Source organism: Bubalus bubalis, chromosome 4, assembly GCF_019923935.1.
Source record: "Bubalus bubalis isolate 160015118507 breed Murrah chromosome 4, NDDB_SH_1, whole genome shotgun sequence".
NCBI lineage: Eukaryota > Metazoa > Chordata > Mammalia > Artiodactyla > Bovidae > Bubalus > Bubalus bubalis.
In genome coordinates this window covers 3758322-3969691 of record NC_059160.1, presented here as the reverse complement: position 1 = coordinate 3969691, position 211370 = coordinate 3758322, and the positions used below count along the sequence as shown (strand labels likewise).

Genomic DNA, 211370 nt, shown 5'->3' with positions numbered 1-211370 from the left:
GACGCCGACCGTCAAGCCATTTGATGACCGGTTAATGTCAATGTAGGGGACTTCCCACAGGTGCCTCCACGGTGAAGAACCAGGAGACTCAGGTTCGATCCCTGGGTTGGGAAGATCCCCTGGAGGAGGAAATGGCAACCCGCTCCAGTATTCTTGCCTGGAGAATCCCAAGGATGGAGGAGCCTGGCGGGCACTGTCCGGGGGGTCACAAAGAGCTGGACACGACTGAGCACACACGCACGCAAAGTCAGTGTGGAGCCGGTATGAGCAGCTGGCACTGAAGGGAGGTGAAGAGGGGTGAAGGTTCTAGGGGGCTTTGTGATCTCAAGGACTCAGATATTCCAGGGTCTCCTGGCATGAGGGGTCCCTTCTGAGCCCTAACCTAACTGCACCATCCTCGTCCTCGTCTTCACTCCCCAGGATTCCTGTGTCCTAAACTCTTGTCCTCTCCAGGTAAAGTCTGTTAAAGATTTTTCTCTTTTAATGTGGACCATTTTTAAAGTCTTTATTGAATTTGTTACAATATTGCTTCTGTCTTATGTTTTGGTTTTGGGTGTTTTTTAGCTGTGAGGCATGTGGGATCTTAACTTCTTGACCAGGAATTGAACCCACACCCCCTGCCTTGGGAAGTGAAGCTTTAAACACTACACTGCCTGGCAAGTCCCCTGCTAACCTTGGTGGAAGAAGCAGTAGTTATGATTAAAAAAAAAAGTGCTGCATGATAGGTACTTCCGTAGCTACAGTTTCAGTTCAGTTCAGTTCAGTCGCTCAGTCGGGTCTGACTCTTTGCAGTCCCCTGGACTGCAGCACACCAGGCCTCCTTGTCATCATCAACTCCCGGAGTTCACTCAAACTCATGTCCATCAAGTCGGTGAAGACATCCAATCATCTCACCCTCTGCGGTCCCCTTCTCCTCCTGCCCTCAACCTTTCCCAGCATCAGAGTCTTTTCAAATGAGTCAGCTCTTCGCATTAGGTGGCCAAAGTATTGAAACTTCAGCTTCAGCATCGGCCCTTCCAATGAATATTCAGGACTGATTTCCTTTAGTATGGACTGGTTGGATCTCCTTGCAGTCCAAGGGACTCTCAAGAATCTTTTCCAACACCACAGTTCAAAAGCATCAATTCTTCAGCACTCAGCTTTCCTTAATAGTCCAACTCTCACATCCATACATGACTACTGGAAAAACCATAGACTTGACTAGACAGACCTTTGTCTGCAAAGTAATGTCTCTGCTTTTTAATATGCTGTCTAGGTTTGTCATAGCTTTTCTTCCAAGGAGCAAGTGTCTTTTAATTTCATGGCTGCAGTCACCATCTGCAGTGATTTTGGAGCCCCAGAAAAGAAAGTGTCTCACTGTTTCCACTGTTTCCCCATCTATTTGCCATGAAGTGATGGGATCGAATGCCATGATCTTAGTTTTCTGAATGTTGAGTTTTAAGCCAGCTTTTTCACTCTCCTCTTTCACTTTCATCAAGAGGCTCTTCAATTTCTCGTCACTTCCTGCCATCAGGGTGGTGTCATCTGCATATCTGAGGTTATTGATATTTCTCCCGGCAATCTTGATTCCAGCTTGTGCTTCATCTAGCCCTGCATTTCAACCTACAGTTTAGGTTTTAAGAATGATACATACCTGTGAAAGCTGGGCTATGCCCGAAGTGCGGGGTGTTGCTTTCACTGCAATTGGCCTCCTAGGACTCAGAAATCAAAAAGGAATGTTTTCTACTCCGCAGAGGGAAGAATTCTCACTCCCAGCCTAGCTTGACAATTTGATGGTTGCTCTTCTCAGCCCAGCCTAGATAATTGCATAATTAATTGCATGTAGGTAACTCACCCAGAGAAGGTGGTTATTAGGAGCGGGGAGCCCAACGCCCACCCCCCTGGAAAGAGGCCAGGTGCGCCTCTGGGTCAGGTCCAGGGGTGGGGGAGCTGCCGGACCGTGTGCAGGGCTCCTGGGTTCGCATCTGATCACAGGGGCAGTTCAGCCTGAGAACCAGAGGGCCTTGCTGCTGCCTGTTGGTTCTGTTGGGTCAAGTCGGAGGTTGTTCTGGAACCCAGACCCTACCAGGGGGGATGAGGTGCTGCTGTCTCCCCATCTTGAGGCTGGAAAGTCAGGGGATTCCCTGGGGGCTCTGGCCATTCCCCCTTAGGGTTCTCTGGGAGGCTTCTAGAAAGCCAGCCTCTACTTCCTTCCCCCTCCCCTCCCCCATCATGGTCCACAAGGCCGTGCATTTGCCCAGAGTCTGATGCACCCGTTCCCGGCTGGCTCCCTGAGCCTCGGCCGAGTTGTGATGCTGTGAAACCTCATCTGGAGGGTCTCAGCCTCCAAGAAGAACAGCCATCACTCAGTCACCTTGCAAGTGTGCCCTGGTACCACTGGACCAAATGCTTTGGGTGCTGGGGGCAGAGAAATGGTCCCTAGACAGATTGGATTCTTTCAATGAATCCCTCACCCCTGGCATTCTTGGCCTCTGGGGCCTCATCTGCCAGGCACAGATTTCCAAGGGCCTCTCCCCACTCTACTGGTTCACAGCCTGGAGGAACAGGCGGAGGAGACGGGCTGGGGGGGGTCAGCCCAGGGTTGTCGAGGGGCTGGTGGAATAACCGCATCACGCCACTGGCCTGCACCCTCCTCTGTCTCCCTCTGCAGAAAACTTGGCACCAAGCACGTGGCTTCTGTGTGGGGTCGACTTGTGACCACTTACCCACGAGCCTGGGATAACTGCAGAAGCCCAAGGTGTGGGGGAGCCCGGAGCCCCCTTCCAGCACCACTTCTTCCCTCTGCAGACCTCGGTGTGGACCTACAACCCTGGCTTTGGGCAAGACTATTAAGAAAATGGACGGATGGGGTGGGAGGCAGGGGGAGAGGTGGGTGCCCTTTGTGGAGCTGAGAAAGGGAGGGTCACCTGGGGATGAGAGGGAGAAGCTTTTGAAATGACACAGAGCAGGGGCAGCCATCGAAGCCCCCCCTTGCGGACCTCTTAGGGGAGTGGCCAAGTTCCAAGATCCTCCGTGGAAAATCTAAGTAGTTACCGGAGCCAACCACGATGGCAACATCAAGCAACAACTTTGACCCTGACATTGTGTTCCTTCACGAGACCCTCACTCAGCTCCTAGCTCTGGTTCCTGCACCTTGATGGGTAAATTATTCCAGCTGGTCTGTGGAGTGGCCAGTGACTGCGATCATTCCTAAGAGGCGAACACTTATTTCTGCATTTCTTTTTTTCCCCAATAAATCATCCCTTCATTTATTTAGTAATTACTGAACTCAGCATTGTGCTAGGCAAACATTTATAAACAAAACAGGACCAAAAAATTATAATCGGACTCAAATATTTGTACACCAAATGTTCATAGCGATATTCACAATAGCCAAAAGGCAGAAACTCAAATGTCCATTGATGAACAAATAGACAAAGTGTCGTGTATTCATACTACAGCATCACCAATCCGATGGACATGAATCTGAGCAAACTCTGGGAGATGGTGAAGGACAGGGAAGCCTGGCGTGCTGCAGAGTCGGACACGACTTAGTGACTGCACAATCCATACCATGGAACATTATTCCTGCTAATCCATGCTACCACGTGGATGAAACTTAAACATTAGGCTAAGAGAAATAAGGCAGAGAAGAAAAGACCAAAGACTGTATGACTCTGTGTGAGACACTAGAATAGGCAAATTTCTGCATTTCTCATGGCCACAATCACGTGGTTCCCAGGAGGATTCTTCAGATTGCCAAGAAAACACCCTCCCAGACAACCTTTCCTCTCTGAGTAGTAGGCTCCTGTGCACACAGCAGATGCTTACTTCTTGCCCTAGACAGCAGAGCCTGCCTGCCCCAGCATGAAGAGTGTGGGTTTGCACAAAGGAACCATTTCCCCGTTGTCTGCTTAGATTAGCAGTCTCCTGGTTAAAATCGGGCTTCCCTGGTGGCTCAGACGGTAAAGAATCCACCTACAATGCAGGAGATCCAGGTTCGATTCCTGGGTCTGGGATATCCTCTGGAGAGGAGAGTGGCAACCCACTGCAGTATTCTTGCCTGGGAAATCCCACGGACAGGGGACCTGGCAGGATCACAAAGTGTCGGACATGACCGAGGAACTAACATACACTGGTTAAAATCGCTTCTGCGAGCCCTTATGGGTAAGAACTAACAGAACCCTTCCAGCTGGTTGCCCTGGAAACGTGAGAGCATCTGCCTCCAAACTCAAATCTTAGCAGAGAAAGTGTTCGGCATCCCTGGACCGCATGTAGGTGGTGCTGGGGTCACAGGAGAACCCTCTGTCCTGGGTTTATGTCCTTGTCATAGTTTAGTCGCTAAGTCGTGTCCAACTCTTTGCAACCCCCATTCCACCCCTCTAGGTTGTCACAGAGCACCCGATTTGAGCTCCCTGCGTCATACAGCAAATTCCCACTGGCTATCCATTTTACATATGGTAAGTTTTCTTCTTTTAATTTTAAACAAATCTTTATTGCACATCTTCCACATCACAGATATGGAGAAAGGCCAGTGGGGAATACAGGGAATGGGTGGAGGGAATCTGTCAGGTCTGGTTTCTTTAATTGTCTCCTGCAAACTTGCTGGACTAAGTTTTATTTTCATCACTTTTATTTTGTTAGCGTTCGCGCTGTGCAACAAGACGTTTAAGACCAGATGCATTTCGCTTTCACACATATTTAGAAAAAATTCTCAAAGAAAGAGCCAATGAGTTGGTCATAAATTAGTAATTAATTTTGCTAATAAAAGTACCATGTGAGGGGCTTCCCTGGTGGTTCAGTGGTTAAGAATCTTCCTGCCAAGGCAGGGGACACAGGTTCGATTCCTGGCCCCAGAAGATCCCGCATGCTGCAGGGCAACAGAACTCACACACCACAAATACTGAGCCCGAGCTCCGTGAGAGAAGCCCTGCTCGCCGCAACCAGAGCGAGCCTGCGTTCAGCTGGGCCAAAAATTAAATTGAAAAAGATAAAAGTGATAAGTGTATATCTTTAAAAGCACCATATGCTTTTAGAGTTCTAAGAGCCAACAGTTACTTTGGCAACTGGGAAACTCAAATCTAAATTTAATGTCCAATTGAATAATACCCTATCTGATATTTAAAAAATTTAGTTTAACTTTCCCCTTTGTTTCTGATCTCCATTTTTTTTCTCTGTTCTGTGCTAGAGCATGACTTTTACAGCAAGTCATCTCATATTTTTTAAAATGAGTCATAAATTAGAAATAATTTTATTTAAAAATGAGTATTAAATAGAAATCACCTGACGCAATAACCAAAAGCTGGAAACAACGCAAGTGGCCAGCCGTGGACGGACAGGCAGGACGTGGCCTGGGTATGCACTCAGGATTACTCAGCCTTAGAAAGAAGGGGTTCCGAGATAGTGGGGGTGTGCTCAGTCGTGTCCGACTCTTTGTGACCCTGTGGACTGCAGCCCGCCATGCTCCTCTGTCCATGGAAGTCTCCAGGCAAGAACAGTGGAGTGGGCTGCCATTTCCTCCAGGAGATCCTGGGCCAGGGATCCCACCAGGATCTCTTGTGTCTCCTCCATCGGCAGGTGGATTCTTTACCACCTGGGAGGTGCTTCTGACATAGGCTACTATGCAAATGAACCTTGAGGACATTTTACTGCGTGAAATAGTCAGTCACAGAAAGACAGATACTACGTGATTTCCCTTTTCCGAAGTAGCCGGAGGAGTCAAATTCATAGACACGGAGGGTAAGACGGTGGGGGCCGGGGGCTGGGGGTCGGCAGAGCTGGCGTTCGATGGGCACAGCGCTTCAGTTGTGTAAGACGAACGAGTTCTGGAGGTGGACAGTGGTGATGGTCGTATAACAATGTCCATGGCCTTAATGCCGTGAATTGTACGCTTAAACACGACTAAAACGGTTACGTTTCTTTTGTAAGTATTTTACAACCAAAAAAAGAGACCAGTTAAAAAAATCACCCGCAAGTGAACAGTGGAAAATGTTTGTCGTGTAGAAGATGCGCTAGGCCAGTTTCTGCCGTTTTTTTTCTTAGAAGAAGGACAACACAGTAGCTTCCATGTGGATTTGTCCATCCCCTACCAAAGGTGATCAGCTGGGCCTCTCCAAGGAGGCATCCATGTGTAAACGCTGCCCGGCCACCAGCACAGCTAACACGGGCCCCACCCCGTAACTTGATGCCACCTCCCGTCCCCAGAGCAGGTGGGCGTCTGTTAAGCAGCAGGACCACGGCTGCCCCCACCTCCCAGCCCACAGGCCTCGTGGGGAAGGAACAGGGTAAACGTGGCCTTTCAGCAGCTGCCGCGCCTGTCATCACCGCTTTATTTTATCTCTGGCCTCCGGGGATTCACACTGCTTCCCCGTTATTAGTCCTATTATATCATCATCCGCAATTTTGCTTGTCAGCCGGGTCGGGGAGGGAGGTACCGCTACAACAGGGGGGCGCCGAGCAAAGAAAAAGACGCCATGTCTCCCTGGGGCCGGAGGGAGGCGGGCGGGGTGACCGTGAGCCTGCTGCTCCCACGGGGGCTGTTGACAGACAGGGGCTGGGAAGGGGCTTCCTGGGCCCTCGCTGTCGTCCTTGGGAGCCCCCAAGGCCGGTTTTACTAGAGGTGGACAAAGGCCGGGCCACCCTGTCAGCTGGCGCCCTTGGAGGCCGGGTGGTGCTGTCTGACTCATTGGGTCCTGAGTCAGAGGGGACAGGGGCCTGCAGGAGGCAGGGGATGGACGCAGGTTCCCTGGCAACCGACGCTAACAATGGCCGAAGTGCAGTGAGGAGGAGCTCGGAAATACAAAGCTGGCTGGCCCAGCCCTGAGTCCTGGCTCTGCTGCTGTGGAGCTGTGTGATCTGGGCAAGTTGCTAAACCTCTCTGAGGCTGATGTGGGGACCTCGATGCTACTTGTGAAACTCCTAGAGTGGTCCCCGCCACCTAGGTCCCTTCCCCCATCCTCCTTCCCACCTCCCCGTCAGCCCACGGGGAGAAATACCATCCTGGTGGTCTTGCTAACAAGTCTCCAGCACTGGTTTCTGGGACAACCTAGAAGGTGGTGTGGTGGGGGGGTGGGAGACGGGAGGGAGGGTCAGGAGGGAGGGGACATGTGCATGCCTGCGGCTGACGCACGTTGATGTATGGCTGAGACCAACGCAATGTTGGAAAGCAACTATCCTTCAACGAAAAAAAATGCATTTTGAAAAGAGACTTCAGAGACCACCCCACCTGTCCCTGCGTGCTCAGTGGTCACTTCCCTCCATCCACGGAGAGGGCAGCCTCTGAGGAATACTGGCCACCGTCCCCTTCTGAGAGCCGCTCTAGCCGGTATCCTGCAGAGTCAGAAGGACTAACTGTAAAGGCTTGACTCAGATGGTCTGCAGCTATATCCCAAGGGGGCGAGACAGAAAGTCTCAAAACCCGGGCAGTGGTGGGAAACTAGAGATCCAGTTCCTTTACCAACAGTATCCCAACAGCCTGCTTAGCCAGCGGTCACGGAAGACAATGAGAAATGATCTTGCAACAGTGCCTGACCAGCCACCCATGCTCCCGCGATCCAGGAGGACCACAAGACCAAGACTAGACCAACTTCGTGTTAAGCCTTGCCTGTGAGACCTCTGTTGGAGACACAGGGGACAGAATGTAGCTGTTCCCTTGCAGAAATATAAGCAATATTGCTAATAAAAGACTTAATTGGGATCATTGTTGTTATTTAGTCGCTACGTCGTGGCCAACTCTTTGCGACCCAGGGACTGTAACCCACCAGGCTCCTCTGTCCTTGGGATTCTCTGGGCAAGAATCCTGGAGTGGGTTACCATTTCCTCCTCCAGGGGATCTTCCCGACCCAGGGACCGAACCCATATCTACTGCACTACGGTCACCAGGGAAGCCCGATGAGGCTCGTAGAAGACCTGTTTTTCAGCCACAATAATTTCCTAAAAAGGTCGTTTCTATACGTGGGTCTTTTTTTAAATGTCAGGTTTAACATAAATACAGTGGAATGCATAGATTTGAAGTGTACAGCTTAAAGAATGTTTTTTTCGACCACAATGATTTCTTTAAATGGTCATTTCTCTGCTTAGGCTTCAGTTTGTCATTTTTTGAAGTGAGGAGCAACATTCATACAGTGAGGTGTATGGTTATTAAGCACACAGCTGAAAGAACCTTTGTACTTTTACACACCCACGTAATCACCACCCAGATATAGAATATTTCCAGCATCCAGAAACCCCCACCCCACCACTGCCTGCTCCTGCCAGAAGTCACCGCTATCTTGAACCCGTCATAATTTCGCTTATCCTCGAGCTTCATGTAAATGGACTTACGTTGCGTGCACTCCTCTGCGTCCGGCTTCTTTCATACAGTAATAAGTCTGCGAGACTCATCCGCTGTTGTGATTGTTCTGTTTGCTCAGTCGTGTCCAGCTCTCCATGACCCCATGGACTGCAGCTCGCCAGGCTTCCCTGTCCTTCACGATCCCCCGGAGCTTGCTCAGACTCGTGTCCATGGAGTCAGTGATGCCATCCAACCATCTCATCCTCTGCTGCCCCCTTTTCCTCCTGTCCTCAATCTTTCTCAGCATCAGGGTCTTTTCCAATGAATCAATTCTTCACATCAGGTGGCCAAAGTATTGGAGCTTCAGCTTTAGCACCAGTCCTTCCAATGAACATTCAGGGTTGATTTCCTTTAGGATTGACAAGTTTGATTTCCTTGATCATTCATCCTTTGATTCATCCATAATACCGGTATATCAGGAATTCATTTTTTTTTAATATAGTGTTGTTTTCCATTGTATGAATAAACTACATGTTCTAAACAGCTGCCTGCTTCCCTGTGTATATCTTTGAGTGGACATATGCACTCATTTCTGTTGGGTATAAATTTAGGAGCGGAATTGTTGGTTCATAGTGAAGGCCAAAATAGTTGTACCGATTCACAGCAATGCATGAGCGTTTCATTTACTCTCCATCCTTACCACACTGGTATTGGGTCATTTTCATTTTAGCCACCCTAGTTGGCTGTAAGATTTTGAGTACTTCCCTGACTTTATGAGTGTGTATCATTGTGGTCTTAATTTGAATTTTGGGGGGATGTCTAGTGATGCTGAGCTCTTTTTATTTTGCTTTCTGGGTATTTGGATATTCTCTATAGTGAGCTGCCTTTAACTCGTCTGCTCGCTTTTAATGTGGTTTGCTGTCCAGTCGCTGAGTCGTGTCTGACTCTGTGTGACCCCGTGGACTGCAGCACAGCAGGCTTCCTAGCCCTTCGCTATCTCCTGGAGTTTGCTCACACTCATGTCCATTGTGTCAGTGATGCAGTTACTTGTCTTTTTAAATTGATTTGTAAAGTTTTTTATATATTCTAGATATGAGCCCTTTACTGGATACAAGTAATAAAAACACCTTCTCCCAGTTTGGATTTATATTTTTACTCATTTATTCATTTCTGTTGGTAAATAGAAGTTCTTGGTTTTGGTAAAGCCCAATTTATCAACCCATTCATTTACAGTTAATGGCTTTGTGTTCTATTTAAGAAATCTTTGCTTATCTGAAAATTGTGCAGATATTCTCCTGTTTTCTTTTGGAAGCTTTATTGTTTTACTTTTCTCATTAGGAATAAATTCAGTTAATCTTGAATTAATATTTGTGCATGCTATCAAGATTCACTTTTATCCACACGAATATCCAATTTGGCATCATTTATTGATGAGAACATTGTCCTCTATTGTCTTGCTTAAGTGCTTTATTGTAAGTAGCCATATGTGTGTGGGTCTATTTCTGTTCCATTGTTACGCCATTTCTAACAGCAATATCACATTGTTTAATTACCATTGCTCAATTACTCTTACTTTATAACAGGTCTCAATATTTACTAGAGTAAGTCTCTCAACTTTGTTCTTCTTCTTCAAAATTTCCCTTGTTATTCTACATTCTTTGAAATTTAATTTAAATCAGATTGTTAATATCCATTACAAAACTGCTGCTGGAATTTTGATTGAGATTACTTTGAATCTGTGGATCAATTTGAGACTTGCCACTAAAATAATATTGAACTTTATAGTTCATGACGTAGCAACTCTTTCTATTTATTTAGGTCTCCTTTAATCTCTCTTAAAAATGTTTTATAGTTTTCGGGTAGGTCTTGCACATTTTTCAAATGATTGTTTTCCAGTTGCTCAGTCGTGTCTGACTCTGTGACCCCATGGGCTGTAACACACTAGGCTTCCCTGTCCTTCACTATCTCCTGGAGTTTGCTCAAATGCATGTCCATTGAGTCGGTGATGCCATCCAACCACCTCATCCTCTGTCACCCCTTCTCCCGCCTTCCATCTTTCCTGCATGAGGATTTTTTTCAGTGAGTTGGCTCTTTGCATCAGGTGGCCTCAGTATTAGAGCTTCAGCTTCAGCATCAGTCCTTCCAGTGAATATTCAGGGTTGATTTAGGATTGACTGGTTTGATCTTGCTATCCAAGGGACTCTCCAGACTCTTATCCAGTACCACAGTTCAAAACCCTCAATTCTTTGGCATTCAGCCTTCTTTATGGTCCAACTATCACATCTGTACATGACTACTGGAAAAACCGTATCTTGACTATATGGACCTTTGTCAACAAAGTGATGTCTCTGCTTTTTAGTACACTGTCTAGGTTTGCCATAGGTTTCTTTCCAAGGAGTGTCTTTTACTTTCCATGGCTGCAGTTACCATCTGCAGTGATTTTAGAGCCTGAGAAAAGAAAATCTGGAAATACTATTTCTACTTTTTCCCCTTCTATTTGCCATGAAGTGATGGGGCTGGAAGCCATGATCTTTGTTTCTGGAGTGGTGAGTTTTAAGCCAGCTTTTTCACTCTCCTCTTTCATCTCCATCAAGAGGCTCTTTAGTCCCTCATCACTTTTTGCCATTAGAGTGGTATCATCTGCATATCTGAGGTTGTTGATATTTCTCTTGGCAATCTTGATTCCAGCTGTGATTCATCCAGCCTAACATTTCACATGATGTATTCTGCATAGAACTTAAATAAACAGGGTGACAATATACAGCCTTGATGTACTCCTTTCCCAATTTTGAACTAGTCTGTTGTTCCATGTCCAGTTCTAACTGTTGCTTCTTGATCTGCATACAAGTTTCTCAGGAGGCAGGTAAGGTGGTCTGATATTCTCATCTCTTTCAGAATTTGCCACAGTTTGTTGTGATCTACACAGTCAAAGGCTTTAGCATAGTCAATAAAGCAGAAGTAGATGCTTTTCTGTATCTCTCTTGCTTTTTCTATGATCCATTGGATGTTGGCAATTTGATCTCTGGTTCCTCTGCCTTTTCAAAACCCAGCTTGAACATCTGGAAGTTCTTGGTTCAAGTACTATTGAAGCTGAGTGAAAGTATTAGTCACTCAGACACGTCTGACTTTGCACCCCATGGACTGTAACCCACCAGGCTCCTCTGGGATTCTCCAGGCAATAATACTGGAGTGGGTTGTCATTTCCTTCTCCAGGGGATATTCCCAACCCAGGGATTGAAGCCCAGGTCTCCTGCATTGCGGGCAGTCTCTCCACTGTCAGAGTCACCAGGGAAGCCCAGCCAAAGCCTGTGTGCCTAGTCGCTCAGTCGTGACCCCATGGTCTGCGGCCCACAAGGCTCCTCTGTCCATAGAATTTTCCAGACAAGAATGCTAGAGTGGCTTGCCATTTCCTACTCCAGGAGATCTTCCCCACCCAGGGATCAACCCCGTGTCTCCTGCGTCTCCTATATTGGCAGGCAGATTCTTTACCACTGAGCCATAGTTGTTCATGATATGCTGTTATTACATTTAATATAACACTGGGATCTGCAGTGAAAGCCCCTTCTAATTTCTGTTATTGGAATTTTTTTTAAATGTGGGGGCTGTTTTTTTCTGTTTTTTCCCTTGATCAGTTTTGAGGGGATTGTCAAGTGGTGTTTACATTTTCAAACACCTAACCTGGCTTTGTTCTTTTTTTTCCCTTTTGCACCTTTGTTCTCCAGTTCATTGATTCCTGCTCTTATCTTGTTTACAGTCTTCCTAGTTTCATGAGACAGAAGCTTAAATCATTGATTTTCAACCTTCTTATTTTCTAATTGATGCATTTAAAACTAAAGAAATGTCCACTCAGGTACTTCTTTTTAGCTTTGTCTCACAAGTTCCAACATGTTTGTTCTCATTATCATTCAGCTAAAAGTATTTTCTAATTTCCATTGTGATTTCTTCCCTGACCCATGAGTTCCTCAGAAGTGCATTGCTTAATTTCCAAACACTTGGGGATTCTCCAATTATCTTTCTGTTATTAATTTCTTGTTTAATTGCACTGTGGTCAGAGAACACACTCTGTGTGATTCCAGCTCTTTGAAATCTGTTGAGACTTGCTCTAGGGCCCTGCATATGGTCTATTTTGGTAAATGTTCCATGGCTGCATTTATCCCTTCCCCGCCCTGGTGCTGTTCACATTATGTCTTTTAGCATTTAATAATTTATTATTGCTGTAAATAATTTTTTTTTTATCTTTACCCTTCCTGGTGTTTCTCATTCCTTCCTGAAGTTTAGGGTGCCAACCTGGGGCCCCTTTCCTTCACCTGAAGGACTTCGGTGGGCGTCCTTTGATACGCTGGTAACTACTTCTCTCGGGTTTTGTTAGAAGGCATTTTTGCTTGGCCTGCATCTCTGCAGAATATCTTCTTCAAAAAGGTTGGCAGGCTTTGGGGTTCTTTTTCTTTCAGCAATTTAAAGATGTTATTCCATTGTCTCCTGGATTCCAAAAACATGAAATGTTTCACGAATCTGCATGTCACCCTTGGGGGCTGTGCCATCTTCCCCGAGTCTGTCCCAAATCAGTGGAGTCAGTGCCAGAACAAGCACATGACATAGCTTTTCAAACATTTATGCTTGTCTTTAAAAAAAAAAGTCTTCCCTTTCGGCTTCTCTGCTATTTCCCTCCTCTCAGTGAGAAGCAGATAGAGTCCCCCACCCGCTTTGGGTGTGTTTTTGGGGGCGTGCTCCAAGTGTTAGTCACTCAGTCGTGTCCGACTCTATTGTGACCCCATAGACTGTAGCCCACTAGGTTCCTCTGTCCATGGGATTCTCCCAGGCAAGAATACTGGAGTGGGTTGCCATTTCCTTCTCCAGGGGATCTTTCCAAGTCAGGAATCGAACCCGGGTCCCCTGCATTGCAGGAGGAGTCTTTACCATCTGAGCCACCAGGGAAGCCCGGGTTTATTAAGCAGAGTAGAACACATACGTCCATGAAGCGACGGCATCAAACCACCCTCCCCCTTGCTCACAGCGCTCTGACTACCGTGGCCTTTCTCAGTTCCTCAGACTCTCCAAACTCTTTCCCGCCTTGGAGTCCTGCATGCTGTTCCCTTGGTTAACGTGCTTATCGTGGGCCTCTTCACCTGGCTAAGTCCTATTCCTGCAGGTCTTCATTTAAATGTTCCTTTATTTTATTATTATTATTTTAATACTTTATTTTTTTTTTTGCCATGCTGAGTAGCGTGTGGTGGTTCCCTGACCAGGGATCGGACCCACGCCCTCCGCATTGGATGCTCAGAATCGTAACCACTGGCCAGCCAGGGAATTTCCTAAATGTTCCTTTTAAAGTTGTGTATGTTGGGAATTCCCTGACTGCCCAGTGGTTGGGACATGTTGCTTTCACTGCTGGGGCTGGGTTTGGCCTCTGATCAGGGAACTAGGATCCAACAGGCCCAGCAGCACAGCCAAAAAAAGAAAAAGAAAAAAATAAAATAATAAAATTGTCCATTTTGACCCCTCTCCCGATTTACATCACGGTCCTTTTGTGACCATTTATCACCCCCTTTCGGGTTTTTTCCCTAGAACTTGCCATACTTCCTAATCATGGAATGAGTCTTCTTGCTATTTATGTAATCATGTCACTTTTGGATGTTGCCTCCTTCAGATCTGAAGCTCCGGGAAAGCAGGGGTTGGTATTCCTGGGTGGGGAAGATCCCCTGGAGAAGGGAGTGGCTACCCTCTCCAGCATTCTTGCCTGGAGAATCCCATGGGCAGAGGAGCCCTTCGTTCCGCGTGCTGGCTGCCTCCCAGGCCCCAGCTGAGCACTCGGCACAGTTGGGGTTTGTTCCCCTCTTCCACTACCTCCGTCCTCTCCACGACTTGCCTCTTTCTCCTCCCACTCATTTCCTTCCTTCTCTTGGGTCCCGACTCTCGTGGAGACAAGCCAGGGGCTTTTCTGGGCGCTGCGCAGGTGTGCAGAGGTGACCGCCGGCGTGGCCGCACTGGCTGCAGGCTGCCGCTGGGGCGTGTTTACCTGAGTCATCGCTGGCAAAGCTTGCTGGCTCCAGATGGAACATGCGTGTGAGAAACGCCGCTGCGGCGGGGGCCCACCCCTCTCCAGACAAGGGCGGGCGTGGTCACCAGGAAAAGAAATCTTGAGGTTACTAGGGTTGAGGAATTTGCACACCTCATAATGAATGGGTTTCTTTTTCAAGAAGCTGGGGTGAAAACCCCATTCAGGTCAGAATACCTTAGCCACAGTGGCCCCGTTTTACTTGTATGAAGCCACATCATCATGATTGGATTCAGCTCCTCAGAGCAAGGACCCTTTTACCTTTTTCTTTCGTCTCCCACAAAAACCTCAGCCCAGTGCCAGGCCAGCACGAACCCAGCAGGCAGGCCTTTATCAGGTCCTGAGTGCTCCCGGTGAGGCCGATGGCAGGAGCAATGGCAGCCACTTTGAGCCAGGCATTGCCAGTGTCACGTACATGATCTCCCACAACGGAGTCCTTCTTTCTTAGTTTCTCTCTGACAAACGAGAACACCGAGGCCCAGTCCCTCCTGCATTTAATAAGAAGAGGATTCCAGTTGCTGACCGACCTTTTGACTTGGGTGGTGGTATAAATAGGGGAAGGCTTCCCAGGTGGCGCAGTGGTAAAGAACTCACCTGCCAATGCAGAAGATGCAAGAGATGCGGGTTCAGTCCCATCCCTGGGTTAGGAAGATGCCCCGGAGAAGGAAATGGCAACCTGCTCCAGTATTCCTGCCTGGAGAACTCCATGGACAGAGGAACCTGGTGGGCTACAGTCCATGGGGTCGCAAAAACTTGGACACAACTGAGTGCACATGTGCACATGATCAGGGGAAAAACAAAAAAATTTTTTTAAAGCAAGAACCTTTAATGGTGTTGAAAACAACTCCTGAAGATACGGAAATGTGAACTTTTATGAAGATTCTGTACCCTTCCTTGCAAAGTCCCGGGTTGGCCGGTAGGATGAGGTGGTGGCCGAGTTTGCGCTGTGTTTTCCCCAGTGTGGACCACCCGGCACAGAAGTCAGGGCCCCTCACTTATCTACGGGTTCATCACCAGTGCTGATTTCATGAGGAGGGACGGGGGTGTCCAGGCCTGGGTTATCTGGGCGAGTCTCACCCTTGAATTCTTTCCAGGGACCGGGTAAAACAAAACAGTGCCCCAGATCTCAAGTGAAACGGGATATGACAAATCAATGACGATGCTGCAGCCCGGGCGTGTTTGCTTCTGTAAAATATTTCCAGAAACCCAGACAGTCCCTGATCTGAATGCTCAGTGTGCTGCGTGAGGGGACACTATCGATTTGTCTCCCTGCTAGAACCAGCTTGGAAACGACCCAGAAACACACACCGAAGCTGCAAAGGGGTATGAACTCGCGTCAGGGAAACAGATATGCGGCGATGAAGTTGTGGCTACTTCAAGTCGGCAGTCATCCTTTACGAGGGAGTAAATGCCTAAGCAAACAACAACAACAAGAAAAACAGAATTTGTAGTGGTGTTAACTCTGCAGCGGTGTTAACTCTGCAGCAACAGCGTTCTGTCTCCACTCAGCACGCTCTGGTGGGGACCTTTGTGCATCCTTAAAAGATTCCTTTCTTTTTTTCCCTTTCTTTTCTGTTTTCTTTTTCGTGATGCTAAGTTTAGCTATTGGGCCTCCCAGGTGGCTCAGTGGTAAAGAACCCACCTGCCAATGCAGGAGATGCAGGAGACGTGGATTTGATCCCTGAGTCAGGAAGCTCCCCTGGAGAAGGAAATGGCGACCCACTCCAGTGTTCTTGCCTGGGAAATCCCATGGAAAGAGGAGCCTGGAGGGCTACAGTCCATGGGGTCTCAACAAGTCCGACATGACTGAGCAACTGAGCACACAAGTACAGCTATTAGCGGCAACTGAAAAAAGCATTCGCTAATCTCTTTAGGGAGATAGAGTCTCTGTCATTTAAAAATGACTCCAAGGGGAATGCCTGGCTGTCCAGTGGTTAGGACTCTGAACTTTCACTGCTCAGGGTACAGGTTCAATCCTGGTCAAGGGACTAAGATCCCACAAGCTCTGTGTGCAGCCTAAATCAGTAAATAAAAATTCATCTCAAGAGGCTCAGCCAAGGCAGTTTAAAAAATAAATAAAGATGGCTCCAAGCACGTAAGCTACCAAAGTAATGCAACCACTGACTTGGCAGCTCTGTGAGTCTGGACAAGTCAATTCAACTCCCTAAGTCCATTTCCTGGTGGATAAAGTGGGAATAATGACAGGGTGGAAGCCTGCCTGGCACTGTGGACAGTGCCCAGCCTGGCACCGAGTCAGGGCTTCCTCACCGTGAGCTGCCCGCCTTGATGAGCAATCACCACCGCTGTTATCCTTTATTACATACGCTCCCTGTCTGAGAATTCCCAGGTGGCTCGGTGGTAAAGAATCCACCTGCCACTGCAGGAGATTGAACCCAGGTTCCATCCCTGGGTCATGAAGATCCCCTGGAGGAGAGAACGGCTACCCTCTCCAGTATTCTTGCCTGGGAAACCCAATGGACAGAGGAGTCCGGTGGCTACTGTCCACGGAGTCGCAAGAGAGTCAGACATGACTTACCGACTGGACAACAGCAACACAGTTCAATGAGACTCACTGGAAGTTCCCATTTAATAGCTGTTTTAAAGAGAGGAAGCAGGGGGTTGGCACAAGAAGTATAGGAGGCTGGTGGGAGCGTGGAGGAGAGCTGATCTGAGTAGCACTGGCCTGAGACCCACGCAGGAGGCAGAGACCACAGGGCTCCTGATTCAACAGATGCATGTTGAGAATCCAGTGTTGAGCAGGGGCCCCCAGAGCATAATGACAGGTGACGGATGTACCTGGTCCTGGGGATTACGCCCGCTCAGCGCTTCCTACACAGCATCTCATTTAGCATCACAAGAACCCAGACGCCAGCACAGCTGCGGGGGTGGGGATTAGTAAGGACAGGGTCCACTGTGCTGGGGAGGTGGGGGAGGGGTGCACATCCCTGAGGTCGCCAGCAGAGATGGAGGGACCTGGGGACACCGGTCAAGGCTGCCAAGACCTCGTGGAGGAACAGATAAAACAAGCAGGAGGGTCTGCAGACAGTGCCTTGTCAGCTGGAGCTGGGCCGAGAAATGCCAGGGTCTCCCCGACACCTCGTGAGTGAGAGAGCAGAACCAGCTGGTTCTCAGTTTCCCTGGCAACGCGGGTGCTTAGGTTCAGGGAATGCTAATGAAAAAGCCACATGCAAATGAGGTAGATTGCAATTAGGAGGAACTGCGTGCAAGGTCTGTCCTTGAGAAAGTCCTGGGGGGTGGGGATGGTGAGGACGTCTGGGAGGGAGCTTGCGCCCCCAAAGAGCAAAGCAGAGAGAGGAAGACCTTGGTGTGAGAGCCGCGCGCTGGCCTGGGCTGCCCTGCAATCCTGCTGTACCTCCCCTTAACTTAGGTGGTTGATGAAGAGGGTACAGCACAGCGTGGGGTCCTGTGATGCTTCAAAGGCCGGAGGGGTGGGCTCAACCACTCAGCAGCTAGAATCCTCCGTCTCACAGATGGGAAAACAGAGGCTTAGAAAGACGGAGTGACTTACCCAAGCTGTTCGAGGGGGCAGCGGATTTGAACACGAGGTCTCTCCGAGATAAACTCAAAAGTGGGTTTCTAGAACAGTTAGCCAGCTATTCCTGAAAACCCTGGGGCTTAGGCCATACCCTCCCCCACCAAAATCCTTCTCTAAAGACCAGCCTCCCATATTCTGATATTTAGAGAGCTGACACCCACCAGTCAGTCCAGATGAAAACCCACCAGTGCGGCCTGCCCACCTGTCCAGGGCTCCAGATCCATACGTTTTCTGCCTCAAACAAGGAAGATGGACTTCGAGGAAAGTCTCTGACACTGGAGACCAAAGTCAACAGAGAATTACGGGGATGAGCCAGAGCAAAAACAACAACAAGAAGAACCACGAAAACCTCTAATTAGGATCCTCGGAGAGACTGGAGAAGATGCCGCATTCGTAAAACTGGAACCGAAAACACGGAGAAAGGAATGTTCCAGCACAGGAGAGAGTCAGTCTCCAGTAGTTAACAAAGCAAGATATAAAGGAGTAAGCGTATTGCTTAAAAAAACAGAGGCAGAAGAAGAAGACGGATGAGGAAGGTGAAGGCATGGGCAGAAGGTTGCTTCCCAACCTGAGAAGGAACCAAGCCAGGTTTTCCGGGTGCTGCCCCCGGATCCATGGTGGGATCCATGGCTGCCGCCCACCAAGGGGCCTCAGACCATACCTGACCCGGTCTTGCAGCATCACCCCCACCCTCCAAAAAGTGGCCAGTCTTTCCTTTTCCCCACGGGTCAAGGGCCAAGTGGTCTAGTTTTCCTCAGGCTAACCCCACCTTGAGAGTGATTCTTTATCTCCCGGAACAGGCGATGGAGAAAGGTTCGCAGCCCGCCTTCCCTTCCGTGGGGGCGGGGGTGGGTGGCCGGGGGCGACAGTGTTTATCTTCCTACCCGATAGCCTGGGACTGTGACCTAACCTCAAACCACCCGAGCAAGAAGGCGCGTCTGTTGTTTCGTCTCAAGAAGCCACCTTGTGTGTGCGGTTCAGGGTCGACCCTGGGAAACATTAGTCATGAAAACTAAGACTCCAGGAGGGACGGGCTGATAAAGGCCTCAGGCTGGAGAAGCAGCGAGCTAATCACCACTGCCCAGGAGCGAGGGTCCTTCCTCCCACTGACTGAGTCAGGCTGCACTGCAGAAGTGCTGACCGCAGGACCAAGCCTGGCCCAGCACAGACCAGGTCACCCATGTGAAGCCGTGGAAAGCCGGGTGGAGTGTCAAAATCCTGCACCACAGAAGGCTGGTGGGGAAACGGAGGCACAGAGAGGTTGCGTAGTGGAGCCGAGGTCACACAGCAGCAGGAGCAGCGGCGCCAGCCTGTGCCGGGGGTGTGGACGAGGGTCAGGCTCCACCCTGAACCCCTTTGCTCTGTGTGTATGTGCTGAGTCGTGTCCAACTCTGCGACCTCGGGAACTGCAGCCCGCCAGGCTCCTCTGTCCATGGGGTTCTCCAGGCAAGAGTACTGGAGTGGGTTGCCATTTCCTTCTCCAGGGGATCTTCCCGACCCAGGGATTGAACCCAGGTCTCCTGCATTGCAGGCAAATTCTTTGCCAGCTGAGCTACCAGGGAATCCCACCCTCTGCTCTAGGGCTTCTCGGTACTTTTAAAAATATCTGTTCACAGATGGAGTTTAATCAAGACACTATATTCTAAAACCACCTGCTTTGTTTACATTGGATCTTTTTTTTTTTTCCTCCAGCATCTGAAGTTTGCATAACTGGGTCTTTAAGAAAAAAGGACAAGATTCCCCAAGGAAAAGCACCAGGAAAGGACAGTGGAACTCACACAGTGGCAGAGGACTGGACAGAGGTCTCCAAGGCGGCCTTCCACTGCGCTGGGTTTTTTTTCTTATTTATTTATTTGTTGATTTGGGGCCTCGCTGGGTCTCTGTTGCTGCATGCCGGCTTTCTCTAGTTGCGGGGACACTGTGCTTTCATTCTGGAGCTGGGCCCCCGTAGCGCGAGGACAGTGCAAGCGACAATTTCAGGGACCCCCTTGTCACATGTTACTATGCAAACACGCGTGTTTAGTCACTCCAGTCGTGTCCAACTCTGTGCGACCCCGTGGACTGTAGCTCATGAGGCTCCTCTGTCCATGGGATTCTCCAGGCAAGAATACTGGAGTGGGTTTCCATGCCCTCCTCCAGGGGATCTTCCCCACCCAGGGATCAAACCCACGTCTCCTGCTGCTCCTGCATTGCAGGCGGATTCTTTACTGCTGAGCCACCAGAGATGCCCTCGTGTCACTGTATCTGGATAGAAATGCTGATGATCCCCTCTCTGCGTGAATTTAACCCAGTTGGATGAACAGCAGTGGAGCTAGGAACATTCCCTTGATCGAGTGATTGTAAGCAGCTGGTTTTGATGCCCTTCGGAGTGTGGCCGAGTTAGCCCAGCCAGTTCAGAGATGACGCAGAGTGAGAGGAAAATTCTGCAGGATCACAAGGTCTAGTTAGAAGCTGAGACAGGAGCCACGCGCAGGAGCTTCCAGAACCTTCCAAGGCCTTACTTCTGGACATCTTGGCTGCAGGTCCTACGGGTGCAGATCCAATGCAGAGGGCTGGGTCGTGTTTGGTAAGAGTCGATGGTGATATTCCAGCCCTCCTTGCCTCTGTGTAACCATAGCCAGTGATCACCCACCACTCACTTGCTGGGCACCTCACTTCAGGAAGGCTGCCCTGATATGAGAACGGCTTATGAAAAGTGTTGGTCACATTTTTACTGGAAAACCTGAGCTGGCCAGAGACCAAACAGGTGAGTCTCAGGTTCCCCTTCTAACATTCAAGCAAGCTGGCCTCACTCCCTCTAAACCAGAGTCAAGAGGCAGATGAGTAAGGGCCATGTTTGATAAAAACAGTGGAAAGTTCTAGTGATTTCTCATGGCTTGGGCCCCAGGCCAACTGGATTCCATTCGGAAGGTTCTAGCATTCCCAGACTAAAACTTCAAATGCCCAGTTCATTTCAGAAAAAAAACAGGACACTTGGTTGTCAATAAAATGGGTCATTGCAAAGTCAGCTTTCATTTCTCCACTATGTGACTCTAACAATATTAAATCTGGTGTCATGAGGGTTGGAGCCACTCAGCCTAGGTTTACATTCTAAACACTCAGAATAACTGACCACTGCATAGTCAAGAAGTGAACTCTCAATGGCACTTGCAGCCATCAGGCGAGGAGCAGACGGGCTGGTGGGCAGAAGGGGTTAACACGGGCTGGTTGTTTGTTCCTGAGGGGTTTTGCTAATGCGGGAAGGGAAGTGATAGTTTTGGAGTCTGAAATTTGCCATAAAATAATGTCTTCTCCCTCCACCGGTGCACCTGCCTAGACCTTGCTCAACCGATGTCCAGGTAATGGCTTTCCAACCCTTTCAACCCAAATGAACCCTGCCCCTTGGCTATTACAGCATCCAGTCCAGCCAACCAGAGCAAAGGCCGCCCAAGCTCATCCCCTAGGACACCCTCATTTGGTTGACGGTTACGCAAGCGCCCGCGGCTTGGGTCACCCGTACTGCTGAGTCTCACCTCAACCATAACCTGCGCTCCTCAAACCCAAGATAAAGCAGCTACTGCACAACAGGAGAAACCTATAAAATTACAAAGACATCCACTGACATGAGGGAGACTGTCTCGACCTCCCAGGTTTATGCTTGTTGGAAAATATCAATTTTTCCCTTTAGTTTTTCCCCAGCAAGCAGACTTCCCCTCCCATCTCTGCCATTTCTTGTATAACTCGTTCTTCAAAAGGAAAATTACAAACTCTTCTTTTAAGTATATTCTCAGCAGCAGTGGAAAAAAATGTTATTGAGTTGGGTGTGAAACTGAATCTATATTCACTCGGTTCTTAGCCATCTGTATCCCTCTGTCTGACCAGATTCCTTTACATATATTTGCACCAAGGCAATCTGACTTGCTGCCTTTTGAGCTAGTGTGGATACATGGGCTTTTTACTCGGCAAATCCAGAACCTTCCATGTTCGTCCACCAAGACTTTGAGAGCACTTATTAAGCCCTGATGGTGCTGAATACAAGCAACAAGATTAGCAAAGTTTTGAAAGTCAACAAAGAAAACAAACCAATATTTTTGTCAGCTAGAGGTGGACGGCGTATATGTATGTGTATGTGTGTGGGTGCGTGTGTGCGCACATACACGTATCTAAATAAATGGCATACGTTGGTGAAAGCCATGTTATTTGGTTAAGACTGAAGGCTTTGTTGGGAAGGAAGGTGGTGGAATTAGATGTTGATACAGTAGGTGTTTCAAATGTCAGATTTCAATGGTAATGGGAAGGAAAGGAAAGAAGAAAAATGGCTCCTTTAGAATAAATCAATTCATCATTTCCCCCTTTGCAAACATTGAAAAAAGCAAAAGAAGCTGTGTGCCTCTCCTTGAGAGGAGCCTTTAGTTCTCAGAGAGATGAAGTTTGGGCTGATGTCAAGGTTTCTAAGGAAACGATGTAGGCTTATGAACAGCAAAGCAAATAGACATATAGCACTCGAGTAAATCATTAATTCATTAATATTATTATTGATGGAGGCTGGAGAGACTTATTCCGTCTTTATCCCAAGTTCTCAAAAGTTTTCTTTCATCGCAAGGCAAACACTCGGATGGCCACTTTATGGATAATTATTCCCTCTTGGCCTCACTCTTGAGTCGAAGGAGGACTCGCTGTCGGATTTTAATGGATCAAAGAGAATGAGAAACCAGGCAAGAGAAGTGTGCTTCGTGGGTTTTTTTTCTTTTAATTGGCGGCTGTGGGTCTTGTAGAGAATGGAAAACGCATTAAGGATAGTCTGACTTGAACACAAAGCGCTGGCCGGCTTGACAAACAGATTGAGCAGAGCCAAAGACCCACTGTTTGCCCCGCGATTACGTCCGTTTTCACAGGGGCATTTGTGGTGGCCAGACTCCGTGGCACGGGCGGGGTGCTGGCAGGAGGCGGTGAGGGGCCCCGGCTGTAGGGACGGAATGGCCTCTGTGCCTTGATGCAAACCCAGGGGGAATGTGGGGCTGGTGGCCAGGCAAGGCCAGAACACCCCCGGGAGGCTGCGGTTGCAACACGAGGGAGTGTCCTGGCTTCTCACTATTTCCTATTATTTCTGCCCACTGAGTGAGTCAGCATTTTCTCTTCAGGTGCCCACCAGGCCTGGGGGGTCCCGGTGGAGGTGAGCAAGAGGTGAACCCACCCAGCTGGGCTTTGCCTCTGGCCCTCCTCCCCACACCACCTTCAGAGAAAGGCACCCCCTTCACCGCTGTGCCCGCGTTCTCTCAGGATGACAGATGCCTGTAATCATTGCCACCAGCGAGCGTGAGAGGGCCGGGCGCGTTACTGCAGGGCCGCGCCTGGGGTGCTCACCTAGAGCACGCCCACGCATGGGGGCGCCTGGGCAAGTTGCTTACCCTCTCTGTGCCATGGTGTCCTCCTCCATAAGACCGGGTCGGCACAGCCCTTACCTACGATAGCGATTGTTAGTGTTGCCTGGAGGTTTTGTGCATGTTGCCAGCCTTACCACAGCGAGGGGAGCCGGAGCCCAGAGAATCTGGGCTGGGTTGGCACTAGTCCACCTCTGGGCCCTGCTCTGGGTACTGGACACCTGCAGAGCCTCCTTGGAACATTAAATGCGGAGGCACTTCAGGCGCCCCCGTCCACCCCTTTCCTTTAGACCAAGGAGAAGAAATTGTTTGCCTTCCAGCAGGTTGGAGGGAAGCTCCCAGTGCAGTTCCTGGGCTCTGGGAGCCTAGTCTGGACAGCCAAGGTGAGGACAGTGAATCATCAGCCAGGAGCAGAACGAGTGTTTATCAGTCAACTCAATACTCCTCGCTGTTGTGAAGCGAGACGGGAAAAGTCACAGCCCTGGGCACATGTGAGCCAGAGGTGCCTGGGAACGAGGTGCGGTGGGGGAACCAGGGGAGGCTTCCTGGAGGAGGTGGCTTTTGAGGTGGGTCTTGAAGAATGAAGACAAGTTTGCAGAGGCTCAGGAAGCCAGGGAGCAATCCCAGGGAGGTGTGGTGTCATTGGGGGGCTTGACAAGGGGGGATGAAACTTCCTGTCAGACCCTAAGACCTCTGAAAACAAAGCCACACTCTAATCCCTCTTGAACCCCAGGGGCTCAGGGCAGCAGTGCCCGGCCATTCAGGTCAGTCAGTGATACAGACTCACAGATCTGGCAGCCCCTGTTCAGGAGGTTGTAGTTGGGCTGCGGAGGGCCTGTCCCACGCTAATGGTCGGCCTTGGTGGGGGCAGGTCCCGGGGGCCTTGGTGGCAGGGTAGGGGGCTTGGGGAAGAGTCCCTGTGTCCCAGAGGAAGGGGGCTTGGAGTGCTGGTTGAAAGTAGTGCCCAAATGTCCTCCTGAGTTTGCTGGCTCCAGTTCTGAGGAACATGGGGCAGGGGGGTCCTGCAGCTGGGGGTGTCCCAGAGAGGGGACGGCAGGTGGCCTGTGGGGTCCCCTGGGCACTCTGCATTCGTGGCAGCCACCCTCGGCTTTGAGGGCAACCAAGAGCTGGGGGTGAACGCTAGAGCAGTGGCCACCCTCCCTGCTCAAGGGGAGTGTGGGAGGACAAGGGGGTCACGCCCACCGCCCCCAGCACTGGCCCTGCATGGTCAGAACCCTTTCAGCCCCAAGAAGAGGCAGAGGCGTTCCATCTCCTGGGTCCGTAGATAAAGCAGCTGTTTCAGAGAGGCCAACCATCATTCCTGAAGCTGCGCAGCCAGGAAGCAGCCTGATGGGTCCAGGACTGAACTCCTGAAGCGCCCCATGCTCCCCTCCCTGGTGCTCCCAGCAAAGTTCACGGACGGCCCAGCTATCTGCCTCCCCATGAGGCCAAGCAATTTGAATTAGAGGCAGTCACACGTCCTATAAAGATGCGTGGAGAAGCACCGCTGTGCCGGGCACCGGGTGAGGACCAGGCCCCAGGATCCCAGGTCCAACAAGCACAAGCCTCAGCTCGGGCTGGAGCGTCCGGGCCCAGCCATGACCCGGTGCTGCCCGCCGGTGGGGTTTAACCAGGCTGACCCCGGGGAGCCCTCAGCAGCAGGAGGTGGAGGAGACGGGCACACAGGGAGCGTGTGTGAAGCTCCTTGGGAGCGTGGCAGGGATGGGGCAGGACCTTGGCCCAGGCGGCGTTTCAGACTCCGAATTTCCATTGTCTTGTTCGGATACAGACTCTAATCTGTTTCCTAAATGTGGGTGGTTCCCCATCGTGTGAAGCACGGCTGGGTTGGATGTCCACCCTTGGACAAGCACAGAAAGGCAGACTGGACTGTCCACCAACGCTTGCCCTGTTGGTCTCGATTTAGCAAGCAGCCAAATCTCAGAGATGATGGAGAGCCAGACGCAGAAGGGCCGGGATGGGGCCTGAGAAGGTGAGGTTTCAGCCAGCCCGGCAAGTGACTGATCCTAAGGCAGGTGGTCTGCAGGTGGCACTCCAGGCCTTGGTCCGGGGCTGGTACCGGACCCAGCGGAGGCCGGGTTGGCTGAAAGCTGCCAGGCCTTGGGAGCACAGGCCTGATGGGACTGGACTTGCTCTGGGTTTGGGTGTGGAGCCCACATGAAGGAGCAAAGCGTTTATAGTCAGGTCATCATCAGGAATAAAGTCCCCATTCATGGCCGCCACTAGGCCCTTTGCTCAATCTGTCCGTGGCATCAGCCACTGCAGGGTCATCAAAGAATAGGGTCCAAAGTCAAAGCCCACTCCTTCCTCCTTCCCCAGCAAGGCCTGTCTAATCTAGACCCAACTGTGGGTGGAAATGCGTCTGTTTTCACCCTCTCCTGTCAACGAAGCACCTTTACTTCAGCTATTTTTTAAAAATTTACTTTGTATTGGGGTATTGCCGGTTAACAATGTGGTGGTTTCAGGTGAACAGCAAAAGGACTCAGCTACACATGTACATGTGTCCATTCTCCCCCGAACTCCCCTCCCATCCAGGGAGCTATTGTTTTTAGATTTGGAATTTCCATTGTCCTGTTCATATCAGTTACAGACCCCGACCTGTGTTCTAATTTTTCAGAGCAAAAACTCCCCTGGATGGGAGCCCCGTGTTTTCAGAGGTTCATCCACTGTGCCCCTTTGGGGCCTGAGAAAGGCCCAGATGGGTGAGCATCTGGGGGGCAGGGGGCCGGACCGTGGAAGCTTTCCGCGGGGGTCCCTACATTCCACCTGGTGTCCCTACCGCTCCCAACAGATTCTTTCCGCAGGGACTCAGCCCTCACACGACATGAACGGGCTCGTTTTATATCAGAAGGCTGAATTTTAACTGACAAATTGGACAGTTCCCTAAGGCAAGGGTTACTAAGCTTTGTCATTCTCACTAAAAATGTGATTTATAATATATTCCTATTTGCTAGACACTCCTGCTCCCAGGAATGAAGGCCTAGTGCAAAAAAACAGGAGGACAGGAGGTCTACTTAGAATCTTGACCCCACATAAAAATCCACCCCACCACTGTCTCTGTGAACATGTGAACAGATGTGCATAAATTAGCATTCCACAGAGTCCAGCAAGCTTAATTTCATTAAGTTTTCATGACAGTTTAAGGGGTCAAACACTTAAAATTCAGGATCTAGCAAGAGTAACACACAATTTGCTTTTGAATTTTACATGTTGAAGGGAAGGTCTAAGGGCCTGAAGAAAGCAATGCTATTTCCTCTGCTTCCAGTTTATAAAGATAAAAACGGTATTTGTTGTTCCTAAAATATGCTGATATTTATGAATACAGTTATGTCAGACATCAGAGCTCAGTCCCCAAGCTACCTCAGAAATTTTTTGTAAAAACCACACTCGAAAGGGCAGCAGGGAAACCATCTGACCTCTTAAAAGTCGGAGTTAAAGTTGCAAAGTCATTTTGCCCGAGATAACCAGAACTGCTCTAAAGCTAAGTGGGCAGAAATGGATTTGATCTCTATATCTGATTGCTTAGCAGAAGCCATCCAGCCAATTTTTCAACAATGTCTCCATATCATGGAACTTCCTAAAAAACTTCAAGAGGGTAACCTGAGCTTGTGAAAAATGATCCCAAATGTCAATAGGACAAAGTTTCGCTTCCAAGATGTAATTAGCGGGGTTTGAAGCGCCTTTCATATTTCCCTTGACAAGCATCTTTGCCTTTGTTCTGCCTGCTCTGGAGGGCTTTGCAGGCTTTGCCATTTCTTTGTTAAGAGGAACGGTTTTAAAAGACATATTTAGATAATAGTAATTGTTGAACGTTGAAGGCACCTGATAGGAATGTTCGTATTTTACCCAATATTTTTGTGTGTGCAGAGAACACCACTTTTTCTAGTGGTATTTATTTCATCGTAGGCATGTTTGACTGTGTAAGTTCTTTGTTAGAAACACTGACCAAAGACCCACTGACTATGTGAGCCAAGGATTGCTAAGAAGGCTGATGGCCTCTCTAGACTCCACTGAGCGATGTCCAGCGTGTAGACCGGACCCCAGAGTGCCCAGGTTGGTGGGAGCCTGTCTGGAGTTCTGAACCACATCATAGTAGAAACATCAATGACAAATGGAGAGTATTTCTTGAAGAGGCCAGGTTGTTGAGCCATCTCAGAACTCCGAAGCAGGATTCCACAACCTCAGCACTAAGGCATTGCTGAGGACTTCCCTGGTGGTCCCAGTGGTTAAGACTCCATGCTGCTGATGCAAGGGGCACAGGTTCAATCCTTGGTCAGGGAACTAAGATCCCACATGCCACACAGCCAAAAAAAAATTTTTTTAACTGTATGCTCAATTAAATTTGAATTTCAGATTAAATACCAAAAAAAGCGCCTCTCTGGGTAATTGTGTGGTGGGGCAGGGGGCACCATCCCCTCCTCTGCAGCAGTTACAGAGCTCTGACCACTAGAGGTCAGTAGCAGCCTCCCACCTCCAGGTGTTTCCACCTGGAGGTCTCCAGACCCTGAAGAACGCTGCCTGAGGGGCAAAGTCGTCTGCGGTTGAGAACCACTGCTCTGAAGAATGAAGGAAGTCGGGCATATTTCAGCTCCAGATGACAATGTTGACAGGGAATATGAAAGCTGTTTGCGGACATTGCATAAGAAAAAAAAAACCCAAAAGATTTTGAATCGCTTCGGAAGGCTGAATAAGAACAAATGGGGCAAAATTGTAGAGAGGTCAATGTTGACTAAGGAACAAGGAGAACTTTCTAGAAGAAGGGTACAGCTGCCACCCCTGTAGTACTTATGTTTATTTGGGGCTAGAATCCCAACTCAACATCCAGAGCTCTTTCCTCCACAGATCTTTCTTGGAGCGCTCAGGGCGGGCCGAGCGCTGTGTGGTTGCTTTCCACACACCGTCGAGTTAGTCTTCTTTTGGGGGCAACAGTTCAGTCAGTTAGTCCAGTCGCTCAGTCGTGTCTGACTCTTTGCAACCCCATGGACTGCAGCGCGCCAGGCCTCCCTGTCCATCACCAGCTCCCAGAGTTTACTCAAACTCATGTCCACTGAGTCAGTGATGCCATCCAACTATCTCATCCTCTGTCGTCCCCTTCTCCTCCCGCCTCCAATCTTTCCCAGCATCAGGGTCTTTTCAAATGAGTCAGCTTTCTGCATCAGGTGGCCAAAGTATTGGAGTTTCAGCTTCAGCATCAGTCCTTCCAATGAATAGTCAGGACTGATTTCCTTTAGGTGGCTGCTTTCCATCCACCGTCGAGTTAGTCTTCCATTGGGGGCAACTGGAGAAGCTCTAAAGGCGGGGTCGTGCCCTGAGGAGTCTGCCCTTCCTCCAAGCCCACCCCAGTCCCACATGGAGGGTGGGCAGGACAGCGGGGACAGGAGCTGTGTGTGTGGCGGGGCTGGGGGCTGCCGGACTACGGGGGTCCCAGAACACTGGGGCAGCAGGAAAGAGGGCTCCCAGCTGGGGTCTGAGCAGGGACTGGATGCCCGAGTCCTCACTCATGCTCTTTCCAGGCGTCCTCCAAGAGCAGAGCCAGGTGAGCTCTCCGGGGCGAGCACCTGGCCCAGGTTCTCCCGCCCCCTTCCTTAGAGTCTTGAGTTCTAGGTACCCCCCTGAACCCACCCCTGGGCCCACTCCTAGACCCACTGGCAGCCGGCGGCCTCAGCAGGGTGCACTTCCCCAGCTGTCCACTAGGTGTCACCCTATGGTCTCAAATGCCGGTTCACTGGTGCCCCAAGCAGAGAGCCACTTTTTTCAGACTTTGACATTTTTCTCCTCTCTGCCTCCAGCAGAAACATTTCAAGATTCTGTGTGGCAGGTATTTTTGCTCTTCTGCTAAATGGCATCCCTTCTCTTCTCCCTGCCTCTGCCTCCTCACCCAACTTCCTCCCCATCTCGCAGACGCTTCCCTTGGCTTTGTCCCCCCAGGGTGCTCACCCCACAGTGGTGTGGCTCCTGGGGTGAAAACGGCATAGACGGTCCCCATGGAAACAATTCTGTGGGTGCCTGAGAGAGAGGAGAGGCCAGCTTGGCCTCCAGGGGCTTCTGAGCAGCCCTCCAACTACTACCTCTCCAGGAATAAGCGTGTCTGGCCCCACACGGCTCCAGGTACGTTGCTTGTCCCTCGAAACTTCCCATCGTCTGCCCCGTGAATGCCTGCCTCTTTGGTCTGTTTCAACTTCTCGACTGTGAGCCCTGGACATCTCGCACCTTTCTGGTCCCCACATCACGGGACAAAGCGTATGGTAGGATGTGGGGTATTTGGGGTTGAAGGAAAAGAAGCATCTTGAACATTGAAAACGGATACAAGGAGACACCTTTGAAACCAAAACAGTTCTAATCATAAAGGTGAAGAACACAGGGAGATGTGTGTCCATGCAGAGGATACATTTGGGGAGGCCAGGAGCTGGCTTGGAAAGCTCTGTGGTGGGGGGAGGCGGACCAAGGGGACAGGGAGCACCCCCCGGGGTGGGGTGGGGCATGTGCTGTGCATGGAGGCAGAAACCAGGGGTGCCTGTACAGAGGAAGCAAAGTCTTCTGGCCACCCAAGGGTCACCAGGGATTCCTATAAATCCTGAGAGCTGCTCCAAACCCTTCCCTCTGCACCCTGGGACTCACTGCCCCTTCCAGATGATGTATGAACGTCTCCTCTCCCCGAAGCCTAGGTTAAGAAATGGCCAAACCGTCAACGACTTAACATTCTCTTCTGGGTGGTCCTGCAGGTGGTGGTGGGGGGCTTGTATGTGGTATAAAAACAACAGAAAACAAAGTTGGGAGCCACTGAGGAAGGTGGGGGGCCCTTCTGCGCCTGAGTGTCAGGCTTGGGGGATTGCTCAGCCCAGGACATGAGCTCGCGTGCCCATCCTGGGGAGCAGATGACCGGGGGCTCCATGCAATGGGGGGACATGTGGACATTTTTAGACCGTGGGGTGAACTCGCAGAAGGCTTGATAGTAAGAGCACGTGTGTATTGAGCACCTGCTATGTGAGCACTGTTCTAAAGCTCCCCACACCCTGGCATTAAATGCTAGCAGTTGCCCAGGGAGGCAGGGCTGCCACCACTGGCCCATCCCCCTTCAGCTGTGGGAGCCGATCACGTGGAGGTTTTGTTACATGGTGGGGCACGCAGCTGGGGGTGCTGCATGCAGGGGTCTGGGCATAGGCTGCTTGGCCGAAACTCCCCTCTCAACCAGTCTACATCTACAGCCTCCGCTCAAAGCTTCTTCTTTTTTTTTTTTTTTTAATTTTTGGCTTCACCCCATGGTATGTGGGATCTTAGTTCCCCCACCAGAGATCGAACCCATGCCCTTTGCATTAGAAGGCAGAGTCTTAACCACTGGACTGCCACAAGTCCCACTATGAAGGTTCTGAGTGTTATGAATAAAATAGCATTTTTCAGAGAGTCCTCTCCTCAGATCCAGACTGAAGGGACCCACGTTGAAGGTAGGTACATGTTACGGCTTCCCAGGTGGTGCAAGGGGTAAAGAAATCCGCCCACCAATGCAAGAGACATAAGATATGTGGGTTCGATCCCTGGATCAGGAAAGAAGTCCGGGACAATGGTTTGCTTACATATTTGAGACCAAAATATTGTCATTGTATATGGGAGAAGATTCTATATATGTATAATACACCACTGTAAATCGACAATATTCCAGTAAACGTTATTTTTTTAAAAATTGGGAGTATCCAAACAAAATAGTGTTTAACAAAATATACCACTATAACAATTAAAGACTCACTGCTTTATCTGTGCAAAAAAAAAAAAAAACAAAAAAAAAACTACGGAACACCATCACTTGCAAAGTATCTTCACCCACATAGTCGTATGTGGTTCTCCCAAGGGGCCTGTGCAGAGTGCAGAGCAAATGTTAGTGACCCCACCTCGCAGACAAGGAAAGAGACTCACAGGCCAGCTGGGTGGCCCGTCAGGGGTGGAGCAGGGCTTAACTCAGGCCCAGTCTAGTCTGCCATCCAGTGGACTCTGGATGAGGTCCACTGCAGCTATAGTTGTTCTTCTGCAAGGGAAGTAGCATACAGCAGGTGCCTACTATGTGCCTGGTATGTTAAGAGCTACCAAAAGTGAAAACAGTGGCAGGTTTTATTTTCCTGGGCTCCAAAACCACCGTGGATGGTGACTGCAGCCACAAAATTAAAAGACGCTTGCTCTTTGGAAGAAAGGCTATAACAAACCTAGACAGTGTATTAAAAAGCAGAGATATCACTTTGCTGACAAAGGTTCCTATAGTCAAAGCTGTAGTTTTTCCAGTGGTCGTGTATGGATGTGAAAGATGGACCATAAAGTAGGCTGAGCACTGAAGAACTGATGCTTTCGAACTGTGGTGCTAAAGAAGACTCTTGAAAATCCCTTGGACTGCAAGGAGATCAAACGAGTCAATCCTAAAGGAAATCAACCCTGAAATATTCATTGGAAGGACTGATGCTGAAGTTCTAACACTTTGGCCACCTGATGTGAAAAGCTGACTCATTGGAAGAGACCCTGATGCTGGCAAAGATTGAAGGCAAGAGAAAAAGGGGGCAACAGAAGATGAGATGGTTGGATGGCATCACTAACTCAATGGACATGAGCTTGAGCAAGCTCCGGGAGATGGTGAAGGACAGGGAAGCCTGGCGTGCTACATCCTATGGGGTCGCGAAGAGTCCGACCCAACTTAGCCACTGAACAAGGACAATCTCCCGTTAGGCACCGCCTTCCTCCGTTTACTAAGGCTGAGAGAAGTAGCTTTCCTGAGGTTCCCCCGTGGCTGGCACAGATGGACTTAGAACCCACATCAGTCTGATGACAACGTCCTATTATTTCTATCCGGTCTGGGGGCTCCTTCCTGCCTGTTTCCTCCTCTGTACCCCGCCCACCGGAGATTCAGCCCCTCTCTCATCTTTCACTTTGCAGATCTGTGTTGCCAACTCATAGGTAGGGTTTTAGTTCCGAAAATTGGAAGAAGGGGCTTAGCTTAAAACCCCTGTTATGGCCAAAATCATGCCCGATGACCTGCAATAGACGAGATGGTCGTGGCAGCAAAAGCAGCAGAGAAGGAGAGGGAATGAGTGACAGGAAAATTGGGGGATGGGGAAAACAATGATAGGGTGGTAAGAAAGGGAAGGCTTTGATGTAAAGAAAGTAAGTTCTGTTTGAGAAATGTTCGGCCTTCACGGGTGGTGAAATCTTGTTCACAGGACCAGGGTGAGCGGGGAGGCAGAGAGGAGGAGGGCAGGGGGCAGGAACCGGTCCCCAGGGAGGAGGGAGAGTCCAGGAGCCCAGGAGGCCGGTGGGAGGGGCCGTCCCTCTGCACCGCCCCGCCCACCACGCCCCCTCCGGCCGGTGACCTTCACCTCCGCTCCCCTCCGGCCGCCCACACCCGGGCCCTGTCATCACTCAAGGAGCCCACTCCCTGACCGCAGCTTCCGACGCGGCCCGGCCGCTCCCGCCTCCGTCCCGCCACACCCCCCCGCTGACCTCACCCTGATCCCCAGGCCCCGGACTTTCCCACGTGGACCAGCGCCTCCCAGCTCCCGGCTCCAGGCCTCCAGACCGCACAGGGCATCATCAAGGCCGTGCTGGTGCCAGGACCCTCAACTGCTTTGCCCCGCTGTCCTTCCGTCCTGCTCATCCGGCCAGACTTGAGCGAGGGATCTGCTCCAGCACCTGTCTCCTCTGCCCCGACAGAGGACATCCCACACAAGGATGTTGGGTGCCCACGAGGCCATGGTACCCAGAGTCAGCTGCCCGCGGCAGGACTCCACCTCCCCCGCTCCTGGGCATCTATTCCAGTCTTCCGAGACCTGCCCCCGGCAGATGGCTCTGCCTCCCGGTTCACAAAGGACAGAGAGGAGCTCGGCGTGCGCCAGCTGCTCAGCGCTGCCTACCCGGGCACAGCGTGCTAACTGCTTTGTCCCCACGTTATCTCGTCCATCCTGACAGCGACCTTCCTCCTCTCTCCTTTCACAGCCAAGGCACCAGCAGCTCCTTGAGGGGCCTCGGGCTCCAGAGCCCGTTAAGCGGCAACAGTAGGCTGTCTTCACACGTGGGCTTTGTTTTTCCTTCTGGCTGTGCTGTGCAGCTTCCAGGATCTCAGTTCTCTGATCGGAGATGGAACCTGGGTCCCCAGCAGTGACAGCCCCGAGTCCTAACCACTGGGCGGCCAGGAATTCCTTCAAACGCATGCTCCTAATCCACAGAGCCAAGCGCTATGCCAGATCCTAAAGGTAAAACAGTAAACAAGACTGGCAAGCTTCCTACCCTCATGAAGCTCGTGTTTCAGAGGAGCGCACGGACGGTACACAGGTAGACGAACGACTGTGTTAAATAACTGCAGACTGTGTCACGGCCAGCAAAGGCAGTCTCAGAGTTCAGGGATGAGAATGCAGCGCAGACTGGCTGAGATAAGGTAGAGAGCGGGGCCCAGGAGGCCAGGTGTCCTGTCAGTCTCACTCACCACCCACTCGCCTGGAAGACACACCTCCACCTGTTCCGGGGTGTGCACTCTGGATCCTGTTCTTGGCAAAACAGGGTCACCTGCCCTGGGAGCAGCTGTCTCTGGGGACGTGATGAGCTCAGTGGCTGAATTACTGAGGCCCACGGGTGGGAGCCAGATCAAACCAGTCCACCCTAAAGGAAATCAACCCTGAATATTGACTGGAAGGACTGATGCTGAAGCTGAAGCTCCGATACTTTGGCCACCTGATGCAAAAAACCGACTACTTGGAAAAGACCCTGATGCTGGGAAAGATTGAAGGCAGAAGGAGAAGGGGACAACAGAGGATGAGATGGTTGGATGGCATCACCGACTCGATGGACATGAGTTTGGGTAAACTCCGGGAGTTGGCGATGGACTGGGAGGCCCGGCGTGCTGCAGTCCATGGGGTCGTGAAGAGTCAGACACGATGTTGTGACTGAACAGTGAGCAACAGTAGGTGGCAAGGTAGTGGGGGCATTTCCAGGGTCAGTCAATCATCTAGGAAAGAACTGGGTCCTTACGTGTTTAGATCACCAGCTTTGGATGGGGGTCTCAGCCATCTCTCTCCACGGTCGGGAGAAGGATGGCACTGACCACAATGGAGGCAGGTAGTTTAAGTCCATCCAACAAACAGGTGTGGAGCAACTTGTCCCAGGTTGGGAGCCCCAGGGAGTGGGGTATAGAGATCTGGGTACAGGAAGCTATTGGGAAGAACTCTCGGGACCAACACCTGCATGAAGGCAGCAGAACTGCAGGGAAGCGGGCAGGGAGAAAATGGGACATTTGACAGAGGCAGTGGGTACACCGGCTTTAGTGGGGGGCTGCCCATGCTGCTGGGCCCATGCGTGGATGGCCCCAATCTCTGCCACTGTGGCCAATCAACTCATGAGAATTCATGTGTCAGTCCCAGGGTGGCTGGTGACAAAGGCTGGCGCTAAAGTCATTCTGTCCACTTAGATGTCTGATGCCTTTTCTGTATTGGGTGCTCGCTGGTGAGCATCAACAGGCAAAAACCTTTGCTCCTGGTGCCTGTTCTCTTAGGTTTGTACACACCTTCTTCTCAGATCTCCTTGTTCCCACTTTTCTAACATTTCTTCTTTCAGGACTCTGAACAAGCAGCAAGCTATTTGCCACCGCGCTTCGGTCTCTATATACCCTAACCTTGGACCAAAGCTCTTGCCATATGAAATGGTTGACCAGGCCCATGCTCCAAACTCTGTCCCTTCAGATTTCAACTCACTGGTGTCTTTCAAAGCCACCCCTGAATGGGGCTGCGGGAGGCCACAGTCCACTTTTGGCTCATACCCACATGCCAAGGGTGGTAGACAGAATAATGGTCCCCAAAGATGGCCTGTCCAATCCCTGGAACCTCTTGTTGCTGTTCAGTCGCTCAGTCATGTCCGACTCTTTGTGACCCCATGGGCTGCAGCACGCCAGGCTTCCCTGTCCTTCACCATCTCCCGGAGCTTGCTCAAACTCATGTCCATCGAGTCGGTGATGCCATCCAACCATCTCATCCTCTGTCGTGCCCTCCTCCTCCCGCCTTCAATCTTTCCCAGCATCAGGGTCTTTTCCAATGAGAGTATGCTAAATTACGTGGAAGAGCGTATGGAGGATACAGGTGGAAGGCTGCTAATCAGCTGATCTTGAGATGGGGGATTACCGCGAGTTATCTGAGTGGGCCCAGTGCCATCACAAAGGGTCTTATACACGAAAGAGGGAGGCAGGGTTGTTATTGCAAGAGTCAGAAGAGGAGATGTGATGATGGAAGCAAGAATCAGAGACGGCAGCGGTGTGTGAAGGGCTCAGACCTGCAGCTGCGTGGCTGGCTCCGATGGTGGAGGAAGGGCTCACGAGCCACAGAACGTGGGTGGACTCTGAAACTGGAGAAGACCAGGAAGCATCCTCCTCCAGGGTCTCCAGAAAGAACGCAGGTGTGTCCCTGTCAACACCTCGATCTCAGCCCAGTGAGATCTCGTTCAGTCTTCTGAACCTCAGAACAGTAAGATACTAAGTTTGGGTTGTTTCGAGCCTTTAAATTTGCAATCATTTGCTACAGAAATGAATATTACACGGAGCAGTCCCATCAGTGAACCGAACTGGCTGTTTCCCTTCTCCATCTGATCATAAAAGACTCACATGGGGTGGCCAGCCACGAAGAGAGCTTAGGGACATGGACCAGGGCCACGGTGGAAGGACAGGAGTTTGGGTTACTTACTTTCGCCTGCTGACATGGCTGGTCCTCAGCCCCAGGTATGCCACCTCCATCCGACAGCCAATGGCTGTTGCACCCTTGGAAGGTCTGATGGAATTCAGCTCTTAATGGGCAGTATTGGCCACATGGTCTCTTGACATCGCAGTTAGGTGTCCCATGTCTGCCAAGGCCTGGTAGCATGCCAGAAGCTTTTTTAAAACAGGTGTACTATTCTATTAACATTTAAAGAGTTCTTGAACACCAAGAACTCTTGAACACCAAGAGTTCAAGTATATGCTTGCCACACGTTCGGACTTTTGAAATAAAAATAAAATGGATAAACAGCTCTAAGGGTGCAATGTATTTAGCACTGCACAATAAATCCACCAACTAGGCAGTCTAGGGGTGGTGTAACGATACCCTTAGGAACACAAGGATAAGAACAAGCTCTGGAACTGGAGGAAAACTTGCCATTCAGGACTGAACAGAGCTCCCTAGTGGCTGACGGAATCCCCCCTTGACCTCACACTTGAGACGGATCGAGAGAGTCTGTCAGGATACGAAACTCACTGAATTCAGAACAAACAGTAAACAGAAGAGATTGGCCAGAGCCAGCTCGGATTGTGGGGGCCAGTCTGAAGTGGGCGGGGTTGGCTGGGGGCTGGAAGGTTGCAGCTGGAGTCCAGGACTGATAGAGGAGAGCAGCCATCTTCTAAAAATTGCTGATTTCCAAACAAGCTTCTAAGATGCTTTTTCCAAAAGGGCCAGGAGTTTTAAAAATTGATCAGTTTAAAGAGTTTTGGTAAAATTTTCAATTGTGTCATCCCAATATCGCAGTCTTAGAGCGCTTCCATCATGCCCCCAGGTTTCCCTCCTGTCCATGCTAGGTCCATCTGGGTTCCTACCCCCATCTCTACTTTCTGTCTCTACAGTGTTTGCTTTTTCTAGAAATTTCACACAAATGTGATCACACCATATGGTGTTTCTTTTGTCTGATTTCTTTCACTTATCATAATGTCTTTTGCTGGGCTTCCCTGGGGGCTCAGTGGCAAAGAATCCTCCAAAAATGCAGGGATGGCAGGAGATGTGGGTTCAATCCCTGGGTCGGGAAGATCCCTGGGAGTAGGAAGTGGCAACCCACTCCAATATTCTTGCCTGGGAAATCCCATGGACAGAGGAGCCTTCCTGGATACTGTCCATGGGGTTGCAAAGAGTCGGACACGCCTGGGCACGCACACACGCACACGAAATGTGTTTGAGGTTCATCTGTGTGCTTATTTCTCTCTCCGACCTGACTGGCCAACCTGAACACCTTCCTCGTTGTGTTGAGTGCTGGGGCCTGGGGCGTCACAGCTCCTCAGAGCTGTTCTTTGTCTTGCTTCACAAACTCTTGCCTTGAGCGCGCACAGTTTAATAGTCCGAAACCCGAGAAGATTCCTATCTGCTTTGTTCTCTGCAGAGTTCCCACCTCTGCGAATTCCAGCCACTCTGGTCTGCAACCTGTGCTCCCATCTTCTTAATTCGGTGAGAAGAACTTGCTGTCCAGAGTCCCCCGCTTCCTGCACTGCCACATGGAAAGTGAGTCCTTGCAGAAACGCCGGGTGATCACAAAGACCCCCTCATGCATTTGGGTTCTTTTGGGGGTCCCAGTGGTATGTGCCCATTGTTCAGGGTCTAAAAAGGGTCTTTCCACATATTTTGTCCAGTTTTCTAGTTCTTTATAAGCATAAGGGCAGGTCTGTGCTACTTATCTATGATGGCCTGTCATGATTTTTTGTTGTTGAATTTTTTCACTAGCTATTATTATATACAAATTCACCTTTTTTAAAGTACATAGTTTGAACAGTTTTGGTAATTGTGTACCATCGGTAGCCACCTGCACCATCATGATACAGGTCAGTTCCTTTACCCTAAAATGCTTCCTCGCAGCCCTCCATATCATCCTGCCTCACCTCTACATGCGACTTCTTTCTGCCACTGTAAGTCTGCCTTTTCCATAATTTCGAAATTATACAGTAGTCTTGTGGTTGATATTTTCACTTAGCATGATGTGAGATGATCCATGTCATTGCATGCATTAATATTTTGTTCCTTTTTATTGCTGAGCAGCATTTCATTCTGTGGAAATACCACCATCTGAACTCAACATTCACAAAACTAAGATCATGGCATCTGGTCCCATCACTCATGGCAAATAGATGGAGAAACAATGGAAAGAGTGACAGACTTTATTTTCTTGGGCTCTAAAATCACTGCAGATGGTGACTGCAGCCATGAAATTAAAAGATGCTTGCTTCTTGGAAGAAAAGCTATGACCAACCTAGAGAGCATATTAAAAAGCAGAGACATTACTTTGCTAACAAAGATCCATCTAGTCAAAGCTTTGGTTTTTCCAGTAGTCATGTATGGATGTGAGAGTTGGACTATAAAGAAAGCTGAGTGCTGAAGAATTGATGCTTTTGCAGTGTGGTGTTGGAGAAGACTCTTGAGAGTCCCTTGGACTGCAAGGAGATCCAACCAGTCCATCCTAAAGGAGATCAGTCCTGAATATTCATTGGAAGGACTGATGCTGAAGCTGAAGCTCCAATACTTTGGCCACCTGATGTGAAGAACTGACTCATTGGAAAAGACCCTGATGCTGGAAAAGATTGAAGGCAGGAGGAGAAGGGGACAACAGAGGATGAGATGGTTGGATGGCATCACTGACTCGATGGACATGAGTTTGAGCAAGCTCCGGGAATTGGTGATGGACAGGGAGGCCTGGCGTGCTGTGATTCATGGGGTTGCGAAGAGTCGGACACGACTGAGCGACTGAACTGAACTGAACTGAATCGAACCACCATTTGTCTACCCATTCACCAGACGATGGACATTTGGATTACTTCCTGTTTGAGGCTATTACGAATAATGTTACTAAGAGCATTTTTGTATACGTCTCTGTGTAGAAAAGTATGTACATATACTTTGTGCATAAGGAAATGCTGGGTCATGTTGCATGCACACATTTTAAAGATATTGTACTGTTTTGCAAAGCAGCCATACAGCTTCCAGTCCCACCAGTTTCTCTGCATCACCAATAACACTGTTACTGTCTTCCTACCTTTTAGCCTTTCTAATGAATGCATAGTGGTATCGTTGGTGTTTTTGCCAAAAACGAACTGACTATTGAAGTGTGGGTTTATTTCTGGGTTCTCTATTCTGTTCCATCCATCTAGGGCCAGTTCCATACTGTCTTGATGACTGTAGCTTTAGAGTAAGTCTTGAAATCACAGAGCTTGCAGCCTTCAATTTTGTTCTTATTTTTCAAAATTGTTTTGGTTATCTCGGGTTCTTTGTCTTTTCATACAGATTTTTAAATGTCAATGTCTTTTTACAAAGACTGTTAGAATTTTCATTGGAACTGCATGACTCTGTAGATCAATTTGAGGAGGACTGACATCTTAATAATATTAAGTCTTTCAATCTATGAACATGGTATATATTTTCATTTATTTAGGTCTTTTTCCATTTCTCTTTGTAATGTTTTATAGTTTTCATTGTACAGGTTTTAAATATCTTTCATTTAAATTTATTCCTAAGTTTTTTCTTTTTTTGGCCATATGACATGTGGGATCTTAGTTCCCCAACCAGGGATTGAACTCATACCACCCACCTACACTGAAAGCATAGCATCTAGACCGTTGAACTGCCAGGAAAGTCCCTATTCCTAGGTATTTTTGATGTCATCGTAAGTGAAGTTGTTCATTAAATTGAATTTGTAATTGTTCATCCCTAGTATATAAAAACACAATTGGTTTTCATATATAACCCTGCTACACTGCCTTACTAGTTCCAGTAGAGTTTTTATAGATTCATTAGGGATTTTTACAAACATGATTAAGTGGTCTGCAAAAAGGACATTTTTTCATCTTTCCTAATTTGTATATCTTCCATTTCTCTTTCTAGTCTTGACTAGGACTTCCTGTAAATGTTAAATAGACATAGTAAGAGCGCTAATCCTTACCTTGTTAAGCACAGTCTTTCACCACTGAATCTGATGTCGGGTGTAAATTTTTTGTAGATGCTCTTAAACAGGTTTTGAAAATTCCCTTCTGTTTTTACATTTCTGGGAGTTTTTGCCAAGAAAGCCTCTTGGATTATATAAAATGCTTTTACCTGCATTTATTGAAATGATAATATGCCTTTTCTCTTTAATCTATTAATATGGTGAAATATATTGATTGAGTTTGGGATGTTAACCTAATTTTACATTCCCAAAATATGGCCCCACTTGGTCCTGATATATTGTCATTTTTAATGTATAGCTTTATTTGTTAATATTTAGTTAAGAATTTTTTGGTCTATGGTTATGAGAGATATTTAGTTCTATAGTTCTTTTTTTTTTTTTCTTATGAGGTCTTTGCTTGGTTTTAGAGTCAGGATAATACTAGCTAGATTTATAAAATAAGTTGAGAGACGTTACCTCTTTTTTTTCTGAAAGAGTTTGTGTTGAATGGATATTATTTCTTTCTTAAATGCATGGTAATATTTACCACTGAAGCCATGTCACTCTGGAGTTTCTTTATGGGAAGGTTTTTATTTATAAGTTCAATTTATTTAATTGATAGCAGGCTGTTCAAGCTTTATATTTTTCCTTGGGTGAGTTTTGGCAATTTCTGTTTTTCAAGGAATCTGTCTGCTTCATGTAGATTGTCATATTTATCACCATAAAGTTGTCCATAACATACCCTTATTATTCTATTAATGTCTATAGATTCTGTGGTAATGTCTTCTCTTTTACTCCTGATATTGGAAATTTGTATCTTCCTCGTAAGAAATTAGCCCAACTATAAGTCTCTTGATTTTATTACCTTTTTGAAGGAGCTAGCTTTTGCTTTCACTAAAGTTCCAATTATTTTCTTCATTATTTCAATGATTTTCCCCCTTATCTTTACTATTTCCGTCCTTTGGCTTGCTTTGGGTTTAATTTGCTCTCCTTTTTCTAGTATCTTAAGGTGAAAGCTTGGGCTTCCCAGGTGGCATTAGTGGTAAAGAATTCACCTGGATCAGGAAGATCCCCTGGAGGAGGGCATGGCAACCCACTCCAATATTCCTGCCTGGAGAATCCTATGGACAAAGGAGCCTGGGGGGCTACAGTCTGTGGGGTTGCAAAGAGTCAGACACCACTGAAGTGACTTAGTACACATACATGCAAGGTTAAAGCTTAGGTAATGTGTTTGAGCTCTTTCTACTTTTCCAATCTATGCATTTAAAATTATGTTTCCTTTTAAATGTTGCTTTAACCTTATCCTGAGTTTCCCTAGTGGCTTAGATGGTAGACTCTGCTTGCAGTGCAGGAGACTTGGGCTCGATCTCTGAGTTAAGAAGATCCCCTTGAGAAGGAACTGGCAACCCACTGCAGTATTCTTGCCTGGGCGATCCCATGGACAGAGGCTCCTGGCAGGCTACAGTCTGGGGTTGCGGAAGAGTTCGCTATAACTTAGTGCCTAAACAACCACAGCGTGGGGGGATCTTAGCTCCCACCAGGGACTGAACCCACACCCCGAGCACCAAGCACCGGAAGGCAACCTAACTGCTGGAATGCCAGGGAAGTTCCTGGAATGTTTTTAGGAATTCCATTTCAGTTTTTCTGTTGGCATCTTATCTATGATTCTTCGCATTTTTAAAGTAGTTGCTGCCAGGAATCTATTACACAATGACCTCGTAGGTCATTATCTTCTCTCTTCTATTATTGCTGTTACACTTCATTTATAACCTCACAAGAACATGGTCTAATTTTTATTATAAACCAGTTTATAAAACAATTAAGAGGAAAAGAGCAAATAGAAGAAAACGGCTGTTTGCATTTACCCAGGTATTTACCATTTCCAACTCTCTTCCATCTTGTCAGGATTTGCATTTCTGTTTGTAGCATTTCCCTCAGCCCAAGAAGCTTCCTTAGCATTTCCCATGGTGCAGTTCTGTTGGAGAGGAGTTCTCTTACTTATATTTTACCTGAAAACCATGGCATAAAATACACATAACCTAAACTTGGCTATCTGAACCAGATTACGTGTACATTTCAATGATATTAAATGCTAGTGTGTAATAATCACCAGCATCCATTTCCATAATTCTTTTCACCTTGAAGTTGAAAACTTTACATGCATTAAAAAGAAAAATCCTCATTCTTTCCTCCTCCAGCCCCTGGCTGCCACATTCTACTTTCTGCTCTATGACTTGTGACTACTCTAAGCACCTCATATAAATGGAATTGTGCAGTATTTGTCTTTCTTGTGAATGGCTTACTTCACTTAGCCTAAAGCTCTTTAGCTCTAGAGCTAAATATATGACAGACGCTGGGTTGACAAAGACTATCTCGTTGAATCCTCCAAACCACTAAATTAAGGTGTTATTAATAGTCCATTTTACAAATGAAAAAATAGGCTTTAAGAGGTGGTTACTTGTCCAAAGTTAGGTGCTGAGAGATGAAGACACAATTCCCATCACCAAGATTGCCTAATGATCTAGAGCTCACACTTTTTACCGGAGGTTAGCAAACCTTTCCTATGGAAAACCAAGCAGCCAAACAGTCAATTTCTTTTCTCTTTTTTTTGGCCACATGGCATAGCATGTGGGTTCTTAGGGGATCCTGACCAGGGAACACACCCTGTGCCCCCTGCACTGGGAGCTCAGAGTCTTAATCATTGGCCCACCGGGGAAATCCCCTAATTGTTTTAATATTTTAGACTTTGTAGGCTATACAGTCTCTGCCACAACTACTCAACCCTGTCACTACAGCATCAAAGAAGCCACAGGCAATATGTATAATGAACGAGTGTGACAATTTCTAATGAAATTTATGAAAATAGACAGTGGGAAAGATTTGGCTTGCAGGCTGCAGTTTGCTGATCCCCGCTCTTAACAATTACACTATTCTGTTATTTTTTCCTTTGGTCTTCAAAGTTTTCAGTTTCACAAATATTTATAGCGTTGAATCTAGGCACAAGGCTTTGAACTTGATCCTGAACAGGATAAGGGAGTTGAAGTCCCTGCCTTGAGGATCTCAGATTCAAAGGACAGTATATAAACACATGTGTAGCACGAGGGGGATTCTCCAAAGTTAGCACCAAAGAGAGGTATGGGCTGACTTGAGCATCCACTGAACATTATGTTTTGGAGGAGGAGCTGATATTTGGCATATGCTTTCTTTCTCTTTAAAAAAAAACAAAACATGTCTTTCTTTCGCGGAGCCTTAGTCGCAGCGTGTGAGGCCTTCAGTCACGGTACACAGGGCCTTTAGCTGCAGGATGTGAACACCTGGCTGCGGCGTGTGGGATGGAGTTTCCTGCCCAGGGATCAGATCCGCGTCCCCTGCAGCGGAAGGCAGATTCTCCACCACTGCACCACCAGGGAAGTCCCTTTCCTTTATTTCTTTTTCCTTTCTTTTTATTTATTTTCATTTCTTGATTATTGAATCGTGGCAGATCCAGTTCTTCTGCCGCAGGCTCAAGACACGAACATACCACAAATTTTCATCTAAAGTTTAATTCATGTACATCTACATGGTGGCATGTTCATCATAAGGCATCATTATAAAACATTTTTAAAACGCTACAAAAAAATGCTATTTAGCCCAAGTGAAGTAATAACTTAGTTCCGTCAGTTCATCCAAGGTTGAAATCCTCTAGCCAGTTCCAAGCAGTCAGTAACACTCCACGGTTTGACCAATTTCACATCCTTTTGTTTCTCATACTCATCTATACTTCTAGCCTGTCCTGTTAATGTCTCTGTTTTTCTTTTCATGTCCTTTGATGATTTTTTTCTTCCTGGCTTCCATCTTTCCTCTTTCTTGTACTGTTCGGATTGTTCGCCCACTTCTGGAGGCGTGTTATTTTCTTTCTCCTTTTCGAAAATATATTTTAAAATATTTTTGTTCATTAATTTAAGTGATGTTTATTGAGCAGTTACCACATAATTAGTCCTTTTCTAGAGGCTGAGGAGATAAAAGTAAAAAAAAGCAAAATCTCTGTCCTTGTGTAGCTTAAGCATTTTGGGAGTAAACAAATTGGTAACAATAAATAAATAAACAAGTAAAGGATGTGACATAGGAAGTGTTAAGGGCGATGAAGAAAAATTCCTGAGGATCATGAATTTGGGTGGTATGCTACGATTTTAAAGACTGACAAGGGAAATTCATCAAGAGATCTTTGGAGCAGATGACGGAAATAAACCATGCCAGTATGTGCTAGATAAGCATTGAAAGTGTTTCATGCAACAGGCACAGCATGTGCAAAATCCTGAGGCAGGAGCATACCTCCCCAGGTGGAGGACAAGAAGGGCAGGGTAGCTGAAGCTCAGTGGAGGATGAAGAGACTAGTAGATGTGATCAGAATCGGTGACGGAGGCAGCCTATTTAGGGACACTTCCACTGGAAGAACTTTGGCACTTGCTCTGAGTGAGATGGAAATCCTTTGGATGGTTTTGAGCAAAACGAAATGTTGACTCATATTTTTAAAGGACTTATAGGGAGGGAGACAAGAGAAGAAGCAAAGAGAGCAGTCATGTTCATACTGCAATATTCCAGGTAATGAATTTGAATGTTATGGGACATGTTTTCTAGAAGAATCAGAGTAGTTATTTTTGTTTTACAATTGAGGATGGAAAACTAAGGGGTAAGATCTTGATTGGTGACAATACATTTTACTATTCCCTGTTCCTCGGGAAAAAATTAGGAGATCCTGCCCTGTTAGTTTAAGGATTGTTAAACTTTTTGGATGGTCTTGAGCATCTCTAGGCAATACAATGCCTGGCACAAAGTAGGTACGTAGAAATATTTGTGGAATTCATGAATATATCGTCAGTTAAATGGATAGGGCTGAATTACAGTCTCAGCTGACTTGCTTCCTCATGTTTCATTTCTCCTGCATATTCTGGTGGTGTTTATCAGGTCTTTAAATTTTATTTAGCAAAGAACATCAAAAACATGTCATAAATACACCCCTACACTTCAAGTCGAAATGTAGAGAGTATTATTTATATATTCTAATTGGCCTCACAGCAATTTGTCCAGTCCTCCATTATAGCAGTAATCAACTGTATTCAATGCTGTTTGCCTCTCTCTCTGAATAGTCGGTGAGTTCCTTCAGGGTTGAGATCATCTCTTACAGATCTTTACACAGTTGGCCCTCTGTTTCCACAAGTTGCAGCATCTGTGGATATGGAGGGCTGACTATGGGACTTGAACATCCGAGGTTTTTGGAGTCTGCGGGGGTAAGGGGGTGTCCTGGACCCAATGCCATGCAGATGCTGAGAGATCACAGTTCGTCTTGTACCTAGCATGGGGTCTGGCAACAATGTCTGGTCAAAGTACATAAACATGATATGACAAAGAAGTGAATCCCATGCAGTGAAAAGAGTGAGTTACCAGCACCCCTGCAGAAGCCTTACCTGATTCCTGTAAAATATACTCATTGCCCTTTGCTGTTTTTCAGTCACTCAGTCATGTCCAGCTTTTTGCAACCCCGTGGACTGTAGTACACAGGCTTCCCTGTCCTTCACTATCTCCCAGAGTTTGCTCAAACTCACGTCCTTCGAGTTGATGATGTCATCCAACCATCTCATCTCACTTCCTTTAGAAAAACACAAATCTTAGCCTAACTCTGTAGAATTAAGCTCCTTGACTTCACATTGTATATAAAGCCCTTAATGAACTGGAACAGAGTCCCTGGGGGCCCAGTGGTAAAGAGTCCACCTGCAGTGCCGGAGATGCGGGTTCTATGCCTGGGTCGGCAAGATCTCCCGGAGGCGGGACTGGCAACCCACTCCAGTATTCTTGCCTGGGAAATGCCATGGACAGAGAGGCCTGGTGGGCTACAGTCAGGGGGGTCGCAAAGGCTAAACTTAGGGACTAAACCACCACCAATGAGCTGAAACAACAGTATTCTCACCCCAAGCAGGCCTGGTAAATGATCTGTTATTGTCCGTCTGTGTTAGCCACTCAGTTATGTTGGACTCTTTGTGCTCCCATGGGCTGTAACCCACTTGGCTCCTCTGTCCACAGAATTCTCCAAGCAAGAATATGGGAGTGGGTAGCCATTCCCTTCTGTTGGGAACACAGGGATCAAACCCGGTCTCCTGCATCGCAGGCAGATTCTTTACCATCTGAGCCACCGCCAGTAAGTGATCACTAAGATCACTAATAAAGAAAGCTGAGCGGGGAAGAATTGATGCTTTCTCGAACTGCACTGTTGAAGACTCTTGAGAGTCCCTTGGACTGCAAGGAGATCCAACCAGTCCATCCTAAAGGAAATCAGTCCTGAATATTTATCGGAAGGTCTGATGCTGAGGCTGAAGCTCCAATACTTTGGCCACCTGATACAAAGAGCTGACTCATTGGAAAAGACCCTGATGCTGGGAAAGATTGAAGGCAGGAGGAGAAGCGGACGACAGAGGATGAGATGGTTGGATGGCATCACTGACTCTATGGACATGAGTTTGAGTAAACTCTGGGAGTTGGCGATGGACAGAGAAGACTGGCATGCTGCAGTCCATGGGGTCGCAAAGAGCTGGACACGACTAACCGACTGAACTGACTGACTGAAGAACTGGGAACTGAGCTTCCAGGGACTGAGACTTGCAAGATGGACACAGACTGCTCCAGCTCCCAGGGGGTCGGTGTGAGCCCTGATCAACCCTCCCGACCGCAGGATCGAGGTCTTCAGCCTTCTCTCCTCCAGGGAAGCCTCTGCAGGACTCCCCAGCCTTCCTCACATCCCCTCCTGCGGAGACCCCCGTCTGCCAGCATCTCCCCCTCAGGGTACCCTAGTCCCCCACACCCGTTCCCATGGAGACCCCCTCCGTCCCCATTGCCCCGCTCAGGGTGTCCCCATTCCGGGACCACCCCTCCGACTTCTCCTTGGGGGCCCTCCGCCCTCCTGACGTCCCCACCCCCGCAAACACAACTTCCGCCCGCGCCCCCTCCCCACAGGGCGAACTTCCGGCCGGCGCCCCCCTCCCCGCAGGCGGGACTTCCGCCCGCGCCCCCTCCCCTCGCCGCGCCGTCGCGTCCTCCGGCCTGAGGCGAGGCTTGGGCGCTTGGTCTCGCGCTTTCCCGGCCGGGCCCGCGGGCTGCAGCGGCGCCGAGGCGGCGGCGGCGGCGTGCGGAGGCAGCAGCCCGCGCTCCCTCCCGCCGGCCCTCCTGCCCCTCCTCCTCCAGCTCCTCGTCGTCGGCCGCTCGGCCCGAGCTGCGAGCGGCAAGATGGCGGCGCCCAGGCCGCCGCCCGGCAGGCTGTCGGGCGTCATGATGCCCGCGCCCATCCAGGACCTGGAGGCTCTCCGCGCGCTGACGGCGCTCTTCAAAGAGCAGCGGAATCGGTAAGGGCGCGGGCGTCGGGGGCGGCCCGGCGGGGCTTGCGGGAGCGGGGCGGGGGCGCCCCCTCCTCCCGGGGCGGCGGCGGGGTGGCGGCTCGGCGCCTCACCAGCGGGCCCCGGGCTGGGAGGCGGGGGTGACACCTGCTCCCCACTCGTCAGTACGGGCGTGAGGCCGGGCGCAGGAAGCGGGACCGATCCAAGCGAGCTCTTCGCCGCCTCCTGCCTGTTGGGTTAGTTGAGCCGCGGTGATGGCGCCCGGATAACGTGCAAGATGGTCTCCTTGGCCTGGCTGGAACAGACTGGCAGGCCCCCAGAAGCAGCGGAACGTGCAGCTGGGTTGCAGATGTGCCAGGTGGGAGGCGGCGTCACTCCGTTCGTCCTGTGAGCCCAGGCTCTGCGTCCCCAGTGGTGGCCCCGCTTTGCACAGTGGCCACTTCAGTCCCGACTCAGCCACAGAAGGGCCAGATCTCCGTTGTAAAAGGTGTCCGGGACTCTGAAGATCTGGATTTGGCTCCTAGCCCTACAAGCGATGCGTTATGGTGCCATTTCTCCAAGCCTTAAGATTTCCTGCCTAAAAATGGAAATGTAATACACGACTTCATTGCTAAATTGTACAGAGGAATAAATGAAATAAAGCACGTGAAAATACAAAGTACCTGATGTCTCCAGTCAGTGCCTGTTTAATTTTGTTCTAGTCTTCTCTGGGCCGCAGTTTGTGTGTCTATTTAATAGGACTAAGGTTGGACAGTATTTTGTTGGTGAGGTTGTCAAGATTAAGTGAACTCATGCGTATTAAGTCCTTGGCACATATCTGACACATAGTATTAAATCAAGTTAGCTGATACTATCCCTTAACACATTTATGGATGGTTCTCCGTAAGTGTTTTGTTGGGAAGCCCTGTTCTGGAATCGCAGAAGTATGTGCAAAGAGTAGAGGGAGTGTGGGAGAAGTCCAGATGGTCTTAGAGGTTCACTTGGTCTGAGCACTTCTGCCTCAAATCACAGTAAGTGTTGAGCAATTCAAAGAGTGTTAAGAACCCTGGGCACTGCTCCTTTGGCTTTTGGGGAGATGAGTTAATTGATGTGATACCTCAGAGAGATTTGTTGATTGCTTTAATGCTTAGGATATCTATACCATGATGGGCTCCCTTTTAGTCAACCAATCATCAGCTTTCACTGAGGACCTGCTCTGAAGCAGGTTCTTTGCTAGGGCCGAAGGTGCAAAGATGCACGTGATACCCATTTTTCAAGCAGGTTAGGGTAATTGCCGTGTAAACAAATTGTAAGAGAGTCTAGCCAAGAAGAGATGGTGGAGCTGGGGGAACTGTGGATCTGGTGGAGAGATTTGTGGTCCAGGAAAGGCCTTAGGTTACTATGGCTTCTAGGCTTACCGATGAGAGGGCTAATTAGAAAGAACAGTATGTGCGGAGGAACAGTGTGCTGATTTTGCATGGTCTTTGAGTTTAAATGAGATAACATAGAGAAGGCATCTGGTAGAGAGGACATAGTCAAATATCAAGTTCCTTTTTATAAGCTGAAGGATAAAATCCAAGGCCCTGAGCCAGTTTACAAGGCCTTTCCTGACTCTGCTTCTTGTGAGGGGAGTTTATGGGGAACCATGCTAGGAGATCAAATCAGTCAATCCTAAAGGAAATCAATCCTGAATATTCATTGGAAGGATTGATGCTGAAGCTCCAGTACTTTGTGAAGTGAAGAGCTGATGTGAAGAGCCGACTCATTGGAGAAGACCCTGGTGCTGGGAAAGATTGAAGGCAGGAGGAGAAAGGGGCGGCAGGTGATGAGATAGATAGCGTCATTGACTCACTGGATATGAATCTGAGCAAACTGCAGAGAGAGGAACCTGGCATGCTGCATTCCATGGGGTCCTGAAGAGACATAACTTAGCAACTGATCAAAGACAACAGTGGAAGTTTCTTTCAAGGGTGTGGCCTGGCAAATCTGTGTATTAGACAGATCTCTGGCTGCCATTGTGAGAGATCCATTAGGGTGAGGCTAGAGGCAGACGACTTGATGGAGAAGCCCAAGTGAAAGAGAAAACTGCCGGAATTTAGGGTATTGTCTATGGGGGATGGCTAGGATAGATATTGAAACATCTTTACCAGATTGAATGGACAAGACTCAGGGACCAGTTGGATTGCTGGGGAAGAATGAGAAGAGGTGAAGGTGCATCCCATATTTGAGTTTTTCCTGGGGCAGGCAGGAACTCGGTCCCAGTTCAGGAAGAGCTGAAGGCCGGGAAAGGTGACCTGATGTGTAGGTCTTGGAGTCGGGAGGCAGATAGTATGTGGTGGTGCAGAGAGCCCCTGATGAGGGTTTGTGAGGACAGACTTCTGGTTCTGCCTCTGCTTCTCAGCGTGTCTGAGCACATCACTAGTTGCCTCTCAGAAGGGTCTCAGGGTTTCCAGAGGCCAGCTGCCCTGAGAAGATCCATCCAGTGCTGATGGACCCAGAGGGAGGATGGGCGGAGGTGTCAGAGGCTGGATGGGACATAAGTGAAGCAGAAGGAGGCACCACAGTAGCAAACTGAAAAGCGCAAGACACAGGACTCACACTGAGGAAAGCAAGAGGATTTGACCTCTCCCCTTAAGCGGGGGCTGCAGTAGCAAACTGAAAAGCGCAAGACACAGGACTCACACTGAGGAAAGCAAGAGGATTTGACCTCTCCCCTTAAGCGGGGGCTGCATTTAGTGACTTGCTTTTAAATACTAGATGTGGGGGAAGTGACAGGGTGTGACTTCCGAGCACAGAAGGCCCTGAAGCTTCCTCGTTGCGTTCTCTCTTGGATCGCTTGCTCCAAGAAAGCCATCTGCCATGTTATAAGGACACTCAGGGGTCCACCTAGACAGGTCTGTGCGGTGAGGAACTGAGGCCTCCTGCCAGCAGCCATGTGAGGAGCATCCTGGAAGCAGATCCTTAGTCCCAGTCAAGCCCGCAGCTGTTTGTACAAGTGGCTAAGGGACTCTGACCTGTGTGAGACCATGAATGGGATGGCTTTAGACTGCTCAGTTTGGGGCTCATTTGTTATGTAGCAGTGTGCTTAGTGGTTCAGCTGTGTCCGACTGTTTGCGACCCCATGGACTGTAGCCCTGCCAGGCTCCTCCATCCATGGGGATTCTCCAGGCAAGAACGCTGGAGTGGGTTGCCATTCTCTTCTCCAGGGAATCTTTCCAAACCAGAGATTGAACCCAGGTCTCCTTCGTTGCAGGTGGGTTTTTTGCTGTCCGAGCCACCAGGAAGCTCCCCTGTATTCAAGTGTAGAGCCAAGTGATACTCTTTACTTCCACTGTCCATGAAGCTGCTCACATGTGGCTATTTAAATTAATCAGCAATAAGTAAAATTAATCATTCCATTCCTTACTTGTCCCAGCCACATTCTCAGGACTGGTAACCACATGTGGCTAATGGTACCTTCTCGGGCCATGCAGATACAGATTATTCCCATCATCACGGCAAGTTCTGTTGAGTAATGCTACTGTGTTTTTTTCTGTAGGATTCTTGAGTATTCATGAACTAGTGTACTGTTCGGGTCCTGCTTTCCATAAATCTTCTCATGCTTAAACTGATACATTATTGCTCTTCCATCTGATAAGCTTGTTGAGTAAAGTGAGTGGATCACATTGCTTGGGTCCCTAGCATCTAGCATACAGTCTGATAATTGTAGGTTCTTAACAAAGTCTTGTGGAATTACTGCTGTTTGTATAAGTCATTATTTATGTGGCTTCTCAGGGGGCTCAGCGGTAAAGATCTGCCTGCCAGTGCAGGAGGTGCAAGAGACTTGGGCTCCATCCCTGGCTGGGAAAGATCCCCTGGAGAAGGCACTGGCCACCCACTCCAGTGTTCTTGCCTGGAAGATCCCATGGACAGAGGAGCCTGGTGGGCTGCAGTCCACGGGGTCGCCGAGAGTAGGACGCGACTGAGCACACGCCGCACAGTTACTCATGGCGCATGTGTAGTCTTTTTGTTCCATACTTGAACTGGTAAATTGTTTTAATCTTCTGTCAGTATGGGTTCTTTCTTCTTGTTAATGTGTTTAGTCAAAAGTATTTTCCCGATTTCTTCCTTCCAGGCTTTGTGTATACTGTTTAATAGGGCAGACGCTTCCCTCCCCTCCATGCTTTGGAGCCCCTTTTCCTTATAAACCCTATTTTCTTTCTTTTTTTTTTTTTTTAAGAAAGCAATTACTAGATTCTACATACTATGTAATTATTAATAGAGGTTTCTTATTTATGCTCTGTCTTCTTCCAGAATGAAGGCCCGTGAAGACAGAAGTAGTTGGCTTTTTTGTAATTACCCTCTTTGGATAATGCTTCTTGAATTTGGTATCTTTGAACAGTTTAGGACATTGTCAGCCAGTATTTTTTCAGCTGTTGCTTCTCTCTCATTCTTTCCTTTCCTTCAAGGAATTTAATTACACCTATATTAAACCTTTCACTGTGTTTTGTATATCTCAAAGCCTCTCTTCTGTCTTTCCGATTCTCTCGGAGCTTTGGTTTGAAATTTCCTCCTGCCTTCCCATTCTCTCTTCTGGGTTCTGCTGTGTCCCATGTGCTGTCTATTGTATTAGTTTCAGGTAGTTTTGAGTTTTGTAGAATTTCTATTTGATTTTTTAAATGGATTACTCTGTTGAAATTCATAGTCATTTACTTTCCTAAGCATATTAATTATACTTATTCTAGAGAACATGCCTGATAAGTATCTGTTGTCAGTTTCTGTCTTCTTGTGTGTAGTCATCTGGTCTTCTCTTTATTGAATGCTGAATGTCGTATAAGGAATGTTAAGACTGTTTCCAAACTATGTGCAAGCTCCAAACCAAAATCAGTCTAAAAACAATTTCATTCAAAAAAGGATGGTAGGACAACTTGATATCTAAATGAAATAAAATGAACTTTGACCCATACCTTTTACCATTCACAAAAATATTTCCACATGGATTGTAGACCTAAACATAAAATTTAAAACTATAAAATGTTTAGAAGATGGGAGAATATCTGTAATCTTGTGTGTAAGCAGATATGTCTTATCCAGGACACAGATAACATTGACCTTTCATGAAAAATTGATTATCAGATTAGACTATCAAAACTAAAAAAACTTCTGCCTATCAAGAGATACCAATAAGAAAATGGAAAAGGCAAGTCATAGACTGAAAATATTTATAACACATATACCTGACAAAGAATTTGCCTTAAAATATATAAAGTGCTCCTGAAACTCAGTAACAAAAGACAGTCTGGTAAAAAATTGGGCGGAAAAAAATCTGGTTTAGAAAGAAAGATATATAAATGGCCAACACGCACATGGTAAAGTACTCAACATCATTAATCATTGAGAAAATGCAAATTAAGACAAAAACTCCACTCTATGCTCTTTAGGATGGCTGTTACTAAAAAAAAAAAAAAAAAAAGGAAAAAAATTGTTGGTAAGGATGTGGAAAATTTGGAACCCTTGTACATTGCTGGTGAGAATGTGAAATGGTTCAGCTATTATGTAAAAAATAATTTTATGGTACCTCAAAAAGCTAAACATAGAATACCATCAAGCAGTTCCACTCCTAGGTCTGTATGTACCTTGGAGGATTAAAAGCAAAAACTTAGACAGATACTTGTATGCCAGTTTTCACTGAGGCATTATTCATAATAGCCAGAAGATGGAAACGACTCAAGTGTCCATCAACAGGTGAATGGCTAAAGTGTCATATGTACATCCAGTGGAATACTGTGTAGCCATAAGAAGAAATGAAGTACTGGCACATGCTGTAATGGGGGTGAACCTTGAAAACAGGCTAAGTGGAAGAAGCCAGACATAAAATGACCAATATTGTATGATTCCACTTCTATGAAGAGCTAAGAATAGGCAAATTCATAGACAGAAAGGAGATTAGAGGTTACCTGGGTTGGCGGGGAGGGAAGAGTTATTGTTTAACAGTTACCAAATTTGTTTGGGATACTAAATTTTTGGAATTAGTGGTGAGGTTTGTACAACATTATGAATATAATTAAAGCCACAATTCTATACTGAAAAATGGTCAGAATGTAAAATTGTATATTATTGGTTGGTGGAAAAATAATTTGGTTTGGCATTGTTGAACTTTGCCATTTGATATTGGAATACATTCTTAAATTGGTTGTGTTATACATCATTTTAATGCACATTTCTCACTTTATTTTTTTTGCTAATGACATTACTTGCTGTTTATATTTATTTTAGAATGGAAATGATGTTAGACAAAAAGCAAATTCAAGTGATTTTTTTTTAATTCGAGTTCAAAATGCGTCGTAAAGCAGTGAAGACAATTGGTAACATCAACAACACATTTGGCCCAGTAACTGCTACCAAATCCACTGCGGTGGTGGTGGTTCAGGAGGTCTGCAAAGGAGATGAGAGCCGTGAAGATGCGGAATGCGGCGGCAGGCCCCTGGGAGGTGACAGCGGCCACCTGAGAGCAGTCGCTGAAGCTGATCCCTTACAACTACTCAGCAGGTTGCCAAAGAACTCAGCCTGGACCATTCTGTAGTCATTGGGCATTTGAAGCAAATTGGAAAAGTGAAAAAAGCTCACTAAGTGGGTGCCTCAGGAGCTGACCGAAAATCAAAAAATTGTCATTTTGAAGTGTCGTTTACTCTATGCAGTGGCAACAAACCATTTCTCAATCAGGTTGTGATGTGCGATGACAGGTGGATTTTATATGACAGCTGGTAACAACCAGCTCAGTGGTTGAACCAAGAAGAAGCTCCAGAGCACTTCCCAAAGCCAAACTTGCACCAGAAAAGGTCATGGTCACTGGTGGTCTGCTGCCCATCTGATCCACTGCAGCTTTCTGAATCCCAGTGAAACCGTTACATCTGAGAAGTACGCTTAGTAAACCGATGAGATGCACTGACAACTCCACGCCTGCTTTGGCATTGGGCAGCGGCGGGGGCCCAGTTCTTCCCACGACAGTGCCTGACTGCACATCGCACAACCAGCGCTGCAGAAGCTGAGTGACCTGGGCTGTGAAGTTTTGCCTCATCCGCCATATTCACCTGACCTTTTGCCAGTTGACTACCTCTTCTTCCCTGACCTTTCGCTGCTTGACTACCACTTCTGTAAGCATCTTGACAACTTTCTGCAAGGAAAACACAACCACAGGAGGCAGAAAATGCTTTCCAAGAGTCTGTGGAATCCTGAAGTACAGATTTTTATGCTATAAGAATAAACAAACATTTCTCATTGGTGAAAATGTGTTGATTGTAATGGTTCCTGTTTTGATTAATAAAGATGTTTGCGCCTACTTATAATGACTTACAGTTCACAGTCTGAAACTGCTGTTACTTTTGTTCCAACCTAATATATACTTGCTACTGTCGCCAAGTTGCTTCAGCCGTGTACGACTGTGACTCTGTGGACTGTAGCCCACCAGGCTCCTCTGTCCATGGACTTCTCCAGGCAAGCATACTGGAGTGGATTGCCATTACTTCCTCCAGGGGATCTCCCCTATCCAGGGATCAAACCCGCATCTCTTAGGTCTCCTGCTTTGGCAGGCAGGTTCTTTACCACTAGCGCCACCTGGGAAGCCCTTAATACATACATATTTTACCACAATTAAGTTAATGTACTATACCAAAATTGAGAAAATTAAGTCGTTTAAGTGAATGATTGCATGCTTTGTTTAATTATATCTCAGTAAAGCTGTTATAAACTAGTAAAACCATAATGAGATACCTTTGCAAACTCATTAGATTTGCTGGGATTGAAACGACTGACATCTTTTGGTGAGGCTGTGGAGCTGCTGGGGGTCTTGTCCATTGCTGGTGGGAGCGTGGATGGTGCAACCGCTTTGGGAAATGCTTTGGCAGTTTTTTATAAAGTTAAACATACTCCAACCAGTCCATTCTGAAGGAGATCAGCCCTGGGATTTCTTTGGAAGGAATGATGCTAAAGCTGAAACTCCAGTACTTTGGCCACCTCATGTGAAGAGTTGACTCACTGGAAAAGACCCTGATGCTGGGAGGGATTGGGGGCAGGAGGAGGAGGGGATGACAGAGGATGAGATGGCTGGATGGCATCACTGACTCGATGGATGTGAGTCTGGGTGAACTCCGGGAGTTGGTGTTGGACAGGGAGGCCTGGCGTGCTGCGCTTCATGGAGTCGCAAAGAGTCGGACACAACTGAGCGACTGATCTGATCTGAAACATACTCCTGCCCATAACCCTAGGTATTTATCTTAGAATATATGTCCACATGACTTGTGAAAGAGTGCTTGTAGCAGCTTTGTTGATAATAGCCAAGTACTAGAACCTACTGCAACGTCTGTCAATGGGCGGATGACTAAACTCCCTGGTAACTGAATCACCGGTATACACAGCAGTGCGGGCGGAGCTCAGAAGGCACCGAATGAAGGAAGCCAGACAAAGAGTGCAGTCCTGCGAAGCTGACCTTCTCTGTGTCGCTGACTGGTAATGAAGACATGAACAGTGGTTGTCACAGGAGGCTGGGGGCTGACTGGGAAGGAGCATGAGGGAATTTTCTGAAGTGAGGGAAACCTGCTTTATCCAGATGGGGGTATTGGTTGCCTGGACTTGACATACTCATGAAACACTAGCCATCTGTGTAATTCACTGTCCATTATATCTCAGTTTTCTGTGTGTAAAATTCTTCTCCCTGCCACGCCCAGAAGAACTTACTTGAGCTGAATCTCAGCCAGCATGATGGAAGGGCTTTGTGGAAGTATCACTGTCTTTTCTGCTTCCTAGTTGAGAATTATTACTGGTAAAACAATGTTTCTGAATTGTCAAATTTCCTCCAAGAAAAGAAGAGGGAACTGGGCATCTCATGTTCTTAGTACACTCAGAGTGAGTTGGGTTTTGATTCACGTGTTCCTCCATGCCACACAGTGCTCTCTGTTTCCAGAGCCTGAGATGAGCTGAGGTGATTGACACTCATGAAGTGCTTGGAACCAAATCTGGGAAAAAAGGAAAGTAGTCCTGGAAGGGTGCGGGCAGTAACGTGGCTCTGGAGAGTTCAGCTCCTTGTCCACTGAAGAGCTCAGTGGGAGGGCGCTTTTGGAGTCTCGCTTCGCAGTGATGTCATGCTGCTGGTGTGGGGCTGAGGTCTCCTTCCTCAGGGTGGGGTGGCAGAGGTGGTTTATCATGGCTCTTCAGGACCTCTGGGTAACATGCATGGTTGTGCAGAGTGACTGAAATGGTTTTGTAAATCATTTCAGTTTGGGAGCATCTTCCCCACCCCCTTGAAATGTATTGGTATCAAATACTGATACCTTCTGGGACTCAGTGGGTTTCAGGGGGAAAAGGCTTTCGTAAGGCATAGAGAAGCGAAAGGCAAAGGAGAAAAGGAAAGATATACCCATTTGAATGCAGAGTTTCAAAGAATAGCAAGGAGAGAGAAGAAAACCTTCCTCAGTGATCAATGCAAAGAAACAGAGGAAAACAATAGAATGAGAAAGACCAGAGATCTCTTCAAGAAAATTAGAGATACCAAGGGAACATTTACTGCAAAGATGGGCACAATAAAGGACAGAAATGGTATGGACCTAACAGAAGCAGAAGATATTAAGAAGAGGTGGCAAGAATACACAGAAGAACTGTACAAAAAAAATCTTCATGACCCAGATCATCACGATGGTGTGATCACTCTCACCTAGAGCCAGACATCCTGGAATGTGAAGGCAAGTGGGCTTTAGGAAGCATCACTACGAATAAAGCTGTTGGAGGTGATGGAATTCCAGTTGAGCTACTTCAGATCCTAAGAGATGATGCTGTGAAAGTGTTGCACTCAATATGTCAGCAAATTTGGAAAACTCAGCAGTGGCCACAGGACTGGAAAAGGTCAGTTTTCATTCCAGTCCCAAAGAAAGGCAATGCCAAAGAATGCTCAAACTGCTGCACAGTTGCACTCATCTCACATTAGCAGCAGCAGCAGCAGCACATGCTAATGTAATGTTCAAAATTCTCCAAGCCAGGCTCCAACAGTACGTGAACTGTAAACTTCCAGATGTTTAAGCTGGATTTAAGAAAGGCAGAGGAACCAGAGATCAAATTGCCAACACCCATTGGATCATCAGAAAAGCAAGAGAGTTCCAGAAAAACATCTGCTTTATTGACTATGCCAAAGCCTTTGACTGGGTGGATCACAGCAAACTTTGGAAAATTCTTGAAGAGATGGGAATATCAGACCACCTGACCTGCCTCTTGAGACACCTATATGCAGGTCAGGAAGCAACAGTTAGAACTGGACATGGAACAACAGACTGGTTCCAAATAGGAAAAGAAGTACGTCAAGGCTGTGTATTGTCCCCCTGCTTATTTAACTTCTATGCAGAGTACATCATGAGAAACGCTGGGCTGGAAGAAGCACAAGCTGGAATCAAGATTGCTGGGAGAAATATCAATAACCTCAGATATGCAGATGACACCACCCTTATGGCAGAAAGTGAAGAGGATCTAAAAAGCCTCTTGATGAAAGTGAAAGAGGAGAGTGAACAAGTTGACTTAAAACTCAACATTCAGAAAACTAAGATCATGGCATCTGGTCCCATCACTTCATGGGAAATAGATGGGGAAACAGTGGAAACAGTGACAGACTTTTATTTTTTGGGGCTCCAAAATCACTGCAGATGATAACTGCAGCCATGAAATTAGAAGACGCTTGCTCCTTGGAAGAAAGCTTATGGCCAACCTAGCTAGCATATTAAAAAGCAGAGACATTACTTTGCCAACAAAGGTCCATCTGCTTAAAGCTTTGGTTTTTCCAGTAGTCATGTATGGATGTGAGAGTTGGACTGTGAAGAAAGCTGAGTGCCAAAGAATTGATGCTTTTGAACTGTGGTGTCGGAGAAGACTGTTAGTCCCTTAGACAGCAAGGGGATCTAACCAGTCCATCTTAGACTGATGCTGAAACTGAAGCTCCAATACTTTGGCCACCTGATGCAAAGAGCTGACTCATTTGCGAAGACCCTGATGCTGGGAAAGATTGAAGGTGGTAGGAGAAGGGGACGACAGAGGATGAGATGGTTGGATGGCATCACTGACTTAATGGACATGAGTTTGGGTAAACTCCGGGAGTTGATGATGGACAGGGAGGCCTAGGGTGCTGCAATTCGTGGGGTTGCAAATAGTCGGACACGACTGGGCGACTGAACTGAACTGAGGTGAGTGCCATTGTGTGGTAGTTTGAACATTCTTTGGCATTGCCTTTCTTTGGGATTGCAATGAAAACTGACCTTTTCCAGTCCTGTGGCCACTGCTGAGTTTTCCAAATTTGCTGGCATATTGAGTGCAGCACTTTCACAGCATCATCTTTTAGGATTTGAAATAGCTCAGTTGGAATTCCATCACCTCTACTACTAGCTTTGTTCATAGCGATGCTTCCTAAGGCCTAGTTGACTTTGCATTCCAGGATGTCTGGTTCTAGGTGAGTGATCACACCATCGTGGTTATCTGGATCATGAAGATCTTTTTTGTACAGTTCTGTGTGTTCTTGCCACCTCTTAATATCTTCTGCTTCTGTTAGGTCCATACCATTTCTGTCCTTTATTGTGCCCATCTTTGTAGTAAGTATTCCCTTGGTATGTCTAATTTTCTTGAGGAGCTTTCTAGTCTTTCCCATTCTATTGTTTTCCTCTATTTCTTTGCATTAATCGCTGAGGAAGGCTTTCTTGTCTCTCCTTGCTATTCTTAGGAACTCTGCATTCAAATGGGTATATCTTTGCTTTTCTCCTTTGCTTTTCGCTTCTCTTCTTTTCAGAGCTATTTGTAAGGCCTTCTCAGACAACCATTTTGCCTTTTTGCATTTCTTTTTCTTGGAGCTGGTCTTGATCATTGCATCCTGTACAATGTCATAAACTTCCATCCATAGTTGTTCAGGCTCTCTGTCAGGTCTAATTCCTTGAATTTGTCACTTCCACTGTATAATCATAAGGGATTTGATTTAGGTCATACCTGAATGGTCTAGTGGTTTTCCCTATTTTCTTCAATTTAAGTCTGAATTTGGCAATAAGGAGTTCATGATCAGGAGTCCCAGTCAGCTCTTGGTCTTGTTTTTGCTGACTGTATAGAGCTTCTCCGTCTTTGGCTGCAAAGAATATAATCTGATTTCTGTATTGACCATCTGGTGATGTCCATGTGTAGAGTCTTCTCTTGTGTTATTGCAAGAGGGTATGTGCTCTGACCAGTGGGTTCTTTTGGCAGAACTCTATTAGCCTTTGCCCTGCTGACGCAGAGGGTGTGACTGCCGGCGGTGGATGTGGTGGGTAGGGGCTCTTTGTTTCGCTTTCTAGCTCATTCTCTCCTCCCGGCTACGTGTTACATGGTATGTTGTATGCTGTATACTCTTCAGTTTGCATCTTTAATTTTTGCTCTGTTTTTGAGTGCTACCAGTTTTCATACATAGAGAGCTAGATCATTAACTTCAACTGTTGTGGAGTGTATGGTCATAAGATTACATCATCATTTATCTACCTTTTCTTACTGTTGGGCATTGGGATTTGTCTTTAATGTTTGGTAACTCCAACAGCACTGTAGAGACCATCTTTATAAACACCTCCTTGTATACGTGAGCCATTGAGTTTTTTTCTCCAAAGCAGAATTTGAGGTAGGAACTTGAGTGAAGTAATTTAACGATAGGCAAGCCCCAGCAATCACAAGTGTTGGAGAGGGGAAGCTTGGTGTGGAAGGAGAGAGAGCTGACGTAAGGATGCCATATTCATTGGCAGCTGTTGGAGGCAGCTGGGGCTCAACCCAACTGGGGATCCCTGGGGGATGCACCTCTGAATTGTCTGAGCACGGAGGTCGTGAGAATTGCCCTTGGGGTCATTAACTAGATGGGCCAAAGGTGTGTGATGAGGGACACCATGAGTGTTTGCTATAGTCTGCTCTTCTCCTGAGACCTGTTCTTGCCTGACACTGTCCACTCAGTCACGGACTCTTGGAGGCCATCGCTGTTTGGAATCTTAAAGAAGAGACCTCACGGGCATGTCGGAGCAGTAAGTCCCGTCCCCCTGGCGCAGCCTGTCCTGAGGCCGTTAGCAGACAGTCATCTGCTGGCCCCAGATTCCCGTCTGGACTCCCCTGACTCTCCATCACTGTTGCCGGGCCCTGATGCCGAGGGGGCTGAGCCCTCGGTGGCCTTGCTCTAGTCCGCCTGTGGTTGCTGCCGCTGCCTATTTATTGTTATCCCTAGACACAGAAGTGCCAGGAGACAGCCCGTCGAACTCTGAGTTCCAGACCCACTCCTCCCTGCCCCCCGCGTGTTGTCGCAACCCTGGCTCTGCATGCTAATCAGGGGGGTTACTCCTCCTGTGTCGTCAAGTCTTTGCCTGCTGGTTCACCAGCTGGAGAATCGCTAAGTGCTTGTTCTGTGGGTCTAGTCTGAGGCACCCTGATCCCTTTCTGTGCTCCCTGCTGGAGTGCTGTGTCCTGGACTCGGGCTTGGCCCAGCACAATCGAGAGTTGCAAGGTTGGGAAGCACACACTCTGAAGGGTTGTCACAGAGAGCGCTGAGGAAAGGCTGGTTTTCCCTAGGGCTAGACTTTCTCTGTGAACTTTTAGTTTGCTGGCTCACCTTGAGAGATTTGTTGACTTTCCTGCCTTTCTGGGCTCACTGCTCTCTGTGTAATCATGTTGCCCTTTGCTCTGCCTTCTTCTCCAGTGACCCCAGCCTAAGGTCAGGCCTTCCTTCTATTGGTTATTTGTATCCTAGTGATACTGGGAGCTCGTACAACTGGTCACCATGCTGGCCACATCGTGGACCGGGTTCTGTCTATGAAGTTCTGTGGTTCCCTCCTAACATTGGAGGTGCACAGCTTTGCACGTGACCCACACATAGGGCTGTGCTGCTTGTGTGCGTGGTAAGTCATGTCCGACTCTTTGCGACCCCATGGACTGCAACCCACCAGGCTCCTCTGTCCATGGGATTCTTCAGGCAAGCGGACGGTAGAGGGTTGCCGTTTCCTTCATCCAGGAGATCTTCCTGACCCAGGGATTGAACTGGTGTCTCCTTCACCTCCTGTACTGGCAGGCAGATTCTTTATCACTGAGCCACCTGGGAAGCCCAAGGCTGCCCTGAGGCCAGCTCTTTCCTGCTCTCTTCAGATGCAGGTCACCCTGTCGTGACACTGCCTTTCCCATAGTGGCTCTGATCACCACAGGCTGGAGGGGGGCTTTTGGTCTCCATTGTGCCACAGTTGGGTTGCAGATGACCTTAGACCTTCTGCCTTCTGACCTGGGTGCTTTTGCCTCATATTCCCCTTACCTCTTGCGAAAAACTGCAGTAGAGTAGTATGGTCACTTACTCACCTGCCTGTCCGCTAGAATGAGCCCAAACCTGAGGGCAGGCTTCTTACTTACCTCTGTGTCCTCAGGATCTCCTTTAGTACCTAGCACAGAATGAACCCTTGGTTGTGTTTTTATTACTTCCTTAAATAGTTAATTTCCTGGAGTCAGCATAGAGGAAGGACTCTGGTAAGAGAGGTATAAAACATTGTGAGATATGACAGAGGATCGTGATTTCAAGAGGTCAGAAGTGTTTTGGTGTCCTTCATTGCTTGCATCAAGACGTAGACTAACATTCATAGCGAAAGGGACTGCTGAGCCCTTGAGAGGCCGGCATAATGTAGAACTCGGAATAAACCGGTCATCTGTGTGTACACAGGCTCACATAGGTTCTCCCCAAACACAACTGAGCCTCTGGCCAGCAAGTCTTTGGCTGCACCAAAGACAACAGCCAAACAAAACAAAACAAAACCCATAACACAAAACAGGCCCCCTTCAGACCCCCATGAGTTGTCAGCTTAGTGAAGGGGCCACATGCTGTCTTGACTCAACCATGACTCAGAATCAGCTGTGCTGAGAGAGGACGTCAATTATGCAGCACTATAAACAGAACTGTGTAGCATGTGGTGACAGGTCCCTTTATTTTTACCTGTGCCATGAGCTGGACTGCCACACGGAGCCACTTGGTAAGGTATTCTGACTCAGCTTCAAAATACAGATGTGGTCAGTGTGAGCCACCCCGCGCATCCAATTATCCTAAATGGACAAAGCAGACAGGAAGAAGTTTGAGCCGGCAAATCAAAATAAATAAGGTTAGAATGGTGACCCACTGTGCCCTCAGAGGAGAGTTTCTCAGCTCTTTTCATCCTCCCAGTCTTTTGTAGTGGTCCCTGGACCAGAGGGTATGGCCACTGGACTGTGGGCAAAGATACTCATTCAAAGGCAGAGGAACCCTGGGGCCCACTGCAGGCTGAGTCAACCTCTGGTGGCCACAAGCCGAGAGAAGTTACATTAGAGCTAAGAGTGTAGTGGAGCGTGGCCGAGCGCAGACCTTAGCAGGGGCTGTTGCTGTGCACAGTTAACCCGCACCCCCTTACCAGGAACCATTATTATTGGTCCGTGCCGGGGTGGGCCCGCCCCTAAGCAACCAGTTGTCAGTGAGCGACAGTTAGTGATCCTGGTTCCCTCTCAGCCATTGGTCGGTGCTGCAGTGAGCCCTTCCCAACAGCAACCAACTGTCAGCGAGCGACTGTGAGTGGTCCTGGTTCCACTGGGGCCCACTGGGATGCCTTCTCTTAGCCAGGATCAGGACTTCGGAGGATGAAAGTTGTGTCTTGGGACCTTGCCTTTTCTTGTCAGAACAGAGAATAGCGTTCGTTTGGTAGATTTACAGGAGCATTGCTACTGACTGTGACCTGACACCAAGAAGCTTGCAACAACTGCCCATGCTCCTCCCTCACCTTTCCTAGAAAAGGGCTTTGCGGAAAACTTGGGGTTGTTAAGGCGTGAGCCACACATCTTCTTGCGTTGCCCTCAGTAAACCTCTCTCTGCTCCAAACTCTTAGAATTTTGGTATTTCCTGACCTCTCTGTGCATTGGGAACACAGACTTGCATTTGGTAACAAGGACAGTTTGTAAGTGAGGGATCCACTTACGATGGCCATGGAGGAGTGTGTGTATGTAGTGCTTAGCAAGGTGCTGGGTGGGCATGGCATAAACACGGTTCAGTACAAGTGGCTGTCATCCTCGCTGAGAATATTATAAGCCTATCAAAAGAGATTATATGGTTATGCCGTGATATGATAAGAAAACACAGTAACACGGAGACATCACTTCTCCCCAGGGTGGCCTGTGGTTTCGGTGCCATTCAAAGTAAAATCTCAGCAGGGATTTTGCTAGACATTTACAAGCTAATTTTTTAATTAATATGGGAAACTGGGTTTTCTGTTACTCACTGGTTCCCTTAAGGCTTTGTATAGATCCTTTTGGACTCAACTTTTAAAACCCTTCCCATGTGCAGGGGGCTTTCCTGGTGGCTCAGTCAGTAAAGAATCTGCCTGCAATGTAGGAGATGGTATGCAGTGCAGGAAACCTGGGTTCAATCCCTGGGTCAGGAAGATCCCCTGGAATAGGAAATGGCAACCCATTCCAATATTCTTGCCTGGAGAATCCCATAGACGGAGGAACCTGGCGGGCTACAGTCCATGGGGTCGCAAGAGTCGGACACGACTTAGTGACTAAACCACCACCATGTGCAAAATTCCTTGTGTCTTCAACCTCTCTGGACATTCCTGTCATCTTCTTGATCTAGGTGAAATATGGCTCACTTCTAAGGACACACCTTTCCCAGAAAGTCCTCCAGGTGGGCTGTTTTCTCCTCTATCCTGTGCATTGCTGAGCCTGAGGATGTGCATTGCTGAGCCTGAGGATGTGCAGGTGTGAAGGTAGCTGTCGTTGCTGCTCTCAGAGCTTTTCCCTCCATGGTCCCTGCAGCTTTCCATGTCATGCCATCAGAGCATGTATAGCTCATAGATGATCTCTTTCTGTTAAAAGTTCAGGTGGTCACTCTGTCATTCCTTGAAGAATCTGACTTTGGGTCACTGTTAACTCTGCGTTACTTCTCCCGTCTCAAGTCTTGGTTCTTTTAGTGTTTACTGAGATGATCGTTTCATATTCAAAAGCAGAGACATTACTTTGCCAACAAAGGTCCGTCTAGTCAAGGCTATGGTTTTTCCTGTGGTCATGTATGGATGTGAGAGTTGGACTGTGAAGAAGGCTGAGCGCCGAAGAATTGATGCTTGTGAACTGTGGTGTTGGAAAAGACTCTTGAGAGTCCCTTGGACTGCAAGGAGATCCAACCAGTCCATTCTGAAGGAGATCAGCCCTGGGTGTTCTTTGGAGGGAATGATGCTGAAGCTGAAACTCCAGTACTTTGGCCACCTCATGCGAAGAGCTGACTCATTGGAAAAGACTCTGATGCTGAGAGGGATTGGGGGCAGGAGGAGAAGGGGACGCCAGAGGATGAGATGGCTGGATGGCATCACTGACTCGATGGATGTGAGTCTGAGTGAACTCCGGGAGTTTGTGATGGACAGGGAGGCCTGGCGTGCTGCGATTCATGGGGTCGCAAAGAGTTGGACACGACTGAGCGACTGAACTGAACTGAACTGAACTGAGATGATCGTTTCATTACCCTGACCTTTTATTTCTTGACTTTGACCACCTCTCCCCTCTCCCGCTTCCCCCATCTAACCACACGTTGCAGTGTGCTACCTAGGCCTTGTGATTAACCGTGGCTGCATGCCCTCCGCAGTCTTGATTCCAAGAGTCCCACTCTGACTGCCTGTTCTGTCTTGTCTGTCTCTGGGTCCCCTACTGTACTAAGTCTACGCTCCCCGCTGGACACGCAGTCTGTTGATCTTACTTCCTCCTATTCTCTGTCCCTTTTAGTCCCTCTGTCCCTTATAGTCACGTATCCCTTAAATCCAGGTTAGACCTATGGATCAGTGATAAAGCATTTCCTTGTATTCATTCTCAGTTGCCTTGCCTTTTCTCCTTTGTTATACTTCGCTGGTAAAACTCTAGCTCTAGTTAAATCCAGCTTACTGCTGCTTTTCCACTTGCACACATCCTTGTTCAGGATGGAGAAGAACGTAACAACACACTGGGCTTTCTGTAAACTGACGCTCACTGACCTTGTGTAGGGATTTCGTGCTCCCTGGCAGTGCTGCCATTGCCCGGCCCGTTTGATTCTTCCGCTTCCCTAGTTAGCTGACGTATGCAGTTTGCGCTCCCTTAGCCTCCACTGAGCTCATTCTGAGCTTCCTGCGTTTCCAGGAATTCCCGCTTTCCTCTCCGCACCGCTGCCTCAGTCTGTCCCCATAGTTCGCCTTCCCTTGGGTACTGTGGGGGTACTGCCCTTCTCCAAATGCCAGCCCCCCTGAGGTCTTCACATATTCCTCTCTCTTTTGCATACGTTGCTCCAACAATTCTCTTCCCTTCCCCTCTTTCTTAAATCATCCATTTCACCCTTTCTATTGGATTATTCTCATCAGTTGATAAATGTGCTGTGATTTTTCCCATCCTAAGAAGAATCTCTCCCCCATTTCCCTCATTTTTTTCTCCCACTTATATAAACTTCTCTAAGGGTTTTTTATGTTCATCTACTACAGTTTCCCCTTCCTCTCTCTTGAAACCATTCCACATTGCCAGGCCCCTTGGTCTTCACCTGAAATCCCATCTTCTCTGCTGCTTGACGTTGCTCATCACTTCTTTCTCCCTGGAACACCGTCTTCATTTGGCTCCCAGAACCCCACCCCTCTGCTGCTTCTGTCTTATTGGCTGTTCTTCCTGAGGTCCCGCACTCAGTCCCTCAGAATTCTCCCCACCTACCTGTGCTGTCATGGCGGTTGCCTTCAGTCTTGGGGTTTTGTTAGAGTTGGTGATAGCTCTGACACTTTCTTTAGCTGGACTTTGCTCCTGATGTTCAGACATGCATGTTCATCTGCTTACTCCATATTGCTGCTTGTATTTCGCATAGGCATGTCAGATGTGGCAAATCTCAGACTGAACTCCTGATATTCCCCCTCCCCCAGTATCTTCACAGCAGTCTTCTCCAGTTCAGTCAACAGGAGATAGTCCGTCCATTTATTGCTCAGGCCAGAGTTGGGTCAGAGTTTGGCACCATCCTCAACTCTGCTTTCTCAGATACCCCTCATAATAATTTCTCATCAAATCTCATTGACTCCACCTTCAGAATATATTCAGAGTCTGGTCTTTGCTTATTACGTCTGCCGCTGGCCCCTCCTCTCCCAACTGCGTGGTGGAAGAGTGTCCTAACTGATCTCCATGTGTCTTTTCTTTCTTTTGCTGTGATCAGTTCTTTACCGAATAGCAGAGGGATCCTTTAAAAGTGAAAGCAGGTGACATCACTCCTCTGCTCAGAACCCTCCCTGGCTTCTCATCAGGCCAGTGGTCCTTTCAGTGGCCTGCAGAGCCTGTGTCTAACATACATTCCTAAATCCACATGGAGTTCCTTTTTGCTTAAGGCTCCGGTCCTGGTTTTTCCCAATATGACTGGTAGTTGCTCCAGCGCTTCTTCTGGAACAGCCTGGCCTTCTCCCTGGGCCTCTAGTGCCAGCCCTGCCATCCGCCAGGTTCCTCTGCGCGCACAGTTCTTTCCTGGATGCCCTACTTCCGTGCATCCACCTTCTCTCTGCTTGCTTTCCTTGACATGACGCACTTGAGAGTCTGTTCTGAGGAGAGATGCATTTTGAGTATGGTGAGGACATTGGAGTAGAAGGAGACGGGATTTTTTGGGGGGATGAGGAGAGGACATTTATTTGAAACCCTTCAGCGCTGGGGTCAGAGCCAAATTTTGATCTCTAGGTCAAAACTGACCCACCACTGGTTTTTTTTTTGGTTAATAGTTTTTGAGTTAAGACTAATTTTTACATTTTTAATGGTAGGGCAAAATAAATGAATAGAATTCCATGATACATGAAGATGATGTGAGCTTTAAATCCCAGCGTCCACAGGAAGAGTTTCACTAGAACACAGCTGTGTGTGTGTGTGTGTGGGTGCTGTCTCGGACTGCCCTAACCCTGCAGCAGCAGAGCAGCTGGGACAGAGCTAACAGATCCTCACGACCTGAACTAGTTACTCTGTGGCCCTTTTCAGGAAAAGTTTGCCAGCCCCGCAGCTCGTCTCAGCGACAGCTTGAGAGTCCTCGTGACAGAAGAGGGGAAGACAGCGTGTACAGGAGAAGTTGGAGGTCGCCAAAATGAGTTTCAGACTTTGGTGCAGACTTTCTGATAGGAGCTAGAGATGTTTTTATTTTCTGTTTTGGTTCTTCCTAACGCAGTCAGATCAGTAAGAGGTTTATGGTTTTAAATAACCAGTGGTTGTTACTTTAATCTCTGAACTTGTGTGTGTTCTGATAGTTTTCCTCAGTGATAGTGGTTAAACTACTCTAAAGCATGTGTGCCAATTTTTAATTAAATCTCAGGTATTAGAAGAAGTCTTTTAACAAGAATGAGATTCTTAGCTGTAGTGTTACAGTGACAAGCAGTTAGTTCCCTTTTCAGTAGGGGGTCCCCTTGATGAATTAACTGTAAGATGTGTGTACAGATAGTATGTTAGGCCGCTCTAGCCTGCTACACATAATCACTGGTAGTTTTCTTTAATTTTACTCAAATGGGACTTGCCAAGATTAAACCTACAGATCTGTTCAAACTTGAAGGAAATGAAATCCTACCGTTTGTATAATTCAGAGGCTGTTTCTGTTCTGTAAAGTAACATTTCATTTCTAAGTTGTCTTCAGGGTATGCATTCCTGTCTAAAAGGAATGTCCATCGGTTGGATTTTAATTGTCCTTCTAAGCACTTTCGGCTTCCTGTGAATGAAGTAGCTAAGCTTTTTAAAGTCTTTGCGAATATTTTGTGTTAGTTTGGTTGAAGCAGAAATGACAGCAATTTTTATTATAAATAACATTTGTAACATACAAACGACTGACTGATCTTCACTAGATATTTCACTGTTGTTAATCATTACACATACTTACCTGTGCTGTCTTGACAGTAAATATGGAATTTGCAGACAGAGTACGTTAGGACCACTTTGTATCTGTGCTGCCAAATAGCCTCCATTCAAGGCCATGGAGAAGGTAGAGAGAGTCAAATGTTTTCCTCCTGGTTACTGTTAACGGAGAGCTTTCTTTGTTCTCATCTGATGAAAGTTGTGTATTAAAATGTGGTGAGTAAGATCTGTAGCTGTTTATTATATGTCTCTGTAGGAAAAGGGTTTTTTCTCCCTCTTTCACCCTTTATAGAGGGATGCAGACATCTAAGAAATAGTTTCTGCTTTCGGGAAATGTAATATGTAGTTAATCGGGTTACAGCGGCTCTCCTTTCCCTCCCCCTTTATGCTTACCCACTGTATCATTTAGTAGGGAAGAAGAAATTAGATGTTTTTTAAATACCAATTATAAGATGTCTACATCTTAAAATATGACCCTGTTTTTCCAGATTTTGGGGTCCAGGGGTGTGGATTTCTTAATGGATGAGTTGAGCTGGTTCCTGGGTGTTGACCTGGTTCTGGTTGCTGCTGCAGAGCACACTGATAGCCCTGGTCCCGGCAGGCGCGGCGCCTGACCGCGGGCTCGGAGCACTGGCTCAGTAGGCATTTGGGCTCCATGGCGAGCCTGTGAAGCAGTGAGATGCTGCCCTGAAGATGTGACTAGTCTGTCTCTGTTTTAAATTTGAACAAATGCAAAGTAGTTAGTGCAGGTCTGGGCCCTAGAGGTACGAAAAAATAAAGTCTTCTCTTTTTCTGGGGTCTGTAGTCCAGCTGGGGTGGTGGACCGGTTCAGTGAATGTAATCCGATGTGGAGAAGTGTTATTCCATGCTGTGGACTGAATTCCAGGGGAGCGTGTTGTCCTCTGGGCAGAGTTCCACCAGGAGCCCCGGGTTCGTTCTTCCAGGCAGAGGCTGGGGTGGGGGTGGCATAAGGAGGGATCTGGTGAACCCCTCACGCACGTGAATAAACCCAGAGGAGGGCCAGTGCTGCCCTCAGGTGTCCATGTGACCACAGTCCCCATTGATTTTCTCTTGGTATCAAAAATGTAAACTTTTGTGTGCGGAATAGAAGCTGCCAAGATTACTCTTGAGGAGCTGTTAATAGTTATTTGTGTGTCAGGAGTCTTTTGATTGACTTTAGTTCAGTTGAACATTTTTCTTCTGGCTGAAAGTGTAATAGAGGCATGTGTATGACACACACAAAGTGTGTGGCATTGGAAATTGTTTATTCGGGGTAGTTCCTGGACCTGCTGAGGGTGCTGTGCTTGGACTGTCAGTTACGCAGTTTTCCTAAGAACAGTGCTTTTGTTTAGTGTAGTCTGTGATTTGTTGTTGCTCAGTTGCTGAGTTGTGTCCGACTCTGTGGCCCCATGGACTGCAGCATGCCAGGCTTCCATGTTTTTCACTATCTCTCAGAGTTTGCTCAAACTCATGTCCATTGAGTCGGTGATGCCATCCAACCATCTCATCCTCTGTCTCCCCCTTCTCCTTCCCTCAATCTTTCCCAGCATCAAGGTTTTTTTTCCAGTAAGTTGGCTCTTCGCATCAGGTGGCCAAAGTATTGGAGCTCCAGCATCAGTCCTTCCAATGAATGTTCAGCTTGATTTCCTTTAGGATTGACTGGTTTGATCTCCTTGCATTATAGTTTGATTTCAAAGCTTTTGTTGTGATTGATAGCAGTTTTGAGTAAAATAGATGTTAAAAAGAGTGCCATTCACAGTAGGGAGGTGGTACTATGTGAGAGGCAGCTTGCGAAGGACTGGCTGAAAGAAACCACACTGCCTTCTTTCTCGCTTCTTAGTCATCATAGTAGAAAAAAAGAGGCTTTATTGTAGCAGATTATTGAAGTTGTAGAGCTCTACTTTTATTTGATTGGAAGATTAAGTAATAAATGTCTTCAAAACTTTATGCAGATGGAGTAGATAGAAGTAATTAGGCTTATTCTTTGTTGTAGAAATCTTGATCACTCTTGGCATTCTTCAGAATACTTTAAACCCTTGGGTATTTTCTTTGTGTATTAATAGGGCCTGCTCTATATTTAGTACTGTTGGAGTCCAGAGCACGCCTCCCCAAATAAGCCTTAATGGCATGTTGAGTTTTTTGAGTTAAAATTACTGAAGAAAGAGCTGATGCAGGAGGGACCCTCCGATCCCCCTTGTCTGTGTCGGAAAGCAGGCAGTAAATCTCCATGTGAGAGGCACCCTCCCTGACCCCCGAGGCAGAAGGCCGCTATCCCCAGAGGTGGATTCAGGGCCCCAAGCCTGTATGAACAAACCCGGTATCTTCTGGAATTTACTACCCGAGTGCAGACTCTGGTTAGGTTCTTCACTAACTAAGCACGCAAGCCTGTTTCTTTGTTCTCTCAATTCCTCACAAATGTGTCCTTGTCTTGTCTAAAAAGTATAGAAGCTGCCTGCTCTGGCCCACTTTCTTGGTCCTGTTTCTAGGAGACCTCCATGCACACAAATTAAAACTTCTGTTTCTCTTGTTCCTCTGTCGATTTTATTGTTAGTCCCACCTGGAGTAGTCAAGATGGGTAGAATGGGGAATTTCCTGCCCCTCAGCAGTGCTCTTTAGAGCTGTCTTGATGGAGTTAGTGAATGTTATTGTCTCTGAAAGTGGCTTACACACGTCATTATTTTATATGGTTTCTGAGGCTGGACTAAGGCTACAGCTCTGAACTTTGACCTTTTTAGTTGGTTACTCAGTCACTGAGACCTGAGTCAAAGCTTCATGATCCTTGTTTAGAGAGGGCTTATGGCAGGGAGCAGGGGGCAAGTTATTTCCTGGGGGAATTTCCAAGTTTAGTTGATTAATTTATACTCTGTCTCTGAAACAAAATTTGAAGTGCTTTAAAAAAAAAACACTTTGCAGCTCATCAGAAATAACCGACTGACACTCCATGGAAGTTCTCCTTGGTTTGGAGCACAGATCAAGAAGTGGGAACCGTGCTTGCTTTTTTTCTTTTTAGTGTTTTTTACATTATTGAAATAGGTGCCAACGTTTAGAAATCAGATTTAACATGAAAATCTAGTTCATCTTTTAAAATAGGTTGGTGTGTCCCCTTTGCCCAAGCCTCTACTAGCCATAGGCTGGAGCAGAAATGATAGGCCTTAGGCTTCTTGCTTTTCACAGCCCACACCTGGCCCAGCTTGCCACTCAGGGTACTTACTCCACAACTTCAGACATTGAGTAACTCTAAAGAGATTTGCTAAACTTGAACTATAATTTTTGTGTATAAATTTTGTGTAGTCTAACAGTATACAAATTGGGAGAAATGTAATACGATTTGATATCTGTAATATAATCAAGTTACCAAGCCAAAATAAATAAATACAGCTAGATAAAAGGTAAGCGAGGAAGTTGGAGGGGAGGGAAAAGCCAGATAGGAAAAATAGGGTTAGCACTCAGAAGTCATGCTGAGGGGTTTGTAGTGTTAAATATGGGTGGTGGCTTTGACTCCTTGCTTCTTAAAGGCAAAGACAGGGAAGAGGACATGATGAATAATGTGATTTATTCTGTCCATCCTTAAGGTGAAAAGACGACACTTGGAGCACAAGTATTTATATGGTCCTGAAGCTCCCAGAGCGGGTGTCTCAGTGGCTTGGGGCGCTTCCGTGCGGTGGTTCTGTGGGAATGCGCTTCACCCCCGGCTCCCCCCTCTCCAGTGGTCTGGCTTCATCCAGGGGTGAAGTGTTCCCCTTCACTCCACAGTGAGAGTGCAGAGAGAAACCCCACGTGGTCAGAGCTGAGCTGTGAGCATCTCTTCAATTGTCTAACAGCAATCTGTCTTCTACTGTTAAGGCAGATTCTTGTTTCTCTTGGGGATTCATGGAATGAGGAAATTGGCTGGCATTTAGGTGCTGTGTTGCACACAAAAATTCTTCTCTTCATAACTCGGAGATGATAGCCAGTACAGGCAGCGCTCCTGGCATGAGCAGCGTGTGGGAACCAAGGTGCGGGCTGCGCGGGAGGGAACCGCTCTCCCGGGAAGGGCACTCACCCTGGCTTTCTCTCAACTCTCTCTCTCTCTCTCTCTCTGTCTCCCTCTGCTTCCGTCTCCTTCCCTCCTTCCCACTCCCCAAGCCCCCGTCTCTGTGGTTGCACGTGTATAAGCTCAGAGACCTGCTGCTGGCTTGCTGTATCTGAGAAAGGATAGTGTCTTGCCCCTCAGGCAATCCTTCATGAGTTTTCTTTCTCATAATTTTACTTTAGGTACAGATACTGGTTGACAGAGGACGTGGTTATACCCTCTGTCCAGAACAGGAGATGCAGAGCTTCTGTTTTGAGAGTAAATCTGTAACCCTCATACTCAACAAAAGAATGTGAAATGCAGTACTTGGGTGCAGTCTCAAAACCGACAGAGCTGACCGTACATAGTCACTGTGAGCGGGATGTGGGCTGTCGTGGGGATGGAAGTCAGCCTCATTGGGGACTGTGGCTCCAGGGGTTGTGAGCTTAGTGACCAGGGCAGGCTACTCAGACTCCTTGCTCTGTTCAGTTATCTTTAAAATGGCTAGGACAGTGTTGGCTTCATGAGGTGAACACAAAGCTTCAGTGAGATAATACAGGGAACGGTTGATGGGTCGCTTAGTCTCTGTAGCTCTTTTGTGTTATAAATCAAGGAGCTGAAGCAGATAGGCCTGACCTACCTCCCCACAAAATTAAGTTATCAATACACACACTGTTCTGAAAATGACGTTTGGAAATTAGTCTTTTTTTTTTTTAACTGATGTGCAACAATTGTATCATTTTTCAGAGAAACAGCACCCAGGACTATCTTCCAGAGAGTCCTGGATATCTTAAAGAAATCTTCTCATGCTGTTGAGCTGGCCTGCAGAGATCCATCTCAAGTGGAGCATCTGGCTTCCAGTCTGCAGCTGATAACGGAATGCTTCCGGTGTCTCCGGAATGCCTGTATCGAGTGTTCTGTGAACCAGAATTCAATCAGGTACTGTTATTTCTAGTTACATTCATGCCTCTGATTATATGGGCTTCCCAGCTGGCACCAGTAGTAAAGAGCCTGCCTGCCAATGCAGGGGATTCAAGAGATGCAAGAGATGTGGGTTCAATCCCTGGGTCGGGAAGATCCCCTGGAGGAGGGCCTGGCACTCCACTCCAGTATTCTTGCCTGGAGAATCCCATGGACAGAGGAGCCTGGTGGGCTACAGTCCATGGGATTACAAAGAGTCAGTAGCAGCTGAAGCTGCCTAGCACGCATGCATGGTTTGATTGTATTTCTTTGTGTCTGCGTGCTGGTTCTGCCGCATTGGCTTATCCAGTAGAAACGATTTTGGCATCACAGCTGCCTGTTTTTTTCAGACTCTCTCCGAGTCTCGGGGACAAGTGCTCTGTAGGACTTGCCGTGGGAAACTCTTAGATGAGTATGTAAAGGGACAGCATGTTTAACATTAAGGTTGCTTCCGTTTCTTACTTGTATTTATAAGTTTAGAGGTATTTGGTTTTCTACATAAAGGTGATTTGAACTTATCTTTGATCCTTTGATTCTGCCTGCCTAAAGGCATATGCAGTTCTAGACTTCACTTATTAGTTGTTAATATTTTAATTAGTTTTTGTGTTTTAATTAGTTGCTCTTGACTTTACTTTGAACAGGGAGCTCATTGTGAATTTCTGAGATGAAATTCACATCATGAATTTCTCAGCTTTCCTTAAGATCCAGTAAACTTGCCAGCTTTACTTCCACTTAACTTACAATGTACAACTAAAATGTAATTACAGAGATGAGCGAGAAAATTGCCCTGTGCTGTTCTTGTTCTTTTACACGTTACATTCTGCTCCCAGAACTGAGCACCTTTCCTCTTTGGTTTTATGGAATCTACTTTTTATTAAAAGTTTTTACTCGAGGGGAAGTCAGAAGCCATAGAGCATGCTCATCTTTATTTCCTGGACTCAAGTGTAGACAGAGCCCAGGGGCCTTGCTGTCAACTGCCAGGATGAGTGAAGTCAAGCTGGTGCAGAAGCCAGTAGAGGGATTCCCTTCACTGCCTGGACCGTCTTACACCTGAGGCTTGGATATGATTAATGAGATTCTTTAGATCAAAGGAGAGGGCAGGGGGGAAGGCGAGGGTTTAACTTCAGCACAGAATTGAACATGGCACCCTATGCAGGTAAATGGATAGACACAGTACTAACCTTGGTGGTGATAGTTAACACTGAGGAAGTGTAACTGGCTATATGCCAGATGCAGCAGGCCAGAACTGAGTGTACTTTGTCACTTGCCTGTAAGTGGAGGCCTATAGTGTGACAGGAGAGGAAAGGGGAGCCCTGGATGGAACTTCTAACCATCTGGGGCGTCAGCTCCTGGAAGAACCGTTCATTCCTCTAGTCAGAAGTACAAGAGAGAGTCCAGTCAACCTCAGCTAAAGCTGATGTTGCCAAGCCTGTCAAGGTTCAGATCTCAAGCAAAATGTATTTTTCTGATGTTTTAAGTTATTAAAGAATTAATTAAAAAGTAGGATGCTGTTAGGGGCTAGGTCTTTTTATATCCTTTGTCTGAAAATTGCACTTTGTGTGGACTGGAATTATTTTTTGCCAAGGCTGAATGGAACACGGGATTTAAGACAGCAGAGCAAACAATCTGAGTCATATGAAATTTCAGGAAGTACTCAGAGAAGACTGTTAAAAGCAGTTAGCCCTGCCTGTAAATATGACCCCTATTGCTGGGGTTGCTGTGCTGTTACTGCAGAGAGCCAGATGAATAGTTCAGGCTCTGTGGTCTCTGTCAGAATGGCTCGGTTCTCCCATTGTAGTGTGAAAGCAGCCATGCGTTGTACGTGAACAAACGCACATGCTGTGTTCCAGTAAAACCTCATTTGTGAACATCGAAATTTGAGTTTCATAGAATTCGCATGTCGTGAAGTTGCATTTATCTCCTCCCCGAATCTGGCCGATAGAAGCAGGCAGTGCGCCCAGTCACCTGACTGCTGTTTTTATGTGTAAAGGCAAGGGCAGAGAGGGGAGCGGTGTCTTCTCTTCCAAGGCCCCATATTTGAATAGAGGAAAGGGGCAGTGCTGTCTGCCCGCCTGGGCTCGGGGAGGGGGTAGAGGGTCCTAGCCTTTGCACGCCCACCCTGACCCTCTGCCCACCTGGGCTCAGGGAGGGGAGCGAGGGTCCTAGCCTTTGCACGCCCACCCTGACCCTCTGCCCACCTGGGCTCAGGGAGGGGAGCGAGGGTCCTAGCCTTTGCACGCCCACCCTGACCCTCTGCCCACCTGGGCTCGGGGAGGGGAACGAGGGTCCTAGCCTTTGCACGCCCACCCTGACCCTTGTCTTTAGCAGTGACTGTCTTGGCCTAATTCTGATTCATGTTGAGAAGTGGTGAAGAATGTAGGGAGCTATATGAGTTTCTTTTGCTGTTGTAACAAATTACTGCAAATATAGTAACTTAAACCAACAGAAATTTATTATCTGACAGTTCTAGCGTTCAGAAGTCCAAAATCCATTTTTCTGACCTAAAGTTAAAGTGCCAGCAGAGCTGGCTCCTTCTGAGTCTCTAGCAGAGAATCCATTCTCTTGCTTATCTGTTAGTAGCTTCTAGAGTCTGCTTGCTTTCCTTACTTCATGGCTCTGTCTTCCCATCTTCAAAGCAACGCTGTAACATCTTCCAGTCTTTCCGACTCTGACCATCTGGTGTCCCTCTGATAAGAACCATTATAGTTACATGAGGCTCACCTAGTAATTCAAGATAACCTTCCCATCTTCAAATTGTTAATCATACATACCTAGAAAGGTCTCTTGTATTTTCTGACCAGTTCTTATTCTCTGACACCAGCTGGGAGTCCAACAATTCAAATCCAATCTGACCCTAACTACCTCACGTTAGTGGTGTCAGGTCCCATAACTTCGTGACTCAGTCTCACAGGACTGTCCCACTTGATGCGAGGTGCAAATGGGGTCCCCAGGCTACATTTTTGCCCAGCTGACTGCAGACTCAGGGCTTCCCAGGGTACCCCTCAGGTTTGATAATTCAGTAGAATGACTTTACATTCTACTGCAAGTGTCCTGTAAAGGGACAGTCACATGGGAGGGATACGCAGGATGGGGCAGGGCACAGAACTTGTAGGCCTTTTTTAGGCCTGCCATCTTGTGGACACTTTGGTGTGTTCATCAGCCCATTTGAAACCTTTCCAAACTCATTGTTTAGGATTATTCATGATAGTTCTGTCACATAGGCACGACTGATTGGATCATTGGCCAATGGTAATTGAACTCAGTCTCCAGCTGTCTTCCCTTCCTCTGAGATGGGAGGTTGAGGTTGAAAGTGTCAACTGTCTGATCTGATCTTATGGTTGGTTCCTGTGGCAGCAGCTCCCTCCTGAAGCCGTCTACAGGCCCAGTGATAGTCACCTAATACATTAGCATAAACTAAGGAGGGGGCTTGTTAGGATTAACCAGAGCCCTTCCTGTCACACAGGGACTTCAAGGATTTCAGAAGCTCTGTGCCAGAAACCTGGGGACAAAGATTAAATATATATTTATTATATCACACCTCTTTTGCCATGTGAGGTAACATAAACTAAAGTTTCAAGTTTAGTATGTGGACGTTTTTCAGTGACCATTATTTCACCTAGCACAGTCTACCCTTTGGCCTCTAAAGATTCGTGTCCATACTATGTGCAAAATACATTCACCTCATCTTGAGATCCCTCAAATTCTTGAACTGTTACAGCACCAACTCAAGTCTAAAATCTTATCCAAGTCTCATTAGTGTCCCAAGTCTTACCATCTGAATTACATATGGTTGAGATTCTGGGTGTGATTCACTCCGGGGCAGGATTCCTTTTTATCTTTGGGCTCGTGGAACTGGACAGCAGGCTGTCTGCTCCCAAAATACAGTGGAGGGACAGGCATAGGGTAGCAGTTTTAGACATTATCCTCTAAAAAAGGAGAAAATTGAGGGAAGAGAGGAGTCATTGGTCCCAAGCAATTTCAAAATCCACTTGGGCAAACTCAGGTTTTGAGGCTTGGGAATAATCCTCTGTGGCTTGAGGCTCTGCCCACAGAGTCATCCTTCCTTTTTCTTGAAGGGTAAGGGTAACACATGTTTTCACCCGAATAGTTTTATCAGTCTTCTTTCGTTCTTTCTCTGTGCATTTCATCCATGTCGGCAGGGTTTCTACTGGTGTGACATTCTTAAAAACCTTGTGGGCCTCACGTGCATGTCATGGGGATTTATGCACCAGTGGGCAGTATAGAGTGTGCTGTCGAGCTTTCTCAGATGACCCATCTCTGTTCCTGATTTCTGCTGAGATGACTGAGGGGGATGCGGAACATGCTTGATCTCCTTAAAGAGCTCTCTGGGTGACGGAACACTCACCTTTGAGTTCTTCCAAGTCATTAGCAAAAGGTTGTCCAGCCACACCCTCAGCTTTCTCTCCAGAGCACACTTTCCTAACAGTGAACGTTCTAGTTTTCAGCGTCTTTTGCTATCTGGATGGACCAGTTCAGTTCAGTCACTCAGTCGTGTCCGACTCTTTGCGACCCCATGAATCGCAGCACGCCTGGCCTCCCTGTCCATCACCAACTCCCGGAGTTCACCCAAACTCACGTCCATCGGGTCGGTGATGCCATCCAGCCATCTCATCCTCTGTCATCCCCTTCTCCTCCTGCCCGCAATCCCTCCCAGCATCAGAGTCTTTTCCAATAAGTCAACTCTTCGCATGAGGTGGCCAAAGTACTGGAGTTTCAGCTTCAGCATCATTGCTTCCAAAGAACACCCAGGGCTGATCTCCTTCAGAATGGACTGGTTGGATCTCCTTGCAGTCCAAGGGACTCTCAAGAGTCTTCTCCAACACCACAGTTCAAAAGCATCAATTCTGGGTGGACCAAGAGTTTCCCAAATTATACCTGGCTCCCTCTTAGTCTGCTTTATCTCTCCTTGCATTTTCACCATGTGCAGCAAGAGGGAATCAGGCCACACCGTCAGTATGTTGCTTGGAAATCAGCTCAGCTAAATACCAGTTCCATCTTTTGCTAAGCTTCTGCCACGGCAGGAAAAGGACTGCCTTTCTTCCAGTTTCCATGCCCATGTCCTTCACTTCCTTCTGGGGTCTCGAACCCGCGGTGCCTTCAGTGTCCACGTTTCTACCAGTGATTTGTTCAGTGCGTCTTGGCTTTTCGTGTCATGCGTCTCAAAAGTCTTCCAGCCTCTGCTTGTCACCAAAGTCCAAAACCACTTCCGTGTATTTTTTATCTGTTACAGCAGCACCCCGTTTCTTTCACCCAAGTCAGTGTCTTGTTGCTGCTGTGACAAATGGCTATAGCTTAGTGGTTTAGCACAGCGTAGATCTGTTATCTCACAGTTGTGGGGCTCAGAAGTCTACAGTGGGTCAGCATGGCTGAGTCCCTTCTGGAGGCTCTAGAAGAGAGTCTTTTCCTGGACTTTTTGAGCTTCTAGAGGCTCCTGCATTTCTTGGCTCATGACCACCTTCTCTGACTCTTATAAGACCTGTGTGATATACTGGGGCCACCTGGTTAATCTGGGATAGTCTTTTTGTCTCAAGGTCCTTAATCTACTCAAGGCTGCAAAAGTCGCCTTTGCCACGTAAAGTGACACATGGACAGGTTTAGGGGATTAAGATGTGGGCCCCTGGGAGGGCCAAAAATCTGCCCACCGCGGGAACTGTTAGCCAGTGGGCTTTGCGTTCTTGGGATCATCATTCAAAGTGCAGGTTAAAGAACAGGAATGTGTCTGACTTTGTCTTTTTTGAACACCTTATGCAGGAACTTGGGTACAATTGGCGTTGCTGTTGACTTGATTCTTCTTTTTCGTGAACTACGAGTGGAACAGGACTCCCTGTTGACAGGTAACTGACAGTGTGAATTGTGGATTATTTATATCTTTGACAAGGATTTAAATACCACTGCTTTGAGTATTATATCATTCATTAGAGCAAATGTTCTGTATATTGTGAAACAGAAACTTCATTAGTGATATTAAAGAGTGATCACAAAGGAGAGTTGTAGTAACTTCCTTTCCTCCGTTGTAGGCTGTGTCCTTCCCTCCGACAGTCATTCGGAGTCTTTGCCTTGGTGCACTTCTGCATGTGACTACCTGTGGAGACAGGGCCTTTACACAGAGGATTAAGATGAAGTGTGGTCTCAGGGGTGGGCCCTAATCTGGCGAGACTGGGGTCCTTACAGGAAGGGGACATTAAGACACAGACAGGCGCAGGGGACTGAGCTCGTGAGAACACAGAAGATGACCATCTGCAAACCGAGGAGAGAGGACTCAGGAAACCAGGCCTGCCAACTGGAAGAAAACAAATTCTTGTTCAAGCCCCTCAGTCCATGGTGCTTTGTGAAGGCAGCCCTAGCAGAGGGAGTGTCTTTTAACACATGTGGTGTGTCAAGCCCTCTCCTAGGTGTTGGGTGTGATCTGAACAGTGACCATAGCATACAGACATGTCTGTCTTCAGGGTGCTTACGTTCCAGCGAGGGCAGCCTTGCATTACATATATTAAATAAGTCAGATATATAGCATGACAGAGAAGGAAGTTAGCTCTGATTGTTTAATAGCTGCTGATGCGGGATTAAGAGGAAACCATGCTCCTTAATACGAAGACAGGAACTCCTTCCAGGCTTTGGGATGTTTTTGGTTCTTGGGCTACTTGCGTCAGCACAACTCCTTTGGACAGGGGTTGTTATCATAACATTATATTTTAAAAAACAGAATTTTAACAGATGATCTCTTTACCCAAAGAATTGAAATACTTGTTGGTAAACCTGTCATTTAATAAGAACGTTTCAAATGTATTAAATATCCAGTTTATAAAATGTACTAGATTGGAGGTGAAGAAAATTCTTTTTTAGTAATAATTCAATGAGTCATTATTTTTAAATGAGAAATCTCCAGCTGTATTTAAAATACGATTTGATTTATATGTTAATTTATACACAGTTCTTAATGCCTATGCTTACATAAAGTGAAGCATACTTCTGTGTATGTTAGTGGGACGCTGCTGTGGGAAGCTAGAGAGAGGATTTGAGCTGATCATTTTTCTTCACAGGCCTGGAAACCGAGGCCCACGGGAGACAGGCTAAGTGAGCTGCTGGAGGTGCTGCCTGGCTTGGCGTAATTCTCATCCTCCTGTGATGTCTTAGTATTTTCATTTAAGACGCATTTGTTAAGATTCCCGCATCATTCTGTTTGATTTAGAATTCTTCCTCTGGGATGTTGTAATTATTTACTTATTTGCTTTTGATTTTATTTATGTTTTTTAAAGTTTTTTGGGGAGTGGCCCACACCTCATGGCATGTGGGATCTTAGTTCCCTGACCAGGGGTCAGACTGGCAGCCCCTGCATTGGAAGCTTGGGGTCTTGCCTTAACCCCTGGGCCACCAGGAAAGGCCCTGTAATTATTTTTTGAACTAATTAAATCATGCAAGAATTTGCACACAAAGTGTTTGCTCTAAGTTTTTTTAAACAGCAGTAATTTCTTGAGTATTCTCAATTTGGTAGGGTATAGGATTAGGTTGTAACGTGTTTTAAAATGTTATGTATTTAAAAGTATTTTCGTAGCTCCATTTTATGATAAAGCAAAAGCCTCAGAGCTCAAATTAGAGGATTAAAGATCAGCAATAAAATACAGATTTCACTCCCTTGCCTGGAAAGGCAGTTATTTTTGAAGTCTGACTGTGGTGTGGTAATTCAGACAGGGAGTTCAGAATGTACTACGTTTTGTAATTGCTGTGAAGTACGATGTGGTGGGTAGTATGTCCCTGACAGAGCTGAGGAACTCGGGTGGGCAGGAGTAGGCTTCTCTCATAATGATGGATTCCTAAATAAGACGCCCAGAGGAAGCTGCACAAACGCTGTGATTAAATAACTATTAGCGAGGAGCCAGCCTCCTCCACGGTGCTAGGATCCCGTCCCCACTCGCCCACTCAGAGGTCAGCTCTCCTCCCAGCGCTTTCTGCCCTCCGCTCTGCCGTCTGTCCGTGTGTAATAGGATGTGCTCTCCTGTTCTCCATCTGTCCCCTTAACCCTGTGTCCCCCTCGATCACTGCCCCTTTTCTCGGTCCCTCAGTGGCTGCGGAAGATTGGTTACTTGGTGTTTACAGTATGGGATAAAAGATTATTCTGTTCCTTCTTCTCAGGATCAGTTTTCTGTTCCCTGAAGCAAACAGATGATCTAACAGAAAAATCTGAGGAGCCAGTTTCCAAAACTGTTAATGAACTAGTTTGTCATTGATGAATAAGTTAGTCGTTTGGTTGGTGGCTTGGCTGTTCATTGATATTTACCAGTCAGAGAGAGTCGATCTTTATAGACCTGTTTTACTTAAGATGCATTGAGAGTTGTTCGCAGTGCAGGTAGTTGCAGTTGTATCAGCTAATGAATGCATTTCTTGCTGCTGGGACATTGACGTAATGCACCACTTGAAAGTGAACAGCTGGGTAGCATTTGGTGCATTGACAGCGTTGTACAGCCACCGCCTCTGTCTGACTGAGAGGTTCTCATCACCCCAGAGACAAAGCCCGTGTCCCCTGAGAGCTTGCTTCCCACTCCCCACTGCTGGCCACCACCATGCTGTGTTTCGTCGCTCTGGGTTTGCCAAGTCTGGATTTTTCATATAAATGGAATCATAGAATTATGTGACCTTTCTTGTCTGGCTTTTTTCACTTAGCATAATGTTTTTTGAGGTTCATCCACATTGAGCGTGTGTCAGTGCTTCGTTTATTTTTATGACTGAGTGATACTCCGTTGGATGCACAGACCACATTTTTGTCCATCTGTTCACTCATCGTTTCCATGGTTTGACTCTTGGGCCACTCTGGCTATTTAGAATAGTGCTGCCACGAACATGCGTGTACGTGTGTTTATCTGAGTGCCTGTTTTTTTCAGTTCTTTTGAGTATATACCTAGGAGTGGAATTGGTACATCAATTTTGTATTTAATTTTTTAAGAAACTGCCAAACTTTTCCTTCTATATTTTCACCAGCAGGGTTCCAGTTTTCTCCACATCCTTGCTGACATTTGTTTTCCTTTCTCTGGATTATAGTCATCCTTGTGGGTGTGAAGTGGTATCTCATTGTGGTTCTGATTTGCGTTTCCCTAATGACTAACAGTGTTGGACATCTTCTCATGTGCTTTTTGGTTATTTATAAATCTTTGGGGAACTGTCTGTTCGATCTTTGCCCAGGTTTTAATTGGGCTGTTAGATCTCGTTGTCAGGTTGTGAGAGCTATTTGTTTATTGTGGATACTAGGGGTTACGTGGAATCTGTAGACCCACTTGGGGAGAATTGCCATCTTAACGATAGTGTTCTGGCCCATGAGTGTGGGACATCTCTCGCATTTGTTTAGGTCTCCTTTAGTTTTTCAGTTGTGTCAATTTCAAGTAGATAACTTGTGTTGATTAATGGAGTTGGAAGGATATTACTGAGGCAGGGAGGAGAATGGAAGTGATGTTTCTCATGCCTTCTTGAAAGAGGCAGCCAGTGATGTTAATGAATCTTATTTGGATTCAAGAATGAAACTTTGGTGCCACGATGAAACTTAAACACATTTCATAATGCATAAGTTCAAACCTAATAAAATCTTTTTTTAAAAAGTGTTCTAGCTCCTAATGCAGCGCCTGTACTCTCTTTTGATTCTTTTTCTGTGAGAACCTTATTCTTCATAGATTTTTAGCTGGATATTGGTGCCAGAGTTTTGTTACCGCTCTTGAGGTAAGAACTATAATTACGTTGTCAAAATAATATTTAGAGTATTATTTTCAGAGAATAATTGCAGTGGTGTGACGAATATCTTATGCTCATCAAATTTTATGTAAACATAGGCATGACTTATTTTAATTGAGTTATTGGTGTTGTTTTTGGCCTTTGTTCTTCCCTAATCTATAAAAATAATGTTGGGCTTTTTGAGGGGCTTTGTAACATTTGCAATATTTACATAAAGATCAGTTGATAAGCTGTTTGGTAAAAGTAAACTGTCATTTGTACTTGCCTTGAGTTTTCTTTTCTTGTTTCTAGGATGTCTTTAAACCTTTTCCTTCCCAGAATTGTGTTCTGATTCAGAGAGCTAATTTTTAGTTGCCTGATGAGTTGTTGGGTTCATTGGCTTTCAGACTAACTTATATTGTTGGCTCTTCTTGTGTGTGTTAAAATTTTACAAGGATTTCAGTGTTAATATTTTGAAATATTCAGAAGAAATATTAATGTCATTTTTAACTATGACAAGATTAAAATGATTTTTTTATTAACATTTTATAAAATTTTATTATAGAGTAATTTTTTAAATAAATAAATAAAATTTTACAAGGCCTTAATATGCATCTCTGGAGTTATCATCAAAACAATTTTTCATCTGATTCCAAAGAGGATTAGGCAAAAAAAAAAAAATCAGAGAAACAGGACTTACTCCCTAGCTCATCCCTCTGTCCAGTAATTTCTCCTTATTTAATTTCTATAAGAATTTATCTTTTTGTCCAAATCTGACACATAATGTATGCCAGCACCCTTTTTCCCTCCCATGGCCGGTCATTAGTCAGTCAGGCACTCTTCTTGGCAGACTTATAGAGTAATTTTTAAAAGCTCAAAAAAATGAGAGGAAAAATAACCGTCGTCGTCTGTGCAGGCTGCGTTAGACGCTGCTTTTCAGTCATCTCAGTGTCTGTGAGTAGGGTGTGAACGTGTGCTTGCCGTCTTGCATCCTGCTTTATTTTAGATTAAATGTTAACTTAATTCAGTTTTGAGGGTCTTGCTTCAGCATTTTGTTTGCATAGTTTTTTTTTTATCTCAGTGTTTTGCTTTTTGGCCACAGTTTCGCAACTCTGCTTTGAGCGGCCAAAGTCGCGTTACTCTGAATAAGTGACAAGCACGGACTGCTCACACGCCTCAGCCTTCTCCATCTTCACAGCTGCTCTGCCTCTGAGGTGCTGGAGCAGCAGCGATGGGCTTTGAAGGGAGGCCTGGGTTTCGGGAGCCTGCGGACAGAGCCCCGCATGCCCAGCAGAGCAGAGGTCTAGGAGGGTAGAAGCCTGCAAGTCCTCTGCCCTTGAAAATGTCCCCTGGTTGCTGCCTGGTGGGATTTCCTTTAAGGGAGCAGGGCCTTGGTTTCATCCCAGCTTCTCCTGTGGCTCCTTTCCGATGAGCTGGTCCCCGTCCCTGGGAAGAGCTGCAGCTTGTTCTCACCCGTCCTGTGCCACTTGCGGGCTTGGTGGCCCGGGCTGGTGACCCGCTCTTCCGAACTCTGGTGACTGTGCACAGGGGGATGCTGTCGCCCCCGAGGCTATGGAGGTGTTGTGGGGTTCAGTGGGATGATGCAGACAGAACGCGGGCGTCCGCTCTTAGGAAGCAGCGCGTGCCTGTTGGCACTGTCGTCTCTGGCCTCCCGCCTCGGCTCTCGAGGCTGTGTTCATGCCTGTGCTCCTTCCTCAGGAGCGTCCCGCTCTGTTTTCACTCGGGCTCTCGACCCTCCACTCTGCCTGTATGGGCCGCCCTGGCCCCAAGGGAACCACTTCAAGAACAGCAAACAGGAGGCTGTGGGCGTGGGTGCTGGGCGGGCGGAGCTGGGGCCCGTGAGGCACTGGCCTGCGGTCTCAGGTGTGAGCTGAGGCGGGGCTGGGGCAGGGGTGGGCGGCCAGGCGTCCACAGCAGTGTCTGTGACTGCAGACTACACACCGGGCTCAGGTGCCCGTGGGAAGTGGCCTGCTGTCTGTCCTCCTGGGTGTGCGGTCCGGGGCGGCAGCCATTGTGGACCAGGGCCCTGGCTTGTTGCTGACCTGGGCCATGTGCTTGACCACTGTGCCTCTGTGTCTTCACCCGTAAAATGGAGATGACGATCCCTGCCACATGGTGGAAGTTATAATAAATAAGAGTCTATGTAAATAAAGCACTTAGCACGGTGCGAGTGGCATCAGTGATTGTCCAGTGTCGGGCGTTGCTCTGGTTCCGAGGCTGTCGTCACGCAGCTTTGAGCTTAGCCATCTGTGCCGTTTGGGGTTGCTGGGGTAAGCGGTGTCCACAGACTCGCGTCTCCTCCGTGTTCTGTGAGGTTCAGCCAGCGGAGGATCTCGTGGGTGAGTGGAGGCAGCAGGAAGGAGAGCGACGGCTCCCCACTCGTGTCTTCCTTGAACGGCCCCCTTTCCAGCTCCCTTCCTCCAGGAGCCTTTTGGTTTTCCCTCTGAGACACCTGTCAGCCAGCCTGGCCCTTGCTGAGGCCCCGCGCTCAGGGAGGTCTGGGCCCCCTCTGCGGAGCCCCCAGGCTCCTGGGTGCTCAGAGCCTCACCCCTTCCCTTGGGTCTCCAGTGTTAAGGGTGGTGAGTGGTAGTTTCCTGTACCTTAACCTCCGTGTTACCTCAGTGTTGCCTTTTTAGTTTAACTAATGGCCACATATTAAATTTTCTTTGTTAAAGGATAGTTTGGCTTCTTTGTCTGATGACACGGTCCTGGCGGGCTGAGCTGTGTGTGTTTTCCAAGGCTGTGCCTGACAACACCTTTTCTTGCTCCCCTTTCCCTTCCTCCCTGCTGCCCGGGCCCTTCTCGCCATCTCTACACCAGCTGGGGTGCAACCAGGAGACGGAAGCCACATTGCAATTTGACTAGGGAAAATTTAAAAGAAAGAATTACTAACTATAACAAAGGCTTGAAATAACAGGGGATTGACTACTAAGAAGTAAGGAGAATGCCAAAGAATACAGGAATTGCACACAGGAGGAGGGGCCAGGGCTCCAGGGCTGAGATGAGTGTCTCAGGAAGGGGCTCCCCGCTCCCCGCTGAGGTCTGAGATCCAGGCCTCCTTGTGGAGGGCGCAGTGGTGCTGAAGTCGCTGAGGGCTGATGTTGGTGGAACCTGCTGGACACCCACCCTCTGGGGTACAGGGGGACGTCGTCCACAGGCTGCTTCCAGGACGTGGAACTGGCTTCAAAGTGTCTCGAGGAAGCTCCTGCTGCTGGACACTGCTGGTTGTCCCGCTGTGTGGGAGCGCGTCTCTGGAGAAGCTGTTCCTGCAGGAGGTGAGCCCAGAGAAGCAGGAGAAGCTGGGCCAGAGGATGTCCCCAGAACCAGAGGGGAACTCTCCCTTCCCCACAGGGCGGGCTGGGCCAGCTGATGGAGGAGGCGTCTGAAGACCTGCCTTTATGTCTGCAGAGCAGGCTGAGAAGCTTAAGAGGCAGCAGTTGGTAGCTGGTTCTCAGGCAAAAATAATTGAAATGTGCTTTGTTCACGGGTGTAAAGGACTTCAGAGAGCCTTTAGTTCCCAGTGCATTGCGTTCTCATGAACGCTTTGTTATTTTCTAACTGAAATTTTTGCCAGCCTGGTGTGTGTGTAGTACAATCTTGTGGTTTTCCCATGGGCTTGAGTGCTTTTTCTTATATAGGTATGTGTATGTAGACACACGAACTTCCGGGTGGCTCAGCGGTAAAGAATCTGCCTGCCAAGCAGGAGATGCGGATTTGATGATCCCCTGGAGAAGGAAATGCAGCCCACTCCAATATTCTTGCCTGGACAATCACATGGACAGAGGAGCCTGGCGGGCTGCAGTCCGTGGGCTTGTAAAGAGTTGGACACGACTGAGCGCCTGAACAGCAATAACATGTATACACATATATGTTCTGTGGATTTGGACAGATGTGTAGCACATGTGTCCATCATTGTAACATCATACAGAGAAGTTTCACTGCCCTAAAGATCCTCTGTGCTCTGCCTGTTCACACCCGCTCCCAGCCCCTAACCCTGGTGGCCACTTGTCTGCTCACTGTCTCCATAGTTCTGCCTTCTCCAGAATGTTGTAGACTTGGACTCAGGCAGTATGTAGCCTTTTCAGATTGACTTTTCATTTGGTGTTTAATGTTCCTTTTCATAGCTTGGTAGCTCATTTCTTTCTAGTGCCGAATAATACTGCATCGTCTGGATGGGCCTCAGTTTATTTATCCATTCGCCTACTGAAGGGACATCTTGGCTGCTTCCAGGTGTCGGCAGTTAGGAGTAAAGTTGCTGTAAACATTCATGTGCAGGGTTTTGTATGGGCATAAATTTTCATTTCCTTTGGGTAAATTCCATGGAGTGGGACTGCCGAGTTGTGTGCTGAGAGTTTGTTTGGGTTTGTAAGCAGCCACCAGACTGTGATGAAGTGACTGCGTGAGCCTCGTCCCACCCGCTGTGAGCCAGGGTTCCTCTGCGCCACGTCCTCGCCTGCGCTTGACAGCATGCTGGGTTTTGTCCAGAATTCTGCAGTTTTATTTGCTGAAATAGTCTAAATATGTCAACTAGGTTGTTATTAAATCTTACTCAAATCTTCTAAATATGCTGATCGTTTTGTCTGCTTGTTATATAATTTACTGGGAAAAATATATTGTTATTGCTGAATTTAACTGAATTTTTCTCTTTGCTTTATACTTTTGTCCATTTTTCTTTTATATATATTTGAGACCATATTATTAGGTGATTCCAATTTAAAATTATGCCTTTCTGATAAATTCTGAAATGACTTTTTAAAAAACCTTCCAATAATGCTTTTTGCCCTAAAGTTCGCTATGTCTGATTAAGTGGTGTGTGACCACCTTTATAGGCCGGTGTTGTCTTGTGTATCTTTTCACCGTTCTTTGACCATCAGTGCTTCTGTAGCTTTGTATTTACATGTATGTTTTAAATCCAGTCTAAGGGTAACTGTTTCAACTGGAACACATATTCCAGTGATATTGAATGTGACTACAGGTAAATTTGTGCCTACAGTTACAGTCTTTTTTAAAAGTTAGTTAATTTTGTATGAGAAGACTGTTTTGATGAGGGCTTTCCTGGCGGCTCAGCGGTAAAGAAGCCACCTGCCAATGAAGGAGACTCGGATTTGATCCCTGGGTCAGGAAGATCCCCTGGAGAAGGAAGTGGCAACCCACTCCGGTGTTGTTGCCTGGGAAATCCCATGGGCAGGGGAGCCTGGCAGGCTACAGTCTGCGGGGTCGCAGAGTCAGGCACGACTTCGGGACTGGACGGCAGCAGCACGCGTTGCTTTGGAGAGGCTTTTTCATACTAGCGTCACGCCCCAAGTTTCCCTCTGGTGAGAGGCCTGCACAGTTGACAGAAGCGAGCAGAAACTTCTTGTTGGATACTATGAGGAATATTTCTTTTCAGGATATGTTTTAGTGAGTTCAGATTCTCTTCATTACAAATCTGTCTTGCTCTTGTCAACCCTCAGCATTTCGCTGTGGCCTGCAGTTTCTCGGCAACATCGCCTCCCGGAATGAAGACTCCCAGTCTGTTGTCTGGATGCATGCATTCCCAGAGCTCTTCTTGTGAGTATATTGATAAGAATTTTTCTGACTTCTGAGAAGGTTGTAGTTATATCACTCCACTTAGGTGAAGTTCCAAAACAGGAAGAGCTAACCTTGGTAATAGAACTCAGGGCAGTAGTTGCTCTTGGCGGGCGGTGGCGGGTTTGGTAACTGCTGGGAGAAGGCGTGAGGGCGTCCCCTGGGTTGAGTGTTCAGTATCTTGGTCTGGGTGGTGGTCATATAGGTGTGTGCATATCTAGTAATTTATTGGGCTGTACACTTAAGATTTGTGCTCTTCATTGTGGGTCAGTTTTTAACTTTATGTGAATAAAAGTTTTGGTTATGTAAATACTGTTAAGGACACTTTTTAGTAAGGAAAAAATTTTAAAGAAAAAATTATAAAGCATTGAAGTATGGGTGATGAATTAATCACGTATTTATTAACTGAGCATTTCTTATGTGCTCAGCACAGTGCTATGCGTTTTGGTAGATATGGACAAGTGTAAGATGTTGGGAAATCACTGTGTTTGTTTCAGTTGGTTCATGGTATTGTTTCTGGTGATTTACTACTTTGCATTGATCAGCTGTGTTAGTGCATAAGAAACGGAGCCTTGAGATGAAAGGTGGGCGGGTGATGGCCACGGGAAAGGCCTGTCCAGGAGCAGGAGGCCTGCCTCTGATCCGGGGTCCGCTCCCACCAGGGGGTGTCTTTGGTGGTGGCCGCAGTGTAAGCACAGAGCAGCTGGTGTTCATAGGCCCTGAGTTGGTGTTTACTGTGCATTTCCCATCCTGCATAAATCCCTGTGCTTCCCTGGTGGCTCAGTGGTAAAGAATCCGCCTGCAATGCAGGAGACACGGATTTGATCCCTGGGTGGGGAAGATCCCCTCGAGAAGGAGATGGCAACCCACTCCAGTATTCTTGCCTGGAGAGTCCCATGGACAGAGGGCAGGCTCCATAACTTAGTGACTAAACAACAGCAACAACGTACCTGCAGGGCAAGCGGTACTGTCCCCATTTGGACAAATGGTGGAGCTGATGCTAACCATTGGTAAATGGCGCAGCTGCAGCGGGAGCCCTGTGCTGCCCACGGGGTCCAAGCCTACCCTTTTTAAATACCAGCTGCCCAAACTCTGTGCTGTGATTGTGTAGGTTTTCTGGACTCATCTGTACAGAGTTAGGATGAGGTAAATTTCATGTTCTCTCTGTCTTACTGCGTTGGTAACTGGTTCTCAAACTCCTGTCACTAGAGTTGAAGGCAAAAAATCTTTATGGTTAGTAATAATTGAGCTTAGGTTGGAAGGAAGAGTTGGTGGAATTCAAGCTATAGAAATAAACACCGCTCACTTTTGAGAATTTGTTCTTTAAAACTGTCTGAGCACCTCATATCTGCCAAGTTCTGAATTAGCTGATTGGAGAAAGGGTAACTTAGGTATATCCTGCTGCTGCTGCTGCTAAGTCGCTTCAGTCATGTCCGATCTGTGCGACCCCATAGACTGCAGCCCACCAGGCTCCCCCGTCCCTGGGATTCTCCAGGCAAGAACACTGGAGTGGGTTGCCATTTCCTTCTCCAGTGCATGAAAGTGAAAAGTGAAAGTGAAGTCGCTCAGTCGTGTCCGACTCTTAGCAACCCCAGGGACTGCAGCCCACCAGACTCCTCCATCCACGGGATTCTCCAGGCAAGAGTACTGGAGTGGGGTGCCATTGCCTTCTCCGTAGGTATATCGGCTACTCCCCAAAGCCCATCCTGGAAGCGTGTCACTGTGTAAGAAGGGATGTGACTCAGGGGAGGCCAGGTGTCATAGGAACACAGGAGAGGTCCTGAACAGGGCAGCCGGAGTTTACCTGGTGGTTTTACATTCGTTTCAGACCTGGTGCTCACAGAAGCCAAGGAGGTCTTGCTATCGTGTTCCATTTTTGTGTCAAAAAATACACTGAAAGAAGTTATGTGACTTCACTCTCTATGCGTTTGTGAGACAGATACAACCAGGTTTGAACTCAGCTTTGGCAGGTATTGGCTTTGTGCCCTTGAGCAAGTAAAGTCAACACATTCTTCATCTGTGAAAAAGGGTAATACCTCCTCCAGAAGAGTAGTACGAGGTTTAAATGAAAAGAAGTCCTGCCATAGTGCATGACCGTAATAGAATTGACAGCTGTTAATGTAGTGACCTTTTAAGGTCACACAGCTGATAAATGGAGGAACCAGGAGTTATCCTGAGGCTTTTGACTCCCAGGTTCTCCATATATCATCTTTCCCTGGCACATTCTGTCCCTCAAACTGTTAAAGAAATGCCTATAGTCTTGGAAGTATCTTTTTTTGCCTCTTAATTTTTCTTTCTAATAAGAATGAGCGTTTCAATGCTCTATAAATGTAATCACTTTATTTTTTTCTTTAAGCAGATGTTACTTGCTTTTTGCTTCTGAGCCAACTGCAGCTTTCATATCAAATACTTTGTTTTGTGACTGATTTTATATTTGCTATTTTTGCCAGAAATAATGTTTCAAAGATGTGATTCTTTGTTAAATCCTTAGAAATGTCAATGTATACTGAATTTGTTAGTTGTATTATTGTCATTTATGAGTTGTCATATTTTATCATTGGGCTAACATCCTGATTTCTTTATTTGGAAGATCTTGCCTAAATCATCCAGACAGAAAAATTGTTGCCTACTCGTCAATGATTTTGTTCACATCCCTGAATTCTGAAAGAATGAAGGAGCTGGAAGAAAACCTCAATATTGCGATTGATGTTGTAGAAGCTCACCAAAAGCAGCCTGAGTCGGAATGGCCGTAAGTGTCCTGTTAGACATGCGACTGCTTAAGGACATGCTGGTGTCACTTTCCTGGTAAAGGTTCTGAGTAAAAGCTTGAATTACAACAATTGAACAAGAAGTTAGAGTTAAACATATGTTGAAAAAACAAGAAAAGCCTTAGGAATGGATCCATTTTTAGCCCTTTTTGTTTGTAAAGTAAATATGTCTTTCTCTAATGCCCTTTCTACTTGGACTTCTGCTTTGGATGGAGTGTATTTTTGATCCTCTACCAAGGTAATTTGTTCTGTTTTTCCATAAAGTTGGAGTATTAGTTACAGGCTGTAAAATGTCTTTGTGGCATTTTATGTTGCAGATTAGTGGGACCCCACCTTCCTCATAAAATATTACCACAAAATTTTTGCATTTACAGAAATAGTAATTCTGTAAAATAATTTAATCACAAATTTGAATTTTGTCACTTAGAATATGTTAACCACGATTGGATCTCTTCTGGTTATGAAGGTCTTTATCTTTGGTTCTTCCCTGGAGCAGGTATTGGGTCAGAAAGGCAGTGCGATGAAATCTGAGTGAAAGTTGAGAATTTACTTGTGACTTTGTGCAGTGCCCTGGAACAGAGGGTGATATCATATTTAGAAAAACAGGCCCAGCAGCTAACATGATAAAAACTTAACAGGTAATTGACAACTGTTTAAATGACCACTTTTGAGTTGTCAGAAAAAAACCTGCGTCCCACTGGCATTCCATCTCCATTGCTTTGTGTGTATAATATTATTTGCAGCCGGGATTATGACATTCAGTGTTATATACCATAAGGTAATGTAGCACAGAATTCCAGTTGTCTGTATGGATGTCCAGACAGAATACTTTTTTCTGCCTGTATTTGTATTGATAAATTATGAGTGACAGTTGTTATCCTTTAAATAGTTCTGCAGTGAAAATGGGGCTTCCCGGATGGCTCAGTGGTGAAAGAATCTGCCTGTGATTCAGGAGACATGGGGTTGATGCCTGGTTTGGAAAGATTCCCTGGAGGAGGAAATGGCACCTCACTCCAGTGTTGTTTCCTGGAGAATTCCATGGACAGAGGAGCCTGGTGGGCTACAGCCCATGGGGTCACAGAGTTGGACACGACTTAGTGACTTAACAACAGCAAGAGCACACTGCTCTTCTTTCCTTCATGTTGCCTTTTCAAGTCCTTTTTTGTCACCTCTAATTTAAATGCTTTTCCTTCCCTCTTCAACTAGGGATTCGCCGACTCTTGATTTTCCTGCACCATCCATCACCTCCCGCCCCACCGCCCCGCCCCCTGCCCCAGCCCTCTTGTTAGATGAGCTCTGCTGTTTCTGTGATGCGTGTCTGTGTGTTCCACTGAAGGCATTTTTCTCTAATTACCTATCTGTGCACGTGTCTTTCTTCACTGTTAGAGTTTGGAGTTGGGGCTGGGACCTAGCCCCTTACACACAGTATTTGGAACATTGCATTTTTGAATGAAAGTTCTTGAGGGAAGATGTTTTGAGCTCCAAGTAGTTGGTTTATGAATGACCTTCAGGATCACAGTTGTGTATACCTGGTTTGATAGGCTGAACTTCTATTGTCACACTTAGATGACCTACCAAAGTTGATGTGAAAATTGAGAATCTTGAATATTATTCATTATTGTTAGAAATATTTTGTATCAGTGTTGTTCAGTTATTTGAAAGGTTATAGGAGAAATAGAATATGTGTTTCAGTTTTGTTTTTATATGAAGTAATGCTATGTTATGGTAGTTAATATGTTTCATTTGACTATCATACTTAAAAGGTACACTTTTATTATGTTATTTACTAAGAAGCGATTAAACTGTGTTTGTCAGTATAGTTAATGCTTTACTGTCATGCTTAGTACTAACCTTGGCTAAGAGCAGTATATTCCTTAGTTTTTACGTCTTCAGATGCCCTCTGGTGAATACGGTTCAGAGTTAACAGTGCTCCCCAGCCTTTCTAGTTGTCACAGCAGTGCTTTGAAGAAGTGTGCTTATAATCTTTGCCTCAGGGCTTCCCCAGGTTGATCTCTGAGTCTCGATGCGTGCGTTGCTTGACAGTGAGGATGTTTTTGTGGTAACTGGAGAGCGCTTCAGGAGTAGACAGTCAAGCCAGTATTCGTGGCTGTTGGCGGCATGTGTTTCAGGAAAAAGTAGGACATGTCTATTTCTCTGATTAATCTTAACACTACAGTTTTGACTCAAAGAATTTAATGTGTTTTGTTATACCTGAGCTTGTAGCTAAATTTCATTTTATCATTTAAACTATAGTGAACTTTTTCCTTTCATAACTTAGATATTAGTAAAAAGTATGGTAGGCCCTTTGCTTGAATTGAATAAATTTGAATCACTGTGATACATTTTTTAGAAGTAAAATCGGAGAAAAATATTTTGAGGGTTTTTATTGTCTTTTCACTGCTAATGGAAAAATAGTATGTGACCCTCTTAAAACATTTGAAGATTAATTGAAGCTAATCAGAAATTCAACAGGAGTACTTTATGCGTAAACCATGCCTATAAAGTAGATAAGGCCTTGTTTGTTTTACTATGTTTCTAGTAACCTAACCCTTTCCTCCTTTTCTCTTAGGTTCTTGATTATTACAGACCATTTTCTGAAGAGCCCGGAATTGGTTAAAGCCATGTATGCCAAAATGAGCAATCAAGAAAGGTAACCCCAAAAACCAGTGTGGTTTTGAGAATTTAGCATTCCATATAGAGTATCCTGTACACATGACTGAAAAACTGTGTGGTTTCTTAGTTGGCACAAAATCTCTAAATACATGTTTCTGTGTCGGTAATGGTTTTAAATTGGTTGGTTAACATTACAGCTCAGCCACAACAGCAGCGATTTACCGAGCGTTGCAGAATCCAGGTTGGCGCCATTATTCAGTAAAGCCGTATCGAAAAACGTTGAGAACAAAATGTTAGGCTTGTCCTTCACGTTTATAAAAGTAATTCCAGCATCTGCGTATTAGAGCTCTGTAGATGGAATGTGCTCATTTGTTCACATCCCTGTTGTCAGGATTCGGGATCCACTTTGTAGATTTGCAGTTTTCCAGTGTGTGCTTTAGAATGAAAGAAAATCAATACGTGTCTTCGACCTTCACTGCCGTGTAGTGGGAGGGGCCGTGCCCGCGGAGCCCAGAGACCGTGACACCTTGGCCCTGCGCCCTGTTGTCTGGGTCACCTCGGCCAGGTCTTTCACCTCGCTTTCAGTTTCCTGGCCTGTAAAATCAGAGGAGCGAGTAAAATGATCTAGGACTCTGTCCATCCCCAAAGCGTATGTTTTTCCTAACCTGATTGGAAATGTTGCCTTAGGAAAATAAAACTTACTCAGAAATCACAGATCTAATGATCAAAAACCTTAAAAAATGTTAATCTTTTGATTATAGTCACAATTTTTATAATTGCCGTGGTTTTGAAATTCTTTCAGTGCATTTGGGTTCCAACAGTTAATCTTCATGCACTTCTTTGTAGTCCTGTTAAGTAGTGTTTTTTTGTTCTTTAATATCTTTAACAAAAAGGAAAAGTTCATGCTTTTAAAATACATTTAAATGCCATATTTATAAATCCAGTACCCCCCCACCACATATGCATACTTTTCCTGCAGAAAAATAATTAAAATAAGTAATGTGACGAACAGTGCTATAAATTAGTACATTGCTCTGCAGTGAGGAACATCCGAAAACAAGAACACACAGTTTCATTGTATTTCAGTATCCAAGCTTGTTATTTACATGTTCCTATCAAATGATCTTTTGTTAACTGATCCATTTCCTAACCCAATGAAGATGATGGACCAAACATTTCCCATTTTTATTATAGAAACTGCAGCCCCTGCTTCGCAGCGTCGTACAGATTTCTTGCTCAGACGTCAGCTCCCCTGCCCCGTTATTTTTCTTGCAAAGGAGAAGTACTTCTATTGCTCACACACTTGCTGGCTAGTGTGCGACAGTAGCATTGGATTGTCAGTGTGAGGGCCAGGATTTGGTCCTTTTTATTCTGTGCTGTCCGTGTTTCCTGACCAGTGCTTGGCACATGATAGGTGCTAGACAAGTTTTTGAATGAAAGCTTGTGTGACTGATGGGATTTTCTCACTGGTGTATTTGTTACTGTAACATCACTCGCTGGATGGGAAACCTCAGTGCTCTCCCCCCACCGCCGCCTCCACTCCTGTTTCCCTTGGTCAGTAAGCCTGACCACCTAGACCATTTCAGTATGTGGCGAATTCACTCGTGTCACAGCTCTGGTTTACATACCACCTTTGACTAGACATCGGCTTTAGTGTATTTTAAAACTGTGATAAAATACACTTAATACAGAAGTTAATATTGTGACCTTTTAAAAACGTGCAGTTCGGTAGTTTAAGTGTAGTCACATTGCTGTGCAGCTCGTCTCCAGAACTGTTTCCTCTTGTACCATTGAAACTGGGAACTTCCTTGGGGGCCTGGTGTTCAAGAATCTGCCTTGCAGTGCTGGGGACGCAGGTTCGATCCCTGGTTGGGGAACCAAGATCTCTTGTGCCACAGGGCAACCTGAGAGCCTGCACGCTGCAAGGAAGAACCCGAGAACACAGCTGACACCTGATGCAGACAAAAATTAAACAAAAGAGAAGTCTACCCATTAAGCAGCTGCCCATTTACCCCTCCCCCAGCCCCTGGAAACCACTGTGCTACTTTCTGTTGCTGTGAATTTGATTCCTCTAAGTATGGTTGACGCTTGAGCAACTCGAGGGTTTAGCAGTGCTGACCAGCAGTGCAGTGGGAAACCCGAGTGTAACTTACAACCGGCCTCTGCATCTGAGGGTCCTCCACATCCTCAGATTCAGCCGCCTGCAGATGGTGTCGTGTGGTGGTGCCTGTTTACTGAAAAATTCCATGTCCACGTGGGCCTTTGCAGGTACTGCCGGCGTTCCCTTCGCTCTCCTGAGTTGCTCGGGCAAACTTATTTGCATCCTCACCTGCACATCTATCATGATTATTTGCTTTTCTGCTGGAATATGTATTCTTCAAGGACAAAGATTGAATCTTGTGAGTTCTCTATTCTTAACACCTGCCAGAATCAGTACTAGAACTTTACTGGAATGAGAAACTCTACGGATACCAAATACTTACTGAAGCATCTCTTCAGGATGCCGACTCTGTTGATACTGTGGACCACAGATGACCCCATCCACCAGGAGGACGCGTTTTGCTGCCAGGGGCCTGGCGTGGCTCAGCCGGTTCGGGTGAAGCTCACTGCGGGAACTGCTGGGCCTGGCGGCTTGTCTTTGCTCAGTGACAGGAGGAGGGGATGGGGGCAGGAGGAGGAGCGCTCAGAGCTCTGTGGAGAAGTGGAGGCTGCTGGGTTCCCTGGTGACTCGTTTTGGGCAATGATGGGTGATTCTTCAGAGTGCCGTGCTGACAGGCCAACAGAACTGAAAAGACATGGTTTTCTCAGCGGGGGTGTTTGATGAAATTAACTTTGCCCCTTGCTTCTGGAGTGGTGCTCCACGCCGCCCTGTGAGAACTGAGAAGATAGGACACGTTCCGTGTCCTGGGGTTCAGAGGAGGGACTGCACTGGAGATTTCTGGGGCACTTGTGGCGTCTCAGCTGGGAACACACAACAGGGTCTATTGAGGAATGCCCAGGCTGTGACCCCAAGCTGCTGAGCTAGAGAATCCAGTCGGGCTGGGGGCTGTTAGATTAAAAACCAGGGGGGGCTCAGTCAGTGAAGCAGGCATGGTGTTCATTAAGACCCTGCTCGTGGTCCCTAGGGCCTGAGGGTGAACGGTGCCCCTCCCTGCCCCCAGCGTGGGTGTGTAAGCGGGAGGCGAAGTTTTCTTGTGCTGGTTCTACGGTTGTCATGGGGAGTTGACTCCCTCACCCTGGTAGTTTATTTGGGCTGATTACTGGGTGAAGATATTTTGGATACAGGGTTAAAATCAACTCACAGAGTGTGATTATGCAGAAATGAGTGCCTGTGTTTGTGCAACTTTCTCGTCCCCCTTCCCAGTGAACTGGAGTGATACTGAGTTAAACTAGCTGCTCCTAGACACCGGCTTGTGTAGCTACCACGTTTAAATCTGTGTTGTGTTGTTTTTCAGTTGCTTAGTTGTGTCTGACTCTTTGCGACCCCATGGACTACAGCACACCAGGCTTCCCTGTCCTGCACCATCTCCTAGATGGTGAAACTCGTGTCCACGAGTCAGTGATTCTGTTGAACCATCTCATTCTCTGCCACCCCCTTCTCCTTTTGCCTTCAGTCTTCCCCAGCATCAGGGTCTTTTTCCAGTGAGTCAGCTCTTCACATCACGTGACCAAAGTATCGGCGCTTCAGCAAAGCTGTCTGCAGAGTTATAATCTGTATAGCACAGGACAGAAGAGCGGAGGCCAGTTGTGCTGGTTATGTTGCTCTCTGCTTTGGATAAGTCACCTCTTGGAACCCTGTTTCCTCTGTAAAATGAGGGTAGTGACGGTAGGCACCCATGAAATCGTTGTGGTTACCAACTACAATCTGCATGAAGCTCTCAGTGCTGGCATGCAGTCATCGCTCAGTGAAAGTGAGTTGGTGTTTCTGCGTGCATATTTCTATTACTACTGCTACTCTAGCGAGCTTGCCTTTTTCCTCCAGGTAGCGTCACTCGTGTGTATGGAGGCAGCATGCAACCATTGTCCTTTAATCCTCAGAGAGACCTTCTGAAATAGTTTTATTCTTGCCATTTTTTCACATCAGGTATCTGAGACTTTTAAGGTTAAGGTGTTTGCCCTGGGTTACAAAAGTGGCTGAGGTGGTATTTGAACTCAGTATGTCTGATGCCAGAGTCATTGCTCATTTTCCCTGTAATGCACTAGCTTCTCATGTATGTAATTTTTGACGGGATTAATGAGATTAATCCAGCAACAGCCTATATCTTGGTTAGCCTGTTGTCCAGGTTAATGAAAGTTTTGGCCTTTGTGGCATGCCATTCAATACATCATACAGGTGGAGTAGTTCAAATATAAATTGAGAATTTGTTGGAGATGTCAGTCTTTGAATTACGGATATTTTATTTTCAGAATTGTAAGATATCATTTCTTCCCCAGAATGCTTGTAAGACTCCCTCTCTCGTTTTTTCCCCTTATCCTTTGCCCCGTCACTCCAGTCCTCTCATAACCTACCCGTTTTAGGACAGTGCAAGCACGAGCTCTTGAGACCGTAGACTGCCTCAATTGAAGCATAACTTTAAAGTATGAACCTTGCTGTAGATTTTTTCCGTAAAATCGTTCCCATATGCATTGCTATCGGTTTTTTTTTTATGAAGCAGGACTCCTCATTTTGAGGACAGAGTATGTAACTATCAGAAGTGAATTAGAAGTAGACAGCTCATGATAGCCAGCGATCAAGGGATGAGTTTCGGGTTGTGTCTGAGGGCCCCGAGGCAGCTCCCGTGCTGATTTCCGGGTTGCAGGAAGTGAGACTGAGGTGTTGTGATGGCTGTGGACAGCCGGTCTCTGGCCTCTGGCTGGGTCTTTCTGGTTTTGCAGCCTCCACTACTGGGTGAATGGATCTCTTAGACCACTCGCGCTCCGTCATGTTTTCAAGGAAGTGTTTAGTGTGGGGTTCCCCCGCAACTGCAAGAAACAAGACATTCCCCATTGTCCCATTTCCCCTGACTCGGCAGTACTTCCCAACACACACGCGTTTTCTGGCATAGAGATGGGGCTGGCAAATGCAGTGCACAATCAAAATAAATGCCTCTGAAAAAAAATTTCCTACTCAAGTTGTGGTCCTGTGTGTAATTCCTTTATTTTATGAGAAAGACGCGATTTTTTTTTCTTTTTGTTTGTCTGTTTGTTTTTGTTTTTCTTGGCTGCACCGCGTGGCTTGTGGGATCTTAGTTCCCCAATCGGGGTTTGTACCCAGACTCTCGGCAGTGAAAGCGGGGAGTCCTAACCATGGACCGCCAGAAAATCCCTAAGAAGGATGATTTGGATGGTGGCCAGAAGCAGACGGAGTTAGAGAGTTCGGTGGGAACTCCAGGTGGGAGGACCCCATCTTCCAGAGTAAAGTTTTTAGACCCACTCCCCGACAGTGGGAGCCCTTAAAAGTTTTTATTGCTAGATGACTTAATATAAGGAGGATCATTGAATGAAGTATAATTTATTCCCAGGTACTTCTCAAGCTTGGTGTGTATCTTTATATTTTAAAGATTCACCCCTGATTTGTTTCGTTCAAAATCTTAGCTCTTCCTATCTCTTCCTTCCTGTCTCTTAGCTCTCCCATCTCAGGATCACCTAATAGAATGGAGAGGCGCCTCTCCTGAGCAGAGGAGACGCCCGGGAGCACCGCTGCCTCGGCCTGCTGTGTGAGGCAGCCAGCAGGTCTGCATTCACCTGCCGGCAGCCCCCCCTCAGCGGGGCTCCTGGGACCCCAGGGCCTTCCTGCGGTTCCTGGGTCACCTCGATTACCACCGCCCTGTGGCCTGCCTCTGTCCTGACCCCACCCAGCTCTTCAGGATCTGCTTCTCCCTCCTTCAGCATCTGCGTGGTGTTGGTCCTTGCCCCCAGTTAGGACCTGTCTGTCTGTTCCTCATTCCTCTTCACCTTGTTCTGGGTGATCGTCCCCTGGGTGCTCAATTCCCTAAAGCTAGGGATCATGCCTTCTTAGACTGGTAATACCTGCCACGTTATCCCAACTTACAGGGAATGTCTTTCGGGCAGACCTTCAAGTTCCTCTTGAATCACACGTCCTGTGTGGCCTCTTCTCTGGCCTCTCGGAGGTCGTCCTGCTCAGGGAAGGTGGGAGGCCTGGCTTTGTGGGCGGAGCACCCTGTTGTCTTTAAGGATTGTATGTGAATTAGAGAAAACAGATGTATCTGAACGCATACTGAACTATTCATTGTTCTTCTGTGCTCAGTTGAGGGGATTGTTTGTTTTATTTTGGATTAATAACTGCTGTAAGAAATGTGAAGTCTTAGGAGTTTTGAAAAGCGCTAAGCTCTGTGGCTGATTTTCACAGACTAATGATGTTTCTGAAGAGGCCTTACAAATAGCTGTGAAAAGAACAGAAGCGAAAAGCGAAGGAGAAAAGGAAAGATATACCCATTTGAATGCAGAGTTCCAAAGAATAGCAAGCTGAGATAAGAAAGCCTTCCTCAGCGATCAGTGCAAAGACATAGAGGAAAACAACAGAATGGGAAAGACTAGAGATCTCTTCAAGAAAATTAGAGATACCAAGGGAACATTTCATGCAAAGATGGGCTCAATAAAGGACAGAAATGGTATAGACCTAACAGAAGCAGAAGATATCAAGAAGAGGTGGCAAGAATACACAGAAGAACTGTACAAAAAAGATCTTCACGACCCAGATCATCACGATGGTGTGATCACTCACCTAGAGCCAGACATCCTGGAATGTGAAGTCAAGTGGGCCTTAGAAAGCATCGCTACGAACAAAGCTAGTGGAGGTGATGGAATTCCAGTTGAGCTATTTCAAATCCTGAAAGATGATGCTGTGAAAGTGCTGCACTCAATATGCCAGCAAATTTGGAAAACTCAACAGTGGCCACAGGACTGGAAAAGGTCAGTTTTCATTCCAATCCCAAAGAAAGGCAATGCCAAAGAATGCTCAAACTACCACACAATTGCACTCACCTCACACACTAGTAAAGTGATGCTCAAAATTCTCCAAGCCAGGCTTCAGCAATATGTGAACCGTGAACTTCCTGATGTTCAAGCTGGTTTTAGAAAAGGCAGAGGAAACAGAGATCAAATTGCCAACATCCGCTGGATCATGGAAAAAGCAAGAAAGTTCCAGAAAAACATCTATTTCTGCTTTATCGACTATGCCAAAGCCTTTGACTATGTGGATCACAATAAACTGTGGAAAATTCTTCAAGAGATGGGAATACCAGACCACCTGACCTGCCTCTTGAGAAACCTGTATGCAGGTCAGGAAGCAACAGTTAGAACTGGACATGGAACAACAGACTGGTTCCAAATAGGAAAAGGAGTATGTCAAGGCTGTATATTGTCACCCTGTTTATTTAACTTCTATTCAGAGTACATCATGAGAAACACTGGGCTGGAAGAAGCACAAGCTGGAATCAAGATTGCCGGGAGAAATATCAATATCCTCAGATATGCAGTTGACACCACCCTCATGGCAGAAAGTGAAGAAGAACTAAAGAGCCTCTTGATGAAAGTGAAAGAGGAGAGTGAAAAAGTTGGCTTAAAGCTCAACAAAACGAAGATCATGGCGTCTGGTCCAATCAGTTCATGGAAAATAGATGGGGGAACAGTGGAAACGGTGTCAGACGTTATTTTTTGGGGCTCCAAAATCACTGCAGATGGTGACTGCAGCCATGAAATTAAAAGACGCTTACTCCTTGGAAGGAAAGTTATGACCAACCCAGATAGCATATTCAAAAGCAGAGACATTACTTTGGCAACAAAGGTCCATCTAGTCAAGGCTATGGTTTTTCCTGTGGTCATGTATGGATGTGAGAGTTGGACTGTGAAGAAAGCTGAGCGCCGAAGAATTGATGCTTTTGAACTGTGGTGTTGGAGAAGACTCTTGTGAGAGTCCCTTGGACTGCAAGAAGATCCAACCAGTCCATCTTAAAGGAGATCAGTCCTGGGTGTTCATCGCAAGGACTTATGCTAAAGCTGAAACTCCAGTACTTTGGCCACCTCATGCGAAGAGTTGACTCATTAGAAAAGACCCTGATGCTGGGAGGGATTGGGGGCAGGAGGAGAAGGGGACAACAGAGGATGAGATGGCTGGTTGGCATCACCGACTCGATGGACATGAGTTTGGGTAAACTCCAGGAGTTGGTGATGGACAGGGAAGCCTGGCGTCCTGTGATTCATGGGGTCGCAAAGAGTCGGACACGACTGAGCAACTGAACTGAACTGAACTGAAAGTAGTGAATAAAAGTTAGCCCACTTCACTTTGCCCTTGTCACAGTAGGTGATGTATAACTTACCTTGACAGCATTATTAAAATGTGGAATTTTATTTCACAGCTCAAAGTAATGGATATGACAAGGTGCTTATTTCTGTAGCTTAGTCACAGCAAAGAAATCAAAATTTTGAAAAATAGGTAATTGATGAATTGTATTCACAAAAAATATGTTTTCCCTAAGTAGACATTAGAAATAAGTTAGGAATTTCAAAATAAAAGTACTCTCTTAAAATGGTCTCTAAATATTTTTAGTATTCCACAATTTCAGTATTACATATTCATGTAAGCATCTCTGTTTTACAGGGTTACATTGTTGGACCTTATGATCGCCAAAATAGTGGGTGACGAGCCACTGACCAAGGATGATGCCCCTGTGTTTTTGAGCCATGCTGAGTTGATCGCAAGCACTTTTGTGGATCAGTGCAAGATTGTGCTGAAACTGACCTCTGAACAGCACGCCGATGATGAGGTGAGTGAACAGAGAGGTTTTCTGACTCAGCCAGGTCCTTGGTGACGAAAACTTTAAGTATTATTTAAGTAACATACCTGCTGGGGACTGAATGTTTGTGGCTGGACCTCCTCTGAAGTTCCTGGTCAGAACCTGGTGCGCAGGGTGATGGTGGCAGGAGGAGGGCCTTTGGGAGGCAGTTGGGTCATGAGGGCCTCACGGATGAGGTTGTAGAAGATACCCCGGAAAGTGTCCGTGCCCCTTCCACTACATAAGGCCACAGCGAGAAGTCGGCCCTCTGCAGCCCTGAAGAGGGCCCTCCTAGAACCCAGCTGGGCTGACACCATGATCTTGAACTTCCAGCTTCCGGAACTGAGAGAAATAAATGTTGTTTATGAGCTACCCTGTCTGGTATTTTGTTACAGCTGCCCAAGCTGAGACAGTATTCTTATTTTAGAACAGTTATGAAAATACAGATTAGTGAAAGCAGTGCCCTTATTCTTACCATCCTGAGCTAATGACTTAAGCTGTAATTAATGTATCTTCTAGGCAGTCAACACCAATATGTGCATGCGTGCACACACACACACACACACACACACACACAGGTGTTCATAGAGAGATCATTTTACACTGCCTGTTTGTAAGTTCCTGTTTTTCCTTCTCCTGAGTGTGAAAAAGCTGCATGAGGGCAGAGGTTTGGACGGTAATGTTCCTAGAACCATGCACAGAGGAGGCACTTAGCGCATGCCTGCTGAATGCATAAAGCAAGCATGCGTAATGAACGTCGTAAAACGCTGGTAGAGCGTGCTGTGTGAAGACTTGGTCATAGTTGGACATCTGAGTTGTCCTTAAGTCTGTGCATCACGATCAGTGCTGTCGTCCATTTGCCGTCTCTGGATGGGAAGGTGGGCAGGTGGACCCCAACCCACAGCATTGCCTTGAGAGTTGTGTGTGGGGTTGTGCACCTGTTCACTCCCATAGTAAATGTCAGCTGTGATTGTGCCCCTTCTGCCGTGCAAGTGCATTTCCTTCTTTGTGAAAATAACCTTTTTCAAAGTTGCTTTGCTGTGGACTTGCTGTGCTGTGTCACACAGGCCATGTTGGGTCTCGCTGATAAAGTCAATTTCTTACTCTTACGTCTGTGATAGAAGAGAGGAAAGTCTTACTCCTGGGCTACTTTCCTTTCTGGAGAAAGATTCGCCCCAGTTTCCAGCAGGAGGAGCAGTGAGCTATGCTTCAAGGAACTTTTAAAAATGAATTTTCCAGGAGACAGAAAATGAAGTAAAACTTAGTACTTGTTACATCACAGCTTTAAACTTTTTCAAGGCACGAATATTTATAATATAGATGATATCAATATTATAAGAAGACATTACCTGATGTTTAGGAAAAGCTGTATCTTTCATACTTTTTTCTTTAACAGTGGGAGGAATTATTACGTATTAATAGCTAGAAAATTGTAGTTTTTTCGGGAAAGCCCAAATAGTCCACTTTTTGAAAATCCATTGATCTATACACTCAAATTGCCAGCATGTATTGGATCATAGAAAAAGCAAGAGAATTCCAGAAAAACATCTACTTCTGCTTTATTGACTACACTAAAGCCTTTGACTATGTGGATCAAAAGGAACTCTGGAAGATTCTTCAAGAGATGGGAATACCAGACTACCTTGTCTGACTCCTGAGAAATCTGTATGCAGGTCAAGAAGCAACAGTTAGAACCAGACATGGAACAACGAACTAGTTCCAAATTGGGAAAGGAGTACATCAAGGCTGTGTGTTGTCATCCTGCTTATTTAACTTATACGTAGAGTACATCATGCGACATGCTGGGCTGGATGAAGCACAAGCTGGAATCAAGATTGCCAGGAGAAATAGCAATAACCTCAGATATGCAGATGATGCCACCCTTATGACAGAAAGCAAAGAATAACTAAAGAGCCTCTTGTGAAAGAACGAAAAAGCTGGCCTAAAATTCAACATTCAAAAAACGAAGATCATGGCATCTGGTCTCATCACTTCATGGCAAATAGATGGGGAAACAGTGAGAGACTTTGTTTTCTTGGGCTCCAGAATCACTGCAGATGGTGACTGCAGCCAGGAAATTAAAAGATGCTTGCTCCTTGGAAGAAAAGCTATGACCAACATAGACAGCATATTAAAAAGCAGAGATGTTACTTTGCCTACAAAGATCCGTCTAGTCAAGGTTATGGTTTTTCCAGTAGTCATGTATGGATGTGAGACTTGGACCGTAAAGAAAGCTGAGAACTGAAGAATGGATGCTTTTGAACTGTGGTGTTGGGAGAAGACTCTCGAGAGTCCCCTTGGACTGCAAGGAGATCCAACCAGTCCATCCTAAAGGAAATCAGTCCTGAATATTCATTGGAAGGACTGATGCTGAAACTGAAGCTCCAATACTTTGGCCACCTGATGCAAAGAGCTGATGCTGGAAAAGACAGTGATGCTGGAAAAGATTGAAGGCAGGAGAAGAAGGGGACAACAGAGGAGATGGTTGGATGGCATCATTGACTCGATGGATAAGAGTTTGAGAAAGCTTTGGGAGTTGGTGATGGACAGGGAAGCCTGGCTTGCTGCAGTCCATGGGGTTGCAAAGAGTCGGACATGATTGAGCAACTGAACTGAAGTGATATGCTCGTGACTTGTGCGTGTTAATATATATATGTTATCCTTTAAGTTAAAAGTTTTTAAAAAAAGCATTAGTAGTTTTTAAGGAGACCCGTACCTCAGTATTTAATATATCATAAACCCCGTGGTGTATTGGAGCTGGCCTGTACCAACTTCTGAGAGTCAGTTATTATTAAATATTCAGTAATTTGTGAGCTGGTTGTTAAACTCCTGATAGTTCCAAAGCAGCCATGGTGGGAGTATTTATGCCAAGTGCTTACACCTTGGAAAGCAGGGTGTGTTCACCCGTCGACTCTGCTCCGTCAGTTTGCCTCAAGCCACTGCATTTACCCTCCTGTGATGTTTTGAGGACAAGATGTCCAGTCAAGTTCTCATGATGCGGTGACCTAAAACTCAGAATGAAAAGAGATGTTTTTGTGGCATCTAGGCTTCCATGGTGGCTCAGATGGTAAAGAATGTGCCTGCAGTGAGGGAGACCTGGGTTCGATCCCTGGGTTGGGAAGATCCCTGAGAAGAGGGCATGGCAGCCCACTCCAGTATTCTTGCCTGGAGAATCCCTACGGACGAAGGAGCCTGTAGCCCTGCAGGCCAGGGGCTCGCAAAGAGTCGGACACGCCTGAGTACTAAGCACACAGCGCACATTTGTTAATTTACATAATTATGTGGCTTTGACATTCTGAGGTTTTATTCATATATTCTTTTACACAAATAATCCTAGGTTCTCATATTAACGTACAAGCTTCTGTCCTTTGGTATATTTTGGTGTACTACTTGTTTCCAGTATGTGGTGTATTTTTGTCAGTCCTGTAAGCTTATTTTTTTAAGATTTGCTTTATCTTAAGTTTCAGTCTTGTCACTTGTTGTAGTGAAACTTGTCTTTCTTACAACATAATATTTCCTTTGTTGTAAGAAAAAATAATTCAGGCCAGAGGCAGTGAAGCAAAGTTAAGGACTGCTCTTTTTCACCCAGGCCCCATCTATTTTCTATAAACTTATCAGCATATACTTTTTCCCTTCCAAAGGTTTTATTGTGTGTATACACACCTATATGTTTTTGTTACTTTTTAAAACACAATACTATATATTCTGTCCTGTAACTTTCTTTTTTCACTTACTCTGATATATCTTACCCTTGGACACATGTATTCATCTCATTCTTTTTAATACTTGAATAGTATTACACTATATAGAGCCAATAGAATTTTTTTTATTTGTTCCCATAGATGTATATATGAGTTGCTTCCACATTTTTTTTTTAAACCTTTATAAATATTACAACAGTGAAAAATCCTTATAAAAATACCTTTGCTGTTTTGGGCAAGTCGATCTGGGATTATAAATTCCTGGTAATTGAATTGCTGAGTCACAGAACATGTGTTTATTTAAACTTTGTAAGAGTCATTTCTAAAGAACACACCTCAGTGCACAGGAGTGTGTGTGTCTGCACCCTTTCACTGCTCTAAGTATCATTTCTCTCTTACTTTCCAGCTTGTTTTTCACATCAGGTTACCTTTTAAGATACTTTTTTAAATGAGCGTTTTCAGAAAGTTAAATGTTTTGTCACTAATAGAAGAAACTTTTTTGGCCCATAGTTAATTTTTGTTTGAATTTATTTATGGTAGTCTCAGCCTTTTGGGAGTTTTTTAATTCAGTTAGATTTATCAGTTTTACCCTTATGACTTCTGAATTTTTTTACAGGTTTAGTGACATCACCCTCACTTAGATTGTGGGAATAGACACCTGTATACTCTAATTCTTTCGGTGCACTGTTCACATATTTACTTAACCTAACAGATGGTGACTGCCACCATGAAATTAAAAGATGCTTACGCCTTGGAAGGAAAGTTATGACCAACTTAGACAGCATATTCAAAAACAGTGACATTACTTTGCCAACAAAGGTTCATCTAGTCAAGGCTATGGTTTTTCCTGTGGTCATGTATGGATGTGAGAGTTGGTTTGTGAAGAAAGCTGAGCGCCGAAGAATTGATGCTTTTGAACTGTGGTGTTGGAAAAGACTCTTGAGAGTCCCTTGGACTGCAAGAAGATCCAACCAGTCCATTCTGAAGGAGATCAGCCCCGGGATTTCTTTGGAAGGAATGATGCTAAAGCTGAAACTCCAGTACTTTGGCCACCTCATGCGAAGAGTTGACTCATTGGAAAAGACGCTGATGCTGGGAGAGATTGGGGGCAAGAGGAGAAGGGGACGACAGAGGATGAGATGGCTGGATGGCATCACTGACTCGATGGACGTGAGTCTGGGTGAACTCCGGGAGTTGGTGATGGACAGGGAGGCCTGGCGTGCTGCGATTCATGGGGTCGCAAAGAGTCGGATGTGACTGAGCGACTGATCTGATCTGATCTGATCTGAAGGTTTATTTCTGTGTAAGAAGTGCAGCGTAGATTCAGATGAGTTGCTTGTGTCTTGTAACTCTCCAAGATTATATACTCTTTGGTAAAAGACAGCTGGGTTTGAACCTGGATTTCTTCTGTTTCTGGTGTGTGATCTTGGAAGTTACCTACCTTCTCTGTGCCCCAGTTTCTTTACCTGTAAAATGAGTTGTATTTTCATCTAAGCACTTGGTATACTGATTGGTACCTAGCTAATATTCCCTAAATGTTATCTGTTAATTATAGTATCAGTACCATTTGTTGAATAATCTCATCCTTTCTACTAATTTTAATGCCACCCAAATCATGTTAAATTTTTAATATGATTTTGCATCCATTTCTGTATTTCTGACCTTTTACGGTGGTAACCGGTAAGCTACTAACCACTGTTAAAGAATTCAAAGAGCCGCGTGTTTATGTGTGATAAAGGAATGCCGAAATGAACTTACAAAGAGATGCAGAAACTGCTCAGTGAACAAGGCAGTGATTAATTGCATTCCAGCCAGGCAGAAGTAATCTGCATTTCTGTAGACAAGAATACTTTGCATTATTATCAGTTTTCTGCAACTGACAGTGTTGTAAAATAGCTCAAAGACACCGAATGGTAGAGTGAACCCAGATGATCTAGAAAAACAATCTGTTTTTCTCTTTTACTCATTTCAAAATTGTATTCCTTTGCTTTGCCTACATCTTTTTTCCCCCTACTAGTGCCTGACTTAATATACATAGTTTTACAATATTTATAAATATTGGAATGGCATCTCACTTATTTCTATTGTTTTTTTTAAGGAAATTTTTTTTTCCTGGCTGTTACTTTATTATTAGTTTCCAAATGCTCGTTAGAAGCATTTCATTAATGAAAGCATTCTGATGATTAAGATTGGAAATTTGTTAGGTGAGGATAGATTAATTTTCTTTTGGGTTTATTTCAGATGATAATAATATAGAAATGAGGAGTTGAAACTTTCAGATCATCTCTTCCCACCCCCTAATTTAGAATCTTTTTATCATGAAAAATATCAAACCATAGACTAAGAGAAAAAATGTCTTTAAACCCCATCACCCAGGTCCAGAACTTATCAGTTCCTCACAGCTCTTGTTTCATCCACAGTCCTACCCATTCTTATGCTGGATGCCCCAGATTCACATAGGGTCCCACATAGTTCATCAGTTAACATTTTATACGTGTGTCTGAAAGATAAGGAGACTTGATATTAATACATGAGTGAAATACAGGTAACACATCCGAAAACTTAAAAAATTTAAATATCAGATGAATAGTATTCAACTGTTCCCCATTGTCTAATATTTTTTTTTCAAGTTTATTTCTTTGAATCAGGATATAAGTAAGAGCCATACATTACAGTTTGTTGCTGTGTCTTAAATCTCCTTTAAATAGCCTTCTAGAGCTGGTTTTGTGAATTTGTACAAAGATGATTTGTTGTTTAGTTTTGCTTTTAATCATTTTGAAGTCACGGCTTACAAACTGTTGGATTTGTTTTCAGTTTTAGCAGTGATTCTTCCTGATGGTCTCCTGTGCTAATCAGGCAAGTCTCTTCCAGTTGCTTCTGATGTCTTCCGACATGACCGAGGAGTTTCTTGATAGCTGCCTTGCTTTCTGGTATGACAGGGTGTCCAGGGCAACTTCCTGTGTGCTCTGTCCTGACCTACAGCCAGGCAGCCATTTCTTGAAGGAGAAGTGGTGTCTAAAGATGCCAGTCTGGGCAGCTACTCATTTAATAAAAGAGGATACTGGCGGCAGCTTCTCATTTAATAAAAGAGGATGCCAGTGCTGTGCTAATAAGTTGATAGGTTTGCTCAAGTCTTTTAAACAGACTTAGCATCTGGATATTTTCTCCTAACTTTTAAACTAGCACATGAAAGCTGTTAAAAGATATCAAAAATGTGTGTTTCTTGCTATATCAGATTTCAGAATACTGTATTAAAATATAATCTACTAATTGGAGAATAATAAATACACATTTAGAACTTTTAAAAGGAAGTAACTTGTTTTTTCTTTTGAAGAATGTTATCTGAGATAATAAAGTTGCATTTGAAAATTAGACTACCTGATGCCGTGCAGTGGTAGTTTCTTGATCATGTAGTTTATTTGATATAAATTATTTAATAGTTATGTGAACATTTTCAAATAATATTATCTTTTCCAACTGTTAAGGTAGCATGTAGGTTTGTGTTTACCCAGAAAGAATCCAAGTTCCTGCAGTCATAGCTCTTTCAACCACAGCATTTCACAGGATTCCTGTGGACAAGAAATCAATTGTATTTCATGGGTTCCTCAGTAGAACTTGCTTGCTGGGAATTCTTTAAAAAGAAAGTATTTGCATAAGTGTTATGTACGTAGCTAGTCATTTTGAACATTTATTCTACTGTTGGAAGGCATTTTTGCTTGAATAAGAACTTTTCTGACTCTTTGCTCTAAGAAGCTGCACAGTCTTGCATTCTTGATGGCAGATCTGCTGTTAGTGAAAACGATGCTTCCTGTAGGTATTTAGTGCTTCTGTTTTGTTCTCGATCATTCTGGTTGTGTCTTTAGATGTGTTACAAGCAGTGTCTCTTGACTGTTTTTTGTAACATTATCTTCCCCTACAGTTATTTGTGACCGTCACATCACTTAGCTTGTCTTGAAAGTCATGTTTTCTTTTCTTTTTAGGAGGCACTGGCTACAATTAGACTTCTTGATGTCCTTTGCGAAATGACCGCTAATACTGACCTGCTCGGCTATCTGCAGGTTTTTCCTGGCTTGTTGGAGAGAGTGATTGGTGAGTGAAATATCACACATAGTGTTGTTTTGAATCAAGAAATCTTTGACTTGTCATACTATAGTATAAAGTTTAAACACAGATCCTTAATGTTGAGTGTATTGGTCTTCTTTTAAGATTTTCTGGAATATTTCTTCTTGAAAGGACTCGTCGTGTTCCGGCAGCAGCTCTGGCTTTTGCCCCTTGACGCCATTTATCGCCTGCTCAGCGGATGGGGACCCTTGTCCTTGTACGCGGGCGCCCAGAGTGGTGGCCCGTCGGTAGCGCTTGTGACGGTGGTGGCGGGTGGTGGCCCGTCGGTAGCGCTTGTGACGGTGGTGGCGGGTGGTGGCCCGTCGGTAGCGCTTGTGACGGTGGTGGCGGGTGGTGGCCCGTCGGTAGCGCTTGTGACGGTGGTGGCGGGTGGTGGCCCGTCGGTAGCGCTTGTGACGGTGGTGGCGGGTGGTGGCCCGTCGGTAGCGCTTGTGACGGTGGTGGCGGGGGGAGGGTTTGGGAAGACGGGGGTGTCAGGGAAGATGGTGATTTTTATGCTACTGTCGCTTCACCAGTCTTGTTAGTGAATTTTTCCTAGCTTCACTTAGGGAACTTGAAGAATAATACTGCCTTACCTATAGTAATTACATATTCCATTCTTAAAGGAAATTGTTTTAAACGGGAAGCTATTGTTTGAAATATTATCATCTTTGCTAAAAAGCTGTGCAAAATAAGTTCACTTATTTTGTAAGTAATAAGTAGTAAGTTCACGTACAACCTGTTGCTTGTGGTGAGCCATGCTTGTGGTTGCTGTTCACTGTTGGCCTTTTTTTTCCTTCATTAAGACAGCACACTTTTTCTGGAGACCCATCTTCCAAGAAAGATGAATTGGCGTCTAGATGGGTAGAGGAGTTAGCAGTGAACTTTAGAAGATGTTTAGAGTCTCATATCAGCGTTTTATTTTGAATGCAGTGCTTTCAGTGGTAGTTAAAATAAGACATCACAAAACTGAGAAACTGAATTACTGCAGGAAAAGCACGCGTTTGGAGCCTGAGCAAATGTGGGTTGTCAGCCCAGCTGCCAGCCCAACATCTCCGAAACTGGTTTCTTCATTTTAAGTCAGGAACATGACCTGCCTTTAATGACTTCGTTGAGAGCGGTAAATGAGATAATGTGGAAACAGTTTATAAAACCTCTGGAAGATTGTCTACTTTCACAGACTGCCTATAAGCATTTCATAGAGTATGATAGTATTAAGGTATTTCTTCTGAGTGTACCCAAAATAGATTAATAGAGAAGTTGTGCTGCCTTCTGATTATCTGAACAATGGGAAAAAAAATCAGCATGCTTCTTGATTTCTATCATATGGCTTGTTGCAGATAGGTACTGAAGCTTGGGGGCATCCATGGTGGCTTAATGGTAAAGAATGTGCCTACAATGCAGGAGACGTAGGTTCAGTCCCTGGGTCGGGAAGATCCCCTGGAGGGAGAAATGGCAACGCACCCCAGTATTGTTGCCTGGGAAATCCCATGGACACAGGGGCCCGGGTGGCCGAGTTGGACACGGCTGAAGTGACTTACACGCTGCAGTTTGCACTTCAGTGACTGCAGCTGTCACATGAGCGCCTTCATAAAGAAGTTGGATTTGGAAACCTTGTACTAGGAAAGACGGAAGAAAATGTTTAGCTGACCTTCTGTGTGGATAAATAGAAAGTCCAGGTTGGGATAATCATTTTGGCTTATCACCCCCCAAGTCAGCGTTATGGTAAATTCTAAGGCAAACGCTGAAGAGCCTTCTAACTGTTACTTTGATGAAAGCTTTCAGTATTCTGTGCGTGCATGTGTGCTAATTCCCTTCAGTCTTGTCTGACTCTTTGCGACCCCCTGGACTATAGCCTGCCAGGATCCTTTGTCCGTGGGATTCTCCAGGCAGGAATACTATACCTGTATTTTATATTAATCCATTAAAATAAATTACATTTATTTATGAGAATCTAGTACAAAATAAGGGATTCTTAAGAGTCCCTTGGACTGCAAGGAGATCCAGCCAGTCAATCCTAAAGGAAATAAGTCCTGAATATTCTTTGGAAGGACTGATGCTGAAGCTGAAACTCCAATACTTTGACCACCTGATGTGAAGAGCTGACTCATTGGAAAATAACCTGATGCTGGGAACGATTGAAGGTGGGAGGAGAAGGGGACGACAGAGGGTGAGATGGTTGGATGGCATCACCGACTCAATGGACATGAGTTTGAGTAAGCTCCGGGTGTTGGTGATCGGCAGGGAAGTCTGGCATGCCGCAGTCCATGGGGTCACAAAAGAGTCAGACACAACTGAGCAACTGAACTGAACTGAGTACAAAACAAAAATTTTCCTGTGGAAAACAGTTTACCCTTTCTGTTGTAGACCTTCTACGCCTGATTCACGTGGCCGGCAACGATCCTACAAACATCTTCAGTGCCTGTGCTTCCATTAAAGCAGACGGTGACGTCTCCAGTGTGGCTGAGGGCTTCAAGTCTCACCTCATTCGCCTGATTGGGAATCTGTGCTACAAGAATAAAGATAACCAAGACAAGGTAAGGTTCTTAGTATGCTTTATACATATACCACTTTATTTAGAATATAGTCTTTAGGATTTAGAATCTATTCATTTTCTGGAGATGAAGCTTTGAAGTGCTTAGAGAGTAGCTTGAGGTATATGTATACGTGTGTATTTCCACAGCTTGACATAATGTGTCATATTTGTTTGTATTAGGGTTTCTATTGTAATTTTTGCATTGTATTTGCTCTGTGTGTTTGAAGCAGTCTCCTCTGTATTAAACAGTCAGTGCTTGTCCTAAGCCTGTGTATTTGAACATACTACTTATTATATGGAGCACATGAGTGAAAAATAGAACCTAGAAATTTTCAAGCACATAGTAGACATTTAATAAACATAATATCTTTTGGACCATTATCTTAAGAAACAAGCAAATCTTAACTTACATCTGTGCCCTGCATTTATGCATCATAAGCATTTCTTCCAGATACTCTGGCGTGGACATACTGTTTAAGTGTAAATCTCTGAAAACTCAACAGACTGCCGCTGGAGACCTCTTTTGTGCTGAACAGCTGAGGGGTAATTGTATCGCTAATATGAGAGGGTGATAAAAAGAGATAGCAGGAGGGCTGGACCGCGTGCTTCCCTTTGAACAGCCTGCCTGTGTCTTTCCAGAGTTTTGCTTTTGTTTGGTGGCATTTGTTTTGCTTTGTCAGATACTGAACATATATGGGGTAGATTATATTTTTCCAAGATGGCTGCAAAAATATCAATCATTCTGTATGTATTCCTGCAATGTGACTTTGCCACTTCCCCGTCAGAGGTTAGATTTATTTCTCCATCCTCTTGAATCTCAATGACTAAGGCCTGTGAGTGCTTTGAATTATAAAATATGGTGGGAGGGATCCAGTACCGCTTCTGGTCTAGCCCTTGACCGGTCGGGTAGATCCCATATCTAGCCTCTTAGAGGCCAGTCATCACATAAGAAGTGCAGATTCCCTGAGATTACCATGTCCACATGGAGAAGCCCACATGGAGGAGCATGAAATGCAGCGAGGAGAGAGAAGGGGGCTGGTGAACAAGCCCTGGGGCATCAGGCACAGACATGAGAGGCTATCTTGGAACATTTTATGTCATTGCCCAGTTTCTTTGTTCCAAGCGCAGTGCCTCAGTTGCCCAGCGGATGCATGAATCAGGGACAGCCTGCCTGGCCAAGCCCTTTCTGAATTTGTGACCTATAGCATTGTGAGTAAAAGTAAAAGTTTTGGGGAAAAAATAAGTTGTGTAGGTTCTGTTTCTGTTAATGGCCCTGTAAGCTACTATTGGACTGATCCTCCTGCAAGTAGTAAACTCTGGACAAAAGACAGCAATGTGAAGACATTCCAATTTGATATAGTTAGATTTTGGAGTTGAGATGACACTTGGATGAAGGGCACAACAGAGTGTGCCACGTGGGGCAGTTAAAACTCCGATAGAAAATCTATAGTTCTTTTAGCTTAAAGAGTCAAAGGACAGTTTGGAGCAGCCACAGCTTTTGGAAAGTGAAAGTGGAAATCCTGGAAAGAAGAAAGTAAGCCCTACACACTATGTACCAACCGCCTGAATCTCTGCTGGTGCCTGAATTCAAGACACAGCGTCAGGCTCCAAGCAGCTAAGCTAGGGATAAGATAATGACACTGAGATTTGAGCCGCCAACATAAGGGTCTCGGTTTAAGTCCAACCAAGATAATTACCTACTGAGACAAATAAGACACCAATATTCTGTAGAGGAATATAATAGAACCTAGAGTTTTCCATACCATAGCATTCACAATGTCCAAGATAACTTACAACCCAAACTTACATGAAACACAGGAAGATACAACCCATTATCAAGACAAAAAAGATAGTGGAGATAGACTGTGTGATGACATAGATGTGGGTTTAAAGCAGCTGTGACTCCGCACAAGGATGCAAGGGAAACGTGCTTTGAGTGGATGAGAAGATCGCTCTTCTCAGCAGCGAAACAGAGACTGTATAAAAGAACCAAACAGAAATCTTAGAACTGAAAAGTACAGTGTCCAAATAAAATATGAAAATTTTACCGAATGAAGTTAACAATTCAATAGAGAGGACAGAGGAAACAGTCAGTGAACTTGGAGACAGAGCAGCAGAAGTCATCCAGTCTAAACAGCAGGGGAGAGAAAAGACTGGAAATGGAGTGGCCATCCTCAGATGCTAAATTCCGGGGTAGTATGTTGCGCATCATTTAATAACTGGAATCATTCCTGCAGGACGTGGCATGGACACGCTGGACGGTTTGCCCTTTTATATACGTGTTTGCTGTTTCAGTGACTCATCTGTGAACAGGCACGAGTGGAAGACTACTAATCCACCCTTGGAAAATTACTGGGCTGATTTTTATAAGAGAAAGTTGATGGAGAATAAAACACTTTACCTTTTTAATGACCAAGACTGCCTTTCTTCAGGAGCACAAAAGAGATGGTTTTCTTGTGTTTAACTGTTCTTTTGTTGCTAATTTGGATTGCCTTCTTAAAGGAACAAAATGTAGTAACCCTTAAAAGGCTTATGAAATAACTCACTGAGGTCGGATCAGATTGCAGCGTTAAGTAAGCACGGGGTGTGCCCCAGGGCTGCTCTGGAGAGGTCGTGGGACTCTCAGGAAGTCAATGGTGTGTCCTCCTCGTGTGCAGTTGCTGATAGCTCTGCTGACTTGTGAGCAAACACTCTCGAAGGTATGAAGGCGTTCGTCCTTTGAGCGTAACAATGCCTCTGTTTCTCCTACGTTTTTTACCTACACCAACAAAAAGCTCAGCCTGAAAGCATTGCTTGTGGGATTTTGTTCTCCTTCCAAAGAAGCTATCACAGCATCACAACCGTGACTCACTGGGTGTTAGCCTTGCTCATTGATGCCGCAGAGGGTGGAGTTCGTTTTGGAGAAACAGATGGTTCTAGAGCAGGTCCTTACCACCATGCTGTTGATTTTCGTTATAGCATCTGGATTGTCTCACTTTTCTGCAGCTCGGGGCCTAGAAGGACGTTTGGCTCTTTCTCCATGACTAAAGATATGTTTTGGGGGGATTTTATATCATCAAGCTTAATGAAGTTAATCCTTCACCCAGAGGGGAAACGGGGCTGATGGTTTGTCGAGTGTCTGCTTTGTCCAGCCTTGTGCTTATGAACATGTGTTACCCTCTTTTTGCGTCAGTCCTGGAGTCAGGTTCTGCCAGCCACACTGCAGGGAGAGGCCACCAGTTAGTGATCTGCAGAGTCCAGAGCAGAGTGTAGGTTTGTCTGCGAGCCTGGGCCTGTGCTCTCTCCCCTCTACCACGCGGCTTCTCGTCTGGAAGCTTTCCAGGGGTTCGGGGAAGATGTCTTAAATAGACTTCCTGAGTGGCCTGAGACTGTAGATGCTGGAGGCTAAGCAGGCTCCTTGGGTCCGCTCTTGGTTCAAGTCAGCCACCCTTTTGCAGCTCACGTCTCTGTCTCTGAGTCATCCATTCATCAACTGTGGGTGACCCTAGCCTTGGGGACCCTTAGATGGATAAGGCAGACCAACGTCTCCTCCTGTGCAGCTTCCCTCTTGGAGCACTGAGGCACCATCCTTCCTTGTTGAACCAGAATCCCAGAGTTATTGGCACATATTTCCTGCAGTCTTCGTGCACTACTGATTGTTCTGAGGTTTGGTCAGAAGTCATTTAAGCCCAGCTAGTGGTGCCCACCTGCGGATGGTTCCCCCTGTGATTAGTTATGTGACCCTTTCTCTGTTACAAAGGTCATTCCTCTGAATTAGTTCTTTGGAACATTTTGACACGTCTCTGGCAAGGCTGAAGATATTGTCATCATTTTCTGAATGAAGAAACCGAGGCTCAGAGGGACTAGATGCGGTTTAATTCAGCTGGCATGTGTGGAATGGACACTGCTATATGCTGCATGATCCCCTTAGTAGGGAGGCGTGCAGGGGCGCCCGCAGCTCCAGCCAGAGTCCCTGATTTGAGGGGGAGGGCACCGTGGGGGAGGAGCAGCCCTCTGTAAACTCCGATGGGAGCTGGCCTGCACCATAGTAACAGGAAGGGCGATAATCTTTTCCATTTGTGTCCATGGGCAGTTTTTAGGACGGTCAGGCTGCCTAGTCTGCGATTGAAAATGTGCTCAGAAATTTATCTTCCCCGGTTTTCTGTGCGTGAACCAAGTCAGAACTTGAACCAGAAACTTAGCTCTGTACACATGAGGAATTTCTAGATTTCCCTTTACCAAGTCATCGTAGGGAAATGTTCTCATGTGCAGGGTTAGTGTATTGTCGAGTGTCTGCTTTGTCCAGCCTTGTGCTTATGAACGTGTGTTTTCCTCTTTCATCTTTGCGTCAGTCCTGGAGTCAGGTTCTCACCTTGTGTTTTGTGCTCAGCTCACATGGTGTGTTCCTGCCACCTCTGTGGTGGTTTGTTTACTTGTAGACCTTTGTGGACCTGAAATGGAGATTGTATTTTGGTTTCTGTTGTGAGAAGCACATGGATATTAATGCTGCAAACATGACGAAAGCACTCTCCGGCTTCTTCTTTGTTAGAATAAGGAATGTTGGGTTTAGTTTGTTGCTTCCTCATTCTTCTTCTCTTCGCTGTTGTCATGAACTCTTTAAGTGGATGCTCATTATTGAATAGAAGAAAGACCGAACACAGTGTTTGTTCTTTTCACAAAGCTGAGTGCATTCTTCACAATGGATGAGCAGGTGATCCAGTTTCTTTACCTTCTCCCCGACACTGCCCCCCCGACCCCAAGAAATCATAGTGACTGAGGTGGGCCATCCACTGTTGTGGCTGAATTCATTGTGCTGAAGATTTTGTGGAAATGCTGTTCAGTGTCTTCTCTTCCCCCTTCTGCTCCTGATTGAAAGATTGCTAGCTTTCACACATATGTTTGATCCCATGTGTTCAAACATATGCACCCATAAAGCTTTCATTCCAGGCATGACTTCATTTTAAAAATAAGTCCGTTGTATATGAGAAAGTTCACCATGTAAAGACAATGAACTCTTTGGCCACTTGTCTATTGTGAAGGCAGGTTTCATTTCTATATCTTTGTGATGCATTTCCCAGTAAATGTTTTACCCACTGTGTGACCCCCAGCATCTAAATTGTACCTGCCACATATAAACATTCAGTAAATGTTTCTTGAATGAGAATTTATTTTAAAACATCTGTCAAGTGTCCACTACATACTGAGCACAGTTGTTGATGCTGAAGATATAAAGCAAGTAAGACACACTCTTCCTCTTCAAGGAACCTACATTTTACTATAAAATTTCCTGACCGTGTTTGCAAACAAAGACAGGCAGTTAAAACAACTTTTTCAAACAAAAATGAATGTTCCGCTAAATGCTGGCTTTTGTAATTATTTGTAGTTTGCCTTATTTTTATTTGATTTATCCATAGCCACATTTTAGACTGTAAGGACATGTGTTAATATATAGCATAAAATATTTGCCAGTTGTTACAAATTTTAATTCAAAGTTTAAGCTTTGTAGCTCTGATTGCACTTTTTGCATTAAAGTTTTAGACTAAATAATGATTGTTAAACATTCATAAGAGGATTATTTTTACGTCCCTTTTTTGAGGGGGAGGGGTACCTTTCACATCCATATGGGAGGAACCACAAACAGGCAAACCATTATATCCTTTTTCATAATGATTTCTTTCTATTTGAAATGTTCTTAAGCAGCATATTTGCCTGTTAAATCATGAAACTTAAAAATCTGTTGCTCTTCCCTAATTACTTCCTTTAGGGCGTTGCTCTTGATGGGGGTCAGTCCGTGTTTTGTACAGCGTTACTGGCTGACTTACCCAGACAATTGACAGAGTTGTTTATTTATCACAGTTGCAGAGAAAACACCACTGACAGGCTTGTGCTGGTGTTTTCCTCTGTGCTGCTCTCAGTGGGTTTGGGGATTCCCAGGTGGTTCAGGGGTAGAGAATCGGCCTGCCGGTGCAGGAGACATGGGTTTGATCCCTGGGTTGGGAGGATCCTCTGAAGGAGGAAATGGCAGCCCACACCAGTATTCTTGCCTGGAGAATCCTGTGGACAGAGGAGCCTGGCAGGCAGGTGGGTTTGGGTGGCAGTGCCCTTGATGCTCAGTCCTTACGCAGGCAGGCATCTGCCTTCTTAGCCTGTGCTCGCCCTGTGTGGATGTCCCAGCGTGCACTCATCCCACTGACCTTAATTTAGCCCTCAGAACTGAGGGTCACAGGATGCTTTCTCTGCAAAACCATCTGAGGTCGGTGCAGGGAAGCTTTCTACTCTGCTCTCCTCTCTACCTTGTCTGTCTGCTCCTTGTTACTGTCGTTCCATCACTTAGTCATGTCTGGTTCTTTGTGACCCCATGGACTGCAGCAGGGCAGGCTTCCCTGTCCTTCACCGTCTCCCAGAGCTTGCTCAAATTTATGTCCATTGAGTCAGTGATGCCATCCAACCATCTCATCCTCTGTCGTCCCCTTCTCCTCCTGCCTTCATCTTTCCCAGCAGTGATACCTCTGGCTTTTTAATACGCTGTCTAGGTTTGTCATAGCTTTTCTTCCAAGGAGCAAGCGTCTTTTAATGTCATGGCTGCAGTCACTGTCCGCAGTGATGTGGGAGCCCAAGAAAAGAAAATCTGTCACTGTTTCCACTTTTCCCCCATCTGTTTGCCATGTAGTGATGGGACTGTGATCTTAGTTTTTGAATGTTGAGTTTTAAGGCAGCTCTTTCATTCTCCTCTTTTACTCTCATCAAGAGGCTGTTTAGCTCCTGTTCGTTTTCTGCTATTAGAGTGGTATCATCTGCATATCTGAGGTTGTTATTTCTCCCAGCAATCTTTATTCCAGCTTGTGCTTCATCCAACCCGGCATTTCTCATGATGTACTCTGCATATGAGTTAAATAAGCAAGATGACAGTATATAGCCTTGGCATACTGCTTTCCCAACTTGGAACCAGTCCGTTGTTCCATGTCTGGTTCTAACTGTTGCTTCTTGACCTGCATACAAGTTTCTCAGGAGGCAGGTAAGATGGTCTGGTATTCTCAACTCTTAAAGAGTTTTCCACAATTTGTTGTGATGCACACAGTCAAAGGCTTTAGCATAGTCAATGAAGCAGAAGTAGGTGTTTTTCTAGAATTCCCTTGCTTTTTCTGTTATCCAACGGATCTTGGCAGTTTGATCTCTGGTTCCTCTGGTTTTTCCAAATGCAGCTTGCACCTCTGGAAGTTCTCGGTTCGTGTACTGCTAAAGCCTAGCTTGAAGGAATTTGAGCATAACCCTGCCAGCACATGAAGTGAGCGTGGTTGTACAGTAGTTTGAACACTCTGAAGCATCGCCCAGCTCCCCTGCTCTCTACCCCCTGCCCCATCCCCCCAGTTTCTGTAAGTGAATGTAGCATCAGTGTTTGTTTCTAGTTCACATCACAGCACTTGTGAGTTGTTTCTACTTAAGGCTTCAGTGTGATGCACATACACTGGCCACCGGGCAGAACCATGACACACACAATTTGATCTGAGTATCACTCAAGTTTCACTTTAGCGAGTAAAAGCGATTTCTTCCTGGTCACCCACAGGCATCACCACCTTTCTTTGCTCCTCCCTTGAGGACTACTCCTTCATGAAACCCTTGCCCTACATCTTCCTGGATGATAATGGTTAATCTGCCCTCTTTCCCAGGCACATATTTTTCTACTTTTACAGGAAGCTTTAATACCCTAACTCTATGCCTGACTAACTGGGGAATTCCAGGTAGGCTATTGAAAGTGTCCTGGCATTGAGTCCTCCTGGCACTGGCTCTTCTCTTTTCCCTTGGCTTGTAACATTTGGCTCCATAAATATGAGTGATGTATCCAGGGAAACCTTACAACAGACAGAAAGCTTGGGATAGTGCGGAGAATCCAGACAAGGCTTAGAGAAGCCCACACGACCTCTTAATTTCACCACCTTTTAGCTGTACAGTATAAATTTGGACAAGTGACTTGACCTCTCTGAATCTCGGCTTCTTCACATGTAAAATGGAAACGGTTACACCTGCCTTACGGGGTTGGAAGGATTAAATGTGATCACTTACATGCAGAGCATTTGACAGTGTGTCTGGTGTCACTTACCACCTCCTCCTTCCCCCCACACCCCGCCACCTCCAACCCCACTGTGAGTGAGCGGCTGTGGTTCGTGTCCGCGTCTCCCCACTGTGGTTATTGAAATAGACGTCTGAGCGCAGCATCTCACAGTATTTAAAGACCACTCCATGCTCTTGCTTTGTTGTTGCTGGTTAGTTGCTCAGTTGTGTCCAACTCTCTGTGACCCCTTGGACTGTAGCCTGCCAGGCTCTTCTATCCATGGCATTTCTCAGGGAAGGATACTGGGGTGGCTTGCCGTCTCCTTCTCCAGGAGATCTTCCCACCCCAGGGCTCAGGCTCACACCTCCTGCCTTGGCAGGCGGGTTCTCTACCCCTGAGCCGCCAGGGAAGCCCCGCTCTGTGTTTATTGCTTTTCTAGTGAATGGGACTTTGGGGAGGAAGCAGAGTGAAAGCAAAGCATGTGAATCTTTTTTTTTTTTTTCCCCTCTTTAGTTTGACTACCAACACTTTCTCAGTTGAATTCCCCTTTTGTTATTGTCAAGTAAAGAGCTGAAGGGTTTTCTGTGTGGATTCCAGAATTGGTTCTAGCTCAGTCCTGAGAGTGTTTTAAGGGACTTCTGAATTACAGGTTTATGGCCCATCTCAGTTAGACTGTGTTTTCCTCTGTCGGAAACTAGTTGCACAGAATCCCAGCTTATTGATTTGAAGATTGAATGTATAGACAAGAGCTGGCTTGCTTAGAATTCCACATCTTTTGTAATGTAATCCGAGTTCAAGAAATATGTCAAAATTCATAAATCAAACCGTCACCATTAGTTTCCTGAACTTATAGTTCCTGCTGCAGTAAATGAAATTAAAATTCCTAGCTAGAGGACACATACCATGGTTGAGTGTGTTGCAGCTGTCTGTATCTTGTAGAGTGATGAGCTCTTCTTCTGCAGAAAAGGTTTAACATTATTTCAAAGGAAGATAAATACATGCTAAATACAGAAATACAATGCAACTTACTGTTGTCTGTTTCATACTAACCAGGCTCCAGCCCATGCCAGGCTCTTCCATGCTGTGCTTTCTCCTCTGGTTCCCACTGTTGTCTTCCTCAGAGACTAAGCTCCTTTGCAGGCAGGACACACCTGGTCTGGTTTAACACCTGGCATACCACCGAACTGCAGTGTGAGGAGCAGTGAGCAGAGGGTGAGAGCCCTGCTTTACTGGTTAGTCAGACCTTGGGTGGTTGAGTTACTTGGAGCAGTAGTAACAGGCTGACCTCTGACCTCCAGACCCAAACTTTGCTGCGCTCCACTATGTCCACATTTGCTGGAGAAAGAGACATTTGAAATCTTGGACCAACATGTAGGAGCCCTTAAGGAGGGGCGTCTTCTGTAAAGCAGTGCACGCGGGGCTGACTTTTCTTGGCAGTGACTGTATTTCTTAATTCCTGTTGAACTGTTAGTCCATAACTTCTTCAGACTAGTGTAGAAAACTGCATTTCAGGGATATGCATATTTCTCAGAAGCATCATTTACACGTTGCTTAACATACCAAAAGAAAGAGTGTAAAAGTCATTTCCCTGGGGTGGCTCAGCAGTTTGTAAAAGCCTGGTGGAAAATTCGGTTTTCTTTGCTAGGCCAGGTGGTCAGTTTCTAAACAATAAGGGTTTTAAATGGATTTGTGTTCAATAGTAAAAACCATTATTTTCAGTATCCGAATTAAGAGGTATCTGAGACTTAGGTGAGGGGAAAATCAGCTGCGTTCCTAGATAAAAATATGGAATATTGTAAAGATACTTGTTTTTAGACTCATTGTTTGTTAACTGTTCAGCCAATTACAATCCCCTGAGGGGGGAACTCAGAATTTTGAGAAAACATGAAAGTAATGGAGGAATTAACGGTATTAAAATATACTTTAAAGTTAAAATAACAGTACACAGAAATGTGTTGTTTAGTGGAAGCGCGCATAGAAGCAGACACCTGAGAAGTTACAAGAAGTGAGCATGTGACAAGGAAAGCCCAGAAACCCAGAGAGGAAAGAGAAGTTTAGTGTGAATGTGAACCAGACATGATTGATTAACTAATTGGAAAAAAATCCAACTTCACCCATAACAAACACCAGAATAAATCTGAAATTGATTAAAGTGTTAAAGATAGAACTGCAGACATAGATACTATTTAGTTGATTTTTTAGATTAAGCAAAGACATTTTATGGATTAGAAATAGTGAAGATTATTCTAGATTTCACTGTAAGTAAATGAGAGACTCTGGCTCAAACCAGCCTAAATAGGTTTAAACCTGCTACTACTGCTGTTAAACCTGGGTTCTGCTAAATCACAGCTGGGTGACCCTGAGCAGAGTATTCAACCCCTTTGCAACTCTGTACTCATCTTATGGCAGAGCAGCTGTGAGGGGTAGATTAGATCATCCGTGTAAAACATCAGATAAGCGCTGCATCACGGTCAGCTGTGTTTATGCGTTTGCCGACTTCAGTTGTAGATACTAGTAGAAACAGTCTACTTTTCCATCCATTGGGGCTGTTTTGCTCAGTTATGGTAATATGATATACAGCTAATATAATCATGTTTTCAAAAAGCAGGTACCCTGTTGGTATAGTGCTCGTGATATCCTGGTCAGTGGGAATTCGAAGTAGGATACAACATTATATCTCATGAGCACCTACTTTTTATGTTTCTGTGTCTGTTATATGTATATTTATGCAAACACATATATGCATGGCCAAATGACCCCAAAGAAATACACTACATTAATAGCAGTTATCTCTGGCTGGTAATATTAAGGATTGGTTTCTTTTTCCCATATACTTTTCATAGTCCTCTCTCAAGAGCACTTGGCATTCATGCATGCTAAGTTGCTCGGTTGTGTCCGACTCATTGTGATTCTATGAACTGTAGCCCACCAGGTTTGTCTATCTGTGGGATTCTCCAGGCAAGGATACTAGAGTGGGTTGCCGTTTCCTCCTCCAGGGGATCTTCCCAACCCAGGGATCAAACCCACCTCTCTTATGTCTCCTGTATTGGCAGATGGGTTCTTTACCACTCGTGCCACCTGGGAAGCCCACAGTCATATACAGTGTACATGAATCATTTTAATAATAAGAAGAAAATACTATTAAGAAAGGAAACCGGCCTGAATGTAGACTTCTGGTTTTCCTCTGTGACAAGAGTGTGTACTGAGTTCATTAGCCACCAAGGTTAATTTTTTCTTTGTTGTACTTCAGAGTAGGACACCATCCTGACCCCTCCAACCAAGGTCTGGAGGCTTTAATAATTGCAGTTTAAATTTATTCTTAGTGGAAAGATTTGAAAAAACATGAGCCTAGGATCTGGATGATTTTGCCAAAAAATAATAGCTGGGTTGGAGGTAGTGCATGGGGTGTGTGTAGCAAATAGAGAGGAGAGAAAATAATAAAGCTTATTTTTCCAAGGTGTGGAACGCTAAGAGGAATAGGAATTCAGATTCAGCCTTTATTGTCAGGACCTCTGATCTGGTTACATTAGCTTTTGCTGAGTGCCTCAGTTTCTGAGATTTCTGTTACGTATCTCCACTTAATAAAATCGAGTGCTTGTGATACTGTGATATTTCTTTGTATCTCCCCAGGCTTCATTTCTTTGGCTAAATGAGAAAAGTGCTCTTATTGCAAATGTTAGAGAGTTCTCTCCTTTTCTAAAAAAAAAATATAATGGAGCTGTCTATCACACATCTAAAACAGTTTTGATCTTCAGCATATTTCATGTTTTTTTCCCCCCTCCTGGCTGCAGCTCAAAATTAAGAGGATCAAAGTCACGTTCATATTAAAAGCCGTTTAAAAAAAAAAAAAATCAATACTTGAAGTCCCTATTAGACTGTTCACCTCTCCTGCTTTTAAAAGCCTATTGCTTATCTCGTCCTGATAGAATTTAATTTCAGACCTATCACATTCTAGTGGACCGAGAATGATATTTAGTCTCAAACTGTGGAATTTAGTTGAATTCGAATCTGTTGCTGTGTTGCTGTTAAGAGTAAAATCAGGAATAATTTTGACTCCAAATATGAACGAATGTGCTATTTGGCATCGCAAGAGCTTTTAGTTCAGTTCAACAAATCTGTGTCTGCCGTCTGCTGTGTGGCAGCGAGGACTGCAGGCGCTGGGGCTGCAGAGATGGGTTTGGCCCGGTGCTTACTCTCAGGGAGTTCACACTCAAAGGGGGGAGACAGGTGTGAACATAGGGTAGTAAGTGGTGTGTGCAAAGTCCTCAGAATGAATAGTAGAAACTTTCTATCTAAGTGCTTCATATGAAGGGTTCACCTCGGAGCCTCAGCAGGAGCCCTGGGATCTAGGCCGTCGGGGATGAACTGAGCAAGAGGCTGGCAGACCAGAGGGCTGGCCTGGCAGGCAGAATGGCTCCTGTGAGCACGTGTGTGGGGCCATGTGCTGTGTGCTGGACTTCACTGGGACCCAGGGGTGGGAGGTGGGGTGGTGGGGTGGCGGGGGACGAGCGAGGGGGCTGGAGAGGAGGGCTGGCCAGCTGGGCTGAGCAGGCCCTTGTTTGCCATGCTGACGGACTCTGAACTCCACAGGAGACAGTCTCTGTCTTGATAGAATCATTAAAATATCTTTTGTTTCTGAAAACGATCTGTTCTTTTTTCAGATCCTCTTATCCCCTCATCGTGTGCCCCAGCCTCCAGGAACTTAGTCCTGGTTGGACCCCGGATCCCCCCACTCTCCTTTCCTGCTGAACTTAGTCCTGGTTGGACCCCGGATCCCCCCACTCTCCTTTCCTGCTGAACTTAGTCCTGGTTGGACCCCGGATCCCCCCACTCTCCTTTCCTGCTGAACTTAGTCCTGGTTGGACCCCGGATCCCCCCACTCTCCTTTCCTGCTGAACTTAGTCCTGGTTGGACCCCGGATCCCCCCACTCTCCTTTCCTGCTGAACTGAGTCCTGGTTGGACCCCGGATCCCCCCACTCTCCTTTCCTGCTGAACTGAGTCCTGGTTGGACCCCTGACCCCCCCACTCTCCTTTCCTGCTGAACTTAGTCCTGGTTGGACCCCGGATCCCCCCACTCTCCTTTCCTGCTGAACTGAGTCCTGGTTGGACCCCTGACCCCCCACTCTCCTTTCCTGCCGTGGCTTTTCATTCTTGGCACCGCTGGTGGTGCAGAGTCTGCCCAGTGGCAGGATGTGCCCCCAGGGCCTTCCCGGGACTACTCCGCCCAGCAGCCAAGCTGGCAGGGAGCCCAGGTGGACGTTCGCTGCATGAGCCTCCCCCGGACTCCCTGCTTCTGGCGTTCTCACAGTTACCTTCAGTACAGTGTATGGGGATTTTTTTGATTTGGGGAAAAAGTTTAAATTCCATTTTTGTTTACTTACTAAGAAGGCAAGCTTGGTACACTTCACTTCTCAGAGTCTCAGCTGCTTGGTAAAATAAGATACCATTGCTGACCTCATACGTTTGTTCTGAGATTAAATTATTTTTCGTGATGAGAACTGCTCTTTATGCGTGCCTCCGCCGTCTTCCTCACTGGGCTGGCTGTCTGGAGGGGTGTTCTGTCTGTCCCATTTGTGCCGAGGCCCGTGTTCCACCACATCGCCCGCCTCTCTGAACAGAGTGTTGGAGGGGCCTGGCTCCCGGCGTGGCTATCGTCCCCAGCGGTGGCAGTGTCCTCCTTGTGGCTCTCGGCGCGGGCTTCTGAGGGGCGGCACCCCAGAAGGGGCAGCACGAGCAGGTGCTGAAGAGGGAGAAGGTTGGGCCCTGCTGGTTCCTCCTCTGCCTGGGAGCTGCCAGATGGTCGCCGCCATCCCTCAGCACAAGGCCTGGCTGGCTTCCTCTCGGAGGCAGCATCCTGGAGCTGGGGCCCGGGGCAGGAGATCCGCGTCAGCCCTCCTGGGGAGGTGCACGCTGTGCGGTGCTTGGGCGTCTGGGGAGGGCCGCCCTGAGCGGCTGGGGGAGGGGGAGCCCCAGCTCTCCCCAACCTTCAGTCTTCCCCGTGGTTGGCGTCATGCTGTCAGTTCCCTCGTCAGCCTGTATTTCCTTCAGCTCGGGTTTGTGTATGATGCACACACACTTTGGAGAGGAAACAGTTCAAGCCCTTGTCAGGTTTTCACCTATTTGTGTGATGTATTTCCGTCTGGTCCCAAGAGCAAACTTGGTGATGTGCTTGGGAGCAGCCAGGACTCTCCTAACTGAGCCTGAGGCCTGAGGTCAGTCACTGTTGTCTCCTCCTCTGTTGTTGTTTAGTCGTGGAATTGTGTCCTACTCCTGGCAGCCCCGTTCATGCAGCACAGCCCACCAGGCTCCTCATCCATGGGATTCTCCAGGCAAGAATACTGGAGGGGGTGGCCATTTCCTCTTCCAGGGGATCTTCCCGACCCAGGGAGCGAACCTGGGGCTCTTGCGTTGGCAGGCGGATTACAACGAATGCGTAACAACAAAGGAATCACAGTAATAGAAGCAAGTGTCGCATAGTGCTGACTGACAGACACCTTCCAGTCTGTTTACATACGCCAGTGCCTTTACTCTCAAGTATTTCCTGGCGGGCTGCAGTCCACGGGGTCGAAAAAAATCGGACACAACTACCGACGGAACAACAGCAGTTTCCTAGAGTGGGTGATACCACCCTCATCATACAAACCTGTGAGCTGAGGCCCATCGTGGTCAAACAACTTGCCGGAGGTCACACACACAGTCTGGAGTGGAGGCACACGAGAACCCAGGCGGCCTGGCCCCACAGCCCCCGGCGACTCGCTGCTTGGCCCCGAGGCACTGCTGGCCGGGCCTGTGTGGTGGTCTCTGCGGGGACCTCGTTAGCCACAGATGTGGTGCTTCCTGCTTTTTCCTTATGATCGCAGGTTCTAGTTCTGGTTGTAAAGGAATGCATGCAGAATATCCACTGTCAGTCTTTCAGGTGTAAGAGTAAAAATGATTCTTTCTGCTTACCCAGACTGTTTTTAAGTAGTTAGTATTCTGAGTACAGTCTCAGAAAACTGACATTTCCAAAAAGATACTTTTGATAAAGAAAATTTTATCTACTAATATATACTACTCACACACACATTTCCTGGAAAATCCCATGGCCAGAGGAGCCTGGTGGGCTTTAGTCCATGGGGTCATAAAGAGTCAGATACAACTGAGCACACGCCTCTCTCATCATGCACGCCTGAGCAGAGAGGATATGTGTTCTGTAATCATTTAGAGACAATGAACTGTTGGCATTAAAAGAAAATAGCTCAGTAGCTGTGATGAACTTCTTAATGGGTATTTCTGGTCTGTGTTTGACAGAGAGGCCCTTTGGCATCATGTCAGCCCCTCTGCTGAGAACTGCAGGAAACCTTGTTCCCCTGTGTGAGCTTGCTTGTTGGGGGGGTGGCTGGGGTGTGATTGTCCTTTTTGGGTTGGACTGTTTGTATTATTGTACATCTTATGTTACAAATCCTTCCCCAAGCGACAGTTAGCTCATGTTACTCTCAGACATTTGAATAATTGGTTTAATGTGAGACTAATTTCTGGGAATGACTCATCACTATTTACGTGGTATGAGTTAGTTCAATGTTGAATTTACCCACTGGAAAATTCCAACAGGAAACCTTAAAAATAAGTCCCTTCCACGCAGAGTTGGGACAGGAGCGGGCCTGGAGTTGAAATTTCATCTTTTGAGGCCACGCAGGCAGTGCCTGAAGATGGAAGAAGAGACGACTTGAGGATCATAGGTGAGATGAGACGAGAACACAGTTTCAAATGTTTTCTGAAACAGATCACACCCTGCCCCTTTCTGTGGCAAGGACTGACTTGGGTCTGCACCTGCAGCTCTGGAAGGACAGCCTGGGGCCTGGGGGTGTGGAGGAGGCCGGGCTGGGAAGTCTGAGCTGGGAGGCGCGGGGTGGGGGCGTTGACAGAAAAATCCGACTGGGAGCAGGGAGGGGGAAGGCGTGTCCCTGGCCTGCTGGAATTTCAGCCCTGGCAGCTCTCAGCTAAATCCTCCTCTCTCCCCCAGCCCAACCCAAACCAAACAAAAATGTCTCAGAGCTTCAGTGCAGAGAGGGGCAGTACCAGCTGATGGGCAGCCCTCCACCACCCCCCCCACCCCAGGCCCCGGCGGAGGAGCGGCCTCTGTTTCCCGCAGCTCCGGCAGCAAGGCCAGTCAGGGGAGGCCCAGGACAGGGGCCTGCACCCTTATCTTAGTCAGCTTTAGAATTCTGCTGTTTCCCCTCCAGGGCCCCTGGAGAACATGTTCCAGAAGGAGGCGGGGATGTTTCATTGAACATTTTGAAGAAAGAAACAAATCAGTCCTTTCTGTAATGCCTTTAAGATGGACTTGTTTTTAATCTTGGAAAATCATTTCTGGCAGTTTTAGAAGAAGAAGATTTTTATAGCATTGGTAAATTTGGATAGAATTTTTAAAAACCCTTTTCACAGGCACATAGGATTCAAGGAATTTTTAGTATACTGACTTTATGTCAGATTGTTTTGAAATTTTAGTTAATGTCAGAATTGTGACTAGAATTCCCATGCAAATTAATGGACATTCTATTCTCTTTTAAGTATTATTCTCTTGTATGGTTTTTATAAACAGTTGAGCTTACCCTTATTAGAAAATTAAGCCTGATACACTTTTTCCAATCCATTGGACTCATTCAGGGTACATTTATTAAGTTGGTGTTTATTAGACTTCTGTGTTGGAGAAGGCAGTGGCACCCCACTCCAGTACTCTTGCCTGGAAAATCCCATGGATAGAGGAGCCTGGTGGGCTGCAGTCCATGGGGTCGCTAAGACTTGGACACGACTGAGTGACTTCACTCTCACTTTTCACTTTCCTGCATTGGAGAAGGAAATGGCAACCCACTCCAGTGTTCTTGCCTGGAGAATCCCAGGGATGGGGGAGCCTGGTGGGCTGCTGTCTGTGGGGTCGCACAGAGTCGGACACGACTGAAGCGACTTAGCAGCAGCAGCAGCAGCAGACTTCTTTGTACACTGTTTATTATTTTTAATTATGTTTCTAAAGTGGAAGAAAACACAAGCTCAGCTTCTGTGCTAAGATGTAAAAAATTCAAAGTATAGTTGATACTTCAAAATTTGAACTGCAAAGAGGGACTTAAATATTTGTCATTAGAACACTGCTATCAGAAAGGTCCCCCACAGGGGTTAGGGGATCCCAGCCCAAGTCAGCCCGTCACCCCCCACCCTCCCCGCGTCATCTGGAGCTTCCAGCTTCCTGCCTGACGCCTTTGGCTCAGAGTTGTCCAGCCTGCTCCCCTCCATCATGTGCAGTCTGCTTAGTAGGGCTGTTGGAGTGTTACCTGAGCCACAGTGCAACTTTTTAGCCATTTCAAATTCACGTAAAAGCTCAGAAAAGCAAGTTTTACTTTTATAAATTTCAAGTCATGGCTGGAGATGCTCCCCCTTAAGTGCCGTACGTTATGATCTAGGTTCAAAACATCCGATTCAAAGCTGTTGTTGGTCGCTAAATCGTACCCAACTCTTTGTGACCCCAGGAACTGCAACACGCTAGGCTCCTCTGTCTTCCATTGTCTTCCGGAGTTTGCTCAAATCCATGTCCATTGAGTCGGTGATGCTATCTAAGCATCTCATCCTCTGCCGCCCCCTTCTCCTTTTGCCTTTTCAAATCATTTCCAAGTATCGATCTTGAAAAACTGCCGTTTCTTACAGAATAGCACACCAGATTTCCAGGTTGCTTTGGATATGTTACTGTGCCCGCTCACAACCTTAGACAGTCTCGGTTAGTGCAGTGTTTCATGCTCCAACAGTTATCTCTAAGATGTTGTCTTTAGGTTGCCAGGTGTTAATTTGAACACACCGCAGCCTGTGTGCTCGCGCGTGCACGCATGCCTCCACACTCCCGCCACAGCGCCAGGAGCTGTGATTTAAAGTGGAATTGATAGAGCAGTGGGTAATGTTTTATATTTAGGGCAAGCTCCTGATGTACGGCTTCGTGTGACATCTCGTTTTTTTAAAAGCCTGAGGCATCAGTAATCTTCACAGCAAGAATGCTCATGCTTTTATGCATTCCAGGCTTACTGTCTGTTCTGCCCAGTAAATATACGGCTTTTATGGACTTATAAATCATGACAGTAGGATTCATGCATATCCAGAAAAGAAGAGATTTAAATCTTTACCGAGTTCTCAAGATTTAATGTAGTTTAGCCATTATTCTTACTTAGAAGTAACCTTCTTATCTAAAGGCAGTATATTTCATATCTTTGAAGGTAACCTTAAAAACGTATTGCAGAGAAACAAATATTTATGAAGAGTATCCTGTGTGCCAGCCCTCTACTAAGCGCAGCAGAGAAGGCAGTGGAAGAAATGGCCCCGGTCCTTAAGTAACTCAGAGCCCAGAGGGAGATGCTGAAAGGTGAAAGACGTGGCATCTGGGAAGTCCTCTCTGGGATGGAGGAGAGAAGTCAGTGCCTTGTGGCGGGGCAGGGGAGGGCAGAGTGTCCCCCTCTGCGTGGGGCTCTGAGCAGGAGGGGCTTCGTCTTTCAGGATAGTAGGATTTAATGATGTCCTCAGCAGAGGGCAGGTTCACCTGCATGATGGACAGCTTTCCTCCCTGCTGAGCTCTGGTTGGGGAGGGCCCAGAGCTGAGGAACCACTGGTTGGTGGTGTCCACAGCCCGCTTCTCTCTGTCTTTCTGGTTTGCTGTTGTTCAGTTGCTGAATCATGTCCGACTCTTTGCGACCCCATGGACTGCAGCATGCCAGGCTCCCCTGTTCTTCACTATCTCCCAGAGTTTGCTCAGACTCTGTCCACTGAGTCAGTGATGCTACTTGACCATCTTGTGCTCTGCTGCCCCCTTCTCCTTTTGCCCTCAGTCTTTCTCCCAGCATCAGGGATGAGTTGGCTCTTCGCATCAGGTGACCAAAGTATTGGAGCTTCAACATCAGTCCTTCCAATGAATGCTCAACGTTCATTTCCTTTAATATTAACTAGTTTGATCTCCTTGCAGTTCAAGGGGCTCTCAGGATCTCCAGCACCACAATTCAGAAGCATCAATTCTTCGGCACTCAACCTTTATTATAGTCCAACCTCTCACATCCGTACATGCATACTGGAGAAACCATAGCTTTGAAGATATGGACCTTTGTTGACAAGATGATGTCTCTGCTTTTTAATACACTGTCTAGATTTATTTATCTAGGTGTATATATTTATTTATCTGTCTAGGTGTGTTTATCTAATTTACATACAGACAAAATCCCCAGGTTTTTAAAACTTTTTTAAAGTCAGTTTTGATTGTGCTGGGTCTTCATTGCTGCACGCGGGCTTCCTCTGCTGTGGCAATCAGGAGCCGTGTTCCAGTTGTGACTCGTGGTCCCCTCTCTCTGCGGTGGCCTCTCTTGCTGGGGAGCCTGGGTTCTAGACGCACCGACTTCAGTAGCTGTGGGACGTGGGCCTAGTTGCCCCGAGTCACGTGAGTCCTCCTGGACCAGGGATCAAACCCAAGTCCCCTGCATTGGCAGGCAGATTCTTAACCCCTGGACCACCAGGGAAGTCTGCACGCACAAATTTTAAACGAACGATTTGATGAGTTTGGGCAAACCTAATCTTTGCCACTGTCACCCCAGCCAGGATACATTTGACACTCTCGTCAGCTCAGAACTCTCCACCGTGTCGGCGATGGCTTTTGTGTGCAGCTTCAGCCTCGTGCAGGGAAGTCACGGCCCGAGTCAGGCCTGAGGCCCTGGGTGCCCGTGCCCTGTGGGCCTGTATCCACTGGCCTCAGCTTAGACTCCCTGGGAGCAGCAGCCTGTGTCCTGGAGGTCCCAGCTTGGGTGTGGCATGACAGCACTCAGTCTTTCCATCCTCAGACGACCATTCGGACCCTCCTCATGTGCCCTTAGTCAGACGTCACGAGGGCTCAGTTACCTCTGTGAGCGTGTCTCCGTTATCATAGTCCTCTGCATGCATGGGGGTTGAGTCACGCCCAGGGGTGATTGGTCCACATCACCCCCTTTAGCTCCATGAGCGTTTACTGAGGGTCTCCCATGTGCCAGACTCTCTTAGGCTCTCAGGTTCAAGCTGATTCAGATGCAGACCTAACTCTCAGGTAGCTTCTGAGGTAGTGTGGGCCCCAGATGAGGAGCAGAGCTCTACAACATGGTATGGTCAGAGCTTGGAAGGAAGGTCGCGCAGGGCTTCTAATCAGGACGTGGGTATCAGCAGCAGCCTCCTGGGAGTAGCGATGGCAGCATCAAGAGTAACAGGCTTACTGAGGGCTGGGCCTGCTTCTCCGTACTTCACTCTTAACTCATTTAACCCCCTTGAGGTTACTTTCCCCATTTTGCAGATGAGGAAACCAAGGGCCAGAGAAGTTATGTGCCCATGACCACACAGCTGTTAAATGACATGAGCAAGAAATAAGCTTTGTCATTTTTAGCCACTTGGATTTGTTCGGGTTTGTTACTGCTGCATAAACTGGCCTATCCTGACTTGCTAAGAGCATCCACGTGGAAGGGCTTGGAAAAGAGCCACTCCTGGGGCGGGACCAGTGGGAAGTTGGCCAGGTGTCTGGAGTGGGAGGATGGGAGGCCTGATCAGGGGTGTGATGATAACGCTGGGAAGAGGAGGACAGCTGGGAGAGGAAGGAATCTGAGGAAGACAGGAATGCAGGGGATGTTTTCCTTTGCTGGGACGAGGGTGTCAGTGCCTGAGTGCTGCTCTACTCGTGGGAAAGAAGTTAGCTTTTCACTGCTGCCTTACCCGTTCAGTTCAGGGACTGTTTCTGGTATTTATAGTGCTGATTTTCAGCAGAGATTTAAATACTGTGTAAAACCCTAGGAGCCTGTCAACCCCTTGCCATTCCCCTCACTCTCCTCAGCCACCAGCACCGTGCTTTGCCCAGAGCAAGTGCTCAAAATTTTTAGGGATGAACAGATGAATATTCTTGAATATAATTGTTTCTTTACAGTTAGACTTCTCTTGGCTCTTATTTAATGCTACATTTGCTGCTTTTTCATTTTCCTCCTACCTTTCTAGGGAGATGAGGTTCAATAATGACAATTGATAGAACTGTAATGAAATTGCATGTTGGCCTCGATCAGTCGCTAAGTTGTGTCCGACTCTTTGCGACCCCGTGCACAGCAGCAGGTCAGGCTTCCCTGTCCTTCACTATCTCCCGGAGTTTGCTCAGATTCATGTCCATTGAGTCAGTGATGCTATCATACCGTCTCATCCTCTGCCGCCCCCTTCTCCGTTTGCCCTCAGTCTTTCCTAGCATCAGGGTCTTTTCCAATGTCTCAGCTGTTGGCATCAGGTGTCCAAAGTGTTGGAGCTTCAGCTTCAGTCCTTCCAGTGAATTTTCAGGGTTGATTTTCTTTAGGATTGACTGGCTTGATCGCCTTGCTGTCCACGGGACTCTCAAGAGTCTTCTCCAGCACCACAGTTCGAAAGCATCGGTTCCTCAGTGCTCAGCCATTTTTACAGTCCAACTCTCACATCCATACTTGACTACTGGAAAAGCCATCCATAGCTTTGACTAGATAGACCTTTGTCGGCAAAGTAATGTCTCTGCTAAACTCCTTTAACGAGGTGAAGGTAAAGATAATGTCACAGTAGAATGCAGTTTCTGCTAGACAATATCTGTTTTCCTGTTTTGAAACTTCTGAATACAGTGACTAGCACATTTTATACAAGTCTTCGCTCTTTACTTTTTTCTCATACACCTCTTCCCTGCTTTTGCCTAGTCATTAGTAATTATATAAAAATCTGTTTTAAGCTACACCCCAGGGAATAACAAAAGCTGTTTGCTTGTCTAAGTGGTCTTTAATTAAAGCTGGAAAAAATTAGGTTGTTGTGATGCAGATATTTTTAAAATACTGCCTAAAACAGAAGAGGCTGATCTAAGTGCAATCAGGTTGAAACTGTTTGTACTTAAATGGATTAAAATATACTCTGGCTTTTTTTTTTTTTTTTTTTTTAAGAAAAACCACATTTGTCTGGGATGTGGTAGGTGTAGTCATAATTTTAAGCAGGTGAATGGACCACATAAGCCTATAAAAGTCTTCTGACTGCCAGGTTTTTCTGATTTTTTAAAAAATTCCTATTTAAACCTACGTTTAACGTATGTTAAACTTAAGCCACTTTATGGCTTAAGTTAGCTGAACAACAAAAGTTAATCATAGAAGAAAATATTATGCTCATAACAATTACTGAGAAAGTGAAATGCTCGAAGTTACGGGTAAAAAGGTAAATTAATTTTCTCTGTGCTAGCTTTGCCATGGCATTTCTGAGACTGTTTTCACTTTGTGCGCCTCCCTTGTCTGGTCTGTATTTCTTTCTGTAGAGCCAGGTGTTTGGCTTCCGGTTCTCTGTGTATATATTACTGACTAGGGGCCTGGCCCCAGGAGGTGCTCAGGTACTCAGGGACACGTCCGCTTTCTAGACAGGACAGATGACTGTTTCTTACTTATCTTTGAGTAATGACCGATAAGAGGTAAAATCAGTTATTTCAGCCAGGAGTAAGTGCAGTAGAATTCTTTTGACTCTTGTATTTTCTTTGTTTAATATTGTTAATTGCGTGTGAGTGCGCACACACACACACACACACTTTGAATATAGCATCTTTGTTTTGAATGTGTCTCTGCACTAAACTTGCCCTTTAATTGAAGTAGCGTTCTCATCCTGATTGGCTCAGGCGTAAGGTGGTGTTGGAGTTGCTAGGCCCTCCTCCTTAAGCCCTTGACTGGGTCTGGGCAAGGCTCTTCCTTCTGATCTCTCTCAAGCTGGCTCATGGAGAGCTGGGCCAGAGCGTGTGGCTTAAGGATCCACTGAATGCCTGGACTCCTAGAGCAGGAACTGGAGGCGCCGAAGCCCCTCAGAGACCTCACACCCAGCCTCACACTCTGCACTCAGCCTGTGCGTCTAGCCCAGCTTCCTCGCTCTGCAGACTGCCGTCTCTTTCGCTTCTGGCACCAACCTTGGTGCTTCCTTACCTCACTGCCCAGAACCTGCCTCTGGCGGGTGTTGTCTGTATATCTTGGTTCCAAGTCTTAAGGAGAATTGTGTGGCTTCTCCTGGATAAATTTCCATCCTTGTTGGAGGTCCCTCACAACTCAGTGTGGACCCTGGACCAAGCACAGAGGCCACCCCTAGGGCTTTGAGCTGCAGAATCTCAGGCTCTGCCTCACACCTACGGAATCAGAACCTGCACGTTAGCAAGATGCGCAGCTGACTTGAATATACAGTAAAGTTGAAGACGCACTCGTGGCTCAGTGGTAAAGACTCCACCTGCCAGTGCAGGAGACTTGGGTTCCATCCCTGCGTCAGGAAGATCCCCTGGAGGAGGAAACAGCAGCCCACTCCAGTGTTCTTGCCTGGGAAATCCCATGGACAGGGGAGGCTGGCGTCACAAAGGCCCTTGGGGTCACACAGAGTCGGAAGCGACTGAGGACAGGCGCACACATGCCTGCAGGCTGTGGCCCTCCCGCACAGAGGGTAGCGTGGCTCTGCGCCTGGAGGGAGAGGTCGTGAACGCAGCATTCAGCCTGGAAACAGCCGGGCCCGTGGCCGCCCCCGCCCCCCCACCCTGGTGACTGTCTCACGTGGCAGAGTGTCCTGGGGCTGAGCTGACAGGAGATGCTCGTGCAGAGATGTTGGAGGAGAGCAAGGGGTAACTGGCTGGAAAAAGAGATTCTGTTGGGAGGCTTCTAAGAGACAGACCTGTGAGGAGAGGTTTGGTCAGGGTTGTGGAAGGCCTTCGAGTATCAGGTGGCCTCCCCCTTCTCTCGCCGCTCTGACGCCTGGGCGGGCCTGCTGCCCTTCACGTTCTCGGCTTCTGCATTTACTCCTCTCTGCCTGTTCCCAGAGCTGCATGGCTCCATCCGTCACTTGCGGGAGGGTTTTGCTCCTCTCATCAGCGGCCTTTCCTCCCTCTCCTCCCTGTAAAGTTGTGCCCCCCCCCCCCCCGCTTTGGCATCGTCTCCACTTCTCTGTCACACTCACTGCCATCTGTTATCCGACATGCTTATATGATGTTTGGGGTTTCATCTGCGCCCAGGCCCCGCTCATATTCTTAGAATGGAAGTCTGGTGAGGGTGGACGTGGACCACGTGTGTCTCACGTCGCCGTCCCACTGCCTAGATCACACTGACCTACGGTAGGCCGTTACGTGGGGCAGGGGCCGTGAGCAGCCTGAGACGCCAGCTGCGTGACATCTGTGCCGTTGACACACCGCGCAAGGCGCACAGAGCGCCCGGCTCTCTCGCTGTCTGCAGAGCGTCGCTGTGCGGCCGTGGCTCCCGGAGCGCAGTCTCAGACACCTGCTTTCTTTCTGAGTCTGAACTCTCTGCCTGGAGTCATCTTCGCCTTCCCTGCAATGGGAGAGTTCCTTCTCTGCACGGCCAGGCCCGCCACCGTCCCCTAACCCCAGCCTGCCTGCCCCTTCCTCTCACGTGGGTTCTCCCCGCCAGCCTGTCCTCATAGGGCAGGGCATCGTTAGGAGTTGCGGGGAGGGTTTCTGCCAGCAAGACTTCTTTCATACAAAATATGTGCAGCTCCTCCTCCCCCTCATGTGTCCTCAGACCTCGCGTCTGAGCTTAGGAACGTCGGGCTCACCGGGGTTGGTTTGGCCTTGTCTGCAGGCTGCACAGTCTGGCTGTGTTTATTGTCCTTTGTCTCTGGCACTTCTATTGATGTTCCCCCTGCATCCTTTGTGGGCAGATTTAAGTGAAGATAGGGTCTTCTCTTTTTTCAGCATCAAAACCTTGCATGCTTTGCTAAAGAGGTACCAAACAAGCTTTTAAGCAACCAAGGAATTTATTCAAAACTATGTTAAAATGAGACTCTCTGGATAGAACAAATAACACAGTTTCGAAACTGCACGTATATTTAGTAAGCTGTGTACTTATTGAAATTCACAGACGCTTCAGCTCCTCACACATGCTGCTGAGTTCTCTGCATCAAACAACGAGAATGTCAACCCCATATGCGAGCACACCAGCGACCATGGAAATTCTTGTCCATTTTCAACTTCGTTGGATTTTGATTGTCAACAGCCTCCCATCCTTAGTATATGCTGTTCATTTATCAAATAGTTCATTCCCAACAACCATTGTGTCCAGTAATCCTGTTCTTTACAACACAAATGAACTTAACAGTCATTATTCAATTTTGTAAATGATGAAATTCCCTTTCGGGGTTTTCAAGAGGTGTGCTGATAGGAAAGCAATGTGAGGGCAAGGACGCCTGCCGTAGAAACGTTCTGGGGATCAGAGGAGATTTCTGGGTTGGTCCTGGAGCATGCCCCTTCCCGAAGCCCCTTCCCAAAGCGGTGGCAAAGGAAGTAATTGGGCTTAGTGCAGCGGTGGTAAAAAGCAGTAGGTTGCAGCTGGCCGTCAGAGTTGTAGATGGGGATGCAGAGAGCAGTGAGGAAGGTCTGAGAGCCCACGGGAGGGGGACTGAGAGCTGGGGAAGCCTGGCAGGCTTTTCAGTAAAGCCGGACTCGGTCAGTGGTTAGGAGAGAAGATAATTCACCTGTGCACGAGTTTGTCTTTGAGGATTTGGGGAGCATCTAACTCCTCTCACCCCAGTTTCACAGCAGGAAGTTGCTCTAGAGGCTGTACTGGGATGGATGGCTTGAATGCTGCTGGTTTTAACCCCGTTTCCACTTGCACCTTGGCATTGCCTGAGTTCTCCCCTCTTGGTTACTTAAATCTCTTGTGCAAATGTTTCAGAAGCCCCTTATGTTACCAGTCACTCCTGGACATAAATTATTTCCTAGTAAATTGTAAATCTGGGTCTTGCTGTTCAAAAATCCTGGTTGTTCTCATAAAGGCACTGCTTAAAAGGAAGCTTTAAAGGAAGCATTCTATTTGAAAGTGGTCTCTGTGCGTACGATGTGCTGGGGCAGGAAGACTTGGTTTCACACAGGTGATATTTCCCCTGCTGTTTATTTATCAATTTAATATGATCTCAACAGTGTTCTCAGGTTTGTTTCTGGAGCTAGGTTCAATGGCTCAGCGATAAAGAATCTGCCTGCAATGCAGGAGATGCATGTTTGATTCCTGGGTCAGCATCATCCCCTGGAGGAGGAAATAGCAACCCACTCCACTGACAGAGGAGCCTGGCGGGCTATAGTCCATGGAGTCCCAGGAGTCAGACACAGCTGAGCATGGGTGTGCCCTTACATAGATGAATAAATGGGCAATAACATCCCAAATACATAAATGTAAAAACACCAGAAACCTACAAACATTAAGAGCAGGCAAGTTTTTTACATTATACACCGAGAGTAGAGAAAACCCTTCCTATATACCGCATTCTAACAGCAGTAACAGAAGCTTGATAGATCTAAATATACTTTTTAAAAAAAGCCTTTGCACAGCAGAAAACAAATAAGCAAAGTAAAATGATAGATGACAAAGGGAGGAAAACTTCACAACTTAAGTCACAGAGAGCTAATAGCCATATTTCTAAAATTAAGAAAAAGACCTATAACCCTATTTTAAAATTTATAAAAGATGAATAATTTACAGACAAAGAGCCATCAAACTAATGAAACACTGCTCACTCTTGGTCATAAAAAGAAATGCACACTAACCGATACACTTGCAGCATCATTTACAGCTGCTCAGCATTAGAGACAGCCAGTGTCCCTCAGTGCGGAGCTGTGGTTCATCCATAGAGTGACTTACAGTGAGCGTAGCAGAGCTGGTCCTCCACATAGTCTGTGAAAACAGCAGCCGCAGAGGACTTGAGTTTGCTGTCTTTTGTATAACCTAGGGGCAGAAATATGAATTCCATATATTTTCAAAGAGAACCCATGGAAGGATAAACTATGAACTAATTATTAAAGATTGGTTACCTGTAAGAGAAAGGGACAGTATGGAATAGATGGTGAGTGGGGCACGGACTAGAATTCTCTGTGACTCAGTTGCTCAGTAGTGTCTGACTCTTTGCAACCCCAAGGTCTGTAGCTTGCCAGGCTTCTCTGCCCATGGAGTTTTCCAGGCAGGAATACCAGAGTGGGTTTCCATTTCCTCATCCAAGAATTCTCTAGAGATACCTGTTTTTAAGTATTATTTTAAATACACTAGAGGTGGAAAAGTGTGGAAAGAGGTAGAGAAGCAAAGTTGACAACATGGTGACTTGAAGCTGGATATTGAGTATGTGGACATGTATTATACCTCTGTCTCTAGTTTGTGGCATGTTAGGAAAGTTCCACCAAAAAGTGTTTTAAAAAAAAAACCTCTTTTAGTTCCTGTTGTTGACTTTAGATTGCAACCCTTAGTGGACAGGGGAATCATGGTGGAATCTGAACAACAGGTTCATCAGTGGAACAATGTCTGTGTGTGTGCTGGGCCCCACACACAAATTTACATGTTTACACTGTTAACGTTCATAGGCACGGCAGCTGCCACATAATGGGGTTGGTGCAGCGTGTGCTGGGTGGATGGGGAGTGAAGGATGAAGTGGTCAGGGTCCTGGCCCGTGAGAAGGACGGGCGGCCCAGCCAGCACAGCGGACGCCGCCTGGTAAGGAGGCGCTTGGACCCGGCCCTGCAGGTAACAGTCAGCTGTGTGGCAGTGAAGAGACATTCAAAAAGGGCTGGATTGTCCCAGCACAGGGAGAGAGGAAGGGGAGGAGAGTGAGCCGGGCAGACTCTGGAATAGACTCCGTCAGGAGGGGTGGACAGAGGCCAGATTCCACAGGGCCTGGGAGCCGGCTCAGAGCCGCTCGGGCCCAGAGCCGGGCCGCCTTTGTTCTGTCTCCCTGAGTAGCCTGGTATAGTGCCTGCTTGGTGCTCAGAACACTGTTGTTGAATGAATTCACTCTGTATACGGTGAGGGAAACAGACCTGAATGAAAGCCTGTGAGAGTGTCACGAAGTTGAAAGAGCATGAAAACTTTTCTGAGGGAACACAAGGTATAAACATGTTGGTTGACTGAAGAGTAAACTTGGCCATAAGTATTTTGCCGCTCTATAAATACATTTCTAAATGAGGATGCCCAGATGCAGCTCCACAGAGCAGGCTGTGTCCCAGATGGCGAGACTCGGAGCCGACGAAGTGGGTTTTAGGGTTTCTGTTCTGCTAATAATAACGCTGGGGCTTCTTGAGGGCTTACTGTGCCAGGTCTGTGCCTCATGCTGGTCTTGTACCTACAAGAAGTATCCCCCCTGTTTCATAGATGAAGGACCCCAGAGTCATAGAAGTATTTGCCCAAACCAGTTAGGGCAAAGTATGATTGAAACCTAGATCTGTTTGAAGTCCATCCTAAGCAGAGTATTTTTAAAAATGTAGATTGCAACCCGTTAATGGAATGTGAAACTCGTTTAATTCATCATAGCCAGAACTTTTTTTAAAAAAAAGGAGCAGGATAAGACGGAATAGAAAAAGTTGCATTTATCATCACGTATTTAGCAAGAAGTACGCATAGGGTGGTGCCTTGGACGCCTGTGAGTCCCCACCCCCTCTGGACGCCTGTCAGTGTGTGGCCGCACGCCTGCTCAGTTCTCGCAGCCCCTTGTCTCGTGGACGAAGAGCGGGTGCAGCACTGCCTCTTCAGCGTGGCACAGCCTTAGAGCTGAGGCGGTCTCGGGGCCACTCCTAGGAGCCTGCTGTGGGCCCCCAGAGCTTCCCGGGGAGACCAGAGCTGCCTTGGAGGAAAGGAAGGGCACCTGCTTTGTGGAGAGAGGCCGGTCCTGTCAGCCGCCACCGCCTCGCCTGCCCCACCCAGCCCTGACCAGAGTGGACAGCAGAGAAGCCCACCAGCGAGTCTCCAGGTCCCTTTCCCGAAGAGGAAAGAGGATTTCAAACGCGTTTTAAAAGCCCCATGGGGCCGGGGAGTGGGTGACGTCGCACCACAGCACGTCGCCCTCCTGCTTTCCGTCTCTGCTCCCTACTCTGGATGGGTACGCTCGTCGGCGTCCTGTCAGCAGAAGCGCTCGTTGACCAGCAGATCTTCAGGCTGCCATTTCCAGAGGCTGTAGCTGCAGCCTGGGGCCACCTTAGAGAAACACCGCCCCTTAGTCCTTAGCATCCTCAGAGAAGTAGGGGTGGGGTAAGGGGGGAGGAGAGATCATGCGTGCCCCTAAAGAGTGTTGGGGTCTGATTTCTGACTGACAGCAGAGCCCGCAGCCTGCTGGTTCTGAGATGGGCTCTGTGTCTGGGTCCCGTGCTGTCAATCAGGACCTCCGCGCTGGAACCGTGTGCTCCTTCTATAAGTGGCTTCCTCGAGATTTTATAAGAAATTAAGACTAAAGTTAGAAAATATAAACTATTTCGAGAGTTTATAGAAGGGCGTGCACTTGCCGGAAGTTTATATTTAGCTCACGTTTTAGCTCTTTTTAATCTGTTTAAACATGTACTTATTTGCTTGTTGAATCATTCAGAAATAATTATTCTATAGTGCTTCCATTTTATTAAAATACAGTCAACACTGGAAAATATGGCTAGAATTAGGTGAATGCCTAAGGTGGCTTCAGGCAGTTTTCATCTGTGTAATAGCACCTTTTCTCCTTAGTGTGACTGTTCGTGGTGCAGACACAACTTGGAGTATTGTTAATGGATGTTTTGTGAAGCAGCGTCTGAGTAGTTTACATAAAGACTTTGTGCCTTACGTGGTAAGCGTGGATCTTCAGCTGATTTAACATAGAGCCACCAGAAGTAAATGCTTTGGTGAGATCACCCAGCCCCTGACAACAGGCCTGTGAGGTGGAGCTTGGAGGCCGTGAGGAGCTGCTGTGGGCATGTTCGTCCATCCCTGGCCTGCACGTCACCCGTCTGCCTGGGGCTGGCCTGTTGTCACTCTTGAGCAGGTCGGGTGCTCTTTCTGAACTTTAGTTTTCATGTCCTTAAAACCAAGATGGTAATATATTCTGTAACAGAGGGAATATTCTGCAGAGATGGGAAAAAAAAAAAAAAAAAACACCTGCTGCATAAAGGCTGCCAGCGATTGTTTCCATTTTTTCCATCTAAAACTTAAGAAATGTGAACCATGTTTTGCCTGAATCTTAAATATGTTTGTTAATAATGATGAATCTTTATGCAGCGTTTTACATTTTACAAAGCTCCTTTACATGCACTTCATTGAAGGAGGTTTGCAAAATAGTTGTCTTTGCTCAAAAACACTCTCTTGAGAGTTGCAGTGTGTGTGAAGAGAAGGCAGTGGCTGCAGAGAGCCTCTGTGTACAGCGACGGGACCTCCATCAGCTCCTGCAGAGAGTTGTAGAATAAGCTTCCTATTTCAAGGGAAGCAGAAATGGTTTCCAGTTAGTGGAACATTCCACAGTGGTGCTTGTCTTGGGACTGGGAACCCATGCCTGTGTTTTGTGTGTTTCTCATGGGGAAAGTTGAGAGTGGACAGTTCCTGCCAATCTGAAGGTGAAGAGTTATGAGTCTCCAGGGCTGAGTTGTATCCCAGCCCTCCTGTCTCATAGCCAAGCCGGAGAGGGTGCACCACCGTTCTCTTCAGAATTACAGAGGTAGGTGGGGCAGTAGGTCTAGGTGGTAGTGGCAAAGAGCCCGCCTGCCGATGCAGGAGACCCAAGACATGCAGGCTTAATCCCTGGGTTGGGGAGATACCCTAGGGGAGGAAATGGTACCCCACTCCAGTATTCTTGCCTGGAAAATTCCACAGATAGAGGAGCCTGTTGGGCTGCAGTCCCTGGGGTCACAGAGTGTCAGACACGACTGAGCACGCAGAACACTACAGGATGGTGGTCATACTTTGCAGGTGTGATGCATGATTCGTATATTTCAACTGGCCGTCCCTTTTATTTTTTCTCCTGTAAAAAACTCTTCCTTTCAGAAAAGTTCACGTACCACGGCCATGCAGTATTTTCATAGAGTTTGCAGAGGTCCATGAATTCCTTGGGAACTATTTTTGGACCTCAAAGTCAGAACCCTGCTTTAAAGAAGTTGAACTGATGTGGAAGAAGAATCTGGACTTGCAGGCTAGGCAGTTGTTTGTTGCTGTCGTTTAGTCGCTAAGTCATGTCCAGTTCTTTGCGACCCCATGGACTGTAGCCCGCCAGTCTCCTCTGTTCATGGGGTTTTCCAGGCAAGAATACCTTGGTGGGCTGCCATTTCCTCCTCCAGGGGGAATCTTCCTGATGGAGGAATGGAACCTGCATCTCCTACATTGGCAGGCGGGTTCTTTACCATTGAGCCACCAAGGAAGGCTTGGCAGACCTGATTCTAAATCATGTAGGTGCTCAGGTGCTTAGGAGCTTGGGGCGGGAATAATGGAGCCCCAGTTTTCTCAGTGGAGAAAAAGGAGAAAAATAACGCATGCATCATGTCTTGCAGGATTGTTTTAAACATTAACTATCATATTGACTCAGTTGCTAAACAATCTGCCTGCCAGTGCAGGAGACTGGGGCTCAATCCCTGGGTCAGGAAGATCCCCTGGAGAAGGAAATGACAACCCACTTCAGTATTCTTGCCTGGAGAGTTCCGTGCACAGAGAAGCCTGGTGGGCTATAGTTCATGGGGCCGCAGAGTCAGACACAGCTGAGCGACTAACACTTCACTTTACTTCATCATATCTGTAAAGTCCATCAAGTAGTGCTTGGTATTTGACAGTCACCCAGAAATACTAACTGCTGCCGCCACTGTTCTCAAGCACTTACAGTCTAATTAAGTTAGTTTTTGTACCAGAGAGTCTGAGACAAATGTGAGGTGTTTTTTGTTTTTGTTTTTGTTTTTTTAAGGTTTATTGATAGGAGGGACTATGCCTGTCTCAATTTTTTACTTTCACATATATTTTGTACATAATTTATTGGTAAATGTATTGAATTGAACTTTTTAAGCCAAGCAGTATTTATGTCAGTTGAGTAGTGAGCAGTTGAACTTAATAGATTTTATATATATTTATTTATCTTAAATGAACCAAAGCACTAGTTTTATATTTTGAGAAAGAATTGATTTGAATATTTCTTTTAAGATTCTGCAGTGTCACTCCTAAGTAGTACCTTACTTACTGAGATCAGCCAAAGGAGGAGTTTGTCAAACTGCTACATACTGAGTAGCCTGTAATTATCAAGATTATCCAGTTAGCATAAAGTGCATTTTAGTTTCTGTTCTGTACTTGTTGCCATAGCTGGAGTCGGGTGGCTGTTTAAACCTACATGAACTCAAAATTCTTTTATGATGATGGAATATTTCATGTTTTAATACTCTTGGTACAGAGTATGTGTTTAAATATTTTACCAGGCGTGTATTTTTTACAGGTTCAAAAAATATATAAAATGCATTTCTGTTCCAAGAAAAATACAAGTGGTAAACAACTGGGAGAGAGCTTGCATATTTCTCTTTATTATCCTGTCTGATGATTAATGCATTCAGCTATGTTCAGCCTCACGTGTAACCAGGTTAGTGTTTAGTTTGGGTTAGGCTGTTTTCCTTGTGAGAACAAAAATGGCCAATCCCGTGCCCTGCCTGTCTCCCAGATGGAGTCTTTGCATTGTTTCCACATCACGGTGCTTAACGGAAGGTCAGATTCTCTTGTGAAAACAGATTTTGGATTAACTCTGTCTGTGCACTTGCACACACCCCTCCACACCTGCCCATGCGCTTAAGCTCCAGCAGCCTGCTACGGTTATGGGTTTAATTTCAAGATGCAAGAGAGTGGACGTTCTGCTTTGTGCCATAAAAGTGCAGGAACAGGTTCTGAATACACCGTAGATCTGTGTGGAGACCATGAGGTTTCATAGAAAGAGCACGAACTTGCAAATTCATGGTGTGACCTTGGACAAAGCCCTCAGTAGCTGAGCTTCTGGTTCTCGATAATCTGCCCTGCTTGATTATTGTGAGGATCTAATGCGGGCCTGGCAGCTACAGCTGGCAGGTCTGTTTTGTGTCAGTGACTTTATGGAGACACAGCAGCGTTCCTTCCTTTAGGGTTGTCTCGGCTGCTCACACTTGACACCCGCACGGTTGACTAGTTGGGACAGAGACCACTGTGTGGCTTGCAGAGCCTCAACTGTTTATTTTCTCACCCTTTACAGAAAAGGTTTGCTGGCCCCTGATACAGTGCAATCAGAAACCATGATTTGAGTCTTAGCTGTGCACTCCATACCCATGACCATAGTTGATCGTCTGTAAACTTAATACTAAAGTTTTTCCTCTATAAATACGATTTGTCCATCCATTCACTGAGTATTGTTTGCTTGCTATGAGTCAGGCACTGTTCTAGGCTCAGGAAGTGCAGCGGTGAGCAGGATAGACCCAGATACCTGCCCTCATGGAGCTTGCATTCCAGTGACACATACTCAGTGAGGATAACATCACCTCACAGGGAGGATTAGATAAAGCAATCTTTGTAAAACCGCATTGAGAATATTCCTTGGCATGAGGCATCGTAAGGAGAATACAAGCTTAGTGGTATTTGATGTTATTGTTATGCCAAGTGTAGGGTTGAAAGTGAACATGTTAGTCACTGTCCAACTCTTTGTGACCCCTTGGACTATAGTCTGCCAGGCTCCTCCGTCCGTGGGATTCTCCAGGCAAGAATCCTGGAGTGGGTAGCTGTACCCTTCTCCAGGGAATTTTCCCAACCCAAGGATAGAACCAGGGTCTTCTGCATTGCAGGCAGATTCTTTACCATCTGAGGTTGTTAATGTGTAAAACAAAGTAGAACCTCAGCTCAGGGCTGAACCCTTGTAATTCCATGCTCACTGTCCCTAACTAATGTTTTTATTGAAAGAGTGACTAACTTGAAGTAAATAAGGAGTGTACCATTACCCTATATATAGAGAGAATAGCTTGTAATAGACTGTGTGTAATCTCCACTAAGTGCGTAAAATAGCACTGCTGAGGTCCCAGTCGAGAGCTGTGTGAAGTCCCTGGGCTGTTCTGGGTGCAGAGGACTGTTCAGGTGGAGAAGATGAGAGTGGGAGAAGCAAACGTCTCACACCTCTGGTCGCTTAGTATTTATTTTTGGAACTTGGAGTGAAAGCCTGGAACTGTATGCTCATTCCATATTTTAAATTCTCGTTAGACATAACATCCCTTTCTTAAGACCTTTGAATCTCAGAGTAGGGAGAAGAGACACCCAGGAATGTCAGGATAAGCTTAGATTAATAATCCCTTCAAGTGTGATTACATTTAAGACTGAAGATTAGCATTAGAAAATATGAGATTGATCCTGGTTTCCTTATATACTTATATTTGATAATCTAATTAAACTGGTGTTTGCATTCAAGGTCCTAAGACCTTGTGTTTCACATCTTGGTCTTCAGTGATGTATCGGGTGGGCTAGAGTTTATTGGCGAGTGGACTGAGTACATACTGTCAGAGGACCTGGGGAAAATATCTAGTGTTGTTCCTTTTCCCATTTGTAAAGTCAGGAGATCGGACCAGGTTTTTCCACGTCCCTTTCAGCCCTAATCATGTGATTTGTGAATTTTCTCTTGGACCAGGTTGCCCAAAGTAGGAAGCTTTCTATTGCTTTTCTCTCCTGCCAGAAACCGCTCCTTCTCCCCTGGTGTAATGATGTGACACCCTTGATTCTTCGTGTTTCTAAGTACAGAACACGTAATATTAGAGTAACAGGGCCCTGCCCTTTCTAAGAAGTTGTCAGTTTCTTCATCTTCTTAATCAAGATGGTTTCCTTTCGTAATCCTCATCCGTAGGTGGGGGTATAATGGACCACGTAATGACCTAAGGCGTTTTCCGGTTCTGACAGTCTGAGATTCCAGAGTAAGATTCAGAAGACGGGAGTGTAAGACGGGAGGTGGACTAGAAGGAAGAAGGCTGTGTTATTTGTTTCTTTCTTTTAAGGTAGAGGAAAGGGAAACCTCCACAGCTGGGAGCTTTGCAGGACTGGGCTTGCTGTCGGAGTTGGGGGATGGCTGCGACCCCAGTAGTGATGCGGGTTCTCAAGAGGCACCTCTGTTGTTTTTCTGCGCTGTTTATGCAGATCCTCTTTCCTATTAAGCTCTCCATTTCTCACATAACTCTGTAGGAAGTGTTTATGCCTAAAAGTATATATGATGGGAAGACTGGGTGGGCGGCCAGGACACTCATCCCTGCTCCTCATAACAGGCACCCTGCCTTCCCTGCCTGACCCTGCCGTCAGTGGAGGGCACGTGGGGAACTGGAGCTCACACCTGTTCCATACCTATCCCAGAGGTGTAAAACTGGCCTCCTTCTGCCCAGCAGGAAGGAGGCCGAGTGAGCCCCGCCCCAACATGGCGGTAGCAGGGTGCTGCTCCCCACCCCCACTGTGGTGTTAGGGGAGCCAGCTGAAACTGGAGCCTGCCGTGAGATCTAGTCCCAGCATCATACCCTAATGTTCAGATTAACTAAAGATCCTGTGTTACACTGAGAGCCAGGAAAATCTCAACTTGAATGAGAAAAGGCAGTCAACAGATGCCGGCACCTCAACGACACAGATGCTGGAATTACCTGGCAGGGATGTTCAGGCAGCTTTCATGAAAGTGCTTCAACGAGCAGTTGTCAACAGTGGGTGCAAATGAAGGAGCCGCAGATCTCACCAGAGAAAGAGAAGATGCAGAGAAAATCCAAATGGGAATTTGAGGACTGAAAAATACGACAACTCAAAATGAAGTGAAAAGGCTCACTGGACTGTTTCGATAGCACAACGAAAGGACAAATGAAAACAGCCAGTGAACGTGAGGAGAGAATGTAAAGTGTCCAGTCTGAATAACAGGGATAAAACAGACGGCGGAGAAGCGGCCAGGGACATGCAGGACTCCAACAGACGCTCTCACATTCCGTCACCAGAGTCCCAGGAGAACGGAGGAAAGAGGGCAGGGCTGAAGAAACGCTCAGAGAAACCGTTTCCCATATTTAACCAAAAAACCCAAACCTGCAGGTTCAGAAGGGTCAAGACCAGGCCACGTGTTCTCAGTTCAGTTTGTGGACAGTGACTCTCCCAGCTTCTGGAAACACTTGTGATCCTTCCCAGTTACCCACCTGTCCTCCTATGAAAGGATCTTGCTTTCTGTCTTTTATTCTTAATGACCGAGATCCTCTTGCCTTATCTTCGTCGAGGTTACATCAGCCAGCATTTTCAGTAGAAGCATAACAAGAGTGTCTTCTTGCTGAATTTCTTATGTTTTCCTGAGCCAGCAATAACCCGGGTAATACACGCTGTAGATACGAGTGCTGTGGCCACCAACAGTCTTGTACACGAATGTTCATAGCAGCCTTATTTGTAATAGCCAAAACCTGGAGACAACCCTCTCTAATAGAACAGGTCGTGCCCCACGGTATGTACATGTGGTGGAATAATACACGGCAGTGAAGGCGGCAGGCCGCTGGGAGGTGCAGAAATAGGTGCAGTAAAGGAAACCAGAACAGGAGCAGCGCGTGCTGTAGAACTCCTTACCCAGTGATGCCGTGAAAGTGCTGCACTCAGTGTGTCGGCAAATTTGGAAAACTCACCAGTGGCCAGAGGACTGGGAAAGGTCAGTATTCATTGTAGTCTCAAAGAAGGGCAACGCCAAAGAATGCTCAGACTACCACACAGTTGTGTTCATTTCACATGCTAGCAAGATATGCTCAAAATCCTTCAAGCTAGACTTCAGTAATATGTGAAACGAGACCTTCCAGATGTACAAGCTGTGTTTTAAAAAGGCAGAGGAAACAGAGATCAAATTGCCAACATCTGTTGGATCGTAGAAAAAGCAAGAGAATTCCAGAAAAACATCTACTTCTGCTTCATTGACTATGCAAAAGCCTTTGACTGTATGGATCCCAGAAAATTGTGGAAAATTCTTAGAGATGAGAATACTAGACCATCTTATTACCTGTCTTCTGAGAGACTATGCAGATCAAGAAGCAATAGTTAGAACTGGACATGGAACAATGGACTGGTTCAAAATTGGGAAAGGAGTACGTCAAGGCTGTATATTGTCACTTGGCTTATTTAACATCTGTGCAGAGTACATCATGTGAAATGCTGGACTGGAAGAAGCACAAGCTGGAATCAAGATTGCTGGGAGAAATATCAATCACCTCAGATATGCAGATGACACCACCCTTATGTCAGAAAGTGAAGAGGAACGAAAGAGCCTCTTGATGAAAGTGAAAGAAGAGAGTGAAAAAGCTGGCTTAAAACTCAGCATTCAGGAAACTAGAATCATGGCATCCGGTCCCATCACTTCATGGCAAAGAAATGGGGTAAAAGTAGAAACAGTGACAGACTATTTTCTTGGGCTCCCAAGTTATTGAGGATGGTGATTGCAGCCATGAAATGAAAAGACGCTTGCTCCTTGGAAGGAAAGTTATGACAAACCTATACAGCATATTTGGAGAAGGAAATGGCAACCCACTCCAGTGTTCTTGCCTGGAGAATCCCAGGGACGGCAGAGCCTGGTGGGCTGCCGTCTCTGGGGTCGCACAGAGTTGCACACAACTGAAGTGACTTAGCAGCAGCAGCATACAGCATATGAAAAAGCAGAGACGTTACTTTGCTGACAAAGGTCCATCTAGTCAAAGCTATGGTTTTTTCAGTAGTCATGTATGGATGTGAGAGTTAGACCATAAAGAAGGCTGAGCACTGAAGAATTAATGCTTTCGAATTGTGTTGGAGAAGACTCTTGAGAGTCCCTTGGACTGCAAGGAGAGCAAATCAGTCAACCCTAAAGAAAATTGACCCTGAATATTCATTGGAAGGACTGATGCTGAATCTGAAGCTCCAGTCCTCTGGCCACCTGATGGGAAGAGCCAACTCGTTGGAAAAGACCCTGATGCTGGGAAAGATAGAGGTCAGGAGGAGAAGGGAGTGACAGAGGATGAGATGGTTGGTTGGCATCACGGACTCAATGGACTTGAGTTTAAGCAAGCTCTGGGAGATAGTGAAGGACAGGAAAACCTGGCGTGCTACAGTCTATGAGGTAGTAAAAAGTCATACACAACTGAGCAACTGAACAATACCACCACCCCAGATTCCAGAGGAGGCAGAAGTGATCAGAGATGATAGAGGTGAGAGTCCCAGTTCCTATAAGGACTCATGCACTGGTAGGTGCTGGAACATTCTCTGTCTTGACCTTGGGTAGTGGTTGCATGTGTGCACACATATGTGAAACTTCTCTAAGCTATCATACTTAAGAATTGTGTGCTTTATTGTAATAAATTCGGTTTTAAAATGAGTATGTGTTCTAAAGCCTAAATCTCCTTGTAAACTCTTTCTGATGCCTTCAGGGTGAAGCTCACAACCTTGGTTTCTGGGCCTCCCATGCAGGCCCGTCTAGGGGGGTTAGGTGTGTCCCTCTCCTGCACCCCCAGGACACTTGGTGTGTCCTCCAGCTCTGGATATTGGTGGTGGGTTTTGCTTGTCTCTGTGGCCTTTTCACTCTCCCTTATCCCCACTGCCAACTTGGGTAAGGCAATAAATGTGTCTCATTCACCCCTTAGTCCCCAGTACAGGGTCTGTCATAAGTAGCTAGCTATCTTTTAAATTTTTGTCAAATTAACAAGTAGTTATAGATGGCGATTCCCTGATAGCTCAATTGGTAAAGAGTCTGCCTACAATTCAGGAGACCCTGGTTTGATTCCTGGGTCTGGAAGATTCCCCGAAGAAGGGATAGTCTACCCATTCCAGTATTGTTGGGCTTCCCTTGTGGCTCAGCTGGTGAAGAATCCACCTGCAATGCAGGGGATCTGGGTTTGATCCCTGGGTTGGGAAAATCCCCTGGAGAAGGGAAAGGCTCCCCACTCCAGTATTTTGGCCTGGAGAATCCCGTGCGCTGTGTATAGTCCATGGGTTGTAAAGAGTCAGACACAACTGAGTGACTTTCACAGACTTGTAGATGAAAAGATTTTCAAGTGTTTGAGTATTAGCAAACAGGGAAATCAGAAGGGCCCTGAAGATGAAGTGTGACTTTCATGTCAGGCTAATGGTGAGATTCCTGGGGAACTGGAAAGTCAGCCAAAGAAACGTGCCATGCGGGGCTTGTTGAGTTTGGCTCCCGGGTCGTCCTCCTTCGTGGTTCCTGACTGCTTCCTGGCAGGGCCTGCCCACCGCGTCCCTCTTCTGCCTCACTGGTCCCTTCCTCTTCCCGTCTCAGTCCTCAGTTCAGTTCAGTTCAGTTGCTCCGTCGTGTCTGACTCTTTGCAACCCCATGAATCGCAGCACGCCAGGCCTCCCTGTCCATCACCAACTCCCGGAGTTCACTCAAACTCACGTCCATCGAGTCAGTGATGCCATCCAGCCATCTCATCCTCTGTCTTCCCCTTCTCCTCCTGCCCCCAATCCCTCCCAGCATCAGAGTCTTTTCCAGTGAGTCAACTCTTCGCATGAGGTGGCCAGAGTACTGGAGTTTCAGCTTCAGCATCATTCCTTCCAAAGAACACCCAGGGCTGATCTCCTTCAGAATGGACTGGTTGGATCTCCTTGCAGTCCAAGGGACTCTCAAGAGTCTTCTCCAACACCACAGTTCACAAGCATCAATTATTCGGTGCTCAGCTTTCTTCACAGTCCAACTCTCACATCCATACATGACCACAGGAAAAACCATAGCCTTGACTAGACAGACCTTTGTTGGCAAAGTAATGTCTCTGCTTTTCAATATGCTGTCTAGGTTGGTCATAACTTTTCTTCCAAGGAAAGCACTCTCCACTGTACACTTTGAGATTTCCCAGCATATTTCATATTATTTCCATCATCATCTCTTTTCTGAAGACCTGAATACATCCTCCTGCAGTTTGTATGGTGCAGTTGCAAAAAAGCATGAATTTTAAAACTAACAAACGTGGGTTTTGCCACTCACTCAACTCTATGACTGCAAACAGTCATTAACCCTCACAAATCGCAGTTCTTTTGTCTGATTCCTACCTTGCAAAACTCTTATGAGCACCCCATTTTTGCCTGTAAAAATCTTAGTGAATAAGGAAATACTTGGTACAGGTTTCCTTCCTCTTTTCCATTCCCGTTCTCTAGCAGAGCGAGTGATGTTTCTCACCGTAGGTGTGTTTCTGAAATGTGGCGTCTTTGTTCACAGACGCATCCCCTCACGATGGTCTCCTCCTGCAGGTTGAGAGTGGGCCTCCATGTGACGCCTTCGGGGGCTGTGGCAGTGTCCGCCAGTCAGGCAGGGGGGAGAAGGGCAGGGTGTCGGTCCCCTGCAGATGCACCTATCGGCTCCCTCTTGCCTGTGCCCACGGGGTGGGCAGCTCAGAGCGGGCCCGGTGCTCCTGCGTTCTCACCACCATCTCCCTCCTTCCACAGCCCGTGTGCTGCCCTTCGCAGCACCGGCTGGAGGCTCTCATCGTGGAAAGTCTTTTTTTTTTTTTTTAACACCATGGGCCAGTTGATAAACAGTTTCTGAGACACTATCTGTTAGTGGCAAGTAGCTCATCAGAATACAGCATGCAGCTGAGAGTCTGTTGGTGGGTTAAAAATTAAAGACCGAATGGAAACAGGACAGAATTCTGTTTGTTCAGCCATTGAAGTGTGACCTTGCAGACCATGCGTTTGAGTGGGAATTATACCCCAAGTACCAAAGGTGGAATGCATATTAAAAAAAAAAAACGCTCACTCTGTGGGTTATTTTTGTTCTGAGCATAGCTGTGCGTGTTAGCGCAATGTGCCTCTGTTTTCTCTGCCGCTGACACGGCGTCCCGACCCCTCTCCAGTGTGTCTGATTTCTCCAGTTGTGTCCTGAGTTCCGTGCGGAGGCTGCTCAGTGGAACTTTCAGTCTTGTGCGCTCAAGCACGTTGGAGACAAATTTGCTTCTAGATTCGTATATTCCCCTGCTTCTGCTTAAAACCAGAGGCCTTTCATCTAGCTCTTCATATATTTTGATGGTCAGCTTTTGACGTTTTGCTTAATTAAACTCTTAAAATGACAGTAATGGCAAAATAACGCCGTGGTTCTAGTCTTTTCCTTCACATTTCAGCCTGTCTGAAGTTCTTCACAAAGAATGCAAGAGAAATGCCAGAAGTAGAAGGATAAGTAAGATGATGTTCGTATCGAGCATTTCTTGAGCACGTCCTAGAAACCAGGTGTTGTGGAAGTCACTCTCTTTTCTTACCACCTGCTTCATGACACCCTCTGCTCTGTGGGGATCTTTTGGCCCATTTTCCACATGAGGCCAAGGCGGCTCGCCCAGGCTCGCACGGCGGCGCTTGGGCCCTGCTCCCGCTCCCTGCCGTCACGTCACGGGGGCTGAGAGTCAGGGCCGTGCCATGCAAGGCCAAGGCGCCGTCCTGTGGAGGGATCTGCTTGGCGCCTCTGACCCCTATTCTCCTGGACCAGACACTTGACGATGTGTCCCATTCCAGATCAGCTGAAAATACCTTTCTGACATCCCACCCTAAGGGTTCTGGTTGCTTTGTAAGTGGTCAGCGTGGAAGCACATGCTCTCTGTGACAGCACATGCTCTCTGTGACAGCGTTCATTCTCTAGAGTTCCTACCATGTGCGAGGCACTTCCTTCTCACTGAAGGACAATGACTCCTTTTTCAGTCCTGTTAAGCAGAATATAGTAAGCTTCTTTAAAGCCAGCTGATTTCATTCATTATTTAAACAAAGATTTAACTGCTGGGTGGAGAATTCATGAGAAAATCGCACCAAATTCAGATGCAGATGTTTGCCGAAGAAAAGTTAGTTGTTAATCTTCCTTGAATTTGGTGGTTGAGCTTACAAAATATTTGTATTGATCACATTGTTCTTTGTACTTCTGGACATTTTAATAGTCTCAGTATTACTATTCTTGAAAAGCTTCTTTGTTTTTCCATAAATGCCTTCAGAGCTCTGCTCCTACCCCATTGAGCGTCACTGTGGAACTGCAGTGTCGTTTTCTCTCTGAACTCTCTTCTGGTATACGTATAATAGCTGTTTATGGCTTACTTTCTCGTGTGCTCTTCTTTTCTAGAGTGTTCTGCCGTGCAGCGTCTGGGGGCAGGGAAGGGATGGTTAGCTTCTGGACTGCAGCCTCTAAACGTGTCCGGGCGCTTTCCTGGCCTCCTGTGTCCCTGCCGTGGGCCCCCTCAGCCCTCTGCTGGTTCTTTCCCTCCCTCCTCCCAACCTCCACTCCCAGGACTGACAGCTTCTTACCTGGGGCATTCGACAGACTCTCTTCACGGGAACCTTGTCCATGAGTCTTCTTGAAGTTGAACTTCTCATCAAATTTGTCTTTGCTCTTCTTGTGGCTTGAACTGGGACATAATGAGTAGGTTGGAATGAAGATATTTCCATGAGCTATGTATGTATGTATATCTGTTATTCCTGTGTAGTTGTAACAGAACAAGGTCAGAAATTTGCATAGCTTATAGTTCACAGTATAATTTGGTTTGGAAATGAGCTTCTAAAGTTACCCTGAAAAATTACCAGTGGATAAATAATCTGATGATAATAACTTTAAGTTTTAAGGAAGTCTTACTATTGTGCATTTTGAGTTATTGGTTATCTCCTTCCAGGAAAAAAAAAGGTTCATATTGCTTACAAACTAATCCACTGGGAGTGAGTGCTTATGTTGGCTCTTAACTGTCTGCATCCAACCCCTCCCCCTGACCCATGACCTCCAGTTCCCAGGCCTCGAAGACCCTCTATGTGCAGATGACCCCAGAGTACGTCTCAAGCCCAAACCTGTCCCCAGGCTCCACAGAAAGGTACCACTGCTCTATACCAGCGATCATGGCACACACGTGTACGCACACGCACAGGAATATTACTCAGCCATACAGAAGAATGGCATCTTGCCACGTCACAGGGTGGATGGACCTACAGGGTGTTCTGCTAAGTGAAATGTCAGAGAAAGACAAATACTGTAGATTTCACTTAGATGTGGAACATAAAAAGCAAAAGAAATGAACAACTATAATAAAGCAGAGACAGAATCCCAGTAGCAAAATCCAAAGGTGGTTGCCAGAGGGGAGGAAGGTAGGGGATGAATGAAGTAGGTGAGGCAAGGTGAGAGGTACAGACGCGCAGTTTAAAACACACGCGGCGCGGGGACGAAATACACGTCCAGCGTGGGGAATGCAGCCAGCAATGGGCGGCGGGCAGTAACTGGGCTTCCCGGGGTGGTCATTTCGTAATGTAGAGTGGCACTGTGCAGCTGGAGCTGCCACACTCCTGCAGATCAGTTGTAAAACAGAAGCGCTGTCTGCTGGGCCTGGAACCCCAGACGTCCCTGCTCAGCGGGTCTGGGCTGGGCCCGATGGTTTGTGTTTCTAAAGAGCAGGTGCCCAGGCCATGTTTACACTCCTGCTCCAGGGACCCATGAGGAGACACCGCTCCACAAGCCCCACTCTCCAGCCTCATCTCCTGCCTTTTTTTATCGTCTCCCTGTGCACAGCCACGCTGACTTCGTTTCCATACATCAGTTATGCTCAGTTCTTTTCACCTGTGAGTCTTTGCGCTTCCAGTTCCTGCCCCATTTTTACAGCACAGGTCCCAGTTAAGATAGCATCGTCTTCTAGAAAAGTCTTACCTGACTACCCTTTCTGACATCCTGCCTCCACTGTCCCTCTCTGGTTGATCATCCTGCTTATTTCCTTATAGGAAGTATCATAATCTGTAAATGTGTTTTTTCATTTGTTCACTTCTTTCTTGCTCATGCACTCCCTACGTCTCATGCGCTCCCTACGTCTCATGCACTCTCTCTCTGTTTCTCTCTCTGTCTCTCTGTCTGTCTCTAGGCCAAGTGTCATGAGCCCAGGGATCCGGATGACTTGTTACCTACAGATATGTGATGGGATCAGTCATAAGAGCTGTTTTCCTCCTTCACACACATGGATTTTTTTCAGTTTTCAGCAGATAGCTGTCGATATTGAAGGGCAAGGCAGGGAATGCAGAACGAATGAGACATGCTTCATTCAATTGTGAACCCCAGAGTCTAATGAAAGAATCAGACCATCAAATGAGTAGCTGCTGTATACCATGAACTTCATATAGTCAGACTCACTAATCTGATTGTCACGACCCTGGGAAGGAGCCAGTCACAGGCCCAGAGAAGCCAAGGACTGTTCATGTTAGTTCAGCTCTCGCCACAGCATCACAGAGAAGATTCTTATTTGGTCTTATTGCTCTGCTGGTGTGTTGGGCCAGAGGTGTGTCCTTTACCTGGGGGGACCCTTGGGCACCACCTTTTTAAGGCCACTCCTGCCTACCCAGCCACACCCCTTCTTTCTCCTGGGCTGCTGGTAGGGAGGAGAGATTTTTGCTCCCCCCCGCCCGCAAAGTTTCTTAAGTGGGTCAGACCAATACATGAATCAAATTAACTCCAAATCACTTTGACCTCAAGGCAGAAAATTCATTCCATATTAAGGTACTCCAGTGTAAGGCCTAAATTCATTGTAATCATAAAACGCCCACAAGAGATACTCTCTATTTGAATATTAATTCTATCTCATTATCAAATTCCCAAGGAGATGTTAAAATCCATAGATTACATTTCATTTTAAATTAAAGTCCAAAACATTAAAGTCAAATTCTCTGCCCATGTGACTTAAAATTCAAAGAAATTCAAGTTCAGAATGCACCCTCCCAATTTCTTATCCTTTTTAATCCCAGCTAGCCCAGTAGGCTACACTCCATGGGGTCGCGAAGAATCAGACACGACTGAGCGACTTCACTTTTCACTTTCATGCACTGGAGAAGGAAATAGCAACCCACTCCAGTATGCTTGCCTGGAGAATCCCAGGGACGGGGGAGCCTGGTGGGCTGCCGTGTATGGGGTCGCACAGAGACAGACACGACTGACGCGACTTAGCAGCAGCAGCAGAGGCGCTCTTAATGCCTGCAGGGGGTCAGGAGTCTTTTAACAACAGTAGTGAACCCCAATAATAAATCTCTGATATGCCTTACTTCGAAAAAAGAGGTGAACAGGACACAGGCTTGTCTTGCACTGGCCCCCGTACACCAGAGTCAGGAAACAAGGGGGTTCCCAGTCTCCTAATAGTTCCCCCAAGCTAAAGCACGTCCACCAAAGCCAGCACTTGGTGTCTCGTCAGCAGCAGCAAGTCTGTGGTCACCGAGGGGCTGTCTTTCCAAGTGGACGTCTTCCCTCTCCCTTGCCCTCCCCACCCCCACCCCAGTCACTTTCCTGACTCCACACCTGCTCTTTGCTTTCTTTTGTTTTCCTTCATCCACTGCTTCTGTTCTGATGGTGAGATTAAACCACTTTTCACGCCACTCTTAACTCCTGTTTGTTTCCTAGCGGCAGAATGGTCCAAGAAAAGACCTTTTAAAATTGCAGGATTTCTTGGAGTTTCTGTTTCTCCAGCACAGTAAGAAGACAGTAGCCTTGTGTTTTTTCTGGTCTTGGGGTCTATCTAAATTTTCTTACGTATGATATTTACTGTAGGGTTATGGCACAAGCCATTTTCAAGTTAAAGTAGTTTTCTGAGAATTAAAAAATGATAAATAGGTGCTAAGTATTACCTGATGCTTTTTCTGTGATAGTGAAGATAATTATTGGTATGTTAATGAGGATAATTGCCTTGTAGATTTTCTTATCTATATTAAGATGGTGATGGATTTTTAGGGTATGTTTAATTAACCTAATATTTTTCCAGGAATTTGCGAGAGTTGTCTTGGGAAGGGGTATATGTTCATAAGTAAGTTCGTTATTTTCCTTTATTGGTCTGTCTGAATCCTGCTTTTAGAATCAGGCCATGGTAGCTTCATAAAATGAATTGAGGAAGTTTCGCTCCTTTTCCACTGTTTTTGAATAACTTATGTATATAATGGGCTTCCCTGGTGGCTCAGCGGTAAAGAACCTGCCTGACAAGCAGAAGATGTAGGTTCAATCACTGGGTCAAGAAGATTCCCTGAAGAAGGAATTGGCAACCCACTCCAGTATTCTTGCCTGGGAAATCCCATGGACAGAGGAGCCTGGTGGGCTATAATCGATGGGCTTGCAAAAGAGTTGGACACAAACTTAGCGACCAAATACCAATAACAGATGTACATAATAGATTTATCTGCTCCTTAAAAGCCTCATGGTACTTACTTGGGTAGCTGTTTGGGTCTTTGTTTCTATCAGTGAGTCTTGGTCATTTTCATATCTTTATTTAAATGTAACTGTTTAAAGTATTGACCTTTTCAAGCTTTTTATTCATGTCAGTTTTTCTCAAAGTACCTGTTTTATCTCAGTTTTCTGGGTTTTTTTTTTTTTTTTTCATTAAATTCGTAATATTTAATTATTTATATTTTCTGTATCTGTTTCTATCTCTTCATTCTGTTCTTTTTAAATAGATATCTCTCTTTTTCCACTCATCAGTCTTTCTGGGATTTTCCCATTCTGTTAATGTTTACAGTGAACCAGCTTTTGATTTGGGTTCATCTTTTCTGTGTGTTCTAGTCTCTAGTTCATGGACTTCTGCCTGTCAGTCCGGGGAGCAACAAAGATAAAGAGAGATAGCAGGCTTCTCTCCAAAAATAAAGCAAAACAGAAATCAAAAGAACAACATCTTTAAAATACTGAAAGCTTTCTTGAATCATATATCCAGCCAAAATATCCTTCAAAAATGGGGGAAAATAAAGACATTTCCAGACAGACAAAAGTTGAGCGGATTTGTTGTCAGTAGAACTGTGCTATAAAAAATGTTGATGGATGTTGTACCAGATGAAGGAAAATGTTTACCATGTGGGCAAGAATAAAATACTTTTATCTTCACTTTTTAATTTTTTAAAAATACAATTGGGTCTTTGAAGCAATCTTAATAGTAATGTATTTGGCGTTTTATAATGTATGTACAAATAAAATGTATGAGAGCTGTTGCCCAAATGTCAAGTGGAGTATACAGTTGTAAGATTCTTACACTGTGTGTGAAATAGTGTAATATTATTTGTAAATAGACTATTACAAGTTAAGATCCATATTCTAAACCTAGAACAACCACTTTAAAAAAAGGAAAGAGTTAGTTAATAAGCTAGTAGTGGAGGGGAAAAGATGGAATATTTAAAAACACTCAGCCTAAAGGAAGTCAGGATAAGAGAAAAAGGGGAATAAAGTACATTGGACTTCAGCAGTACGTGAACTGTGAACTTTCAGATGTTCAAGCTGGTTTTAGAAAAGGCAGAGGAAACAGAGATCAAATTGCCAACATCCGCTGGATCATCAAAAAAGCAAGAGAGTTCCAGAAAAACATCTATTTCTGCTTTATTGACTATGCCAAGGCCTTTGACTGTGTGGATCACAATAAACTGTGGAAAATTCTGCAAGAGATGGGAATACCAGACCACCTGACCTGCCTCTTGAGAAACCTATATGCAGGTCAGGAAGCAACAGTTAGAACTGGACATGGAACAACAGACTGGTTCCAAATAGGAAAAGGAGTACGTCAAGGCTGTATATTGTCACCCGGCTTATTTAACTTCTATGCAGAGTACATCATGAGAAACGCTGGGCTGGAAGAAGCACAAGCTGGAATCAAGATTGCCGGGAGAAATATCAATAACCTCAGATATGCAGATGACACCACCCTTATGGCAGAAAGTGAAGAGGAACTAAAAAGCCTCTTGATGAAGGTGAAAGAGGAGAGTGAACAAGTTGGCTTAAAACTCAACATTCAGAAAACTAAGATTATGGCATCTGGTCCCATCACTTCATGGGAAATAGATGGGGAAACAGTGGAAACAGTGTCAGACTTTATTTTTTTGAGCTCCAAAATCACTGCAGATGGTGACTGCAGCCATGAAATGAAAAGACGCTTCCTTCTTTGGAAGGAAGATTATGACCAACCTAGATAGCATATTGAAAAGCAGAGATATTACTTTGCCAACAAAGGTCCATCTAGTCAAGGCTGTGGTTTTTCCTGTGGTCATGTATGGATGTTGGAGTTGGCCTGTGAAGAAAGCTGAGCGGTGAAGAATTGGTGCTTTTGAACTGTGGTGTTGGAGAAGACTCTTGAGAGTCCCTTGGACTGCAAGGAGATCCAACCAGTCCATCCTTAAGGAGATCAGTCCTGGGTGTTCATTGGAAGGACTGATGCTGAAGCTGAAACTCCAGTACTTTGGCCACCTCATGGGAAGAGTTGACTCGTTGGAAAAGACCCTGATTCTGGGACGGATTGGGGGCAGGAGGAGAAGGGGACGACAGAGGATGAGATGGCTGCATGGCATCACTGACTCGATGGATATTAGTTTGAGTAAACTCTGGGAGTTGGTGATGGACAGGGAGGCCTGGTGTGCTATGATTCATAGGGTCGCAAAGAGTCGGACACGACAGAGCAACTGAACTGAGGATAAAAATAACACTGATGTCAGAATGATATACTCAAACACAACTATGTTGATAAGTACATTAAAAGTAAATGGCTTATGTTAAAATTAAAAGACAGTGTTAGATTGAATTTTTTTTTAAAGCAAGACTCAATCATATGATACCAAGAAATTACATTTTGAATGTAAAGATGAAGATAGGTTTAAAATGAAAGAATGAAAATGGCATACCATGCAAATACTTTTTGAGAAGGTGGAGTGGCTATATTAACATCAGACAAAATAGACTTGAGATGTACAGAGGAATATTTCATAATGATTAAAGGATCAACTTCTCAAATAGAAGACATAAAAGCATGAACATATATTGCTAAGAGGGAGAAGGCAATGGCACCCCACTCCAGTACTCTTGCCTGGAACCTCCCATGGTCGGAGGAGCCTGGTGGGCTGCAGTCCAGGCGGTCAGACACGACTGAGCGACTTCACTTTCACTTTTCACTTTGATGCACTGGAGAAGGAAATGGCAACCCACTCCAGTATTCTTGCCTGGAGAATCCCAGGGACGGGGGAGCCTGGTGGGCTGCCGTCTATGGGGTCACACAGAGTTGGACAGGACGGAAGCGACTTAGCAGCAGCATATTGCTAAGAGAACTTTGGCAAATACATTAAGCAAAAACTGGCAGAACTGAAAGGAGAAATAGATCGGTAAGGTTTGTAAATTCTAGAGCAAGGAGAAACAAACTCAGGAGTAATATAAACACTTGAATACATTAACATGTGAATGGATAAATAAATGGTATATTCTTGATCAGAAATAAAAATAAAATGATACATGAGTAATACAAAAGCTTGAGCACATAAATAAATGGTATATTCATAATCAGTAACAAAAATAAACTGATACATGTAAGAACACGGAGAAATCTCAAAAACATTGAAAAAAACGTCTCTTCATATAGTCTTATTCCCGTGCTAGTGTGGAACAGACCAGATCTGCCTGTCGAGACAGGAGCAGAGAGGTTACTGAGGCGGTGGTTGCTCAGGGACTCCTGGGGTGAAGGAGACACCCTCCCTCCTGATTGGTCAGTGGTTACCAGGTGCAGTCACAGGCTCCTTCGTGTAAGTTGCATGTCTGCCAAGTCTGTTTGTGAAGTAAAGCAGCACGGGGGTGAAGGGGTGGAGGACAGGCTCTTGTATTTTAGGCATTGCTTTGAGGGCTTGCCGCAGATCTCGCTTTGTTTGCCTTTATGGGTGCTCTTGGTGTTGGTGGGGAGCAGGAGTCCACAACTCGCTGCATGTCAGAGTCACCCAAAGAGTTGGCTCAGGACACTGATGTCCAGGCTCTGCTCCCAGAGAGTCTGCTTGCCGTGTCCTGGGCTTGGGGCCACGGCACTGGTTGTTTCTGAAACCTCCCCCAGGTGATTCTAACGTGGAGTCAAGGCTGTGAAGCACTCGCCTGGACTTCTGCTCTGAGTGCTGGAGAAAGCTTGTCTGCGGAGTGCAGGTACTGTGCGTTCTCGCTGCTTCTTGGGTAACACCTCTGATTGTTCCTCTGGCGTTGGGAACAGGGCAGCAGCTCAGTCGTGAAATGCCCAGTCAGGAAGCTGCACAGGACACCATGGAAATAAGTGCAGCACAGAGAGATGAACAGCACTGTATTTTTATGAGACGTAGAATTGATTGTGTGAGGCAAGACCTAGTAGAGGACATGGATGGAAATTAGTAACCAGAGGTGTACCCAGTTTGTGAGGCAGTCAAGGAAAGTGCGGCGCTAACTCAGAGCGACCTACCTAATGTCGTGTGATTGTGGGGACAGATCTTCACGTTTTCAGGCTTTGCCTGTGCTTGGTGAGGGATGACTGTGCCCAGCCCTCTTCAAGTGTGGGTGAGGCGCTGTTTGTTTATTCATGTAATCCTCACTCTGACCCTCTTGTTAAACGCAAGAGACTCTAGACTGAAGTTCAGAGCCCTCCACAGGTTACACGGCCAGAGGGCTGGCTGAGCTGGAATTCTCCCGCAGGTCTGTCTGCCTCCAGCAGTAAGCCCCGCCCTCTGTCCTGGGGATGGCAACTGGTCTCGCCCGTGGGCAGGTACACGCACATCTCACACAGATGGTTCATTGATGGTGAACCCAGCGTCTGCCTCCTTCCGCCTCTGGCTTCGCGCATTCTGCGTTGGCGGTCACCTCTGCTTCATCTGTCAATCGAAGCCCTGTCTGAGCGTTACCACACGCACGTTGGCCGTGTGCTGGCTTCGGCAGGAGGACTCTGCTCGCCTGTGCGTGTGTGCACGTATCCTGCAGCCCCGTGCCACGAACACACTTTGAGTCCTGCGCTGGCATTGTGCTCTTGTTTTTCTTCAGGTTGTTTTGACTTTGCTGTTAGCCATTCAGTGTGACAGCAGACAATGATGGAGCCTCTGTTTGTTTTTTTTTGTCAACCTAATACATTTTTCCCCAAAGAAGCACAGATGCTACCTGAGTTGGGCCCGCCCGCCTTGCAGGGCCTTCTCTGAGACAAGTGTTGGCCGCGGTGGAGAGAGCAGTTCGCAGGCAGTGAGCCGTCCTGCTGTCTGCACTTGATTTCCAGAGGCTAAACGTTTGCTTGTTTCAGCCAGACTTGCCGTCTTGTCGAGATGTGTTGCGTCGCGAAGCGTTGACTGAGCTTGGCTCCCTGATGGGAACTGTTACTACAACTTGTGACTCATCACGGGTCTAGAATCGGTTCCCAACACGTTGGCTAAAGAAACAACTTCCCTGTTTTATGAAGTGCGAACAGAAGAAAACGTGTTCATTTCCTAATTGTTTCCCCTGCCCCTGACGAGAGCGCTCACTCAGCAGCGGCAGGAGCCTGTGAGCATCAGCGTGGTGATGAGACCCGCGTCAGCGTCTCCTGGAGGCGTCCCGCCCAGGGTCCTTCCCTCAGTGACCGCCACCTGTGCTCACGCTCCACGTGTCCTCATGCGTGCATCACGGCGTCACTACCGTCCTTTGTCTACAATAGGTTGCTTATGTTATAAACATTTAATGAATTTCTATAAAAAGTTATCTCGTATCATTTCATAACGGAACGTTATGAATGAGAAATATTTACCTAGGAATGCATTGCCCCGAGTTCAGGCATGGCTCTAGTGTAACCATGATTTCCAAGAACTCTTTAATTCACCCTTACAGTCTGCTTCGAAACGTCAGTTTTTAGCATGTGGTTTTATTTCCCGTTCCGTCGGGGTTTCGCTTAGGCAGTGTCCGAGGGAGCCAGCTCCCGTGGCCTCCCCAGCTGCTTGTGTCGTCAGAGGCGCCTTTTCCACTGTGGCAGCTGAAGGATGGTGCCGTCATTTGCCTGAATCTTACTAGAAGCAAAGTTGAGCAGACTTTGACATCTCTGCAGTCCACTCGTGTTTCTTTCATCTGTGCCGTTTACGTTCATGTATTTCATCCAGTTTTCTGTTGGATTCTTGGTCTTTTCTCAACGTTTACAAAATCTGTACATGTTAAAATATTAACCCTTTTCCTGTGGTATCTTTCAAATAATTATTACAGCTTTGACTTGCCTTTTTAAAAAAATGTAGTTAAATTTTACAACTTGTCTCTGTTGCTTCTGGATTTAGAACCATAGAAACTGCTTCCAACTTAGAAAAAGAACTTACTTACTAGTAAACTGAGATTCATTTGAAGTTTATGCTGGTGAATAATATTGGGAAGAGATCCACTTTATATTTTTTTAAAAGTATATTAAAATGTAGTTGATTTGCAATGTTGTATTCAATTATATTTTTTTAAATATGTCTGCCTAGTTGCCCAGCTTTTTGGAGGAAGGATGAAAAGAAAAAGTGTCATTTTTTGTTTGCATGTCTCTTTTTAAACATTTCTGGACTGATAGAGGCATTTCGGGTAATTGCACTAACTGTATTTTACAGGAATGAGTCAGGAGATAGAAAAGGAGCCACAGACCCTTCTGTAGCCCCCACACCCCCAAGCCGTCCACGTATGTGAATTTGCCTTTTCTGTTCTTTGTAGGTGAACGAGCTGGATGGCATCCCCCTGATCCTCGACAGCTGTGGCCTCGACGACAGCAACCCCTGTATCCTTGACATGCCCCCCAGTGAGTTCACGCCCGGGGCCTCTGCCCAGCGCCTTCACGAGGGAGTTGGTTGGCTTTCTCATTGGCTTTGTCCCTAAGAACTGAGCCACTTGGTCAGAGTTGGGGCCGAGTCACACTCCTGCAGCCTGTGCAGCACAGTGAGCTCAGGTTCCCGGGGGGGCGTTCTCCTCCAGAATGCCTTAAGCCCCAGCTGAAAGCTCACCTGTGGGCCCTGTGTTCACTGCATGTCACTGGCGTCACCTTTCCAAACCACGTGTTCCACGGAATGACTGTGGAGAAGTGTATGTCTCTTCTGTAGAGGTTCGAAGTATCCAGACCTCTGGAAGAACCATTCTAGCAGTGGTTGCTTGGAGACCTCTGAGAGCTCAGAAATGGGGAGAAGCGCCCCAGTGGCCCAGGAGTCTGGTTTTTGCTGGGTGCTCTCCTGCAGCCCTCAGCTACTGACGTCAGAGGCTCTGGCTCTTGCCCCTTCTTGGCCTGACCACCCTTCTGGAGGGCACTGTGCAAGGAACTTGCCCACTCCCCACCTCTCCGTGCTAGGTCTTCCCTGTGGGAAACGGATCTAGTACAGTGATGAAGAGCCAGGCTGGAGGCTGGAGGCCTGTGTAGGTTTGAGAGAGAATCTTTCACTTCAAGACCTTCCAGTCCCTTGCCTGGCGGCTGCATGGCCTTGTGCTTATTGCTGGTGGGTGGGCGGGGAGTGGGGGGGTGGAGTTAATAAGGCCATCGCCAGGACTTTGAGATTGTGACCCTGTGGGAGGCCAAGGAGGAGGGGAATTTTGTGTTTAGAATGCTCACTATTGGTTTCTGTCAAGAAGAGAAAAGGAGCTGATGAAAATCATGTGTTGCAAAGTAAGTAGATTGAGAAATGCTTATTATTTGTGCTAAAGATACTGTCGTTTGTCTGATTAGCAATGGAAGAAAATTTCCTATTTTAAAGAGCATGATAGCTTGTAAGCTCAGTCAGAGAAAGACAAGTGAACAGCCTCTGAAGAGTTTTCTTCAAGGTAAAACAGTCGGTTCACTGCCTTGCATTATGATCGAGCACTACAGGCTGTGCTCCTTAGACGGGTTTGAAATTTTTTAGCCCCAAAAAGGGAAAGGAGAAAAGAAAGCTGTCACAGGAAAGCAATAAAAGCACATTCAGGTGTTACTGCAGGTGTTGCGTTTCCGGATGAAAAAGATGATTTATTGCAAACAAAAACACGCAATTTTACTTTTATATTCCCTGAATTGACCTTCTAGTGAAGAAAGGTTTTTATTACTAATCTTTGGCCTTTAGCAAAGACTGAAAAATTAAAAGCCCGTGGCACACAGCCCATGGCAGCTCTGCAGATGCGCTGCATGTGGTCCATGCTTACTGAGTCTTTTATGTTGGCGTCTCCGTGTCAAGAATTCATTCGTTGATCCTTTCAGGAAACATTGAGTCCTTACTATGTGTTTACATATGTTGCCTTCTTTAGTCTTGACAACACTGTGAAGCAGGTCCTATTATCATCATCTTCCCCATCTGTAGATGAGAAAATTAACTGAGAACCTTAGCGACTTGTCCTAAAGGTCAGACTCAGAGGTTAAGCTTGGCGTGTGCCTGATTCTCAGCCACTTTTCTAAACTGCCCCCTATGAGTCACTGGGACGGTCAGAACACATACAGAGAAAGCATAGTAAGATACTAATGTAGTTGAGAAATGACTCAGAATTATTCACTGAAAATTTTTATATGGACAGTCTATATGGATAACTGGTTTTTTAAATGGTTATTAATGAAGCATTGCAAGATTCAGGAATCTTTAAATTGTCAAGAAAAGGTGAAATGTTAAATGTTGAGTGTTATATGTATTTAGTAACTCTTTAGACTTTTGTTTTATAAAGGCCTACTAGATTTTAAAGACATGTAAGATATACTTAAGATACAAGATACATACCAAAATATGAGACCTAAGGGAGAGTGATCGGAGAAGGCAATGGCACCGCACTCCAGTACTCTTGCCTGGAAAATCCCATGGACAAAGGAGCCTAGTAGGCTCCAGTCCATGGGGTCGCTCAGAGTCAGACACGACTGAGCGACTTCCCTTTCACTTTTCACTTTCATGCACTGGAGAAGGAAATGGCACCCCACTCCAGTGTTCTTGCCTGGAGAATCCCAGGGACGGGGGAGCCTGGTGGGCTGCCGTCTATGGGGTCGCACAGAGTCGGACACGACGGAAGCGACTTAGCAGCAGCAGCAGCAGCAAAGGAGAGTGATGGTCAGAATGAAAAAGTGTTACAGCCTAGGAATTCAGATTTTTTAGGGCTTCAATTTTTAGATGTGAGCCATAAATTGAAGCCTGAGTCCCCAGTGTTCAGAGCAGACAGGCCGCGTACAGATCACAGAGAGCGTCCACCCAGCGCTCCTCCCAGCTGTCCTCTGCTCCTGCTATCAGGGGGGTGCCCCAAGCGTTCTTTCATTACCCTCACCTTGCCCCCTTGCCTCTCCTTCCCTTTCCCACCCTCCTTTCTTAGGTTTTTTTCTCTCCTATATTTTTTTTACTCATCAAAAAAACTAAATCTGTTGGCTTTTTTAATGCCGAAGGTGTAGATGGGAGAGTGAAATCTCTGGCCCTCTCCAGCACTTTGCTGCTCACTCTCTTAGCTGTTGCTTCTGTCTAGCTAAGTAGTGTGCTTTGCTGCTCTTCCTTGATCTGTCAGATCCTGACGTTAGCTGTTCACTTTGTCCTGACACTGGGCCTTAGCTTCTGTTATGCCCCCTCTGCTCTCTCCTTCGTGCCCCCACTGTGGTTAAGATCCCATTTGCTCTATCGTCTGCATTTCTGATTGGGTTGAACATCTTCTGAAATGTTTGCCATTTGGATTGTGTGTGTCTGTGTAAAATGTGCTTGATCAAAACCTTTTGCCCATTTTTTCATTGGGTTGTCTTTTTATAATTTGTTTGCAATAGATTTTTTACATATTCTTGGTAGAAGTCCTTTGGCAGCTACACGTCTGGCTAATATTTCCTCTCCCCTATTCTATTACTTATCTTGTCATTCTCTTTCTAGTTTTTTTTATTAACAAAATTTCTTAACGTTTAGTCAAGTTTACCACTGTTTATTTATGATTAGTTTATTTGGGTGTGTATCCTGTTAAATATTTTCATACACTTAGGTCATAATGATAATCTGTATTATCTTCTGAATGCTTTGTATTTTTACCTTTTATATTTAGGTCTATAATTCACTTCAGAGAAGGCAATGGCACCCCACTCCAGTACTCTTGCCTGGAAAATCCCATGGATGGAGGAGCCTGGTGGGCTGCAGTCCATGGGGTCGCGAAGAGTCGGACACGACTGAGCGACTTCCCTTTCCCTTTTCACTTTCATGCATTGGAGAAGGAAATGGCACCCCACTCCAGTGTTCTTGCCTGGAGAATCCCAGGGACGGGGGAGCCTGGTGGGCTTCCGTCTATGGGGTCACACAGAGTCGGACACGACTGAAGCGACTTAGCATAATTCACTTGGAACTGATTTTTGTGCATGGTGTGAGGGAGGGTCTGTGGCTGTGTTTCTGCATCGGAGCCCAGGACTGTCGCGGCCCGGTTATCGAGCAGCACGTGCGCTGGCCCCGGTAGCGCGGCGCCGTCACGCACGTGGCGCGGGCTCTCCGCCTTCTCCGCTCTCCTGTGTCTGCAGCAGCACTGCAGTCTCAGGTGCCGTCACTTTCTGCAGTCTCAGAACACTGTCGAGCGGCTGCCCGAGTCCTTGACTGAGTTGATGGAGTCCTTCCAACGTGTTTATTTTTTTAGAGCGTTATGGCTATGTTTGGTCATTTGTATTTGTCCATAAAAATTTTAAAACCAGCTAGTCAGAGTCTACACATTTGTGCTTGTGTGTTTATGTGCACACACGTTTACACACATGTACATGCTTAAAACCGTCACAAAGAAAACAATTTAAAATCTCTACTCATTGAAATTGCATTGGCAAGAATCAGTGTCATGAGAATCGACATCTAAACACTACTGTCTTCTAACCCATCCATGATCATGGCATATCTGCTCATTTATTTAAGATTATCATGGGGTTTTTTGACCCATGCATTATTTAGAAATGATTGCTTAAATTCTGAACAAATAGGAATTATTTGGGGGGGGATTCATTTCTAACATAAATATATTATGATCACAGAGCACGTGCTTGATGCTGTTTGTCCTAAAAAACGTGTTGAGACTTGCCGTGTGGCCCGCTGTACGGTCAGTCTCTGCAGCGCTTCTGTGTCTGCTTGAACAGTCACACCTGTTTTCTAGTAGTGGACTACAGTATTTTCAGGTCAAGTTTGTAAACTTTTTACATTTTTAGTGATGCTTTTGTCTATTTTGGTTTATCAGTTACAGAGATAGAGGTTTTAAAAATCAGCCTATGACTATAGATTTCTCTAAATTTCTCCTCTTAGTTATATAGCATTTTTCTTCATATATTTGAGACAGTATTATTACAGTATTTATCAGGTCTTGGAAAGTGTCCCCGTTGTCCTTGTAAAGTGACCTTCTGTATCTCTAAAAATGCTTTTTGCCTAACATGAATATAGCTACTTTACTTCACTTTTGATTGATATTTACATGGCAAGACCATTACAGAACTTTTATTTTCAGTCTTTTTATATCAGAGGTGTTTGTTGTAAAGAGCATAGTTGACTTGTTCTTAGTCTAGTTTCTCTGTCTTTTAGCTATTGCGTTTAGCCCATTCATACTTCATGTAGTTGCTTATCTGTTTATATTTAAGCTAGTCTGATCTGCTTTCTATTTTAGTTTTCTCTTGCTTCTTTTGAATTGTTTTATATAATTAAGCATTTATCTTTTTCTAGTTTAAAATTTTTAATTTTTTTTTCTATTTTGTTAATAGTTCCCTGGGAAATTATACCATGCATCCCTGACTAAGGAAAATATAATGTTTTTCAGATCTTTACCCTTTTTCCTGGTAGTATAGGACCAGTCCGCATCCCCCAGCTTGTATGCTGTTGCCGTGTATCTCCGTTCTGCTTTACAGCCTATGAAATGTACGGTCAGAGCTCCGTAAGGTCAGTTTCCATTTAGATGCTCCACGCACTTACTCCTCTCCTGCTTTCCACCCCTACTTACAGCTCTGTCTGTCTACCTGGGCTCATTTTCCTTCTGCCTGAAGTCTTTCTTTTAGAATTTCCTTTAAAATGGGTTCATGGGTGAGGGACTGTTTGGCTTGTTAGAAAATGTGTGCCAGACTCCAGCATTTGGGATAGCTACAGGATCTCAGTGTTCTAATGCAGCGGTCCCCAACCTTCTTGGCACCAGGGACTGGTTTCTTGGCAGGCAGTTTTTTCCACAGGCTGGGGAGGAGGGTAGGGTGGAGATGGTTCAGGCCATCACGCGAGTGATGGTGGGGTTCAGGTGGTAACACCTTTGGCTCTACCTGCCTCCCTCCATCTCTCATAAGTTCAGTTCAGTCGCTCAGTCGTATCCGACTCTTTTCGACCCCATGGACTGCAGCACGCCAGGCTTCCCTGTCCTTTACCATCTCCTGGAGCTTGCTCAAACTCATGTCCATCAAGTTGGTGATGCCATCCAACCACCTCATCTTCTGTTGTCCCCTTCTCCTCCGGCCTTCAGTCTTGCCCAGAATCAGGGTCTTTTCTTTTCCATCTCTCATAAACTTGGCCCTATTTACAGAACCTCCAAGCCTGTCCTCCATACTTAGACTATGTCCATAGGTTCCAGCATGTCCTGACAGGTCCTGTGTGTTCTGGCCCCACCTGCCTCTTCATTTAGATCCAGACTGGTTCCCCTCTTTTAGCATTCCCCAGACATGCCTCCTTTTTTGTTCCTCGAATCTGTGATTTCTCACCTCAGGGAAGTCGTTATCTTCCTCCCTTGGCTGAACTCTCTCCCCTGGCTCAGCCTCCTCTTCTCTTCCTCAGGGAAGCCTTCCCAGAGCCTCATCAGCCCCTCCTGGGACCTGTTCTGTTCCTTCAGCTTGTCTCAGTCTGTAACTGAGGATTTGTGCATTTTCATCTTAATTGCCCTCTAGATCAAGGTCCATAAGGGCATGGACCTTTCCCCCCCACCCCCTGTTTTTTATCTCAATGTAATATGCCACTGATAGGCACATACTAAATGTCCAATAGATATTTTTAGATGGGTACATAACTGAGTAAGGCGGTGAACAAATGAATGAAAACCAGCAGCTTGATGAAGTATGTGTGTGTGTGTGCTTATTGGACAGGTAGGGAGGATGGCTCTAAGCAGGGGAGAAGTTTCTCCCATGGATTTGATGATTGTTTTGCGAATTGAATTAACTTGGTTTGGCAGCAGTATTATTTCAGCTTTCTTTGGTGGTTCAGCTCCTTCTAATAACTCACACCAGTCAAGCTTTCTTGAATACTGAACTTTAATTTCAGTATCTTGTGTTAAAGAAAGCAATATATATTGCGTATGCGTAGACTAGGAATCAGAGCTGAGAGTAAAGGTCAGTGAATAAAAACAGCTCCGTTCTCTGATTGCTCTGGATCGGCGGGCTGTGTTGTGTGCTCACGCATCGTCCATGGGTTGGGGCTGAGGGCTCATGTTACCATAGGGTAGGCATCCTCGGCATCCTCGTTCACTGTGGGAATTCAGCGGTTCTGACCCCCTGGAAGACTTCCTCTTTCTCCGCCACCCATGGGGATTAGGAATTTCTAGGTGGCATATCCAAGCAAACTGGGCTGTCCGCTCCCCCAGGCTGGGAACGGGACTGGAAGGCTGGCTGCCCCGTTTCTTGGAGGTGTCTTCTAGTGACGGACTGGGGTTTCTAGTTCCAGGGAAAAGACAACATCCCAAGGGGTTGCTCACCCCGAAGGAAGGCCCTCGGCGGCTGTGTTGCATCAGGACACAGCCCAGCTGTTCGTCCGCCGCTCCCTTGCGGGGACCCGCAGTAATGACACAGTAGCAGATGCCATCGGAAAATTCCAGCCCGCCACCACAGAGTCAATTTCTTATTTGTCAGTTTATTGTGGCAAGTGGGATTTTTTGTTGTTGTTGTATCCAAATAGAAACAGCTGAACTTTATTTGAAATGTTTTTCTTTGATTCTTTTTTTGATCTGTGTTTTGATCAGTTGTCCTTGATGTGGGTTTTTTATATATATGTATTGTTTTTATTGGAGGAGGAGGGGACAAGGATAGGATGAGCGTCTAAACTGGATTGGGGTTTTTTTCTGTTCTTTTCTCTTTTTTCCTTCCTTCCTTTCTCTTTTTTTCTTTCTTTTTTTATTGAAAAGCCTCATTTGTAAGTGTTACGTGTGCCCAGAAATGTAACTTTATAGGAAAAATAACCAGAGTTTCCCCGGTCATCTCCTGTCGAGGAGGGATGGATAGCATAGTGACACGGGCATCAGCTCTGGGGGCTACACAGACACGGGTTCTGCCACTTCTCAGCCTCTAAACACGTCGCTTCCCCTGTGTTACGAGTCTTAGCGTATTTATCTAAAATGGGACAGATTATGGTGAGAGTAGAGTGTGCTGTGTGCCAAGTGCCCGGCCTGTAGTTTCTCAGCAAGCAGGTGTGTCATACAGATGTCCTGTTACAGCTGCTACTGCCCAGGAGAAAGGTGAATTTCCATCTGTGAGCACATTGTGAGTCAGTGGTAAAACCTAAACAATAGTAATAATATTGCAAAACAGAAAAGAGAGTCCTGAAGCGTACTCTCACATACACAACAAAGGCCCCCTGTACTTGAGGAGTAAAGGGTGGTCTTTTTACATAAATGATCCTAGGCCCATTTAATATCTGTTACGGGGAAGAAAACCCTGCCACCGTGTCTCACCCTGTTCACCCACACTAATTGAAGATAACTCATAAACCTTCATGTGGACGGTAAAACACAAGAGCTTCTAGAAGGACTCATAAGAAAGTATGGTTCTTGTCTTGAAACAGGCAAAGGTTTCTTAAACAAGACATCAAAATTTTAACTGGGAAAGCATTAACTTTGAAAAAGTATTTGCATCGTAAGCGTGTATCTGACAAAGGACTCATACCCATACTGATTTAAGGACTGCTGTGAAACAACAAAAGATAATTCAGATGCTGAGAATGAACAAAAGACCCATGGCATCTCACAGAAGAGGAAACCCAGATGGCCGGTAATTGTACAGAAAGAACTTAGCATCCTCATCAGGGAAATGCATGTTTACCCCACAGTCAGGAACCCACCAGAAGGGCTGATGAGAAGATGACAGGACCGATGGATGGCAAAGGTGTGGGGCAGCCTGAACTGTGATGAATTGATTTGGGAGGTGTCAATTAGGAAAATCTCTTTGGAAAACTTGGGCAGTGTCTGCTAACTCAGGCCCGCCCTGTGAGCCAGCAGTTGCACCCCTAGATGCCCCCCCGGGAGAAGTACATTCATGTGTCTGTCAGAAGACGTGTGCAGGAGCGTTCCTAGTCACAGTGTTTATAATAGCCCCAAAGTGGAACCATCCCACATAGCAGTCGTAGAAGAGTGTGGACGATCATTCCCCAGAGCGCTATACAGCAGTAACGAATGAGCTGCCCTGTGTAACATGGGTGAGTCTCACTAACGTAGCATAGAACTGAAGAAGCTAGATTCAGAGAGTGTGCGCTCTATGACTCTATGTACAGGAAGTTAACAGCAGGCAGAACTAATCTGTGACAGTAGCAGTCAGGATGGTGGGTACCTTGATGGGTAGGAGGGTGGGCATAGGTAGGCAGTGGCACCCAGGGGCCTCCCAGGTGCTGGGCGTATTCTCCATCTCAGCCTGGGTTGGGCTCATGTGACATACGCCCATGAGGAAACGTCAGGATGTACACGAGGAGGTGTGCGTTGTTGCTTCTCACACTGATGTTTTAAAAATCATTGAGTAGTTTCTAGGTGCCCATCCCTGTGCTGTATATATACACCCTTTAAGCTACATTACCTGGCACAGGTGGTTTCTTTCCTTCTGTTTTTAACAGGCCTCTTTGTTAAGCACTGTCATTTCACAGATGAGAAGAGAGGCGCTCACGGAATTGGTTCCCTGAGCGCAGCCGGCTCTGCCAGCTCCTGGGCGGCGGGGCCACGGGACCAGCCAGTGCTGTCTGTGCCCTGCTCCTTGTTCAGGCGCCTAGACTTCTGTGCGGGCGCCTCTCTGCCGGCCCAGCCCTTCCTCCTCTTAGACTTGAGCACGCGTGTCCTCCTCCTGGAGTTCTCCCGTGGCCCCCAGCGGAGCCCGAGCGCCTCGGCTCTCTGCGTCAGTTGGGCTCCTCTGCCCCTCCATGAGTGCAGCACATGCAGACCCCTGGATGCGCAACCTTGCCCTCCAGAAAAGCCTGTCCCGGGCAGGACCTGTGCCACACTGCACACCCCACGCCAGACCCCACAGACCCCAGGGGTGTCACCGCAGTGTGTCCCAGAGCATACTTCTGTCTGCAGCATCTTAAATACCTATTATATCAGAGAAGTCTTCTAAGTAATACATATACGTGTCGGACCTGTGGTAAGAAGGTATCTGCTGCAGGACTCCCTGGAATCTGTGCAGTTCTCATGTGCATTTTGGAAATTCTGGGCCACAGTGCCACATCTTGGGGGAATGCAGGGATTTTAGTGGAAACTTGAGAACGTGCTCCATCCCGTCCTCTTCACGAGCAGTCTAGCTTGTGCCTGGGCCTGCCGCGCCGCCGCCAGAGGGAGGCGTTCGGGGAAACACCTCAAACATTTTGGGCTGGCACAGCGGACTGAGCTTGCTGTTGTTTATAAAGGCATCAGCGAGTCCCCACACCAGGGAAGTGCTTGTGCTGTGTTCACTGCGTGCCTGCTGCTCGTGTCTTACTCTGCCCACCCTGACGCTCACGTGGCCGGGACGTCGTCCTGCTGAAATAGGTCTTGCATCCTCCAGAGGGAAACGATGCCTGCTGTTGGTTTTTGTGTCCCCAGCATCAAGCCCCTGGTGGCTGTTCAGTGATCTTGCATTCATTTGTTGAGCTGACATTAATTAAAGCTAGAAAACCTTTTACTGCCGTTTGGCTTTAAAAAGGTAAACTTTGGGTTTGGCTTCCCAGTTACATGATGTGGGTTTTTTAAAGCCTCTCACTGATGGTCTTACCCATTGCCTAGTGTGGCTGAAGGTTTTGAACCAAGTCTCTGTCCTTGTCCAGAGCAAACAAGCGTGGACACGACTTGGTGGGCGCACGGAGGCCTCCCTGGTCCCTGTGCGCAGTGAGTGGGCGTGGGGCCAAGGGTGGGCGGCAGCCTGCCACCACACTGCACCCCGCGCCCCTCAGGCTCCACAGTTGCATGGCAGACCCATTCAGAGTGAGAGGGGGCAGGAGCCCTACCCCTTTGATGTAGCTTCTACAGTATCCTAGCAACTGTTTGATGTAGCTTCTACGGTATCCTAGCAACTGGTTCCCCAGCACTCGAAGCTGAAAGTTGGAGGAGTGGGATGTCCTGTCGTGAAAGAGACGCTCACAAAAGTGGACTCTCTTTCCTTGTTCAGGTGTGTTGGCAAATGGTCCGGCTGTTTTAAAATGAGACTGAAATGCTTCAGGTTATACTCCTTCAGATTGTGTCTACTTGGCTTTTGGTTGTACGCTTCTTGTTTTCTTACGTCGCGAAGATCACAGCGGCTCAAAATGAGAACTGTCATCTGCCGGGGTCCAGCCCCGGCTGATCCAGGGTATTCGAAGCGGGGACGGCGTCGGCGACCTATTTAATTATTTATTCATCAAAGATATAAAGAGTAATAGAATAAGGATAGCTCAGTGAGGAAATTCAGTGGAGAAAAGCGGCTGAAATAAGGATAGCTCAGTAGGAAAATTCAGTGGAGAAAAGAAGCTGAGTGGCTTGGTTTACGCGGAAAATCAATATAACCCGTGACACCAGGTTAGCTCTGACCACGGAGGCCGTAGGCGCCCTCTCGAATAGCGGAAGGTGCCCCACCTTAGACACCTTCTCGAGTGGGTCTTAGAAGCCCGGGCAAATAAATGGTCGCAGAGGACATCCGCGCTCCAGATGGACACTCAGCTGGAATTTGGGAGAGAGAGTGACATGGGGAGACCAAGTTTCAGTGAACAAGGCCCGCACTTTATTTTCCAAAGTAGTTTTTATACCTTAAGTTATGCATAGAGGATAATGGGGGAAGGGGTAGAGTCATGCAGCAAGCCATGCTTTTTTCCTGTAAACTTATCATATGCAAAAGTTCAGGTGATAGGCATCATCTTCTGGCCTGGAGGCCTGTTAACATTTTAAGAAACTTATCTTTCTCTAAAGGTGATTATTCCAAAGTCAGGCGCCAGCCTTCCAAAAAGCATTGGACAAAGCTGCATTTTACATTTCTATACACCCATTATATCAATCAATACACTGCCAAGGACACAGTAGGTAAGGAGTATGGAGACTTAGCAGCAAACATTGGCCCAACAAGTGAAAAACCCTTCACCAATACAATTTCTAATCAATCTTTTAACTACTCAAAGGAATCTGTGTTTAGGCAGTTTAGAACATCTCCTGCCTCTCACAGTTGGGAGGCTCTGAACAATCACATGTGGCCGGAAAAACCCATTCAGGCAGGCTAGAGGATTTCCAAAGGAGTTTGTAGGTTGAAACACTGTCAGATCCAAGAATTATTAACTGGAGCTGTAAGCTAACTCTTTTTTCAGAGAGAGGTAGTGGGAGACAGCCCCCCGTAAAGTCAGAGGTGTAGGTGAAAGCACAAAGCAGAAAGTAGGCAGACTCTGGTTTTGGGGGTAGATGCTCAAGAATTTCCAGGGGGACTCCTGAGGCTCGATCCCGCCTTTGCGTATGCCGAGCCTCCTTCCTCATGACCTTTGTCATGGGCGGAGTGCCTCACGCTGGCTCCCGGCAGTGATAGAATTCCAGTTGAGCTATTACAGATCCTCACTCAATATGCAATATGCCGGCTCCCGGCAGTCATCACCACCCTGAAACGTCTGCATGTGGAGGCTGTGAGCGGCACGTGTCTCCTGTGCACACAGAGGCCAGAGTGTGTGGTCTGCCCTCTGCCCTCAGGCCTGCACACACGCCTGGCCGCCATGGGCCTTGCTCAGCCTGCCTCACTCAGCCATCTCCTCTCCTCTCAGAGGTCAGAGTGCATCAGTCCTGCTCTGGCCTGTTCACTTGCACAAAAAGCAAGATTGCAGGAGGTTTACTGTCACGTCTCTTAGAAAACGGGAGGAGAGGCGCTTGGCACGAGCCATGTGGCCTGCAAGCGACCACGTGCCCCTTGTTCCTACTCCACCTGGGTTGGTGAGAAAGTGGAAGCTGCCGCTTTCGAGTTCTATCAGTCACTTGACCCACCTGGCTTGGAGATGACAGTGTTCTCTTAATTTGGCTTCTCTTGGTTACTGTTAGCATTTTAAGTGCCACCATGTACAGTTCATTCCAAACCAGAAACAAAACTTTATGCGAACATTTATTGCCATTCGCTTTTGTCCTTAAGGATCTGCTCCTTTGGCTGGTTGATTTAACGAACACCATTTAAAGTTTAAATCTTATTTTCACTAGGGGGCATCTCCCTAGACCTAGGTCCCCGCTCTGCCACACTCAGCATCAGGCAGCCCTTCCCGACTCTCCTTCGGTACCTTGGCTCCTTTGCTGTCTGTCTTCCTGGGGTCTCCTTCCATCTACCTGGCCATTCTCCCAAGTAGAGTTAAACCTTACTTATCTGAGAGAAGTCTGCCAGAATCCCAGTTGAAATGAGGCCGCTTTTTATTGTTTCGTTTATCCTGTTGTTTCACGTTGTAGCTGTTAGGCCAGTTAGTAGTGTGTTTATTTCTCTCCACTGAACATTCTAGGAAGTTCAGGAGGACTGAGGCGTCAGGCCTTCACCTCATGGGCACTTAGCTGAAGCTGAGTTTACAGGTGAGCATACACGTGCCCACCTCTCTGCTTTGCTTCCCTGCGTGGTGATCGCCTTGACTCTCTGTCCCTTAGTTGGAGATTGGCACAGGGAGAATGAAGAGGGAGAATGAAGACCTGAGAAATGGTGTTGTGTTTAATGAAATCCTCTTGTGGCCTCTAATGCTGGTTGAGAAACAGTGACTCGTGAGAGGCCGTGAACGGGCGACCCTTCCTTGGGTGGAGTGGTGGCAGCTGGAGAACTAACCGCTGTTGATAACTGAGCAGACGGGGTTTCATCGACCTGCATGATCTGGCTTTTTCTAGGCACCCAGGCGGCTCTGTCCATGGGGTTCTCCAGGCACGAATACTGCAGTGGGTTGCCGTGTCCTTCTCCAGGGGATCTTCCCCACCCAGGGGTGGAAGCTGCGTCTGCTTTCTCTTGACAGGCGGGCTCCTCACTGCCGCGCCTCCTGGGAAACCAGCTCGCCCGGGCATGGAGCTCAGGCGGGCAGCGCTGGAGTCTGAGCCCAGGTCCTTCCTCGTCCACTCTCATTCCTGCTGTTACGGATGCTGGTTGGTCCCCATTCCCATGCCATCTTCCCTCCAAGCCACCCTCCACGGCTGCCAAAGAGAGCTGCCTGATTTTTCTGCTTCAGCTCTTTCAGTGGATTCTCATCGTATAAAATGCAGACTCCTTCCTACAGCCTGAAACTCCTCTGGCCTCTGGCCTCGACCCCTGCCCTCTACCAACATCCTGCCTCCAGCGCCAGCCTTGCCCGGCTCATGTCTCCCGTCTTGAGGTCGCACACGGCCGCTGCCACTGCTGTCTCTCAGCGCACCAGGTGACCAGCTTCTCTTTATGCCGAGTTCTCAGCTCAGTCCCCTCCTCAGAGAAGCCATCTCCCACCTCCCTCATCCGTGTTTTGTCCTCCTGTGGTCATGCTTGACCACATCAGCCTGCAGGTCTGTCTCTCTCAGGCTGATGCCCGCCTCCTGTCTAGAACGCCAGTGCTACAGGGGCAGGGACCTGCATGTCCCGTTAGTCACTGGGTCCCCAGCGCCGAGCACAGGGCCTTCATGTTTGCCAGACGAGCACCCAGATGACAGTTAAGTCCTGAGAGTCGGTATGTGTGTTAACAGTGGAATCCTGCCTTTGTATCTAAATCGCTTGCTCTCATTTCACTGTAAGTGTCAAGAAGCGTGTTGTTCACAGAGGAGAAGGAAAACATGTTGAAGTATTAGACTTCTGAAATTGAGTGAGGTTCCCCCCAACGTGGGACAGCCAGTACTTCAGAAGTTTTAGAAAGACCTGTGTCAAGGAAGAGCTTGAGACATTAGTATCCCCCCTGCAGCCAGCTTGGCTCAGGAGTCACCGGTGCTTATTTCCAGTTAGTGCTGAAGTCATTTGCACGCCCTCAGTTCCCGCTGAAGGTGGTCTTGACTGTGAAGTGGACACCGTAGTGGTCCTCCCTTAGTGAGGGCGACAGAATCACCCGTGCCCCCAGCCCCCAGCTTACCAGGTAGTGACCGCAGCACACACAGACAGCGTGAGGCGTCCGCGGGTCTGTGCCCCTCCAGACCTGGGGGCCGGCCGCTCTCTTGCCTGCTGACTCTGGTTGCTGCTGTGGGTGGTGGGAGGAGAGGCCAGCAGCACGGGCTGGTGACCTGGGGGTTCATCGTGTTCAGAGACTAATGACGTCTGGACTAAGGACAGGCAATGTGGGTGCTCGGGCAGCCCACGTGCAGTGTGCCAACTCCTGGGAGCCCGCTGGGTGTCGTCCAGCCCAGAGCCCTCCAGAAGCCCCCGCACTGCTTGTGTTCTCCATGTAAGCCTTTGCGTTTGAGAGCTGTTTTTGACCCCTGGCTATGCTTTATTCATATAAAGATGTTCTTAGTACCAGGCAAACAATAATCTTCCATAATTTAGATGCGTTTACTTACTTTTGTCTGGGCTTCCCAGGTGGCTCATTGATAAAGAATCTGCCTACAGTACAGGAGATGCAGGAGACGCAGATTTGATCCCTGAGTCGGGAAGATCCCCTGGAGGAGGGCCTGGCAACCCACTCCAGTGCTCTTACCTGGAGAGTCCCGTGGGCAGAGGAACCTGGCGGGCTACAGTCCATGGGGTCACAGAGAGTCAGACACGATGGAGTGACTGAGCGCACATGCACCTTTTCTACTCCAAACTTGAATTTCATTTTAAACTGTTCACTGTTACTTATAAAGATGTTTTGTGGAAGTAATCACTCTGACCAGTATCTGAAGGCTTACTTTATCTTTTGAGAAAAAGGGACTCTGTTGCAAGTCTTATAAAACCTGCCGCTCCTTCCCCTGACGTGTAGGCAGAGCTCAGAAGCTTGCAGTCACCCTGGCTGGAGGGGACTGCTCCGGGCCTCCTCCAGGTCTCCCCTCATGGACTGGTCTCCCCACCATGGACTGGTCCCCCCACCATGGACTGGTCTCCCCTCATGGACTGGTCCCCCCTCATGGACTGGTCCCCCCTCGTGGACTGGTCTCACCTCGTGGACTGGTCCCCCCTCATGGACTGGTCTCCCCTCATGGACTGGTCTCTCCCCCATGGACTGGTCCCCCATCATGGACTGGTCTCCCCTCATGGACTGGTCTCCCCTCATGGACTGGTCCCCCCAACATGACTGGTCTCCCTTCATGGACTGGTCCCCCCGCCTCATGGACTGGTCTCCCCTCATGGACCGGTCCCCCCCTCATGGACCGGTCTCCCCTCATGGACTGGTCCCCCACCCCCTCATGGACTGGTCTCCCCTCATGGACTGGTCTCTCCCCCATGGACTGGTCCCCCCTCATGGACTGGTCCCCCACCCCCTCATGGACTGGTCTCCCCTCATGGACTGGTCCCCTACCCCCTCATGGACTGGTCTCCCCTCATGGACTGGTCCCCCCAACATGACTGGTCTCCCTTCATGGACTGGTCCCCCCGCCTCATGGACTGGTCTCCCCTCATGGACCGGTCCTCCCCTCATGGACCGGTCTCCCCTCATGGACCGGTCCCCCCTCATGGACTGGTCTCCCCTCATGGACTGGTCCCCCCACCTCATGGACTGGTCCCCCCCCATGGACTGGTCTCCCCTCATGGACTGGTCCCCCCTCATGGACTGGTCTCCCCTCATGGACTAGTCCACCCGCCATCGACTGGTCCCCCCTCATGGGCTGGTCCCCCCTCATGGGCTGGTCCCCCCTCATGGGCTGGTCCCCCCTCATGGGCTGGTCCCTGAGGAGGGCTTAGGGCAGAGGAGCAGGCGCTGGAGCCCGCGTCCAGACCAGGCCAACCCCATCGGGTCCTCTGCCTGCTGGGTCTGTTTTCTCGTCAGTAGAAGGTTTGGTATCACCTCCCGCGAGTGCTGTGCTGGTGAAGGTGGAGACTTTCTGTCAGTGCCTGGAGTGGCCCTGTGGGTGATCACACCGCTAGCTCTGTTACGTTTATTATTACTGTTATGACTTCATGCAGATAACTATCAGTGGTTTATGTGAGAGACACTTAATTCCCCTGCAAAGCTTTGCTTACATTGATTGAAGCTAGAAATTTGTTCAGGCTAGCAAGTCCTTTCTTCCAGAGAGCAGAGTGCTGTGGACATACCCTCTCCCCTGGCGGCAGGCCCTTGAGGGTCCCTGCCTCTGCCAGCTGCTCCTCACAAGTTGCTCTCCATCAGGGCCCAGCGACCTCCCAGCCAGCGGAGCTCCCTGACGTGAGCAGAGCCTGGGTCCTGGCTTCCCTTGAGCAGTTCACTGTGTCCAGAAGGCCTCTCCCGGAGGAGGTCTCCCCGGAGCCTGAAGGCTGAGGTGGTGTGGCGGGGGCCTGCCTGAGCGCCGTCGGCAGCATCGCAAGTGCCGCTCAGCTCTGGCGGGACTGGGGTCCGCCCCTCTCAGCGGACGGAGGCCAGGCGCCCGCAGCGTTTACTGCCCCCTCCTGGGTGGGCGTGCACACGCGTGAGCACACGTTCCACAGAAGGGTCAGGGTGAGCGGTGGCGGCAGAGGGAATGAGGGCCGTGGCAGGGCGGGCACCGCGTGGCGGGCCTTGGACCGGCCGTCCCTGCCCTGCCCCGTGCCAGGCGCGTCAGTCTCAGACGGGACCGAGAGCCCCTGAGAACACACGGAGCCGCCTGGCAGCCCAGCCCTCTGGTGTGGTTTGGTTAGATGCGGCCTCGCTCTGTCCCAGTCCAAGACCTGTTGTAGGGCTGATGCCAGGCTGACAGCCGCTCCACGCGGCACTCTGAAGTGGTGAGGTGGTCCCGGAGTGTGTCACGGATGGAATTAGCTTCAGGCCCGGGGGGCCCTTTCCCATGGAGCCCGTGGATGTGAGGTACCTGCCCGCCAGCCCCCACTCACCACAGGGCTTTGGAGTGGGGAGCGCGGGGTGGCCGCGGGCCGAGCAGGGTGTCATCTTCCATGACTTCGCCCCACACTGACAGGCCGTGAGGCGGGGCCGCGGCGGTGAGCCTCGGAGGCCGGCGCCTGACCCATCTGGGCCCTGAGGGCCGGAGGGCTCATTGCGGCTGGGGCCAGGCTGAGGACAGCGGTTCCTCTCCCACGTGGTGATGCAGGGAGCCTGGGGAGACGGCAGGACGGCTCTGGCTCCCGAGTGGAGAGGAGCCTTCGAGCTGTGACCGTCCCCGCCTGCAGGCGGCCATGGATGGGAAGTCAGCCGTGCGCACCAGGCTGGTGAATGCAGCCTTTGTTTCAGAATCATTCAGACACGGGCGGGTTGTGTTTCTCTGGTGGACACTTGTGTGCTGGGATGTTTCTCTGAGAATTCAGCAGCGTTTCCCTGGGCCTCTGTGCCACTTCCTTTGATGTTCTAGTTCTCTGGACAGTTGGAGGCTAAAAAGCAGCCTCAGCCTTCAGAGCAGAGGTGCTTCCGAGACGACATTCTGCCTCAATAAAGACTGAGACTCTGCTCCTTCCGGTAGCATCTGCGAAACACGAGTGTATTACTTTATTGTGATTGTGACCTTCAGTTTTCAAATCTGGCAATAATTTGCTCCCCTGCACTTTTGTCTTGGGGCTTCCCTGGTGGCTTAACAGGTAAAGAATCCGCCTGCAATGCAGGAGACCAGGGTTCGATCCCGGGGTCAGGAAGATCCCCCGGCAAAGGATATGGCAACCCGTACCATTCCATATTCTTGCCTGAGAAATCCCACAGCAGAGCCTAGTGGGCTACAGTCCATGGGGTCACGAAGAGCGGGGCGTGGCTGTGTGCCAGTGCGCCCACTTTTCACCTCCCCTCGCCGTGCCCTGCATTCAGTAGTAGCCGTCAGCTGTGAGTCGGTGAATGAGGGGGCACACACGCTGACTGCACTCACTGCTAGGACGGACTCCAGGGCCTCAAGCCGTCTGTGTCGGCACTGCGTTAACACACCTGAGCCGCAGAGATGTGCCCTCGGATTAAAATGCAGAAACGCCGGGGGAAATTAGACCCCAGACAGACCAGCAGTTCGGAGAAGGAAGAGAGAGCCAGCACGGGTGGTTTGTGGTGGGACTGAACCCACGCTGGTTCCCAGCGCCCTGCGAGGGGCCGGTACGCCGTCTGCCCGGTGAGGACTCTGACTTTCTGAATGAGGAGAGCCTGCAGTTTAACTGAGTGAAGTGATGGTTGGAGACGAAGGCAGAGCTTGGATGTGGGTCACCACGCAGCAGTGTCCCGATGTTTGGACACAGAGCTCAGCCCTGCAGATGGGGGTGGCTCCTCGTTAACGGACAGCAGCGGTGTTTTCAGACTTGTCTCCTCCACGAGGACCCTCTCTCCTGGGTCCCCCGCGTCACAGGCAGGTTGCCCACAGCCCGAGGAAGCCCTTCTCCTCCCCGCCCCGGCCCCGCTCGGGCGGCCACTGTGGTTTGTTTGCACAGGTTCCTACTCCGGCAGCAGCAGCCTTGGTGGGGCCTGGCCTTCCCTGCCAGCAGTTTGGGAAATGCCTCGTGTTTTTTTTTTTTCTCAGAAAGTAAATACTTGAAGAGCAGAGCAGAGGCTGGTTAGGGCACTCCTGCAGACGGGGTCAGGGTCAGAGAAGTGAGCCCACTGGGAACACGGCCCCCAGGCACTCATGGCCTCTCCGACTCGCATGGCCAGGAGGAGGCAGGACTGTTGTCACTCGGCGGGAAGAGGAATCGCCCTCAGTGTCCCGTTCCCGCCCTCCTCCCCTCTGGCTGGTGGGAACTGCCGTATTTTGAGGTGTTTTGGTTTTCAGCAACGTGAAGCATTTCGGAAAAGTCTTAAAACAGAACTACTGCTTTGCACTGTGAAAAATTCTGCCATTTTAGTCAGTCTGAGAAGATACTAGCTTAGATGTGGACATTACCTCCGGAAGCATCCTCGTGTTGAGGGAAGTCTCAGGGCAGGTGACGATGTGGTTTTGAAGCCTAACAAGGTGGCCTGGGCATCCTGTCCTCAGGCCGGCTTTATCCGAGGTGCTGACGGGTGTTCTCTGCCCTGCTGAGTAGTGTGCTTTGGAAAGTTTGTCGAGTATGTAAACCCCTGGCTGTGTATGGGTTTGTTGTCTAAGAATAATTTTTTAAAATATTCTGCAAGCAAAATGAAATATAGATGTTATCTGTAGCATAAATATCTGTTATATGTATACTATACATAGGATGTTAAATATATACACATTATACATCTGTAGGCATGTTCATATATAAAAAACCATAGATTCTACATAGTTTATGTATGTACACACATATATCCTGAGAAGTCAGTAAAATCTTTCAGCATTTAAATTCTTCTGGTCTAAATAGCTGAAACCCCAGTATTCTGGCCACCTGATATGAAGAGCCGACTCATTGGAAAAGACTCTGATTCTGGAAAGGATTGAAGGCAGGAGGAGAAGGGGACAACAGAGGATGAAATGGTTAGATAGAGTCACTGACTCAATGGACATGAGTTTGAGCAAGCTCTGGGAGATAGTGAAGGACAGGGAAGCCTGGCGTGCTGTAGTCCATGGGGGTAGCAAAGAGTCAGACACGACTCAGTGACTGAACAACAGCAAATAGTTTTAAGTTTTTATTGCCAGTCCTTTGGGAAGTTCATTCGTTCATTCAGCCGAGTATCGGTTCCTTTTGTGTTCCAGGGCAGTTTGGCAGACTCTTCTGTAAAGGGCTACTTTTAATCAGTAGTTTTGAATTGCTGGGCACTCTGTCTGCATTATCGCAGTCCAGCTCAGCTGCTGCAGCACAGAAGTAGCCATAGACGGTTCATACATGAATGGATGTAACTGTGTGCCGATAGAACTTTATTTATTATGGATACTGAAATTTGGATTTAAAATAATTTTTGTGTGTCGCAAATTGGTATTCTTTTTATTCTTTCCCCAACCATTTAAAAACATGAAAACTTGGGACTTCCTGGGAGGTTCAGTGGTTAGGACCTCACTGCCGAGGGCCCAGGTTCAGTCCCTGGTCGGGGAACTGAGATTGCACAGGCTGCATGATGTGGCCAAAGTAAGTTAATTAATTTAAAAAATATGAAAACTTTTTAACTTGCATCCATACAAAACCACAGGCCATAATTCCCGCAGCCCCTGTTCTCAGCAGCTTCTTGACACTGAGCACAGTGGCCAGAGCAGAGTCCCTGTCATCATGGGGCCCCGGTCCCCATCACTTGAAGGACTTCAAGTTGCACTGATTCCAGTAGCTGGAAGTCAGATGAAAGTCGTTCTCGTCAGCAGTCCCAGGATCAGTGTTCTAACTCACCGGACTTGACTTTTTCAGAGTGAGTTTGACACGTCAATCCTAGCCCTAGGTTAGTAATGTCATGGCCGTGGGGTCCCTGTCTCCAGTTGCCTCCCAGCCCACACTCCCCTGCCCCGCCCTGTCTCCTCACCTGCCTGGTGCAAGGCTGCGGGGCTCAGCGTGGAGCCGACAGTGCAGAGACGACGCACTCATGGCTGCCGCCACTCAGGTGCTGGGTCCGGGGACCACGTCTCACTTAAGCTCTCCAGGCCCCGGGGTTCCCAGGTGCTCAGTCCACACGCTCATCACTAGCTCTTTCAAGGCACCACGTGCTCTGGTGACGGGCCGGCCGGACTGTGAGTCCTCACTCTGGTGCTGATCACAGAGTTCTTTGAAGGCAGTTTGTTACAAACAGGCTCACGCCTTCTGTTTGGAGTAGCTATGGAAACGTTAGAAGCTCTCTTTCTAAAGCCGAGCAGACAATGGAGCGCTTGGAGTGTTGGTAGGATTAGAGACTCTGGAAGATGTTTAATTTTCTCCCCCCCTCTTGCTTACTTTCTGTCTCGGTAGAGAGGGAACAAGAGGGCAATGTGAATATTAACCGGCAGCTTTCATCTCCCTGTGACCCTCCAGGCTGTCTGGGTCTGCGGGGGCACCCAGCCCGGCCCTTCCGGCTCCTAATGAGGGGAGTCGTGCATATTCATGAGCCGGGCCCTGGGGCTGGGATTCCTTGCTTCTCTTCAACGCAGACGTTGTGAAGGAACAACTTAAAATGAGGAACTCAGAGACCCTAGATAGTAGTGCCAGGATGTTCTCACTAGAAATAGACACGTGTTGGAGGATATTGTTGTGGTATTTGATTTACAGGTGGACAGCACAAACCCCAAACGCGGTGCTCACTTAGGTCAAGATGGAGGGCACACCTTTCACATCTAATCACGCAGTGTCCGGCAGGACTGGGTGAGGTCCGCCTTAGAGAGGAAGTAAGGTTGGTTTCACTATGACATAAAGAATGTGAAGTACACGTCTGAGTGAGACGTGTTGGGGTCTCTCTGTTTTGTGTGTTTTTTGATTTTCGGCATTCTGGGAAATTGACCCCGCCATGACTGTGTGGCCTTACTGCCTAGACCCCTCCCACGCCCTCCACTTAACCCGTCTGTTTGCCCTTTGGACTGCGGTTTCGGAAGAAGACTGAACTGCCTCTTTGGCTTTGGGCGCCAGTGCTGCTTCCGTCAGGCTGTGCCAGGAGCCTGCTCCCCGGGAGACAGTGATGTCCCCAAAGCCCCGGCTGGGAGCACCGCCCCGGGCGCTCGTAGGGTTGGTCATCAGGACGGTCGTCATTAATCTCATTGTTTCCTCCATTCAAGGTAGTGACTGTGTGAGGTTTCTGCAGAAATGAGCGAGTGAACAGTTGGGTAAGATGTTGAAACACCATTATGGGATGTCCACAGAGTGCAGGGTTACGCCCTAGATGGACGTGACGTAAACCCACCCTTCCATCCATCAACACGGGAACTCTGTGTTTTGTCATCCTGGACCTTTTGTTTACACGGTCCAGCTTCCTTGCCCGAGTTGCATATATATTGGGTTACTTTCGTCTAATCTTCCACCTTGCGAAGCCCTGAGTCAGGAAACCACACCAAGAACACAAAGGAAAAGCACAGCTCATGTGGGTAACTGCACTGCCCCCACACCCCCTCTACACACACACATTCACACTCGCATGCACAGACGGTGGTGGGAGGTGGTGTCCTCTCGCTCGGACGTCGAGCAAATGTTTCCAGCACCATGCTTGGAGCAGAGGACAGAAGGTAAATAAGCCATCGTCCTGGCCTGTGAAGAGCTCATAGGGCGTTGGGGCCGACAAAAATATGAACAAGTAAGTATAGCTCCCAGGATGTCAGCACACACATCCGCTGTGTGTCGGGTCTAGCTGCATGCTGGGGATGAGAAAATGGACTCAGTGTGGCTCCTGTCCTCCAGAAGCTCACCGACGCATAAGCAGATCAGCAGGTGCAATGTGATGAGAACTGGTGAAGAAGAAGGAGGGCGAGGATGTTTGGAAACACGCAGCAGGCGCGCCCGGCTCAAGCTGGCATCTGGGCAGCCGGGGCAGAGCGCGTGGGCTTCCAGGAGCAGGGTCTCAGCTGCTCGCCCTGGGTGGGGAGGGGCAGGCGCGGGGGAGCGGGTCCCAGGTCAGGGCTTGCATGTGGAAAGATGGGGGGTGCCTGGCGAGGTGATGTTGCCGGAGCCCGGGGTGTCATTTGCCCTGGAACTGAGATCGTATGACAGTCTGAAGCTCTGAAAGATGGCTCTTTCCTCTAGAGACACTCGGCACTGGCAGCTGGTGGCGATAAGACTGGCATCTGATGCCTCGCTTGCAGAGCTCGCCAGCCCTCCAGTTGTGAGGAGCTGTCAGTGCATTTATGGGGATCCCCCCTCTTTCTTTCAATTAAAGTGAATAACCAGGAAGCTTCAGAAAGAAGTGTTGGGCCGTCGTTTAGCATTGGGGAGTTGTCACACACAGGAACTGGAACGCTCCAGGCTTGCACACGGTCTTGCCCAGATTCAGCCTCAGATGTTCACTTCTCCACTCAGTTCTCTTGATCCCTGCCTCATCTCTGTGTGCAGCAAGGGAGGAAATGGGTTTGCATGCTGATGATGTCGTCCTGCATGAGAAGTGAATTGTAGTGAGTGATCCCTGCTGAGAAAGTCACGCTGAGAAAGTCACTAATGTGTTGAAGGTCTTTGTTCCCTGGGATCATCCTTTTCATTCTCTCCCATGACAAAGTGGGGGTTTGGTGATTGTGGAGAAGAAGGAGAAATTCAACCTGTGTGCGTTTGAGAGTCTGTGGATTCATCTCCAGAAAAGATGTACAGCCTTCTAAAGGCCCTGGGCTTTGTCATGGGAGGGTGACAGGTCTTGGTGAGATGAGAGCACTTTCCCCACTAAACGGGCAGTTATCTTAGGATTGCATCAGCCACCATTCTTTGCCCTTTGGAAAAGGTTGGTCATTTGTACCCACCGGTGGTCTTGGTGGTCCACCTCCAGAGACCAGTGGGTCATGGCCTCCTGCAGACCCACAGCCTTTCTGACGGAGCCCATCCCGTGTGGGTCCGTGTGCGCTCACGACTGTGGGCTGCGTCAGCGGAACTGAAAGGGAGCAACCAGCAGGCACTTCCTGAGCCCAGAGCCGCTGGTTTCCTGTGTCCTGGCCGCCTGCTCAAGTAGACGGGCTCATCTGCTGGTTTCCTTCAAGGTCAGTGAACTGGGGGCAGTTTGGTTCCCGCGCTTTGTGCACATGGAGGCCTTTCTGTGCGACACTCGTGCTGAGGAGAGAAGCCTCACCGCTGAGCCGGGTTTTGGACGGGATCCGGAGCGCGGACTCTTGAGTTCAGGGACCCGTCTGATCGCCTTTGGGGGAGCAGATGCCTCGATGTGGCATCAGACAGGCCTGCCTGGGAAACACTGGTAACAAAGGAGGAAGGACTCGTTTTTCCTGCTACTGTCCCTCTGGTCACGGGGCAGGGAGGCCTCTGTTCCTTGGAAAAAGTGTTTATTCCACACTTGGCACTTTGATCTTTCTGAACCAACAGAGGGTGCCAGGCCCAGTGTTCCTGGCGTCTCTCTGTGTCCCTGGGCCCAAGACTAGGGCAGTTTTATGGAAGGACTTCACAGTGGCTGCCTAGCGCCCTCCAGAGTTCCCACAGCTCCTGGTAAGTACAGACCTCAGAGAAGAGCGCCGTGAGTCTGCGTTCCTCGTAAGTCGTCTGTGTGTGCCCGACGGACAGCGTACGCGACACCTGAATCAGGGCCGGGGCGCAGGGAGGCGCCGCGTTCAGACTAAACAGGAAGGCCTTCGCAGCCTGCCTCATCTCTAAAATACAGAGTGAGGGGACCCGTGGTGACTCCCAGGGGGCAGTTCTTAGCTGTAACTGGGCTTACTTTAAACAAGACGATCTTCTTGCCTGATTCTACCCTAGCGTCTTTGTGACTCATTCTGTAATGCTCTTATTCCTTCCCTGGTGACTCAGTAACAAAAGTCCAGCACACACAGGCGTGTGTGTGTGTGTGTGCACGTACACTCCTGCGTGCGTGCCTGTGCTCACACGCTTTTGTGCGGCTGCTCTGAGCCCCTGCCTCCCCCTCTGTTCTCTCAGTCCAGTGCCTCTCTGTGCCAGCTGCTGGACAACACACACGCAGTGTTGCACATACGTGTGTATATGTGTGTCTTTCGCCTTTTGAATTATTTCCCGCTCTGCATGCATAGTCACAGCACATCCTCCAGGAGAAAGTGTTCGTTGCTTCTGGGTGTTCAGGGTCGTCTGCCCGTCTCCTTTTCCAGTGATGCTCGGGTGAAAGCATGTTGGCAGATTCCTTCACTCTGCTCCCAGTTCTAACCCAGTGGGTGGTGTACGCCATCCGAAACCTCACGGAAGACAACAGCCAAAACCAAGACTTGATTGCGAAGATGGAGGAGCAGGGTCTGGCAGACGCATCCCTGCTTAAGAAAATGGGGTTTGAAGTTGAAAAGAGGGGTGACAAGCTGATTCTGAAGTCGACTAGTGACACCCCTCAGCTGGTAAGTGTGCCAGGAGGAGGACTGGTTCCCCTTCAGTCTGGAAAGTGGTCCCCACTTCCCCATCACCTTCAAAGTGACACTTCGATGTGATTGCTTCATAAGAACATGGGTGGATGTATTTTGCCTCCTGAGACAGCAAAGAAAGCCCTACATTTAATTGCAAATTACAATTATTTTTGTTTGGGCTTTACCCTGCCATTTTATTAAGAGAGTTGAAATTTCAAACTTGTTCTAGGGGAGAAAAAGAAAAGCCATATCAAAATTTTCACGTGGTGTAAAACTTTCTGGCAGTAATGAGACCTTCTTTAAAAGACAGCTCATGCTGGCTGCAGTGAAAAGAACAGAAAGCTCCTTGTGTGATGCTGAATAGGTTGTTTCAGGTTTCTTTCCGTTATTTCTATCATTGACCGAAATTCTCTTGTATTTTTTTTCCTTTGATGGTTCTTGTAAATAGCTCTGTTACATCTGCAATTTTGTTTCTTTTTTTTTTCCTCTTAGTGAATGAACTCTCCATCCAAAACAATCTGAATTTTTGGAATCTGTTTCCTGGATCTTTCGCAGTGTGTGAAATCGCAAGTGTTTGAAGATTTTATTACATACACGTTCAAGAATCTGTGAATCTTCTAGATAATAGAGTTAAATGCATATAAGCTTAAAAGTGAAAGTGCTTGAGGGTCCTTTTGATTCTTTGCTTTAAAATGTAGCTGTCTGGTTTGCTTCTGTCCCCGTGGAATACAATGTGCGTTTAAGTGATAGATTGTACTTACTGTGGCCGCAGATAATAAATTCCTCTCGCTGAGCGCATGTCCCTTCTTTGGCCAAGACTTGGAAGTGTTCGGGTCCACTCTGTCCTTCCCTCCTTTGTCTCCTCTTGTGGGGTTTCTGGGCTCTGGCAGGCGGCTGAAGTGGTTTCTCACTGTGATTAATTCTAGCAATCGCTTTTCACCTCTTCTGCCTTTCCAAAACATTGACAAGACTCATTTCCAGTTAATTAATTCGAGAGATGGCGAAGAATAGAGGGCTCTCAGAGGGCTCTCCTCTTCAGTTCAGGTCCTGGGCTGCGTTGTCATTGAGCTCTGTCCCTCTGGAATGTGGCTGGAGCGAGCGGGTGAGGGGACTTGTGGGCCGTTAACTCTTCCCATTCCAGATCACTCTAGACCTAGGCGTCACCAGTCCCCTGAGGCTTACCAGCCAGTGCCTGCGTCAACCACCGCCCTGGCTGTAAGCGGGAAGGAAGATCTCACGGTCGTCTGTGTGTGCAGAACCTCTGCATTAAAGGTTCATCCGGGTCTTCCTCAGTTTGAAAAGTACCGGTCTCGGAAAGGCACCACTCGGTTCCAGCCGGGGCAGTAGGGTTGCAGAGGTAGCTTGGGGGAGCAGGGGCAGTCTGACCTGTGTCTGTCGGTGCACACGCTCAGAGGAGGGGCTGGAATAAATGAGCACCAAAGTCTCTGTAACCGCCCAGATCATTATGTAATCAGCAAACAGTCTCGGGGCAGGTCGTGTTGTGGATGCTTAAAATGTGTTGTCTTCTAGAACAGCCATGTTACTAAGCTAAACTGTAGCGTGAAATCTTGCACAGTTCCCGTTGAACTTTCCAAAATGAAAATGGCAAAGAGCCAACCAGAAGTTTTCCGGAAATGCCGATTGTTCCAAAGTAAAGTGCTCCTAAGTCTTTGTAGCTGTACTTAAATTGCTTTGTGGCGGGCGGGGGGTGGTGGGGGGAGAACCAGCTGAAGCATGTTAAGAATGAAATAAAAGTTTTCCCATATGCGGTCTAATGTCTTCTGTATAACTGAAGAAATGCCAGTTGCTACGACTGTAGTCAACTATGAATGACGTTTACTTCCCGTCCTTTGTGACGTTCCTTTGGTAAAGAATCCTTTGCAAAATCCAGAAATCACGAAGAAGCCCTTCTTCTCCGGGACACAAGGAGTTAAACCCCTCGTCTCTAACTAGAAGTCTGGCCAAAGGGGAAAGCAGCGCGAGTCCCTTTTCCTTTTAACAAGTTTGCAATCGACACTTCTTTTTTTCCTGTCTGAATTGAAGTGTGCACACCAGTGGCATCACACAGACATGTCGGTATAAGCCGTGTGACAACCAACACATGCGTCAGAGGGAGCCTCGGGAGAGCACAGGATGGGGTGAGGGCTGTGTGTTTTCTAAATAGGAAATGCGGGGCTTGCATCGTGAAAACATGCCGATGGCTGCATTGTGGCTGCGTTTGATGCCTCCCGACACATTAATTCCTGAATACAACAGCTTCCCTGTCCTCTGCCAGGGACTTGGAGCTTCTGAGAACCTTGTTTTACACGCTACAGAGGATTAAAGCACCACCTCAATCAGTCATTTAGAAGGAAAGGGGGAAAAGAAAGGCAGCCTTACAGAATTTGTAAAGAGAGAGAACGGTCCCAGCAAGTTTTGTGACCGTATTATTGTTTTCAAGAGCAGATTCACAAAGCGGTTCAGTTGTGTGGCCTGGTCTTTTCTGAGAGAGAGCGGAGAAAGGCCTTTCTGCTCAACGTTGAATCCGAGTGTTTACAGCTGATGTCTTTTAATACCTTAACAATGGATGTTCCTTTTTCAGAAGTACTTGTTTGCACAATTTTAGTCATAAACTATTAGAATTTGTCTTTATGTCCATTCTATTAATACACCTCACAGATTTGACTCTTTTGGAAGCGGATACCAGAGGCATTTTTGTTTGGTAACTTCTGAAACTAACAGAATTCTTTGGAACCTGCCGAAAGAAGCCCGTTTGAGGAATGATCGAGGTCATGTGGGCTATTAGTAAATATCAAATCAGAAATTGAGATTTTTACATGTGTATATCTTGTGTCCATTAGCTTCTGAAGGCATTGATCTGCATCTCTCACAGCAACAGCTGGCTACTAAATGTTAGACTGTGTGTGCTCTTTTGATTTCTATTAATGATACGAATAATGATAATATGCATGGGTAAACAAAGGTTTTGGGACAAAAATGCTTTGTTTGCAAGAGGAAGACCTAACTGTATATTTATATAAAATGCTGTCAGTAAGTCCTGCCCAGAAAGGAACCAATCTGTGTATGAGAGGCAGTAAGATTAAGACAGAAGTTTTAAATGCAGGGAAGAGGGGGAAGTACTTTAACATTTAAGAGAAAAGGCCCTTCAGTGCTGTCCAAGGTTCTGATAATTTCAGCTACAGTGGCCTGAATATGGAAAATCAGTTAAAGACCTTTTTTAAAAGAAATTTAGATTTTTTTCTCCACTTGTAATTATATGATGGAATATCTGTTTTCTTCTTCCTTACACATTTTAATATATTTTTGATTTTTCAGGTCAAATCATATTTAGGTGGCATTTCACAATGTAAACATGATCTGCCACCTATAATATATATGAATTTTAGAGGTAAGCTTTTTCTGTAGATGCAGTGCTTAGAATTTGTTCATGTATTCCCTCATCACAACCAAAGACAATTATGTTGAAGAAATGACTTTCTGAAGGCTTTGATAGTTGTTTATTCCTGCTTAAATTGAAACCTTAAATTAGGAACATTAAGTAAAATGTTTCTTTTTGTTTAAGCAACATAATGTACATTGTTCATCTGAATATAAGATTGCAGTTACGCTTTTCCTTCAGTTAAGCAGGCTCTTATGTTTCACAGCCTGGATGACAGCTTTTACCACCTCCGTGTGCAGTGTGGCGGTCAAGAGCATAGACTCGGAATGGGTGCTGGAGTCCAGGCCCCTCTTTCACCTGCGAGACTACGGCAGCTTCTGTCATCCGAAAACGGGGCTTGTAACACCTGCAGCCTCCCAGCGTGCGTGAGATGAGCGCGCGTGTGGGAACACCTAGCACGGTGGCTGGTGCGGCACGCACTCACCCGTGCTGCGGTCGCCGTCTGTCAGCCTCTGACGCCTTCATTGTGAGCGTATCTGAGGGATGTGCGTGGAAGCTATATCTTGTCTCCTCCCCTCAGCCTGCCCCAGTGCTGGGCATACAGTAGGTGCTCACTAAGTGTATTCTGTTTCTTTAGCAGATCCTTGTATGGTGCTTTCCATGCACCAGGCAATGTTCTAAGCACTTAAAAAATATTAACCACTAATCCTCGCAGCAGTTAGGCAGTCTGTTCCAGTATTAATCCCATTGCATGGATGAGGAAGTTGAGTTGCAGAGGTTAATGCCTGGAGTCACACAGCAGTAAATGCTTAATGAATAATTGCTGTGGTTAATTAGCAGGGAGTGAAGGAGGGGGAAAATACAGTTTCTTTCCCCAGAAGCAGAGAAAATAAATGCAGTAGAGATGCCTAAATTGTGGCTCTCGATATAGAGTCAGGGGAGCTTTATGGGGAGAGCACAATTAGAAAACCCAAACTCACATCTCAGCTCCTCCTCCTGCCAGCTCAGCAGCTTTGCTCAGGTTGCTTGACCACTCTGAGCCCGTTTCCTTCTTGAGCAGCACACCAGGCAGGGCCTCGGATACAGCACTGAACAGGACACAGTCTGTGGTCCCTTGAAGTGGACATTGTGATGAGAAGAACAGATAAAACAGACAGCAACAAGAGCATCACGTACTCTAGTCCGTGCCGCGATGCAAACAACGTGAGGGTGTAGTTTAGCTTTGACTTCCGGGTGAGCAAAGAGGGAGCAGCGGGAGAGAATTCACCTCGCGCTCATCGTGGGCCATTCTTTTCTCTCCTTGAGTAAACTCAGGGGTAGTTGTGAGCAGCCCAGGGGAGGGGCTGCATTTCCAGGGCTGTTGGGTCGTTTTCTCCCCCGACTGCCCTCCCTCCCTCCTTCTCTCTGTCCCCCGCTGGGCCTCAGCTGTCCCTTGCTCCTAGCCAACTGTCTTGAGACTGCTTGTGGGTGTTCTTGCCCTGATCTGCATGATGGTTGGAGCCATCCTGTGGTCAGTGTGCAGTGGTCTGTCCTCTCGGTGAACAGTAAAAATAGTAAAGGAGAGTGAAGATTTGATGACTATACTTGCAGAGTTTTCCTGGTTTTGACTTATAGAACAATACGCCCAACAACTGCGGAATACATGTTCTTTTAAAGTATACATGGAATCACTTACCAAAGATGGGTCCTTTTGCTGTGCCCTAAGACAGATCTGAACAGATTTCTAAGGATTGAAATCATACACACAGTATGTTCTGACCCTAGTACAATTAAGCTACATATCAATACCAGAAAGGTAAGTAGAAAATTCCTACGATTTTGTAAATTAAATAATGTGTTTTTCAAATACCTAAGAGTCAAATGAAGAAATAGAGATGAGGAGATATTTGTAACTGGATGTTAATGAAAATGCTGCATGTCAAAGCTTGCAGGCTGCAGGACCTTCCCTGGCCAGTCCAGTGGTTAAGATGCTGCACTTCCAGGGCAGGGGGCATGGGTTTGAGCCCTGGTCAGGGAACTAAGATCCCATGATGTCGCATGGCGCTGCCACAAAAAAAAAAAAATTATAGGCTACAGCTAAAGCTATTTTTAGATGGAGATTTATTACCATAAGTGCTTCTCTGAGAAAAGACAGAAAACCAATAAGGTAAGCATTGTCTTAAATAGGAAAAACCACAGTTGAAGGGTAATAAAGGAATAAATATGAGAGCAGAAAATAATTAAACAGGAAGCAACCACAATAGTAATAACTAAAAAAACAAAATAAGAAACATACAAAAAAGATAAAGCCAAAAATTGGTTCCTTGAAAAATACATTAAATTGAGAAATCTCTGGTAAGACCAGTAAAGAGGACGCTTAGAAAATCATTATCCCCATAGAGCTTGTGGACATTAAGAGGCCTTAAAAGAATACTGTGAATATTTTATGTTAGTGAATTTGAAGTTTTAGATGACATGGACAAATCCCTTTTAAAAACAAAAAGAAAATCCTAGTTTAAATATTGACTCTTAATACTTCCACAGAAAAGACTCCACGCTCAGCATCAGCAACAAATTCTACCAAGATTTTAGAAATACTGCCAACCACACACGAAATTCCAGAAAAGGGGACGATTTCACAAATTTTTGTAAGGCCAGCATGATCCTGTTGTTAGTGTCATGGCTGAACAAAGATCCATCCACAGATCCTGAACACGTCACCAACAAACTATATCCTAGGGATGCAAAGATTGGGATCACATCGTTACGAAGTAGTAAACTGAATTAACAAGACAATAACATTTCATGCAGAAAAACATTCACAAATTCAACATCCAACAGATTTTAAAATACCTTTGCGTTTTAGGAACAGGGGGTCAGTTGCTCAGTCATGTCTGACTCTGGGACCAAAGGGATGTAGCACACCAGGCTTCCCTGTCCTTTACCATCTCCCAGAGCCTGCTTAAACTCATGTCCATTGAGTCAGTGATGCCATCCAACCATCTCATCCCCTGTCGCCCCCTTCTCCTGCCTTCAGTCTTTCCCAGCATCAGGGTCTTTTTCAATGAGTCAGCTCTTTGCATCAGGTGACCAAAGTATTGGAGCTCCAGGATCAGTCCTAATGAATATTCAAGGTTGATTTCCTTTAGGATTGACTGGTTTGATCTTGCAGTCCAAGGGACTCTAAAGAGTCTTCTCCAATACCACAGTTCAAAAAGATCAGTTCTTCAATGATCAGCCTTCTTTATGGTCCAGCTCTCATATCCATACATGACTACTGGAAAAATTCTAGCTCTGACTATGTGGACCTTTGTCATCAAAGTAATGTCTCTGCTTTTAAATACACGGTCTAGGTTTGTCATTGCTTTTTTTTTTTTTTTTTTGGTCATTGCTTTTCTGCCAGGGAGCAAGCGTCTTTTAACTTCATGGCTGCAGTTACCATCTGCAGTGATTTTGGAGCCCAAGAAAATAAACAGTCTGTCACTGTTTCCATTGTTTCCCCATCTATTTGTCATGAAGTGATGGGACCAGATGCCATGAATTTAAGCCAGCTTTTTCACTCCCCTCTTTCACCCCGACCAAGAGGCTCTTTAGTTTCTCTTCGCTTTCTGCCATAAGGGTAGTGTCATCTGCATATATAAGGTTATTGATATTTTTCCCGGCAGTCGTGATTCCAGCTTGTGCTTTATCCAGCCCAGCATTTTGCATGATGTACTCTGCATATACGTTAAATAAGCAGGGTGACAATATACAGCTTTGATGTACCCCTTTCCCAATTTGGAACCAGTCTGTTGTTCCATGTCTGCCTGCTTCTTGACCTGCATACTGATTTCTCAAGACAGGTTAGGTGGTCTGCAGCAGTCCTGGGAGGCGTGGCATGCTGACATAAGTCATTTTGGAGGAGGTTCCCTTTACCTCTGCCATGGTTTGGCCTGAGGCCAAACCATAGGGAGGGAATACAGCCCCACCCATCAGCAGAAAACTGGATTAAAGATTTATTGAGCATGCCCTTGCCCACCAGAGCTTTGGTGGGCAAGCCCTCGCAGTTCTACCCACAGCGAGTCCCTCCCATCAGGAAACTTCCACAAGCCTCTTCTCCATCAGAGGGCAGACAGTGAAAACCACAATCACAGAAGACTAAGCAAACTGATCGCAGGGACCACAGCCTCGTCTAATCCAATGAAACGGTGATCTACGCCGTGTCAGGCCACTGAGGACGGACGTGGTCTATGAGAAGGGAAGGGCCAGCCACATCGGCATTCTTGCCTTGAGAACCTCATGGACAGTATGGGAAGGAACAGGAGGGAAGTTCCTTGTTCTGATAAGGAGTTACCTATGAACATGCACTCAGCAGGTATGAAGAAATGTCGAAAGTTGTCCTCTTGACACTACAAAGGCAAGGTTTCAGTCACTGTTCACCACAGAATGGAAAGGTGAGAAAGCCAGTGGAAAGCACCCACAAAGGAGGTGGAAGGACAGTAATTGGAGAAGAAAAACTCAGAATTGTTGATTGCTAAGGCAGAAGGAGTCTTGTGTATAAAGTGTTAGGATGAATCAATGAAAATAGCAAGGTTACTGAGTACAAGATTAATATACAAAGATTCATTGAATTTCTACAGACGAGCAACAAACAGAAAGTTAAGAAATTTTTATTCTAAAATGTATGAGGAAATGCAAAAAGCAAGAACGGTCAAGACACTCAAAGAAGAACACGGCGGATGGCAAGAACACGGGTCGAGGATTGAGAGCCAGGTCTGCTTAGAACAGCACTGCATTGGCACGAGGAGACGTAAATGGGCCAGAGGGACGCAGAGGCCAGAGGCGGAGCCTCGCAAGTGCGCACTGGCTGTGTGCTTAAAGTGGCATCGCAGAGCACGGCAGGAGGGGGTCTCTTCAGCAAATCCTGCTGAGACCGTTGAAGATCTGGAGAGGGCAAAGGGGAGTGACCCCTACCTTACCATGTGAAACATGTCCCTTCCTACTCAGATTGTCAGTCTGAAAATAGGAAAAAACAACCTACCAGGAGTTGTAGAAAGTGATTCTCACCTTAGATAGGGCAAGATTTCTTAACTATGTTACGGAAGTGATTAAAATGGGCTTTATGAACAACTCCAGAATCACCTTTAACATGGTGAGAAGGCAATGGCAGGAGTGGGTGGGACTGCAGCCACACTCAGCGGGGTGGGTGCCCAGCGTCCGCTGTAAGACACTGCACAGGTGATTACTGTAGGACCCCGTGGGCTGCAGCCCGCAGGCTCCTCTGTCCATGGGATTCTCCAGGCAGGAGTACCAGAGTGGGTAGCCATTCCCTTCTTCAGGGGATCTTCTCAAGCCTGGGTCTCCCCCATTGCAGGCGGATTCTTTGCTGTCTGAGCCACTGGGGAAGCCCCGCTGTATGACTTTCTGTAAAGTTCACCTCGTCCTGAGCGTTGCTGGCTGGGTCGTGTCTGGTCGGGTGCCTTGTGCCCCTCGGAGCGCTGGTGGTCCCTGACTGCAGGAAGTGGGGGGTGGTGGGGTCTGTCCCAGTGGCCACACCTGCGACGTCAGCCATGTGCCCGAGGGGTTTCCTCCCGGCCCTTGCTTGTAGTGCTCCAGCCTGCTCGTGCGGCCGAGGGCCAAGTGGGCACAAGTGTCTGGCCGGAGTGTCCCCACGGAAAGGGCCCTGTGAGGACACACGCAGCCCTGTGCCTGGAGAGGGCGTCGGGCTGGGCCTAAGGAGCCAGCCACCCTGGACCCCAGAGCTGGGCATGAGGGGCGGGTGCGAGCCAGGGTGGTTCAGGGAAGGACGAGAAGCAGGGAGCGGGAGATGGCGACGGGGAGGGTGTGGATCCACAGAGCCTTGTCTTCGGCAGGAGGCCCCGGGCCGGGAGCGCTCGCTGCTGGGCCAGGGCCTGGAGGACCGACTCATGGGGTGCGTGGCTCACTCCTGGGGGCAGGAGGTGGCAGCCCGTGCCACCTTGGGCTGCAGGAAAGGTGGCCAGACTGCCAGGTTCCGGCACAAGGCCTCTTCCAGGTCCGCGTGAGCCTGAGCTTCCTCGTCGGTGAAACACCGAGGACAGTGCAGCATCTGCATGTTGATGTCAGGCTTCTTCAGGGAAACAGACCCCACAGAATGTCTGCACACGGCCTAAGAGACGTGTCCAAGGAGCTGTCGCCTGTGGTTCTGGAGGCGGCAAGTCCAGGAGAACCAGCGGTGGAAGCCCCAGCCTGCAGGCCTGCAGGCTCGATCCCCAGGAAGAGCCAGAGTTACTTCCAGTCCAAAGATGGGGAGAAAGCCCATGTCTCAGCTCCAGGCAGGCAGGTAGGCAGGAGGAGCAGCCCTTTCTCCGGGGAGTGTCGGCCGCCTTGTTCTGTTCGGGCCCCCCGCGCAGGAAGGGCTGTTTGTTCCGCTTACCGGATTCCGGTGTGAATCAGCCTCCCCAAAGCCCACAGTCATGTTTGACCCCTTGTCCACGCTGTGGCCTGGCAGATTGGCTCAGAACGACCATCGCCCCTTCTCAGGGTCCTGTGAGGGTCCATGAGGCAGGGGGCGTGCAGATGCCTTGTCGCAGCGGCCGCTGGGGAAGGGACCCTTAGCTGGCATTGCTGCCCCCGCCCCGGGCCCGTGTCGACAGCTTGTTGGACTGCCTGCTTCCTTGCTGGGCTGGCCGACCAGGCAGCAGGGCCCATGTCTCATGTGCCTTGTGTATTTGGCGCTGTGCAGGGCTCCATCATGTCACCCATACTCGTGTGTCGAAGCCCTGACAACCAGCACCTCAGGATGTGACTGAATTCAGAGACAGGCCCTTTAAAGAGGTGACTTGGTTAAAATGAGGCTGTCCGTGTGAACCCAGTTCAGTTGTTCAGTCGTGTCTGACTCTCTGTGACCCCATGGACTGCAGCCAGGCTTCCCTGTCCATCACCAACTCCCGGAGCTTGCTCAAACTCATGTCCACTGAGTCGGTGATGCCATCCAACCATCTCATCCTCTGTCACCCCTTCTCCTCCTGCCCTCAATCTTTCCCAGCATCAGGGTCTTTTCAAATGAGTCAGCTCTTCGAATCAGATGGCCAAAGTACTGGAGTCTCAGCTTCAGCCTCAGTCATTCCAATGAATATTCAGGACTGATTTCCTTTAGGATGGACTGGTTGAATCTCCTTGCAGTCCAAGGGACTCTCAAGAGTCTTCTCCAACACCACAGTTCAAAAGCATCAACTTTTGCATGCTCAGCTTTCTTTATAGTCCAACTTTCACATCCATAAATGACCACTGGAAAAACTATAGCTTTAACTAGAAAGACCTTTGTTGGTAACTAATGTCTCTGCTTTTTAATATGCTGCCTAGGTTGGTCATAGCTTTTTTCCCAAGGAGCAAGCATCTTTTAATTTCATGACTGCAGTCACCACCTGCAGTGATTTTGGAGCCGAGAAAAATAGTCTGTCACTGTTTCCCCATCTATTTGCCATGAAGTGATGGGACCAGATGCCATGATATTAGTTTTCTGAATGTTGAGCTTGAAGCCAACTTTTCACTCTCCTCTTTCACCTTCATCAAGAGGCTCTTTAGTTCTTCTTCGCTTTCTGCCATAAGGGTGGTGTCATCTGCGTATCTGAGGTTATTGATATTTCTCCCGGCAATCTTGATTCCAGCTTGTGCTTCATCCAGCCTGGCATTTCGCATGATGTACTCTGCTTATGTGTGGACCCAATCCATTCTGATCAGTGTCTCGTGTAACAGGAGGACATTGGGACACGGACACAGGGGTGCTGGCATGCTCGGGGTGACCGTCTGCAGTCTCAGGGGAGAGGCTCAGAGGGAACCAGCCCTGTGGACACCTGATCTCAGACACACGGGCCTGTGAGAGTGCACATCAGTGCCCCCTTGTCCCCATGCTGCAGCCACGCGCATGTCCGCATCAGCGCCCCTGGAGCCCTGCAGCCTCTGGCAGAGCCTTCGTGCCCACCCACATGCTCTCCTGCTGTCTGCGCTCACTCTGCCGCCCCGGCCTTGAACAGGCACTCCCGGCATTTCTCACCCCCAGACTGGCACGCCTTCCCGCCTGCGCCCCCGTCCCTCCACCCCCCCACCCCCAGCCGTCAGTGGGGGAGCCCCCCTCACTGAGGGCTGGGCCCTCCTCATAGGCCGTGGTGCTGCCAGTCCTTCCCTACCAGGATCCTGGCCTCAGGAGCGTCTCTTCTGTCTTCAGCCTCTCCGTCTTCCTCGCTTCCTTTCCAACAGGCTCAGGTTTCACCCACCTTTTTTTTTTTTAAAATTCAGATACCCTCATTATTTAGCTCATTCGTCTTCAAACTTTTTGTTCACGTTTCACTAAAAGAACTTTGGAAAAATCTACACCAACATTTCAAGTTGATATCTTTTTTCATCTTAAATCTTTATAGTTCTAAATGATATAATTTGCAACAAACAGCAGAGATGCTTTAAAGAGAACTGTTAGCATCAGACCTTTAAATGATTTTAGTAGAACTGAAATATAGGAAAATGTGGTTCTGAACATAATCCATTTTAAAAGTGAACTTGCTTTCTTTTAATATTTGAAAATATTATTTTTACTTTCATCTGGAATCTGCATTTATATTTTATTCTATTCGCAGAATTTTATCCTAATATAGTATTTGTATGCTTGAAATCATACAGAGTATTACGATTTCACATACAGAATAAAACTTTGGCTACAGCAGAACTAAACTAAAATCCATGGGGGGAAAAAAAAAGATACCTGGAAAATATCTCAGTATTTGGAATTTAAAAGCACACTATTAAACAGCCTGTGGGTGAAAGAAGAGATTATGAAACAGACTTTAAATGTTTAAATGATAAGAAAAGCAGCGTGCAGTCGGCTGTTGGTGGCCGTGGGAGTCGGTTCCAGGCCCACCTCAGGCACCAAAGTCCGTGGGCGCTCAAGTCCCATTGTCGGCCCAGGTCCTGCCTCTGTAGAGACAACCAGTGGAGGATCGTGTTCTGCTATTGTGTGGGGGGAAAAGATCTGAGTCTGAATGGACCCACCCCGTTCAAATCTGTGTTGTTCAAACTGGAGAAAGAAGAGCTAATGAAACAAAGTTGAAGGAAAGGAAGAAAACCGATAAAAGTCGAAATCCATAAAATAGGAAATGGACACACAGTAGAGAACATCAGTGAAACCAAAAGCTGGTCCTTTTAAAAGATCCATAAAGTTCACAGATCTCCAGTGAGCATGCACAAGATTTAAAAAAACACCCAAGCTGTCAATACCAGCAAGAAAGATGCAACATCGCTACAAATCCTCCAGACACTAAAAGGAAAACCAGGGAGTGTGTGGGAGACACGAACAACTTTCAGTTCAGTTCAGTCGCTCAGTCGTGTCCAGCTCTCTGCAACCCCATGAACCACAGCACGCCAAACCTCCCTGTCCATCACCAACTCCCGGAGTCCACCCAAACCCATGTCCATTGAGTCAGTGATGCCATCCAACCATCTCATCCTCTGTTATCCCCTTCTCCTCCTGCCTTCAATTGTTCCCAGCTTCAGACTCTTTTCACATGAGTCAGCTCTTTGCATCAGGTGGTCAAAGTATTGGAGTTTCAGCTTTAGCATCAGTCCTTCCAATGAACACCCAGGACTGATCTCCTTTGGACTGGTTGGATCTCCTTGCAGTCCAAGGGACTCTCAAGAGCCTTCTCTTAACACCACAGTTCAAAAGCATCAATTCTTCAGGGCTCAGTTTTCTTTATAGTCCAACTCTCACATCCATACATGACCACTGGAAAAACCATAGCCTTGACTAGATGAACCTTTGTTGGCAAAGTAATGTCTCTGCTTTTCAATATGCCATCTAGGTTGGTCATAACTTTCCTTCCGAGGAGTGTCTTTTAATTTCATGGCTGCAGTCACCATCTGCAGTGATTTTGGAGCCCAGAAAAATAAAGTCAGCCACTGTGTCCACTGTTTCCCCCTCTATTTGCCATGAAGTGATGGGACCGGATGCCAAACAACTTTATGCAAAAAGTAATTGAAGAAAGCAAATTATTTCTGTTTACAGACATGAATTATCGAAATGGACACAAAAAGAAATAGAAAATCCAAGATAGTCCTGTGTCTATTAAGGAAATGTATGATTGATCTTTCCACAAGGAGAATCCCAAACCTCTGTCTTCGCTCTTAAAGCCTCTAACGCACGCCACACCTGGCAACCAGGGTGGTCTTTCTGGAGCATCAGTCTGTCCCATGATCCCCTACCCCAGAGTGTGGCTTATTCCCCAGAATGACTCTGAAGGCAGTTGCAGCCCGCCTCCTCACAGCCTCGTCTCTGAGGCTTCGCCATTCTGTGCAGGAGTGTGCACACACTGGACTTCTACCCCACTAGTTCTCGACTGGCAGTGCCTGGTACCCCCACCGGCGACGTTTGGGAATGCCTGGGAGCGCCAGTTGTCACAGGCAGCATGGATGTCACTTGGCGCTGAGCGGGCAGGGCGGGCAGACATCCAGCAGTGCCCGGATCAGACCCCACGGTGAAGGCTCACTCTGACTCTTCTCTAGGCATCCCCTCTGGGGGAAGACACGCTGTTGGCTCTGCCTGCAGGCCTCGTCTTCACCTGGCTATTCCCCACTCGGGGCAGTTTTCCGGACTCTGCTCCCTACACACTGCTGCTGCTGCTGCTGCTAAATCACTTCTGTTGTGTCCAACTCTGTGCGACCCCATAGACAGCAGCCCACCAGGCTCCTCTGTCCCTGAGATTCTCCAGGCAAGAATACTGGAGTGGGTTGCCATTTCTTTCTCCAATGCATGCTAAGTTGCTTCAGTCGTGTCTCTGTGTGACCCCATGGACAGCAGCCCACCAGGCTCCCCTGTCCATGGGACTCTCTAGACAAGAATACTGGATTGGGTCGCCATTTCCTTCTCCTCCCTACACAATGACTTGAGTCGATTTTGCCTCCCTCCTCCTGCGCCCTTTTTCATTAAAGTAAAGGTTCAGTTCCAGGAGCGGAGACTGTTCATTTCAATATACCCTGACAATCACTCAGTGTGGAGGGGTGGGGGACTGCCAATTCCAACATTTACGCGGGAACCACAGGTAAGCCTCCCCACTCTGGAAAGAGAGGCTTCGTCTTGATCTTCGTTTTCCTTGTGAGTGGTTTCCCTGGCTCTCTGGCCCACACTTGGGCCCTGGAATGTGCCCACCTCCCCTCCTCAGCAACCCCCCTCCCTGGCCCGGTTCATCTCTGCTTTTAAACATCCATCTTTCCCCCACGGCCGGGCTGTCGAGCTTTCCCCCTTCCCACTCCCAGTCTGGCAGCGCCCATCCACCACGCCCACCCTGGGGGGCAGAGGGCTGAGAACCTGCGGGTTAACCCCGGGCAGGCCCAGAGCCACCCTCAGCCCTTGCCCCGCGTGCTCCAGGTCTGCCGTCTCTTGAACATTTCACGTGGTGATCGCAGGCAGTGGTCTTCCCGAGACCCGACAAGAAGGACGAGAAGACCCCCCGAATCCCGCTGCCGCACTCTTATCGTTGACTCTGCTTCTCGGTGTGCCTTCAAAGGCTGAAGACCAGTCAGCCAAAGCAAGAGGATTAGCTTCACCCGTGTGAAGGGAAAATTGGGAAGAAAAAAAAAGATTCCTTGTCTGAACTTGAAAATAAAAATGCTGATGCGGTTTTTATTCCAGAAACATATCTTACTGATTAAGGGCACGCAGCGCTCCCGGCTCGTGGGTGGGCCAGGTCGTCTGCCTCCCCGCGCTCTGCGGCCAGGCCCGGCAGCCAGTCAGGGTGCCCAGCGCCCGTCTCTGGTGATGGTCGACTGTGCACATGGCCACACACAGGGCGCTGAGATGGACCCTCTGAGGCAGGGCCCGTCCCTTCACTCAGCTAGCTCACCTTCGTGTCGGGGCAGTGTGGACATGGGGTCAGGTAGGGCTGGTCGAGGCCCGCTGCTCGTGAGCTAGTGACCCTGGGCCGTGACAAGCCCCTTAGGCCCTAGGCTCACCATCTGTGAAACGGAGGTAGCAGCACCTACTTTGCAGAGGTTGAGATCAGGCAAGGACTGCAACCGGCGCCGCCTGCACAAGATAGACACCCCACGATGGGCCACCGGGCTGGTGCCAAGATGGCAGCCCGGAGCACACACATCCCCACCCCACCCTCGGACACCCGAGGCCACTGCCCCCTCCAGGTTCCTCTTTCAAGGTTCCCTGCTGTGGGTTGGAGCGGCAGGAGCGGCCTGGGCCCTGGCGGGCCTCAGTCTCCATGGCTGTGAAATGGGGCCAGTACCTTGGCACACCGCGACCACACAGGGGTTGTGGCTTGGCATGGCCGTGGAGGCTGCTGCCAGCGGGGGCAGCCTTAGCCAAGGGCTGGATTCCTCCCGGCCATGCCCAGCTGGCATTTCCTCCAGTTTCACTGGGTTGGGTTGCAGAGCGATGGCACGATTGATAATGCCGTAATTGGGGTGACTTGGGCATTTTCCTAGGTACGGCTGCCGATGACTCACACTCGGAAAGTCAACATCCCACCGCCATTGGGCCCAGGAGACAGTTCAGTAGCCTCACAAGGATTCGGGTTTCACAACTTCGGTGTCTGATTGTGAGGTCCTTGAGTCACAGAGATTGCACCTCGGGAGGTGTTTAGGTGGGGCCTTTGTTCCCCAGGTCCTACGCGGAGAGACTTTTCTTTGAGGCGTTGAGCTGGCACCTAGAGGGTTTCCAGCTGCAATCTGTTCCCAGCAATTAAGATCCTGTAAATAAAAAATCTGCTCCAGAGCCCAGCTACTGAGTTCCTCAGCTGTTCCTCACCTCTCTCCTCCCTGCGTTCTCGGTCTTTCCAGCTACTTCCTCCCCGCTCCTCCCCTTCTCTTGATTGCTTTGTTTTCTTCTGCTTCTTTCTGGGGTCCCCCCCTTCGCCCTTGGTGCTGGGTGCACTCATTCCTTGCCCCCCCACCACAGGGCACAGAGCTGGCTGCAGTTGGAGGATGGAGGGGGCAAGCAAGACTCAGGGGAGGGGCAGGTCCTGGGGGAATCTCACAGACTTGGTGTGGGGTCCAGGGCACCCCAGCCATCCCCAGCCGCCTGTGAGCCTTGCCCCTCACCAGGGGCTGCGCTTCGAGGGACGAGTGCCTAGGCTCAAGAAGGTGCGTGAGTGGCACTCTCCCGTGGGTCCCTGCGAATCCGGCCTCCGGCCCGAGGTGCCATGTAGCACCTGTCAGTCAAAGCAAGACTGCCTGTGGGGGGAGTGGAGCCCCGGGGGGCCCAGAGTGGGCTGCCCTCCTCCTGTGCCCACGTGCGGTCGACGGCGGTCACGAGTGCCCTGTGCAGGCCGGGTCCCTGCCCTCCTGAAGCCGACGCCAGTTACAAGACAACTGCTGGTGATCGGCCAGGGAAGGGACAAGCTGGTGGGTGCGGGGAGGACGGGGACCCTGTCGAAGGTACCAGGGAGCCTATGCACGCCCACAGCACTGCGGAGGGACCAGGGTCCCGGCTCCCTGAGGTGGACGCCAGCCCCTCCTTCCTGGCTGGGTGGCCTTGGGAAAGTCGGTCCGCCTCTCGGGGCGTCAGTTTCCTTCTCTGTGAAACCAACGGCGGGACAGTGGTCCTGACCTCCGGAGTCTGCTCTGAAGGCCCCGTGAGACGGCGTGCACGCCACAGCTCAGGGTCACCCTGGGCCCAAATGCTTTCCCTATCTGGGGAGAGAAGGAGGACAGGAGCTTTCAGGGCAGAACCCAAGCCAGGCAGGTGGAGGGCCTCCAGGCACCGCCGGCTTCCCGGCCCCGGGGAGGTGGCATATGGTCCAGAGGCAAGCCTGTACTGCCCTCTGGGGGACGGCCCTGCGGGGAGGAGGAGGCTGCGGCCCTGGGCACGGGAGCCTGGCCCCAGACGCCCCCAGGGGCTGCCCCTGCGTCTCCCTCCGTCCCGCAGCCCCCGGCTCACTCTGACTCCCGTTACTTCCACGGCGGTGCCTGGGCACCTCCCCTCCAGAGACTGCCCTGGCCCACGTCCTTGGGGCCCCTCCTCCCCGTGACGGTGTGGATGGGAGCGGGCACATGTCCGGCACCCCCCTCCTGCGGACAAGAGGCTCACACCAGGCGGAGCCCCTCAGCAGTCTCTGGGGCACTGCTGTCATTAGTTCCATTTTACAGATGAGGAAACTGAGGCTCAGAGAGGGACGTCAGGGACCCGCTAAGCCTCCGCCTCCCGCGGGCACGACCTGGAACTTGTCCCTGCCAACAGCCGCCTCTGGTTCCAGATGCCTCCAAGCCACGGCACCCCACCTGCTCCTCGCATCCTCCTCCCGCCGCCCCCCTCCCCACCAGACCCTTCCACGAACTCCCTCCACACTTGGCTCAGGGCGTCCTTCATTTCCATCAGCGCCCGCACACGCAGCTCCCGGCCCCTCTCCCATGGGGAGCTCTTCTTCTCCGGCATAACCCCAACCCCGGCTAGATCCCCCTCCTGCTGTCTTCCCTGGGGAAGCATTGGCCACGCAGTCGGGCAGTGCCCATGTGACCCTGTCCCCAGCGCCTGAGCGCCTCTGCCCACGGGTCGCACCCCTGCCCCTGGTGCCCCTTGTTCCAGACTCCGCCCTGTGGACCCCCCGGCCCCCAGCTCGGGGTCTTCCCTCACGAGCTCTGCACACAGCAGCAACCGGAGGACCTTCACGTCCATCAGCAGATGACAGGCACGCAGAGCTCCCCGGGTGCGGCCGTGGCCCCGGTGGGCACCCTGGCCCTTTCTCCCCATCCCTGCCCATGGCTGCCAGCCACCCCCTTGGCTGCCTTGTCTCCCTCCACCATCCCACAAAGCCCGTCCTTCTCCAGGGTGTGGATGGCGGAGTTCTCTCCTCGGCATCCACTTATGCCTGGAATCCTGGCCAGTTTCAAAGCTTTAAATTGCAGCCGTAATCTGATGGCCGCAGACTCGCCATCACACGTCCCAGCACTGCGGTCTAAGCCTCCACAGACCCCCCGTTGTTCCCCAGGGTGCTGGGGATTTGCCTGCTTAGGTCATTCTTCTGCCAAAAGCCCCCACAGACTCTGCTCTTGTCCAGAGCAGGGCCAAGCGTCGCGGGGGTCTGCGGGGCTGCCTGCTCTGACCGGCCACCCTCTAGTTCCTCTGCACCCGAGCAGGCCTGGCCCTTCCTGAGCGCCCCTCCCACAGCCATCTGCCTGGCTTGCCCCCTCCCCTTCCCCTTGTGTGCTCTGGCGCTTAGTCTTCTCTGACCGCGCCAGGCTTCCCTGCCCGTGGGATTCTCCAGGCAAGAATACCGGAGAGGGTTCCCATCTCCTCCTGCAGGGGATCTTCCCAACCCAGGGATGGACCGCGTGTCTCGTCTCTATGTTGGCAAGTGGGTTCTTCGCCCCTGAGCCCCGGGAGCCCCTTCTCCTGGTCTTGGCTAAAATGTCCCCTTCTCAGTGAGCCTGCCGCTCAGGCCCTTCCCCACAGTAGCCCTGCCTCCCCGCTCTACGTGCGGCCACCCACCGGCCCAGGGCTGGGTCACACATTCCCGGGTTCCTGAGGGCAAGGCTTCTTCCTCTCTACCCCGTGCCCAGAACAGCCCTGGCACACGGCAGGTGCCTGGGACTTGTCTGCCGAGTGAATGGCACAAGGAAGGCCCTTGGCCCCATTCTCAGAACGAGGCGTCCCAACAGGGAGGTGCTGGGGTAGGTTCTCCATGGTCCCAGGGAGGCCCCCATCTACCAGCCTTCAAGTGGCTTCACTTCAGGTTGGGTGGGCTCGAGTCCACTCAGTGTCTCTCCAGGGCCAGAGCAGGTGGTCCTGACCCCAGCGCCCTGGACGCTCCGTGGGTCAGCATCAAAGCCAGATTAGCTGGAGCTCAACCCCGGCTGCCACATTCTTGTGACAGTTATCGGCTGGGAGATTCAGCGGCTCCAGTTTCAGACTGGACTCAGACCTCTGGGAGTTTCTACCATGCACACGCGTGCGCGCGCACACACACACACTATGCATACTCGCATGCACGCATGTGCACACACGTGCACACCCACACACGTGCACTCGCACACATGCGTGAGTCGTTGAGGGAGCCAGGGGCCCTTGCCTTTGCTGATAGCTCGCCTCGGCCCTGGCCTCGGACGCGACCCCAGAGAGCCAGCACTGGCAGCCCTTCCCTGTCAAGGCGATCTTGCCTAGCGTCTCACAGCACAGCCAAGGGCCCTGCCCGGAAGCATGATGCAGCTTGCATCACCTTTTACCCCCAATTCCAAGGGCCGTGTTCCTCTCCTGTGCCACGTTACAGGACAAGCACCAGCCTCAGTAACTGCTGCCCAAGTGGAAATGTGTAAGGAGGTCCCCCTGGCCACTGCATGAACCCAACCAGATGACCAATGGGAAGGGCCCAGAGCACAAAGGCACAGGGGCTTCTCAAAGATGGGGTGGTGAGGACTGGCTGTTGTCACTAATTCTGTAGATGTGCCCTGAACTACAATACACTCCTCCACGGCTGTTATTTTGTTTTGTCCTCTTCTGGGTACACTGGATCACACCCTTCTCCCTGACCTGTCACACCACAGACCTTCCTTGCTGGGGCATCAGTCTTTTTCTCCAACTCAGGAGAAAACCGTTCCCTGATCACCAACCGGAACCAGAGCTCAGGCTTCCAGCCCCTCTTGGCGAACACCAGGTTTCTTCTATCTGAAGCAGCAGAGGCCCTGAGCATCCTTACTGACCAGGAGGCCAGCTCGTCTGCGTCTAGGTAACGTGTCCTTTCCTGACCAGCCAGACATCTGACAACTTGCATCAAATCACATTTCACTCTCTTTCTGCTGAAACCTCTCTCTGTACCTTCTGCCACTTCGCTTCGCCACCCCCACCCCCGCCAAACTTGCTATCTTTTGGGAGGTGTGGTGAGGACTCGTAGTCAGGAGAGGGCTGGTGCTTTGTCCAGCGTTCCAGGGTCACACACCCAGCAAGGGGAAGGCAGCCAATACTTGGTTTAAAAAGAGAGAGTGCTTCTGTTTCTAGTCAAGATGAAGTAACAGGCTATTTTTACCACCACATGAAACAAGCAATAAAGAAAGCTGAGTGCCGAAGAATCGATGCTTGTGAACTGTGGTGCTGGAGAAGACTCTTGAGAGTCCCTTGGACTGCAAGGAGATCCAACCAGTCCATCCTAAAGGAAATCAGTCCGGAATGTACATTGGAAGGTCTGATGCTGAAGCTGAGACTCCAGTACTCTGGCCACCTGATGCAAAGAACTGACTCATATGAAAAGACCCTGATGTTGGGAAAGATTGAAGGCGGGAGGAGAAGGGGATGACAGAGGATGAGATGGTTGGATGGCATCACCGACTCAATGGACATGAGTTTGAATAGGCTCCGGGAGCCCTGGTGATGGACAGGGAGGCCTGCCGTGCCGCAGTCCATGGGGTCGCGGAGAGTCAGACACTACTGAGCGACTGAACTGAACTGGAACAACCAAAAGAACCAGACAGAATATATTAAAGACCAGTTTTCAAGACACCTGACATTAGGCAACGCAAGGAAATGAAGTGACCCCTGAGAGGCGGCCAACAAGGTGAGCTCTACAATATGCCCAGTGTGCTGCCTTGCGGGTCCTCAGGCCACAGCACAGGGAAGGGGCCCCAGGAAGACCCTCGGGATCACCCTGAGTGCCTCCAAAGACGGAGCTGAGCGCCCAGGAGGCCCAAGGTGCTCGAGTTGACAGGCTTTGTTTCAGAGAAGGAGAGCTGCACAGGGACAGCTCCGGAGACGTCCACAGGATGCCCCTCAAGTGTTCCCCAAAGGACTGGTCCCCGCCTGTGTGTGAGGACACTACTCA

At 47.4% G+C, this 211370-nt stretch overlaps 1 protein-coding gene across 3 annotated transcripts; it reads left to right on the top strand.

Moving 5' to 3' along the window:
• Positions 1-46927: 46927 nt before the first annotated feature.
• Positions 46928-191043, top strand: ATXN10 (ataxin 10). Of its 3 annotated transcripts, XM_025282685.3 has the most exons (12): positions 46930-47263; positions 72885-73076; positions 78870-78952; positions 88283-88379; positions 90988-91146; positions 93735-93815; positions 102378-102543; positions 110234-110342; positions 112722-112891; positions 165042-165105; positions 190057-190244; positions 190743-191043. In XM_025282685.3, exons 1-12 carry the CDS (start codon positions 47148-47150, stop codon positions 190743-190745), a joined length of 1428 nt encoding a protein of 475 aa, XP_025138470.1. In that variant the 5' UTR covers positions 46930-47147; the 3' UTR covers positions 190746-191043. The 3 variants fall into 3 exon arrangements, with proteins under 3 accessions (XP_025138471.1, XP_025138472.1, XP_025138470.1); XM_025282686.2 differs by lacking the exon at positions 190743-191043 and having other exon boundaries at positions 46928-47263; positions 165042-165126; positions 190008-190171; XM_025282687.2 differs by lacking the exons at positions 190057-190244; positions 190743-191043 and adding an exon at positions 168330-168376 and having other exon boundaries at positions 46928-47263; positions 165042-165126.
• The last annotated feature ends 20327 nt before the right edge of the window (positions 191044-211370 follow it).

Coding starts and splice junctions, on each gene's coding strand:
- ATXN10 (XM_025282685.3), top strand. CDS start 47,148: ATGGCGGCGCCCAGGCCGCCGCCCGGCAGGCTGTCGGGCGTCATGATG. Junction 78,953..88,282: donor ACAGGACTCCCTGTTGACAG/GTAACTGACAGT, acceptor GTCAACCCTCAG/CATTTCGCTGTGGCCTGCAG. Junction 102,544..110,233: donor AACAGCACGCCGATGATGAG/GTGAGTGAACAG, acceptor TTTTCTTTTTAG/GAGGCACTGGCTACAATTAG.